General features: G+C 37.8%; 1 long non-coding RNA gene and 1 other non-coding gene across 2 annotated transcripts; one reads left to right on the forward strand and one right to left on the reverse strand.

Moving 5' to 3' along the window:
• Positions 1–5,471: 5,471 nt before the first annotated feature.
• Positions 5,472–182,388, reverse strand: LOC135318896 (uncharacterized). Its single transcript, XR_010377298.1, has 3 exons — positions 182,302–182,388; positions 48,468–48,583; positions 5,472–5,548 (listed from the first exon to the last, which is right to left on the reverse strand). It is a non-coding gene; the product is annotated as an uncharacterized LOC135318896 (long non-coding RNA).
• A 6,989-nt stretch (positions 182,389–189,377) lies between these two features.
• On the forward strand, positions 189,378–189,451 carry TRNAG-ACC (transfer RNA glycine (anticodon ACC)). Its single transcript has one exon. It is a non-coding gene; the product is annotated as a tRNA-Gly (tRNA).
• The last annotated feature ends 98,907 nt before the right edge of the window (positions 189,452–288,358 follow it).

The following is a 288,358-nucleotide window of genomic DNA, read 5'->3' on the forward strand; positions in this document are numbered from 1 at the left end:
TTTGTTTACACTTTCTATCATGAAATGAATTTTGTGGATTTCCGCTTTTCAAACAAAAGAAATTCAGCAAATACCAGAATGGAGTCTATGCATTCCTTTTCATTTACCAAACAGCAGCACCTATAGTCACCAAGAGGAGCATGCCACCTCAGGGAAAATTGCTGTTTTTTCCCTACTGTCAGTATTGGTGCATTTAAATGAAATGCCCACCTGATTAAATTTGTTCATTTTTCAGAAAGTTTTGAAATAAATGGGTAAACATTTGCTTAAAGAAGTAAAACACAGTGTGCAGCTCTATTGAGACAGGAAGGAAGGGGGCAGGGCACAGTCATTCAAAAAATGACACAGCAATTAACACCAAGGTGGGGGAAGAATCAACTCCCAACAGGCCTTGAGGCCCAAGATGGAGGGAGATTCGACTTTCAGTAGACCTTGAGCTTCCTTATACGCTCATTGTAATGTTTTAGCATGATAAATGACACGCCCACAGATGCCATAACAGTTCAGAGGCTGGCCATAAAATGTCAAAAATTGGGCAGTGGTCCAATTCCTGGGAATCCCCACCCCTTCCCCAAAAGTAGAATACTCCTCCCACTTGTTAGCATATGAAGTTACCAAGCCCATAAAAACTAACAGCCCCCATACCTCATGGCCAGTCTCCCTTCTGAGTAAGACAGCCTGAACTCTGTCCATGGAGTGTGTATCTGCTTTTACTTTAAATTGAGCACCCACCCCCATGCCTCATGGCCTTTCTCCTGCCTTCTGAAACAGCCTGCACTCTGTCTATGGAGTATGTCTCTCTCTGAATAAATCTTACCTTTACTCAACTGTGGCTTGCTCTTGAATTCTTTCCTGCATGAAGCCAAGGACCCTTACTTGGCAGGGCACATTCCAGGGGCTCAACAGAAACCTGGGATATGGCCATCTCTTGCCCCACATTTTTCCCGTATCACTGTCAGCCAGCATAGCTCATAAAATGAAAAACCAAAGAGGAAACACAATAGCTATTTCCTGGATAGATGGATTTATGCAACTCTTATACAGAAAAAGTTGTTCCCAGAGAAAAATGTTAACTGTTCCCAGGTCACACATAATCTGTCCTTGAATAGCAGAATGTCATATTTTTATAGAATATGTTTGTATGAAGAGAAGTTGAAGTCCAGTAAAACATAGTTTTTCTCTCATTTAATATATGGTAACATAAATATATTCGTACTTTGGTTGTTCAAGTGCTCCCTATTGTTTTATAGATAACTCCTATTGTTACTAAAGTTAATATCTATTTTCCTAAGCATAACCTTTTTTTGGATGACATAATAAAAAAACTATTTTATGATGAGAAGCTTTTCTTCATTGTTCCCTGAGTTTCACTATTGAAAAACTATTTGCTTTTTCTAGAACTGAAAGGCAGCAATTACAATTGCTAATGTGAGAAATACAGATTTAAACATCCATACATCTATTATTGAATTCTGTCTAATACAAACCAGTGTAAGATTCGGATTAAGGATGTCATGGTCAGATCACATATAAGGAACAGGGAAAAATGTCTTTAAAGTTTGTCTTTTAAAAAAAAAAAAAAAAATTTCAACTTTTATGCTGTCTCCACCATCCAGCCAGATACAAATCCTCAAGGGACAAGCATTTCTGATTGTTCTGAGTTATTTTGCCCATTTGTTGACACAACACACAGAAAGATAAAAACAAGTAATTTACAACAAATTATTATCTTTTGGGTCCCTTTTACACCTTGGGACTTATAAAAGCAAATTAAAGGAGCCACAATAGCATAGTATTTGTTAGCTTAAGTATTAATTTCCAATCCACTACATCAAATTTTTCATAATAAAACTTCTTGATTAATACAACCATTGTCTCATGTTTCTGAAGAGGAAAATAAGAATCAGAAGGTTTAAAGAGATAGCATCATACAACGAGGCAGAATCCTTATTTGACCTGAGTCAGATAGTATAGTCTGCAAATGGGAAAAGGATTTACTGGTCTTTCGTTTATTTCTTTTCTGTAATTAATACTGATGAGAACTCAGTTTTTTAATGCAGAATCTCCCATACACACATTTCACTTATTCATTTTCATTATTACTTAGCAATGATTAGGTACAAAATATTTAATGGACTGATAGAAATAAAAATTATAAAACATACATTTTTACCCTTGAGGAATGTATGACTTCATAAAAACAGCTAATACAAAAAAAAAAAAAAAGATTTATACTATATATTGAGCACAGTGTGTATGCCAAGCACACACTTATTTACATGAATTAATTCATCTAATCTCACAGCATTACTATGAGAAATGTACTGCTATTGTCCACATTTTTCAAATGAGAAAACTGAAGGACAGGGAACTTAAGTAACTTACAAAAGTCCAAACACTTAGTAATATTTTCAAAGCAGAGCAACTGGTAGATATAAATTCCAAAACTGCAGTTAGTATTTTTGTTTCCTTGTTCTTGAAACCAAGATACAGGTTCCAAAGCCTTCCTGTAGAACCCTGTAAAGATTCTTTTGAAATCATCTCTATGACTATTTACTATTAAAAAATTGCCTTAAAATTCAAATGAAAGCACTAACTTCTTAGCAATTTCCTCTTTCTGTTGCCAAAAGATTGGCCCCCATCCCTGACAAGCCAAATAACCCAGAGACAAGGTCTTGGAGCTTAGAAGAAAAGAGGCAAAGGGGATTCACAGCAGGCTAGTCTGTTCAAAACTGTGAACACACCTTGGGGATGGGGTGGGGTGGTTATATAGCCATAGCTCAAATGATAAGACATCCATAACAATCAACAGAATCATTTTCTCATCAGAAGACTTAGAATGATGTCATGATGCCGCCAGGCGATCAATTCTATAGAGGCTATCGGTAGTCACTCTTTCCATCTCTTTATCTTATATGCACCCAAGGTGTGGTCTTCTTGGTAATTCAGGCTATTTTGTAAGGGTAAAGTCCTGTGACCTTCTCCCTGGAGGTCAGCTCAGAGGCCAAGCATGATTATTACTTTCAATTACTGGAATAAAGTAGAAACAGTAAGATCAATAGTTTTAGTTTTAACAGTGGGCTTGGAACTGTGAGTAGCAACTGGTCAGTCAGGTCAGTTGACCGTTTTAAGGGCAAGCATAAGAATAAGCAATCTGCTAGCCTAAGTGTGGCCATTTTATTAATCCTCCTTCATTTCTAGTTGTCCCTCCTCCCACCATCATAATCTCTATGGAGAAGACTGTCCACTCAAACAGTATACTTCCCCCAGAGTTCCTGATGCTCAGACGTGGTCCTAGTGTTGAACCTTTAATTTGGTTTACTTAGATAAGCCATAAATATCCCAAAAACTATGCAAACTCTTCCAGGGAGTAGAAAAATATCAAATGAATTCCTAGCATTTTTAAGATCCTGACAATGATATCATGGGAAAGGTAAATTACAGACCAATAACTATCATTAACATAGATGCAAAAATTATTTACACTGTATTAGCAAATTGAATCCAGTGACACAGAAAGGATAACACATTTTAACCAAGTTGGATTTATTATAGGTATAACCTATTATTTTAACATTTTAAAGCTAATTATTGTATTTCACAACATCAACACAATTATGAGAAAAGTTGGAGATTATCCTACTGAATACAAAAAAATTGACAAAATCCAATATCCATTCGAAACCAAGCAGGACCCTGTGGGGCCCTCCTGGGTACAAATCCTTTCAGTGTCCCCATTACTTGTTCGTACAAAGCAGGCTTCATTCAGCCTCCTAGACCTTCCTAGAGTTCTAAAGGGCAGATTCAATCAGTAGCTAATCAGGGAAGTGATGGAATGCAGAAACAAAGGAGGAGAAGTCAAGAAACAATAGTGCAGCAATGGGGCAGGGTCCTGGTTCCTCCTTGAGGAATATACATAGCAATACCTTTGAGTTCCTCTGCAGGAACTAAGGCCCCCACCCAGATGGAGGATGGCAAATTCAGGCTGAGCACAAGATTCCTGGAGGACCGCCCTGTTACCTTTCCACCAACCAATCAGAAGGAAGTAACACACCCTGTAGCTCTCACCCCAAATTTTGTCTATAAAAACCTCTCCCCAAAAACCATTGGGGTGTTTGGAGTATTAGAGCATGAGTCACCTGTTCTCCTTGTTTGGCTCTGCAATAAATCTCTCTTTGTTCCAAACTTCAACATTTTGGTTTGTTTGGCCTTACTATTCATCAGAAACATGAAATTGTGCTCCATATCACACTAATGGCTTTAAAAAATCATGTTAGGAAAGTAGGAATAGAAGAAAACTCTCTTAACCTGATAAAGAATTTCTATTTGGAAAAAAAAGCCAACAGCAAACCTCATAATCAACAGTAAAACTTGAATACTTTCTCTGGAGATTAGAACCAAGAAAATTTCTATTAAAAACTGTACTGGGTGAACTAGTCCATTCAATGAGGCAAAGGGGAAAGAAGTTAAAGAATTGTTACAGAAAATACGATTTTAAAAGTCTAAAATAATTTCCAGGTGAAGTAATGAAATAATTAAATGAACTTATCAAGGTAGTTGGATATGAATACAATATATAAAAATCAATTCTGATTTTATATACCAGCAACAGAAAGAAACTGTAAATTTTTAAAATAGTTTACAATAATATTTTTAAAAAGTAATTACTCAGAAAGAAAGCTACCAAAATGAGCAACTGAAACAAGATTAAGATTTAAAAATTAAATACATGAAAAGACAGATCAAGTTCATAATTTGTGAAACTCAATAACATAAAGATATCAATTTCTTTAAATCAATCTGTATAAACAGGGCAATTAAAATTTAAAAAAAATTATTCCCCAGTGTTTTTTCAGAAATTTACTAGACAAATTTAAAATTTATATGAATATGCTAAGGTCAAGAATGGTCAAAACATCTTTAATTAAAAGAATAAAGCTAGAGGACTATCTGATATCAAGATCTATCATAAAGCTTAAATAATTAAGACTATGCTATTTGTATGTGAACAGAGAAACTATCCAGGCAACAGAACAGAGTCCAGAAATGCAAGGGGAAGTTGAAGTTCAAAGGAAGAAAGCATAGTGTTTTCAACAAAAGGTACTGGGTCACTTGGATAGCTATCTGGAAAAAAATATCTTTATACTCACATGATACTATTAAAAAAAAAATAAAACTTTGATAGGAAATCTTAGGAGAGAACATCTTCATAATCAAGAAATAGGCAAACCTTTCTTAAGACATAAAATGTTCTAGTCATTAAAAAATGATACATTAAACTATATTAAAATTCAGAACTTCTTTTAAACTGAGATGATTAAGAGTGTAGAAAGGCAAGTCACAAAATGGGAGAAAGTATTTGTCTATACAAAAGACTTTTATCCAGAATATGCAAAGAAAAATACACACAAGGTGCAAATGAGAAACGGCAAATACTCACACAGACATCCAGACGAGTAAATATGTTGAAAGTGCTCCCTTTTTGCTTATTGCCATCAAGCAAATGCAAATTCAAACCTTAGCCACCACCAAGTACATGCTGAAGTGACTAAAATGAAGAGGACAAAAAAAAAAAAAAGAAAAAATGGTAAAATTCTCTTAGAAAGCTTTGGAACAACCACAGTCCTCATATGACACTTGCAGACTATATCAACTGCAACAATATCTTCAGAGAAATGTTTGGAGTTACCTACTAAAGCTGAACACAGGAGTGAGCTATGATGTGACAATTCTATGTAAAGGCATATAACCAACAGAAGTGCATACATATGTTTTCTTAAAGACAGACACTAGAATGTTTATAGCAGCACAAATTAAAATGCCCCAAACTACTCAAATATCCATCAAGAGTAGAATGGATAAAATAACTGTATATTTGCTCGATGGAATACTTGAAAGCAATGAGAGTGAGCGATCTATAATGACACGCAACAGAGAGAAGGAGTCTCACACACATAATATTCAGATAAAGAGGCTAGGCATAAAAGAATCCATATTATATAATTTTGTTTATATATAACATAAAAATAAATAATACCAATCTATGCTGTCAGAAGCCAAAGTGGTGATAATGTTTGGGCAAGTCAGAAAGTGGCTGTAAGGGACAAGGAGGATGGGGAAAAGGTCACTCTGGGGGGACAGTAATGTTCTGTTTCTTTATCTAGGACCTACCTATACAGGGGTACGCAGTTTGTGAAAACTCTGCCAGCTATAAAGAGTTTGGTATCTGCACTTTTGAAGGAGGATTAATAAAATGGCCACATTTAGGCTAACAGATTGCTTATTCTTATGCTTGTCCTCAACTGACCTGACTGACTGCTTGCTACTCACAGTTCCAGGCCCATTGTTAAAACTAAAGCTATTGATCTTACTATTTCTACTTTATTCAAGTAATTGAAAGTAATAATCATGCTTGGTCTCTAAGTCCTTCTCCAAGGAGAAGGTCACAGGACTATAACCTTACAAAATATCCTGAATTACCAAGAGACCACACCTTGAGTGCTTATGAGATAAAGAGATCTAACCGCTAGCCTCTATAGAACTGGTCGCCTGAAGGCATCATGATGCCATTCTGTCTTCTGATGAGAAAATGATTCTGTTGATTGTGTGAACGAAAATACTGCAAACCGTATCAGTAAACAAAGAATGCTGAAACTCTCAAATTGCCACCCCTACAGTGAAGACAAGCCTGCAGCCCAGCCCCTGCAGCCACTCACAATGGTGCACCCTCAAAGGACTCAGAATGAGAAAGGACAGGATACTGGCCCTAGATAGCTAGGTGCTTGTCAAAGGAATGAATTCAGTGAGCCCAAATGTTTGCTTCCTCCCATACATAGAAAAGCACTCAATTCTTTAACTTGAGATGCCTGGTTTTCTTTAGATAACAAGCAATCTTTTATTGTTCCAACTACCTGGTCTTTGTCGTAAAGCTCATACATATCCTGGCTTCTCCCCTACCTCTTCAGAGCAGTCCCTCCTAGCATCTGAGAGGCTGTCATCCCGGTTGAAGTCCTTTCGCCAAGTAAAACATAATTCTCCACTTTTAGGCTGTGCATATATTTTAGTCGACAGTTATTATCAATGCTTTATTGTTTGACCTATGGCTATATAACCACCCCACCCCATCCCCAAGGTAGGCTCACAGTTTTGAAGGCACTAGCCTGCTGTGAGTCCCCTTTGCCTCTTTTCTTCTAAGCTCCTTGTCTCTGGGTTATTTGGCTTGTCAGGGATGGGGCCAATCTTTCGTTAACACTTTTGCATACATATTACGTTATTAAAAAAGGAATTCTAAAAATAATTTAAGAGAATCTACTGCCTCCATGGTGATTAAAATCTCTAGACTCTGAAATAATTAAAAATTACATTTGCGTTCACAAGTTAAAGTGATTTAAAGAAAATTATAAAAGTTTAAATTAAACCTAATGCTATTTTATTAACCTAATTTTATTTTCTACATTTTAACTGAATGAATGGTTTTATTAAAAATCATTTTCAACTTTTGCAAATTTGTGCAATTCCAGCAATAAATTTGCAAATAGGTTGTAACAAATGTTTGCCAGCTGGCATTGATTTTGTAGAAGTAGGAAAATGCATAAAAAAATCAACCAATGATTACAGATGATTTTTACTACTCAAAAAATCAAATATTACTATCCTAGCTTTTTTGTGTCTCCATAAAAATTTAAAGCTTAAATGCCTAAGTTCAAGCATTCAATTAAATGCTTCAATTTTTAAAAATGCATTTGAGGTCACTGTGATAGCTGTTTTCACCCCGTATCTTAGACGATAACTTTGAATCCATTTATGCCATCCCTCTGCATCTACTCTCCTTGCTGTGTCCCAGCACTAGGCTGAAGTTAATACTTCATTTTCCTTTGAAAACATTTAGTGTGCAACCCAGTGTCAAGCCAAGGACAAAGTATGACAATGAAATGGATTTTCATGCCTCCAAGGCCCCACTTATGCCATGACCTCTAGGTGCCCCACAGTTAGACATGCTGACACAAACACATTGAAGCCCAGTTCCAGGCATCTGGTGTTCTCCAGGCCCATGGAGCAATCATGCTGAGCCCATCCTCCAAGAGCCAAGCACCATGTCAAATGCCTCCTGCCTTCCTGCCAATAAAACTTGCCAACTTGTTATTCCATCTTCTCAGGACCAAGACTACTTTCCAAAGGAGCAGCTAAGATGAATCTGACCTATAATCATACATGCAAATGTACAACAGCCCTTGCTTCTCTGCACAGGGAAACATCTCCCACAGCAGTCCTCTGGAGACTAGGCTTTACCTTTAAAGCATGTTGCTAATGAGGAGATCATTAGACTTCATGGAACATTTGCAAAAGATATTTTGTGGACAGAAGGGGACTCTCAGTGAAGTCTTTTCATACAAGTGTCTGGTCTGTGGCAGACCCTGTGCAAGCCACTGTCATATCATAATACTTAAAGACAGTCAAGTAGATCTCAAAAATAGAATGCTAAAATATTTGTGTAATAAGAATAAATAAGCAATTTTGAATAGCATTGGTTTAGAACCTCAACTAGACAATGAAATGTTAGCCATTTTGGTTTAATTTCCTGGTGCACAAAAATTTACCGATGTCCTTCTAATTTTATATTTCATATTAACAAATTAATTTATATTAATCTATCTTTTGAAAAGCTGCCTATTTGAAAATTTATTTCACTGGCTCCTATTTTTCCAATTTTATTTTTCTAATATAGTCTAGAAATGCCAAGCTTATTGGAATGTTCTGACCTTTGAAATTAATAACTCCCTTTTAAATAATTGATCAGAGTGTTCTAATATCTAAAAGGATGCTTGATATAAATTTCATTCACAATATTTAAAATAGCAAACTATCTTAATTTTTTTTCCTTTCTTACTTGAAAACATGATAACTAAAAAAAAACTACCTTAAGCGCTAACTGTAGAAAGGCAAAACTGTCAATTTAAGGTAAAAACGCTTCCCATTCTTGTTATGACATTTCTCAGCACCAAGTGAATGCTACACATGTGAAAACGAGTTTCTCTGAAAATCTAATCTATTTTATAAAGTTACATAAGAAGATTTCATGAGAATTTTCAGCTGGATATAATCAAAGGGAGAAAAATGGTAGAGACATTATATCTCAGCAGTTGTTTTAGTGCATGAATACTCTAAAGGTCCTGACATTTAATCCCCTAGAAGGGCATTCACTTTCTCATTATATATTTATAATACCAAAGAAGAATACAACATACACCCTGCAAAACATCTTGTATTATTGAAGAAGGCGTGCAAAGTCTACTGGAGGGGTAGTGTAAACAGGAAGCGAATCAAGGTCACTGGGGCCTAAGGCTGTAGCCTTGAGTCAAGTCTGAGACAGGAGCTGTTTCTGGAAACATAGAGATGACAGGAATCCATCAATGAGAGACAAGTTATGGGTAAAATCAGGTATCATGGAACTAACGGAGCCACAAATGAGAAAACTCCAAAAATACTGTTGATTAAAAATAGCAAATTGCAGCAAAATCTATAAAACATTAGCATTCTAAGTGAAATAATGACAGTAACAAGACTCAAAACATTACTACATATAAGATGGTATCAGCTATATGTTCTTATGTCTCCTTCCCTTTTTTCTCTCTCTCATATATCCCTAAATAAAAATACTTTAAACCCTCTAAAAGTATGCATATGAAACAAATAATAGTGTTACTGTTACTTTCAAGCTTCCAGCGAAAGAATAAAAGTATTTTTGATGGAGGAGGGGATGTCAAAGGATGATTTAGGTTTAGAAATCAATTATTAATATTATTATTATTATTCATTCATACCAATTAGTATTATTCACCAACTTATATAGAAGAAAGTATTCATGTATTAATTTCATAACACCTAAGAATTAAAAAGTATAAATACAATAAAACAAATAACTAGTTCAACCAACAAATCAGAAATGAGATGCCAAAGACCCTGCATGAGCTAGGGCTAAGTGGTAGAGTAATGAATACACAGAGGTTCAGCCTCCAGATTCCCGAATGTACCTTCTGTTTCCCTACACTCACTCCCCAGTCATTCACTCATGAAACATTAATTCACCTACAAAGTACTCAGGACAACACAGTTGTTGGGTCTCTGAGAACTCCTGACTGTTGAGGAAAACAATTGCAATACATCATGATGTGAACTTCTGGGTGACCTGCACTCTGGAGGCCTGCATGCAATAGTAACACTTTATCTGTGCCCAATGAAGAGAGAAAGAAGTGTAGGAAAGAAATCATTGGAGGAAGGATTTAGTAAAGTGCAGAAGAATTTAGAGAGCAAGCTACTTTGATTTGGTTATTGGAAATGTTGACCTGAACCAGATCAGCTTGTTGAGTAGAATGTGAGCCTTGAAACATTTCTGGGTTCCTTGAAATTTAAGTAGGCCAAGATGGAAACTGATCTCTATTCAGTGAACACAGTTTCCTTCATATGGCATCCTGGAACCTGCCAGGTTCTTACCAAAAATAGGAACGTAGACAGAGACTCCCCATAGTCTGCCTGTGTCCACAGGAATTTTCACCAACTTTCAGAGGCTTGATGACATTTCACATGATTTCACAACTGCGATCCCCCTAGAGGTGACAAATTGGTGTACTTCTTATAATCAATCTGCTGATATTGATTGATTGAAGACTGTATATGTGAAATGACCAGTATGCGCATTTTCATAAATTACTTTCTTGCTAAAATTTAGCATCTTTTAGTTGTCTGTTTCTTAACTTACCAGCTGGCTCGAATATAGACATTGAAGCTTTTTCCCTACAGGTGAAGCCTAATCTGACTCCCAGCCAATCCTGACCAATGCAAAGAAAATATCTGGAAATTAATTTGGAATGACAGTTGAGATCAAGAATTAGAATGCAGTGGATATGACGATGTGCCCACTAAACTACAATATATAAAACTTGGCTTACGGTTCTGTTTCCAGTTTGATAGTTTGTCAGAACCTGCCAAAATTTCAAATGGTTTCCCTCTCTTGGTCCTCCATAATTTGATTACTTTAATTGGGACCAGATGATAACTTTAAATACTTGGGGCCAGATGATTATTTTAAGTAAATAAGAGGTAGACTGGTCAAATAATTTCCCTATCAAATTTTCCCAATTTAAATGTCATGTCAGAATATTATCTGAGCTGTTTCTTCTGTCTTTCTGAAACTAAGAACTTTCCACCATCAAAATGGCTGTCAAGTAAAAGCAAACAGGCACCTAGATAAGGAGAGACTTTATCCAAAAGACTATTACAGTAGAGAGAATGCCCTAATCGTAAATCTGCAAGTGTCTCAAAACGAAAGAAAAAAAGGCCCGTAAGGTAGAAAAGGTAGTTTTTCTCGATGTTAATGTCTTCCAAACAATGATAGAATATCTCAGCCAGGACACTGGCATCAATACATCAAGACACAGGACATTTTCATCACCACGAGGATCTCTTTTACAACTATACTCCCCACTCTTCCACCTTCACCTACGTAACCCTGGCAACCACTGTTATCTTCTCCATCTCTATAATGTCATTTCAAGAATATTACATAATTGAATCATAGCATGTATAACCTTTTGAGATAGGCTTCCCCCACACCCCCAGGAATTCATTCACATTGTTGCATGTATCAATAGTTGCTTTTTATTGCTGAGTAGTATTTCATTGTATGAATGTAACACTATTTTAACATTTATGAGTTGAAGGGCAATTGGATTCTATCTAATTTTTGGCTGTTATGAATAAAAGCTTCTACAAACTTTGTGTACAGGCTTTTCGTGTGAACATAATTCTTCATTTCTCTGGAATAAATGCTCAGCAGTGCACTACTGGGTTTTATGATAGTTACATGTTTAGTTTATCAAGGAAGCAAAAAAAACAGTTTCCCACAATGGCCATACTATTTTACATTCCAGCAATGTATGAGTGATCAAGTTGTTCTCATCTGTGTCAGCATGTGGCACTGTCAGTACTTTTAATTCTAGCATTCTGATAGATGTGTAGCAGTATCTCATTGGAGTTTCAATTAACATTTCCTTAACGGCTTCTGACATTGACTATTTTTTCATGTACTTACTTGAAATATGTGTATTTCTCTAATGAAAAGCCTATTTATCTAGTTGCCCATGTTACCATGCAATTGTTTGGCTTTTTTGCTATTGAGTTTTGAGTGTTGCATTAGTTCGCTAGGGCTCTCATAGCAACATACCACAGACTGGAAGACTTAAACCCAGAAATTAATTTCCTTACAGCTCTGGAGTCTAGAAGTACAAGCTGAAAGTGTCAGCAGGGCTGGTTTCTTCTGAAACTTCTCTCCTTGGCTTGTGCATGGCCATCTTCTCCCTGTGTCTTCATGTAGTCTTCACTCTGTATGTGTCTGTGTCCTAATCTCTTCTTTGCACAAGAATGTCAGTCATACTGGAACAGGGCCCATCCTGATGACTTCATTTGAACTTAATTACCTCTATAATTTTGCCATTACAAAGGCCTTGAGGAGAGGAGAAGGCTCTATTAGAGGGAATAAAAGATAGTGGTCAGCCTGGCAGAAGGTAAGAGCCACCCCTGAGGAGGCTGGTGAGACAGACCTGCTCATGCCATGCCTAGCTGGCCAAATCAGGCAATTTGAAATTTATCCTAAGAGCAATGGGAGGGGCATGGTGTTGACATGTTTCCATCTCTAAGTGCAGTCGTATTTCTTTATCAAGATGAGGAAGTCCACCTCTATATTTAGTGCACTGATAGTTTTTATTATGAATGACGGTTGAATTGTGCAAATGTTCTTCTGAATAAATTGATATGATTATGTGATTTTTCTTCTTTAGCTGGTTAACAAAGTAGATTACACTGATTATTTTTTGCATACTGAACCATCCTTGCATCCTTGGAATAAAGCCCACTTTGTCATGGTGTTAAATTCTTTTTTACATTGTTGGATTCTATTTGTTAATGTCCTAAACAGTTATAGAGATATGCAAATTATTTCACACCAGCTGAATTGTGGTAGTTTGTGTTTTTCAGCAAGTGGTCCATTTCAACTACCTTGTCAAATATATGGTATAAAATTTTTGATAGTACCCCCTTATTAACTTTTCAAAATCTGTAGGTTCTGTAGTATATCCCTTGTTTCATTTCGATATTAATTTTTCCAGAATACCAACCCTGCCATATTGACTATCTCTGTTTGGTTTTTATGATATATGTAGTTCTAAATTTTTACTTTTTAACTGCCTATATTGATATATTGGAACTGAATTTCTTATAGACAGCATATAGTCAGTTCAAATCTGCCAAGGTATTTTTATTTTCTGTTTCTTCACTATGTTTCTGTTTTCTTTTTCCTACCCTCCAATGGTTTATTTGAACTTATTTTTAAAATTCCATTTTCACTTATCTTGAGTGTTTTTGAGTGTCTCTTTGTATTCCATTTTTGGTGGTTACTGTATTACACTATATATACACAACTTACCACAGTCTAATTCTTAAAATTTTACTAGTTTGACCTAATATACAAAAATTACCTCCCTATGATGATTTACTCTCATCTATTTGGAATATGATTTTCTTAAATATTTCCTCTAGATATGTTTAGGACCACATCAGTCGGTGTTACAAATTTTCCTCAAAGGTCAAACACTACTTTGGTACTCTCAAGATAAGAAGGAACATCTATTCTCATTTACCCATAATTTTGCCTAACCTTCCCTTTCTTCCTGATGTTCCAAGGTTCTTTCTTTTATAGTTTCCTTTTTGTTTATAAACTTCCTTTAGCCCTTTATTAGGGTAGGTCTACTAGAAACAAATTCTATTTGTCTTCCTTCATTTGAAACAGTTTTCTGATTTCCCTTCATTGCGGAAGGAAATTTTCTCCAGCTATAAAACTCTGTATTGGCGATTCTTTTCTTCAAGCACGTAAAACATTTTGTGCCAGTTCAGTCTAACTTCAGTGGTTTCAGATGAGAAATTCAGTCTTCTGAATTTTTTTCCACTGTATGTAAGGTTTTTTTTTTTTCCCCCTTTCTGGTTGCTTTATAGATTTTTCTTTGTCTTCACTTTTCAGAATTTTAATTACTATTTGTCTTGGCCTGGATTTGTTTGAATTTATTCTGTTTTAGGTTTGTCAGCTTCTTAAATTTATAAGTTTTTTAATTCTCCTTTCACAAATTTGGAAAAGCTTTCAGCCATTATTTCTTTGATTACATTTTCAGCCCTGCACTATGTATAGTTCTGTTGTTACAGTCCATCAGGTCTCTGTATCTCTTCATTTACTTTTTACCTACTTCCTCTCCGTTTTTCAGACTGAGCGATTTCTGTTGTTCTGTCTCAGAATTTGCTGATTCTTTCTCTCTCCTCCTCATTCTGCTGTTGACATCATTTACTCAGCTTTATATTTTGCTTATTATATTTTTCAGTTCTAAATTCTCTTTTTGGTTATGCTTTATATCTTCTATTTTGTTGCTCAGGTTTGGTATTTTTCAATTTGTTTTAAGCTTTTTGTAATTGTTTATTGATGCAACTTTATCATGGCTGCTTTGGGATCCTTGTTAAATAATTCCAACATCTCTGCCATCTGGGTTCTGGCATCTATTAGTTGCCTTTTTCTCATTCATTTTGAGATTTTTGTTTTCTTGGGATGATAAGCAAATTTTAAAAATTAAAACCTGGACATTTTTGGACTCAGTTATAGAATGCTGGATCTTATGGAAACCTTCTGTTCTAGCTGGCTTTTTTGACACCGCTTTGTCATGAAGGAGGGGTGCTGCCTCAGTACTACCAGGTGGAAGTAGAAGTCCAGATTTCCCTGCTTGGGGAGGAGATTCCTTGTTACTGCTGGAATGGATGGACGTTCTGGCTCCCCATGTGGTCCCCACTGATGCCTCATGGGGGTGGCCTCATCAGTGCTAGGCAATCTTGAGAGCCCTGACTCCTGTTAGTCTCCTCTGACCCCACCACAGCCGGAGGTGTGGAGGTGCCTCATCACCACCAGGTGAGGTGCGAGTCAAGGATCCCCAGTTTGCTTCCACTTACGTGGTCGGGGAGGGGAAGGGCACTCATCAGGAGTAAGATTCCCGCTGGGCCCTCTCTAACACATATGCCGGGAGGGGGATCAGGGCACCTCGGTACAGCCTGGCAAGTGTGGAAGCCTAGATGTTCCACTTGCCTTTGATGGTGAAGGCAGAAGTGAGGCAACATTTTTCCTATGGTATTTGGATGTAGTAAAGTGGTTGTTGTTTAAAAGTTTTCTGTCTTGTTAGACTCCCCCCTTCCTGATCCTTTGGCTAGATAGAACAGGCTTTGAGGAGGACTTTTTGTCCATAACTGTCAGCCTTTCCAGGTTGCCAGTTTCTTTATCTACAAGTATCTATGAGGCAGAAAGAAAACCCAGGGAACTAACCACAGGGTCATTTCTCAGGTCCCAAGGTCTCTAGCCAGTATGCTTACCTCTTTCTACCTTTCAGAGTCTTCTGATGTTTAAGTATTAAAATATAGGATTTTCATTGTAATTAGTGAGAAGAATAGGGGGAATTATGTCTATCTTCCTAGAATCAGAAGTCTCTCCTTAAGCTTTTAAGTTTAATTTACAAACTGTTATTTTACTTTATTCTAATAAATCCTAAAAATCACTTTTAAGATTTTTATTGCTTGTTGAATTGAATTTCTTTAATCTTGTAAAGTGCATTTATATTTAGGGCTTTTTTTTTTTCCTTTACCAAATTCAAATACCCTTAGTAAGCAAAATGTTTGCCATTACTTAAGTTTCTCTAGCAAATCTTATTATTTTAATTTTTCCTAATGTTTACAAACATATACAAATTGTATTTTACATTTCTATTTAAAACTTATAACAGTAAAAATCACTTACTCAATTGTATATTTTAATTGGAATCATAAGATTATTCTGTTGTATAATATGTCAAAGTATGTTAAATATTTAAAATATGATATATAACAATTATACCTATATTTTTTCTAAACTTAACAGAAGATTTGTAGAAAGTGAACTTAATAGACTTGCTTATCTCTAAACATAAGTCTGAAACTTTCCAAGGTGAAAAAGAGCTCACCAAGAAATAATTTTATTTTCCCAAACATGTTAAAATTACCATATCAGCTGCTAAATTTTACACATTGACTAAAGGTTTGGACATGGGCAGAAAACTGAAACCAAGTGACTTTTCTCACTGCAAACATTGACATAGTGAGGTCCCTAGAGTTAATCAGTCTCTCCTGGATTCAAGACACACCATTGCTTAATTCTCCTATCCAGTTTGAATTTGACACCCCACACAGGCTGATGCTAACTTCCTTCACTGTTGAGTTGTACTTTCCAATTTTACCTTTTTTTTTTTTTATAGTTTTTATAGTTTAATTCCTTCCCATCGGGTGCTAACAGCATATTACTATCATCTCATTAGATATTGTATGCCCTTGTTCCTATGTTTCCTATCCCTGTCCATTTTATCGCTTAATTAGAGTTGACAGACTTCTTGTATCTCAAATATTTTTCCTATCTGGAACTTTTCATCATTATACATCTACATTAAGGGAGTATACAGTATGCTGACTCATGTCCCCAGCTGCTACCTGGACAAGTATTCCAGACAGACTAGTCACCAAGTGCTGTGAATTCACTCCCTAAACAGCTGAGTATCTGTGCTACCTGGAGATCCAAAATGATGATGTTTCTTACTAGGTTATATTATTTTTGTTCAGACTGAGTCCATGACAGCCCATTTAGAAATTATAGTAAATATGCATTGGCATGGATTCCTGGCTCACAGTAATTCCCCAGCATCCATGCTATCCTCCCTTTCTAGGGGGAACTACTTCACTCACACATTAATCATTGATTCTAACAGGGGCTTCAATTAATGACATTTTGTATTACTCACACCCTAGAGAGGGGCACATATCCCAGCTTGGATATACATGGTATCCTCCAACCCTGTGCCACAAAAAATTGGACTAAGCAATGTGTGATATATTTCCACTCAACTAGAGTTCTTTCTCTGAACTTTTTCCAAGCATTGCTGATGGTTAAATCCTCTCCTCTGGTAATGAAGCTGCAAACTCTGAACCTAGATCTTTCAGTGGCCCCTCCATAGTCACATGTTGAAAAGTGGTCAGTGGTAGGAAAGCATTAAGGGAATGCACAGAGACCAGAAATGGAAGGAAGAGAAAAAAAGCCCTAGTGACAAGAGAGTTCTGCTTTCAGTCATTTCCACTTAGGCTTCTGTAATTCTTGGTTATGTAAGTCAATACATCCCTCAGTTTACCTAAGAGCTTTCAGGTAGCTTTTTGGTCACAGGCAACAGAACAAACCTGATTACCATGATCACAGCTTGCTGTCTTCCTTACCTGACAGGTTAGCTTTATACTCATGTATCTTTCTACCTCTCCTCATGCCCATTTGAATTATAAATACATGAGATTTATTTTAGATGCTATATCGAGTCCTTAACATTCATAATCAGAAAAAAAAATTCTCTAATATGCCAAAGAAAGGCACCAACACGGTCTGATAGTTTATTTGAAAATTGAAAACACTTGGCCTGTTTATGGAATTATCATGCTAGAAGATTGTGGTTATTTTCTTGGTTTGTTGGGTTCCCAGTAGCATTTTAATGATGTAAATTAATATGATTTTATTTCCCTAAAGGATCTCATCTATGCTATTCACTCATTCTGAACAGGGAAAAAGTCAGATAAAAAGAAGTGTGATTTGTCATTGTGACTTTCGAGAATTCGCTTAGCATCTCAATTTTTAACATTAGCTTTTTCTCTTCAGTTCCATTTATAGTATTCCAAAACTGCTAAGAAATTATCCCCTCAAAGAAAATAAGTTCATATTCTTAATAGCTGTGCTCAGATAAGGATGCTAATCTCTCCCTTACAGAATATTCTAAAGATAAAATGAGTCGTCTTGTCTCTCCAATTACCCTGAAAAGCTCCTTGAGAATAAGACTCCTGTCTTCCATTCTGTTACCCTTATACTGTGCCAGCAGAGCATTTTCTTCTCCTAAAAGGCCCACAAAGTTCTCATTGACCAGTAAAAAATACAGTATGGCTGTCTTCCTGTTCTGAGCATTTAAATCTTAAAGCTATTCAGTGTATAAAGCAGGGTCAATGTCAGCAGTGAGGGAAGAGAGAGGTTGCCTCAATGGTCCAGAGCAGGGTCTAAGCAGAGTGAGAATCCTGTCACTGCAAAAGGGCAGCATGGCTTGGGGAGTGAGAATTCCAACAATGTCAGAGTCTGCGGAGGGTGAGGAGTGATCCCAGGGAATTGGGAAAGTGAGTATGCAGGAATGGAAAATCAGATCCTGAGCAGGGAAAGGACAGCATCCGCTCAAGGGAGGGAGTAACACCAGTGATGGGAGACTGGATACGTACAAAAGCATCAAATAGACAAAAGAACCAGAGATCCCTGGAGAGGTGGCTTATTCCAGGTTTGGGACAGGAAAAGTACACCTGGAAGTATTTTTATTTTAAGAAGTTAAGAAAGTGTTCAAAGAACAATGGAACATGGAAAAAGGACAGAACAGCTAGCTTAAAGGATCTCAAATTGATCATATGACAATCTGAGCATCAAAATAAATGATAATAGTGGATTATAACCCACTGAACAAAAACAGAAACTGTGAATCCATATGTTATAAAGAATGAATGCATTAAAAGTTTGAAAAGGAAGAGATATTTTCATAGATTCCAAGTAACTTCCTAAATAGTACTTATGAACTTCAAAAATAAGTAGTTCTAAAGTTAAGTCATCTGACAGACATCCCCCTAAACAAGTGATCCAAGTGAACATCATCCGTAATGGGACAATCTGAAACCATATGCCACCAGCTAGGATACAATGAGAAAAACACAGCGTCATTTCTGTAACACTCCTGTGGATGAGAAATAGCTTGACTCTAAATATAAGGCAACATCAGACAACTGCAAACTGAGGGCTATTCCACAAGACAACTAGACTTTAATCCTCAAAAATGTCAAAGTCATGAAATCAAGGGAAGATTGAAGAACTGTTGCAGATTGTAGGAGACTGGCAACCAAAGGCAATGAGTGATTCTGAACTAGAGTCCTTTGTCATTCATAAATTACATTATTAGGGAAATTGGCAAAATTGGAATAGGACCTGAGTATTAAATGGTAAAATATATCAGTATTAACTTTCTGGTTTTGATGGTTATATTACGGTTACTCAGGAGAATGTGCTCATTATAGAACAAAGTACAATATACTACTTCTGAATGCCACTAAGTGCTATTAAACACCGTCCTTGTTTGTAGGATGAAGTACTGGAGTGTTATACAGCAAGGCTGGCAAGTTAATCTCAAATGGGTCAGAAAAAAATGCTCTCTGTGCTGTACATTCAACTTTTATGTATATCTGTTACAGAATTAATAGAAATACTATTTACCAACATTACAGGACATTAAAACACCCTATAACCAAAAACCTTTACATATTTACACAATAAAAAACGATAATACAAATACTATTTATTTTGCATACCATTTATCTACACAGTTAAGCTTTATGCTTTTAGACAGAAATCAAACATTATTTCTTTAAATGAAAAGCAAACCAACCAGTACAAAACAAAAACACAGGAACAGTTTATTTGTGTCAATAATTGTGTTACATTGCTGTACACGTGTAAACTATCTGGTTCCCCTGTTCACTTTTCTTCCTTTGCTCTGCCATTAGGTTAGTGGCACCTAGAGATCAGAACAGAGTTCTTTTCATGCCCTTTACACCCCGATTGTGATTGTGGGTTTCCTTGTCAGTCCACCATCTTGTGAGCCCCTCAAGGACAGATTCCTTATCTTCTCTAGCTTGGCACTGCTTCCAAACAACTACCATAATCATGAAAAGGCATTTCTTATGGATTTGGGGGCAGTCTGACCAGTTTGTAAGTGATCATTATCACTTGAAATGAATGAGCTGTGCTAACAGAAGATCCCCCCAGGGCACATCTGCACACCTGAGACAGGTGTGAAGGCAAGAGTGGACAAGAGAATCTATAGACACAAAGGTCAAAACAGAAAACAGAGTACCATAGCCATCACTTTTTAATTATCTAGGTAATATATGTTTGCCTTCTCCTTCTTCTGTGAGAACTGCCTTTGCCTCAGAGGTAGGACCCTGAGATCTTTGCTTTGTTATGGATAAAGATCTATGCTCTCCATGGTCATAGGCTATTGGGGTGGGGGTGGTACTTTTGCAGCTTCTTTATGGATTTGAATGGTCCTTCTGTGCCTGTCCACCTTTTTCCTCTTCTCAGGCCAGCTGTCCAGCTTCTGTATCTGTATTTACTAGTCAGAAGTCTATACTTTGCTTGTTCCAGTTCCAAACTCCTAAAAGACAGCCTCCAGAGATAGTCTCTCTTGGTGAGGTGCAGAGTGGTGACAAATCAGAGAGGTGGCCACAAACTAGATTTTGGAGGACTTTGCGGGGCCCTAGTAAAATGTTTGAATTATTCTCAGTGAAATAGAAAAACACTGGAATTTTGTTTTTTGTTTTAGAATCAAAATCTAACACACAAAAAAGGAAGTAAATTATGCCTGTATCTTGATGAATTTTACATACACCCTTCCCCCAACACACACACGTAAACACCATATAACTGCCACCCTGATCAAGTATACAATACTTCTAGTAATCCAAAAATTTTCTTCCCATTTAACATCCCTTCTCCCTTCAGAGGTAAGGACTAATTTGAATATAGTTCCCTGTGCTATACATAGGACCTTGCTGTTTATCCAGATGTTGTGAAGATTTTCCTTGTAGTTCCAATTGTACAAGATCGTCTGCCAAAGTTCAGCAGGTGTTCTGTGAGAATTGCATTTGTAGATATATTTCAGATGTATTTGTGGGAGAGGGTGAGTTCCGTGTCCTTCTGCTCCACCATCTTGAACCCCTCCTTGGTGGCTTCTATTTGACATTATTATGAATAAAACTGCCAGCAATATTTTTAAGTACATATCTTCTTTTGTACACATGCACTAATTTTTCCAGGTATATTACTAAGAGGAGAATTACTTGATCATAGGGTAAGTGTATTTGGATTTGGTAGAAACAGCTGAAGAATTTTCTACAGTGATTTTTACCAATTTAAACTCCAAACAGAATGTATCAGGAATAATGTATAATGTATAAATATACAGTGCCCTTGCTAACACTTGATATTATCAGGCTCTTTAATTTCAGCCATTCTTTTAAGGGTGTTAATAGTATTGCGACATAGTTTTAATTTGCATTTTCTTGATGACTGACAAAGTTGAGCACCTTTTCATATGGGAAGGGGCCATTTGAATATCCTGTTTTGAAGTGTCTATTCAAGGATTTTTGCTCACTTTTGGTTTCTTGTTTTTTTAAACTGACATACAGAAACTCATTACATTCTGTATATATTGCTAATACCCTCTCTCAGTGTGTGACCTGCTTTTCCACTTTCTTAATAGTGTCTTTTAATAAACAGAAATCTCTACTTTTAATTAAGCCCAATTTATCTAATCCTTTCCTCTTAATGTTAGTGCTTTTTGTGTCCTATTTAAGAAAGTTACGCCTACTCTGGAGCTTCAAAATACTCTACTATATCTTTTTATAGAAGCTTTATTATTTACTTTATACATTCACATATGCAAACCATTTGTGACTGAGTTTTGTGTATGGGTTTAGTAGACACTAAGTTTCACTTACTTCCATTTGAATATCCAATTGATCCAACATTATTGTTTTTAAAAAAACAAAAAAATCTTCTTTCCCTACTGAATAGCAGTGGCACTTTGTTGTATATCAAGTGAATATTTATATGCAATTTCTGCTTTCTTTCATTATTTCCTCACCCTTGCTCCAATATTACAGCATCTTAATTTCATTCTTTCAAAACTTTACCAATACAAATCTTTGACTTGTTCTTTTTAAAGATTGTTTTGTATTCTACATCCTTTGAATTTATATACAAACTTTAACATTTACTTGTCAATTTTGATGTATACACATATTAACTCAAACTCTCTCAAAGAATGAAAACCTGCTGGAATTTATACTGGCATTGTACCAAGTCTGCAGATAAAATTTGCAAGCACTGACACCTGTATAATATTGAGTCATTCTATCTCTATATTTATTTATCTAAATAAATTTATTAATTTATTCTCTTAAAAATATTCTGCTCTTTTCAAATGCTTTGTGTGTGTGTGTGTGTGTGTGAGAGATAATTAGGTTTATTCATGTATTTATTAATTTATTTATTTAGTGGAGATACTGGGAATTGAACTCAGGACCTCATGCATGCTAGGCATGCACTCTACCACTTAGCTATACCACCCTCCCCTGCTGTTTTCAAGGTACAAGTCTTTCGTATCTTTAATAATATGGTTTTCATACTATGGTAAACAGAATATTTTAATTTTATTTTGTAATCTGTTGCTTATAAGTTGAAATATTATTTACCTTTGTGTATAGATTTTATATCCTTTGTATACTAACCTTATACATATATGTATACAGACTTTGGATTCTTTTATATTGGCCTTGCTAATTCACTTAGTAATTCTAATAGTTTTTGGTAGATGTTTTGTATTTTCTATTTATACAATCACATCACTTGCAAATAATGACAGTTTTATATCTTCCTTTCAAAATTTTCTTTCTTACATACTTTCTTGTCTTATAGTCCTGTCTAGGACTCAAAAAAGGTTTTAAGTGGTGATAAATTTAACATATAACATTTTTGGTATTAAGAACAAGAATGGAGGAACCATCCCCAATTCAATTCCTATTTCTACAGTTCAGGCCAGTGATAATGGTGGCTTTGACCAGGAATGTTGTTGTATAAGTGGTGGGAAGTAATCATATTCTAAATATACTTAGAATGTAAAATCAAGAGGAATTTCCAACATAAGCTATGAACATAAGAGGAGTCCTGAAGGATTCCAGCTCTTAGTGTTGTTTGATTGAACAACTGAACAAAAGAAGTTACAATTTACTAAGAAGAGAAGACTGAGAAAATCAGGTTGCAGAACTAGGTACAGAAATTGCATATTCATTTTTGAACATGCTAATTTGGAGTTACCTATTAGATTTCTTAGTAAACATTTTTTGTTGGTAGTTAGATATAACAATCTGAACTTCATGAAGGAGGTTTGAGTTCTCTGGCTATACATTTGGAAGTCATCAGCATATAAATGATATTTAAACTATAGAATATGTGAAATAAATGTCATTACAGAGAAGCAAAAGTATAAAGACTGAACTGCGGGACATGCCAACACTTGTGGGATGGAAGGATGAAAGGAGTATCAAAGCATAAGGAAAAGGAACAGCCACACAGTTTTCAGAGGAAAACCATACAGTATGTTTCTCCCAGTAGCCAATAAAGTGGAAGGATAGAGGAATGAACAACTATGTCAAACGCTGCTGACAGTTCTACTAAACTGAGGACTGGGAATTAATCATTGGATTTGAGTACTCAGAAATCATTAAATAATGGGAATTGTAGCTCCGGTTGCTGAATCTCCCACAAAAAGCAGTTCTACTTAATGACACAGGCCACCTATCACAAGCAGAGCACATAACAGTATCAATGAACTCAGCTGTCATCTGTTAATAGGTTTTTTTTTTAAGGTTAGGGAAAAACAGTAAGTTCTTAAGTCTGTCAAAGTTTCAAAACGGTAGCTGTGTTTTCTTTTTTATCATTATTTTCAATTTGGGGCAGTTTGCCTTAATTCCCCCACTCTTTTCTTTCCGCATTTTTCCGATTTTGAGTTCCTCTCCTACACCCAAAGCAGCAAATACTATAATGACCAAATGGCCTTATGCTTCATTCACTCCAAAATGTAAAGAGCTCACTGTATCCATTCCTCCAAAAGCATTTATATTTTAAACCAGAATCACTGGTTGAAAACTTAAATACATGGAAGTTGACCACTGAAGATAGAATTTTAATCATTACCTTGTTTGATTTTATAGCCCTTTCATATCATGTCACTTGGCAACCAACAGTTGAAATGAAGATAAAATTTCATGAAGCACTGAGGCATGGACTGCCAATATTCTGCTACTAGTATATATCCTTCAGACTTAATGAGAAGTGTTCTTACTTAAAAAAGCTCTCAAACCTAGATCTAATTCCCACAGCAAAGAATAATTAGTCTTGCCATGTCTTACAACAATCAGATTCTGAAGTTTATTTTGACTCCTGATTTTTTATATCCTTTCCTCATGTACTTCCAATGACAAGAATACATATACCATTAGGGTTATTATTTAGGTTTCTTATTAGAATTATTACCTTAGATTAAGACATGCTTATTTTTAAATGGTCATGTGTTCCCCTTTTGTGACTATAACTCCAAATAGTTACCAATAGCATTGGTGCCAATATTTGTCAATGATTCATATACCATGTGCACATTATTCTCAAATGTTCTCTTTTACAAAATTTGCTGATGCAAAAGTGAAGGTCAGTACAATCAACTCAATACATCCCTTTTTTTCTTTGGCTAAATCTTCCCTTGTAACTCACTGCCAAAATACTGAAATAGTTTATTTTAATACAACTAATCTAATTCAATCAAGATAATTTTTAAAAGTAAATCAAAGAGATAGTTTTGGATATCTGATGGAGAGAATTGACCTTAAGTATTTGAAGACTAAATTTAGCTGCTTGAAATAGTATAAGGAATTGTATTCCGCATCTTAGAGTGAGTTAATAATTAAATATAAGACTATTATATAAAGCAATAGATGTGATTTTTTTTTTCTGCTATGCCCTGCAGGTCATAGCCTTAAGAGATGAGACATTTAGAGTATCTATCAATGAGCCAAATTTTCCTACACATTTTGCAAAAGAATAGAATAGGTTGTTTTGCAAATATCCACCCTCACCTCCATGGGAGCAGTGTATTTCCCTACTATACTGATGATGGGATTCTCCTTATGTCTTCCTTTGGTCTTGTGATAAGCAGAGTATTTTATCTGGGACTCAACTTTATCACTTGTTTTGATCAATGAGTATCATCAGACATTTGCCCAAGAGTCTTCAAATATAACAGAAAAGTTGAGCACGACTTCTCACATTGCTTTTCCCATGAGAAGGATGTGTCCTGGCTAGCCTACTGATATAAGGAGAATGAGAGACAGCAGACTGGTACCCAACTTGCCTTGGACCAAGTAAAGTCAAGCACAGATTTTGTCAACAGACTCTCAGACAACTCACAAGAATACATGATTGTTTCTTAAGTCACTAAGTTTTGTGGTGGTTATACAACATTTTTGAGGCAAAAGTAACCAACTGATTAGAAGTGGGTTATTGCTGTAACAAAAACTGAAAATATGCAGCAATGGATTTAGGACCAGCTAACAATCAACAAGAAAACGATTATAGGAGACTGGAAAAATGGTGGGAACTGTGGTGAAAAGCTGAAAAAGTGACCATAGTATTGGAATAACATTTGGTGAAAACATCATAGATACTATGTGAAAGGTAGAATATGTATGTAATAAACTTGTAGAGTTGGGGAGAACTTCAGACAAGATGTAAGAAGCATGAACTGCTTAGTTTTTGTTTGTTTTAACCAGCTTCATTTGATAAGAAATTTCAAGAGATGTGATAAGGAAACTAGCCAGATTGTAAGCAAAAATTGGCAGACATATATAAAACCAACTAATTCCAGGGTTGAAAGATCAAGTTATTTTCTATCAAATCAAAGATGTGACCATTACACTTTGGCTCTATGGAAAGGGCTAAATCCAGGGCTTTGCAAGTAAAATAAGGTTTCAAGGTAAAAACCAAAGGTGGAGCTGTAATACCCTTTTGTTCTTTACAAGCTCTTAAGCTTGTCATGATTCTTAGTTTGGTAGGATGGCTCAAAACATCATTCATGAAATACCCGTGTCATTAGTGGCCTTATCCTTATTGGGCTTGAAGACATATTTAACATTATTTAAAAAACAAAATGGAGCTGGGTGGCCATTGTGGACATGTTTTCAGACACATTCCTGCATCCCTGAGAGCCTGAATTTTCTGAACTGTATCAAACTCAGGGACACCACTAGCCATTTTCAAAGCAATATCTGCTAGCAGCTGCTAGCTGCAGTTTATGGTTTCAAAGTACACCCTCTTTTGCAACTATGGAATCATTTCAAACCCCAAGCAATCCTTGCTTAACACGCACCCTTGCTTCTTGCCAGTTTCAATCCTAATTCTTGACAGACAATTTACGTAATCTTACAGTTTTGCTTTGTGGGTTTTTTTTTTTTTTTTTTTTTTTTTTTTTAGCTTTATAAGCCTCCCCATTTTGTAGTCCAGTGGAACACAATTCTTTAACTGCTTCTTGAATCTGTGTCTTCTGGGCTACAGTCCTAACAAACCCCAAATAAATACTTCTTTATTTCAATCAGGTCACCATTTCTGAAGTGCTGGTTAACAAGCTGCTCTAGCTCGTCATTCATTGTCACAAGAGACATGGGAGTTGTGTTAGTTGCTTAGGGTTGTCACAATAAATTACCAAAGGTTGGATGGCCTAAAACAATAAGAATTCATTCTCTCACAGTCCTGGATGCTAAAAGTATAACATCAAGGTACTGTGAGGGCCCACCCTTCCTCCAAAGTCTCCAGGAAAGAATCTTCCCTCGCTTCTTCCTAGCTTGTGGTAGCTCCTGGTATTCCTTAGCATTCCTTGGCTTGTCTCAGCATCACCCAAAGGCACAGAATTGAAGAACAGCTGGTTGTGTGCCAACAGCTTGGCATTTCTGGATCATAAAACCCGTAGAAGGGGCTGACGAGAGATATTGCTGGAGAGCTGGCAGCAGCCAGAGAACAGGGCTCCTTGCTTGCCAAATTAGAGCAGCGTGGACTTTCTCTTTGAGACCATGGAGAGTTATAGAATGATTTTAAGCAGAACAGTGTGACCTAATTGTTCTATTTAGCCAATAAAATACGCTTACAAACATGATGACAACCCCTACGCATCCCAACTCGGCTTATTTCCCTTTATCTCTCTGTGAAATAAGCATGCTCCGTGGGCTTGCACAATCCAGGTCACACTCTGCTTTTGATTAATGAATACATCAGATGGAAGTTTTACTGTTCTGACCAAAAGGCGCTGTATCTTACTTACTCTATCCTGCCAGAAAGGAAAAATATATAATAATCTAAACAAGATTACGCAATCTTTATCTACAGTATTTTTCCTCATATCAAAGTCACCTTTATTCCACCAGCTCCTCTTTTCTTATGTGTTTGTACACTAATTGCTTTATACTTGCTGTTTCCTGATTTTTCCATGTATTCAAGGTTAAGCCTGCACATCAATGAGTTTGCATTACCAGCCTAGAGAAGTCTTTTGATTATGCTTGTTAAATTCAAAGAACAAATTCACTGAGTTACTGAAGAGTCAAATCACCTTCTATTTTGCAACAAAATTTACATTACAAATACAAGTAAAAAATCACAAATCTATTTCTACACGTTGCAACTCGACAATGTCAGTTTTTTACTCCTGTGAAGAAGGATGAATCACACACCAGAATAGAATTGTTAAAATATTCCTTTTCTGACTCTCCATCAGGCTCAATGCAGGTGCAATTGGTCTCTTGTGTTCTCAGAAAAAAGAAGCGAGTGGCCAATTAAAGTGGGAATGAGCTCGCTGAATGGTCAATTTTTGGCAGGCATTAAGTTGCAGATGTAAAAAACTGGCTCTAATCTACTCAGAAAACCATGGAATACACAGGGAGGTAAACAGGAGAGGACACCTTGATATTGGTTTGGTCTCTTATAACTACCAAGAGAGGAAATAAAGCCAGCAAATTTCTCACTCACAGAAATATTTGTATAAATCCATCGCTTTCAAAAAGTTTTATTTTCTTTAATATTATCAATGAGTATGATCACCTCTTCTGGCTATACATATACTTTAGTAACAAAATCACAAAACAAACAAACCAAAAAAAAAAAAAAAAACCCCACAAAAAAAAATCCAGGGATATAGACAAATATTTGGTCTACTCAGCAGGAAAGAATCCATTTGACAGAGCTGTTGTAGAATTCCAGAGTGTTGAAATTATAACAGCAAGCCTTTTGACAGGATACAACTTTAACCTTCCTTCTTTAGCAATAACAATATTCAGGCATCTTTCTTGTGTAGTTGAGTACCCATTCTGGTAAAAGATTGTGTGTATGTGTGTTTGGAAATTTGGAGAATCATACTGACATCCATCATACTGACATCCATAATAAGACTGGTCCAAAAAATCCTACTTTACTTTCTGGCCTATTTTAAACATTATTCTCATTTTTAACAATATCTGAACCCAGAAATCTATTAAAAGGTTTTGTTTAATACTAGAGATTGAGAATTGGAAATCCTCTAAAATCTTACTTGGAGCCTCCAAGAATTAAGAACCAGTTGAATATAAAAAAATGAAGCAAAGATCTAAGCACCCATCACAGCAATTAGGGGAAAAATCCTTAGGTCAAAGGGCTCTAGCTCTTAAGTGAGCAAGCTTATATACGCACACAAACACACAATGAATCAGGGCACCTCTTTTTTAGAATGATTTAATTCTTCTAGTCGCTGATAGCATTCCAGCACAAAGCAAATATCTCTTTCAATCCTTGCAATATAAAAAGATCTAACTGTGAATCAGAATCGTGCCTTTGAATTCCAGCCCTATTTAATTCTGTGACCTCGTGCCAATCACATCACTTCTTTACATCTCAGTTTCCTCATTTGTACAATTAATGGATTGGACTCAATGGTTCTGAAAGCTCCATCCACCTGTTGCATTCAATGATTCCACACTCAGCCTAAAGGGGCAGATGTGCCTTCCCTATGACTACATTATGCTAATGGTTTACTTTTTTTGCAGCAAATGATGTACTCAAGAACACCACAGGGTGGTTTTATTAAAAAAGAAAAACTAACCTAACTTTTGATCAAACTCACCATGCAAATATTAATTAAAGCAATATTTTATTGAATCAAAAAACATTCATTCCAACTACTCATTCAATGCCTGATGTCACTATAGAGCCCCCTTGCAAGTGAATGCAAATACTTACATACCCGCCCACTGATCCAGTGTGCCACCCTGCAGAGACAGCCTTCCTTCCTCAGACAATTTGAACTCAACATTTTCCTTCTGTTGAGCTGAAACTTAACTCCCTATGGCTTCTACTCATGTTTCCTAACTCTAATCTTTTGGAGGGCTATCCATAATGAGTTTAATCCCTCTTCTCCATGACAACTCTTAAAATATTTGAAGATAGCAATCATATCTTCTCTAATCTATCTCAGTCCTCTCAACTACTCCTAATGTGAGCATTTCGTACCCTCTTATCGCTGTTTCTATCCCAATTAATGTGCGGGTCCAAGCACAAAATGCTAAGTGCCAAGAAAGCTGGTTTTTTTTGCCATTCTTGTAGACAAATTATTATAAAAGATTAACAGAAACCACATCCCACTATTTATTCATGTGGAGTTTACAATGGACTAAGTTAAAATCTTCTTAAATATATTCCTGTTGAGCCAAATTTCTTCCTTTCCATATTTGTAAAATCGGTAAAAAATGGAAAAGAAGCATAAACCAGAAGTAAAGAGTTTTCCAATGATGAAACTCTCATCTCTGGTTCATGCTATGTGATATCTGGGGAGATTTAAAAATGATAATGTTTGCATGTCATCATGGATGTGTATTCTGCTCTTTAGAATCTCCTCCCTTTTTTTAACTGAAAAACTAAGAATTCGTCAGTGTACACTTCCAACATATAGCACTTTCTTTTTCAACTCGGTGCACATGCAATATAAAAGAGTAAGCAAATTAGAAACAAATGCCCAGTTTTAGCTCGATGTCACACCAGGTCTGAAGCTTTCATGGAAGATAATGGCACATTACCCAATGACACACACAAAAGGTGTTGACGCTTTGGTCACTGGGAACAAAACACAATAGCATTTTCTCTTTGAAAGGCAGAAAAACATGACAGTCTTAGTAGTTGATGAAACATGACTGTCTTTTTTCTGCACAGAAATATACTCAGCCATAGTGCTGACTATGAGAACTTTGACGGTACAGTCCCGGGGCCTTTGATGTGGTCGAGCAGTTACACCTCCATGACACAAAGAAAGGGTGCGTTACTTTGTCAACCATTCACCACCAAAAAAAAAAAAAAAAAGTGGTATACAAGTAAATAACTCCAACTAAGAGGCATTGATAAAATTCTCTTGTATGGTCATGAAATTTAAAAATCAGTGTGTTTTTTAACTCTTTCTTTAAAAGGCAAACAATGTTTAGCTGAAAAGAAAGTGTTATAACTATTGAGTCTGACATTTAAGACACACGAGTCTAACTTTCTGAACTCAGATGAGAAGCATTCAGTATGTGGCATATATCCTAATCACAAGGAAGCAGCCAAAACAAGGTTTATTTCATCTAATTTGCTAACTGAGTTATTGTGATAGCAAGAAAGGCAGACTCAGAGCAGTTGCTTTTTTCTAATACGTATACCCAGTGTTTTGTTTATTTCACATAAGTCACCTTAATTATAAGGATGATCAGGGGCATGACTGCTCTCCAAACACACACTGTTCTCGAGTCCTGACCTTGGTGAAACCTACCCTGAACTCCTTTTATGAGATGAGTTTCCTGTAACCTTGCTCAATGAGACAAACTGTGAATCCTCACCCCTTGGAGAGTTGTGAAAACCCCTTCTGGAAATTGTATTTTTATCCTCCTCTGCTTCCTAACAAGGGAGCAACTCAGGTCAAAGTGATGAACTTCTTAAACCACTCGAAGTGAGTCTGACCATAGCTCAAATCTGAAAAGCCTCCTGTGTCACCACCTACAATGAATATTCTTAGAGGTGATCAGTTTGGAGTGCCAAGGTCAGTATCTTGTGACCTCCTCCATTTCTCTTTAATTCTTTTCTTTCTCCAGTGGTGGGATAGAGGCAGCAAAACTCCCTGAACGACCTCATGATGGCAGCCATCCCAGACACCCTCCAGGAAGAAGACAGTTCTCCTGGCTGCAGGGAGCCTGTCATCCCACACCTGCAGGGATCTTATCTTCCAAGGTTGCCAAACCTGCCTGGGGACGGGCCCTAGTCACCCGAGGCTTACTTGCAAACAATCCTAGGACCTTCCATTCGGCTGCAACTATCGTGATGACCAATTAATCCACTGAACGCTGGTCCTGATCACCTCTGAGTTACCAAATCAAGAGAGAGATCTTTGATGATTAATAAGACGATTGTTCTCCTGACTTAGGGCCTATATAAGAAGTGCCTAAGACTCAAATTGCAGTACAGTGTAGTTCAGTAGGTTTAGGTGGACTGGCTCTCCATGGCTGTTTTGTGAGGGCAAAAGGCTAAAGACAATGGTAGAGTATTTGTACACAGAGGACTGCAATTAATGCCTTGCACACTGCATGGAGAGACTAGGATTGTGTGCTGCTCATTTGTGGGGAGAGAATATAATTAATAAAATACCTTGGAAAATGAGAAAGGCCAAATTCCTTATGGTGAAGAAAATAGACTTTAAAGCCAAAATACACGGACTTGAAACCCAGCTAGACCTCCTTCCCAGCTGCTTGAATTTGGGCAAATTATTTAAGCTTGCTTTGCCATAATTTCATTGTCTATCAAATGAGGATAACACTGGCATAAGTGTAATAGCTAAAGAGATAAAATTCTCCAACAAAGTCCTAGTTAGCACTTGGTAAAATGTTACCTAATATATAAAATAGCTACAAAGGAAGGCCAAAGTAAAATTGCAAATTGGATGTAGTGTTCGCTAGGTTAAATTTCAACAGAGCTATAAAACCATATTACCTTTGAAGTTGATATATCTCCAGCGCTATTAAAGGATAGGAACTTATTCATTTCTGCAGGTCAACTTCTAACCTGAAAGGCCATAAACTGCCTGTACATTTATCAGTCATTGATTGTCAGCCAAAGTCACAGCCTCTGCGTGTGTCAGACGATACTCAGATGGGCTCACTGGAAAATGATCTAGCATGAACTTTAAAAAATCAAGAAATAATCATTTTGCCCTGTCTCCAAGTTTGGAGTATATAATTTTTAGCAGCTTTGCCATACGTTTTATGTCAGTTCATATATGTAAAGCACTTAGGAAAAAGGGGGTGGGAAGGGATAAACTGGGAGTTCGAGATTGGCAGATACTAACTACTATATGTAAAGCAGATAAACAACAAGTTTCTTCTGCTACAGCACAGGGAAATACATTCAATATCTTGTAGTAACCTCTGGTGAAAAAGAATATGAAAATGAATATATGTACATGCATGTATTACTGAATCATCATGCTGTACACCAGAAATTGAAACGACAATGTAAACTGACTATACTTCAATAACTAAATAAATAAAGTGAAAAAACATAAAATAAAATAGCTACTACCGTAGGCAGTAGCAAAAAGATATGGCCTGTGGAATCTCTGTGATATTCTAAAAGGGCTTACAGCATTTGCCTGCAATAATTCTTCAGGGACACCATGGGGCTGGCTTAGTTGTGGACCCATTCCATAAGAAGGCTTTTGATCCAGAAATGACATCTTTCATGTTCTGAGAAATTCAGACAACAGTTTAGAGATAATGCTTGTGCTAAGGTCTTATTACAACTATTGTATGTATACAATTCGATTCTAAAAGGCCACTGAAAAAGAATGTCCACACTTCTCTGGAAGTATTAGTCTTTCTTAATAGAGGCTCCCAGAGGAAGAAAATCAAGTGGCAACATAGAAAAAAGAAATGTTCAAACCAATTTGAATGCCTTAATAGGACAGTCACTTATATTTGGGGACAAAAGTGTTAAGTATTTTACTTTTTTATTTCCAAAATATCTGGGCATTATTATACAGGCATATTTCTCTTATTTTTTCCTACCTACTGTGTAAACTTAGAAAGAAAATATAGATATTTACAAAGTCATTCTATATTCATAATCCATTAAAACAACATATTCTATTAGAAAGATTCTTCTTGCTATCAAAATTCCAAAATCTGCCTTACATCAAACAATCTTAAAGATGGTATTTGTTTAATATTGGAAAAGGATTATGCCACAACCACTTAATCAAAGTCTTGTTTACTGTCAGTATCTATTCAATTTTGCATGTCCCCAGCTTGATGGAAACTAACTACCTCACAGCACTCCATAAATATTTATACTGTAATCCATTATTGATATATTCCAAACATTTTACTATAGCTTGCTAATGGCTGCAACTTGACATTTCTGGGTGGAGCTGAACCATTATTTTAATTTTGTTTCCATAAGAGATGCTTTGCACACATTAGAAAAAAATGCCAATGCTGGTGTTTGAGTCAGTCACTACCAGCATGAAACAAAGGCAAAGTATCTAAATCAAGACTTGAAAATAAATCCAAAAACTGGGCACAAGAAATTCAATTTCCCTACTAGGTTAAAATCTCTCTCCACTCATTGGTACTGTGACCTCTTATATACAATGTCACTCTAATCTAAGAAATATTTCTAAATCCCCACTTTATAGATAGAGACACTGAATGGTTCCGAGAGGCAGAGTGACCTGTGTAAACCAGGGCTTTTGCCTCCAGTGCATTTAATGCCCATAACTTGGCCTTTACCACAAGAGTGTCTTCTTTGTTGGTATTCCTTGCCTTATACATATGCTAAATGCCTCACCTACCCCACATATATAAATTATACAAATTTATCCTTGTCTACCACCTAAAATGAGGTCATCTGAAAATGTATCTAGTGTTTGAGTTTGTTTTGGTCTCTACTGCAACTGTTTTCTGATTCAGATTGTCAATTCACTGGACCAGGGTTAATACATCTGAAAAGCAAGGTAAGTAGTTTTCAGTATCAAGAGAGTAAATAATGGATAAAGATAAGGCCAAGTCAGGAAGCAGCCTGCTCAGGACATGGAAGCAGCAACATGGGAACCAGGCTTACAGGTGTTTAAATCCTAAACCTGCCCTTTACTTGTGTGCGATATTCAAAAAATGAGCCTCGCTAAGCATCAGGGCGTAATGAGATCATGTAATAAAACTGCTTAGTATAAGCACACTACAGAATAAATTTTAATAAATTAAATGGTCAATTCTCACATCAAAAAATAAATCTCTGTATCATATTTAGCATTTATAACAAATAGATAAAAAATTCTCTATTCAAAAAACAGAGATTTTTGTAGCATCATTACTAATGACAGGTACACCGCCTCATGCAAACAGGTGTGGTAAAAGCTGATCAGGGATGCTAACAAGTCTTCCTCACATATGCATAGTCCTTCATAAAGCACAGTTACCTTCATTTCCTCATTTGATGCACTCAAGAAGCTCTGTGAGTTAGTTTATTATGTATCATCACCATCCTTTCCATACTGAAAATGAACAAACTGAGTTTAGAAGAGGCAAAGTAACAGGCTCAAATGACAGGTTTAGGATTAAAACACCACCCAATGAAATGCAGATGAAGGGACCCATGTTCTTTCTTTCCATTAAGTCAACATGTTTCTCACCTTCCTAATTTTTGAGAGCGCCAGATGTGCAACCTGACATGAACCTGACATGAAAAAAATCATCAGTCAATTTTTTTTAAAGCTTCCTCAATCTCATCATGCTAACTGATTTCAACAGAATTCACCTCAAACAGAATTTCGAAAGGAGGGAGAAGAATTAATAGGAGGAAATCAAGGTATCTTTTGCCAGCCTATGACAAAACAGTTTAATGTAATAATTAAATATACTAATTGGTTCCTCTGTCAACCTCACTACCACATTTCCAGTTATTTTTTTAAGACTACTAAAATGGAGTTGTAGACATCTGTGTGAAGGATAGATTCTCAATTCACAATAGTATAATTAAGATGCAACAGGACTGAAAAGAAATGAGAACTAGCCCCTTTAGCTAGTTGACAAGATGCAAAGTGGAAATACAATGACGCAGAACCAGCAAACCTGTTCTACCCCATTCATCCTCTCTTAGTTGATATCTATTCAGTCAGACTTTCTCGCACCATTTAAAGCTTTAATGGCGTGTACGGTTATATGTGACTCCTCTCCAGATTCTCAATCTGCAGCAATCATCTGCTAGCATCTCTAAATCCTCACAAGTCTAGCTTTTGTTTTCCACCTAATACATGGCCAGTCTCACACATTACAAAGGCCATAAATCCAATCACATTCTTTTAGAGAAATCAGGGGACCCGAGTCTAAGTTCTGACTTTGCGTGGACCAGATGCACATTCAGTGATGTGCTTTCTGCTACCACGTTTCCTCAGAGTAAAGGAATGAGGACACAGAAACTTTCACAAGTGGTGCTACTGAATGTTGCATTGGTACCTGCAGAGTATTGGTCTTGGCCATAATTAAGGTGTCTTGCTTAAATGTTCCTTATTTGATAAGCTCCATCCTTTTACTCCTACTTTTAATCTACCAGAAATGAACAAAAGATCAGAAGAGAGGTCACGACCGAAGGGAAAAGAAAAACAGGAATAAAAGAGAACATATGTCATGTTTGTATCTTGCCCAATAATAGGCAAACAATTTAAAAGAGCAAAACAATAAAATAAAATTATGAAGAAAGGGCAGAAAGTCCAAACAAATTTTTTTATAACACAGTAATGGTCAAAAGCAGTACTCAAAACAGCATGGGTATTTTACCTGTGTGTGTGGATGGACAGAGAGAGACAGAGAAAGAGAGAGAGAGAAAGAAACAGAGCCAAAACTAGAATGGAGTAAGGCAAAATAAAATGAGGATATTATGATTATAGGTAAACTTACTCAATCTCAAAGGCTGTTTATTGTCACAACTTATGCTAACTAAAATTAACGTTGCTCCTGCAGAAATGTTTTTAAAAATCTTTTTTCTTGAAGGGGAAGAACTACTATATAAGGAAATTTCTTGATGATTTAGATAATCATCCATAAAAACATTATCTTCCTGTGCTTATCATTATCAAAAGCCTGAGGACGAGTTAAAAGAACAAAGCTAAAAAAAACTTTCCATATTTGTTAAAACATAATTTATGATAAGTATAGTCTAGCTCCATAGACTGTTTTTCTGAAAAAAAAAGAAGTCATCTTGCTAGAAGATAAGAAACATCTTCCAGTGATGACTGGTGAGTCACGAACAAAAGGTTCTCAAAATTTCAACACATAAAGTTTAATCACTGGAAGGGAAAGAACACAAGCCTAACATAAGGAAACAAAATGCTGATGAAATGCCCACAGTTTTAAAATGCTGAGTGATTTGACCTGGGATGATATAGAAAGCAGCTAGTACATTTACATGGCAGGTAATGAAAAACAAAAGTAAACAATTATTTGGAATCTTTCGGCAGATGCTTTAAAATCACTGCCTGTGTAATTACAAAAGAGAAATGTATCCTGAAAAAAAAAAAAAAGAAAAAAAAAACTTTGAACTTCTGAGATGTATTTAAATCTGAGAAGAATGACTCACTCACTGGAGGTTCCTATCAAAAGTTTTTTAGTTTTGTTTTGTTTTTTGTTTTAATTTAATTGCCAAGGAGGATTACCAAAGAGAAAAAAAACTGCCAAACAATAATTCAGCTATTTCTCATCTTTTTACCTAATATACAATCTCCACTCAGTTCTATATGTCAAATGTTACCCTTCCTTTAAAATTCAACTCAAGTCCCACCTCTCTGATCAGACACACATACACACACACACACACACACACGTCTTTCCTCTAAACTTCTGTTGCTTTTACTGTCTTTATGCATGTAGAGTATTTCCTTGCACTATTAAGTAAAAGTGTGTAGGTGACCTATGACATACTGAAGCCTCTGTTAGTCCCAAGCAGCATCTTCTATATCTTTATATTTCCCTGGTCCCTTGTACAAAGTAGTAAGTAGTCTGAAGTAGTCTGCAGGAGAAGAAAATAGAGATGCTAGATCACCAGAATTTAAACAAAAATCTGAATATCTGAACTTGAGAAAGTCATTTAAACTCTGGAACTCAAAACAGAATATTAATGTTAGTTTTCCTAGCAAACTTAGCCCATGGTGGTGTTGTGAAGATAAATTAGGTAATATCTATGAACTGATTTATAAACTATTAAAAAAAAGGTATAGTTTATACTGGAATCTCTACATATTCTAATACTGTAGAGAAAAAGAAAAAGAAAAACAAAAACAAAAACCTCTGGCTACAGAGCCAAATAGACATGCATTCTAATTCTGGCTTCTGCCCTGACTAGAGGAGTCCTCTTCCAACCATATCATCATGTATAAAATTGTGACAATTCCTAGGTATATATCCAGAGGGAACCTTAATTCAAAAAGATACATGCACCCCCAATGTTCATAGCAGCACTATTTACAATAGCCAAGACATGGAAACAACCTAAATGTCCATTGACAGATGACTGGATAAAGAAGCTGTGGTATATTTATACAATGGAATACTACTCAGCCATTAAAAGAATAAAATAATGCCATTTGCAGCAACACGGATGGACCTGGAGATTGTCATTCTAAGTGAAGTAAGCCAGAAAGAGAAAGAAAAATACCCTATGATATCACTTATATGTGGAATCTAAAAAAAAGACAAACGAACTTATTTACAAAACAGAAACAGACTCACAGACATAGAAACAAACTTATGGTTCCCAGGGAGGTGGGAAGGGATAAATTGGGAGTTCAAGATTTGTAGATACTACTAATACATATAAAATATATAAACAACAAGTTCATACTATATAGCACAGGGAACTCGATTCAATATCTTGTAATAACTTATGGTGAAAAATAATATGAAAATGAATATATGATATATGTATGTTCATATATGACTGAAGCATTATGCTGTACACCAGAAATTGACACACTGTAAACTGACTATACTTCAATTAAAATATATATATATATTATATATATAAAAAGACAAAAAATTTGTGATAATAATACATATCTAGCAAGATACTGTGGGGATTAGCATCTCACAGAGTCTGGGAAACTATCAACAAATGGTAGATTTATCATCATTATTCAAATATAAAGTGTTATTATACTCATTATTATTATAGGTGCAGATAATTCAAAAAGAGATATGATGTAGAAAACTACAAATACAATCTAAAACACCACCAGAAGTTTAATAATGGGTCTTAATGCCACATTTGTTGCTCCTGGAACTGAAATACAGGCAAATAAGATCAATTCAATTAATTCTCAGAAACTGGCCAGCAACTGATAAAAAGACATCAACTATGATTTTGTATTAGTTTTAGTTTACATAAATGTACCCAAGCTATCTGCCTATAAAACAGAAACACCTGTAGAATTTCATAAAGTGTTGACTCTTAGGTCCCATAACAGATACATTGAACCAATTATCAACTACAGTTATGTCAGAGTTGGTAGGAACTCGGAAATTTCTTGCCATTTCTGAGTCTAAAACTTTCTGAATAGGCTCCCTTTAAAGGCTTAATTAAATCCAAATTTAATGATAAGGTAACACCCATATTTTACCATGAGGACAGTATAAGAAAATATGTAATATGATTTTGAATACTGTAGAGGTGTAGTAAGGGTTGAATTAGAATAAAAAACTGCTAAAATGACTACATTATTATTATTATTACAAATTATTGTAATTTTTACTATTATTGCTATTATTATACAATATATGTGCATATGAGCTCCTCTCCAAGCATCAAAATGAATCTTTTCTTCCCATCTGCTACTTCAGGGAGTTGCTTCTTAACTTCATCCTACTACCCTGCCCCCACCATCTCCAGCTAAGAATTTAGAACCCAAGGCAATTATTTGTGAAAATTATAAAAAAACTTTTATCCAAGTTATTTAATCTCAGAAAAAGAGTAAGTGTGCCACTTGTTTTATCTAAAATAACTGTGGCACTGCCTGGAAAATTAATCTGGGCATGTCATTCTTGAGAATTTTAAGGAAAGATGTATGTCAAAAATGTAAGGTGACACCAAAGGTTGATACCATGATAGCTAGATCTTTAAACTGACCCTTAAAGCCTGGAAAGTGATTTACAGATTCATGGTTATTTTGATGTGGCCTAATAGTAAATTCTATCCAATGTCCGTACACAACACGAACACAGAACATTTAAGATACTCTGAACAATCTTCACTTACTGAAGTAAGATCTTGACTAACGACAAGGGGTAAGAGGATATTGTTGACAATATTAATCAAATGCTAGCTCCTTTTCTGTATTTTTATACAGAGTACTCCAAGTTCTGCTTGATACTTTAAAAATAGACAGTGGCCATATGGATTTTAGGTAAAGAAGATCAAATTATTCTCCTCTTTCATCTTAAGTGGCCCCTTCTACAAAGCCACTCTTCCTGGTTCATGTCTTAGTCCTACACCCTCTAAAATACAGTTATTACTCATGAAAATATTGTTTACTAATGTATTTTAATAGTTGAAGTTTAATTTATTCATTTTTGAAGTCCACAATTATTATTTTGTTGAAGATCTGCATTTTTAGTAATTTCCTTTCTTCAACTTAAACTTGGAATCCTATTAACGCAAGGAGATAGGCAATTTCTGTTGAAAGGACAAAAGTCACATCAAGCAACTCACTCATTTCACAACATGACCATGAACATTTGTGTAATATAAAACTTTCCAGCTCCCTGTCTCAAAGAGGCACTTTGAAAAGGAACTAATAAATTATTTTAAAGAGTTTTTAACGTAATGTGCTACACATATGCTTCATAAAAATGAACCAAAAAATGCTGGAATTCCTTCAAGTTAAAATGATATAATACACAATCCACAATGTACACAACTAAACTTTTCTACTTAATAAAGATAATGGGTACTCAGGAAGGTTTTTTAAAATATGCAAGAAAATCTATCTTTTTTATGACTTTTCTCATTATGAACAGGATAGGTAAATAAAGCTTCGTTGATAATTCTGTACTTTAATCTCAAAAACAGAGAAAGAAAAGGAATGAGAAAAACAAATATCACTTTGACCACTTTTAATCTTCCCCAATTTCATGTTCTCATGTCCATGATAATTCTTAAACTAAGGGATCGTAGTGAATGGACATCTCCTACCATTCCAAAAAACAGTGCCTTGAGACAGCAGTCTGTCTCCACATTCAGATAAGGTGGCATTCAGGCTTTCTGGGTCCCATTATAATTCTGGATCCAACAGCTGTATCCAGAGCTTTCAGAAATTCCTAAATTTCCCCTCTGGAATTTTCCATTAGCCAGCCAGCCTCTTTACTTGAGTTAGTGGTAGAAATAACTTGAGAAATGCATCTGTGTTTTAGTTCTATGATGTGTGGAAGAAAAACACAAGAAGAAAAATTCTTGAGTCATCTTCTGTCCTTAGAGCACATCTTCAGTTAGCTTTGAGGTTCTGTCAGTCCCCTGAAATTGCTCTCAAATTCGTTCCTTTTATTTACTTTCCAATCTATTTTGACCTGGATTTGCAAAAATTAAACTGTAAATCTTCCTGTCTCTCCTTCCTTCAAGCTACCTTGCACACTACCCCAGGAATTATCAGCCTGATGCCCTGGTCCATGAACGGCAGAGGACAAGGGGTGGCACATGGGCTATCATTCTCTCCCAAACAGAAGGACAAACTTAGAGGATCACCCTTGGAAACAGAAGGAAACAGAAAATCAAAAGATAACAGATGGCCATTTTTATCATAACTCACCCTAGGAGATGTTTCTTTAAATATTTTGCGATTAAACCAGATTGCCTCCCAATTATCCATCGAAAGCACAAGGTACATTCTCAGAATGAAGTAACCAGAAGAGAGTGATTTAAGTAAGCCAAACAAAAAAAGCAACCAACTCTGTTACTTCCGTTCTATTATAATCTGACTGAAGACAGATTTATATTTTTAGCCCATAGCTCTTTTCTCAGCCTCAGACCTACATATCCATCTGCCAACTTGACATCTATACTTGGACATCTTTCCAGCATCCCAAATTCAACGCGGACAAATACTAACTTGTGAAAATCCCCCTTCAAACATTCTCCAAAGATTGACATGTCTACATTTTAGTATATGCTCCCTCTCTCCTCCCACCTGAATTATCTGGGATGATTGCATCTCCTCTTTGCCCCTCATCCAAGTCTTCCTGATTCTATTCCCACAAAATCTCCAGATCTAAACCACTTTCCTGCAGCATGACTGCCACAATCCCAGGCCAACACACCGCCTTTTCTAAACTGAACTCTGTCAACCACCTCATTACTACCTCTCTATCTCCATTCTTGCCCTTCTGGTCCACTCTCCACAGAGCAGACGAGTGAAAATTTTAAAGCATAAATCCTATCTCTGACCTGCTCAAACCAATTCTCAGTGAACTGAGAACAAAATCAAAGTTCTTAGAGCACTTTCCAACCTCCTGCTTCATCTGGCTGCTCTGTTTCTCTCCAGACTCAGGTCAGGTCTGGGTTTTCAGATAAACAGTATTTCTCAGACTCAAAAATTATCCACTGTGTATACGAAATGTGACTCTAACTGGGTGCCCTACATTTTATCTCACAATCTCAGTTGTGCCATTCTCTGATTGCTCAGGACATGTCAGCAACAGTAATCTTCCAAAATTTTCCTTCTGAGCTGTAATGCCTACTGTTCCTATCAACAGAACAGTTCCGTTGTCCAGCCTTCACCCGACAAACTATTACTCTTCTTCCCAGATTTACCTTAAACGCCACATTGTAAGAGAGTCATCTAACACACCAGTCTAAGTGAGGTTACATAATTAAATTCTCATAACACCTTATATGTTTTTTTCTTCTTGCTCCTATCATAGTCCGTATAATTATTTATGTGAATATGAATATGTCAATATGTGTTTGATTTACCGTCATGTCCCCCATGCTGGCAGAAAATCATGGACAGAGCAGAGCCTCAATATGTATTCTTGAAAAGCAGAAAGGGAGGGAGGGAGGGAGGGAAGGAGGAGGGAAGGATGGAAGGAATTTTCATCTAAAGCAACCCCTTTATTTGACATCCACAATGTCTATGCAAACTTCTGTTCTGTAGTTCAGTTTCTTGAAAGCATTCACCCTCTTGGACCAATGCAACTGACCTTAACCATAAAATATTGTTCAGTCATTCTTAACAAATCTATTGATCATGAGAAATGAAGATATTGGCACACTGGCTTAGAATTCAGTTTTTATGATTAAATTCCATGGGATGTGGTCATTTTATTACAGGGTCTGAACTACTTCCTGGTCCCTTACACTTCCCCTCTTCACTTGATTTCCAAATGCAGGTTCTGCCTGGTCTATAGTTCTCTGATTCTAACCCAACACAAAATAAATATAATCAGTTATAGCACCAGATACAAGGACCAACTTTTATTCACCATTCACTTCAATGGCTAGTTTGACAGTAATCTGATAAATGATCTTCAGTTTCATTAGAGTTGTGTTGATCGGACAGCAGAAAGTCTATGTGTTTTGGAATCGGAAACTTGTACCTCTAGTCACAGCAGCTCAGTGAACTTGGAAGAGATTCTGCAACCCTCTGAATGCCAATCTTCTCACCTTTACAGTAAGCATAAACTATTTACTTAATGGTACTATTATGTTAATTACACGAGGTTGCTTTCCTCTGCTTAAGACCATTGATCTAAAAATCCCAAGTCCAGGGCTCTATATGATCTTGATACAGCTGAACTCACCAGCCTCATTCAATGCTGTCCTCCCCTTACTGTGTCAAGAATGTAAATTCCAATACTTGCAGTGGCCAAGTATTGGAATTGCAAGGAATGCAAAGAATGAATCTGATGGGATGTAATGGAAAACAGGAAGTGGTGGCAATGCTGAGGGAGTGGATAACACAGGTCCTACAGAAAGACCCCAGCCTCCACGGCCCAGGCAGTTGTTGCCATGTGAGAACGTAAACCCAGTATTTTGAGATGATCCAGTTTTTTTTAACAGAGGCACGAAGTTGGAATTTTTAGATGACAACTTTTAATTTCAAAATGTTAGTTACTGGTTGAAATAATTTTAGAACTTGGCAAAATTACCAATCAAGTGTCATGGCTGGTAAAGGCATGACTTGATGTGCCTTCTCTTCTGCACTCACATGGCAAGAACAGAGATAACTCGGATATAAAAAGGGGGGAAAGATACAAATAGGATAAAGAAAAAATAAACAGTATCATCTCTGAGGAACATAAATGGAACACAAGAAAACAAGATGGCAAAACGTGTTTCTTCATGTACGAAGTCTACCTTTAACTTACTCTACACAGTTCATTCTGTAGGTCCCAATGTAAAAACACATGTTCAGAGAAGCAGCTAAGTTTATATACCCATCCCAGCCACTGATTCTCCGCCACTTGGCCCCAGGACTCCGTCACTGCGAAGAAGCTAACGCAAACATTCCTTCGCAGTGTTTAAGGGCTCAGAGCACAGAGGCAGGCCTGTCATGATGGGAGCATCCCATGTTCCCCCACCCAATCTTGGGAGGCAGAGGGTGTGGGGCTAACTTCAGTGGAGTCAACAACAAACCCACCTTCCTGAGCACTGTGAAAAGTCAATCAGGATCCTGAGGAAATTTGGTTATGTTGCTATTCCTTCGCTTTCTTGTTTATTTTATATCCACGTTCAGAAATAGATTGACTGCCTAAACTTCAGGGCTTCCTTTCAGAAAGGAAGTATTGAGGCTGTTAGAAAACAAATCTCATGCTGACTCACTAGCTCGAGCACAGAGCTGGCTGCAGCCAAGGACCCGTCCGTCCAAACTGCCAGCCTGTGGTGAACTCCTCGGACAGCTCTGTCGTAGACACACCCTGGCGCTTTCTCCAGAGTCATGTCTCCTTCATGTTTGTATATTTTAAGCAAATGAAACAACCAGTATATTGGAATAAGTGTTTTTCTTTTTTAAAAGGAAAACTAGGTAAGATAAATTGTTCATGGTGAAAATGGTAGAAAGCAAAAAGCTTCAACTGACTCCAAGTGGCATCTCTCAGACACAGTCAGTCAGAGTCTTCAATAGCTCAAGGGACTTGGAGTCAATAAATTTAACAAGCTGCAACCAGAGTCCAAGTTTCAGGGCAGTATGTAAATGAAAGTTCAGGAAGCTGACTTCTCAACCCTAGGACAGAGTTAATAGAGGGGAAACGAAAAAATGTGTAAGGAGGATTTGACAGAGAAAGCTTCTCACTGTTTTTTGTTTCTTTCCTATTTCACTTAAGGGCAAATAACTACAGAATCCTCGTTTTTTAGAGATAAACCAAGCTGGAAGTGTTAAAAAAAATCTTTATATATGAAAACGATATTTCTGTGGACAAGAGTTTGAACATTTCACAATACAGATAAAGATTTTTAGAAAAGTGTGATTCTAGATGTGGAAACACTAACTACAATGAAATTTATAATGTAGACTAACCATTTAGCTTACAGATTAATATAAGTTACGTGAACAGTGAAGTCCCCAGATAGCACCAGCAACGTCTATTCATCACACGAAGCCAAGTTTGTGAGACTTACTGCAGAAAAGAGAGACCGTCACTTTGACAATGTCGGTGGTGTCTCAAATGAGGAAATTAGAGGGGATGTCCACTGGGCTTGGACCAGGAGATCTTAAGGCAAATCTTGCGAGGCAGAGAATAGTTGAGATTGGGGGAAGTTTATAATACAAGGGCATTGGATTATAGGGTACAGCAAAGCTAAGGTCTTGAAACAAGGCTCAATGATCAAACTGCTTTTTACATTGGTTCACAATCTTATCGTCCAGGAGAAAGTACTCCCTGGAGCAAGTGTCTAAGTTATTTTTCCCTAGCCCCAGTATTATTTTGCACAGATGATGGAAAATATGTTTGGTCCCAGAATTTTTTAGCACAAAGACACAAAATTATATTGGCTGCAGTTTTCACTCCCTGAAATGTGTCTGCTTCATTTCTATAAAATTCCTGTAGTAGGAATCAGACTACGGTAACCAAAGGTGTCTCTAACTTTTCCACCACCTTGATTAAACGCCTCAGACACCCCTAGAAAGCAGCCCCACTCCTCATCTGGCGTTCTTCTTGCTGTGCCTTCAGGCATCTTATTCCATACCTAGTCAACCAAGTAGAGTACTAAGAAAGAAAACTACTTGATTGAAGTAAGGAATTTCTGTATTACAAATTATATGAAGGTCAGATATATCTTATGGTTAGAATCTGACTCCACCCAGTTTAGCAGAGTAACGTGGTTTCTTTGTTGAGAATTGAAATTCGCAACCGAATGGAAACTTGGACAGTCCCTAACTCATACTCTTTTATCTCAAATGTGAGGAAAGAAGTAGGAGGAAACACTGACTTCTGTCTAAAGTCGTGTGACTGCCCAGATTCTTTTAGATGCCATATTTTAGGAGGCATCTAAAAGCTCTCTCGAATCTGAAAGTTCATTTCCCATGCTCTCACTCTGCCTCAGTGTTTCTTTCTCTTCCAAACACCCATGTCTCTGAAGAAAGAACTGAGACAGGAGGGAAGGGGGCAGGAGATAGCCATTCAAAGAATAACACAGCAATTAACACCAGAATGGCAAAAGATTCAACCCCCAGGAGGCCTTGAGGCTCAAGATGGTGGGAGATTTGACTTCTAGTAGAGCTTGAGCCTCATTATACCCCACTGTAATGTATTAGCGTGGTGAGTAACACGCCCACAGGCGCCATGGCAGTCCCAAGGCCAGCCACCAAAGGTCAAAGAGTGGGAAATGGCCAACTTCCTGGGAATCCCAGCCCCTTCCCCAGACTAGTTAGACTGGTCCTTCCTTTATATTAACATATAAAGCTACCGAGCCCAGGAAAACTGGCAACATCATGCCTCATGGTCCCCTCTCTCCACACCCTCATCTTCGGAGATGGCCCCCATTCTGTCTATGCAGTGTGTACCTACTTTTACTTTAACCTGAGCACCCAACCCCCACACCTCATGGTCTTTCTCTTGCCTTTTAAAACAGTCTACATTCTACGTAGTATGTATTTCTCTAAATAAATCTACTTTTACTCAACTGTGGCTCGCTCTTGAATTCTTCCCTGCATGAAGCGAAGGACCCACACTTGGCGGGTCGCATCCCAGGGGCTCAACAGCCATCCTCTCGCCCCACATCCATTTTTCCTGTATGTCTCTACTTGCTAGCTTTATACCCCAACAGAATTATTCTTTCCAGCAACCTCTGATAGCATCAGATTTCACACCCTTTTCCCCTGGGTCCTATCCCTCAAAATCTCATGAATGAACCTCTACCCAGGCATCCCTCCAAGGGAAGCATCTTCCACTCTTAATTGGAAATGATTAAGCCCCTGCTTAAGCTATTGGCTCACCCTTAGGATTCAGATATATCACAGCATGGCTAAGCACAGGCAGGATGCCGTGCCTGGCGTCTACCTGCTTGAGGGGCTGAAGATAATTCTGGAGAACACCACATCCTGAAAATAAAAGTGAAGCATCGTGTATGGCCCAACAACAAGACTGTAGTTAAGAAAGAAAGAAAGAAAGAGAGAGAAAGAGAGAAAGAGAGAGAAAAGAAGAAAGAAAGGAAGAAAGAAAGAAAGGAAGAAAGAAAGGAAGAAAGGAAGGAAGGAAGGAAGGAGGGAAGGAAGGAAGGAGGGAAGAAAGAAAGAAAGGAAAAGAAAGGAAAAGAAAGAAAGAAAGAAAGAAAGAAAGAAAGAAAGAAAGAAAGAAAGAAAGAAAGAAAGAAAGAAAGAAAGAAAGAAAGAAAGAAAGAAAGAGAAAACTATGATCACATTTAGATTTGTTCCAGCCAAGATCACCATAGACACATTTGAAATCTAGGGAGAATAAAAGCTAAAATAACTGTTTTTAAGTCCTAAATACCTAAGTAACCATGAGGCTAAGAGGAACATACAGGCAGGGTGATGAAAGATCTTTGCACATCAGTACTGCAACTTGTAAGTGGCGCTGACAAGAAGAAGATACAGTGCTGATGGCTTTGGGAGAGGACCTGGCACACACTACCGGCGCCAGCACTCACGTTGGGCATCGACAGTAGAGACAACAGGAAACCTCATAAGCATGCGTCACCAATAGGATCTTTAAGAGCTGAGGATGACACAGCATAATAACCAGGAGAACTTGGCTCACACACACACATAAAGCTTATGGAGTCAGACCTTAGGAGCCCTGGAGACTCCACAAGGAGCAAGTTAGACCACACCTAGAAAAGGGCTATTGGTTACTTTTCCCTGGGGCTCTGCGCCTGGGAAAAAATAAGTTACAGTCTGACTTCTTTCTCTTTGTTCTAACTCAAATCCAAATCAATGTTTTTAAACTTTACAACTCATTTATTCAGCAATTTCTTTGTCCTGTTTTCTGTTTTCATTCCATTTTATCCGATCAATCACAAAGTTAACATTTACAGAATTAATGTTTAAAATATATTTAAACTGAACTATTATGCTATACATTAGAAATTGACACAACATTGTAAACTGACTATACTTCAATTTTATCTATATCTATATCTATATCTATATCTATATCTATATCTATATCTATATCTAAAATACCTCTGGGCTGATACAAAGAAACCAAAGAGGACATGTAATTATGATACGTGTTAATTATGTGGACTTTTCATTCACTAAATAATCTATCATTTGTTAATGTGCTCTGCTTCTCCTAAAATACCTGCTCAATTTCACAGATATTTAGTGTGTAATAGAATTCATATTTTATGGTAAGACAAGAAAAATTCAAACAGAAAAAAATTCTTCTCTGCCCTTTGGTCTCCTTTCTCCCTCCACTGTACGTTGTGTATCTGCGTTACGCTTCGACCAAAACTTCCATCGGCAGAAATACCTGCTCAACCATAAAAAACAGCATTCTCCTGGCATCAACAAGATAATTCCTTGAAAGATAGCATTCCTTCTTGATCTTGTAAGGGGTCAAGATGATGCTTAGGCTAGGATTATGTAAACTGTCAATAATACATCTTTAAAATGCAGCCCTCTGTCTCAAAACTCATATAACTCTGCCTTGACTTCTAACAGATGGAATAGTTCTGAGAGCTTTCTGAAGGGCTTTTCCCAGGTTATAATCCTCAATTTGGCTGGAATTAAATTTCCCATTTCTCTCTTAGATTGACTGATCAATTTTTTGTCGACAAGTGTAGAACTCGGTTCTATACTCAAATGCCTGTTTCGACAAATTTGTGGGAAAAATACACAGAAGTTTCTTTAACAAGATGACTCAGGACCCTCATCTTACTCTGTGTACCAATCCTAAATTATTTATTATGTCACAAACTCCGTCCACCCTCCATCAATTCTCTTCCTTGGAAAGCCCATCTCAAACTCCTTGAGCATAGACCCTAAAGGTGTACACATATTCTTCCTTGATGTCTCCCCTCTGAGAAACTAAGACTGCTGAGGTAGTATTCTTGCTCACTGCAGTACATCTAAGAAATTTAGCATGTAAACGTAACACTTAAACGTACTCACTTAAGGAGTCAGCAGTAACCATCTTAGACGTGCCCCTGTGATCCAGCTGAGAGTCACCACCGCTGCTCACTGCAGCTCCAGGCCTTTGATTTGGAAACAGCAAGCTCCCCTTCCACCTGTAAAGAAAATGTAAGCCTGGTGTCAAATCTGAGCTCTTGTTTGTTTTCTTTGCATCCTCAAATTCTGAGTTTATCTCTTAGAAATGAGGAACCCTGTATAGAAATCCTTTAGTTATCTACTCAAGTTTTAAAATATGTTTTCTTGGTAGAAATCTGCTTAGCTTTTGACAACACTATTGACTGTCTTTATCTGTCCTCATCATCTTTTATAGTAAACCTAGGTGGGGAAGTTCATAGGGAGGAGAATAGGTAAGTCCATCTCTCAGTCAGACTCCAAAGGTTCACAAGGTCAGAAGGGCTCATCACACTAATGTCCTTATAGGACAAACATTGCCTTGGGTCGCCTACCAATATCTTACAAAAACCTTCCTCCACCTTGTCCTGTTTTGTTCATGAGAGCATGGTTCTGAAAGAGCTCTCTTCTTGGAACAGTCCATCTACAAAGAAATGCCCATTCATTAGTCTCCGATTGGAGAGAGCCAACTATTAATTTGGAGGCTAAGACACAAAGTGCAACGGGAGCTTATCCAACCAGCGAAGAGCAGATACTCATCAAGTTCACCTCAATGTAACTTAATACACTCTCTGGGCCAGATTTCTATTTCTTACATTGGTTTGGCACTAACCCCAATGCTTATCTTTCTAAGTTGCCTAATTGCACCAAAGGTAGTTAAGACAATACAGTGGATATTTGGGATAATTTTTAATATCAGCAAACTTGTTCACAACAGAAGCATCTTAAAAGAAGAAGGGAGTAAGACTGAAAGCACCCATTGGATGACATTTTCTTTGGATGAAGAAACACCCCAAACAAATTCAGATTCAAAAACTGTTTCCTAAAAAGAGTTCTTTGCCAAGACACATGGAAAATGTGAAGAATTCAAATGTATCTACTTTAGATCTCCCAAAATACAACTTGAATGGAACAGCCTCTATCCCACTTGTCTTCTGCCCTCTCCGTGCTTCTCCAGTACCCTCTGCTCCTTCCTCTCTTAACAACCCAATTTCTTTCTACCCTGGACAGCCATAAATCCCAAAAGCTCAATTGCCTCCCAAAGTTAAATGCATTTTATACAGGGTAAATCGCGGTATGGCACAAGCACGTGTTGAACATTCTTATGAGCTGTTACCCACGTATTACTACTACCCCTAGTATGTTTTACAAACAACAACATTTTTAAAGCATTATATTTGATATGCTTAATTACACATCTTTCTAGATTTTTGAACAAGGTGCTTCACATTTTTATTTCCTAAGTCTTACAAATTATGCAGCCAGCTTCTATGTTACAGCACAAAGTGTCACAGCAAAAGAAAATGTCAACATATCCATAGAATTCCTCCCTTGCAATTTGCATAAAATTGTACAGAAAGTGAATCAAAATAGGCCACTTCAGATACAATTCTGGTTTTCTTTTTTTAACTGAAAACATGTGCATCTTAGGGGAAGAATATTGTACTTACATTGCTAGAGACCTCTTGGTATGAAAAACAAACAAGAAAGCAAAGAAGGGATGAACTAAAGGATTAGGTCACTTGGTTTATTCCTGCACAGCTCTCTGTCAGCTCTTCAGATCGGGGATATGTTTTGTTCTCTTCAATTAAGTGACCACTCTTGGTTTCTGGATCAGAAGTAGACTACAAATTCTGGCCATAAATATCCTGGTCATATTTGCCTGTCTATTGCTCTCAAAGGTGAGATCTCTAGAGGTTAAAATGCCATTGTGCCACTGCAGTCCCATTAAGTGATTCTGAAAATAATCATCCAACAAAAAGAGCAGGAAAATGTGCTGCTTATGGAGGTTGAAATCCCCACCACTGGAAACTTGATACCTGATTGCCATCTTTTAAACAATGGTTGTAGATCTGATTGATCACTTCCTCAACTCAGATTGAAGAACAAATTCTGGGGAACAGGAAGCAAGAGTTGAGAATTGAGACTACCTACAACCACTTAAATTAACCTCTAGACAGAGAACTGAGGCCACCTGTGTCAACATGACTTCACTACATGTTTTAGGAAATTCTTTCCCAGAAATACAAGCCAGTCAACTGATAAATAATATAACTCTTTGTTTCAGAAAATTCCTGCAACTGATTTGTCTGGGAAAATAGTTCACTCATCTGGGAAAACAACTCTCCCTTCAAGACAATCTATTGCTCACCCGGCAAACAACATGCATATCAAGTAGCAGCTCTAGTACCAAGACTCGCCCCAGCACTCTTGTCTCACTGCCATCAACCTGAAGTTATCATAGCACAAAACTTGCTCAGTCCTAATCAGTGTCCTGCCTGGGAAGATCCTAAACCACTCGAGTCAGACTCCATAACTTTTAGAAATATCTTTTCCTTACATTCCTTTTGAGACACTACTGTGACTCTATTAGAGAGGTGTTGGTTCTTACTTCAGAAGAAGTAATAAACGTAGCTTTGCTTAACCAGTAGATTTTTTTTGGCGATCTCTTGAGGAGTTGGCAATCAACAGGCACATTTCTATCAAATGGTTAAATTCGTCAACGTAGTAAGGTAAGTAAAAACAGAAAGAAATAAGCAGTAATTAATGAATGTAACCAAAAATGAGAAAAGAGCTCCTCTGTCATCCTAGACTTACTGCTGAATGACGATGAACACCATTTGATCACACTACCCCAAAATTGTGTTTCTCCTCCAATGTTTTAACATCCAATATCTGAAATGAGTTTGGGTGGCAGAGTAATAGTCACAAAGAAACTGTCATCTGGAATGTCCATACAATTAAAATTAAATTTATTTCCTGGCTTTTGTGTCAGAAAAGGCAGGAAGATGTCTAATTCTACAATTTATTGCTGCAATTTTGTAAAAGTCACTGATTATTTCTTTGTTTAGTTCTCCACTTCCAAAATAAGCCAAAAATATCTACCAGAAAATTATAATTGTGATTACCTGCTCTGTATCAGGCAGTGTTCCAGGAAACAGATCATGGCCACACAATCATTAAATCAAATAATATATGTAAGATAAATCTGTACATTTTTTTAAGACAAGTAGTAAAGTTTTTTTTTAATTTTTATTATCATTAGCAATATTCTCTTGATTCTCTTGTATGCTGAGTCAAAGTGTTTTTAAAAAGGAAAATTATTAAAATCTCCTTTGATGCACAGTTTTTAATTTCCTATTTTTAATTACTTTTGGGGGGGATTAAATTACATTTCTCAATTCTTACTCATGAAACATGTGTAACTCCAACTGCCCAGGAATTTACTGATGTTGGAAAAAACTGTTGGAATTACACTTTTTATGAAAGCCAGAATTTAACTGAACAGACGAGAATGTGTCCATTTGCCACTGGGAAGGAAAAAACAGATGGAGAACTCTGTTAAAAATAAGTCCTTGGAAGAATGGTCCTCTGCACTCTTCATTTGAGGATAAAGAGAAAGAAATATTCTGAGGCACCACATACTTAAGGGAGAGAGACCTAAAAATAACAAGCTGATAAATCCAAGTTGGAGCAGTCACATATTCATGGTGAAAACCAAGAAGCACCACTGAGCCAGGCCTTGTTCTGCCCACTAGCGTAATAGGCTTCCTGTTCTATTCTGCCAAGACCCATTATTTTCTATGCAAACAAAGGACATTTTCATAGTAAGTTAAGTAGCCTTGTTTTTGAGAGTGAAAGAAGGGAAAAAATGGGTGAAGTATGCTGGTTGTACACCATCAAGTACTATCCACTATCCAGAAACCACAAAAGAGACCTATGCTCAGTATCATGGAGCACTCTTAAAAACAGTGTGCTGTGGAAATAAGAAACAGGATCTTATTAATACCATTTATTTAAATTTAAAACAAAAATACATTAAAATGACCTATTTCACAAATATATCTATCAAACCTAGTAGAAGTGGTTGCTTCTGAAAAAGAGAAAAATGAGAGTAACAGGAATAAAGTCAAATAAATAAGTAATTAAATGAGAGAGACTTTGCACAGACAGATGATAACAGTGTGCCACAAGCAGGAATTAGAATTACGTAAACTCTCTGCATTGATGGTTCCCATTAAAAAAAAAAAAAGTAGAGTAGGCATTATGGAGATGTAACCAAGGACGTCCGTGACCTACATGGCCAGCAGGTCAAGGTGGGACCACTTAGTGATGTCGATAATTTGAGTCTTGTTCTTAGGAAACAGGCAACCTTGCAATGTGCAGCCTTCATGGAACAGCAAATGAAAATAAAGGTGGAAAGGCAGAGAGTAAAATGCAGCAAAATGGAGTCTGAATTTAGTGCAGATAGAGCAAAACCAAAGGGAATTCAGGGAGATGCAGCCACAATGACAAAAACAAACAAACAAACAAGAAACAAAAAACAAGAGAAGGAGAAAGGAGATGGGGGGGAAAGCTGCAAAAATGAAGTGAAGAGAGAATGCAGAAGAAAGGGGAAATGGTTCTAAGAGTTAGGGCAGGCAAACTATAAGGCCCATGTGCTTATAGAGACATTTAGGGAATTTCTTAGAGTCCCTTGAAAGATAAAATTTAATGTTGAAGGCACAAAGCATTTTGTTTTGTTTTGTTTCATGGTTTGTTTTAATTCCAAGCAGAGTTTTATTAAAGTGGATGGCTGAGTCGATGGTTTTCTCATTGTAGCATGTGTCATAATCCCCTGGATAGCTTGTTAAAGGACAGCTTGCCGGGACCCATCCCAGAGTTTCTGCTTCAGTAGGTCTGGGCTGTGCTCTGAAAATCTCCATTTCTAACAAGTTCCCAGAGACTGATGACACATATGTTGCTGGTCCTGGGACCACCCTTTGAGAACTACTCAAAATGTTAAGAACAACTAGTCCATGTAGGTATTTATAAAATAATTAGCTCATGGCATTGTATTGGCCCTGAGGAAGATTTTCCAGTAACAAAGCCTTTGCTTAGTAAATAACCAGCAGTTCAAGTTCTTAAAGCGGGAATCCTCATGGCTACCTTATTTCTAAGAAACAAATTAGCTCACAGTGAAGAAAGAAAGAAAAAAGAGAAGAAAAGAGAAGGGCAATAAGAGGATATGATTTGGAGAAGCCTTGGTTTGAAGACTAAGAAAAATTTTGAAAAGTGATCCAGACTTTGAAGCCAGGACTTGAGATACAACATAAGGAGTAATAAGGCTGCTGGAGTGGAGATCACAGGGCATCCACCAGAAAGCCCCAGGACCATGGAATGTTAAGAGCATACGTTTAAGGACTAGTGGACCAAGGTCCAGGTCCTGGCTCTGTCATTTTGTTCTGTAGGCAGGTTATTCAGCATTCTACGGTTTGGTTTCCTTATTTAAAAATAGGGATGATAATACACACCTCTATTAATTAGGATAGGTAATTTTCTATAACAAACATCAATCCCCAAATCTCGGTGACTTGACACAATAAGTAGATTTCTGGCTAACACAAATTTCAATGTAACCCTTCCTGACTGGGGAGATCTTTAAGGCAACTTCCTTCTTCCAGTGACTCAGAGACACAAGCTGATTTCGTCTTGTGATTCCACCATTCTTGGGGCTTCAGGGGTGTCCTAATGTCATCTCAACAGCAACTGAGGAGGAGGCAGGTGGAAGGAAGTGAAAACACGAAGCACTGCACAACAATACTTACCCTCCTACATTAGCAGTGATGCTCCTCACTCTTGTTGACGTTTCCATGGTAAGAACCAGTCCCATGGCCACACTTTGATGCAAAAGGGACTAGAAATGTAGTCCTGAACAGGTAGCAATTTCCCCACACAAATCTACACTGTGGAATGGGAGCATGAATATTCTTGCCGACTAGCCATCTCTGCCACACCGGCTCCCAGCATTGTTTAAATGTTAAAATAAACCACTAAATATAAAGTGCTTAGGACATAGTGATGCTGGCTATTATTCTGACTTTCTGGATTTTTTTAAATGGCCAATGACTATGGCCAGGTGTCAGAGTATTAAAAGACAGACGAGAAATTTTTAAGACTGTAAGATGTCATTCTAACCCAAAGAGTATACACCAGTTCCCTTTGAGCAAAAATTGGTTATTAAAGCCTAAACCCATTCTTTTAACTTATTATAAATATTTCTAAACCTGCTAGGACTAAAGAGAACAGCAGAATAAATAACCCTCATGTACCAACCTCCCAGTTTCAACAATTATCAACACTTTTCATCTATCCACCACTTTTATTTTAAAGTTAATTTGTTACTGTATTTTTCATCTCTATATGATTCAGTATTATTACTCATAAATAATGCCTTACACCAAATGAAATTTATATTAATTTCTTAGCAATAGCTAATACTCGGACTTAGTTCCCTCATTACATCAAAAACATCCTTTTAGAGTTGGTTAATTGGAGTTGCAATTTAAATAAATTCCTCACATTTCATTTGGTTGATATGACCATTGAGTCTCTTTAAACAGAGAACATTTTCACCTACCAACCAGTTTTTATTTTACTGCTGTTTATTTGTTGAGGAAAATGAAGCATTTGTCCCAAAGAAATTCCTATTTTCTGGATTTGAATGATTGCATCCATGTTGTGTCATTTAACATGAAACTTCATGTCCTCTATTTCATGTAAACCAGTTGACAGATTCTAAAGGTTTCATTAAATGGAAATCTTTTCTGCAGATTATTACATGGGTGGTTGTTCTGTGTCCTTCTGAGTGTGTCACTTCAGAAGGTACATACAGACCGACTGATCCTTTGGTGATGCTAAGATTGATCAGTGGGTTCAGCTGATGTTAGCCTAATCTTCCTCTAACAAGTTTCTCATCAATCTGTCATTCAGCGGTTTTAGCAGCCACTCATGTTCACTGCCTAGAACCAATCGATGATGTTGATTTTATGGAGAATGTCTGCCCTTAACCATTGGAATTCTCTCATCAAGAACTGTTTATTAACATTTAATTCATTCTAAAGTACCATTCAAGCAGGTATTCGTTTTCCAAATAGTGAACTGGTGCCCTAGAAATCTTCAATGGTCACAGTGAGTTCTCTTTTTGCACTATTATATATTCATGGATTTTTATATAATTGATGTGTTTTCATGCATTTTGAGTATTACTGCTCTAAGGCTGAAGTTCTCCTACTGTTGGCCAGTGTGTGCTCCATCGAGACGGCGCTTAAGTCCATGTGTAACTCCGCTTGTCTTTGATAGGAAACCTTGCTCTCTGTCATGTCCCCATCATGTCCCCAAGCTGGTCTTGAACATTTTCTAACCCAGACCTGAAATGAGTCACTTCTGTGAGGTAAAATTGTATTTCAGAGGTATAATGTAGATTCTAGGAGTGCACATCACAGGTACATATATATATTTCCTGTTCAAATTTAAAAATACAGGGTTTCTAGTTAAGTGTTTAAATTTATCTTTGAACCTCCTTTTTCTTATGCTGACAATCTTAACTCCTAATCATATAAACTTAATTACTTATTTGCTTTATCCTATGATATAATGATAGTCATACAATCCATAAAAATAATTTCAAAATGACCATACTAATATTGCTACAAACCTTAAGTTTGCTGAAAGCAGTCTAAAATTTGTGTGATCATTTTAATCTTTATAATATAATCCAGTAAGGATACATAATCAATATATTGTGCTACAAAATCACTTGCAACATTTTTCTCTGTGTGGTTGTGCCACCATCTTTGTTTCCGTCTATTTTAGATTTTAAGGACTACTCTTTCTTTAATACAAATGTTTTACAACACCTACATTTACATGCTTCAAAAATCAAACAAACATGGTCCAAAATCAAATTCTAAACATCAGAAATTAGACACTGAGAGAGACTAATTTCAAGCGCTTTCCCCCTACAGCCCATTTCTGCACTTTCTATACAATCTTTTTTGTTAGCTTTTGGTTTACTGTATCTTTTTGATAACACAAACAAATGCCTATAAATAACTATGTATTTCTCCTCATTTTGCAACAAATCCCATTGGTCCCTAATTATCATGAGCCTGGGTGTTGCTCCCACAATCCTCCCCCTGTTGCCTTTGTCTTCAGAAGAGTAGCAGCACTAACCAAGATCATTCAGAGTAACATTAAACACTGAGCAGGCTTCCTCCCCAACAGGTATAATTAAAGGGTCACCACTGACAGACCTCAAATTTGAAAGATGCCGTGTAGCTTCAGAATTGAATGGCACTGGCGATGTGTCATGTGCCAGAAACTTATTCTGTTATGAAGCACACCCATAAAGCTGTAGCTAAACTTTGAGAAATATACCTAATATTTTGGTGGATCTTTCTGGCAGCTTTCAAGTGGCCAATCATAAGAGAAATCATTTGTTTCATTAATTTATTGTAGAAATACTTTAAAAAATAGCTTTTTCATGAAACATTGAATAAACCTAAGAAAAGATACCTATGAGTCCCAATCACACAGCAATGATACTAAATGGTATGATGTGTATGAACAGAGGAATCTCTTTTTTAACGTGACCTCCTGCTGTTTCCCTAGCTCCATTCTTTATGTGTTATCAACTCGTAACAAAATCATTGGTAAGAAATATAATTTCAAAAATTAAATTTAATTTAAAAATAAATTAAATTAAAATAAAAAGAAATGAAATCATTGGCTTTATTCACTGACCATTATACATGTGTATAACCAATTCAGTTTCAGAAATATGTATTGAATAGGTTATCTGTACTGTTCACTATATTAGGCACTGAGAACAGAAAGATGAGGGATATTTGGTCTTCAATCTTGTCCTTGGACATAAAGAATAACACAAATAAATAATTTCAAAATAACATGCAAACTGTTGTGATAATAAAAATGATCTGGGTCCATGCATGTGTTGCTGGAAAAGGTATTGATAGTGGACTGTAAGCAGGTCAGGTCTGAGTCCTCCAAGCTTTTGCTCAAATATCACCTTCTCAATAGGACTTTCCTGACTTTAAATTTACAACCCTACCTCATCACCCCAGCATTCCCTACCTTCATGACCTCTTTAATATTCCGTCATAACATTTATTGCTCTCAAATATATATGAAATTTATATATTACTTGATTTTCTTTTATCTCCCTCTAAAATGTAAGCTCAGTGACAGCAGGAGTTTTTGGGGTTTTTTGGGTTTTTTTTTTAGAAGTTTGTTCTTGCTCATTACTGTGTCATCAACACCAAAACAGTACCTGGCACAGAGTTGGCACTCAGGAAATATTTCATGACTAAATTGATGAGATGAATTTCTTGTTATTTTTCTTACCGGCTATTAATAGTAGATTCAGCAGTATTCTACACAAGTGCAGTCTAAATATTTTAGAGATACTAATCAACATGCATAAATAAGGTACAGGTGAACAAGGTTTCAAGTCTAGTGGACTGGGATTTTGTACCCTTTGGGATGATGCCTAGGGCTTGGTTCAATTCTAATTTAATTCTGTTGTGTTCAGAGGACATAGTTTGCATGACTTTGGTCATTTTAAATTCATTGAAATTTGTTTTGCAGACTAACACTTTATCTAATCTGGATATTCACCATGTGCATTTGAAAAGAATACGTGTCCAACTGATGAGTGACTGGAGTGCTTCATAAATGTCAGGTAGGTCAAGGTGGTGGTTAGTGTCGTTCAGTCTTCTATATCCTTGCTGACCTTCTGTCTAGTTCATCCATTTTTGAGAGTGGAGTGTAAAAGTCTCCAGTTATTACTGTTCAGATGTCTGTTTCTCCTTTCACTTCGTTAGCTTTTGCGTTACATATTCAGGGGCACTCTCATTAGGTGTGTATATTTAGTATTATTATAACTTTCTGAAAAAATGACCCTTCTATCACTGCAAAATGTTCCTCTTTGTAGTCATGAATCTGTCTTAAAGTCAATTTTGTCTAACATTAATGTAGTCATTCCAGATCCTTGATGGTTACTGTTTGCATGGTATATTTTTTCCATCCTTTCACTTTCAATGTAATTCCATTTAAATCTACAATGTGTTTCTTACAGAGAGCATTGAGTTGGACCTTTCTTTGTTTTCAGTCTGACAATGTCTACATTGGGTTTGGGTACTTAGTCTGCTCACATTTTATGTAATTATTGGTATGGCTGAATTTATGTCTGCCATTTTGCTATTTATTATCAAAGTGGATGCAGCGATGGTGTAAGAATGCTTTGGATTCCCACTTTCCTTATCTGAAGGGTTAACTTTTCACTAACCAGTGCTTCTCATTTTGTTTTAAATCATTGTCAATTTCCAGGGCTCTGGTCGTTTTTGATCATTTTCTATAGTTTTATAGTTGCTTTCTGAATAAAGAATATGGTATCCTCTTCATTCTGCCATCCTGGAAATCTCTAACTTTGACGCTTTTGCAATAGTTCAGGAATAAAACAAAGATAGAGTGACCTAGGAATGAATACTGACAATGGTTAAAGAATGGACTTCATAAATATTTAAAAGGTAAAGTAGGCAAAACTTGAAGAATAACTGCAGTTGAGAAGAATGAATTCCACGTCAATAGAATATAATGATTAAAATCATAGGTTTAAATCCTAAGTCTGGCACTTTGGGCTGGGTGATGTTTTGGACCCTGTTTCCTCATTTGAAAAACAGTGATAATGATCATTCTGGTGTGAGGACTTAATACAACAATGCATGTAAGACTGTGTGCACAGTAACTGACGTCTTGTAATTTCTTAAAAGTTGTACCTATGACTAACCATTAGTAGGTCATCCTCTGCTCCTATCAGACTTTTTGTTAAAAACCATTGAAAACTGATCACATCCACCCAGGGCATGATCCATAAAACTCTGTAAGAAATTTGGGTACTTCTATTTTCTCAGTTATCACCAATGAGATAAATTTAAGAACATTCTTAAAACAATAAAAAACATACTACTTTCTATACTAAAATTTCTAAGTGTGTTATGGCGTAACTGTCACTTAAATTAGAAAAGAATATGATATTTTTTACGAAAAGCTGTCAATTAACTTTAAAATAGCTGTCAAATTTTTCTCCCTATTTAATATATTCCAAAGGGGTTTTAAAAATAACATTTATTTCCCTCCCAATCTTCCTCATTCCTTCAGCAAACACTGATTATTTTCCCTAGTGTCCTGAATAGAGATTGAAATCAATGTGGATTTAGGGTTTATTATTTGATTAGTGCACCTGAATCATTAATGACATGAGCTCAACTCTTAAAATAGTTTGAATAAAGAGCTGCTGTCACAGACCACGCAAAGGGAGACCAACAATGGAAACCTTCATTTCTACACATTAATATTAACTAGTAACTCATGCCCTAGACCTTATTTCAGTAGAAAAATTAAATGAATTCTAAAACACATCATGATGGTCATGTTTTTATTTATTCTTAGTTATCTATAATTTATATTTCCCATCTATCCAAAATATATTTGAAATTCCTTTTAAAAAGCACACAAGAACATAAATGATAAAATCAAAATGAGATTAGGAAAGAAAGAGCAAAAAGAGATTATTCTACCCAGAGTCAGAGGTCAGAAGGTCACTAAGATTGAGCATTTCTTTTCCTGGCAGCCAAGAGAAAAAGTGAAATAATGGATCACATATTCTCATTTCTGATTAAAGGAAATGTAATAGTTCTGCAAATAGACAGAAATTTTCCTTACACTAAATCTTGAAGGAATTCAGTTGGACAGGACCTGTATAAGACATGTTGTGTAACATATAAAACAAAGATTTCCTTAGTAGTTTGCAACAAATGAAAACATACTCTTTACATAGTCATTGCTCAACGACTGCTTAATTAAAAGCCAGGGAAACAAATATTAGTCCAGAGAATGCCTTTAATAATAACATCAACTATCACTTAAATCTCCACATCTAATAGACTCTGCAGACCCATCTCATCCAATTCTTTCAAGAGCAATGTCTGTTCGTGGAACTCTCCTCTGTAGCTTCCCACAGACTACTCCCTCCAGATTACCTCTTTCTCTGATCACTTTTGTCCTGGTGTACCCAAAAGTCCTATCCTTGGATTTTTCTTACTCCACGTGTTTATCTTGAGAAATTTCACTAATACTCAGGCCAACTACAAACCAATGATGCAAACATGCAAATAACCTTCCTGGGGCTCTTTCCTTAGGTCCAGTTCCTTCACATCAGTTCCCAAATGTTTGATATTTATTTATTTAGATTTAGGTATCTAAAATTTATTAGGTTCCTATCAAAACCTATTTTCCATTTGTATTCTCTACCTTGAAAATTCATACCATTACCCACATTTTACCAGCTCCTTCTCACTCCTGTCTCCTTACTCGTTTCCATTTCTATGTGATCCTTCTCATCCTCACTGCGACTTACTTCAGACTCTTATTATCCTTCACCTTTTTATCTGTGTGCAAGTCTCTCTTGTCAGCAGGGAGTTCTTTGAAGACAGGGGCCTGATTCACCTTTAACTCCAGTACCAAGTACAAGTGGAACCCAAAATGCTATTTGTTAAGTAAATACATGTTTACTGAATGAATAGAGAAATAATCACATGAGGAGGTAATGAAAGTACCTGTTATGTTCTTCACATCATATTTTATCAGCTCTAAGAGGTTCAATTGTAAGAGGCATCATTATTTTATGAGCCATTAAACTAAAAGAGAAAATGTTGAAAGATATCATTGCTTGTAAAACATATTCTAGATTCAGATATGGGAAAATATGAACAAAAACAAATGTATCTTAGAATTGATGAAATATATGTTATGTAAGTTAAATTATATCACTTTACAATGATCACTGAAAAACATGACAAACAAAAAAAACAACTAATGAGCTTTAATTCTCAGAATAACTGGCTGATAGCACAATCCCTTAAGCACCTCCTCCTCTGGTTGCCTTGTACAGCCCTGTTCAGCTCAGTTTGGATCATAATGGTATCAGACACTTTATGTTGTTAATTAAAGCAAGAGTCACATACTCCAGGTGCTGCTTCTCCTTTCTTCTCCTCCAGGTTCTACTGTGACTATCACCATGCCCAGAGAGTCTGTCAGAATCTGCCTGGGCTGCCGTCACAAAATACCATCACTCGATGGGTGGTTTAAACAACAGAAGTCTACTTCCTCACAGGTCTTAAGGCTGGAAGTCTGAGATCAGGGTGCATGGTCAGCTTCTAGTGAGAGCTCTCTGCCTGGCTTGCAGGGGGCTACCTTCTCACTGTGTTTTCACAAGTCAGAGAGAGAAAGCTCTGTTTTCCCTTCCTTTTCTTATCAGGACACTAATCCCTTCACTGGGGCCCCACCCTCATGACCTAATCTAACCCTAATTATCTCTTAAAGGCCCCACCTCCAAATACTATCACATTGAGGGGTCAGTGCTTCCACATACCAGTTTTGAGGGGACATAAATATTCAGTCCATAACAGGGTCCAAGTAAAGAGCCTGGCTAAATGTCTGCTCCAACCTTAGCTTCCACTCTTATTTTTTAAAATCTTACTAGAGGAGTTAGAGAAAATCATCTCCTTTCCTTGGTCCAGAGAAGATCACCATCAACCTACTGCTTGTCCTCCTTTTTCAGGATTGTGCTTTGGGGCCAGACATACATGGAGTTATTCAGTAATTCACTGATGCTTCCAAAACTCTACTCAGTTATCCTCAGACTCTCCCAGAGGAGGCAGTTAAATGGCAGTTGTTTCAAAGGCACACCCAGGAAGCTCAGCACTATGGGGGTGGGCACAGAGGAGTTAGTCATTCATCCAGTGTTGACAGCACACCTGCTATTTGCCAGGCATTGTGTCACAGACTTTGTCCATGTATCGAAGTCAGTATAAGTGGTACACTAATCCAGAAACTTCACTTTAGATATCCAGAATTCCCTCCCAAGCATTTGAAACATTTTGGAAATTTAACTCTGTTGTGTAATTATTCTAGAACTCCAACCTGCCAGTTACACTTGTGCTTTAGGGAAGCAACTGAAGGGGGAGGTCTAACTGTTTCTGCTTTAGAATCCCCAAAGAAAAAGACTCTTGCATGATTCTTCCCACCATATCCACTTAATACCAGAGACAAGTAGGAAAAAGAGGCTTCTCTGGCTTCACATCCACCTAGAGCAGTACTTTTATGACTCACTTTTCTGTTAAAGGAGTAGCTAAAGTAATAGCCCTGTAAATTCTTTTTTTTTTTTTTTTGCCTGACTTTATCTACATAAACATGCTGAAGGAAAGAAGAAAGATGAAGAATAGCATGATCCCAGACTTGTGCCAGCTCTGACTAGTCTTGCACCCTCTTCCTTTGTAAAAATTAATTCTCTGCTTTTGATAACTGTGGGCTCTTCTATGTGCTTGCTCTTTTTCCACATACTTCCTCCAATCACTAACTCACCCATGGCCACTGCTACAGGTGATGATGATGCTGACCATAGGAAGTAATTCTGCATTGATTAACGTGTTACAGGCTTTAGGCTAAGACCTTTATTTCCAATAATAACCCCATAAAGTGGAATTATTGTTAATTTGAGATTAAGAAAATTGGGTTGACAGACGTAAGTAATTTGCCTAGGGTTAGCTAGCTGGGAAATGGCAGAGCTGGGATGTGAAGCAAGGTCTGCTCATTCCAGAGCCCAAGTGTATACCTATGGTGGGTTTAGACAGCTTTGGGATTTACCCTCAGAAGGAAGTGGGTTTGGGCCTGGTTCCAACAGTTCCTGCTTGTGTGATCTTACACAACTTGCAGAATTACTAAGATCTAGTGTCTTCATCTGTAAAAATTAAGATAATATTTCTTTCCTCTTAAGGTGTGTTGTGATTAGTTACAAGTTTAATGACAAAACATGGCCTTAAGGTGGTTATTGTTTCTTTCCTTTTAGAATTGACCTGTTGACAATTTCTGGTGCCACTTACAGTAAATTACTACTCTAAGATTTTAAATTAAGATTTTAAAGTCAATAGACCCTTCATTATATACAACGGTTTTAGATTTATAGAAAAAATGAACAGATAGTTTTGCCTTTTGCAGAATGTCATGCAGTTGGAATCATACAGTATGTAGACTCTCAGATCGGCTTCTTTCACTTAATAAGATTCATATAAGTTTCCCTCATGCATTTTTCATGGCTTGATAACTCATTTCTATTAGTGAATAATACTCCATTGTATGTATGTGCCACAGTTCTATTTACCTTGGTTGATTCCAGTTTGAGCAATTATGAATAAGTCTGCTATAAACATCTGTGTGCAGGTTTTTATGTGGGTATAACTTTTCAGATAAAATGGGTAAATACCTGGGAGCACAATTGCTGGGTCATATGGTAAGACTGCGTTTAGCTTTGTAAGAAATTGCAAAACTGTCTCTCAATATGGCTAAATCACTTTTCATTCCTAACACCAATGATGGGGGGTTCCTAATGCTCCACAACCTGGCCAGTGTTTGCTAATGTGAACTGTTTGGATTTTAGCCATTCTAACAGGTATAGATATATATAAATATCCTCATTGTTTTAATTGCCTGTATAGATATCCTCACTGTTTTAATTTGCAATTCCCTTATGGCATATGATACGGAGTGTATTTTCATGTGCTTATTTGCCATTTGTAAATCTTCTTCCATGAGGTGTCTATTCAGATTTTTTGCCCATTTTTTAATTCGGTTGTTCATTTTTTTAAATGTTGAGTTTTAAAAGCTCTTTGTATATTTTGGATACAAGTTCTTTATTATGAACTTTGCAAATATATTCTCCCTGTCTGTGGAGAAGCATCCACATTGTCTATCTTTTGAATCTCTTCATAATATCTTTTTTTTAATGTTCAATTTAATTTTTTTATTATATAAATCTCAGGTATACAGCATTATAATTCATCATTGGTATACACTACAACATGATCACCAGTGCCTTCACAGTGTATTTTGCAGAGCAAAACTTTTTAATTACAAGAAAGTCCAACTTTTTTTTTTCTTTCATGGATCATGCTTTTGGTGTTGTAGCTACAAACTCATTGCCAAATCCAAAGTCCTGTAGATTTTTTTCCCTATTTTATCTTCTAGAAGTCATATAGTTTTGTATTTTACATCCAGGTCTATGATCCATTTTGAATTGATATTTGTGAAATGTATCAGGTATATTGTTTAGACTGTTTTTTCATATAATATCCAGTTGTTCCCACACCACATGTTGAAAAGACTCCATTTACCTGTGTCTTTTAGACAACTTTCTTTTCAATTCAAACTGCTTAAGTTTACCCGGATTGAGTTTCCCTTAGCGGTTTTGCCCATACTTTTACTACTGAGGGGCAGTATATCTTAATCAACAACAAAGAGTGGGTTCCAATTTGGACCTAAACCTTTGGTGACGTTTTCTTGTTTGTGACCTATAGGCTAATGCTTTAAAATGCTGCTTAAATAAACCTGAATGAAAAATTAAAAATGATCTCCGAGGAAGGTCCACGCCTCCAGGTCTTTGAAGAAAATCATGTGAGATAATTGCTTGTCAACTACTTGATTGAGGTGGACACTTTCCAGCTCAAGACAAAACAGGCTGGCTTTTTAATCACCTATCACACGTTTTGATGACACTCTGACCAAGTAGTAGAATTCAGTTTTGTCCGGTGGCTATTTTAGCCATTTCTGGCCTTTCTTTTCAGGATGCTTCCACAATTCTTTTCTTGTTTCTGTTGTAAAATCACAAAGTGAGCCAAAAGCTTTTCATATCTTCTTATTATAATCTACCAGTGAGAAAAGTTGCTGAAAGATTTCATCTACTGAAAAAAAAAAATGAAGTTTGCACATTTTACAGAACGTTGTTCTTTCAACCAAAGAATATTCAGTTGCTTGGAGAATGTCAAGATGAGTTGACTGGATAAACTCAGGAGACAACTTACATCACCATCTCCTCCGAGACTGCTTCTTTTGAGATTGTTTTTGGGAAAGGTGACACAATTATACCAAGAAATCAGGATGCATTCAGCCATATATAATAAAAACCATAAAACAGTGGGAGATACATATATATATATATATATATATATATATATATATATATATATATATATATATATATATATATATATATATATATTTTTTAGTTTATTTATTTATTTTTTTACCAGGAAAGGGATTTATTTTCTCAAATAACAAGAGACCTGGGCTTGGCAGTTCAGCACTGATAGTTCACACTGGTTCTGGTAACCAGGCTCTCTCAATCTTCCTACTTTATCATTCTTGATGTGTGGTCACAAAAATGGCCACTGCCTGTCTGGCCATGGCAGCTGGATTGTAGGCAGGAAAATAAATGTGGTAGATTTATGAAGCTTACAAAATCTTCCCAGAAGTCCCAACAGACTACCACTTACAACTCATTAGGCAGATTTAGGTCACGTGGCCGCTTGTAACTACAGGACATACTGGGGAAGGAAATGTTTTATTTTTAGCTGTGTGGACTGCTGCCTTATTATCTCCTTTTACTAATGAAGAAGGGGACAACAGATAAGGGTTGGCTACTTACACTCTCTGTGACACAGATCATGCCAGCTCAACTATTTGGAACTTGACGGCCCATCACAGGTTGAGTAACCAAATTTAAAAAACAAAACAAACAAAAACCTGACTAAAACTGCAATCAGGTTTTGGTTACAGTTTACATGCTATAAGGTATGAAGATCTGTAATTATTTTAAAAGTGAGTATTTGATGACTAACTTTGATTTCCCCATAGCCCAATGTTTTTGATCAGACTATGTAATAAAATGCTCTCTATATCCTCAGCTGGGCCTGGAATATTACTATTATGTTTTAATTGGTTCCTATCCTTACAAATTCCACCCATTTCAAAACCATCCTCCAAATATCTGACTATGCCAAACTTGTGCTGAACACTTTTCGGTATCTTCTCCTTCGGAAAACAAGCCCAACTTAGACACTAGATGAACCTAGGCTCCCCTTAACACTCTAGCCTGGATTCTTGTCATACCTGACATGCAAACAAAACAAAACAAAACAAAAAAACAAAAAAAAAACCCAAAACAAACTTAATAATAGCTCTAATCTATGGGATTTTTACTGGAACTAAACAGGGTGCACAGCTCAATGTCCCACACACAGCGCGACAAAGAGCCAGTCTTTCCACCTCTTATTTGATGTTGCTGTGCTAGATTTCCCTTCTTATTCTCTTCCTTTTGTCAGGCTGACTCCCTTTCATTAAACTGTAGCAAACAGACAAAACTAAGAGGAAAAATAATCACTTCAGTTCAGATACCACCTCTTCGAAGATATCTTTCTTGGCCTTCTTCTGTGTGACTCAATCTATCATCGAATCCAGCTCCTTCCACTGAAATGATCTGTACGGACATTTGCACAGCAACAGAGCCAGCCTGTTGCTTGTATTTCTTTGAACTACTGTATTGCCAGTGTTACCAGAGTTACTAGGATACAGTAGGTGGCTCATAAATGTTTGACAAAAGTAATGCATCATACAGGCATCCCTTGGTATCCACTGGGAATTGCTTCCAGGACCCCCCACGGATACTCAAGTCCCTTAGATAAAATGGCCAAGTACAGTCGGTTCTGCGTCAGCAGGTTAGGAAAGCGAAGTATCATACACGTGCCCTTTAGTACCAGAAAAAGCAATCTTGCTTCAGTATGTCAAAACTACTTCCTCTATTAACCATTTAAATTCACACAGAAATTAACTCTACCAATGAAGCAAGTTTTATCTCTTATAATCACTGAAAAAACTGCAAAGCAAGAAAAACCAATCGTTTAGAACTTCTTAGAAAAACTGCAACATATAATAATTTGGAGGGAGAAATGACACTGGAAAGTGAATTTTTTTTAAAATTCAGCTTGAAATGGGGTAGTTTTTTTTTTTCCTTTTTCTTCTGTAACTCTGCCCTTATGCTTCTAGAATACAGTCAGCGTCTCCTTCGACAGTTCTTATTTTGGTCCTGGCAAGAGCAAATGAATTTTACCAAACTTGTATCTAATGTTTATTACACTCCCAGAATATGACTATACAGTCTTTGTTAGGCTTCTACAAAATACATTTTATCAAATTAGGGGCTGAGGATGCCCCTAATTCTCTTCAAATCTCAAAACTGAGAGAGTCCCTGTGTGCCTCCCTGCTGCTCCTTTAGAAAATATGGAAAGTGAAGCCCAAAGTAAGTCACTTGCCCAAGATCATACATCACTAACAGCAGAGATAGGACGAGAACTAGGACACGTGATGCAAAGGTTTCTTCTCTGATAGGAACTCAGGAATATCGCAAATCTCACTGCAGGGCCTTTATTCTGTGTCAGTTTCTATAAGCTGAACTACACTTCCCACAGTTCCCTTCCCTGACTATTTTCTTGTTAGTGTTGGCAGGAAAATGAAGCGTGTGAGAGATCTGAAAGGCAGAAGCAAAGCAGTCGCCATTAAACTTTGAAAGTCACCATGATTAGGAGTGTGAAACAGAATGCAAAGCGGCATCAGATTCCCACTTGTCCTCACTGGCTCTCACCCCACGTCCAGCTCTCCTTCCTATCTGCTCATCCTGCTGACTGGTAGTGACCCCAGACTCAGGAAAAGTAGCCTTCCGTCCTCTTCTCTCCCAGCTCTACCTTGTGGTCCCAATCTAGTAACTGGACGTCCCCGGGTTTAGAAGGCCCATTAATGACTTTGCTCTGATTCTCTAACTCCTCCTTGCAGACCCTCCTTCCCCTACCACTGTGGGAGCTAGTATTCCACAATAAATTCCTTATTCCACAACGTTCATAGCGTTTCTGTCTCCCTGAATGAACTCTGACTGACACACCCAATTAACACATTACTTGATGTATCTTGCACATCATTTTTTGAGGGGAAAAAAGAAAGGTTTGCTAACCTGACATTTAGCAGATATTAATCACAATAGAAGCTGTATAGCATAAGTTACCATATAAGTTTATATATACAGATCAAGTCTTAGTCCTAAAATATAAGTTTGTACAATGAGAGTCTAATATAAGATGGTTTTGTTTCCCAAAGAATATCAGTAAGTAAAGCACACAAAGATTAGACTTATTATTATACAAGCAATTGTATATGTTAAAATATCTCAACTCTGCAATAAAGAAGTCTCTTAAACCTGGTATTTTCCAACCTTATTTGTGGACAGAAACTTTTTTTTTCCAAGTGTCAAGAATGGAATATACCTAATAGTATTCTACAAACTGGTGACCCACAGCTTGCCAATTGAAGAAAAATAGCATACAAAAAATATTAAAAATTTTTAATTACAATTTAAGGAGGATATTTCTTCTGTCTCTTGGCATGAAGAATATAAAGGAATTCCACTGAATGTTAATTGTAAAAGTACCAATGATAAGAAAGGGATTAAAGGCATCACCCAGTTTAAAACATAAGCATGTTTCTCAACTGATTCAATGAATAATGGCCCAATGATTGGCTGAAAAGTGAAAGAATGAATAAAGAGCATCTCTATCCCACAGTCAGTACAGAACTGGATTACTGCTGGTGAAGATGAGTCTGGTTCTTCTGCTTCTGTTCATTATGCACTGCCAACCCACACACAGCCAGGCTGTTTCTGAAAAATGTTGGTATGAATACACCCTTCAATATTTCTTCCACACTGACTGTAAACATAATCTAGGCATAAATCATCGAAAGTAAATACCAGTGAGCACTTTAATCCTTTATAATAAATCAGGGAAATGGGGAGTCTGTGCCTGATGATGAAGTTTGAGTGTAGGTCACACCAGCGGTTTGCTGAAGAGGCAGCACTTTAGAAAACAGGGAGCGTTTTGTTAAAGACTTGGAGTTCCACCATAGGGCAGAAATTTTTGCACCTGTTTCTGTCTCTCTTGATTATTAAGTGTTGCTGTTGTCTTATTTCAGCAAGTCAAATCAAGTAAGAACAAAGTGTTTTTTGTTTTGTTTTGTTTTGTTTTGTTTTCTGAATGCCTACCACCCCAAGGAGCTGAGCTACATGCTGAGCAAGATGGAAAACTGAATTATAAAAAACTCTGGCCCTCAAATAATTTCTGTTTAGTACAGTAGATAAGATAAATATATAATTTTAATATAAGGTTGAATCTGGTAAATATCACAGGCAAATGTAGATTAAATTCTGCCCAAGTCAGGAAGAAGAGATTACCTCTGAGAGGAAAGATCACAGAAGCCTTCTTGGAGTAGGTGGCACTTGAGTCAAATCTTGACTTGAAAAAGTCAGCCTGGGAATTCTGAAAGACAGTTTAACCAAACTAAGGAAGGCAGTAATCTAGAAGTAAGGTTATCAGATAGAATCCAGGATTCCTGGATAAATTCAGATTCCAAATAAAGAACAAATTTCAGTAAAAGTATGCACCACGCACTATTTAGGACATATTTACATTAAAAATTATTTGTTGTTCACCTGAAATTAAAATTTAGGAGAAGCTCCTGTATTTTTATTTGCTAAATTTGGCAACTCTATCTAGAGAGAAAAACACGTGTGATATACTGGGAAAACAGGCTGGTTCAGTTGGTGTCATGGACAGAATTATGTCCCCCCCTCAAAATGATACGTTGAAGTCCTAGCTGCCAGTACGTCAGATAGAGGCTTTATTTGGAAACAGAGTATCTACAGGGGCAATCAAGTTAAAATAAGTTCATTAGGGTAGGCCCTTAATTCAACATGATTTGTGTTCATATAAAAAGGGGAATTTCAGACATAGAGACAGACATGCAGAGAGGGACGATGACGTGAAGATGGAGGCAGAGACTGAAACTTTGCTGCCACAGGCCAAAGAGCGTCTGGGGCTCCCCGAGGCTGGAAGAGTCAGGGTAGGGCTTTCTTCCACGGGTTTCAGAAGAAGTGTGGCCCTACCAACTCCTCAGTTTCAGACTTCTAGCCTCCAGAACTGTGAGACATTAAATTTCTGTTGTTCTAAGGCACCCGGTTTGTGGTACTTCCTTATGGAAACCCCAGGAAACTAACAGAGTTGGCCGGAGTCAAAGGTAGACTCCAAAAGGAAGAGAGAATTTTTTGAGCTGAGGCAACACTGTAGAAAGTCCTGGAATCCTGAGGAAAAGAGTTTACACTCCCTCTGTTTCCTTTACATTCCAAAATGGAAAAAACTTACTGCTGGCTTCTATAGCCATGGCCACGAGGAAAGCTTAACCATGGCCCCAGCATATCTTATTCCCCTAGAACATTAATTTTATTTGTTATTTAAAAGTAAAACAACAAAAAAGAATACATTATGAAGCAAAATCCAAAATAAGCACAAATTTGAGGGACAGAATATTTGAAATAAAGTTTAAGTTCTATTTAAGTCCTCAGAAATATATTGTATTCTTTCTTCATCATAAATACTTTAGTGAAAAAGTTTGAGAAGCAGTATTTAATTAGTGAAGAACCACAGAAGCTTTAGAACAGAGACTCAAAAGATTTTAGCTGTAAGGCAAAACAGTACAAAATAATACATTCCTGTATTCAAGGAGCTTGCAGTCAAATTCTGTAAACCAGATACAACAAGGAAATGTAATGTTAGATAACTATTCAAGATAATAAAAGAACTGTTAAGGATCATTATAAATTAGTCAAATAAATTTCTTTCTCTATAGACATTCAGAAATACTTCAGTGATCAGAGAAAGCATCATTATGAGATGGATTTTTGGCATAGCCTGGAAAGATGGAACAGACTTGGAAAGCATGTGTAGAATCATTTCATTATTACTTTGAATGAAGCGATATAAAATTCCACTCAATATTTTTAAAAAACCTGCAAGAATCTGTCAGTACTTCAAAATAAGAAAGTGTATTCAATAATGGATTAACATCATTTTGATAATCCTGAGCACGCACTCTCAACTAAAGTTGATGTACAAAGTCAGTTCAGTGTATTCTTCAGCCTTGTATTCAAATCGTTCTTAGTTACAGGAAAAACATCCCTTAAGAAATAGGTTTTAGAGAGTAACCATGGCGAGTTGCTAAGTTAGTGTCTTTGCTAGGGGACTGAGGGTGTTCTGGCTTATGTGTGTGAAGTCATCCAGTTTGCAAGGCATTGGAAAGGTGACACTTGAATGAATCCTTTCAGTCCCATACCAAAAATTGAAAAAATACGTAATACTCAGAGAAAAACTGGTTACAAACCGACTGTGATTGAATAGCATTTAATCACAAAGAACTGTTTCTTTGAAGAATTTACATTTTATCCTAACCAAAAAGTTGTATCTTTACACAACTAAGTTTCATATAGTTTCCGAAGATGATAAAACTAATGAAAACAGAAAAAAGGTAAGTATAATAAAAATTATGAATCCAGGAGTGACCAACTGTATATCACAAAGACCTATATACTTTTTGAGAGATTTGCTTCATTTCTTTTTTCTGATCTTAGGTGTTGGGAAACAAAACAAATAATTCATAGTCGTGCTTCTCAAACTTTAATGTGCGTATGAATCACCTAGGATCTTGGGAAGATTCTAATTCAGGAAGTCTGGTCTGAGATTCTGCATTTCTGGAAAGCTTCCAGAGGCTACCAATGCTGCTGTTCCATAGATCACACCTTGAATATCAAGGGGTTTTTAGATGTGTCAATCAAAGTGCTAAAGGCCTATGCAATGAATTCAAAGGATGCTGATCTGATTCTTTACTTAAAGATTCAGTGATCCTTGCCTGAGCATTCATCATCGTCATCTTATCAAATTCCCATTTTCCATTTTAATTCATTTTTACAGGTTTTGTAAAACTTCTGATTGTATGTCTAGATTCTTTTTTTTAATTATGTTTTTGCTTCCCAGAGAGAAAAATGATTATTTTGGGGTCTTTGGAAAGCTGTCATGACAACGCTTTTGGTAAAAATCAGGTTGTACATGATTAGAAACAACTTAATAATTCAAGAATTTTAAATGGATAATTTTGCATTGGAAAACAGAATTGGAAATCCCAATCATTCGGATACTTGGTTTAATTTTGGTGGAATGAGATTCTCTGTAAGGTTTCACATGGAAATAGATCACTATTGCCATCTCCTGGCAAGTAAACCACATGACCACAGTTTAAGACTTTTTGAACAGCCATATATTGTGAGAAGGCAAGATTACCTCATAAATAGGCAATAAAGCATTGAATATTTATTGTAAGACCATCATTGGATTTTTATTCTTTATTCCTGTAAGACCTTTACAAAAATCCATTAGAGTTGATAAATAGTAGTATTTGTTTTATGAGCTCTTTATGTTGAACAGAAATTCTGCTTGTTACGACTTTTTAAATTAAATGCATGTGATGGATCTACTTACGATTGAAACAAATATTAGAGTTGCTTCAAAGAGAAAACCTAGAAAATGTTTGCAAGGCATTGGGGAAACAGAGCTAGGACTGTACCACTGCATGCAGCCAGGAAAGTGACAGGTAGCTTTCTACCATCTAACAAAGCTGATGGGATGGATAACCGCTCTGACAGCGTTAATCCATCTTTCTGCTGTGGGGGCTGTCACGGATGAGATGAATGATACTCCCCCCTCCAACTTGCTTTGTCATCTTGCTGTGTTTTCCTTTAATTTCTCTCCCTTGCCATTGTTCTTTAGAATCAGCTGTTGCTGATGCTTTCAACTCCCTTTTCGCCCTTCCTCGCATCTGGACATCAGATCATCAGCTGCATCTGAGCCTGGTTCATATACTCCCTGCCTGAGATGCCAGCTGAGCCATTTATGAGCTCGATGTCACTGAAGTCTGCAAGCTGTACTCCAGGGTGCCGTCCAAACTCTGGCTGCAGCTGAGTGAAAAAGGAGAATGAGATACGGCTTCAAGTCATTACCCTCCAGATCAGAATGTTACATCACACATGGTTCTGAGGCTTGACATGTCACCCTCTCAGACTAATCATTTCTCCAAGGATGAACATGATGACTACCTTCCCCCCCATAGGCTGAAAGCATCGAGACAACTGACATTAAAAAAACAAAAGAACTCTTCTGAAGTCATTCCGTGGAGGAAGGAGAGAAATCCATTGTTGCTGTGTTGCTGTTGTTTTGTTGTACTGTTATCATATCTTATCAGAAATTTTACCTAACCTAAATTCTACTCCCTAGTGCGAGATCACTAAGCTTCTACACTAAGGTAAAAAAGGAACGAACGTTTGAGAAATCAGCCTCGACGTAAGCTCTGAAGCATGAAATCACTCCAGTTAAGTAGCTGGGTGGTCTGTCAGTTTCACATCGTTTGCCTTTCGCATCCCTAGCTAAGCCAAATTCCTGAAGAACAAGCTGGGAGAACAAGGGGAGATGATCTTCTATACCTACACTTGGGTCACCTGAGGAAGCCAGAGTACCAAGGGCAGACCCTTGTAAAACACTCTAATTCTGCATGTCTGCTGACCACAAGCTCAGGAACCTTCTCCCTTTGACGTGAACCTCAGACAGATCCATGAGAAGAAAATCCTCACGGAGAAGAAACAGATATTGAAGGGAGGACAGGAGGGCCATGTAAACAGAGGTTATAGTAACAGTGAGAAGTCAAAATCATAAAATGAGAAAATCCAAACAGACATTTGAATAAACATAGTTCAAGCAATAATAGCATGAAAAGTTCACGTATACAGCACTTGCATGTGCCAGGTGTGGCTGTCATGTTACATAAATTAATTTATTCAGTTCTCATGACAATCCTATTTTCTCCACGTGGTAGGTCAGGATCAGGAAACAGAGCACAGAAATTTGGAAATGAACAAAGTCATGCAACAAATAAGAGGAACTCAAGATTCCAACCCAAGTAGTCTGGCTCTTAACCACCATGTTCTCCTATTGCTCCCAAATTTATTTATATCTGGATCTGTATCTTAGAAATTTCAAAACTCTTTCTCCCTCCCCTTCCCCCCATGCCCAATCATATGTTTCACTACTACAGTGAATGGAACATGCACACATTTCCTCCTTTTACAGTTAGGTTAACCACAGCTGTCTAGGGTCGGGGACCTGCTAAGTGGCAAAGCCAGGATGTAAATCCAAATCTCTCCTTCTTGCTCCCATGCCTCCCTGCCTCCCAGGGTGTGAGGCTGGGGAAACGCACTGCTTGGACCTCCTGCTGCAGAGACATGTTTTCCTGACTTCAGCTCTTTGCTCTGAATCCACCAGCACATTTGCACCAAGGTCCCACTGCTCCTGAGCTGCTCTCCATAAAGACAGCACAGCAGGGGTCCTTGTGCAGGCTCCTTCCCATGGTGAAGTAGCACGACTCTACTGGGAGACCTCGGCTTAAAGGCTCCTCATGATTCTGGTTGTAACTTTCTCAGAAGAGTTTTAGCACTCCTATGTAATCTTCCTCCCCCTCTCCTTTACACGCTAGAGGTTCTGGGAAATAAAATAAACAAGAGGCTATCATACAAGAGCTTACAACCAATAATAACCAGACTATCTCAAAATGGAATTGATCAGGAGTCTCCAGGAGAGCTTTGCATATTTCTATCAGCCCTTAAATGATAATAAGACTTCAAAGAGCACTAAAATCCTTTCTCAAAGAAAAAAAAAAGGGGGGGGGGGGGTTAGCATCCTCTGACTATCTGTCTCAGTATCCTATAAGCTGGTTTAAATAATAACTGGTAACATATTTTTCTCATGATAGTCTTTGGTTTATGATGACCTGAGGCATTTAGCTATTCCTGCTTGTATCTCTCAAAACTTGTTCTCTTTTCGATGATCTTTTCTCTTATTTGCCAAAGGGCTCATCTTGAATTTTCTTCCAGGACTACATGATCCTGTGACGCTAGCGGCAATGTCAGTGCCCAGTGCCCAGATGTGCAGCACACAGGGGCAATGGCAATACTAGAAATGTGCCTTGTGAAGGACTGCCGTTAGGCTGCTGCGCCTCATTGGGAGTCAGGGGATGCAAGAGGCTCTGGCGAGTTAAGCTTCAATAGTACTGATCACGGCCATTGAACAAGGCATTTCACATTGATATGACATCTTTATCCATCAACACAATTGTACCTGAACAGGATACAAATTTGACTGAAGTGTCGTAGAGCTCTGGCCCCATCGTTATAGTAGGAGCGCAGGTCAGTGCTAGGACGAACTGGGCCTTGGTGGCCATGCAATAAAACGTTCTAACAGATCTGTACTCTGTTTCGGGGAACTTGGCAACAATAAATCATTGGCTAAGTAATTGCAAAACCTAATTACGTGGTACTGAAGAAAAATACAAACACAAGGATATAAACAAAATCTTATTTTGTTGAAAAAAATTACCCTGCCTAAGTCAGACTGCTCAGGAATCCATCTCATCCTTGTTCAATGACACTAGCGGCAATGGCAATAGAGTACAGAATGGTCAGTTAGTAGCGCTGAGATATGATGAAGTATCAGCAGTACCCTGAGGTAAGATGCAGTATGCATGCTTCACACCGGTATGTCCAGAGTCCCTCAGACAGCGCTTTGCTACTTGTCAAGATTTTAGCCAACAAGATTCAAAAACTTCGTCAGAATTAGTAAAAACAAAGAGCTTTTTCCAAAGTCAGATATCAATAACCACTGGCCACTTCTAGAGTGTGGAAGTCTTATTCAAAACCTACAAAGTAGATGAGAATGTCAACAATGGCTCAATAAAAACTTAATCTATAATCAAATTTACTATTAAAAAATCTGAAATTTAACTGAAGCACTTTTTAAAAATATATATCAGCAATGCTCAGAGGGAGCACGAAAGCTCTATTTACATGCAGCTTTTTAAAGTGAGGGCTCGCTCTACTTGTATGTGCGTGTGTACGTGTGTATAATTGATAAAGTAACTAACTGCCTATTCAATCAGAAGATCTTGATGGATAAATATAGTTGCATACTTATTTGTACTCTTAATCCAAATCAATTAAATCAAAAGGAATAAAAATTCATTGCTCAAAAACTAACAAAATGCTTTTAGTAAACCTAAGACTGCTCTGAAAAATAAAGTCTATTAATTTTAAAAAGCAGTATGTGGGGGGAGAAAACCTAACAAAAGGCATAAACATAATGGAAGCTATCAACTCAGGTCTTTACTAATGTAATTACCAATTGGCACAAAATCGTTAAAAACAGGAACTGGCATGCTCTACTGTTATCGCAAACCACTGAACGCTTAACTAAGTCTCAGAGAGGCCCCATCTACTGCTGGGCATTCACTACATGGAGTTAAATTGGGGTGGGAGGATTTACCTTTCTGATAGCAAGCTTGGTGTTGCAAAGTGCTAAGTCAGCTTCGAAACGATGCAGAAAAACTTCACAAGGTAACTTTGGTTGTATAATGCTCAGGAATCTACATCTTTTTAGGTGATTCAAAATACGTTATTGAAAATTATTTCTGGTGTCTTACTGTCAAAGTGAAACTGAAAATCCAGCATTTAATTATCATGGTCATCCTCCCCACCCCCACCCATTTCTCATCTCTTCACACCAAAGGCATCCTATCTACTCTTTTTTTTAATTTAGAAATACAAAACATCTATTCTTTTAATTGAAGTATAGTCAGTTATAATGTGTCAATTTCTGGTGTACAGCATAATGTCCCAGTCATGCATACACACACACACACATACACACACACACATTCTAGAACTCTGAGCCTTTCTGATCTCTTTTTTCTAACATTCTTAGAAATAATGAACATGATTCTATGACATTGTTTAATCCCTTAAAAATTCTTTAAGAATCATTCCTCTGAGTCAGCCGTTCAGAATGTATCTTGATTTTCAGACTACGTATCAACTATATTCTCAACTTTTCTCCTTTACCTTTTCACCTTACTTTCATGGACTACCCCCTACCCCACCCCCACTGCCCCGTATGATTAGAGTTGAATTTTTTTTTTAAAACATAGGAGTTTTACAAAATCATGAAAAGCTTCCACTGTTTTTCTCTTTGGGTACCTCCTACTGGTGACCTATGGTTTGCATATACATATGCAACATTTTTTTAAATAAAAGTCAGTGTCTTTATCATGCTGATTTTTCTTGTTTTCCATTGACTCCTAAGTGCTATCTTCTTAAAATTCAATCAAGGCTATCCTTGAAATTCTTTTTTGTTTATGCAAATCAAAGTAAGAAGGACACTTCCCTTATTGCTATTTCTTCTTCTGCATAGATGTTTCTTCTAATAATCTCTTAGGAGCAGGCTAGAAGTATTGTCAGTCACCAGGAGGAGGCTGGAGAGGCAGGAATTCCTATGCAGAAGGCCTTAGGGGCCAGGATTTCAAGAATTGATGTACTAAATTTAAAAACATGTCATAAATGCAGCTGTTTGTAACACTGTTTTCTGGCCTGTGGCTATGAGTTTGTGTGATGAAGATCCCAAGACTGAAAAACACACTTCTTTTTCTCCAAAATGTCATATGCTGTTGTTCTTTCGTATACAAGTGATTCTCAGTCAATAGCATGAAGTAGGAGGGTGTGGAGATGTAATACATCTCCAATAAAAACGTTATCAAATCACCACCCTTTGCAACAATCTTTTTCAGATTACATATCGTAAAATGGGATGACAGGTTGTCATTTCTGTTTCCAGTTGGGGTGGGATCTCCAGCAGAGCGGTTGCCTATCTCTCCACCCTCAGCATAGTTTGTTTTTTTAATGCCCTTTTCTGGCTCAAAATACAATGTTTGCATTAAGACTATTGCTTACTGGACCTACTTTAGGGGAAGGAAGTTCAGGTGTAGAATGAATTTCAACACTTTTAAAGGCCCCCTAGTCACCAAAAGTGAAGTCCAAACTCCTCACCATGACATTACAAAGCCTCTGAGACTCCTGATGGTTTTCAGTTGTATCGTCTCACTCACTCTGCAATTACACCAGGGCTGCAGAACCACACACAACACTCCAGCCACTCAAGAATACTTCTTGTTCTTTTTCCCTTCACATCTTTTGTTTATGCCTGAAATGCCTTCTTGGCTTTTTCTGCTTGATTGATACCTAATCCGCTTTTCCTTCCCAATTTAAAGCAAATGACCTCCCTTCTGAGGCTTCCTTGACAGTTCCTCAAAGTAACATTTGCTCCCTATTTTGTAACTATACACGTTTTGAATTTATTTTTGCAGCTAGCTTTTATCACATTTTTATAATTGCTTATATATTTCCATCTCTCCCTCACATGCACATGCTCGCTTGCAAACACACATTTGTGAGCTCCACCAAGGCAAAACTGCATTGTATTCAGTTCTGAAGTCTCTTTACTTTGCACAAAGCCTAGAAAATGGCTTCAAAAAATGCTTTTGAATAAAATTACAGGGCGATTATTTTCAAATTAGAATTTACTCTTCCTCTTACAACTGTATACCATTGGGGAAATCACTTTACCTTTCTGAACTTCAGTTTCCTCAACTGTAAAAAGGAAAAAAACACCTTATTTCCTGGTTGCTGTGAATATTAGGTTACGTGTTTTCATGGAGCACATTGGCGAGTTCTTTAAGATTTATTAGGTGAACTATTCATATTATTAAGTAGATAGCTGGAGGGGGTTGATAAAAAGATGCTGTGTGTTATGGTTTCTTTGAAATGCTACAGTGAATGAGAATAAAGCTTAGTCTTAAAGATTCAGTTATACAGGTCAGTCAAATTTGCTCCCAATAGACATATTTATTTTAGAAACAGCAACAAGAAAATATTTTAAATATATTTAAAAAGTAGCATTATTTCGAGACACAATTGTATTTTCCCCCAGATACTGTAATGAGAAGCATATTAGGTGGTGGGTTATACTTCAGCAGAGGGCTTGCTTATGCTCATCAAGTTTAAAGTCTGACTACACTAATTTCATTAGCATCTTATTTTTGCTTGGTTCACTTAATGTTATTCAAACACTGTATCTGAAATGAATCTCCTGAGATTCGTTTTTCCCCTTGAAGATGAACTTACTTTAATGTTTGCACAGGGGCTCAAGAGTGGGCATAGCAGACGGTTAACAGGCATGGAAAACCACAGTACAGCAGAGAATGAGGCAGAGAATGAAATGCCCCTGCTTATTTATATACAGACCTCCATTTCGTACTCAGAAGGTGCCTGGAGTGTAAGACGACTCTCCTCAGATACCCACGCGTACCCGTCATTGCCTAGAAGAGGCATGGCAAGCACTGGGAGGGCACCCCAGTCAACGAAGCCAAACCCCTCTATGAGTCCATTCACAAACCTATTTACTGACAACATCTAAGGAGAGCAGGAGCTTTAATTTAGAAATACCACTTTGGCTTGCTGAAGACTCTACACATGAACCATTTCATCTGGGATCACAAGGGCTGGAGAAGAGCCTAGAGATTTGCCCTGTGTCCTCACCCACCAGTAGGGGGTGTGACTGACACTGGACGGCTCTGGGTTAGCCCAGTTTGTATATCCAGTCATCAGCGGAGTCGATATGCCCTGAGGCAAAAATTCTTAACTCAAGATTGGTAAGAAAGTCAAAGAAAACTCCATTCATTTAATTATTTTTCAGGGCAGCTAATGTTTCAAGGGTCTTTGAGTTCCAAGAAAGGACATTTTAGTACTGTGTTTGACTGTGATAATTTACAGTTCACTGGGAGAGTGAGAAAACACCTCAGTAGAATTGGCTTCACTTTCCTGAAAGATTCCTACAGGAGGATGAGCGTCTACGACTTACACAAGTACTGATCTGTGTGTACTCCTCAGAGATTCTTACAGTCGTTGGAACATTCATCTTTGTTTCTTTACACTACCGTACCATGCACTCATCAAGTCAGGGTTAGCACCGTGTAACCTAGCTGCTGTCCTCTGAAATCAAAGTAACCAGATGGTTTACAGAACCTGCAGTCCAACTGCACACTGCGTATACAAACATCTATTTACTTACATCTTTAACCATATAAAAGTAGTCTAAGACCCTGAACACCCTTCTGTTGCCTTTTCCCAAAGTTGGATACTATTAGATCTTTTCTTCACGAGTTTCATCCTTTTCTATTTGGAAAAACATTGATTTTTTTTCCCTCTCTCTCTGGTTTTGATATACTACAAGCCAACAGGGTTTTATTTATGCTGTGTTTTAGCCCAACTACCATCAAATATGTCAACTGCTTATGAGAACATTAGGCTTGAGGGCTGCCCCTGCTGTATAAGCAGTCAAAAAGTAACAAACAATAAACCATGCAAGTTCAACTCAGGCATGAACCATATCTCTTTCTTCAGTTCTATCCTCCTCTGCCCAAATTACAAAAGGAAGTTAGATATATGTGGTCTGGATCTAAATTTAGTTTATTTAGGATATTGTGCTTGAATCTAAGCTTACCTATCTCGCTCCTCAGTCTCCACTAGCTCTTAATCAGACAGACAAGACATTAAACAGCCTGACGTCTTGGGATACGGGGCATGCAGTTCCAAGAGGTAGTGTGATTTGTGGATAATGTCTTTTTCCAGTGACCAAGAATTATGATTTATGTAGAGTGAATAACTTCTTGATGCAGTACTCCATACTCCTGTATAGGCTGGATATTGAACAATATTTTCAAAAGGAAACTATTCAGGTAACTTATTTAGAAGACACTTAAAAAAGAGAAAAACATTGATAAAGTTTACGTAGCTGAGCAGTAACAACAGTTTCAATAAGTGCATCTAGCATCACTAGCATGTTTAATAAAAGTTTCAGGTAGTGATACAGTTTGAAGTGATGTCATGATGAAAGCATCTTTATTTACAGTGTAGTTTCTGTTGTTCCCTGGAGATGATGGGACTGAACAAAACAAGCCTTCACTGATTGACTGGCACTCGGAATTATAGTCAGATATATGTTGAATGCTGTTTCTTTTGGAAGAAATGTGAGCAATTTTTATTTCAAGTAGTAGGGAGATGGAAAATGGAAAGATCTTCATATAGAGAAGGTGTGTTTAATGGTATTAATATTATCTGCAATGTCTACACTTCTGCTGTTGTTAACATTGCATTGTTGTTTTCATCATAAACTGATATATTTATGGAATTAAAATTCCTACACAAATGTTGCTGTGGGTTGCATCTCAGCAAGCAGGTTGCCTTTGCTAAAAAATGAAATATTTCCATAATTCAGTAGAAGAGGCTCACTAAACTTTAAGGAAAATTTTTAAATTAAATAGGGAAAACAAAAGTTATCTTGAGGTTTTCAAAGTGTCTTTTTAAAAAAAAAACAGAAATTCTTCACTGTAAGTGTTAAGTACAGAAAGTCAGACTGAAATAAATTTTAAATAGGCACCAATAATCTTTTAAAGAGGCATCACAGAAATGCCAAAACAATGTAATTTAAAGCAAATGTTCAGTTTTTAATATCATTTCTTTCCAATACATTTATGCTTTTCTCTTGAATTAGACTAGAAAATTTACTTGTCGTTTCACCTGTCTTTTCACAGTTGGTTTTATCTTCTGGTTCTGACACCTTTTTTTTTTTAATTTTCTGAAATTACATTTGACAATCTATAGGCTAAAAGCAATAAATAACTCCCAACACACTGAAATTTTATGAAAGATTTTCTTGTTAGGCTTCATGAGACTTGTACAAAATAAATGTAAAATAAAAGATGGAAAAATAAATACAGTCTTTGCAAAGCGGGTAGTATTTTGTGGTTTTCAAATATCATTATTTTTTTTTATTTCTTACAAGAGCGAAGTGGATGATCATCGTCCAAACATGGGAGATAAAGTGTGATCACTACTTCAAATGAATTATTGAGGGTCTGTTACCCTTCTGTTCAAGGGTTATTTGAAAAAGAGTTGACCAACATTAGTCAAATATAATTTAATTAAGAGAATTAAAGTTACTTTTTTCCTTCCAATATGGTCATGATTTTTAATAATATATTATATTCCAAGTATAAATACTAGTAAAAATTTTTCTCACAAATGCAGGTCTTTAATAATAACTATGCCATTATGTTAATAATAGGAGTGAATAATTATTCAGTAATACAATGTTTCCGGAACTGTTAAAAGTGTTTTGCACAGATTAATAATGCATTTCATCTTTACAAGATCCCATAGGGTAGGAACTGTTATCTCCAAATTCCAGATTAGGAAACTTGGACACAGAGAATTTAAACAATTTGACAAAAGTCACAATATGACAAACTGAGATGAGAACCGAGCAAGTCTAGCTCCAGGGACGCCATTCTTCATCACGACTTTTATGCAACTACCCCTTTGTACATGTTGCATTTCCTAGTCTTTTACACTAAGATTTTGTTCTCCTAATGACAAATAAATTACAGGCAAAACGTGCAAATGTCTAATAATTAGCAAAAACACCAACAGAGATTCTGTGGAAGGGGAAAATCTCAGGGCTCACGAGCTAAGAAGCTGCCCCACATAACAACTGCTTTGCTAAGATGCAAGTCAAGTACCATTAAACACTGGCAAAACTCTAAAATGACCTGGACATTTCAGGATAACATGACAGCAGGTTAAAATGCCAAACCATAATGGGTTCTTTCTTGTTATTATTTCCTACCTGTTATTTTACTATAAATAGCAGGCATTAATAACCCAATTATTACCACCAGGAGCAGAAATTATATGAGCATCAGAGGGGGAGAAGGCATGTTCCTTCTGTCTACTTAACCTACAATCTGCTATGGAGATAAAGCATATGCTTTTAAAAAAAAAAATGGTACTAACAATGCTAGCTAGCAGCACAAGTAGGAAGCAAAATGAATGGCACTGGCCATAAGGGGAGCCTTCACAGAGGAGGAAAAAAGTAATGTATTTAAAAAGCTTTACTAAGCATCTCCTATGTACCAGGCATTGCCTGTGCCCTAAAATTACAGTGAGGTGAAAACAAGACCCCTGGCTAAATTCTAGTCAGAGAGACAGATGGACGGATGGATGGATGGATGGATAGATAGAATGACAGACAGACAGACAGACAGGTAGATGGGTAGACAGATAGCTAGACAGCTAGATAGTAAGATATGGTACAATGTAATAATAATAAAAGTCTAAAGAATGACAAGATATTTTAGTAAGGAGGTCAGGGAAGGCCTCTTTTAAGTTCTGACACCTACAGTGGGACTTATATTAAGGTGGGAACAAGCCAGTTAAATTTTTTTCGGTTAATGATTTCCAGGCAAAGGGAACAGGGAAAGTAAAGTATCTGAGGCAATAAAGTCTAGAAGGAAGTCAGAACGTAGCCAGGGTCAGATGAATGACTGGGGACTTGTAGAACAGGGAGAGGTCTTTGCATTTTAGTCTAAGGGGACAGGAAGCTAGTAGAGGGCTTGGAGCAAAGGGCTGCCATGTGCGACACTGTCAGGAGCTCAGTGCGGCTTTCGATGACAAATAGACAATAAGAGCAAGAGTAGAAACAGGAAGAACAAATGTGAGGCTACTGTTCCAGTCCTGGGAGGAAGGAAGGTGGCTCTGTCCAGGGCGGAAATTGTGGAGAAGCTGAAATATTCAAAACTGAATCCAAAGCCAACAAAATGTGCTGATAAACTGGAAAGACTGGACTAGGATGAAAAAGAAAAACGGATACAGCAGTGATTTTAGAAAATCCACAGCTGGTGCAAAACAACAGTGCTCACGCAGTGAAGGATGGTAAAGTAAACCAGTCTGACAGTAACCACTGCTGCAGCCTCGCCAAGGGGTGCTGGACCAGCTAGATATCTATATCTATATCTATATCTATATCTATATCTATATCTATATCTATATCTATCTATATCTATATCTAATCTATATCTATATCTAATCTATATCTATATCTATATCTATATAGATATAGATATAGATATATATATATATACACACACACATGTATAATTGCATATGTTTAGTTACCGAATACATCATGGCTACTTTTTAAGACTAACATTTCCTTTACTTTAACGAGTAAGTAAAAATATCACGTATTCCAAAAATGTTAAGGCCAAAGCATTAATGAAGAATAAATATAAAATGTGAGCATATCTTCTGATACACTGTCAATTGTTACTTCGTAAATGATTCGCCTTGAATCTTACTCTAAAAACAAGCTACTTAGCACTGTCAAAAAAGACAACTGCAGACTTATTAAACATGCATCAAGACATTTATATTCATTCAAGTGTTTACTGTGGCATAAGGTATATGGAGTATCATGTAAGGTGGTGGGGCAACGGAAACGGATGATCAGATCTCGGCCATGATCTAGTGATCTCAGTGTCTGGAGGAAGGTGACCTTGAGTATGTCTTTACAAGCAATGAGCCAGAAATAGCATGTGTTAAGGAAACACGAGGTTCCACATAACACCTGCCCCCAAAGCAGCTGGGCGCTATGTGAAAAATACATTTTAACATGACACAGAGTTTTGTTTGTTCCATTAGCTTATTATTCTTGAGAGGAAGACTTCCCAGTGATTTAAAAATCTCTACATGTACATTAAACGTTAACTACTTCACTATGTCTCTGGGAGTAAGAAAACAGTAAATAACCTCTAATGGGTTTTTGGTTTTGTCTTGGGCACAGAACTTGTGACACGTCGGTACTCAAAAATATTTATTGAGCAGTAAATGAATGAATAAATGAGTCTATATGTTTAGAGAAAGAAATGAAAGGGGCAGAAAGACTCTCCAAGGCAGAAAGGAAAACTAAGAGAAACCGTCAAAAGTAAGAAAATGTATCAGCTCTATTTTCATCTTTCCAGCTCTTACACACAGACCTCACATCAACCTTCTCCATAAATTACTCAGCAGTCGTTTCTATGAGAGAGCTCTGAATCGGAAAACCAGAGATCCTGTCTGGTTGCTTTTTAACACTTAAAATGCTTATAGGCTACAGCTCACAGGAGTGTTTTCAGATACCTGTTTAAATGCTAACATTTCTTTGCCTTTGAAAGAGACTTCATTTTGCTTTCTATCCACTGGTTTTAGAGACTGGAAACAGGAAACATTAAAAAATTAACAGTAAGAGAAAACAAATTTTCTTGTAAAAACACTCACTTCACCACATCCCAGCCACACTCCCAAATCTCCATGTTTTCTTAAAGATACAATAGGTTCAAAGAGCCTTTGCTGCATGGTGCAATGGTTACCATGGATATATTTTATTTTTAAGTTTAGTGAACAGTGTGCTTTCAAAGACATACACTGTCAAGGCCTTTGGCAGAGTAAATTATGTATTTCTGAGATTTAAAAAGTATTTTTGGTGTTTTCTTTTTTCCCATTAAATAGTTTCAAATATAGGAAACTACAGGGTTTAACAGACCCTAACTATCATCCAGCTAGAGTAAACAATTTTTCACATTTATGTTTGCTTCCAATATTCTGTTTATTGAACAATTATAATATTAACATATGAAATTGAAATTTCTGTTGTTTTTTTTCTCTCCCATAGACTTTACAACCCCAGTCCCACTCCCCTGCACCATTTCCCAAAGGCAAACATTTGGTGGGTTTCATTCCATTTCATGTTTCTGGACTTATATTACATATATGTACCAACAAATAAAGTCTTTTTTTAATTATATGGTTGGCCTCTTATTTTATGTATCAGTCAGAAATTTGTTTTTTAACTCAATGCTATATTTTTTAAATATATTCACATTGATTCCCGTAGATTCCCCTTTATCTGAACCACTAATTGTATCATATGTCAAATTCTTATATGTTCTTAGATATGTTCTTTTTTTTTTTTTGGATTACCTATTCTGGTGTGTTGATGTACTTCTTTCTGCACAAAAACCATGTGACTTTAATTGTGGTATAATAAATGACATGCGGTAAAGCTCTACCTGCTTCTTTTCCATAATGGTCTTAGCCATTCTTGAATCTTTTTTCTATGATCTTTGGAATGAGTTTTCTAACTTAGAGTTGTATGGAAGTTATACATTCATTTGAGGAAGCTGACGTATTTATGGTATTTTATCTTATCTAGCATAAATATGGTATATCTGTCCTTTTATGCAGAACTTACTTCACATTCTTCACTAATGTTTTATAACTGTCTCCACACATTTTTGCTGTATTTCTTTCCAGATATTTAATAATCTTTGCCGCCCATATAAAGTCTATTATTATTACATGACTACTGTTGATATGGAGGAATAATACTCATTTTTGTTTTGTTGACTGGTGTGATCAAAAAAATCAAGCACCCCGCTCACCCCAAAAATGTCCACATCTTCATCTCCAGAACCTGAGAATACGTTAGGTTATGTGGCAAAAGGGAATTAAGGCTGTGTATCAAATTAAGTTAACAGTTAGCTGACCTTTAGCTGGTGAGATTGCCCTGGGTGATCTCAGTAGGCCCAATGTAATACAAGGGTCCTTATAAGAGGAAGAGGGTGAAAAAAGAGTCAGAGTTAGGGAGAAATTCATAATCATAAAATACAAGCCACTGCATATTTTTCATAAGTTGAAGATTTGGCAAACTTCTAATACCTAAGGGTACACAGAAACAAAAAAACAAATGAAATGGTCAAGAGCTATCGCGTCAAGTACCTATTTTTTCAGAGCTTGTATGGATTCTGCTTCAGAAAGTATGGTCCACACTACAATCCTATCTATATAATGGTGCATTTAATTATTTTTTACATTTTAATCAATATCAGATGCATACTTCCAATATGGACTGCTTGCTGAATCTTTTGATGAATGGAAAATATTCCAGGGTCAGATTTAGGGGTCTTTGCATGGAGACAAAAAACAAATGGAGGTTTTCCACGCATGGTTTCCCTTGTTGGGAAGTTAGGTAGTTCCAAGAATACAGGAAAATAAAAACTTCTATTTTAGAAGCTAGAAAATGTGAAAGCAGTAAAACTAGTCTGTAAGTCTCCTCCCATTGCTTCTTTCGGAAGAACACAGAAAAGTTAACCACATGATTGACTAGTTTTTCAAAGTCTACTGTGTCTATCTCAGGTTGTTCAGTCACTTAAATTGGTAACTAGAGGAAAATTAAACTCCTCTTAGGGAGACTTTAATCTGCTACAGAGGATCATGAAGACTAAACGATATTTCCCAGGCAAGGGTTGTTTTTCTCCTCACTTTCTCTAAAACTATTCCTTTTTTATTTGAGAAAATTTTAATATCAACATTTCAATTAAACGTCAGTACTTCCTGCACTAATCTAAATTGGGAGAATCTTGACGATGCTACAGAACATTTTATCCCCTTACTTAGTGTGGAAAAAGTTTATTTACGTTTTTTTTTCTATTCATGTCTGAAATTTAACTTCAATCCACAAAGGAAGAGAGATGAATGCCCTGTGATACTTGACTTCTCATATATATTATTTTAGCTTTTTTCAAGTGCTATATTTACATCACTCCTAAGATTATTTTCACAAGAACAAAACCTTTTTAAAGCCCTGAAGATTCTGCTTTCACAGCCTAGGGGAAGCATATTTTCAAAAGCATCAATATGGAGAAGTTAATGATAAATTACATAAAGGGAATAAAACTGATTTCAGAGATAAGATAAACAGCAAGCCTTCATCTCCCAGATGTAACACTTATCTGCCGCATAAGCTGATGGGCAAGAACTGTGTCTATTTCGATGACAGGCTTGACCTCCACTCAGGTCTTTGGGACTTGCCATCCAGTCTTAGTCTTTCTGAGGTTACAATGTCTCCTTGCTGGATCAAAAGAAGCTGAACTCAACTATGTGGGGGCAGCTCTCCGAAGCATTTCTCCTTTTTGACATAGAGCCGTTTGATTCAAGAAGAGAAAATGGTACCGTGCACAGGCTTAAGGGAGTGTTTGAACTTTAGTTCCATTTTTCACAGGACTGAATTCTTCACTAACTCTGAGGCAAAACGGAGACTTCTTTTTCTGCTGGGTTGTGCTTTCAGGTTTATTCCCGAGTCCCTGGAGTGCGCCGTGAAATTAAAGCTGTATTGGAAGATTCCATAGACATACCAGCTTCCCTGTCATTTGGGTCCCTGCTATCACTAAATCTATAAAGTTAAAACTTGTACAAGTACCTAAATCGTTGTTCTTGTTATTACCTAGAAAATGTAAATGCTGCCTCGGCCACTGCAGTCAAAACGTGTGTTCCTAAGCTGAGTGGAGAGTCAAAGAAATCAACAAAAGAACAAAGAGCATTAACTGTGTATTACCTCACTCAATTTTCATGCAAACATTGCAAAATGTTATCATCTTTTTGTGCAAAGCCCTGTTAAATAACTTGGCTAAGGCACATGCTTTGTAATGTAAAACTTCAATTAAGCATCCAGCGATTCCCAATTACAAAACATTAATTTATTCCATTCCACTTTCCTTTGTGTGGCATTGGGGTTTTCGTGATTGAGAGGCAAAGTAAAAAATTATTCTTTTTTATACATCAATAAAATATGTAATATGTTTACCAAAGTACTAGACTTAAGGAGACTTTTAAAACAGCATTCTATTCACCCCTCAAGAAGGCTTACAATCTGGTTAAAATTAGTAAGGTACAGGAACTACCGTACAGTACTGGTATCAGACCTACCCTGGGATTGAAAACAACTCTAAAAGTTGGGTTGATTAAAAACTGTGGTTTGAACAAACTGTAGAGCAATCAAGGCACCCAGGATTTGGAGAGCTGACATCCCAAGTTCCAGGGAAAAAGGAACCTCAGAGAAATGAGCTCAATGTTCCGCACGCAACTTCCCCTCAAGGTATTTGCCAGTTCCCAGCTGTGCATATACAGTATGAAATGCCAAGACGAAGCAGAAAGCAGCTGCTACAGGGCTATAAAAATAAGCAGAGGTTTCTGTAATTTCACAGTTCTTAGAAGACAAATATTGTCATTCAAGTTTCACCGAAGGGGAGAGTGAAACTGGCTGTCCATTAAGATCCCTGAAAGATTCTGCCATAGGAATAAAGAGCATCCTCTCTATGTAATTGATAGAATAAGCAGGAAAAATGCATGTATAAAGTATGTTTTCTTACCACAATAAAATTGGTCAAGAAACACATAACAAAAGATAATTGGATCATTTTAAATGAATAAAGTATCAATATCATTTGGGCCAAAGAAAAATTTAAATGGATGATTAGAGAATATTTTGAAAATATGACATATTTCCAGTTATAAAATGCAATGTTTATGTAGCCTTAACTACACAAATTTTTTAAAGGAGTAAGGCTGAAAATCAATTATCCAAACTTCTGTCTCAAGAACCAAAAAAATTTTTTTAAATCAATGAAGCAAAAACTAGACATACAATGGAGAAAATTAACAAGTGCAAGAATTAGATGCTAAAAATAAATAAAATAAATTTCTAGTAAACTGATGAAGAAATAAAGAACAAAAACACAAATTACCAAACTCAAGAATGAAAGAGGACACATTACTATAGGATCTACAAAAATTAAAATGGTAATAAAAAATATATTTTGAGTAACTTTGTCAAAAGTATGATATTGGGATTAAATGGACAGATTTCAAGTAGAAATAGAAAATATGATTAGTTTTATATCTTATAATAAATTTAATCTATATTTTAGCAATTTTCCAGAAGGATAACTACAGGTCCATACAGCGTTACTGGTAAATTCTGTCAAGCATTTAAGGGAAAAATAGATTTGATCCAAAACATTCTAGAAATTTAAAAAGAGAAAACATTTCCAACTTATTCCAGAAGGCCATCTTAACTTTAATATATAAAGATGAGAATATAATAGAAAAGAAAATCACAGAACAATGACACAAATACTGATGCAAAATTACTAAACTGAATATAACAAATTAAGTTCCAATTTATGTAAAGGATATAAGCCAAATTAAGTTTATTACAGGAATGCAAATTTGGCTTAAAATTCAAAAATCAATCTATGATGTCACATTTACAGAATGAAGGGTAAAATATATGATCACCCTAATAAATGCAAAAAATACATATTAATACTTATCCAAATTAAAAACTTTTAGCATGTTAATAAAATAGAAAGAAACGTGTTTCCTATTAAAGGGTATCCAGCAAAATATATAGCAATATTATATGTAATGTGAAATGTTGAAAAATATCTGAGTTCTGGAATCAAACTTGGAAATCTTGGCTATCACTATTTCTATTCAACATTGTATTTGAGATCCTAGCCAGGACATTAAGGCAAAAAAAAAAAAAAAAAAAAGCATAGGGATTTAAACAGAGACAGTAATATTGTTATTTTACATAGGTAACAAGAACAATCATATAGATAGAAAATTCAACAAAATTTATAGATAAACTACTAGAATCGATCAGTAAATTTAGCAAGGTCAGTAGACACAAGGTTGATACTTAAAAATCAAGTTTATTTCTATATACTAGTAACAATCAGAAAATATTTTAATTGATAGTATTTACAATCTTCAAAAAATGCTAAATAAATAGAAGTAGTGAGACAGATGGCATAACCTAGTTCCCCATCTTAGGGGGAACCAATTTGGTAACAAGTCTAGGAAAGGGCTAATGATCCACCTTGTTCATTTTGTGCACAAATATTTCATGTAAATATGTGTTATTAATAAAGACTAAATTTTAATATATTCTGGGTGTTTATATTTTGTTTGGTAGTTTTAATTTTTCTGAACTGGTAGATGGCTTCATAATAATATCTACTACAATCTACTAAAATGCAGGAGTATCCGTATCAGGCATTGTGCCAAAGACTGAAACTACAGTATCAGCTAGGACTGTATATGACTGGCAACAGTCAAAGACTGGTACTAAAATAAATAAATAATTATTTGTTTAACACAAAAATTCTGGAGGTAGGCTATTTGCCATTGTACAAGCAGCAAAAATGTCAAAAAGGGACAATGCTCCTCCTGTCTTCTTATTCCAATTTAGATTTCAGCTTTCATCTACAGGATGTTAAGACAGCCTCTATACGTTTATTCACCAGAACCATTTGTGACATTCCACATAGGAATTATGCAGCAGAGCAAAGAATAAAGGGCCAAACGAGATGCCAGGTGTGAGTCTGTGCATTATATAAACTTGCCTGGCAACCCTACCCAATATTTTTCTCTTACATCATTGGCTAAACTTGAGTCACATAGCCACTCATACTGGAAAAAGAAACTTGGGGGATCCAGACACCAAGGGAGCACCCCCACTTCTATCACCAGGGAAAACACAGGAGACTGGGACTTTGGAAGGCTCCACACACACTACCTCACTGGATCAGTGAAGTGTGGATGGATTTTCAAGTGTTAGAGTACTGTTCTTTCTCATTATTTTCTGATCTTACAAAGACCAGCATCAAGAAGAATGGTCTTGAATATTAAACGTTTAGTTGTGCATGGATCCAGGAGGCAAAGAATGGATGTGGGCAAGGCTAATTTACCACAGGAACCATGCAGGAGCTTCTCCTTGATTCTGCTTTGAGAAGCAGATACAAGAGCAGCTGAGTAAGACGTGATGACTAAACGTAATGCGTGCTCCTGGATGGGATCCTGGAGCAAAAACAGGACATTAGGTGAAAACTAAGAAAATCTAACTGAAGTATGGACTCCCAATTCTCCCAGTTGTAATGTATCAATATTGGTCTATTAATTACAACCAGTGCACCACAGTAATGTCAGATGTTACCAATAGAGGAAACTGGGTGTGGGGTATACGGAAACTATTAATTTTTTTCATAAATCGTAGCCTACTCTAAAAATAAAGTTTATTTAAAAGAAACAAAAAAAGAAAAAAAGTAGGATACCTAAAATCTTCTATTTAAACTCTTAGAAGAAAATTAGCATAACTGAAAGAAAGATAAGAGGTTATCAACCTTGGACATTAATATACTTTTCAAACTTCAAATTCATATATATATATATACATATATAAATGCACATACAGATTTGTCTCTGCAGACAGACTTAGAAACTCTAAAAATTCATAGGAAAGCACATCACATTCTATAACCAGGGAAAGACATTTAACACTAGAAAAGACATTTAGTTGCACAGCAATTTCAATTAAATAAAAATTAAATGCTTGAAAGCAGTTATAAAAGGTTTTATAGTCTCCACAAAGAAAGTCATGTACTTTTTATTTAATTATGCAGATGCTTTAGCTTGACTAATAAAATTAGATAATAAATTAGATTTAAATACTCAAGGAAAGACAAAACTTCACCTGGCCCCTTGTTGTCAATTGTGTATCTACCTCATAAAATAGTTCTATTTAAGAGTGTATTAAAACATTTATTTTTGTTAAATTAATGTCAAGTATTCTAAAATTAATGCCTTCATTCTTTGTGTCAACATTGTAATACTCACAATATGACCATTTTCACTACATTAGACAATGGAACAAAACATGCTAAATATATATATAATACGTGTGTGTATATACATAGATGGATGACTCAGTTTTTGCACCATATTGAACTGATTAAGAGTACCACTTGTGGTATCAGATAGACCTAGGAATTCACCTGGTTCTGTCCTTTCCAAGTCTGTTTTCTCACCTATTAGATATAACAAGAGTACCTAATTAATTGGGCTGTTGTGAGGAATGAATGAGTTAATTCTGTAAAATGTCAGGTAGTCTTGTCTTTGTGACAAGGACTTGACAGCCACACTTCCCTTGCCAAGTTATCCAGGTCACAGGTCTGTACTGTGTTACTTCCATTAACACAGTAAAGAAAGTAAAGACTTGCATTGCTTAGCACATTCACAGGGCCAGGCCTAGAGCTCAATCCTTTAGGACTGAGCTGGCAGCAGACATCCTGCTCAGAGCCTTGCTGCAGGATTGGCATGTAAATAGGACAGCCTTTTCTTTCCAAGAGTTTTAGAGCAGCAGAAGGCATATGCAACTCTTGTGTAGAGACCTGGAGAAGCCTGGAGAAGGACAGTCTCAAAGCCAAGGTGAAGCAATTGTGTGGATCAGTACAGAGACAAGCCATCAGTAGTACCAAATGCCCTAGTGGCTTCTTTGCAAATGATTCCAGTTTAGAACATCTGCTCTAAATTTTCTGCTTTGGTCCACATCTTAGTCAGAAATTCAGATTTGCACAGAAATAATTATAATTCCAATCAATTCAGGTAGGAGATTTATTGCTCTGGGGTTGACTACCCATTTTCTGGTCAGATACAGGAATCCCAATGCTTTTGCATTTAATAGCTGTCATCTTGGGATCTTCAAGATCATTTTCGTTCATTTATTAAAAAATAAAGTAACAGTTTCCACCATATAGGGATGTTGTAGTGAATAAAAGAGATAAATGTAAAGTATGCATCACATACTTGGGAAATAAATAAATAAATATCCTTTATTATTATAATGATCATCAGCAAAATGGGAAAGTCTGGTGGAAAGGGAATAGACAACAGACAGAAGATTCCTGGGAAGAGGATATCAATTAGCTGAAATCTCCAGGAAGGGAGCAGCAGAGACGGGTCGTATATACTAGAAGAACTGCAGATGGCTGGTATCATCAGAGTGCATGGTTGGAGCTGAGAGAGGGAAAGCCAGTACGAGTTAAGTCTGGAAAGAGAAGGTGAAGAGCCAAACCATAAACCTAATTGCATGACACACCAGTGGGGTCGTCATTTCAAATATCAGGGATCCCATGATAGAAGAAGATATAACCACACCTGAATGTCTATTGAGTACGCAATAAAAATCAGTCTTTGATTTTTTTTTTTCTGGCTTTTGCAGTTTGCATCTTTATTCTCTAAAGTTTCATTTTGATGTGATGGAAATGCCCTAAAATTAGGTGATGGTTGGCCAACTCTGTAAATATACTAAAAACTACTGAATGATACATTTTAAATGGGTGAAACTTTGATATGTAAATTAAATCTCAATAATGCTGGTAAGACATGGAATGAAGAAAATAACTTCTTGGTAATTGAGATTTCTGGGAAGCAATATAGAATAATGGAAAACAAGAACTTTATAATCTGAGAAACCGACACCTACATTCTTGAGGGCCATTGACAGCTGAGCAACAGAGCTGGCTGTCACTTAGAGGCTAGATCGTGGGAAGCTATTTGACCATTCCGGGATCATTTTCCTCATCGCTATGGGGCGGGCGGGGGTCGGGGAGGAGGTCATACTCTTCTGGCAGAGGTGTTGCCAGGAATGCCTGAGAAAACAGATGTAAACATCCCAGCACAGTTCACAACAGTTGTTCAGTAAATGACAGTTCTCATTTAAACTTTATTATTATTTTTCAAACAGCACTCTTGCATGTGAAGGTTAATGCAGAGCAGCGTGAGAAACTTTCACAGTTCTGAGGGTGAAAACCATAAACCAGAGCAAGGCAGCTCTGCTCAGGCCAGAGCTGGCAGGCTGGCCCTGGGGCCACCATCCACATCCTGCCCACCAGGCACAGCGCCTAGCACTCCTACTCAGAGCTGCAGATACAGAAGCATTTTTTTAAAAATCGTTTTTTGAACGTGTCAGTCCAGGGAGGTGACACTGGATAAAGCCCTGTTGAATTCCACTTCCCTCCACTGCACACTTGCTATTTCTCACAGAAAACACACCTGACGGACTTGCTTTCCAGGGCAGGAGAGACTTCCACACTCGCACAAACCCCGCTGCTTTGCGTTACTTATCTGAGGAAGATGAGGCAAAGGGAAAGATGCCAAATACAGACATTGCAATTTCCCACAGAGAACAAAGCTAGCCACTAAATTCACAGGGCCTACATGCTACAGAAGGGGAAAGAAAAGAAAAAGACCATTACTGATGAATTTGAAGCAACTTTCAACTGTCTATCAAAATAGAGCCTGAGATTTTAATTGCTGTATTTCATATTATTCTATAAGTTTTGCTTTTTATAACAAATATATGAAAAACACCATAATGTAGCAAAAATATTTAAAATTTAATTTTAACCACCTCTAAAAGCACATGTCAATATTTTAGTATGGCTCTGGTGAAATACCAAAAGGCGTTCAAACTACAGAGACTGAGTGTTTCTGCATACCTGTCACTTGCACAGAGGTTCTCTATTCTGCGCCACATAAACACGCGGTGACAGAGCTATTGCCATCACCGCTATCGCCCACGTTGTGGTAATGAGGCATCAGATTCAAAGAGGAAGACTAACTTAGGTAAAGTCACACAGCTAGTAAGTGACAGAGAAGACTCCAACTCAAATCTGCTCGGTGCTATTTTCGCAGCAAAATCGCTGGGGTTACTGAGGTGTCACATCGCAAGGACACTGAGTCTCACCATGCAGGATTATAAAATTTAAATATGAGGGGAAGTCTATGTTAAAATAGCAGAATAAGGCTGAATAAGCATTCTCCATTTCTCGTAACTAACAAAATAGCAAACAAACAAAAGAATCATTCAAAGAAGGAAAAAAAAATTACCTGGTAGCAACCAAAGAAAGGAACATTGTCTATGCCCCCAAACTTCAAAACTCATAGTCAAAGAAGCAAAGATTTTGCACAGAGGAAAGAAGCACCATTCAACACGATGGGGCAAAATTCCTGGGAACTCTTAGTTAAACTCTCAAATACAAAGAAAGGCAAACTGCATGAGCAGTGTCTTTGTTCCAATTCTGACTCAGAAGTAATGGAACACTTGTTCGGGAAAGTAGATAAATCAGCAAAGTGACAACAGGGCTGACTGACAGCAATAAAGCCCCTAGGACAGCACACTGGCCTGGCACAATCGGCTGAGATCTGCCTGTTCCCCCATGGGAACGAAACTCTCAACCTCCCAACCAAAAGAAGTGAAACGTCATCGGATACATTTCATAGACTTTCCAAAAAGTGTAGCCGGAATCAGTCTGGGTACTTCCACATTTGAGTTCCCCTCCTTCCCCTGACAATTCTCCAGGCTACAGGAAAAGAGGAGGCATATGAAAGGCCCAGTCTTCAAACTATTGTTGAAGGAGAAAAGACGCAATTCTCAAAGACAGTGAGACACTACATCAGACAGAACAAAAGCCTTGCACAGAACCACTCAAGCAAAACCAAGATGACAGAATTCACATGGCAACTAAACGAAAGTATTGCAGTAAAAGGAAAAGGGAATTCTTTTGTATCATAAAAATTCAAGCTAGAAGAAAATATATCCCCTCAACACAGGGAAGAAAAGCTGCAGAACAATTTTTTATGACTATAAACAGAACCAACAGGAATTCAAAAATAATCTTATACCATGAGATTTTTCTAAAGGAGATGAGAGATTACTAACCTACATACATATATGATATTGAGGATCAAATTATGTAAAAAGTAATAAATATATTGAAACATAGACATGGCTGAAAATCAACTGATACCACAAAGGAAGGGCCTGAGAAACTTTCAGTGAAAGCAGATAAAAATACAGAGATTAAATTGATAGTTAAAAGTTAATAGACACAAAGGACAGACAAGTACAAGCCAACCTAATAATAAATGGTATCTCCAAAGTCAAGAATGCAACAAACAGAATGGAAAAATTAAAATATGTATTATCAAAAAAAATTTCCGTGCAAGAAGCAACGATAATGAAATCTGAATTCGGAAATATACGAGGTTTGGGGGAAATCTGGAATAGGTTGTCCAACATCGAGATACATCCTGGTTAATAATTTTAAGGACAAATGAAGAGTCCTCCCTGTATCCAGGGGAAAAAAACAAGTCACATGGAAAGGGAGAAATATAGTTTGGTCTCAGACTCATCTACTGTAACAAAGAATAACAGACTAAGTCTACAGGGAGTAAAAGAAACCAATGATATCATAGGGAGCAAAGCCATTGTGCAAATATAAAGGCAGTAGGAAGGAACCCAGAGAACACAGTACCCATGAGCCCTTCTTGGAAAAACTACCTGGAAATGAAACAGCCAAAATCAAGAATAATAAATGCAGCTGAGTACCAAATACAATTAAACATAGATACAATAGGAAACTACTGTGAGGATATGGTTACAGAATATACTTTTGTATACCAGGAGCATGTAATAAAACAAATAAAATTGCAGATACAGAGAAGAGAATAGAATTGTAAGGATCTATCTTTTATAACAGGGAGTCAACTGATACAGAGTTACGTTGAAACAGTTTTAAAAACTTGATTCTAACCTCTGAATTTTCCTTAACAGTATTTTTTTTCATAGCACAATATTTTTTCATATCAGAAGACTCTTTTAGGCAATATCTCTTGTGAAGAAAAATATATAAATTTTTGCAATGATTCTAATTACACTGGGGTTTTTATTCTGAAACATTCTAGTACATTTAAATTGTGTTCTCATTAAGATTGCATAGTTGTATTATTTAGTAAGTGTCTTTATATTAGTCCTTCTCATAGTATGTATGTGTTAAAAGATTTCTGGAACAATGTAGAACAAATGAAACAAAGATTGTGTTCAGATCATGAGGATTTCTACTTTTTTTTTCTCTTTATTCTCATAATGATTTTGCATTGTTTACCCCCAAAAAGGTGATTTTTGGTATATTTTTAACATAAAACAAAATGCAAGAGACAGCCCTGCAATTAAAGAACTTTAAATCAAATGCTTTCAAAAACACTTTAGCACTTACACAGTTATATCTCAGAGAATTTGAAAAGAGGGATTATGATGTGAAAAAAAAGTGAACTTAATGAGTTAAGGTTGATCAGAAGATATTTCTTGGAGATAAATACTAACAATTTCTGAAGAAAGAATTGGCAAAGATTGATCAAAGTGAAAAGGATCTGTAAAAAATTCAGGGAAAGTACAAAATACGTTCATTTAAAAAAAAAAAAAAAAAGACCTGGACCAATGGTCCTGTTGTTTAGAACAAGGAAAAGGAAGAGGAGGGAAGAGGGGAAGAGGGATAGAAAGGGGACAAGGGGCAGAAGGATAAGGGGAGAAGAGAGAAGGGGAATGAGATGGAAGAGGAGGAAAGGAACCCAAGGATGAAACAAGCAAAACTTCGATGAGCCCTTTGTATGTTTCCCGCATACTAATTATAACAATAGCATGAGGCATTTAAACAAATGGGAGAAACAAAGAAAGGGAAAAAAGGACACAGATGATTACAGAGAGTAAGTAGCATATTCAGGTATATGAAGCTAATAAATATCACAGCCAGGATCTCTCCCCAAAAAGAGTTAGGGTATGTCTGGAATTGCTTCCAAACACATGTAAGAATTTAAAGACTAAGTATATAAGCCCTCTTCATGGATAGTTCAAACTAACAAATGATTCCAAGAACTTAAAAAAGAAAGTAGGACCCAGTGATGGGGTTTTGTGGACAAAGAAATAAACAGTAGAAATTGATACAAATTGTCCATATTTAGTTTTCTTCCCCAGGTCGCAAAGAAAGATACTTTCATTATCCAGGTGTTCACTCTCAAGTTTGAAGGAGCTGGCCAACTAGCCATCATGAACCCCAACCTGGTAGCTCTAAGGGCTTACTTCCACCTGCTTTGCTTGTTCTTACAGGGGAAGTAATTATACTCATGTTGGGTCTGGAGGCATCATCTTAGCAACCCAGAGGTATAACCCTGACCCCTGGCCAGGATCCACAGTCTTACAGTCTTCTACCTACTCCAGGCAGATCTGCGTCAATCTGTTCTGTGTTCTCTAACTTCGTATCAGTGTAGTCGCCAGGACAGATTAGTCTATGTTGTGATAACTTTTAAAGAAGCTTGCTCAGTATACACCCTCTGGGTATCGGTGGGCGTTTCTGACCTCTGCCACCCTCACTGCGCCAGACCAATGACATCCTTCTCATCTAGAAAATCACGACAGCAGTACCAGCAGACTGGAATGTGGCACCTAAATAGTTAAGTGTTTCCACCAAGATGCGGCAAAAGTGATGACTTCTTTAACAGAGCAAGCCAACTCAGCAGGCCTGATTTCAAGGGTAAAGAGAAGTATAATCTCCCATGTGCCAAATACCAGAGCAGAACCAAGTATCAAGTATTAGAAAAGAGATCTTCTACAATCAAAGTTCTAGACTGATTTCTGCTTAAGCCCTAAATACAGGTGTGGGGTTCTGTTATCATCAACTCAGCTATCTTATCATAAGTTAAAAAAAAAAACCCTAAAAATTCATGCAGTCAAGTCATGCTAAACTGGACAAAGTTATGTTTGATTTACTGTCAGTTTTAAACTAAAGCATATATTATCCTAAAACACAATCAGAGCAATTTTTATACTTTCATCAAAAGGAGAAAATTGTAATGCGATTTTGGTAGCTACTCTCCATATAAAGGCAGACACCTTCCTTTTTTTTCTTGGTTTCTCCCAGGGGACATTATCACAAACAAAAATTTCTAAAATTGAAATGGTAGAATCAGGAGACACCTAAAGACCAAAGCAAGCACAGGTAAAAGACAGCCACTGACGTCGTGTGTGCCCTTCCCTTAGGGTTTGGCTTTCTCTGGAAGTGCAGCTACTATCCACACAGTGGGAGGCTGTTGGGGCAAGTGATAGTGAGAGAGAAAGGAAAACTATGTCCCAAGTGTCTGAGCCCAGTGTTCTGTTCTAACTCAGCAACCTGGGCCAAGAGGGTAGGGAAAATATACAAAATTGGCCCAGGAATATGTTACTTTCAAGGGACATTTTATCCACGACAGTTGTTGTGAGGGTTAATTTTACGTTCAACTCGGCCAGCCCATGGGGTACCCAGATGTTTGCTCAACATTATTCTGGCTGTGTCAGTGAAGGTATTTTGGGATGAGATGAACACGTGGATTGGTAGATTTTACTAAAGCAGATTGCCCTCCCTAATGTGGGGGGCTCCCACATAATCAACTGAAGGCCTGAACAGAACAAAAATCAGACACCCCCCCACAAGGAGGAGACAACTCCGCCTGCCTTCCTGTTTGAACTAAGACATGGGTCTTCTCGTGTATTCATACTTGAGCTGAAATGCTGGCTCTTTCTGGGTCTCCAGACTGCCAACTTTCAAGACTGGAACTTGCACCATCAGCTTGCCTGATTCTCAGGCCTTTGGACACAGATCAGACTCACACCACTGGCTCTCCTGGGTCTCCAGGCTGCCAACTGCAGATACTGAGATTTCTCAGCTCCAGCACCATGTGATCCAATTCCTTGTAATAAATCTCTTTCTATATGCATGCATCCCATTGGTTTTGTTTCTCTAAAGAACCCTGACTAACACAGTTGTCAATTGTTTTCTAATTAGTTCATGTTTCCAGTGGCTGAATTATCTAACATAATAACAAAGTGAGAGCCATGCACCATTGTTTAGACCAGTCCTTCTCAAACATTACTGTGCACATACATTCCTGGGGATCTTGTCAAAATGCAGATTCCCTAATGTTCATAGAAGCACTATCTACAATAGTCAAGACATGGAAGCAACCTAAATGTCCATCGACTGATAAATGGATAAAGATGCGGTGTATATATACAGTGGAATACTACTCAGCCATAAAAAGAATAAAGTAATGCCATTTGCAGCAACATGGATGGATCTGGAGATTGTCATACTAAGTGAAGTAAGCCAGTAAGAGAAAGAAAAATACCATATTACATCACTCATATGTGGAATCTAAAAAAAAAAATAAAGATACAAATGAACTTACTTACAAAACAGAAGTAGATTCACAGACATAAAAAAACAAACTTATGGTTACCAGGGAGGTAAGGGGGGATGGAGGCATAAATTGGGAGTTTGAAATTTGCAGATACAAACTACTAGATATTGGATGGATAAACAACAGGGTCCTACTGTATATAGTACAGGGCGCTTTATTCAATATCTTGTAAGAACCTATAATGAAAAAGAATACAAAAAGGAATATGTAAGTTATAACTGACACATTATGCTGTACACAAGAAATTAACACAACCCTGTAAACCAACTATACTCCAATTAAAAAATTATTCTAAAAATACAAAGTAAAAAATAATGCAGAGTCTGATTCACAGGACTGAGGTAGGGCCTGAGACGCTGCATTTCTGACAAGATCCCAGATGATGCCCATACCCATGCTGCTGACCCACGGATACACTGAGCAGCAAGGATACACAGAGACGCCAAGTAAAGTGACCAGACTTCAACAGTCTGCTGCATTATAGCCAGTCTCAGGCCCTTTCCTACATCAAGGCGAAGCTGCAGTTAGAAGCATAAATCGGGGGTCATCTGCGAGGGAAACCAATGTCCCTCACAGTGGTTGGTCTCTATTTCCACTATCAGCAAGCCACAAATTGGTGCCTGTCTGTGCATGAAGAGGGAAAATAGAATTGGATAAGAACAAGAGCATTTCCCCTTGGGCATAAACAAGCCACTGTTCCAAGTATTATTTTCTGGCCACATGACTGTGGCAGGCAGAACTCAGTCCTCTAACTGGAACTAAGTCCATGTTGCAAAACTTTGCTTCCCAAGAACACTCCTGTATCAATGCATTCTCTTCACGAGCACTTGGGCTTGCCTGCCTATCTCGATGTAACAGAGAAACGCATGCTTCCGAGCCACTTTTCTTGGTATCAGGCCTATTCACTGATAAGAAAAATTATGCCATATATTAAAATGTCATTTAGCCAGTTCTGGAGAGAACATCCTTCATGTATTTGAGGTTGTAGAAAATAAAATGCCAATTTCATTTTCCATTTAGTTTTAGTTTAAACATTTGCAATAACTTGTCCTGACTTGACAAAAGCACTTGTTTTAAGCAGTAAATGCTACCAAGTTTACCCAGCAGACACCAGGTTAATGAAACATGAAAATATTTCACCATGAATGACAAGAGCCAGATGCAACTTTTATAAGAAAAAAATATGTTCTGTTTTATCCAGACTTCTAAACACTCAGCCTCATGATTGGAGGCAGCAGCCCAGGTTAGAAGACCTGGCGTTTCATCAGATGCATTACCTATTCTTTGGACTACAGAGTATTTTAAACTGTTTTGTGACAGAAAATATCACGTAGGTGTGAAACAAGGGAGTTGAAAGGTGCTTTTACTCACTTCACATTATGAATTCTGTCCAGTTCACTTCTGCTCTCTCCTTTTAACATCATCCTGACTTTCTCATTTCCCCAGATGCATGAGTGGGTGTTTTGACACCTGACACTTGTAAAAGGTGCAAGGAAGCAGAATTTTCTATATAGACATTTCTCTGTTTTCTCCTGCTGTGAGAGAGAGAACTCTTCTGGAAAACCAGATACTCTGATTAGAGTATCTAATCTAAAACCTTCATCTATGTGATTGTAATACATTTAAAGGGGTGTGCCACTCAATCTAGACTGTGTACGATGTAATATTCTTTGATGACCCAAAAGGCTCTTAACATTCATGACAGATGTGTGGAAATACTGGTTAATGGTGTAGTCTAGCTGATTGAGTGCAACAGGACATTGGTACTGAGCGCCAAGGCAATAATGGTACCCAGCTGCTAGACTGCTAAAGTAAAGTGAGTCACTGGCTCGCCAAGGTATTCTCTAACATCTGGATCACGCTGTTTCTCATACATAGAAAAACCATTAGCCTAATGAGTTAAGGTTGCCTGACACCTTATATAATACGGGCTCACACATTTAGGCAAATTACCCCAAAGATCTGGAGAGTGTCTTTGGGGTGTTTAACTTTCTAGTATCTTCAGCAAAACCAGAAAATGCATTTGCACCTAATATATTAAAGAAGTTCTGGTTCCACGAAGTGAGTAGTTTAAAATATTTTAACCCCAGAATTACACCCTGCCCTCTGTCCTACATTTTTACATGAGAATCAGAACACTAACCCACTCTCTCACCCATCCCTTCCCTCCCCAGTATCCCCCCTTTACTCCGCAGTAAGGCATTTCAGCAACAATCTAATTGATTTTTTAAATCAGGTTTTTGCAACTATTTAAATGAAAATAGCATCTTACAGCAATTTTCATTAGTAACAGTTTATGAGCTCATAAAAGTGAGGTGAACTAACATTTACTGAATGGCCACTATGTCTCCACTCAGGTAGACACTTTATATGCAGTATATGCCTGATCTCACCTAATCTCCACTGAAAATCTGTAAAATAGTTATTAACTCCCCTTTCCAGATAGAAAGTGGGGCCTCTGAGAGTACAAATCTGTCCCTGGTCACAGAAATAGCTATCAGCAGAGCTAAAGCATGAGTCTGTATGAGATCTTGATACTCATTTTTGTCACATTATCTTCTCACATACATGTGATAAATTAACTAGAAATAAAGTATAATTTAACCTGCTCTGAATAGTTTGCTTGGTTTACACAAAGAACATAAATATTACCTGTAATCCTGCCACCTAGAGATAATAGTTGATAGTACTGGGTGGTTCACATATGTTTAAATTTTAGAAACTGAGGTTCATAATGTGTGTATCTTTTATAATCAGTATTTGCACTTAACAATGTATCATGACCATTTTCCACGTTGTTAAACATGCTTCTAAACATGATTTTCATGGCTAATGTTATCTTGTTACCATAATTCAATCTGTTCCCCATTATTGAATATTCCTGTTATTTCCATGTACAATTACTCTTTTTTTAAAAAAGATATTATATACAAAATAGATTAAAAAATAGGTTTCTTCTGTATAGCACAGGGAACCATATTCAGTATCTTATAATAACCTTTAATGAAAAAGAATATGAAAACAAATATATGTATGTATATGCATGACTGGGACATTGTGCTGTACACCAGAAGTTGACACATTGTAACTGACTGTACTTCAATTAAAAAAGAAGAAGAAGAAGAAAAAGGAGGCAGTGTGATATAATGAAAACAACTTTGTACTGGAAATATAGAAAACTGAATTCTAGATTTGTTATTTGCTAGCTGTGAAACCTTAAGAACGTCGTCTTTTCTGGTATGATTTTTATCTGTAAAATAAAAGAATTACAGTAAATAATATTTTTCACATGTTTTAGATTATATGATTGTAATACTATATAAGTTATTCTAAAACTCTGATGTTCAGACTGGAGTATTGTATAACCAAATACACAGGCAACCAGGGAGTCGGGGGCTGTTACATAGATACAAAATTGAATCAGGGTGGCAGGCCCTATTTCCTGGCATTCCAATCTACTCAAATTGAGTTGAAATGTTATTTTGACAATTGCAAATGTAAAATAAAATAAAATGTAACATTTTCATGAATTTTTACTCCTTAAACAGAAAACTTCAAAATAAAGAAACCCAACTCCCTTAGATATATAATGCTCTACTGTGTTCTTAGATATATTTGGTGGATTTAAACAGCACTGCCCAGGGCAACTGAAACTGATCCTAACACACCATAGTTGCGTTAGTAACTGGTATGGCATTTCCACGTAAATGATGCAGCTTGTTGGCACAGATCTCCCTTGCAAATGTCTTCCTTCAGATCCCATAGCCAGCTGACTGTTTCTCTAAAGTTAAGAAGTAGTAATACCTTTCCTTTTCACCTCAAATGGATTCCTCTAAAAGAACAAAATCCAAAACAAAACAAAACAAAACAAAACAGTAATACCTCCTGAGCTCTTGCTGAAAGTATGAGTCTTGACACCATTAGCAAAAAGTGGCTTTGAGGAGCAGCTCAGTCTTCATGGCTTCTAAGCACTTTCCCTCTCTTGTTCTTCTCCTGTTGTTACTTGTTTTTCTCCAGCCATTGATTCACTTATTACCATCCTAGGAGTTTCCCTCTCCTTTGTTGGTATGTTAGAGACAATTTTTGATTTATGGTTCCTTTATTAAATAAGATATTTATGAATGTACATGATGTATATGTCTTAAGCTACCTTTTCCCAGTAAAAGTTAAAAGTGTGCATGGGCACAAGCCACACACACACACACAAACACACACACACACACACACACACACAGAGAGTTACACATGGGAATCCTTGAGATTTCTCTCATCTTTGAATGGTTTGCAAAGTGGCCCTTGGTGGCTATTGTTGACATGAGGATGACCACCTGCACCAATGAGGATGAGGTGAATTGCTGAGAACTCTTCATTTGGGTCGTCAATCCATGAAAACCAGCAACTGCCCACAGTCTCCAGAAATAAGAATTGGCCTAATGGTAGTCAGGCAACACATAATGAAAATTAAACAGGTTTTTCGAGGAAGTGGTTTGATATGCCCCTCCCATCCTTAGCTTGCTGTTGTGAGAAACGACTGTAAGGGGGAAATAGTGTATTTCCACATGTATCCCTTTGTATTTTCTAATATCTGAACATCCATTGAGATTAAAATACTCCATTTCGTAATTAGAATATAAATATGAATGATACATGGCTTTTATCCTCAAGAAGTTCAAAATCTACTGGCCAAAAATGAAAAGCTCTTAAACATAGAATGATAATGTTTCCAAGGGAATTTTTCTCATTTAGTTTTGTCTTGTGTTTTAGAACTAGCTCAATTCCTAAAACTGTTTTTCAGTTTTCCAGGATCATGCAGATACCAAGGCTAATATTTCGGCATTGATGATATGTTATGTTTCTGTGGAGATTTACAGTTCTTTTCCACAAACAATGCCCCATTTGACCTCCCAGCAGGCATGGGATGCAGTTAAAGCAGCAGTCATCCACATTCGAGAGACAAGCCAGAGAAATGAAGTAGCTTCTTCAAGGTCACATAATTAGACTGTGAAAGTCAGGACTCTGACTGTTTCAGGTTGTTGGTCTAATGTTATTCTCACTCTTTTTTGATATGCACCAATTCTTTGAAAATTTTGTTCAACTTTAGATTAAAATCAATCGTTCGATCCAAGAATTGAATAGTTAGATTTAAGAATTAGATGGATAGAGAAAACAACCATGTACAGACCGCACAATTTCCCATATTCTACCTTTTTCTAGTCTCAATTTTCCTAATCACGTTGAGAGTGGTAGAAAGATAGGGCAGTACTGGACAATGATAAATTGAAGAAGAATATTTATTTATTGTATTAGAATAGGAAAATGTTTTACATGTGGTAAGAAGACTTATTTAGATGAAAGGGTAACAATTTGGACATAAGTAACTGGAGGTGTTTAAGGCTGAGCTGAAATTATCCTGGTCAGTAAGACAAGGGAGAGGGGGCGATGAAAGTTTTATAGGAGTGAAGTAAACCAACAAAATGGGTGGAGCCTGGCTCAGCGACTGAAGTCTTGGCCAGAACCCAGACCATACAGATTCCCCTCAGCGTTGTCGTGATTAAAGACTACCCTCCTCCTGACAAATACATTATAATAATAAAACTTAAATGTAAAATAAATAGTAAATGAAACAGAGCAACACTAAGCCTCACTAGTTCCGCTTTGGGGAAGGATTAAGGAGAAATTTGTGCCAAGGACAACAGATATCCAAGATGAAGTAAAAGAGATTTCTTCTTTTCTGCACCAGTATGTTTGTTTAATTCCTAGATACCACCGGTCCGCTGGATCTCCTACTGGCTTTATCAGTTAATATATTAAACTCAGGGTTTGGGGCATCCACATTGTCCTTCCCACCTCTTCTACAGGAGTGCCAGTGGGAGGAACCTCAGGACTGGGAGTTTGGACAGCTTGACGGGTCTGCCCTGGGTTATAAGCAGTTGTGACAGCAGTTACCTGCAGGCAACTCCCTGGATCTGTTGCCCCCAAGTGCACTCAAAGGGTAAAAGGGGTTATAAAGGAGACAGCTGGCAAGGACACCTCAAGTTGAACACCACTGCTACACTGTAGAAATAGGCACTGACTGCCTTTCCAGGCCACTTTTGTGTTTGTCTAGTGGTCCAGACTCTCTAAGGGGAACCACCACAGAGGTGTTGAAATTATCTACAGAAATTCCTATGACATTGATTTTACCCTTTCTGTGAGCCAGAGTTCAACAACAAAAACCTTCGCATGAAAGAGTCAGAAAAAATGCCAGAATTCGATGTCAATGCCCTATTTCCTCAGCGCAGAGGGACAGCTTCGCTTTTGTCTATTACCAGATATGTCCTTCAATCTGAAGCCATCTGTTCCATGAACTTCTGAGACTTGGGCCAAGGGAACTTTAAACCAAGAAACCATTTCACCAAATGTCAGTCAGAGTGTCTGGCATCTGGCTGAAACCTAAAAGCTCAGAATGTGATGTTTCAGAAGGCTGCAGTCTTTTCTGGAATTTCACAAAGTATAGTGTGCACTGAAAATTTTGTATCTATTTTATGTTTCTGATTACAAGATGATTCAGTGTTCATTAAAAAGAGTTTAAAATATAAAGAACCAGGACAAAAGTAAAAGTGGTTCATGATCACCCCCCACAGATATAACCACTGTTACCATTTTGCTGTATTTCCTTGTCTTCTTTTCTATCTTCCTTGTTTCATACACTTAGCATCATAATCTATGTACTCCTGTGCACACTGGCTCCTCCCTATATATTTTCTATGTCATGTAATAGTGAATTAAAATGTTAACCCATCATAAGGCAGTGCTATTATTAATTCTAAACTGATGTACATTTAGGGTTTTTTTCCACTTTTAAATAGAATATCTCAGAGAATGTCTTTTCTCATATAACACTGGTTTGCATCTTTGATTTCTGCCCTAATTTTTTATCTAGAATCATAATGTCTATGACAATGACCAATGAATATGCATAAAATTCTGATGCATTTGCCATACTGACTTCTGGAAAATAGGTTCTCTCTCATAAGCAGTGTATGTGGATAAGAAGTTCTGTCTCATTGTACCCTGTCCACAGAAGAAATGCCCTGGAGGGTATCTGAAAAGCATACAGATATTGTTATTTTGAATTTTCACTGGCAAAATTAATCTTCTTACTATGTTTCTCTCTATATCTTTCTCAATCTGCTCTCTTAAATGCTGCTTTCCTACAACAGAAAAAGAATCTAAATTCTGTGTTCCACAGCCTGCCCTAACTTGGCCCAACTAGACCTCATTGGAGGATTTTGCCCAAATCTCCTTTGCCCATCACCTGCTGTTTTGGTACCTCTCAGAAGGGAGAGGTACATGTTAGTGCTTGGTGACACTCCTTATCTGATCACATCAAAAGCGTATCCAACAGAAATTTCTCAACATTTCTACTTTCCTGTAGTTTTCAGTTGTTGCAGGTTTCCTCCTAATTTAAAAAAAAAATTCTACAGACATCTTTCCATTTGTACTACTTTCAGTCTTTTTATGCTTTTCATTTGTAACATAGTCCACCTTGAAGCCTTCAAGTTTCAGTGTCTTTGTTTTGCAGGATCCATCAGTACTACCCCCCACCCCAATGCAAAGCAAATTCAGCTTCTCCTGAGGCCTCCCCCTGCTAGCACCCTTTTCTTCTTATGGAAACCTCTCCTTCCCAGAGGAATCCTCTCTTCCAAACATCTACTATAACCGGTTTTATCGTCAGCTGGCCGTGACTTAATCCACCCAAATGTTAGATGATAACCAACATATTAGCTGAATCGCTCAAGCTGTATTTCTTTCACTTAAAAGTTTTAAGGGAAATTAAGGAAAAATAATAACTTTCCAAGATCCAAAAGAATGAAGGTTTAAGGGTAAGTTGTACGGAAGACCCTTTGGATCAGAGAGTCTTGTCTGGCTCTTTCAGAACTTGCTTCCAATGGCTGTCTTTTGAAAGACTACTATTTGCCCTAAAATGTACATTTGAATCCCAAATACATCTCCAATTTCCTTAGGCCTTCAATTCCATAATTATTTCAGTTTTTACCAAAACAAAATCTTTCTGAAAAATGGCCAGCATCTGCAGCTCTGCTTCCCCCAGTTGCTTTCAATTTGTGAGGAAGTTCACCGACTACTGAACGGGGCCATAAGCTCAAACTCACAGCCTTTTAAAATAAGAAGGGACCTTAATGGTATCCGATGAACCTCAGAGAACTGAGATTCTGAGAAATTAGGCGACTTACAAGACAACACAGGTGATTCATACCCTCCAACCCTCAAGCCACTGCTTTCTATTACAATTATGTCATTTTCTGTGTTGTTGTTGTTGAAAACTTCATGGAAGTTACAGCCTAAAAACTCTTCAAGTGCATTTAATTTCACTTCTGTTATTATCACAGGCTCATATTAACCTTTTCCTTTGTAACCAATCCTTCCTAAAAACTCACCCAGAGCCTATGAAAAGGAATAGTTCCTAGAGCAAAATAAAAGTTACAAATACACAGGTGTATCCTCAGGTGAATCAAAAAACTAGATCGCTGCTGCTCCAATGCTGCTCCTCACAATTACATTTCCTCTTCATCATGTGCTGTGCACCTGCTTCTAAGGGACAGGCTTCCAGGAACACAAATGATTCTTCGTCTGAATCCACATTTATTCAGCTTAATGAGCTTTATGCATTAGCTAATCTTTGAGACAACCTACCTCAAAGAGGTGTGCGAATATATAGATATATATATATTCTAGCATATATGTTCATTATATCTATATTTCAATAAGGGTCAAAAATAGGATAAGGCAGCAAAATTTCAATAGTTCAATAGTGTGGTAAAAAATACGACAGCACAGTTGTTTCTCCTGTGAGCAGAGAGAATAAAGACATTCAAAACCAAGAATAGCTTTCCTCTTGGGTTAAGAATTTTTTCTTTATGTAATGCACAGGCTTTCAGTCTTGGCAGGTTTTCTCAAGACTAAAAATGAAACACGATCATTGTCTTTTATAACAAATAATTCTTGTCCTGTTTGACTAACCAAGGAAGTAATACCTCAAGCACCAGGATCGCATATAGAGGAAAGCTAAGCTGCTTAAGAGGAAAGGTTTTGTGGCAACAAGCCGAGGTGTGTGATCCGTGCAGATCTGATACCCATGCCCTCACCTAAGTGAGAATGGGACCATCTTGGTCTTGAGAATGCTTGCAGGGCAAGAGGGTGTCTCAGGTCTAAAAGGGACTAAAAAGTAAATGACTTCCACTCCTCCAAGGCACGGGAGGCTGTCTGGTTCTCACTGTCATGGCTTCTGCCCTTTGGGAGCTGAAGTTGGGACACTCACGGTCTGACCTCACCGCTTTTCTCACAAAGAGACAACTGAGATGAGACCTTTTATAGGTTACTGTGTTTTCACGCAGGTCAGTTAATGTAACTCGAGGGGTTCATTTGGGAGAGTTAATTAACAAATATGTAAAGTGGTAATTTGATTCTCTTTGCCTGATTCGGAATAAGGCTAACTCTGACATGGTACATGCGCATCCTGAAGCAGGACTACTTCTCTTGTTACCTTTATTAAACTGACTGAAGACGACTATTCAGAAGGTAGATTTTGAACCTCAATGCACTGAACCTGGACAAGCTGAACCCTATTTACCAAGTCACATCTTTACACCTTTAAGGAGCACCAAGAGATGTGATATGTAAATTAGAGTCGAGGGTTTTGGGAAGATACGGCACTTTCAATTTACCCAGAAGAGCCTCATTTAAAGACAAAGGCAGAATGTGCTCAAGTTTAGTTCTTAGTACCATAAAGATCACTTGCATTCACAGACCTCAGAAGTTTATAAACTGGGTCACATTATTTTCCTTGACTCTTTGAAACATCCTGTAAGTTATCTGCAGAAGGCATTTTAATTTCAATTTCAAAACCATAAAAACTAAGGCCAGGGAAGTCCTACGCCCTCCAGAAGTAAAGCCCATTGACATATAGTGATTTTAACTTACATTTGAAGTTTATTGCTTCCACAGGCAATTCAAGTTAAAAAAAAAACTTGCCCCATTTACAATTACTTCCCATGTTAATGTGTATTTTCATGTGTACATAGCTCCTTTATTTGATCTAAAATTCTTCCTGGACTGTGAATATGTCTTATTTTCATATCTTCTCTGCTACATCGCCTGGTAGCTTGCACACGTCGGGGCTCAGCCCACCTCAGGCCCATTGATGAGAGCTCCACTATCATGACCTAATTATCTCTGAAAGGTCCTACCTCCTAATACCATCACATGGAAGGTCAGGATGCTAACATATGAATTTGGGGGAACACAAGCATTCAGCAGCAAGCCTATGAGTACAGTACTTTTGACACACTTAAAATCCCTAATGTAGGTAAAAGCTACACATTATTCAGGAGTTTTTATATATTATTCATTTGAAATTAAAATTTATATAATTTTAACTGAAGTTCTTAGAAGAAAATATTTCTCTTGGCCAAGAAGACTCAATAAAGAAAATTTAAGAATGCACATGTTGGCCTCAAATGTGGCAAATGCTAAGATTTTTTCATATGAAAAGTAGAAACAAATTTAAATGATTTGTATGATTTTATGAGGCATTCCCTAACCTGTCCCCAGAGAGCAACTACAGATAAAAGTAACTCTTGTCCCGGCTGGCCAAAGGGTCATCATGTGTGCTGGCCAGCTTCTGGTGATCTCCATATCCTAAGTTAACCACCACAAATTCTGGGCTTCTTGCCATCATGACTGCCTCCAAACACATTCTCTAATTTCCCTTACAAACACTGTGATGCCAAAAATACTGAGTATAATAACCTAAAGAGCAGTTTTGACTGCTCATAAATGAAGACCCCAATTTGTGGCACAGCCTAGAACTCACGCAACTTTAATGGTCCCTTCAACTTACCCCTTTTTCAAAGCCCATTCTCAAAATATAATCATTACAGCCAAATTTAGTGATTCTATACTGAAATGTGAAAAAGCATTTTGGTAAGACATATAGGGTTGGCAAAAAAAGAAAAAAATCAAATGAAACCATGGTGATACAAAAGTAGCAAGATCAAAACATAAAGCCTTGGGTTATTTTAAGTTTCAGCAGCTCAATTTAGCTCAATCAAAGCAGAAAAGGATGTAAAGTATAATAAAGAAACAGAAACCACAAATAACTGTTATAGAGTCTTCAGTGCACTGCTAAGAAGTATTTTTCTGTCCTTCTCAAGAATTTTGATGCTTTAGTTTAAAAGCAGTGTCTGTCAAATTCAGCATGAGCTATTGACATTTGGGGCTGGAGAATTCCTTGTCGTGGGGGCTGTCATGTGCATTGTCAGATGTCTTGCCACATCCCCGGTCTCTCTCCACTAGGTACCATAGCATCCCTCACCACTCTTACTCCAATGGTTGTAAAAACCAATTGTGTCTCCAGGCAATGCCAGGTGTCCCTCAAGGGACAGAATCTTCCCCTGTTGAGAACCATCTTTAGAGTCAGGATGAAGATATGAAAAGAAGTAAATATGGATTCAAAACTTTTAGCAGTAAAATTCTGACTGACAGAGATACTGGTTTCATAAGAAAAGCTGGGCTATTTCCTTATTAATTCTTTTAAGTGTTGGTTAACTACGTTCTGTGTGCCAGGCAGGCACTGGCTTGCACTTGCTCACGTTGACATTAATTGACCCCAGGAAGGACAATCAGGCCTTCTCAACACAGAACCCTTGTGTACACCCCTGCACAAAAGAACACAGGTTTGGACAGATGGATCTGACAGATTATTAAATTCCTGTTTCCTACAGCAGAGAAATTCTGAGAAAAAGGACAGATCCAATGCGAGCTGTGTCACCACGACTGCGTCACCGGCTGTGATCCTGGAGAAGCCACTTTACCTTCCAAGACTCAGTTTTCTCTATTTGTTGATGAATAAATCATTGAACAGTGAGTTTCAGTGGTTAATTGAGAATTAAATACACTATCTGTGTAACACCTGATAAGTAATATTACCATTACTTTCCACTAATCATTTACCTACCATTTCCAGTATCCCTTTTCCCACAACCATTACTGTGGGGAATTGGGGACCAAGCATCTGTTATATTACCTCGTATCTTGAGTTCAAACCAACATGGACTGATGGCAAATCCTATACAGTGGTATACAGTTTATTTGATTTGGGTCACATAAATAAGGTCATTTGATTCCCTTAAAATTAAAAGTTGAGAATCCAACTGAACATGAAGAAACTGGATTTGAGGATCCTGTTATCTTTGCCACTTTCCTGGGCTATGAGTTCAGTTTTTCTATTTCGTCAACTAACATAAACATATCCCTATAGCTGACTCTAATTATTCAGTTTCTCACTTCAGTACAACCCACCTATAATCCTATTTAGCCATCTTTTGATGGAAACTATTGTAGCTGTCTTGTCTTGAGGGAAAAGTCCTCTTTCATCGTCGTTCTGATCTGGCATCCTTAGACTAATGTGTCATTAAACTCTGGAACACCTTTAAAACAATATTTTTCTTCCTCTTTAAAAAGCAACATATGTTCAGGATACCTGATTTTAAAAATACTAATAAACAAAGAGGATAAAATGTAAACCTTAAAAATTTTTCTGAGGCATCTCACCACGAATACACTAATAATATACAAGGCATGCATATTGGCAAATCAGACAGTATTGTGAGATACATAGCACAATGCTGTGTGAGCACACAGAAGGTTTCTGGTCCACATTTGGTTGATCATGAAGACTTCCTGGAAGAAGGGAGCCCTGAGGGATAAGAAGTTAGCTAATTAAAAGAACGACTATGTTGGAAAGAGGAGACCAGGCAGGGGAAGGTCCTGGCACGAACAAAAGCCTAGAGAGGAAGGAGCATGAGCTCCTAAGAAGTTCAGTGCACAGAAATGCGGAGCTGGGAGGCTGGGCATGGCGATGCTGGCGCTGGGACTTTGTAAGTGGTAAAGCTGGTGACGTAAACAGGAGAAAGCATATGTGAGACATTATCAACCACATCAAGCCATTTGGTGTTTCTCTCGAGAGCAACAAGAGCCACTGAGAACTTTGAACAGAAGTAAAGTATAAGCAGCTTTTTTTTTTCATAAAATGTATTTACTGTGGGGAATGGATTGGAGAGACGTATTTGTGGGGAATGGGTTGGACAGAAGCCACTCTGAAGCACGGCAGTGTTATTAAAAGGCTGTTGTTCTAACTTGGGAGAGAGATGAGGACAGCTAAACTAAGTAAAGTAATGGCACTGAAGCTGGAGAAATGTGGATGAGCATAGGAGATATTTAAGAGGTAAAACTGAGTTTTAAAAGAATGGTGATTACTTTGATATTAGTGCTGAGAGAAAAAAAAGAGAGTCAAAAATATTGCCCATAAAGACTTCTGACTTAAATGGTTGGGTCAAATGACTTCACAGAATCTCCATTTCCAAATACCTAACAAATTGAAGCAGATGAGTAAAACTCATTTCATATTGTCACCTGCACTTTCTCTCTCTCTCACTATATGTACATACAGTATGATTATATGTTGTGTCCAAGTATATTTCAATATATGTGGAAATACACAAATGCATATACATAAATAGCAGGCAAGGGAAGGAGAATAGCCCAATACTATAAAACTCCAAAAGCAGAGAGAAAAACCAAAATGCCTGCAGTAGAACAAAGAGGCAAACCCAGAAAGGCTCCTATCCTGACCCCAGACTCTGACACATGCCAGTCAGAGAGGTAGGATCAATAATGATAATTCTCACCATTGTCTCCAGCTCCGGAAGGAGGCCACCCACTGAGTAAACTGAAGTGAATGCTGAGGGGCCTCCACAGACACAGAACATGCCTCTCGACAAAGTACCACAGAGCCCTGAAGAGCACATTTAAGAAACCGCAGGCAGCATCCCAGACCTGGGTTATTTGAACTAAGCACAGCTTTGCAGGCCCCCAAGGCCCTGAGCCTGTCCTCGTGCCCTCAGGTGTGGGCAGAACACAAACACCCCGCACTCACTGGAGCTTCTTGGTTATGTGATGATGGGTACACGTTTTATACATAGTGAGATAGTCAGTCAAGAACCTCCCTAACCAGTAACACAGCCAAGGAAAGACCTGGAAAGAGCCGTGGAGGATGCAAAATATGGAGCAGCACACTTGCAAATGGACTGGAGCAAAGAAACAAAAAGACAGAACTTGGAAAAAAAATTTTTTAAGCCTAAAACAAAACCACAGAACTCAAAAAAATATATATAACCCTCAGAACAAAAGAGATTCCTTGAAAGGACTTTGAGCCACACAACAATAAACATTTCTATCAGATCACCACTCAGGGTACAGTTGTAAACAGAAGGACATGCACGGGGAAGTTGCAGTCCTTCAGAAATAAAATTACTTGTTTACAGGAAAACAAATAACTAACTACATTTGAAATAGCAAGGAAGAGAAAAGTCAATTAACTGACTTAGAGACACGTCTTGATGTAAACACATGGCAAACACAGATGTGAAAGACGGCATTTAAAGCGATCAAAGTGAAACTAATAAACTTGAAGAACAAAGATTCTCCAGCATGGGTATTGTTGGTAACTCTAAACAGGAAACGCCACAAGTGGCACAGAGAAGACATCTTAAAATGTAACACAAGACAGTTTTGCAGAAAGGAAGAAGAGAAGAGAAGGAGAAGAAACGAAAAAATAAACAAAAATACGTAGAACCAGCTCCCTCAGGTAATATCTAGGTATTCTAAATATACTACCTCGGTATGAAATAAATGCTGTTATTACCCCCGTTTTCAGATGTCAAAACTGAAGCACAGAGTGAGAAATAATTTGTCCCGGGTCACAAAGGAAGGGGCAGGGCCAGAATTTAAACATTGGTAGTCCAATGTTAGAGAGTAAAAGAACACACGTTCCAGAAAGATCGGAAACAACAAGTGAACCATCATTTGAATGCTTGAGGCAAAAGAAAGAAAATTTTAAATTTTCCCTGTTGTCTGAATTATCCTAATGATTCTTTAAATAGGAATGCATTTTTTTCTATAATCTGAGATCTCAAATGAGTCACGACAGCACACCATCCCCCCCACACCGCCCCGCCCTCTCTGCTTTTTCACTTAGAAGATCAGAGGCAGATTTCCCAATATGAAAAGGAGACATTTTTGAAGGATGTCTGGGATTTTATAAATTATTCCCTAACCACCCCCAACAGTGACTATGGATGAAACATCACCCTCCAGTGAAGCTCAAAGTCCACAAACCTCAGCTACCTATTTAGAGCTTCTGAGCAGATTTGTAATCTTCACGTTTAAACCTGAGCAGACAACTGAGGATTAATAGAGAGCTGAAGAAAGCTGCTTTTGTGAGAGAAAAATAGCAGGAAAATAAACAAAACCCGGACGAGCCAGATTATACAAAGAAGAAAATGTTCAAAACCTACTATTACTATCATAAGGGAAATCTGATTCACAAAACAGGAACGTTTTCCGATTTCAAAATTATTATGAACCCACATAACTCACCACCATATAGTAATGATACAGGACAGACAAAACCCATAATTTTGAGAAAAGATCAGGCAATCCCAATTGAAGAATATTCTACAAAATATCTGATCAATAAACCTCAGAACTGTTAAGGTTAAAAAAAACCAGGAAAGTGAGAAACTGTCACAGACCAGAGGAGGCTAAGGATAACCAAATGTAATGTGATATCCAGGATGGGACCCTTCAACTGACAACGGACATGAAGAAAAGAATAGTGAATTCTGGATAAGCTGTAGAGTGTAGTTATTAGTCATATACTAATGTTGGTTCTTTAGTTGTGACAAATGTACCATTGTAATGTAAGATTTTAACAACAGAGGAATCTGGGTGAGGAGGATACAGGACCTCTCTGTACTATCTGAAATTTTCTTCCTGTGACTCTAAAACTTCTAAAATAAAACGTTTATGGGAAAAAAGATGAATGTCTGCTATGATGTTCACCTTGTTGAAGATGGTTATTTCTCACGGGGTAGGAGATTCGCATCTTATGCTTTTTTTTCTATCTCTTTTTTAAAATATTTTTTACTTTCATTTATTATCTTATTGTATAAATTCTTTATAATAATCATATATTTTTTTCAAAGCCATAATCTAGTTTTCCTTAAAAACAAAACTCAACAGTTACGACGCCCAGGTTTCTGGCTTGGAATTCTAGACATTACAATGGTTAGCATTATTGCAGTCATACAACAAAACTAACCACCCTAAACTCAGCGGCCTACAGTGAGCATTTATTTTTCCGAGGTTTCATCAGTTGACTCTAACCGGGTGGGCTGAGCTCCAGGCAGCAGGTTAAGTTCAGGTACACTCCCTGTGTCTCTCGTTCTCCTTGGACCAGTATCTACCTATTAGCTTTTCTTATGGCAACTGGTCAAGACCTCAAGAGGATGAGAAGAAGCAGAGGTTACCCCTCAAAGCCACGGCCCCAAACCGGCCACTTTCACTTCACCAACCTCCCACTGGCCTTCACCAATCACGTGGCCAAGCTCAGCACTGATCGGGCAGGGAAACATATTCCACCCCCTGTCGTAGGTCGCACCACAAAGTCACATGGAAAAGAACATGGGGGCATAATTATAATACGGAAAAGCCGAACTGCGGTGACTCAATCTATCTTAGTGATGTCACTTAGTGAGAGAAGAACAAAGTCACCCCCTACCTGGGTTTTTAGACCAAACAGGCATCAAACAATTGACTCTGTCCCTTACATGGGATCAAGAGTAGGAACCTGGGTGGTCAGCACCCCTAGAAGCATTAGCCCACTCCCCGAGCAGGTCCACCCGCTTTCTTCCTCTGGGAGTGGTGATGAGTGTTCAGATTCTTCCTCCCTCTGCTGTTACAACAGAGCTTAACAAGTGGTAGAGCTCCACCTCGAATCTTCCCATCAACAAGCATTTTTAAGTTGCTAAATAGCTGTGGCTCTCTCCACATAGGCCCTGATCACTTCTTTCCCTTGTTTTCCCAAACATAACCCTTCTTTTCACTTTCCAAAAGCATTTGGTGAGGATTTTCATCTCAAGCTGATAACTATACTCTCTGAATGGTAGTTAATGAATCAAAGCCGACCTCAGTTACTTCCCAACCACACCACTGTGGGAACATCAGTGAGTATCTCTAAGCTTCTACTTCCCATTCTGTAAATTGATTTTTGGTTTTTTTTGAGAGGGGAGGTAATTAGCTTTTTTATTTATTTATTTAGATGGAGGTACTTGGGATTGAACCCGTGACCTTGTACATGCCAAGCACACACTTTACCCCAGAGCTATATCCTCTCCCTTCCCATTCTGTAAAATGGAATAACACAGGCCCTTCCTCCCTCAAATGATTGTTTTGAAAATGGATACATTAATTTACCTGTAAACATTTTAGAATCTCTAAATTGCTTTACAACTATGATTTGTTCTAATTTAATTAAAAATTAATCTGAGTCAGTTTATATGTTCCAAGAATTATTATAAAAACTTGATGATCTGACCAAAGGGTTAGAGAGAGGTAGATTTTCTTTTCTTCTCCTGTTAAACATAATGAACTGCAGAATTCAGTCTCATCAATTTCTTTTGCCTTTTCTGACAGCTAATGCCATTGGCAGACATCCAGTAGGAACAAGTTTTCCGGCTTTGCCCACAGGAAGCCTGTGACATTATTCTTGGGGTAAATTATTCAGCTTCTGGTTAGTTGCTGTGGAAATTAATCAACAGAAGCATACGGCTAATAACTTAATTTAATGTTTTACTGCTTCACACCTAATGTTCTACTTTTATTTATTAATAGGTATTTTGCATTTTAAATAAAGAAATGTCTTCACTTTCACTATTCATTATTCACTTAGTATTAGTTAAACTGAAGGTTAGATGTGACAGGAATGAAATTTTCTAAATAATAGTATGGGCAAAACATCCCATTAATATCATTGCATTAACTCCACAAGTGGATGTTTGTTACAGTCTAGTTATGTGGCTTGGCTTTGGATTGGTTTTGTGTACAAATTGTAGTTTTAATTAAATCAAAGGAGCTGCTACTTATGCTTTATTTATGGATTTTTTTTATGCCAGAATAAAACAAAAATAAGTTTCAGTACTAATAAAATATAAAAACTACACTTCTTTCATCTATAATTTATATATTGGTAACTGTAATAAGAATGCATTAGTATTTTTCAATGCCCAGATAATGATGAATAGCTACTTGATTTTTTTTTTAACTGTAAAATGAAAAAGTAAATAAAACTCTTAATGGCAAATGTAAGACTGGATGATCTGCATAATGTACATCTTGCTAAATAGAACTCGTGCCATTCACATATGAGAGCTGCAGATGGGGGTAGGCGTTCTGTTTGATATTTTCAGAGAAAAAAAAGGAAGAAAAAGATTTTTTCCCCCCAAAGGGTATTAATTCTCAGTTAGTGAAGTCTTGAAAATAACCCTCCATAACCCAAACACCACAACTAAAGGGATCAGCAGAAATGTAAACCAAGGCAGAACAAAAGACCTAAAAGGAGGAGGGTGAGCCCAGTGGACCACCGAGGGCTCAGATGGAGACAGGCTTTTCACAACTCTTACCACGATTACCATAGGCCACTGACATGAAGCCACAGAATGTAACCACTAAGCAACGAATGAGGTGTATATATGTACATTTCTGTTTCCCTTCCGGTTGTCAGTTTCGCAAATGTTTTCTCTGCAAGAAAAGAAAAACCACAGCGAGAAAATGTAACTGCAATGCAGGATAGAAAGATTGAGAACTAGGGCTGGAGAGTTCCATCACCTGTGTAAATACTAGCTCCACCCACCTATTAGCTCTGTGGCCTTGTGCAAGCTACACACCTTCTCTGTTTCAGCCTCTGCAAGTAGACAAGTGTTTGTCACTAGCAGCATCCTGTGGGTTGCTGCAAGGATTAAAAGACAAGACACTGAAGCACTTTTTCGTAAAGGGCTAAAATATGATCCTAAAGATTTCAGTTTTAGCATTTGATTTATTTTGAGCATCATTATCTCCAGACAATTCAAATTCTAAGTGTTTTGTGGGCCCATACAAATCACTGGTGAAACGTATGTTTTGACATCATCTGTATGGTTTGGATTAATATAGGCAGGATTTTAGAAGCACAGATTTTCACTCTGAGATATGGGTAATTTGGTTTCTAAATCACTTATGTTCAATGAGTAATTGCCACAACTTTTCTTATTGGTTCAGTCAGCACAGTCTCTCTGACGTATTAATTTGTTCTTCACTCTGGCCATTTACAACCCAGTGTTAGGGTCCATTCAGCACAAGAGCTGTAAAGAATAACAGGAAAGCACAAAATCTTGCATGTCTGGCAAAACCCCTGGTTTGGCCAAAATCGTCAACATGAGGTAAGCCATCTGAGAGAGTATTTAATTGAAAGGCAAATTTGAAACCTGGAAATTAACATTAGCTCACAAGGAAAGATATTGTTGCTTCTGTGCTTTTGGGTTTTAGATGATCCAGCCAATCTCAGTCAATTCTTGGTTTAAGGTGTAGAGCTGAAATATCCTGGAATATTCCTGATATATTATACATTGATCCATTACCACGGGTTTTGTTTTTCCTCAGTAGTCACTGGGATTACTGCCTGGATTCCAAAATTGCAGTTTGATTTATGCTATCCAATTTACTTAATCCCCACTTGTATGCATGCACTGTAATTCCCATCTGGGTACACACAGCCCATCGGAAGCAGACAAGTAATTCCATTTAACAGCTGTTAAATAGGAGAATCCACAGGTAGCTTTCATTCAAATGTTAATTGCTCTCAGTGCTTTCCTCATAAACCCACCCTGAAGCCAGGTACTTGAAGCGCTATTGAGAGGAGATACAAAAGAAAGATGAGTTAACGGCATCCTGACAGAAGCAGAGGATGGATTCCGTCTTAGGGCTGAATGTGCCTCAACTCTGGAACCTATACCAGCATGGAAATCAGACAGTGAGGTGTGTTTGTGACGCCGCAGTTGTTTCCCAGATGGTAAAGAGTTTGCAAAAAGACTCCTAGAGCCTAATGGTGAGTCAGTCAGAAAACATTTGCTAATTCAATTTGTAAAAAGAGGATGGAAGGAGTCAATTGGTAAATCGTCCAACTGTAAAACTGTACTGAGCCTGTTGTCAGTTCTTTAGGGATACACCAAGTAAATTAAGAGTGGATTTGGAACTAAATAAAGGAACGTGGCAATTTTACTGGAGCCAGACATTTTGAATGGTGCATGGATAATCACTTTGTACATAACTTTTCAGCAAAGTGCCTGTGAGGGATACTGGATTATCTTTTATCAGCAACTGTTTACAGAAAATGAGTAGCCTAACAGGGAAAGAATCAATAGCATGATTTGGAGTGAGTCCGTTTTGCCACTCTGGACTTCACTTTCTTCCTCTGTAGATGAAAGGATTAAACTAAATGGGTCTCTGAGGTCCCACCATGATTCAACTCTTGGGTTTCCAGTATTTGACTATTTCTGGGGTCACTACAAAAACAGCAATCAAGTACTCTTATTCAGATGCAATAAATGCCAAGCTCTAACTTAACAGTCTAGATAAATAACCATGATTATCTGCAAGGATTACTTAATCCCTTTTGTCCATCCAAACTCAACTATCCAAATCCATTTGTGTGGTCATTTCATTACATTTATTAAGTATTACTAAGTACTTACTATGTGCCAAATACTCTTGAGTTGCAAAAGTACACACAAAAACTAATGGCTGGTAATTATAGATTTAATTCAATTTTTATTTTTCATGCTAATGTACAAGATTTCTCTCACATTTCCACTTCCATTCATTTACTCTATTAGCTACTCTTACTTACTGCTCCTATCTTCACTCATATTTTTTGTCATCACCCTATTCTAAAAACCTTCCTCAATCTCTGCAAGTGCACCCTCTGGGCATTCCTTGGTGCTATGCTCCCAGGGGAAGATGAACCCCTGGAGAAAAAGTCAACCTTAGAAGCTCTGTCACAAAAGATCGTAAGAAGCCAAAGTGCTAACACACATTCCATTGGTTCTTGCTCCCATCTCCTCATATATAACTTCATATTGCTACAAATGACTCCTCAAATACATTAGAGGGGCCCCAGGAGATGTTTCACATGTGCTCACAAACCAGTCCAAACTCACCTGATGCCTCTGCTGCTCCACTGGGTACCACAGTTCTTGCTGGGAACCACCATGCCCTTTCCTCCCATGTAAATCCCCTCATGAGTACAGCTACTAGTATCTTCTCCCACCATAAGTGGTGCTCTGGGACCCAGGAGATATCAAAGCAACATGGCTTTCTATTACAGTGTTTCTCAAAAGAGCCAGTCCACAAACTGTTGGTTATGAAGAATAAGGAGGTCCTGCCAGAATGCAAATGAACATCCTTGCTCCTTCATCAAGAACATGTAACTATCATCAAAAGAAAAATGTCAGCTAAACTAAACAGTGTGCTCATTGACATGGTCGATTTAGGTTATGATTCAAGCTCCTGATCTCATCACAGACCGATTTATAAACTGGCTCCAGTCCACGGACTGCACTTTGCCCATCGCTGCTCTATTGTGCAGGGAGGAAGAACAATGCCTCTCCCGCCTGTGATCTTCAACATTTTACAGGGTATCAGGTAGTAAGCCTGATGCCCCAGTGCTTCAAGAGTTTTCAGGGAAAGAGCCCTTTTATATTTATTCAAGTGAGAGTCACACTTGAGTCCAGTAAGAGGTGGCACTGGGATAGTGTCGAACCCCATGCTCTCCTCACCACCAGCTCACTCCCTCAATCACTAAAGTCTTCTTCTCAATGAGCTTCTCATGCCAGCTTCTTTCCTTCCTTATGATCAGGTCTCTGCCAAGAGGCTCCTTGATCTTCCTGTAAATGGACCTCTGACAAGTCCATCTCATCAGATCACCAGATATGTCATCCCACTTGGGACACAAACTTGTAAGCAGACTGGAACTCAAGCTTGATTCATTCTCAGTGTTCTTATTCATGGGTTCACCATTTATTAAGCGGTAAGTGCTAAGTAGCATGATGGGGTACAGAAGTGGGTAGGGCATGGCATTCACCATGAGGGACTAGGAAAATAGTTTCGGATAAGATATGCATACAAATGCGTACAGTATTACATTTATTCCAGTAAGTGTAATGAGACAAGTATAAAATGTTTATAGGAGACAGATGTGTTCTGAGTTCAATCCCCAGTATCGCCATTAAAAATAAATAAATAAACCTAATTACCTCTCCCCCCAAAAAAAGATTTAAAAAAAGGAAAAAAAAAAAAAAGAATAAACAGATCGACCTGATAAAAAGAGAAGAAAAATATTTGAGAAAGAAGCTACATTTAAAGTAAGTTTTAAGGCACGTTTATGATTTCTGATCAGGCAGAAAGGTTAATGCAGAGGTAGCAGGAAGGGGGCTGTGACACTACTGGATGTTTCTGTTTGTGTTCTCCTGTACGCACTCCATGCCAGGCGAAACCTGAACTCATTGATAATTGCTCACACTCTGGTCTTTACTGACTGCATAAAATAATAACGGCAAATGGTTCAAGGATCCTACTGTATCCACTGCAATTTTTTTTATCATAATCTTAGCTCACACCGTATAAACATTAAAAAGGGGAACAGAATGATTTTTTTCTGGTGTTCTGTTAGACCAACACCTTGAGGATGTGAATAAAAGGACAACGATGGATCTAAATGGTTTGAAAGTTAATTTCATAGCAACTGTATTTGTGCAAGATGGTGTTTATTATCTTGGGAGGCCTTACAATTATTTGAAAGCACTTCTCCTTAAGTCAGAGCAAACTTATACCATCAGTAATTTCCTTGCATTTCTTCCCTACTAAACTTTAATTGCTTCCTGTGTTCCCAGTTAGGTTGATTTGGATTTCATTAATGCACTGTCTAAAAGCTTTAGTTTATAAAAATGAACAATTTGATGAAGAATGGCAATTAGGAGTTATTTCTTTAAAAGCAATTTCAGTCAACTGAATGCAAACCACTAGGTCTTTGGGATTCCATTTTGAGGCTTTTGCTTCCTTTTATAGTTCATGTGAATCAAATTTCCCATTGGTGTCTGAAAGATAAACAGTAATAATAACTCACCAAAAAATGGCCTCCCATTTCTTGTGATAAGATGTTTACACATATGAACACATGAAAAATGACTTCTCTCACATCATATAATAAAAGATAATGAAAAAACACAGATTTCTTCTGTATAGCACAGGGAACTATGTTCAAAGTCTTGTAATAATCTTTAATGAAAAAGAATATGAAAATGAATATATGTATGTATATGCATGACTGGGACATTGTGCTGTACACCAGAAATTGACACATTGTAACTGACTGTACCTCAATTAAAAAAAAAAAAAGATAATGGTTTCCCATGGGCTGGTAAGAGATTCCACGGACTGAGCACCAGGGAATACATTGTCCCAGACTTGCCTCTTAAAAGAAACTCTATTTTGCCTAAAAAGAAAGAATTAATAAATACAGATCCTTCATGGTCAGTACAGGGAAGGAAAATTATTGGACAGACACCTGGACTACATGGGTCTGCTGTCCCCTGGATCCCCTTCTCCCCTGGGGACTCATTCATTTCCACTGCAGTTATCCTCAGAGGGAATGAGGATTCCCCATCACGATGCCCATACCTTGCTCCTCCTGCACTGCTAAGGCATCTGGAACACTTAAATGAGACTTACGGGAGGTCGGGGAATAACAAAAGGAAACAGTGTGGAGAATGTTGGCTTTAGATCACCTGGCTTGCAAGGCATAGCTTACTCTCATGTTCTCAGGCCACGTGTGTCCTTGCACGACCTCAAGGAAAGGGGGATTCTGTCTAAATCCCTCTCTTCCCAGTAGAAGAGTGAAAATACAGAAAGACTCCATCTTTCACTGATCAGCAGGAAGTACAGTCAACAGATGCCTTAAAGTGGAAGCTGAGGGAGTGAGTTTAACCCTTCTCTTTCACCCACCAGCACAGCAGTCCTCAAGCTTCAGTCACTTCAGCAAGGAGGAGACTACCAAGAACGAGTTTTGCCCTCCCACTGCCCTTGTTTCTGGTACCAGGGATCCTCAACGTGCACTGATACTGTTGTATTTTTAATGTGTCGATCTGTCAGTTCAAATGTGTTGTACACGATGTTTGTGGCCTTGGCTGACACGAAGCTGTTCTGTGAGGTTTGCTTATCAACTAATTTGACTTAGTGATCAAACTGGGCAGTACTTTTCGCACTTTGGACTTCAAAATTTTTTTATTATGCCTTATATCAAATTTACCACTGCATGAGTGGAAATTAAACTTTATGTAGTTTTTATATGTTGTAGTATTTCTTCAAATAAATCTCTCCTATAAGTTAAAAAAATGCATATAGCATAATCTCCATATGTCTTGATTTCCTTATCTGTAAAGTGGAGCTAGTAACTGCATCTGCCTCATAGGGTTGTTGTGAAAGTTAAAATATACATGAAGTATTTAGGACAGTGCTAGGCATACACTAAGTGCTCCAAAATGTTTCATAGCTTATTGTTATTAGCTATAAAATAAGATAAGGCTAGATCAATTTTTCTCCAAGCTTGGTGAGAAAAATGTCTACTGTCTTATTATCCTCTTCACAGACTGACTTTGCAGATGACATGATACTATATATAGAAAATCCTAAAGATGCTACCGGAAAACTACCAGAGCTCATCAATGAATGTGGTAAAGCTTCAGGATACAAAATTAATGTACAGAAATCAACTGCATTTCTATACACTAATAATGAAATAGCAGATAAAGAAATTAAGGGGAAAATCCCATTTACCATCGCATCAAAAAAATAAAATACTCAGGAATAAACCTACCTAAGGAGGCATAGGACCCATACTCCAAAAACTAAGACACTGATAAAAGAAACTGAAGACAACACAAACAGATGGAAAGATGTACTGTGTTCTTGGATTGGAAGAATCAATATTGTTAAAATGGCCATACTATCCAAGGTAATATGCAGAATCAATGTAATCCCCATCAAATTACCAATGACATTTTTCAAAGAACTGGAACAAAAAAATGTTAAAATTTGTATGGAAACACAAAAGACCCCAAATAGCAAAACAATCTTGAGAGAGAAGAACAATGCTGGGGGAATCACACTCCCTGACTTCAGACTATACAATAAAGCTACAGTAATCAAAACAGTACGGTACTGGCACAAAAAAAAAACAGTCACACAGATCAATGGAACAGGATAGAAAGTCCAGAAATAAATCCACACACTTATGATCAATTAAGCTACAACAAAGGGGGCAAGGATATACAATGGACAAAAGGCAGCTTCTTCAAAAAGTGGTGCTGGGAAAACTGGACAGCTACTCTGTAACACCATATACGAAAATAAACTCAAATTGAGTTAAAAGACCTAAATGGAAGACAAGATACTATAAAACTCCAAGAAGAAAACATAGATAGAATACTCTTTGACATAAATTGCAGCCTTATTTTTTGCATGTCTCCTAAACCAAAGGAAACAAAAGCAAAAATAAATAAATGGGACCTAATTAAACTTAAAAGCTTTTGCACAGCAAAGGAAACCATAAACAAAACAAAAAGACAACCTACAGAATGGGAAAAATATTTGCAAATGAACAAAGGGACTAATATCCAAAATATACAAACAGCTCAAACAGTTTAATATTAAAAAAACAAAAACAAAAAACAAGCAACCCAATCAAATGGCAGAAGACCTAAACAGAAATTTCTCCAAAGAAGATATCCACATGGCCAACAGGCACATGAAAAGATGCTCAATATCGCTGATTATTAGAGAAATGCAAATCAAAACTACAATGAGGTATCATCTTATACCAGTCAGAATGGCCGTGATTAAAAAGTCTACAAATAATAAATGCGAGAGAGGGTGTGCAGAAAAAGGAACCCTCCTACACTGTTGGTGGGAATGTAAATTGGTGCAGTCACTACAGAAGACAGTATGAAGGCTGCTTAAAAAACTAAAAACAGAGTTGCCATATGATCCAACAATCCCACTCCTGGACATATATCCAGAGAAAACTCTAACTCAAAAAGATACATGCACCCCAGTGTTCATAGCAGCACTATCTGCAGTAGCCAAGACATGGAAACAACCTAAATGACCATCAGTAGATGACTGGGTAAGAAGATGTGGTATGTATGTGTGTGCATGTGTGTATATACATATGTGTATATATACATATGTAAACACATACATAATGGAATATTACTCAGCCATAAAAAGAATGAAATAATACCACTTGCAGCAACATGAATGGACCTAGAGATTATCACATTAAGTGAGGTAAATCAGAGAAAGACTAATATCATATAATATCACTTATATGTGAAATTTTTTTTAAAAGATACAAATTTTATTGATAAACCAGAAGTATACTCACATAGAAAACAAACTGTGGTTTACCAAAGGGGAATGTGTGGGGGAGGGATAAATCAGGAGTTGGGGATTAACAGATACATATTTCTATATATAAAATAGATAAACAATAAGGACCTACCTACTGTATAGCACAGGGAAATATATTCAATATCTGGTAATAAGCTATGGAAAAATAATATGAAATATATATGTATGTATAAGTGAATCGCCTTGCTGTATACCTGAAACTAACATTATAAATCAACCACACTTCAATAAAAAATAAAATCTTTTAAAAAGTCGAAGCTGAGGGAGTGAGTTTAACTCTTCTCTTTCACCCAATAGCACAGCAGTCCTCAAACTTCAGTGATCACAAGGACTGTTAGAGAGATAAGTAAAAATGAGAATCTACAGAAAGTTTGACTCAGTAGGACTGAGTGGTGCTTATAAATTTGTATTTAACAGATATCCTAGGAGACCTTAATGCCAGTTCTTTGGGTCACACATTGATAAACTCTATACTAGAGACTTTACTGTGACTTTTCCAGATACTTTCTGGTTGTTGTCTCTAGGAATGACCTCCAGGGAAGGTCAGACCTTATCCCCCAAGTCTCAGCATAGTCTTGAGGTTTCAAAGGCTTAACTGAGCATAACAATCCTTTCAGAATGGTACTCAATTGCATTTATATGAGACAGACCTAGAATAACGCAGGTCCCTCTATACAGGACCTGCCACTACCTTTCACCGGGACCTTGAAAAAGGCACTTACCTGCTACCTTCCTAAAATGAGAAGATTTGGCCAGATCTATAGTGCAGATATTTACTCCTTTCATATTTTAAAACTTTCACAAACTATCTTCTCCACAGGATTGCCAATAGCCTTCACATTCTAATGATTAGGAAAGTATTGTCAAATCACTCTTAAGATTTCAGGAACACTTTAAAATAACTCCATTTGACGCTATTCAAAATAGCATCTAAATTGGTTTGAAAACTAGTGAGAAATAGTGAACGTGAGACATTAAGAAAGCGACTGGTGTCTACATGGAACTGCAGACGTCACACCACAACCCTGAGAGTCCCCTGAGAGCCACAGGCTGCAGCACGGAAACCACAGGACTAGATGCTCTTTAAGGATCCCTTTATTCCAACTTACTGAGATGCTAAGACTGGGATTATTAATAGGAAATATATTGGTAAATTAATTAAGTTACTAATTAAATATTGACAAATATTAATTTTTAATTAAAAATTTTAGTATGTAACCCGATTTCCTTCTTATTTCTTCTTTCAACATGTTAAAAGCTGGCTGAGAATGGAACAACTTTCTCAAGATGCAAACCACTCTGCTGTAAGAAGAGGCCTTTAGGACAGGGGTAAATAGAACTGTGAAATTAACTCGGTCAGGTTAATTTAAATTCAACTCTGGCCATACTCGTTGTTCCAACTGGCTTGTGCCTATAACAACAAGCCTACCTGTATCTGAAGTGTTAGAGTGGCATTCCAAGCGCCTCTCTGTTTTTCATGGCTGTTTCTGGGAACTACAAGGGGTCAAGTGGCCCAATATCATCTCCATCACAATCTGATTAGTCTCAGCCTGGGGAGGGGGTGTATGTTTGTCTATCAATATAGAGACTAACAATCGGACAAATTAGTCCATTCAGTCAGAAGGCCGTTCAACTATGTTTAAACTTATTTTTATCATAATGTAAGCAAACACCTGGATAGAACTTTTTCTTTTTTCCTAAACTGTGGGTGTTAGTAGAAAATCTGACTCCCATGCTGCGGTCTCCTTAAGAGCCTTGAGCACTTGTCATTCAACATGCCGATTCTGGTGCCTTTCAGAGCATTTGCACACAGCAGGTGCCTCACAAATTTGCAACAAGTGAATGATGAATAAATGAACGTAGGAACGAACCAGTACAGGTAAACGGATGCTTTTTCTCTCAGTTTACTTTGTTTCATTGAACAGATATGTACACTGTCTAAGTCTTTACCATTCCCATGCTTTGGTCTTAAATACGTTTAGTGACCAGGAGATTTTACCAGTGCTAAGTACATATCTCATTATCAGTGACTGTTTTACCTGCTGAAAGAATTCAGCTCCATGTTCTCTATACACAAATGCAAGTCTGTTCAATTTTACTCCCACGAAGCTGAACAGAAGGTTGATTTATTTAAGAGCAATCCACTGAAAACCAACAATTCAAGGTGCAATGAAGGACCTAAAAGGAGCATTCAGATTCAAGCTCTGTCTGGAAGATCTTAAAATGGCATGGGAGAGAAAAACCTGATATGGAGACACCTAATAAACAGACTGGTAATAAATGCTACAGAAAAAGTACAGGTAATGTATTATGAGAAGTAACTATATCAGCTATAATTACCCTTAACTGGATTTGCATAAAGACTCAGAGAAAATGCCTAAGAAATTCTAGCCAATTTCAGTGCCTATGTCATCTGTTCTTTGTGAGCAAAAGTTTCCATTGACTTTAATGCTAAATAGATGATCCACATTTTATTCACAAATCTCTACTATTTAATTATAATACGTAAGTATATAATTAAATATTCATACCCAAATCCAAGAATCCAAACAAGTGTCTTTGCCTGAAATTGCAAGCCCTTAAATTTATATTTACCTGCCCACCTACCAAGATTCCCAATGGAACAATTTGGATTTAAGCCACCACTGATATCCAAACGTTAGACGTGGTCTTGGTAAATCCAATGCAGTAGTGACTACTTCTCAAGAGTGCACCTGAAACCCATGCTGTTTGTATTGGTAGTCATTTGATTCCTTAATTATAGGTGATAGCATCTAAAGACCTTTTATTCTCAAAGTTGAAACAGTTTGTAGCACTTAGAGCCAGATCAATTACTTGGTATAGCTTTTCATCGTGCTTTTTAAGTTTTGATCTCTATGTTATGTTTGAAGGACACAGAACAATTTATTTTTCTAAGTATCACCAGCATTTTGTAAAGTTAAATTTTTAAGGGGAAGAATTACGTATGACATAACATCTACTAAAATGCACCTGTTACCTCTCAAGTTGAAAGATTAAAGGATTTAGATAAACATGGAGAGGTAAGAATAATACCAGAATCTAGCACCACTGCCATTTTTGTATAAAAATGACTGATATCAATTTACATCTCATATTGGATACACAAAATGTTGTCAAGCCTGATTAGTACTAAAACAGACATCTTTTTCAGTTTAATAATGTGGATTCCAATTACTTTGCCTCCTATGATTAAGGAGAAAACACAAAATATTTGATAATTACTAGATGAGATTGTGACAAATGTATTTAGTGGCCTGAAGTTTTCCAAAGAAAGTTCAAACTATTCAATAATTCCCTGAAATCAAACAATATGTTCACCTTATCCAGAGGTGCACTCAGTCTTTAGGGATCTGAAGCTTGTACAATTTGGAGTTCCTTTCGGTTAAAGAACACAAAAGGACTAACACAAAATCAAGTTCAGCAACTTGAAAGGTGCAGGTCAAGTGAGAGAATCTGAAGTATGAGCACCCCAGCTTCATGGTGAGCCCCTCCAACCGAAACTTACAATGCATATTCCAATATGCTTGGCATTAAAGGCTCGCCATACCAAGGCTGGCTCAGTGCTCCGAGACGGCGCGCCCTTTGGAGATATGAGATGCTGTGTCTGCTGGCTGGCTGAGCTAGACTAGTTCAACCCAGTGTGTGTAGCTGTCTCCAGTCTTCTACTGAGAAGTAGCAACTAAGAGCCATCTTTACAGGCAGACTGAGGGGATCTGAATCTTTGCTCTCCCCCTGCTTGTGTGATCAGGAGCAAATTATCAACCACTCCTCAGGCTGCTTCCTCATCCACAAAATGGGAATAACCACAATAAGAACACCTATTTCATAGAACTGTTAGATTAAAGCATGACTTAAAGCACATGAAATGTCTGACACAGTGTCTTAACACCTACCAAACAGATGTTGATCCTCACTAAAAAACAAGTGTATTGGTGGACTTTAAGTACAATGACAACATGATTATTCCTATGAATCATGCTTGATGACTTCTACAGAGTCTTCTTTGCTAGATGCTGCTGGTATGTGTGTACATGATATATACATATGACTAATGTATATTATAGTCATGTACATATGACTGAGCATAACATGACTAAAATTCTATGTAGAGTTTATCCTATTAGTAGATTCCAGGCTTAAACTCCAGAAGAGATGTAGTGAATTGTTAATTATATCCTTTCATTCTATCTGAAAAAAAGTTACAAAATTGTACAGATAGCTGTATATGTCACAGAAGCCTTAGATTTTTATTATTATCGAAATTAATAAATATCAGATTCAAGCTTTGATCTCTAGATACTTTGATCAATAAAAGTAAAACAAAAAAATTTTAATTATTCATTCATTTGGCCCTTCTTTAAATCCAGCTGACCTAAGTCTCCAAAACATTCTTTATAGATTGAGAGTAGAATTTCCCAAGTGGATTGATTTCTCAAGGAAATTAAATCAGTGTAGAAAAGAAGAAAGTTACTGAATTGTCCTGACTTTTTGATCAAAGATAAATAGATAAATGTTTTTCCACTTTTAGTTCCAGAGAATAAGGACGAAGTCCTTGTAACAAAAGGCTTGCCTGACTTTTAATACTGGAAGAGAAATAATCGAACAATATTCTCTCCTTTAAAATTCCCTTCCAAAGATTTTCTTCAAAGGCCATAGGGTTTTGATAGATTTCTTTTTTTCACTTGGCTAGTTCCACTAAGTTTCAAGTTCTTTTTCATTCACAAATTTAAGTATGTTAATCCGTATTTTATTCAATTTGAGTCAATTTGTATCTGAGAAACTAATGAAGAATCAGCCTAAGCATGCACAGTCTGTATCTGTATTCATACAGACACTACAGGTGGCCCTCCGTATCCACAGTTTCCACATCTGCAATTTCAACCAACTGCCGTTCAAAATATTTGGGAAAAAAAATCCCAGAAAGTTCCCAAGAGCAAAACTTGAATTTCCAAAACACCAGCAACTATTTACATAGCATTTCTATTGTATTTACCACCATTTTCACAGTACTTATATTGTATTCGGTATTAAAAGTTATCCAGAGATGAGTTAAAGTATGTAGGGAAGATGTTTGTGGGTTATATCTAAACACTGTACTATTTTATGTAAGGGGCTCGAAGTCTTGAGCACCCATGAGTTTTGGTATCTGAGACGGTCCTGGAAACAATCCCCTGTGGATTCCAAGGGCCAACTATACACACACACACACACACACACACACACACACACAAAGAGAGAAGATGTACACTGTAGAAGTACATATATACACAAGAAGATTATGAGGTTTGATGTCAGAGAGATACTACTGGCTTCAGGCAACAGAGATGAATCAGATTTCTTTTTTTACATGCCAAGTTTAGACATGGCCAGTCACAAGTGCTGATGTAATTAATTCATGATGCCAAAGGACTCAGCTTCTGTTCTGCTGCCCTTCAGATTTGGGGTTGCTGATTCCCTCTGTCCCTCTTAGAAAAACAAAAAACCTTCACAGAATCTTCCCTAGCAGTTGCCTGCCTAAACTTATGGGCCAGAATTGAGTCACTTTTTTTTTTCATAGCTGACAGGCAGAGGAAGTGAGTACCCATCTAAAAATCTACAGTGGAAGCAAGCAAGGATGAAGGGAATGGGAACAAATGTTATATTTGCCACCAAATATAACAACACAACAAATATAAGCAAGTACACATTAAAAATAACACCACATAATGATTATGTTTCTCTAATATTTCTGTTTCAAAGCATCTTCATACCTACCACATTAATTAGTAGAAGTAAGACTCTTTGCTGGATGGTAACTAGTGACTTAAAGACTTAATTCTTTACTCATTATTTAAACATGTTTTGCATGATAGCTTACAGCTAGACACTATACTGTAGGTGCTACAGAGGCATAGATGAACTGTTCGTAGTTTTCTCCCTCAGGGATGAACAAAGGCATTAAAAAAAAAAGGCAGTTGTAGTGTGTATTAGGTAGAAAAATGTCCCCAACTCCCAAGACGACCGTATCTGAATCCTGTGTATGTGTTGCCCTGCCTGGCAAAAGGAAATTAAGACTGCAGATGGAATTAAGGTGCTAATCAGCTGACTTGGAGAGATGGGGAGATGGTCATGGATTATTTAAATGGGTCCAGTCTAATCATCCTTAAAGATGGAAAGAGGCAGAAGGGTGTGTCAGAGAGATAAGACATGAGAAGGACTGGACTTGCCATAGCTGGCTTCAAAGATGGAGGAAGAGGACGAGGAACCACAATATGTGGTGGTCTCTAGAAGATGGGAGGGAAGAGTCCATAGCTTATAGCCCGCAAGAAAATGGGAAAAGTGGTCTGACAACTACAAGACCTGAATTCTGCCAATGACCTGAATAAGCCTGGGTAAGGATTCTCCCCCGGAAGAACCTCTGGTAAGAGATGCAGCCTGTCTGTCTACACCTTGATTTTTAGTGCAGTAAGAGTTGTTATCTACACAATTATAAGATAATACATTTATGCTCTTTTAAGCCACTAAGTTTGTAGTAATTTGCTACAGAAACAAAAAATTGAAATATAATGATATGTTAATAGGTACATTATACAAAAGATTATGATCTAGTGCAGTAAGAGCTTAAGAAATATCTTAGCACATTAAGAACTTTCAATTCTGTAAGTAGTAAGTGATAAGGAAACATCCAGAGCTTTCAGCTGTGGGTGAGCCACAGGAGAGAACGAATGTAGAGCTTTTTCTACATAGCACTTTCTCAATCGCAATGTCCCCAAGTCCCACGATTCCTGGAACTTAAAATGGGCACACCTGTGGTTTGGATTCTTAACATGTTAAAGAGAGCGCTGTTTAGTAAATCTCTTTACTAATAAACATCTGAGATGAGGCATCTTCAGGAGAGTGGCCAAATTATTCTTGTGAATTCGTTTTCGGGATTTTTTGTGTGATAATCCACGTTCAGATAAAAAGAACCTGTGTATTCACCAAACATAAAACATTTTCTTTCTAGTTGAGTTTTCCAGTTAGAATGAAGCAGTGCACACAGCAGCTGATTTTCATGTTTTTACTACTGTGAAAACCCTTGTTTGCCTACATAGCAAGCATGCCTCAGGCACTGGTTCCTATCAAGGCTTATATATCAATGCAAGTTTGAAATTTTAAAGTGAGCCTTTACAGTGACCTAAGTAGAAAGAACATATTTGTTTTTAACTTAACTAGTGAATAGATCATTCTCCTTGTCATTAAATACACCACTGAAAAAACTGGAGGAAAAATAGACCAATCCCAGTTTCTTCTGGCAAGGCAAAAGGCAACTCAAGATAATCAAGTTTAATTTAAGCAACAGAATTAAAGTTTTTAATACAGCAACATCAGTATCATCAGAACAAATCTGACAAATGCCAGATACACCCTACAGGGTGATTTTCAAATGTTATATGTTTACTTTGTATGAAGACAATTGGAAATAGAGTTTACTACCAAGTATACATGTCACGGCCAAATTCACTGGCTAAGCGGGTTTGCAATTTTCTGTTGTCTTAGTAATTGGCTGCGAGGCTAACCAGCAGATTGCCTGTGTGGTAAGCCAATGTGTTCCTCAAGGAGATATAAAATCCTGGTTCAACTGTGCCTCAGTACACTTTTTGCAGTTGCCTGACTGTTAGAAATGCGTGTCTGGTTTATGACTGGAGGGAAGGATTTGGGTCTTACATTGCAATTACTACCCTGTAGCACAGTACTTTAGCTGTTTACAGCAAGATGGTCCAGGAGCTGGCAGCAGACCCAGCCAATAAAGGAGGACAAATATTTGGGAGATGACAAGGGCAGAGACTTGAAACAAAAGTTCAGTTTGGGAAATAATTACTTCCTTTAAAGATCCAACAGTCTCCAGTTAAACTTGAGGCAAAATACTTAACAGTGAAAATATTTCTATCTTAACAGCCTCCTAACTGGCCTACTTGCATCCACTCTGCCCTCTTCCATTACATTCTCTCCAAGGCTGTCTGAGAGATTGTCTCCAAGGTGTGAATCTCAGCAATGCATGACAGAGTTCACCCTTCAGCCTAAAAATTTTCAGTGGCCCTCCATCCCCTTGGGATAAACACAACACTCAAGAGGCTATGAGGTCCTGTAAAACCCACCCCTCCACCCCATCTTATATAACCCTTCCCCTTGCTCCCTGCTCCCCAGTTACACAGGTCTCTGTGCCCCATATACCTGCTGGGCTGTCTCCTGCCATTAGGTCTTTACATACTGTTTCCGCTGGATGGAGGACTGTTCCCTCCTCTGCTGCCTCATTAACTCCCACTCACCTTTCAGGTTTCAGTTCAAGGAACATCTCAGTGAAGCCTTCCCTGACCTCCTTAAGTGGAATCCTTTCTTTTAGGTTAATACCCTCATGCAACAACTCCTATCACTTTTTACTGTTGCAAACAGACTCCTTCATGTGATATTTGATGTTATTTACTTTTGCTAATAATGGTAAGTTCCATGACTGTCCATTTTTGCTCACTATATTTTCCCCCAGAACCTAGAAAATTGCTTGAGACATAGGCATTCAAAAAGAATTTGTCAAATATACAAACAGATGAGGTAAGAATATTTTTGGAAATTCTTGATTATGTAACATTGTTATGCCACTATCTTCCATGAAGGAAATGAACCACCATGTCATCTGGTATAACGTTTTCAACAGTCCATTGCTTAATCCAACTTTAAGAAGTAGAAATAAAGTCATGTAGGCAGAACTGTGTTTATACATGGCCCAGAAAGAGGCTCACAGTGGTTGGTTTGGATCAGTGAGTATGGTAAGAGCAGAGACAATCCTAGTTTTGCTACCTGGACGATGTGACTAAAGGACACAGTACATGGTGTCTTTTCAAAGTCACTGACAAGCAGCAGATACTATGGGTTGTACTCACTTAAGATCAACTAAACTAAGAACTACTTTCAGTCCTAGAGCAGGGGTTATAACTGATAGACAAGTTAAGGAACCGTGAATCCAAGAGCTAGACTATATTTCACAGAAGCACAACTTCATTCTCCCATTTTGCATAAAACAAACAAACAAACAAACTCAGCCCAACAAACTCAAGAAATAGGTCCAAGGCCACATCCCTGTTGAGGGTGAACATCGGTGCTGGACTCCTGCTTGACAACAACTGTCTGCGCTTTCAGTCTGGCTCGTCTGTTGCCCTGAATGCACCTTATTCATGTTCCTCTTTGACATCCTCCTCACATTTCCTCCTTGGAAGTTACCTTTCTTCTTCCTCTCCATCTGTTTTTAGTGTTGCCCATCACCCAAGACCCACTCTTCTGGCCTACAGGGATGTCTCCCTTTTCTGAACTTCTATAGTACTTAGTTCTATACCACTCACTTGACAGTCATATTATTTTTAAAACCAGAATAGTGGAAAGTACACAGACCTATAGTCAGAAAACTTAGGTTCAAATTCTGGCTCTCAAACATCTTAGCTGTATTGCCCAACCTCTCTTGGTCTCTATGTTTTCATTGTAACTTAGGGAAGGTGATACCTTCTTTGTAGGGCTGTTATGAAGATTGAATGGGATTATATATGTATATGTGCCTTGGAAATTTTGCTGAATGATGACACACATACAGCTATGGTTGTTTGTGTGTTTGGGTGTTCCTACCCTACCGAGGATATAAACTTAAGAGACAGAGCAATGTCTGATAATTGTTTGCCTTCCATTTAGCACCTAGCACATCACTCAGCACATAGCAGGCTCTAAATAAACAATAAATAAGTGACTGAAACCAAACCAGTTTCTGTAAAAATATAAAATGATCCATCTGCACTGTATTTGCTTTGTACATCCTTGTTTGCACCCATTAGATGACTCTAAGCTACAGTAGTAGTCTATTGGTGCATCCAAGTTACAATATTAGTCACTACAATATTAGTCACTAGCAGGAATTATTGTTGAAAAACAATTTGAACTGGTAACATCCATCTTTTGCTCTGTCAAAGCCTGGGTTTCTAAAAGCAGCGTGGAACTCCTGTGTTGTCACAGCGATAACACTTACCTGATACATTTTACAGACAGCAGCTGCTGATAAGCGCTCTGGCCACGAAGTACCCAAATAACTCGTATGGCTAGGGATGTCAGTCACAGATCAGTCAGGTGGGAAATCTCAGGAAGTCAGTTTCACCAGCAGTTGTGGAATTCCTAAATGTTTTTCTTTCAATCTTGAAATCATGTCCAGGAGACTCCAAACAAACTGTATGGACAGGGCAGTTCAGGGGCAGAGCTCAAAAGAGGTGGAGGCTGTGCTGGCTCTGGTGTGATCTAAAGAGAACACACTCTGGAGCCCGTCCCACCAGCGGCAAGTCCCACCTCTGTCATTTACTAGCATCCTAGCATTGGGCCTTCTTTAAGCCTCAACATTTTTCTGTATAAAATAGCAATAATGCAGTTGTCATGAAAATTTAAGTTTCTAGAACACCTAATACAGGGCACTGTGTGGCACTTGGGTGATGAGCACTGTGTATGGAAACTCAATAAGATGAGGTGGTATTTGAAGGTTTGCCTACAGACCAATTTCATGAGGTTTCCAATGTGCTGGCCCAGAAAGTAAGCCACCTGTATCATGGCCTCAACAAAAACCCATGGCCTCACTCCTTATTAAGTGCCTAGCACAGGGTTGAAGACTCAGTTCGCAGTTCACCGTAGCCTGGACCTGCTGCTTTCAAGGCAACTTCTGTGGTAGCTGTGTTTAAGACAATAACCCTCCTTCTGCCTAGCCCCCATGAACAACTCATTAGAAATCTCACTTGGCCCCCACGGAGTAAGCAGCGCTCCCTGTGACACTGTCTATTGGACTCAGTTATGATTAGTTGGGGGTCAATGCTTTAAAAGTAATGATGATCCCTTCGTGGTCCTCTCTAGCATACTAAGGTAAAGGCTGGAAATGAATTTGATGAGATCTGACATTGCATCTCCTGAAAAACTTAACCTTCATGAGATTCCTGTAATATGGCTGCGAAGGTTAAATGAAATTAGATTCACAAAGCACTTAGCATAGTGTCAAGCACATGGTGATCAACAGTAGCAACAACATTATTAGAACCAGCCGTTCCTATGAGGAAAGCCTCCAGGAATCTCCAGAAATACCAACTCACGAAGCTGCTCTAAAGGGTCATGCATTCCTCTTAAACAAGATTGCTTTTCAAATATTAACGGGGTAGAAGGGAACAGATAGAAAACTGCTGCTATAAGGGAACTGTATGCCCTTCTTTTTTTGTCAGGGGCTGGATGAGGGAGCTGAGTTCTACCAGTGGCAGTGCTGCTGCTGCTTTACAGGGGGGACCAGGCAATGTCCCTGAGAGTTTCCTTTTGTAAAGTGAGGCTCTCAGAACAGAACTGTTCAGGTTGCTTTCAGCTCTGCCATCCTGTGATTCTTAAACATGGGATCTGTGCTGGCTGCGGGAGGAGGAAGCTCTGTGGTGGGAGAGCAGGAACAAAATTAAGGATAGAAGATCTTGGCGTTGAGATTAAAAATGGAAGTGCTTTAAGGGAGTAACCAAACAATAGATTTGCTTGGAAGCATGGCTTTTTAAATGTCTGCCTACTGACTGCATGACATATTTGCTTGAACAGAGCTCCTATAGCAAGTTGACAGTAATTTGATTTCCTCTGTTGCCTGACACTCGAAATTCTTACTTCCTAGGTTACCATAGAGCTCTCTCTAGCCAGTGTCACTCAGTGAGTTCTGACTGCATGGGCTTAATACGATGTCAATTTCGTGCCATGCTGTTTACTCCCTATCCCTTCAAATTAGATGTTCTTCTATTCCTAAAAATAAAATATCAACAATGCTGCTAGACAAGTCTTCAACTCAGTAACCTCTCGAAAACGTAGCCCTTCTATTTCTGTCTGCTGAGGACAGGAGGATTTTTTCCCCTATTATGAGGCAATGTGTACAAGGTGGGCGGGGAGGAAAGCGCTGGATGTAATGAGTTGGAATCTCAAGCTAGAGTGGAGGCAGGTTTCCTCAAGGGAGCCTCTTAAGACAGAGAAATACAGTATGGGGAGAAAGAAGAACCTTTCAGCTCAGAGCAGGGAAAGGAAATCAGACACTGAAGTCTGTATATGAGAACAAGAATTAGGACGGAGAAAAGGTCCACTCTACTCCCATCCTTTCTTCCACCGAAAGGAGCACCCTCCAAATTCTACTCAGGATTCCTGTTTCCACTACACATTCCACATAGGTCTTATGAGACGGAAGGTGACTACTAGGAGGGCACGTTTATTCCCCACTCCTCTAGTTTGCTCAAGGAGGGATTTCCCCTCAGAGCTCCCTGCCTCTTGGGCTACAAGAGAGATGAGTAAAGGTGTATGATCTCCAAGGAGATCTTCACCTGTTCAGTGAAGTCTGGAGAGGCATCCAGCTGAGCCACAACTCAGCTTCTGGCTCCTCCTGTCCTCTTGGGAGCAGCCTTCCTGCAGAAGAAGAACGCCTGCTTCTGCTGAAAGGCCCCTGCCCTGCGGGGAGGCTGTTAGACTCTGAACCTCAGCAGTAGGAAGCCTGCTCGTGGGTAGAGAGGAGCCACACTCTCCACAATTAGACGTGTAAATAACACGAGCACTGCTTGATCTCTCATCTTCCTACTCCTTTGCCTTACATCACACTTTGTTCAGAGCACTGGTGGGGAGGAGAAAGTTATTGCTGTTTCTCCCCAGTAATAAATTTTTACTGATCTATGTTCCGGGGGAAATCTGCTGCAATGTCCCCAGCCATTTCTTGGTGCAAGAGTCAATTCATTTCTGTTGGTTCCTTCCCTTCCCATTGCCTCTAATTCCTCCAAAGTCGTGTGCTAATCCATGGACTTGATTATCAAGGAAGCCATCTGTATGACCCAGTGATTAATAAAACAGAATAGTCTACACCAAAAAAAGATTAGTTTCATATTTAATGTGTTTCAGCCATCAATTTAACCAGAATAACTGCTTGGAATTGAACCCTGCTACAGTGGAAATGTGGGCTGAAAATAACTCTGTATCTATCGAAACTAGCTGACTAAATCACAGAATGTAACCAGAAAGAAGCATACGTAGTCTGAACCCACTCTTCCGCATCTCAAGTGCAGTGATAGGCACAGTATAGGGTTAAAAGTAGCATGATTTTTTATCTTGCTTTTATTGCTGATTTGTCACTGATCTGTGATGCCCTTCTGAACCCTGTATTTGTTTCTATAAAATGAGAACAATAAAACTACCTTGCAATATTCTAAGAATATTAAATTAGATAATGCATGGGAACAATATTTATATTCTGTAATATGTATCTATGGGTTGCTAATATCATAGAGGTACTGAAAGAAGACAGACCCTTACATGACCAAGGTCACATAAGCCATTTAGTGCCCTGTCAAGAGAGCCCATCTTCTTGTCTTCTACCTTCTACTAAAATTTCTCAGACTGAGGTCCAAGGATGATTCTTATATAAACACATGCTTCAGAGCCCCACTCCAGCTCTAAATCAGAGTATCGACAGGCAAGCCCAGGAATCTGCATTTTAACAATAAACACTAAGTTTAGGAAGTACTACATCTGGCCCAAAAGTTTTTTAATATTTACACAAAGCTGCATTCTTATCAATTATAGATGTTACTTCTCTCCCTTACCTGAAAACGTCTTAAAAGAATCAGTTCAGTCAAAACATTTCCCTCTATTTGGAGCTCCTTGGGTCACTCTAAGTTAAAAGTGTATCTCCTCACAATTTAAAAAGCAACTTTCAAATTCCTACAGCCAAACATCTCCACCTTAAACCTTCTACTCTTGAAATGACAATTCTAATATTTATTTCATCTCCTTTACAAGAAAGTTCGGAACTCTCAACCCTTGGGCAGTGACAAGCCTGGATAAGAATCATTAAACCACAGCACCAACCAATAAGTGTAACAGGTGAAACCCAATTATTACAAACTCCATAAAAGTGGCCAAATGGTTATATTCTAATAGAACTGGGTTATAGCAAACACAGTGCCAGAAATTAGGTCCAGGTTTGTGGAACTTGGAAAGCAAAGCAGCCTCTCTGAAGTAGACTATCCAATGAAAGGAAGTGCCTTGAATACAATACAGATACAAAGGCTGTATCAAGCAGGCTAAGCTCTGCAGAGCCTCTGGGTCTTTCTGCAGGCGCCAAGCATGCATGGCCTTAGACTGTAAGTAAGATGGGAGCCTTTAGAGTGTGAGCAGAGGAGCAGCATGGCGTGACTTTCATTTTCACAGCACCTTTTTGGCTGTGATGCTGGGACTAAGGTAGAGACAGGGAGACGAGTTAGGCTATTTCCATCATCTAGTGAAAGATGGTGGGTAGCCTCTGGATACATTTAAAAGGTAGAGCTGACAGGCTTTGTTCCTCAAAGTCAATTTAACTAAGCATTGTCCAAATGGAAATGACTCTGCTCTACAAAACACTTTTTAAACTCGTTTTAATAACTTCTATTTTTCAAGGCAGTAATCTTAACCTTAAAGAAAAATGGAGGCTAGAACCTAACAAATGTATATTATATTGACATAGTATAACCGAATATATGTATCATATATAATATAGCATAATAAAACATAAAAATATAAATAATCTATTCACATATGCAACAAAATATATAGCCTACACATGTTCTCAGGGCAAGCATATTATAAGCTAAGTGGGTACTCTCAAATTTACTTAACCAAATTCAGTTTTGTTTTGTTTGAAACCATGGTATTCTGAAAAGCTCCACAATATAGCTATTAACAAACAGTTACATGGTGTTGCCATGTTCCCTTTTTTGGTCTGTACATTTTTTTTAAATATCCAGTTTGAATTTTTCTCGTTTAAATCAGCTGTTTGCTCACAGTGTGGCAGAGTTTCCTCCCTTTCTGTTTTTCTTCTGTAGGCTCAGCTTATCTTGCCCTTCCATTGTCCTCCAAGTTCTTAGTTTTTGAAACTGAGCTTCCACTCACGCGCATTTCCCCCGGGAAACTTCTGTTCCACCTTTCACATTGCTGACTAGATTTCTTCATCTTCCCTCCTTTGTTTCATGAGCTAGCCTCCTATTTGTGGACCAATCAGGCTGGACTGTTTCCCTTCACCCAGGAGGGTTATAAACCCATCTCTGCAAACTAACTAGAGGTTCTGTGATTGAAGTCAAGGTATCAGTTGAAGCTCTAAAAAAAAATTGCAGCACTGAAAGCTGAAGCAGTGGTTTTTCCTTTAAGTTATTCAGCAGGACACCATCATTTCATCTCTTCCACACATCTTTTTATTACATTGCATTTTAATGTTCAATGTGACACCCCAAATGAAATGCTGAAACCCCCTGTGGACACTCAGTTGTGTATTCCATCTCATTCCTGCTTGGAATCAAGATACTAGTTTATAAAATGGTTTTCTCAAATGAAATTAGGGAGTAAACCAGTGTGATTCGGGCATTCACAATTGCCTATCAGCCTCCTATTGTGGAAGGATTAAATGTAATTTCAAACAATAGAAGGCAATCCCAGGAAGAAATTATACAGGTGAGTGTGTTGATTAAGATGCCACAGTTGGGCTTTGGGTTAACAGTCCTCAGAAAAGATCTGATAACAGCTTCATTAGAGCCATGATTATTCTAGGATGATCAACTCTGATCACCTGGATATCCAAATTTTGCTTTACCTTTGAGGCTTTGCCATGTATATTTTCAAGTCATATCTCTTTTCTTGTTTTAATGGAATAAATTTGCTTTACCAGTGTCAGTAGAATACAATATGCTTGGTTATTACCATTTTGTGTTAATTGCATAAGGCTTGAATTCTCAGTCAATATTATTTCATAATTACAATTGTCATGAAAGCACAGCTTAATTATTATCCTCACAATTTTAAAAAGATCATAGAGAGTTAATCAATCTGTATATAAGTAACTCTTTTAGTGTAGTCTCTGTACTATGTTCATTCATTAAAAATGAATATGTTATACACACCATATTATCAAACACCTGAACAGAAAATAAAACCTCTGTTAAAACATCTAGGTGAAGATAAAATTGCTCAGACATTCTAATTAATGTCCAATTTATTTCCAATCTATCTACCACCATATTTGCTGACCTTTGGGAGTGGTCAAAGTTTCTCTATCCTCCATAGCATCCTCTCAAATATGAATTACAGGTAATAATAGTTATTATGATCAGAATTTTATTGATAATAATTAACACTTATATAGTGCTTACTGTGGATCTGGCAGCCTTCTAAGTGCATTCCACATATAACATACTCAGTCTTCCCACCAGCACGAAGTAGTGTCATTGTTCCCATTTTACAGAAGAGATCACCTGGCCTCTGTTACAACACTAATAGGTGGTAGAGCTGTGAACTGGATCCAGGGAAATCTGACTTGCTATTCTCAACCCTTTGTGCCATCAGCCCCATACCACCACCCATCCCTGCCAAGGAAGAGGGTGTGGCTCCAAGTTGAGAAGCAGTGATTTAGCGATGTTTTTAAGAGTGCAATTTTGAAAAAGTAATATAAAATAAAAAACATCAAACATATAAGTGAAGATTCTCATCCTTCTACTTTTGGTACTTTTGGTCCAAGTCCAAATTTCTGCATCCTGGCCATATAATAAAATTAATAGCAGGCCAATACAAAGATTAAGTTCTAACATTGTTGACAATGACTAAAAACACTTGAAAGATCAGGCAGTTGTGGAGAAAGCATCACCTATACCCATCTCCTAACAAGTGCAAAGTGAAAATATTTAGATCACCAAGTCAAGATGAATTGGTATCTAAATTTCACAGAGAAGGTCTAAACTTCATTGTGCTTTTGTTGAGTTCCTGTGGGCAGAGAGCTACAATTTACATCCTTAAGATCTGAGGCCAAAATATTGCAGAAAGAAAAATCATTCTTTTATCCAATAAATATTAGATGAAACTCATTAGGCACCAATTTTATGTCAGGAACTATTATAGACCTTGAAGGACTGAACTACAATGTGTTCGGTTTAAAAAAAAAAAAAAAGTATCCCTAACCCCAAGAAGTACAGTCAGGCTAAATATTTAACATGGAATTTTTATGTTTAAAATTTGTATCAGAAATTTTATATCACTACACATGCAAAAGACACTGACAACAGGACCCCTTCTTAGACTGCTAATAATCTGCATTAGTCCCTCATCCCTGCCCCAACAGCTCTGAGACCTTCGAGACACATTATAAGCAATACAATCTCTGCTCTCAGTTCAATATCTGGAGGGGACCATCCCTCTGGCCGGTGGAATTTCACACAGGCCTTTCTGCATGTGTGCATCCCTTCTCACTCACCACCTTCAACACGGCCTCTGACTGACCCAGTTCTGACTGCCTCTTCTTAACTCTTGTAGGTCATCTCTGTGCCTATTTTCATCCAGCCCAGCTTGATCTGTGACTGCTCCCAGGTTCTAGGGGTGGACTTGCCCAGCACCTGTGCTCTTCTGAACCCCATCTGACCCACCACAGACATCCAGGCTCTGCTCCTGGGCACACTTCCTGCTGGGCAGGCACCTGGCTCACCATTTGCTTGGCTTCTCTTGCAGCCTGGCTGCTCTCCTCACATCTACCTTACCTCCTTCTCCCACTTCCCTGGGCTGGAAGAGCATGCACGTTAATTAGTGTTGATTTGTTGACATCCAGGCATATTTCCCACAAAAATATTCCATTAGAAACCCAGGAAACAAAAATGAAATCAAAGACATGCTTACAGGGTCTTTTACAGTCTTCCCACCATCTTTACAAAGTCAAGAGATTTAATCAGGGGTAAGTTTGCTCTTTCATCTTTGTTAGAGATATTGAAACAAAGTTTTAGAAGAACTGAATGAATCACATGCCATTCAGATCACCACAGGCAATCAGAGAAGAAGCTGTGTAAAACCCAGTTTGTAAATCTCCAAATAGTCAATTAGCAGGCCAATATGAGCAATGAGTAGACCTTACAGCCTTTCCCAAGCAAACATGGTAATTAAAAACAAATTACTGTGTAGCCTGGATGTGTTGCTTTACAATGTACCCCACCTGCCAACCAGCAGCTACATTCATTCCAAGACTGTCTGGCCAATTATCTGCTTCCCCACTGGGTGACATGGACTTCCTGTCGGAGCACCATTTGCAAGAACCCACATCAGATTAGGCCTTTTGTTCTCAGAAGGCAGCAGATCTTCCAGGAGACTCAAGAGCAGATCCCTCCCTGGATAAATTCTGCCTCGGTCACAGAATATATTCTTTGTATTCATGTCACAAGGAGCTGGAAATTTTCCAATTTCCATTCACTAGAATGGAATCCTCAGGTTCTAACAAGAAAAGAATACTATCACATATTTTTCCTACAGGTAATTGTAATTAAGAAAAGAAAAATCAAACATTGGGTTTTGACAACTTCATCAAAGGCCCTTGGCAAAAAATTCAAGTAGAATGTCTAATTTTCTCTCTTAGATAAAAATAAATCCATGAAATCAGGTCAAGTGAAATTTACTGGTTTATTTTATAATTGGTTTTGCACATGGGCTTAGAAACATAGGAAGTTAGAATTAAAAGAAAAAATCTGGCACTTAAGTCTTACAACTGAGGAAACTGAGACCCAAGGTCATACAGAAGGGGGAGCAGAAGCAAAATCTAATAGTCTCTGCACTGCTCTGTACTCCGAGTGAATTTAGGCTTGTGCACATATTCATAATACATATAGATTTCATGTGCATACACAGATCTCTCAGTAGGTCTTCACGTGCATTTTTATGTGTGATTCTCACCTTCTGGAGTTAGGAGAGTCTAAAAGTTAAGAATTTTATTGACAGAATCACTCCTATTTTATGTCACAGGAGAAACAAGACCCTAGCTACGCAGACGGATAATTTCTCTTTTTGTAAATTTGGAACATCATCCATTCAATGAATATTTTTTAATGTTATCTATACACCAGGCACAAAGTGAACCTTATGGCAAAAACCATGAACAGACTTCCACTCTTGAGACAAAACCAATTATCAGCACTTTCTAATGCTGTGTTAAGAAGGCTTCCGAGGAGCTGTCTGAACTAATGAAACAGTGATTATATATGATTTTTCACTGACCGTAATGAGCAGGGAATGGCACCAAATATGTTATTGAGATGGCATTCCTATTGTGGAATTATTCTTCCAGCTCCAATATTCCCTACAGATTCTATCTCCTATGTTTCTGTTGAAATGTTTGCCTGACGTTGTACAAAAGGAGTGGTTGCTTACATATGTGTATTATCATTGAAGTACAGTCAGTTTACAATGTTGTGTCAATTTCTGGTGTGCAGCATAATGCTTCAGTCATACATGTGCATACATATATTCATTTTCATATAGGAGTGGTTGCTTATACATAATTGTTTCCCTCTTTGTTCCAAAATGAAAAGAAGAAATGGGTAGAAGGGAATTAGGATGGAGGTGGTAGACATGATGGCAGATTAAAAACAACTAGTCTGTTCACGAGGGAGTTAGATCCTGAATCAGAGCTTCCTGGCTATGACTTCAGACTATGCTAAAGTGATTGCTTTGCTTTAGCTATTGGGACAAAATGTGAGGAGTATTTTGGAAAGGTTCTTTATTATAAAACTTTGTTTTTCCTTTATGACTTATAAGAGTGATTTATTGAGAAAATCCACTCTCTCCTCAATGATAAATGCAGCCCAATCTTCAAGTTTATAACACTTTCTGAGTAACTATCAAATCAATGAGTCTTTCTTCATCAAAATGAAATCACATATATACATAAGATATGTTTTTAAGCTGGAAAGGAAAAAGAAATCAAAATGGTTCTATTATTTCGCTGCTGAAAAGGCTTTTGTAATCAGTACCAGTCTTTCAATGGTGGTTTCTTTCATCATTTGGTTGGTATAAAACCATAAGTGACATGCCCTCGAAATCATGAAGAGAAGCCAGGAAGTCAATATTAAGTTCACTGTAAGAATATGATGAATTTGCACTATTGTCTGGCCTCATTATATTCTTTGTCACAAAAATGAGTTATCACAGAATTATAACGTCTAGTATGTTCTTCTTTATAATACATTCTTTTTCACATGACAAGAATTACGACAAGAGGAGAAAATGGACAAAATTAATCCACCCTCATGACAGAAAATACTGCATCAAATTAACTTGTGACAGGCAAGTATTTTTGTGAAGGCATTTATTGATGGCATCTGTCGTTTCGGTCTACCTACATCAGTTCTTTATGTGCCTCATCAAAGATCTATCGTGAGTGGAACCCTGAAAAAAACATCTGAAAAGAGTTTAGATGTAAAGGAAAGAAACAAGGGTTATTTTGTACATGATCTTTGGAGGAAAACCCTAACTAAATCAATAACTTGGATTTTACAGCACTCTTGAACATACTCCATCCCACTTTATCCCTGTTTGAGAACTTTCCACTTCTGGACTTGGCAGAAGAAGTTCATCTGCAGATTTTAGAGGGGAGAAAGGAATAGAAAGATTTCAAATAATAAATCCATTCATTCCTCAAGGTATATTTGCTTTCTACTTTGGATCTAGGTAGTAACCAACATAGAATATCCTTACAGCAATAGATATAGTACATACCACTTAACCAAACCCAATTAGCTGAATGTGAAAATGCGATGTAGTCATTCTAAGCAAAAGGGGAACAATGCTGAGGATCAGTGACACTAGGTGACTATAATTTATATTTGTTCATATATGAATAACTCTCACACAGGTAGCCTGGAATAAATGATGTAGAGATTTTCAAAGAAAAATGTGCAGTGATGTGTGATGAAGCAGAGAGAGATCACCAGCACAGACCAAATAATCATCTTTAAAAAATTAGTTCTCAGGAAGCATTTACTCCAGAATTTCACTCAAGTCCAGACCCTGGCCCACAGCATTATAAATTCAGACACTCATGCGTGCCTACCATACAAGAACGTTCTCCAAGACTTACGTGTCAATCCAGAAGACCAGTTTTATTGTTCCTTTTGCTTAAGGAACTGTATTTGAATCAATTCATTTTCAGTGATGCATAAAAGATTATATACATTTTTTAACGTACCCAGAAAACTGAATGGAAAAAAAAAATCCCCCTTGTCATGGAAAAAAAAAATCTCAATCTATTGCTACATTTCTGTGTGAGAGAAGTAACATCTCTAAAGAGAAGTACAACAATGTCCCCATCACTCCCTTATTAACTCTCATTTGGATATGAATCTAAGGTAGATGATAAATGAGGAAAGACATACATGAAGCTAATCAGATCCCCAGTGATTGTACAACTGCAGACACAGCAGAACACAAGCTCCTTAAGCAGGAGTCTCATTGACTGATGCTTAAAATATCATTGCTGGTCTTCCTTAGTCAGAAAATGGAATTTAGCAAGGTGTTGCACTTTCATGCCAGCTTACATATTTGATTTTCTTCTAATGTGAACACAAGTAGCATTTTACTCAAGTGCCATTTCTGTAGGAAGGTATGAAACAGGTATGGCAAATTTATACAAGTAGCAAAGACCAGATTTTGAAAGTACACAAGTTGCAGTTCAATCTTGGTTTGAAAAGTTCTTCTAGTATCGTTAAAACACTCAAATAAGACATTTACTCTTCCAGGTAGATTTAACCAATGGGTGTTTACCATTATAATGAACTGTTTCTTATGGGGAACACACACTAATTACCTCACCTAAATTTAGAATGAAAGTTTGAGGGCTGGAAACATTATTCTGAAGACTCTTGTCTGTGCTTAAATGAAAAACTGTAATGATCTAGTCAAACGAAATTGAATTAAGTGCTTTGGGAATTGCTTAATATTTTTAACCAGTAAAACAATATATCTTCCAAAGAAACTGGCATATTCATTGTAAACAATTATATTTTGGAGACTGACTTATTACAGAGGCATATGCTCTGTTAAAATAATTAAAGATTACCTTTCACATTAAAACAAAAGAACAACATCTTTTAAGTATGCAATTCATTTATCCAAATTATTGTCATAGTACATTGTGAGAAATTTAGTAACATGTCATCACCAAAAATAACAAAGCAGGTCACAGTAGTTAATTTCAAATAAAGTGAATGTAATAAAGCTCATTTCAGCAATTCTATACTGAGAAAAATTAATTCCAAGTTAGAAAATTAGGTGGATTCACATACACACATTACACACAAGCCTACCATGATGAAACACTATGTGTCTGAGGGGAAAGAATGATTTAATTAAATCCTTGAATTTTAAATATTTTATAACCACACAAATGTTAGCCTTCTCCATTCTTGCCTCTACAGATCTGTGTTAGTCAGTAAGGAAATATGTAGGATACCACAATTACTCGTTATGCTTCCAGACTTTTCTATCTTGATAATCCTTTATGTATCTTGAAATAATCAGGGCTGTTCTGCCATTGGTAATTACTTTTCAACGGATTAGCAGTAAGTCATTTTCACATTGCTGTTGTCTCTAAAGTTATTCACGGTCTCATAGCTTTGGCTGAGGGTGGTGGGGCTTATCCTATTCATTTTGGGATAACCCACAACCACCTGCTTCTAAGCAGATGTCTCTTCCAACGTGTCCTGAACACAATTCCATGATCTGAGCTATGAGTGCTTGACTGCTTTCTTCCTTATGCATCTCTATGCCACACAGCCTCCCTCGTACATCCCCCACTGTCTTGGGACATTCTGGATGAAGAATCAAGATTCTTACTAGTTTCCATATGAAATTTACTCACGTGAAGTATTCAGGACTTGTTAGACTTGACTAGGGTCGAGGTAGGTCATGGTCTCCTGCCTTCTCCTGGTTCTACCCAGTCTCTTTTCCATCATCTCTTATCTCCCCCTCCTCCTCAGGAGCAACAAGCAAAACCTCCCTCTTACCCAGCAGTGCAGGCCCACCCAGATCTACACTTCTTAGTTTTCAGGTCTCAGCTTCTATCCCAAGAAATAATCAAATCATGTTACCAAAAACTCATAGGTTCTCCCCTCTTAAGAGGAATCCTGATGAGATTTAACCTCATTACCTTTCTATCACCCACAATGCCATGCACACAAACAATTTTTCCTTAATGTTTGTTGAATGAACACTTCATTTAACACTAGGGAACTCACACAAAGCTACTGAGTCTGGAGTGCAAAGGTCCTGATACCAATTTCCTGTTATACTTGCTGTGAAACCTAGGAAAATAACAAAGCTCTTAGACTCTCAATTTCTTCATCTAGAAAATGGGAACAGTAAAGTGTGCTGGCATTTAATCAGAACTGGGCTATGATACAGAAAGTGAGAGAATGAGAAAAAAATAACAATTCAAGTAAAGAAAGAATTCTATCTATTTCACTCTTTGAAATTATGCCCACAGGCAATGGTATGAAATCCATGCTGAACCCATTGATACCTACTGGTTAAACCCATGAAAAGAACCAGTAAATGATTTCAAGAGTCTCCTGGCCTTTGACAAGGAAAACATTGTCCAGATGGCCCAGGAAGCTGATGTGATGACATCTTCAACATTCTCAAGAAAAATAATGAGGAATTAATAGATAGTGACTATATGGAAAGTTATAAGAACTAACAAAAATCATCTCTAGATAATGATGACAACAATCAGGGAGAGTGTAGTTTGCTGGGTGAAATCTTTTTAAGTTTTTGAAGTATTTCTAGCAGGGAAATATTGAGTGATTTAATTTCGGAATGCAATCTCTATCAAATTGTATACAAAAACATCATTATATACATCATAAATGTATTATTTGCATTACTGAAAGATTCACTGTAGGTTTTTTTTAAACTATATTGAGTCTATTTACATAACATTTTACTTATGTATAAATTTCCAGGAGTATATCTAAAGACTCATAGAGCTAGAAAAATGCATAAGGTCTTCTAGTTTCATTCCTTCATTTCCAGCTAAGGAAATTAAGATGGAAGATATTTACATTGCACTGCCCAAGGTATGAATAATTATTCAAGACTCTTGATTGCTAGAGTAAGAGATTCATGATTCTTTTTCATCTTTTCCATCAGTGATTTTCAACACTAGCCACACATTAGGATCAACTAGGAAGCATTTCTAAGACAGCCACGCCCAAGGGGAGAGGGTGTAGCTCAAGAGGTAGAGTGCATGCCTAGCATGCATGAGGTCCTGCATTCAATCCCCAGTACCTCCCCCCAAAGAATAAATAAATAAAACTAATTATCTCCCTCAACTAAAAAAAAAAAAAAAAAAAAAAAAAAAAAGACAGCCATGCCCATGTGTCATCCTAGAGATTCTAATTGAGTTGGTCTAGGAAGGGCTGTGTCCTCTACATTTGTTGTAAAACTCCCTAAGTGATTCTAATAGATAGCCAGAGTTGAGAACCTACTTTGTGTGTAGTGCTAGGCTATTTTTCCCTTAACTCCACGTAGCTGGAGGCAGAAGGTAGGGCACAAAGAATACATATTTCAGTGAAGTTTATCTCACTGCCCCTGGGAGAGCATACTTGAAGTCTGACCCCTAATTCACTGATTCTCAAATCATGCTCTCACTGAGCTCCATCAAAATGTGCTGTGACCAAAATCAAATATTCAATTTCTTCTCTTAATTCAGAGAACAATATTAAGCTAATGGAATGGAAGGTTCTTGATTTAAAGTTTTTCTTCTACAATTATTTTAAATCTGACAATCTTAGAGATTATCTATGTTAAAATATAGCAAAAGATGGTATCTGATGAAGCACAACATTTTATATTTATTTCCTATAAATTTAGTGCAGCAGTATTTTATTATTCTGCTCACTGCCCAACAGGCACCATGCATTTCAGATATATTATCAACTAAACAAAGCAGGAAATACTACCTTGATTCCTTAATCTGTACCCTGACTTGATTTCAGTTTCCAAATCCAGAAATTCTGTAGCCCTTTTGATTAAAATAATCTTGAGAATAGTAGATACTGAAAAAAATACTTATTGGATTGAATTTATTTCTTCTGTTATAGTTTTCCAGTAAACTTCTGTTGAGATATTTCCATTTTTTTCTGCTCATAATTTTCTGTTTTGTCTCATTCATTTTATCTTCTCTCTAAAAATCCTAGTTTAACCAGGATTTGAAAAACAAGCTGGAGTGACGAAATAAAAAGGAAAGGATGTCCAAAAGCTCCGAAGGCAAAAGTGGAAAATGGCTGATTTAGGGAACAAAAAGCAGAAATTAAGTGTAATGCGTGAAAGGAGGAAGAGGGTGCGAGAGCTACGGAGGCAACCATCTAACCGCCAGGGGGACTGTCAAGATCAGATGACTTCCTTTGTCCCCTCAGGGCTCCTTTCTTATCTGATTAGATCTTCCTGTGCTAAATGTTGCCCTGATCATCTCTACAGCCACTGAATTTGGCTATTAGATTCCTGATTCACACCAGTTGCCAGATTACAAATTCCTAAAATACCACGTAAAAAATTGCTCAAAAATTATATAAACTCTCCTTTGCTAGGTGAATTTAAAAGTTCTATGGACTAGTCTCAATTTACCGTTCACCTCTTCATTCTTACTGTGAGGAAAATGAGGCCAAAGTCAGAGTAGTAAGGAGCATAAATATTTGTCCAGGAATTTAACTGAAATCAAACTATGCCTGTCCCACACTTCTAGCAAGTTTTATCAAAGGGCCACAATGTTGTGGTTATGATGGCATCTAAGCTGGGCTTGAAAGTCACTGGAGCTGGGAAAAAGAGAAAAAAAAATTGAACTAAAAAAGATGATCATTTAGTCCACATAGAAACCTAAGTACCCTGGGAAGTGTGTCCCTGCCCCTCCCTACAGGCCTGTAGTAACTGTGAAGACAGAATATTATTAGACATGATCCTGCCATCCTGACTGCAGCTGCATGATCCAAACTGGACCAATAGAGACTTTCCCAGGGTATTTGGATTTGTGACCTAGTAGTTGTTGGTTGTCGGTCATATTTCCTGCAATGACAACTACATGTAGAGTAGGAATGTAGAATGATACGAACAAACAGGGAAAAGCAAAGACAAGCAGCAGAGAGACAGCTGAAGGGAGTTAAAGTCAGGGATCCATGTGTTTATGTGGCCTAACTACTTTGAGATGCTTCCCGCAGCACTCTTGTTCTATGAAATGGTCCCCTGTATTTTGAGTAAAGCCCATCTTTTGCCTAAGCGAGTCCCTTTGAGATGCTGCGCTTGAAACCCAAACAATCCTAACTCGTACACACACTCTGAGGCATGAGCTGTTGCAAGTGGCAGATCCGACCAAGGCTGGTGAAATGGGAGAACAGGGAGATTCCAGGATCCGGAGCTGAGCAGATGGCAGCCCTGGTTCCCGAGCAGCAGAGCAGTTGGTTAAGCCATCACTGATTGTCTTTTGAGTGCAGACTACATGCTTACAAAATCCAGAGCAACTAAGGACAAGAGACCCAAATTTAAGGAAACTGGAGAATGTTGGCTAACTTTTATAAACTGAAATATGGTGTTAAGAAGAGGGGGAAAAAAGCCACTGAAAGCAAGACAGAATAACTGGAGGAAGAATCTAAGTTTGTTAAGAGAAATGCTTGCCATCAGATAATCATATACTTTTTATGAATGAGGGAAGAAGACAGATCTCACACCCGAAAGGCAGGGGCCTGTAAATACTAGAAATGGGAGTGGAGAGGGTTGAGAAGAGCAGGGGACAGACGCTGGGAAGCCTGATCTCGTTACCAAAGGCAAGTTTGTGTGGTCGACGCACAGTGAGGCTAAACAAACTGAAACGTCCATGTTTGGAGCAGAGAAAGGTTTACTGCAGGGCCAAGCAAGTAGAATGGGGTGCCACATGCCTGAGAAAACTCTGATTCCTTGAACGGTTTCAGTAAATCATTTTTAAAGACCAGGTAAGGGAGGGGGGATTGCAGGGTATGTGATCAGCTCATGCACAGTTCTGATTGGCTGATGCTGAGGTAACAGGGCAGTCAACACTACCCGTCCCTCGAAGCCAGAAGGTCTGGGGGCCATGATCATCAAGTAGTTAATTTCTTCTATTTGGTGGTGTTTTAGCATCTGAAAAACTCAGGAAATATGCATGAGATACTATTATTATCTGGGTTCCTCAGAGAGGAGCTACAGCAGAGGATATGGAGGAGGGGTCTGTACCAAGAAGGCCCCACAGGATCCTGCTCTGTTACAACCCTTCTTGTGTCTCCAAGTGCGTCACCCTCTATCACCCCCGTCTGTCAGAGGCAATAATGCTTCAAACTGGAAAGCAGTTTTGGAGCAGCAGGCAGCCCTAAGGGGACTTTAAACCTGGCTGGCCTCCTCCCTCTTGGGTCTGTTCAGGTTTCATTAGGTTGTTGGCTTCAGGGAAAGAAATCCCAGGAATAGCACTAAGAAGCAGAAGCCCAAGGGCCGGGGTACAAAGAGCCTGGACTGGGCATTCAAGGGTAGATAGGATTTCGGCAGGCAGAGAGAGGGGCCTAGAAGGACAATCCAGTGAAAGGGCAGGATGAAACACTCCACCGTTTGGAAGAAGAGTGATAGTCCCGTGTGACTAAGCAAGGCGCGCACATAAAGGGGAGCATAGAAAATTAAGGTTGTCAACGACACCTTGGGGCATCCAGTACTTCTCAGAGGCCATTCAGGGGTCTCCTTTATTTCTGACTTCTTGGCTTCCCTTCTTACAGATAAAGTTAATGGAACATTAACCGCTAGACAAGCAAAGTGTTGCTGTAATTCCTCTCAGCATACTTCCTGGTTTCCTTTACAATAAATCCCCAAATTCTTATTGGTAAAATGTATTTCCTACAAAAGAGCTTGCCAGGTAGGATTTTCTTAATTATAATTTTTACAAACATAGATATACCTTCGTCTCCATCTCTGCTTCCACTACCCACTTTTCCCAACACTGACAAACACAAATACAGAAAAATGAGTGTATTTAATTTTTACGCAATAAGAAATGTTATCTTGGAAAAATATCTGTAAATGACTATCGTTGAATTTGCTCAAAAAGCAAGAGTCAGCAAGTATCCTGAATATATGTATATAGCTATGCTGTTTGAACATGGTAGCCAACAGTCTTCTGTGCCTATTTAAATTTAAATAAAGACTTAGTTTCACAGGCACACTAACCACATTTCAAGTGCCTAATTGCTACATGAGGCTATGTTAGGCAGCACGACACAGAATATTTCCATCATCAAAAATGTTCTGTTGAACAGCACTGGTTTACATATCAATTATTCAGAATGATCTAGCAACTGTAAGGCTCAGTAAAGAGGTTTTAAATCTTGTGCAATAAGCAAATAGACTCCTCCAGCTTCTCCTCCAGCTTATGAAGGGTCCAGGGAGAAACATTTTTTAAAGGGGAATCAGGCTATAGAGGGGAAAGTTATCAAAGAGCAGTAGCTAAACAAGGTTAAGACAAGCTTGATGCTGGTTTGATAATATTTCAGTAGTGTTTTCAATATTCCCACACGTCTTTTCACAGCAAGAGTCTTTCCAGATCTGGCTGTTTTCCTGAAACCTCCTTCAGGATCCCTTTCTTAGGTTTTTTTAGTCACTGCAAAGCAATGAAAGCATCAGGGTAGATCATGTCCAACAGTCAGGAGAGGCTTGAACTGAAAGCCAGAGGCAACAATGAACAATCATTTCCTCTTTCCAGTGTCTCACCCAAACCAAGCCCAACCCAACCACAACAAAGCCCACAAGCACCCCTGGGGGTGGCAGAGCGGAGGGGCATGGGGCCACCCGCAACCAGGCTTTTAGAACAAAGTGCGTTACTCAGGGCAACTCCACATACACACCGGGCATCTCATCTTTGCCTTTAGAGTAATTGTTTTCCTATGAACAGGAAATGTCCTCAGATTTTCTGTGAGATTTGGAACCTACATCAGAGAAAGAAACTGCAAAAACTTGAGCAACCATTATCTAATTCTCCTCTATATTTCCTCCCTGACTGTGGTGTCCCTCATGCTTCTCCACCTGGTGTCCCTGGGATCTGAACATTACAATGAGCCAAAGTTCTCCTTTCTAACTGTCGTAGAGATTTAAAATAAAATGTGAAGGAAAACAGCTTCTTAGAGAAATAACATCTACATACACATCCACAATCCCTGTTCTCCCCAGAAGCTATGCCTTTAGTTCTGCTTAACCTCAACTTTTTAATATGACAGAACAACCAAGAGATTGCAACACCATCATGTATTTGATTAAAGATGCAGCCCCTTTATAGCATGTTTCCAGTAAGATAAAATATTCAGTCGCATGATTTCTAGACAATAAATTTTCCACAGTATGACTTATAGCTGGCTCATCAGCCACAAAAGCTGAATAATAATCAAAGTTAACCTCCATATTTCTAAGAGGAAGACACTGGTGTTTCCGATCTTAATTCTTGGCCTGACATTGGTTAAAGAGGTGCTAATACCCCACATTTTACAGTGCCATCAATATTGCAAATAAATGCACAACACAATGAAAATATTTATGTGTGCTACTATCCAGAAAGATAGAGTTAGGAAAAATATGGTAAAGGATAAGTAACCTTGACAAATTAGGCTTCATTGAAATACTTCCCAGGCCTTGCCCAGAAACATAAATAATTCACAGAGCCCAGCACCAAATACAAATGAAGAGCATTTGTTATTAATCCACCCCTCTTTTTTTGGCCAAAGCATTGTTCTTCCACAATGAAACACGCTCTACCACTTTCTGTTCTCTCTTGCACCACCTGCCAGTCATGAAAGATGTAATTTATCTTTATGCAAAGAGCCACACCCAAGGATGGGGTGTGTGTTTGTGTATAAGCAGCCCACAGGGGTCTTGCAGCACTAAGTCATCATCAGATCATAAACGACAAATTTATGTTTGGAACGTTCGTGTCACCTGGGAACTCGTAATACAGACCGACCAATCCATTAGTAAAACATGTATGGCAAATGTCCTTTACCTAAGGGTAGAAATTATTCACATCAGGGAAAATTTAAATTCCATTTTCAAAGTTAAAGAGACACAGTTTATTCTTTAAGAAAGTAAGTGAGGAAATGGATGGATAGGAAAGGAATCAATGAACTTGGACCTTGTCCTAAAGCCCTATCATTAAAAACCAGAACGCTCTGTTCAGCTGAATCAACTTAAAAAAAAAGAAGGAAATGAATAGTTTGACCTAGCTGACCTCTGAAAAGGCGGCTGAGTTGTTTCATTTTAAATAATAGCTAATGTTCCAATCTCTTTAATTTGTTACTATTAGTATAAGTGAATTTTTCTTATTCTTCAACCTGCTACTAATATGTGTGTGTGTGTGTGGGTGTATATATATACACTTCTCCAAAGTAGCTTTGAATATCTTCAATGAAGAGGGGAAAAAAAGCACAGATTATGAAGATCGGGGGTGAAGTATGGGATGGAAGAGAGATAATATGTAAAAACAGGGAGAGAGAAGATGACAGGAAGACAAATTTGGAAAAGCATGTGACATAATACGTGAACTCATCCGCACAGCCATTGGTGAGGGTAAGAGAGATAATTACCCTTTTCAGACCCTGCATAACATATTAGAATGGAGTAAATAATACACCTGAGTTTGAATCCCAGCTTTGCCTATTAGCTGAGTGTCCTTGGGCAGGTTATGAAACCTCACAGAGAATCATTTCCCTTAATTATTAAACAGATAAAATAATATCTTATAAGGATGTCCTGAGGCCTAAATGAGACAACCTAGGTGGAGTCCCTGGCACAGGGTAGGAACTCTGTAAATGTTAGTTTCCATCCTTACTTGACAACTGGGGAAACCTGACTTGTCCTCTTACAGTGCTATGTGAACATTTCCCTGGGATCTATTAGGAGAACAATCACCAGGTAATCATGTGTGTGTGTTTAATACTTAATCTGATTAAGTGCTGCCAGTTTGCCCCCCATGCTGGTTTGTACCAGACTCGACACCCACAAGCAGGGCACAAATGTTCCTGGTCCCCACATCCTGCTGGGTGCTTTACTTGATTTTATTTAATCTGCACAATTATTCTAATGAAAACCAGAGTGTTCTGCTCTCCAACTTGCAAGTAAGAAAATCAGGACATAGTGACATAAATAACCTGCTCAGTTTCACAGCTAGTGATGGTAGAGACAGTCAAACCCAAGTGGCCCATTTCCAAAACTTTCCTTTCCTTGTTATTTTTGATATAAAGCCTTTGCTTTCCGTGGTCCTGGGCAGGAAAGATAGCTTGACTCACAGTGTTCTGACTCACAACCTCTACTCCAGCTTCTTCTACTTCACACTTTCTTAACAGAAAATGGTGCACTAAATGTTCAGGGGATGATTGCCCAAGAGGTTTTGAGAAAAAAACTCCATGATTCTTGACAAGGCAAAAACTTTAAACAAAGAAGATATATATTCAACTCAAGAACACAAATACACTGTGAGCATGCATTTTGGCCAGGTGCTTTCTAGATGCAACATTGTATAGAAATCCAGCTGAATAAGAATTTGTGTCTAGAAGGAACAAAACAAATATTCCGAGAAATCAGGAAATTATGTAAACAAATATTTAGTCATTCCTTTTCACCCCAAAAGTGCTGCCAACACTTTCTCCACTATTTCTGCTAATGGGAATCTGGTTCTTAGAGTTATTAAGTCAAGGAGAGTTGCCACTTGGGGAGTTTCAAGCAGTGGCAGAGGAGGGGAAGGTAACGGAACCAGCTCCTCTCGCTATCCCTTCTCCTCCCTCTGTGCCATCAGTGAGAGGGTGTGTTGTCTATAGAGAATTTTAAAACAGTAATAAAATCAATTTTAAAGAAAGTCAGACCTTTTTTTGTTATTACCATGCACAGGCACTTCTAAACAATCCAGTGATAAAATATTCAGCCTCACTTGTTGGGGTAAACCTACCTTTATACCACTTGTTCTGAGAAATTGCTACATTTCAAAAGTGGCAGCTAAAATTTGACCTTGGGGAGCCTTGTCTTAGATCTTTGTTTACCACTTTGATGAATAGTTTTTTATTTGTTTTTATTGATGTATAGTCAGTTTACACTGTGTCAATTTCTGGTGTACAGCATAATGTTTCTCTCATACAGATATATACATATATTCATTTTCACATTCTTTTTCATTACAGATTACTCCAAAATATTGCATATACTTCCCTGTGCTACACAGAAGAAATTTGTCATTTATCTACTTTATGTATACTAGTTAATATTTGCAAATCTCGAACTCCCAATCTATCCCTTCCCATTCTCTTCCCCCACCGTAACCGTAAGTTTTTTTTTTTTACTATGTCTAAAAGTCTGCTTCTGTATTGTAGATAAGTCATCAGTGTCTCCTTTTTTCTTTTTTTGTTTTTAGATTCCACATATGAATGATATCATTTTTCTTTCTCTTTCTGGCTTACTTCACTTAGAACAATGATCTCCAGGTCCATCCATGTTGCTGCAAATGGCATTATTTTCTTCTTTTTAATGGCTGAGTAATAGTCCATTGTATAAATATACCATAGATGAATAGTTTCAATCACTAGTAGCACAAGTATTTACCTGTTGTTCTTGGGCAATCCCTCAATTGAGGAAGAAATGTTAATGCATTACATTTTATAATGTAAAACCTAACTTCTTTGGGGAAAATGTGCAATTCTATCATGATTCCTTTGTCAACTATTTTTGCTACCTTGGTGTGGGATTGGATACAGGAACAAGGAAGAGAAAAAGTTCCCCAGTAGAGGAGCCTGTTGGCAAGCCTAGGCAAAATGCTGGTAAGGGGAGTGGAAAATAGACTCCACAAACTGCTATGTCAAATATCTGGTTTTCAAGTTTCCTACTAGATGCTACAGGAAAGTTTTGTCAAAACACTGCAGCCTAATGTTAGCTGCATTTTGAGGAATTGTAGGAGGGATCTATGTTGGCATGGAGGATGAGAGGGATGGATAAATATCTTCAGAAGAACGGAGTAGCAATTATGACATGGCAAAAGGTTTACCTGAAGAGAAATCCATAGAAATTTGGAGTAAAAGTTGTCTAGGAACAAGAAGGATGGATGTGGGAAACGTGTCAGTCTGGGAATCCCAACTATATGCCTAGAGGAACTGTGTGAGAAAACAAACTATGAGGGGCTAGTGGAACCTAGCGAGGTCATGTCTCTCTAAGTTTGTCCAAGAATTACCATTGCATACAAAAGTGTACAGACCTACAGACTTTTCTAAAGGAATTACAGAATTTGAGTTTAAATGGGAAATCATTCATTATTTAAAAGCTGCAAAAGAATGGATAAATTCCTTATTGCAATTGCTGATACTCAAGCCTTGGAAATTCTCAGAATTTCCCAAGACATACATCTGACATGGACATGATGGAGACATGAATTTTTATATGATTAAAAAGGAGGATGGCCCATTAAAAGCAGATCTTGAGTAAATTCATATTATAACTATGAAACAAGGTAGACCATGCTATGTGCTATAAGAAAATTATTGTCAGTGATCTTAAAAGATTCCATGGAAAAGGGGAACTTGAACTGGTCCTAGGTAATAAGTAAGTTATCAACAGGGAGAGATGATTGGGGAAAAGCAGAAGGAAGGGAAGGAATATCTAGAGAAAAGAAACTGTGTTATTAGATGCAGTTAGAGATTTTTTTTAACCCATGTTTGAAGACTTGAAATTGTACAGATTCGTTGGATAGAAAATTTTAAGAAAGGAGGGAAAATAAGACTAGGAAGGTGGATACAGTCATCACAGAAGGCCTTGGAGGACAGGATGAGTGCCCTGCCCAATGCTCAGTGTGCATATGGAATACTTAAAGAATTTTAAAGGTCAGTTAACTATACATTTATTCATTTATTAAGCACCTAGAGTTTCCCAAAGCATCATCAGTAATGGCAAATCCATAGAATAATTTTCTAAAGTATAGCACAGTACTGGCATTTTCTGTCAAACTTTAAGCAACAAAAGAAGGTTGTAATTAATTAAAATAACCTCACCTGCTACAATGAATGATTCTCATGGTTCCAGCAAATACACAAGATAATGTGAAAATTCTGTTACTGAGCAAGGGAGAAAACCACTTAAATCTAATGGGAAAAAAGCATTGCCCTATGGCTATTGGGCATATTTGTCACAAACACTAAGCATTTATGGACCCCAAACGCTTAGCATTGTTTTTCAGAGTCCCGAACGTCCAATGTTTTTCCTGCAGTGCAACATATGTAAGCTGCTTAAATCAGCTTCTGACATCACTTCAACTTCAAACTGGAGGCTATGTGAGGCTTAGCAGATGGCAAAACCCATCCAGTTTCCTAAGTGTGTGTTCAGCATAAGGTGCTCGTATGTTCTCTTGGACCTGGCTGGGCTGAAATCTTCCCTTGGAGAAAAATACATGGTGTTCAGTTTTATGGTGATGAGTCAGAACCCCAGCCACTGGAGCTATGTTTTGCTTTTTTTCTTTCACAAAGGTTAAGAGCACAGTCACAGTGGCTTAACTGACTCTTAACCAGGCTTAGGAAAACTGAAAGTTGATTAATTGCCTTGTGACTATGATTAAATTTAAGCCTGGATAATTCAAGACCCTCTAATCATTCCAGAAATTTAAAATTTGCTTCCCTAGGACTCAGGTTTTCATTCTTTAAGAAAAGCAAAATCTTCTTTTCAGGACTTTCATTTCAGGCTTCCTCATGAAATTCAGGCTCAGAAAAAAAAAAAAATAGCAGTAAAAGCATAGTTTCAGAAAAAAAAAGGGGGCTGAAATTTAGATCCAGGACAGAAAAAGAGGAACAAACGTAACAAAGCATGAAAGAGCCACGCATCTCAGTTTACTGCAGAACAATTATAAATCTCCCTAATCTGACATTCAAGGCTCTCCACAGTCTGGCCCCATCATGCCTTTGCCAGACCATGTCTGTAGGTATAGTATAGTCGTTCAAATCGGGCTAGTCTCTATTTTCTCAAATCCCATGTTGCCTCACCTCGGCCCCTTTGCATAGGCTGGTCCCTTTTCTAAGAAGGACTTTCCAGCCCCTCGTTGTGATTCTGGCAAAGCCAGAATTTAGAGTCCATGTTGGAAGGGAGCTGGTGGAGGATGGAAGAGACAGGTGAGGTGGGAAATGGAGATTGGAGCCAGAAGGCAGAAGACCGTGAATCTTTCTCGAGGAAACCTGAACTTCTTCCTGTAGGCCACTGTTGGATAAACTGTCAATAGACTACCTGCATCTGTACCATCTGGGGGCCTTTACAGAAGGCATATTCTTGGATCCAGGCATCCTAGATTAACAACTCTGGGTATGAGACCTAGGACCGGCCTTTCATTAAGCCCATTAGGCTTAGATGATGAATTAGGCTTTTAGGTGATTCTATCATATGTATTTGAAAGTTTGAATGCTATAGATGTCTAATAACTACATACCTGAGAATGAAAACAGATTTGTGCATTCAGAGAGATAATTTGCACAGCAGATGAGGCCTGGGAGCATGGAGGAAGAGACCAGAGGCAGAAAATGATTAGGAAATGATTGCAGCATCCACTATGAACCGTTCTATCATTAAACCCTCCTCATTTCTGGCTTTGGAGTCACAACACACTCTCTCTCAACTCTCTTGCTACACCTGCTTCTGCCCTTCCGAATCTTTCATGTTTGTCCTCTCATTTTGGCATCTCTTTCAATGTCATCATTCCTTCAGGTTGTGTCTGACATCTACTTCTCATTTTAGCATCTCCTTCATCTTTCATCCACTCCCTGAGCTTCAAATACAGCCTTTACCCTGCTGCCCCACAAGTTTAGACCTCAGGAGAGCAGATCTCTGTTTCCAACTACCTAATGAGATGGTCTACCTAATATTTCATGAGAATGTCCAAAATTTATTCCCTTTCCTGTCTCTACGCCTGCTTCTCCTTCTTTAGCACCTACCTTACATATAGAGCAATTTCACAGTCCACCTAGTGCCCCAAGCCAGACACCTGAGCATCTCACTCAAAATCTGCCCTGTCCTTCGTGCCACTCCCAGTTTGGTTTCTGCCCTATCTTCTACTAACAATTCTCTCTTTAATCCATAGCTCCCTTTACATCTTCACCCCCGTATCTTTGGTTCAGATTTCAAATCCTAGGAATACTAGACCCTCTTCCTCAACCAAAGAAAAGGCCAAATGTCACATGCATGACAGAGAAACATGGGAAAATCCCCCTAATGAAAGATAATTATGAGCGTGAAGGAGCTCCAATGAGGAAGAAAATCTTTAAGGCTGTAGAACTTATTTGCCAGACTGTAAATACCATTCTATTACAGAATTCTAATTATGTCACATTAAAATTATAGTATTGGCAGAGGGACCCGCAACTTATCACCATCAGGATATGTGGTGCTCTCCTAACTATCGTGATGATGGCATGGGGGAGGGGAACACTGAGGGAAATGGGAACTGACTCTGCTTCTGGAGAGACCAGCTTCTTTCCCTACCTTGATGTATAAAAATAATGGCTTGTATAAAGAGAAGAAAGAAGGGTGTGTGTGTGTGTCTGTGTGTGCGTGTGTGTGTGTGTGCGCGCGTGCACGCAAGCACAATCATGGCCTCTTTCATCTGCCCCTTAATGGAGACGAGGTGAGGAATGATGGCGGACTTTTATGTGATTCAGGTTTTCAAGAACTCAATTCAAGATGCTCTAGGATTAACTGAAGACTGCTGGAAGAAGGGGAGCTCCCCCCTCTTGCATTTTTGGAGACTGCCAAAGAGCACCGGCATGGGCAAATACACATCCACACAGTCACACGCCTTGTGACAGAAGAATCCCCAGAACAGCCTGATTCCTTAACTCTGCAGCTGGGGTGAAGGACATTTTTACTGCCATTTGGACCATGTGGAATTTCAGCCTCCGTTTGCCACTGAATGGGGATCACGATCGTGACCACAGCCACCCTCGCTACCACTGCCCAATAACAACTGCTCTTTTTTTAGTTGCTACTATGCTAGTACTTTGTACAGATATGCCATTTAGTCTCCCCTCCTAGAACTATAGGAAATAGATATTGTTATCTCCAATTCAAAAGCAAAGAAACATGTTTAGAGAAGTTAAGAAATGTCCTAAAAGCCACACAGCTGTTAAGACCTAACAAGGTCTGAATTATGTAAGTTCAAAGCCATCTTTTTCCATTAACTTTGCTATTTTTGCTGCCCTATGTCCTATTGTTTTTCTCTGATAGCCTTGTGATAAAAATGCTAACAAGAATCAACAGTACTTGTTCCATATTTCAAATACTCCTGGGAGGACAAGGAGGGAGAGAGTAAGATATGTTATCAAGGGCAATATTCCTTGAAATTAATTTCCTGTATGATTCACGGAGAGTGTACTGACATAAGGGTTATGCCTTCAATGGCTTTGTATCAGACAATTATTGGTAATTAAAAACCCAGTAGGAATTAATTTATTAGATCACTTTCTAAGATGGTGGTAAGCTTAGCTCTAAGATGGAATTTAAGTTCTAAATTGTCACCATTGGGAGGTCTACACTGTTTTAGTCCAAATACAGAAAGAAGGTGGAATTATGAATTCTGGTAAAGTTTAGCCTTTAAAGAAAGGTATTCTCTTCCCCTAAAATAATTGTCCTTAAGCCATAGCTTTGAACTTTGTTTCGTTTGCTTAGATTTTAATATATAAAGATCAGTTTAAACTTGACCAATATTTTTATTTGGATGGTTTATTCTTCCTTAAAAACAAAACTGTGAAAAAAGGAGAAAGAAAAAGATTGGCTGCATTTGCTTTTCTCAGACTCAACACAGACGTTATAGGAAGATTTGCGTGTGAGTATGAATCTGCTAAAGTTTCGTAAAATACACCATTTGTAATTTTTAGCATTGCTTCAGGCATAGATCCATAAAAGAATGTGTACTCGGTCTCCTCTGTAAACAAAATATGCACGTATTCCTTCTTTCAGATTTCCCAAACAAGCTCTTCTTCTTTAATCTCCTTCTGTCTTTTCTCTATTTCTCTGAATGTCAGACTTAACTTTTTCGTAATTAGAAAACAAGTTAGGGGATGATGTCTGTGAGAATGGTGGAGTAAGGACCTCTAAAAATCCACTCTCTTAGAGTAAAAACAACTAAAACACTAGCAAAAAAATTGTCAAAATCAAATTCGTAGAACTCTGGAAATTAACCAAAGTCTTGTAACAATATAGAGAAACTTCATGTAAGAAAAACTGCTGAATCTTGGTAAGAATAGTGAGCTTTGTGACATTTTAACTTTCCTTATTCTCATCACCCTCTCCCTAGCTCTGTGGTAGCCTCAAAAATGAACAACCCACATTATAGTGTAAGCCAGCAATCTTAATGACCACTGGAAGGGTGAGAATGGGGCTAGAGCTCTTTCAAAGCCTCATCTCAGAAAATTGTAATTATTTACCAGTTCACAGTTCCTTGAGGAGCCTACTCGCAAGGTGTTACTTGACCTGACCTATAGCTCACCCAGTGAAAACAGCCTTTTTCCTGGACATGTTTGTCAAAAGCGGTCAGTAGCACTGTGTAACATCACAGCTGCTGAGGTGGTGATAACAATTAAGGCAAACAGCAAACTAATCAAAAGACTTGAAAACATTGGGGAAGAATGTGGCAAGAATAGGGAGAAATTGGAACCAAAACACATTGCCGATGGGAGTATAAAACTGTAGAGCCACTTTTGGAGAACAGTCTGGCAGTTCCTGAAATCGTTCAATGTAGAGTTACCATATGATCAGAAATTCCAGTCCTATGTATATACCAAAAAAAAAAAAAAAATTGAAAACGTATGTCCACACAAAACTTGTACATGAATGTTCACAGCAACATTCATCATAGTCAAAAAGTAGAAACAACCCAAATGTCTATCAGTTAACACTTAAATAAAATGTGATACTAGTACTAGTTCTGTCACTAATTTTTAAGCTATCTGTACCAAGGTACTGTGGGTTTCATTTTCCTTAAACATAAAATAAAGATACTTGCCTCTACAAGCCTGTCCCATCATGTCGTATGTAGCCTTGATATTCTATGACTCTATATATGGAATCATTGCTATTATAATTAGAATCCAAGATAAAGAATGCCATTCTGGTTTCTGGTAAAAACAATAAATAATTACTGATTATGCACCGGGCACTATCCTAAGTGGCTGGGATACATCATTAAATAAAACACGCAAAGCTTCTTCCTCATTGAGCCAACATTCTCACTAAATGTATTCTTCCTTCCTGCTTTCCCCTACCCAAATTACTATCTTACTAATAAAATTTCAAAGTTTTGATACCAGATAAGCTAGTTATGATATTTGTATTGCTAAATAAATGTTATACCATGAAAGTATACCAAGATCAAATTTCTGTTAGCCACATTTCTTGTAAGAAATGGACAACATTATCATCTAAGGAGGAGATTATGACCTGAGGGAAAGTCAGAGCCAGAAGCTAGATTTATTAACTCAGTGACAGGAGACCATCGCCTCAGATCTACAGTAATAATAATTTCACGTAACCTTGAAGAGATTAGAATCTCATGAACCTGGTTAATAGTTTCTAAAATATTGCTTGTTCCATTAAGTTTATTAACACAGATATTAGAATCCAAGTCTAAACTAATTGTGCCATAATTTTCTATCTTCTGCTTCTATTTTAATTAGGATGAATTTCTCAGAAATGTTTCATCAACTATGTCTTCAATATTTCTTCCATAAGATGGAATCAATCTCCATTTGCCTCCCCTCCACATTCCTTAAAAAGCAGTTCCAATGTAAGATTCTCCAGCAGAAGAAAAGTAAGGCATGAACCTTTATAATAACCGGGTCCTTAAAACATGTGTATAAGTTTGTTTCTATGTATTAGTCTACTTGTATCTTGTGCATCTACTAGGTGAGGACTGTTCAAAATGTCCATAAATGAAGACAACTATCAGTACTTAATTATGTAGAGCTGTTTTGTTTTGTTTTGTTTTACCAACTCAATCCATATCATGGGAGAAAAAACTGAATCATCTCTGAGGAATTTTTTTTTTTAACCACTAACATTTTTTGAAATCTAAACCTCCCATCAAGGATATAGAAATTTTCATTTTATATTCTTTACAATGCACCATTTTCCTTCTGGTCTCATTGTTTGGGAAAGTTTTTCAGAGGAAAAGAAAGTAGTTATGTATTCACATCTAACCACTTCTTAACAGGATAAAATTGTATCAAATATAATGTTAATATATGCAGCTCATAGTAATGACCAAAAATTATAGGTAGCTAAGACTAAATCTAATAAAACATTTCTAAGATAATTACTGAGAGAAACTTTAAAATATAACTGAAACACATTATCAATGATCTAAAATAGTAGTATATACCATATTCACGAATATATTATTAAATTATTAAAATATCGAGTGTACAAAAATGTAAATATTAATTTAATCCAATAACAATCAAAATGCTAGTAAGATATTTCCATTGAACTTGATAGGCTGATTCAAAAGTTTACATGGACAACTAATGACCAGCACTAGTCAAGACTCTACCAAAGAACAGAGTGAGAGAGTTGACCTAACAGATCTCAAAATTAATTGTCAGACTTTAGTTATAACTGGATACTCACACAAGTAGAAAGGAATAAACAGAGCTTAGAAAGAATCCAGAAAAAGACATGAAAATCTTATATATGATAGATCAGTGGAGAAAACCAATAGATCAGTGATGAAATTTTCAATAAATAATGAAAAACACATGGTTTCCCCTTGGGAAATAATACATCAGATCCCTACCTCACAGTGTACATGAACTTCAAGTCCAGGTGAATTAAAGATGAAAACATAGTAAAAGCAAAACTTTAAAATTTAATAGAAAATATGCCTGAGACGAAAAAGTATTTGGTAAACAAGATGCAAAAACTTTTCCCATAAGAGAAACTACTGATAAATTTAGCTTCATTACATTTAAAACTTCTACTCAACAAAAGACGAAAACCAAAGGTAAAAGACAAAGTTCATACTAGAAGAAGATGCTCTGTAAGGGTAAATTACACATAGAGTATTGAAGATTCAGTACATTAGAGGACAAAGCTTAGAGTTGATATCATTGTCATCAGCTTTTATTCATGTTTTTCCCACCTAAGCATTTTTCCTGCTGCTTCTGGTCAGTTCAGGCTGCTATAATAAATTACCATAGGCTGGGTGGCTTATAAACAACAACAAAAAATTATTTCTAACATTCTGAAGGCTGGGAAGTCCAAGATCAAGGCTCCTGCAGATTTGGTGTCTGGGGAGGGTCTGCTTCCTGTTTCATGAACAGACTGTCTTTTCCCTGTGTCCTTACATAGCAGAAGGGGCAGGGGTTCTCTCTGTGGTCTCTTTTATAAGGGTACTAATTCCATTGATGAGGGCTCCACCCACATAACTAAATCACCTCCCAAGGGCCCCACCTCCAAATACCATCACATTGGAGATTAGGTTCCAACATAAGAATTTTGGGAAGACTCAAACATTCAGTCTATGGCACTGCTTTTTCCTACTTTATTTTCATCTTCAGTTGTCCTAGATCGCCAAGGTACATGTATTGGATATTCAAAACCATACTTAAATCAATGTTTCTCCTCATTTCTCACATACATTCTTGTTAAAAAGCACTACTGCTTTTAATAAACATCAAATGCATAGAATGATTTTTAGGGTGCTAAAATATGAAACCCACATCTCAAAATGTGACACTTAATAACTGAGATGTAAAGTTTAGGTTTTTAAACTTTAAACTTGTTCCCAAATTTTAAACTGTATTTCCTGTTTACAGACAACCACTGCATAAATATACAGAATCTTAACTTTTTTTAGTCCTCATTAATTAATAAATATTAGTCATAGGAAATCACACCCAAGTTGACAAACATTGCTATCTGTTATTTTATTTCCACACATATTTAAATGCTCTCTGAGAAATGTAACACCTGCCAACCCAATACATTGGTTACACTCTAAATTTATTGGCAAAGAAAATGTGAGTAGATATTTAATGTGTACCATAAATATCCAATCACTAATGTAAACATCTTTGGCAAACAATAGTTTCAAGAGTGCCCACTGAGCCCTGCTGGTATAGCAGAGGGTGCCACAGAGTGAAAACTGAACCTGTTCCAAAACCCTGCAGTAACATTCTAAATAAACATGCCCAGATTTCTGAGCTGGATTTCATACAGCATCCTCAGAGCCATAAGGGAAGATACTATGTTGGTCTCTACAGGGCACAAAGTGAAGGAAATCACAGTTGCCTGGTGACTCAACCCATAAATGAACCAGGAAGACAATGTACTTGTTTTGGTCTTGCCATCTGTGTGACTTTAGGCCAATCACTAACCTCACTGGACCTCCAGAGACACAAAGAGTATCAACAAGGTATATTTTCAATCAGACAAAAGATTTTGTTCAAAATGTAGGAAAATCAGTCCTTAAATATGCATGTTCTTACTTGATCAATAAAGAAAAAGCATAGTACATGCTTTATTGTTATTATATAGATCTATATTTTTGTTCAAAAGAATATACAGAGCAGTTAATGAGCATATTTATAGCTGGGAATGGTTAATGAAGTCACTTCAATTTAGGAAGTAAATTTCACAGTTTAAATAAAAGATAATGATGGTTAAAAGAATGACAAGTAGAATAATATTAATGTCAGTGAAATCACAATTCTTTACTAAAGTCACTGTTCTTTACCAGAGATCAACAAGCTTTTCTTGTAAAGGGTCAGATAATAAATATGTTGAGTTTGTGCTCCATGCAGTCTGTTTGCCACTGTTCAACTCTGCCACTGTAGCATGATAACAGCCCTAGACATTACACAGACCAATGAACGTAGCTGCATTCCAATAAAACTTTATTTACAAAAATAAGCATTGGGCCAGATTTGGCCCACTGACTATAGTTTGGCAACTCTTGTCTCTACTATTCAGTGGTTAGAAATTGGTGATTTTTATGAAGACTGTACTCATTTTTTAAAGGATAATACAGTTTTAAATAATTCTTGATCTACTCATCAGGTATTTAAGCTAAATTAATTTTTTATTTTAGCAAATATTATTTTACTAGCCTAGACATGAGAAGAAAAGAAGCCAGTTATACATGCCCTTTGTTACATTATATATATCATACTAGATTTTTCTCTATTTTTAAAGAAAGTTTATGGTCAATACCAGTATTTACAAAGCATTATGATAAAATTGGTCAGAAGGTGAATTGAGAACAATTTACAAAATGGATTTCAGGAGCCATATCATTTATAAAACAGGGCACACTGATTATTAAGACAACTCAGCAGGCTATAATGATCAGATTTCTCATGCCAGGATGTGTTTGTTTCATCAAAAAGAAGCCATCGTTTCCCCTGTTACCTTCGTGAAATTTCAAAGACAAATATATTTTGTTCTGTACTCAGAGAGGTAGTACACTCTTGAATGAACAGCTGCTGATCACTCTAGGAGCTTTTCAGCTTAAAATCAAGGTAGATGAATATTTCAGCTCAATCAAAACACAAAACAAAATTATCTCTTCATTATGGATTCTCTATGATGCCTCTCCCTTTCAAAAATTGAAAATCCTCAGTGAAACTAAACAATAAAGAAAAATAATAAACCAGATGCTTTCTGTCATTTACCTCTTTTATGACTCACATATCCTGAAAGTATAATTTATATCTAGATACTAAATAAATTTTGTTGCCCAAAGCCAAGCCTATTTGCTGTGGAAAGAGCTGTGGACTGACAGAGGGCTGGGCTCTAGTTCTTATTCCATTAATAACCAGCTGTGTGTCCTCCAGGGTAGCCTGGACTGGAGAAAAAATTATTTCAGAGAGTTGAAAGTAGGGTGAAGACATACAGGCTGTGTGGGTTTCTATGATCACAGCTTTACCTGAAACCAGAGAAATATCAGTACTTGTCACCAAACATTTAGTGATCCATGAAAATAAACTGGTGTGCCTTGTCAGACGGAGGAATACAGATACCTCATTGGGGAAGAAATGCCCCAACCTCCTTTTAAGAAACTAGAAGATGCCCAAGTCAGGAGAGATTTCTAAAGCTAAGGAGAATGGGCATCTCCCTATGTGAGGGGCTACAAAGATCCCAGGTGATTTCTGTATAACCAGAGGCAACTGAGCTTCCAGAAGTATTTCCTGGCCCTGGAGTATAATTCACAGTTTCTGTGAGCAAAGCTGCACCTCCTCCCCAAACACATGCGCGTGTGCACACACACACACACACAACACCACCACCACCACCACCAACAACAACAACCCTGGCAGGGTCAGAACTGGGCTTTAAGGCTTTTCCAGCAGAGGGGAGCAGAGGCAAGAGCAGAGAAGGCAAATCCATACCAGTGAGAAACCAAAGGAAGTGAGGGCAGTAAGTAGATACAATCTACAGAAGGCAAAGTTCCAGATGGTGCCCTTCTGCAAAAATCTTAGTGTGACTGCCACTATTCTTGACTAATACATCTCATGGAACACTGAGGAATGGAGGACCATCACTAAGATGATGTCCAATCTTAAAGTGGACTTCAGTTATGATTATTGAGTTCATCCTGTTAGTCACTTTAGATTATAAGCAGTGTGCCTACTTCTCACATGCACACATGTGCAAGAATACACACATGCAAACTGGATATGGGGGTACAAAAGAGTTAAACAATCTGCCATAAATCTGTTTAAGCCACAGTCCCGAGAACAGCACTCCTTTTCTTCTCTAAAGATGAGAAACGGAAGGCAAAGGTTCAGTCAGCATTTGAGCGATGGGAGAAAGCCTAGAGAGTACTTAGCCCAGAAGATACTCGTGTTCCTTCCTGAAACTGTGGCCAATTATAAAATGTTTCCTTACGCAGCCATGTGAACAGAGCCCAGAGGCATCATCTTGTTGTTACTACAGAGCAATTCCTACTTTACCCAAATTCCTCCCATACCAAAAGGAAAAGAGCTTCAAATTGCGAATGCTGTAATGGAAACATCAAATTCTTTAAGGACTGAGTCAAGCATTTTGAGCATAAGAAGAAAAGAAGTCACAGCAATTGATACAAGGTGAGTAAAACTAGGAAGTGTTCAGTTTGTTCCAAACCTCAAAACAGTGGCAACACAGTTCAGGCAAGAAAGGGCAACACAGAGTCTTAATGCACAAAAAGAAAAGGATCTGCAGTACTTTCCTGATCATTTGTGGCTAATAACTTTTACACTTCACCTGAGGGGAAGGGATTCTGAATTAAGAGGAAAAAAATGCTGTATTGTTCTTCACGGTGCTATACTGTACACCCAGATCAGTTCAACAAACCTAGAGAGAAAAACCTATGCTAAGATGCCATTGTCTTGCCTACACACTTGTTCCTAATATTCTTGCATCAGATTCAAGTATCCCATGATAGGACTGTGAACCAATTGCTCCTTAGGGAAATAGAATATGCAAAGAAAATAAGAGTCTTGCACTGATTATATGATAAGTGTTTACAGCACTAACAATACGATATATTTCTTTACTTATTCAACCAACAATTATTGAACAACTTCTGCAACTGTGCTAGGTGCTGGCAATACAGTCTTGATAAAGCAAGCCTGAATATGCTACCTATAGAAGCTCTGTTTATCCAGGAGGAAAATTGGACAATTTCTAGATACTTAGCAAGGACAACACAGTTTATATAAAGAGTAAACTACAAATAATTTGCATTCAGAATGTGGGTTCTGTTGAGATCAACTGGTTCACTCCAGGCATGGTTATCTACAGAATCCTCTATGAAATGTACCCTGCCTAACTATTAAAGATTTTGATGCTTAGAATAACCAAAGATAGTAAGTCCATCTTACCTTTGACTCCCTTACAGAATTTTTGGTCTTACTAAGACTTATTTATGATCAAGTAGGCTACATTTTAAATTATAACTATAAGGGTTGGGGAGGGTATGGCTCACTGGTAGACAGCATGCTTAGCATGCACAAGGTCCTGGGTTGAATCCCCAATACCTCCCTAAAAATGATTAAAAAAAAATTTTTTTTTTAATTTTTAAAAGGAACTGTCTAGAAACAATTCTTTCCTTTAAATTATACTACAAGGGTGAAAATTAGTCTTTCTAGACAAGGGACAGAGAATATGTCCATTAGACCAAGGTTCTTCAGTTAGAACCTTGCAGGTCTTAGCAGCAAGTCTTAGCTGACCCTGGATGGCAATTGGGACAGATTTTAACCCTCTGGTGAAGCACAGATGCCCTTTGTTTCTGAATGAAGGAAAAAATCCATAGGTTTGATCACCTATAATATAAGGAGCAAGGGGAAAGTTCTATATTGACAGTAGAAAACCCTGGCTTGTATATTCACCCCGAAGGGAAGCCATCTTAGCACTTCAAAGAGATACGCTGTAAGGGTGCCTTCAGGTGGACCAATATTTTCCTCAAATTGGATTTCTCTAATCCCTGAACTGTGACCAGCAAAGACTTCAGCCTGGAAAATTGATTTTTCAACTACACTTCCTGAGGACTCACCAGAGCCACAGAGTAAAAGAAACAATAATTCTTCTTTGTCCACTGCATTGATGAAATGAAATCCCATGGTATTTTTATACCCACTAGTATAACTGAGAAGCAGTCTTGCAGTTGGTTACCTCTTCATAGTTAAAATATTACACTCCCTAAGGGAGGAATGTTGTTTATCTGCCATGTGGGGTGGGGTTGTTTATGTGCCTTATACAAGTATTTTGCTCATTTTGATTCCTTTTAGTTTTGTTCAATAAATATTGAACTGCCTGGCTAAGGCTTCTTCGAATGCTTCTAGAAAAGGAGAATAAAAATAAACATGACCTCAGACTGATGCTTTAGTAGGAAAACAAAGACAAATAAAACGTGGGTTCAACCCCCAAGGAGTTATAATGTAGTGGTTGTTGTACCCTACAATAATGACATAAATAATCAAAACAAAGAATTGTTTCGTAAAAGTCTGCTGTGAGTTTCTATGTTAATAGGTTTGAGTTTGTATTGTTGCACATCACCATGTGTGAGCTGATGGACTCAACATACTTCACAGTCCAGTAACAAAGGACAATGTCACTGAAGGACTGAGTGATCCATTGGATGTGTGAATGAAAAATACTGCGAACCATATCAGTAAACAAAGAATGCTGACGCCATCAAGTCATCAGCGGCTGCTGCCACCCCCCAGTGAAGACAGGCCTGCAGCCCAGCCCCTGCAGCCACTCACAATGGTGCACCCTGAGGGGACTCAGAATAAGAAAGGACAGGATACTGGCCCTAGATAGCTAGGTGCTTGTCAAAGGAATGAATTCAGTCAGCCCAAATGTTTACGTCCTCCCATATATAGAAAAGCACTAAATTCCTTAACTTGAGATGCCTGGTTTTCTTTAGACAACAAGTGATCTTTTATTGTTCCAACTACCTGGTCTTTGCTGTAAAGCTCCTATATATCCTAGCTCCTCCCCTATCTGTTCGGATCAGTCCCTCAGCCATCTGAGAGGCTGTCATCCTGGCTGGAGTCCTCCTGCCAAATAAAACAACTCTCAACTTTTAGGCTGCGCATTTACTTTAGTCGACAGATCCAACCAGCAGCAGGAAAGCCATCCCTTAAGCATCTTAAAAGGAGTAACATCTTCACCAAGGAAAACAGATTTTGAGTCACCTTCCTTTAGCACTTCCCAAAGCGAAAGAAGAGTTTTATTTTATTTTATACCCTCCAGTCTCCTTTGGAATCTTTGCTGGTTCTTCCTGGTTTTTCAACCATAAAAAATTCAGCAGGTAAGTTCCCTTAGTGACAATGGGCACATGTAATCTGGAGTCATTAACTGAGTCATTTACATTTTAAAACGTCTCTTAGCCTTTTTATTAACAGAGGCTTTTTTATTAGTTATTTTTAACTTCCAGCATTAGATTTTCTTTCTTGTCAAAAAATTAACTCAGCAGCTCAGTCATTTTAGCACTATTATAAATTTTCAAGCCATGGTGAACTTTAAAAGTTATTTTCTCTGTCATTTTTCATCTTTGGCTAGGTCTACATAGCACCAAATACTAGGTAATTACTTAGGTTTTATCTCCATAGAATGTTTTCAGATTTCTTACGGCAGGATTTATTAACAGTGGACCTATTTTTAAAGCAGCACCGCACCTGGCAGTAACTAGTTTGTCTTCAATAAATAGTGATGTTATATTTATTGTTTGTTCAGCATCTCAAGTCTGTGTAGGTTGTCTTTGACATTTATAGATCATTCCTTTACTCTTTAATATCTACCTTTTAACATCTATTGAATCTCCAGTTATTTTTTAGTGGTCTCCTTCAGCTGTTACATGAGAGATCTGAATTTCAGGCAGCAGTGTCCTTGACTTTTTAAAGAAACATAACAGTTCTTATCTGGATTTCAGTATCATTCTATGTAAAAGAAGAGTAATGGGTTATATGGTATATGTGTAAAGCTCCTGTTAGCACTAAAAATCGAGGTTTTGTAATAAAATTTTCTAAGAAAAGATCCATATATACACCTATTTTGGCCAATGGGTTCAGAATAGTCAAAGCTAAAATTATATGAAAGATCAACATAGCATTTAAGCTTCCACTTAATATAACCTTTAGGCACAAACACCCCCTTAGAAACTTTGTAAGCGTATATGCTTTTCTTTAGAATATAAATATAAAATGTTGTTTTTATAAGAGTAGCATTATTCTACAAAACAGATATTCTAAAGGTAGAACTGGGACCAATGGTCATAGTTTGCAAAGAGATAGATCCAAGCTCAATATATCAAGCCCTTTTTAACAGCCAGAGTTTTCTAATAAATGGATTGGCTGCCCACAGGGTATTGGGTTACCCACTTCAGGGAATTAAGGCAGAAACCAACGAACCTCTTTGCACTGATGAGAAAGTGGACTGAAGGATCTTTAAAGTTCCCTCAAATTTTGAGATGTGGGGTGCTAAGGCACAGGAAAGATTTCTTAATTTATTTTTAAAACATCAGTCTATTTCCAACAATCAGATATGTTAGCCAGTAGAAAACCTTTTCGTCAATGTTTTATTGTGCTAAGCCATGAAGCTATAAAAACTTTTAAAGATCGAGACTCATGGAGGGTACTTGTTTTTTCTTTCAAAAGGATAAGTATCTGGCACAATCCATATAATAAGCTAGACTTATGATGTTTTGTCCTATAGGGGAAAAAAATCAGTTGCAATAGGTAGAAACTACAGCCCTGGTAGATCAGATGGACAGATAACAGTCCTATGAATTTCAAATAGTCACTGTCATTCATATATGAAGTCATTCCTAAATAAATGCATTGGAGACATGGAGACCCCATGGCTTTGGCTGTTAAAATTTTTATTAGCTAGAGAAGCAGTTGCTTTATGGGTCATTATACTCCTTTGAAAATCCAACCAAACAATGGATATGGAATTTGAACACAGGATAACATAATTTTTCCTTTCTCATCCTTTCCAACTCTGTTATTTAGAGTTAATTTTTTTCCATTTTTCATCTGATTTTATTTGGTAAATGTTAACAATACATCATGCATTGAAATTTTTTATTCAAGTATGGTCGGTTTACAATGTTGTGTTAATTTCTGATGTACAGCATAGTGATTTAGTTATGCATATAAACATGTGTGTATTCATATATTCCTTTTCTTATTCTCTAGAGTTGATTTATTTTCAGAGTCTTATAGAATGTGGAGAAATTAGTTTATGTTCCACAGATAATGATGTTATATTTATTGGTTTTTCAGAAATTCCAAATCGTGTCTAAGTTGGTCTCTGGTCTGTTTAGACTTACAGATAGCTTTGTTTAAATAAAATCTGGACTCCATTGTGTTTCAAGTAGAAAGAATTAATGAGAAATTGTATTCTCCATGCCTGGACAAGTGACTGAAAAATAGTGTCAGAGCTCAGAAATGAGAACAAAAAGTTACGGTTCTGAGAAGAGACTGGTTCTCAGAAATCAAACCCTCTACAAAGAAGTATCTACATAACGCCACTCAAGTGTGCTGGGTTTCTCACTCCAGAGACCACGAGATGAAAAGCCTAAGCCCTGAAACAAGGAAAAAGCAGAGAGACCAGAAGTCAGGAGAACTGCTACCAGCAAACCAACAAGGCCTGACGACCTACACAATTACGGATCAATAATGCAGGCACTCCAGTAAGATTTTCAATGTTCAAAACACTATAATTGATAGGCCAGAGCTCAGAAAAATCCAAGCAAAACGTCAACTCAGCTAACAGGGCTGAAAAGCTAGAGTTGATCATCAGGCAAAACAATCAACACAGATACCCTGTGACAGAGAACCACGACAGGAGATAAAAATAAAGATCTGAATAAAAATATATATACTTTAGCATTTTTCAAGTGAAGCAGAAAAACTTCTGGGGCCAAAAGATACACTTTCTCAATTTAAAAATTCAACAGATGATTTGAAGGATAAGGCACTACTGAGACTCAAATTAGTGACTTGGAAGATCAAGTGAGAAATCTCAAATTATCTTAAAGTACAGAGCAAACCACAGATATGAAAATCATGGGGGGAAGATTAAGAGAATTAAGGGACAGACTCTGCAAACCCTCGATGAGAATGTTACTCGTTCCACAGGAGATACAGGAAGAGATGGAGGAAAAGCAAATAAATAAATATTAGAAGGAAAATTTTCCCAAATTCAAAGGACTCACCAAAGGCTGGATTAGTAAGATACACATCTAAGCATATCCTGGTAAACTTCTTGAACTCTGAAGATATTTTTTTTTCAACGACAGATTTTCCAGCAGAAAGAATAATTTAGCTAAAATGAATATTGAAGTCACATCTCATCCTTAATTTGAGGTAATTAGTAGCCAGTAACAGAACCTCTGAAAGAAAAGGACTATAATCCAAGAATTCTACACCCAAACAATACATCAACTATTGGTTGAGGTTAAAGAAAAATACTTCTGGATATACAAAACTTCAGAGAATATATCACCTATGTACTTCATCTGAGGATAACACTGGAAAAAAATTCCTAGTCGAGGAAAAGAACAATAAATGTTAGTTATTAGTAGTATTGCTCTTAAACTATGCTGCCAAAAATAATTAGGTAGGAGAAGGAAGAGTAAAAGCAGTCCAAATGTAATAATAAATAGTATGAAAAAGAACTTCCAAATTAATAAGGAGGGAAGGGTGGGCTGTTTGAATAGAAACTTGATCAAAGCAGAAATGATAAAGAAAAGAAAATATGGAAACAACAACAAAAAAAGACTCTAAGCAATAAAGAGATTCTAACGTTGGGTTTGGGGGAGGGAAGTTCAGCTACAGCTGCTTTAATGTAAGTGATTATTTAAAAGTTTAATAAAAGGATACGTAAAGAGATGTCATGTAAGGGAAACCCAATGGTAAAGGAGGGTGGCGGGTCAGAAAGAGGAGGAGAAGGGGAAGAGGGCACAGCAGAATTTAACATTACATACACTAATCAGATGAAAACAGATGTACTATAAATAGGAAATGTAATGAGTTAATATATGATAATGACAAAAAAAAAAAAAAACAATGTGTGAGTATGTCAGTGTAATAAACCTTTATGAAACAACCAACAGAACCACTAACTCACAAAGCCAAAACTTCTTAAAATGGCTGGATGGCCTATGAAAATAATGCATTTACTGTTGGAGTCTTCAACATGTTTCTGTCAGAATTAGATATAGTATATATTACTAGTTAATATACATACATGGAATTATATTTCTTTCTTCAAAACAAACAGAAGAGATTCAGGAAATGTATACTCATGAAATATTTACATTAGTAATCTTATTCACACAGACAATTGTAACAAATTCTTTTAAAGTAGAGACCATGTTGCATTCTCTGGGCATAATCTAACACTATTAATTTTCTAGAAATTAAAAAATCTAGAAAAAAAATATAATCCAGGCAATAGACGAAAGGCTAATGTTTATAATATACAAAGAGCTCTTATAAATTAACATCAAAAAGGCAAACGTCCCAACAGGAAAAAAGAAAGAGAGAAGCATATGAATAAATATGTACAGAAAAGAAATCCAAAGACTTGAAAACATGGAAAACATGCTCAAACTCACTTATTATCATCAACAGTGAAAAACAGAATGTATTATTGTATATATTAAATATAATATATATTATATTCCATATACATGGAAAGATATGCAGAAATTCAAAACAACAAATTAGAGTCACATACTCGACTTGGAATGATTCCAACTGTATAATATTAAGAAAACCAAGACAGGCAAATCAGCTCCAAAACAGAAAGTAGATTAGTGGTCACCTAAGACTGGGAGTGGGAATGGGCATTACTGTAAATCACAGGACAGATCACATTCGGGTGATGAAACTGTTCTAAATTGTATTGCTCAGTAAATCTACTAAAAATCATTGAACTATGCACAGACAATTGGTGAATTTTATGGTATATAGATTATATCTCAATAAAGTCATTTTTTAAAAATTTGAATAGCTACCTGTGGTTACTTGCTCCCATAAAATTTTATTAAAAAAGAGAAAAAGAAAAGGAAGATACAGAAAAGTAGGCATGCCAATATACCATTTTTACATTTTATGCAAGACAAATACTTGAAGGTGATGAAAAGGAAGAGTAACCAAGAACTACAATAAAAGAAAAATAAAAGATTGAACTAAAAATAGAAATATATATATATATAATGACATCTCTGCATTTATATAAAGTGATACACATTTGCAAGGAATATGTTAAGATACCTGTAATTAACTTTAAAATACCTGGGTATATACAACATGTATATCATTATATATGTAAAAGTTAATGATTCCACTCCAGGAACAGTCAGTTGCCCTAATTACACATCCAGTGGAGGTTATACAGGCTTGTATCAGAAGTCCACAAGCCAAAAGTGGCCATTACATATGCTTTTGTTTTCATTATCTTGATTATTACATGAACATTAAAAATGTCAGAAAAGGATTTTTACTGTATAGTTACTGGCTTGCTAATTAGCATGACAAATGTTGGAAACTGGGCTCACATTGGTAAAATTAAAGGTATTCAAAAAAATGTATATTAGGTAAAATACTTTGAGAGCTCCCCTTTTTCCAGCACACTGAAGGAACAAGACATAAGAATACAATATTTGTGTAACCTGAATTCTTAGGGAAGGTATCAAAGCTTTATCAATAAACGGCCCTATGTCCAGCCACTGAAAAGCGACATGACTTTGAGAATTATCAAAGCCTGCCTTCCAGAAAAGCTGCCATGTCATCCTGGAGTGAACCTTCCATCTAATGTAGTGCTCACAGCATTTAAAAGGACAGAAGGCCTGACTTCATCAAGCTGACAGAAAAGGTTATATAAGCCATTTCCTGCCTGCTCATTTATGTTGGTTGTTTAATCAATTTCTGTATGTGTGGAAGAATCTGGTCTGAGAGTCCTTCCCTTATATAACCTAGTAATTAGATTTAGGGGCACTGCTAACCCTTCCACACCAAACTGCCTACTGCTCCTCCCAGCCAAAAGAACCTAAGAGATCTGTAAGCCAAATTAGCTAATGTCCGTTCACAACAACAAAGAAATAAAAATGCCTGTTAAAGAAAGAAGTATAAGTTATCTCTTCATGAAAAACTAATACCATCAGTACATGTAAACCAAATTTTCATATTCAATTTCAGGAAGGTGACAGGCCTGCCCACATCCATTTATAGACTTCTGGGTGGACTGCCAACAGGTAAGTGCTGGAAATTAAGATCTCGACATGCATATATTCAAACCTTACTGCAGTAAACAGAATGTGGAAGTTGAAGGATGAAAGTTGGATCCCTGATAAAGTCCGATTTACCCTAGTACACCTGTGAAGGAAACTTGTAATAATGTACCGCAAGACAGGGCAGTTTTCTGGTCCCGGGACTTGCAGATCTCGTGCTAGCGTGGATCAGGGTACATGCATCTCTCCGCTGACTGCTGGTCATGGCCTGCTAGTGAGCAGCTGACATGCCACCGTGGGACAGTCACTGCCAAAGTTTGCTTTATTGTTTGGGAATGTGGAAAACAGAAACACAAATGAGGGAACGACCAAAAAAAAAACTTGTCCCACAGGAAAAACACGCAGAGGTGGTAATCCTAAGACATTAAAGAAATTAAATTAGACAGAGAAGGGGCAAGAGAACCTTGAACACATAATTGGAGATTTTGATTTAACTGAAATAGGAACACCGAGAGAGGCTTTTGAGTAGCTCAATGGGTGACCTTTATCAACAAAAGTTACTGAGAAGAAAAAATAACTCTGGCATTTTAGAACTAATAGAAGGGAAGTTGGGGATTTGAAAGCAAATAAGAGAAAAACATAAAATGAAAGTGGCTGGATATGAAATTGTGAGAAAACAGAAGAAAATGGAAGTCTATTTAAGACATATTTTAAAAGGAGCACCAAGATCTGTAGATAGTGAAGCTATGAAGAACAAAAGATCGTTTTTCCATCAATGTGAGGTGATGTAAATATACAACCCACCTACACATCCACACCAGATGAATCTTCTAAAAGTGCTCCATCCAACATGACTACCTTTCTGTCCCCAAGGGAAAGAACCTTATTGTAGAACCTTAGAATGAGGTTTAAATCCCTCATTTCAAAATTTCAGATTTTCTGCAGTGTGGTCCCAAGTTACCTTTCTCAAAAGTACCCTGAAAAAATTCTGATTGCAAGGGTCTCATGAGCTTGTTTTCTACAATCAGAGGAAATTTTTAAATTGATTTAGTTAGACTAATTAAGCTAATTTAGTGAATTAGATCAAGACCTTCTCTTCATCCCACCATCACCTTCCTAGATCCTGCACCTTCATTTGAGGGTTGGGGGGTAAAGCTAATCAGCACCCTTCACGTCCAGGAGGGACACCGTCCACATGGGGTGAGTCTTCAGGGGGCTGGGCCTGGGCAGAGTCACAGGTACAAACTAGCTAAGCAATGAACTGTGCACTCTGCGGGCCTCCCCGGGGGCCGTCTCCCTCTTCAAGAGCCTTTTATTTCCTCATTTCACTCTTTCTTGCCATTGGGAGCCCAATTCCTTTTCCTCCAGTTTCTGGCTACTTTTCAACTCACCCCTCTGCGAGAGAAGCCACCCGCAGCATGAATCTGAATCTTTTGTACATTACTTTGCCTTATAATTGAGTATTGGCAACCATTCTGGTTCCTTGGTGGATTACTTCAGACTTCCATAAAATTCTGGCACAGTTCAAGCTCTAGAGAAGAAGAGCCCTTTGGGATACAAGTAAAAGGAGGAAGCCACAAAAAATAACCTTGAAATAGTACACTGGTTTGCATAAAGTTACTTCCTAAACCCTAATTCCCAGTCATGGTTGCTTCATTCTTGAGCAAGAAATTCCGTATTCTTTCCTTACTATCTTTATCTACTTTGGGTGTCTCAGCCACATTTCTCAGACTGAGCTACTTCACTGTCTCATTTCCACTTCCCTTAATTACCACTCCACTTCAAACTTCAAGCCTAAGGCCACACTCTGAACACTTTCATCTACTTAAAATAGTGTCCCTGTCTAAAATATTAAGTATAAGGGGGGAGGGTATAGCTCAGTGGTAGAGCATGTGCTTAGCATGCATGAGGTCCTGGGTTCAATCCCCAGTGCCTCCACAAAAATAAATAAGTAAATAAATAAATTTTATGAATTTTTATATAAATAAATAAATAAATAAATAAATACCCTCCAAAACAAAATCAAACAAATCAAAAACAAATAAATAAAATATATTTTTTTAAAAGACCCCAACGCCTCCTCTCTAGCATGCTTGCTAAGTTTCTCTCATCATAAGTGCTTTTCTGCCTCTCAGGGATTTCTTGGTCCTTGATCTCATCCCTACTCACTCCCTACTTTTTCACCCCCCCAAAAAAAACCCCTCCCCTATGCTGCCAGTTTCTCTAATACATTATTCAGCTATTCTTGCCAAAATAACTTCCCTTGTCTTATTTTCCTTCTATCACACCTGTATGGTAAAAGCCCATCCCTGCCTCATCCCAAAGTTGGCATTTTCCATATTTATACCTGGACTGTTAATCCATCGCTCCTGGAGAAAAAGCACACAACTATTTAGACCTGACACCATTAAAAATTCATGACCTCAAACTTTACTTGTCCAGCAGTCCTACAGCTCTTCTCTCGGCAGATGTCTTTCTTTTTCTCCACAGTGACTATTTTTAAACTTTTCCACCTTCCTCAAGCCTCTGAGCCTGACGCTATTCACTTCCCTCTCAGCAAATGCCCTGACCTGCTATTCAGAGAAAAAACAGAAGTCTTCAGGGTGGAATGATACAATTCCTCCACCAAACCCACAAACGTATCTGCTTCTGAATAACTGCAGAAACTCATGTCTGTTCTCTCACTCCATTATTCTCTTTCTCATGTGTTATTTGGCAGAGATGAATAGTAGTTTCTGCTGAATGAGGTTGGAGGCTCCCTCCCTGTGGGGTGGCAAGTAGCTAGCTGAGATTAGCGGCTCCCCATTCTCCAATGGGAGACGTCTCCATAGCTTTCAACTTCACACAAGGAGTCCAGGTTCTAACCAATCAGGAACTTGATGCCTGTGATAGTCGGTAGCCAGCTGCAAACACCTGTGTGTGACTCCTTGGAGAAGCTGGTATCCAAGCCCAGACTGTATAGAGTTTGCTCTCTCCATCTAGTACAAAGGAGAACAACAGGGGAGTTAGAGCCCCTTCTCGAGAGCACTGCTCCACTGTGGGGCCGACCAAGTCCAACTGAGGACACCTCCCGGCAGGTGGTTGGAGGGCAGGGTACTGCATACCTGCTGACCCTGCTCTCTCTCAGTTCCAACCTGCACCCAGTGATTTGTGCCCTGTAATTTCTAACCCCTTTCCACCCCATACTAGCTCTTTTCTTGTAATAACTAAACATCCTCCAATCAGGAAATAAAATCCTATAATCTCACCTCCAAAACACCTCTCAAGTCAGTGTGCTTTCCTCCACCTGCACCACCACTTTCTAGCCAAGGGTTCTCATGCTGCTAACGCCTCCCGTCTGGTCCAAGGGCCCCTCCCCTCAATTTGTTCTCAAACTGCAGTCAGAACGGTCATAAAATCACAAATACGATTCTGTCATGCTCCTTCTTGTCCAGTGGTGTTTCAACGTCATTAAGATGAAGCACAGGCTTCCTTGGAAAAGCCACTCCTAGCTACAGCAGTAACTACAGCAACTGATATTTACTGAACACGTACTATGTGCTGAGCATATTTAGCTTTCCAGTCTTTATCAAAATGTGACAACACTGGTAACATCGTACTTGTTCTACAAATATTGAAATTAAAACTGGATAAAATAACTTAACAAGGCTTTACAGCTACCAAAAGTTGAGCCACCGTTCAAACCCAAATCCATCTGTTTTCCTGCCTGAGACCTTTCCACTGTACCGTGTTCCCGGTCATGGTTAGGGCTTCCAATCTCTGTTTGGCTCAACAAAAGCTGGTATTTAGTAAGTATTAGGTATGTGAATTTTTTTTTCCCACCCAATACTTCCTCAAATTGAAACAAACATAGGGGAATTAAAATTAATTTAACGAAAGGTCACACATTTAGTAAGTGACAGGGTCCTAAAATCAGTTTATCAGTTTAATCAATAAGCTAGTCTGGTCTTGCTGTGCATGGCAGAAGTACTGCCCTCTTTCCTTTATTGACTATAAATTGTTAAGGGGGCAAGGAGTTCCCTATGCTATTTGAAATCCCCAGGAAACCAGGCGAAAGAAAGCAGCTTTAGAGAGTAGGTTATATCTATGGCTGGAGCCAACCAGACAGGCAGCTACGATCTGACTTGCCAACCATCATTCTTACCTTCATGGCATCATTCCCGCTTCCATAGGAAAGGGTATCACCCCTAGAGTTTACAGCATTGATGCCAGTTTAACAGTAAGGGGTCAAGTCTGGCAGAAAATTGTTTGGCCTTTAGCAAAACCACAAAACATAATCCTTCATGGCAGTTGAAGCATAAGGCTGGATGCAAACACAGGGGCAGCAAGACCAGATAAGAGTAGTCAGGTGATAAGGGGCTAAAGCCATCACTTAAAGGAGGCAAACACCTAAAGTCAAGTGCCAAAGCCAATGTGAAGGCAAGAGGAGTCAATAATCCCTCCTAGATCAGAGACAAGGTAGAGCCAAAGAAAGGCTGAGAGTCAGAAGGCGAAATAAAATATGATGGCTCAGAATGGAGCGTGGGGGTCGCAGAGAGAGCAATAAGGCACAGATGGTTCTGATGCATTTCAGCCCAGGGGCCCTTCTTCAATCATCATGATAGAACAAATGCGACATTCTTGCTCTAGGGACCCAACAGGCTTACCTTGATACTTCCTGCCTTTGATACCATCCCCTCAGTCTGTCCTCAGGAGCACATATTTACTAAAAACCACAGGTGAGAGCTCTGCCACCTCAGCAGATTCAGGGAAGGGACAATCAAAGGGAGAGTGTTATTAGTACTGGGACCCACGTCACTAGACACGATCTCCTGGAGTGCTCTGGGAACAAGTAGGGAGAGGAGAGCCAGTGTGACTGCAGGCCTTAGGAGATTATAAGACCTTCTTGGTCTTTGAGCTAAATAATACAATATCTCATGTCATTTATCTGCAAAATGGCAATAGTGTTAACCTTATGGAGTTCTTGAGAAAATTAGATGATTTCATGTACATAAAGCACCTAGATGGTACTTGGTACATAGTACGCAGGAGGAGTTAAAAGAAAAAAATATAAAGCACACCATACATACTGTTAAATATTTCCCAAATCCTTTACAACTGATAATCTACCCTAAGGAGTAGAAGCACTATCACAAGAGGCAAGAACCAGCATCTGGGACCTTCACCTCAATTTTAAGATGTGTATCCAATGGTGTGGTGGATCTCATTCTGTATTCTACCTCCTTAAGTGTTCTTGGTATCTTGTATCATAGCATCTCGGGTCATTAGCTATGGGAAAATCCCCAAGATAGATGTTCTCTGCTCATCCAAGTACCAGGATATTACCTCCCCAACATGCAACTTTGATAAAGTGATATGAATCATAAAAGTGATAGGAACCATAAAAATCACAGCTCAAGTGTGTCATAGACAAAAGCGGCCCAGAGTGAAAGAGAACGGAAGATGCTGAAGAGGGGATAAGAGCCCTGCTTGGAAGGACAAACGGAAGGGCAACACAGGCCACCCTGAGCTAACCAAAGACTTGAATGGGTTGGGCACAATTTTGTTTAAAAACCTCCCTTTTCAACCCTCTCTCGGGTAGAATATTGAATGGATGAACTTACCAAGCAGGAAGACGAGTGATATGATTTCCTGGCACTCCACCAGCTCTGACTCAATAAGGCGGCTGGCATCTCCGTTCACTCTGCCTTTACCCACAAGGCAGCAGATGGTTCCAAAAGACTTTCTGGGGAACTGCAGGCAGAAGCTAACTGCATGGTAGTTCAAGAGCCTAAGAAGTGGATTCCAGCTGGTGGGTATTTTTTTTTTTTTTTTCATTAAAGTTGATAGTTGATTTACGATGTCGTGTTAGTGGCTGGTGCTTTTTAATGTATCAGTACACGTGATGATAAATGACTAGTACCTATCTTCCAGCAATTTAGGGCAGGTAATTTCTTCCTTAAGTTCCTACAGATTTTTGCACCAGCTCCATTATCATTTGGATTTCAGCTTACTTCTATGCAGGTGATTTTTCTTTGGTTTTACATTTTTCTCACGTATACTGTGAACACACACAATGGGCTTCAAACAAGAGCATTTGATCTTTCCCTGTGCTTAACTTTCCAGGAAGATGTCACAATTGCCCCTTCTCAGTAATCAAAGGGTACTTCTATCTCTTCCTCTGAAAAATCACAGCTCTCAGGTGGGGAGGCAAAGGGAGATGGTACACCCTCACATCCTTCCTTCAGTTTTGAGAGTGAGAGAGATGAAAGAAGATGAAAACAGACTTCAAAACACACAGAAAACTCCTGTCTTTATAAAGGAAGAAAATGGTGGCATTCAAAACACTACAGAGCAATGTAAGCAGTATCTCCAACTCCTTAATAAATAAAAGGCTTTTCACAAAAGAAATCTTACCTGACCTGAGCCAATAAACCTCTACACAGTTCAGCAGCTGGTTTTATACTTCAAATAGCCAAGGTCTGCCTTCACATACCCTCAGTTCTGATACTTGAAATTTTTCAATATCCACTGTGTTCAAATTATTGTCACCCCACAATCTTTTCTATCCCATTAACCTGAAAACTGAAGGAGAACGTGCCCTATGTTAAGCAATCTAACTTTCCTTCATTGGGGCCATTTAGGTCCAGTGGCTGAAGGTTACATATATGGTCTGTTGAAAACTTTCTAGACTTAAGTGACAGATTTGCTATTCTGGGTAAGTAGAAACCAATGATGAATTTATGATACGTTTTGTTTATTTGTTTTAACTAAGAAGGTTTGAAAAAAAAGTCAACTTAAACAAAAGCTTTGTAAACAGATGCACTGGAGACAAAGGCTGGCTGGGATGGTGACATTATGGACAGTTCCACAGAGGCCCCTCTCAGTCGAGTCCATACCCACTCTGTGTCTCTGACCCTTCATGCAGACCTGGTCCAGGGGGCAAGGGCCTGTGTCTGCCACCTGGAAGACAGCGGGGCAGCAGCTGAATGCAGAGCTCGGGGGCCATGGTTGGGGCCAACAGGTTTGGCCAGGTCCCCTTGTCCCAGCCTAAGCCCCCAAAGAGCCAGCCCCTCCCCAGACAGCCTGGGCCTCCCAGAGGACCCTTGCTTAGGCTCTAAGAATGAAGATGGCCAGCTGAGGCCAAGGCCTCTCTGGGCAGGGCAAGGAGGAGTGTCTGTGCATGACGACCAGCTCCAGGCCCTTGCTGAATGACCTCTCGGGCTGCAGCGCTCCCCTGTCCTCAAGCACAGGCCAAAGCCAGAGGCATCTCCATCTCCAAGCATAGCATCTGGCCTTGAAGCTGAGCCTCTGCCCCCACAGATCCGAGCAGAGCTCATCCTCCTCAGTGACAGATTAAAGAGTTTAGTACCATATGACTTACTTTTAAATCAAAATGTCCACTGAAACATATTTTTCTAGTTGATGAGAGTTCCACTCTAAAAAGAAAGACTGGGATGCAAAGTAAAGAAAAAAAACATCAAAACCCTTTTCTTATGTTTGTTAAAGCAGAATGTACCTCTGTGACTCATACAATTTGTGTTATAATTATGTACAGAGATGTTTGGATACCTCAAAGCATCTAAAAATTCCCTAAATGGAAATCACTTTAGATTAAACATAATTTTAATGATCAGGTTAGCTTTTTATATTTACACGCCAGCTAGTTTATATTTCACCAAGTGTTCTCCTCATGAAAGCAAGTCTTCTATATTTTTATTCCATGGATCATGCAAAAATTTCAGATCTGGGATGTGGAGTTCAGGCAACCCCAGGAGGAGGTAGGACCCAGCATTAGGCATGAGCACTAACTTGGAGGAAACATCAGGGCAAAGCTGGTAGTGGGGAGGGACAGACTGGACAGGTAGAGTTTCATGTCTAGAGCATATGGTATCCGGTGGCTGGACTGGTGATGCCTGTCAACAGAGAGGGAACTGGTTGGGTGAGGATCCTGCAAGTAGGGGGCGCACTGTGATGGGGTATCTGCGACAGTGGTCCACAGCAGGGGAGACTGGCAATAAGGAGAGGACCTCAGCTCCTGGGCTGTTCTGTAGGGATGTGATTTCAGTGACTGAAGGAAAGTGGAAGAAGCAAGTCATAGTTTCAATAAAAATGGCAGCCATTACCAACTACCAACAACAGAGGTTTGCTGAAAGACGGCAGGGGGCCAGGCCTCGTACTTAACATATTATGAAAATCATCTCACTCATGAAGTACTAGCTGCAATTTACAGGTGAGGGAACTGCTACTTAAATTACTCAGTCTTCCCAAATTCTCTCAGCTGGTAAGTGCCTGGGCCAGATTTCACCCATAAGCAGACTGATCTGGCCGCAGAGCTCTTGTGCACTGTGCTTTACTCTGCCTCTGGTGTGCCCGAAAGAACAGAGACACAGGGAACTCAGGGACTCGGGAACAAGGTGCAGTTGTAATACACTGGTACAGCATTTTGTGTTTCCATGACTTTATACTTTAAAAAAATTAGGAGGGGGGAGGGTATAGCTCAGTGGTAAGAGCGCATGCCTACCATGCATGAGGTCCTGGGTTCAATCCCCAGTATGTCCATTAAATAAACACATAAATAAATAAATCTAGTTAACTCACCCAACAAAAAACAAAAAAAATTTTTAATTAAAAAATAAAACAATAAAATTAAAAAGAAAATTAGGGCCCCAACAGGTTAACTGACCTGTGGAAAATCACTCAGCTAAAAAATCTACAGCACTCTAGAACTTACAAAGCACTCTTGTTTAGAGGCATGGTCTCAGAGTCAAGATGGAAACCTAGATATTAGAGTTAGTGTTCATAGATCCAACCAATCAACAAGGTTGATTTGAACGTTACTATCACCCTAAAAAAGCACCTACAAGAATAGAAAAGAGAAAAATTTCGAGACTTGGATTAGGCAAAGAGCTCTTAGACATAATACCAAAAGCATGAACCATGAAATAAAAATAGTTAAATCAAGCCTTACCAAAAACACAAAAAACCTCTTAATCTGTGAAAGACAGTGTTAAGAGAATGAAAAGACAAGCCTTATTAGAATTTATTTACAAATCACATGTCTGGCAAAGGACTTGTATTCAGAACATGTAAAACACTCAAAATTTGGCATTAAAAAATATGCAATATTACAAATGAGCAAAAAACCTGAGTAGACACTTCAGCAAAGTAAATATAGAAATGGAAAACAAGTTCAACATCATTAATCATTAGGAAAATAAAATCCCAATGATGTAACACTACACACCTATTTGAATAGCCAAAAGCAAAAGACCTAACAATACCAAGTCTGGCAAAAATGTGGAGCAACTGGAGCTCTCACACGCTGCTGGTGGGAACGCAAAATGGTCCACCCAGTGTCAAAGACAGTTTGACAGTCTCTTATATAAATACACACTTGCCACATGACCTAGCAATTCCACTTGAAGATATTTATACAAGAGAAACAAAAATTTAAGTTCAAAAAACAACTATAAGCTAACATTTAAAAGCATTTTATTCATCATTGCTAAAATATTGGAAATAATCAATACATCTCTCAACTGATTACAAACTGTTGTACACACATTCAATGCAATACTATTCAGCAATAAAAAGAGTCTAACTACAGATACGTGCAAATCATGAAGGAATTCCAAATGCAATATGCTAAATGAAAAAGCCAAACCCAAAGACTACACACCGGCTGATTTCATTTATGTGACATTCTCAGAAAGGCAACAACCATTGGTTGGAGAACAGACCAATAATTGCCAGGGCTTGGAGTGGAAGAGGGGTTGATTACAAAGAGGCATGAAAGATGATGAAATTTCTGTATCTTAATTGTGGTGGTGGCCACAAGATTCTGTAGGTTAGCAAAACTTAGAGCACAATACACCAAAAAAAAAAAAAAAAGGCAAACAAACCTTGAAAAATTTGCTGTAAGTTAGATAAATTTTAAAATAAAACTTTTTAAAGTGATTATTTATTTTTGCACAATAAACTCTATATGTATATGTGCATTAGGAGAAAAGAAGAGAGAGGGAAAAGAGAGAGTGATTTTGCCAAAAGATGGATTCTATATGAAAGTACAGGAAGCCTGGCCTTTCCCCTACAGAGTGGCTCCCGCAGAGCAGTCATTCAATAAGCATTTGTAAGTTGAAACGAATAACAAAAAGAATAGCAGAGTGAACAAATTACCTCTAATTTCATTTGCAAACAATAAATACCAGGATTAAACCATTGATGCCATTCTCAATTGTCTCAGTAATGATTCAGTTCAACATCTTGAACTTCTACCACTCTATACACACCAAACTTGGAAAGTTACATAAAAGCAACAACAAAGTTAATTCAATTAATTTCTTAGCACACCTAAAATTCAGGATGGCCAATGATAATTTTTGTTGTCACCTCAAGTTACAAATTAGTAATTTAAAAAGCATAACAATGGAAAAGAATTATATATATTAGGTGTGATTATGATTTGATTTTCTGGACATGTTAAATTCATCTTTATTATAATTGATGAATATATAATATAGAATGTTACTTTAGAACAATGTGAGCACAAGGAAAATATATCAAATAAATAACATTTCATATGCTGAGTGCATTTTATTTTTAATCCAAATTTTTGTAGAATGAGTCAACGCTGCTTTAAACTACCTGTAAAGAATACAAATTATAGTTATCATCATGATTTGTTTTAAAAATGAGTCATTACAGCTTAAGTAATTTCATCTGAAAAAATCAACTACAATTCAAAAAGCAAAAGAAAGTATTGAGAAAACAATGTGTGATGTTAGTGGATATATTTTACTTCTGAATATAGATAAATGTCAAATAAATTATCTTTTTAAAGTATAAACTTTTATGAGATTATGTCGATTAAAAAAATAGCTTCAGCTGTTAGCACAAAAGTCTAATAGCATGTATTGATGTTCACTGAGTTGGATACATGAGATATTACACTGAAATGAAAAGTGCACACATTTGATTCAATTTCAAGACAACTGTACATTGTCCAAGCTTACCTTTGTTTAGTTAAAAGAAATAATCAGATTAATAATGAAGCCACTCCCCAATCACAGAAAGTAAGGCAGAAAATGAAATTTAAGGAAAAAAATTTTGGCTTATTTTGCAATTATCTACCCCAGTTTTAATTTCACCTGGCAACATGCAGCATTATTTTCAAGACAGACAATGCAGCCTCACTCAATAATACTTGTGTTGCTATTTCTTTTGGTAACAACTTGACATATGGGCCTACTTGCACAGGGCAGCAACAAGGATTCAGTACTTAAATCCAACACATTTTTGGTCCAGAATAATTAGTTCAGTGTCTGCCCCTGAGCAAGTAATGCATTTTATGATGATTACTAATACTTTCCCAGGAGTCCAATAAATATTTGTGTTAACAGTGGATTAATACTTCAATAAAAATTTTTTCAAGTAGATTAGACAAAAGTTATATTAACCTATCCCTAATTTAAGCTTTAAATATTTGGAGAAAACATTGATCCTTGTGTCACACACCCAAAATGATGATAAATTATTTGCAATAAATTGATTGCAATAAGTGCTACAAAAATAAGTATAATTTTCCTCCAATAAAAGCTCATCTAAAAAAAATGCTCATCTAACCAGATTTACCTATCTTCTCATCTTTTTCTGTAAAAGCATTTGATGGCCAACTATCCAGACTGTGACAGGATGCTGACTTTATGGAAAATCACAGATTATTCATTTTTGTGTATTTAGCATCCAGCACAGTGACTGGTCCATGCTATACTATACACTCAATAAAAATATTGAACTGGCTGGAAATGTGAATGAATTCTACATAACAAGAACTGAGCAAAATTATGATCTTAGGACATTATGCCGGAGTCAATTTTAAATAAAATAGGATGGGGTAGGATGGGAATATTCTCAGATACTACATGTATGAATAAATATTTATACAAATTTCCCAATGACAGTTTAACAAGATTTTTTAAAAGCCTTAAAAATGTGTTGTACACATTGATCTACCATTTTATTTTCTAGAAATTAATCCCGAGAAAGGTATCTAGGATGTACACAAAGATTTGCATATGTTTTTAATAACAGCAAAAAGCTGGAAGCCATCTTCTAAATATATAATAAAAAGTAAATGATTATATAAAGTATGGCCTAATCACACATTAAAATATTTTTGTATCACTAAAAAGAATGCTATTTTTTAGGGAAACTTGCTCATTATTTATTAAGTTAGAACTTTAAACTGGAATGCATAATCCCATTTTTGGCACAAATGTATGCGTGTGAATCTATATACAGCAAAGTGGTGCACACCAAGTTGTTCTTCATGGTTAATCTGTACATGGGGGATTTAACTTTATCTTTTTCCTATCTGAATTTTGTAATTTTCAACAGTGGACCTGTATTTTTATGGAAATAAGAAAATGCAAATAACAAAGTGAAAAACAGATGCTTGGCAAGAAATAGTGACAAGGCCACTCACAACCACCAAAATGACTAGTGGCCCCTCTTCCCAGTAACCTGAGTGATGGCTGCTTCTTTACCAGGCCAGGGCTACTTCTAACATTGCTTTAATTCTCTTAATTTGTTGACAGTATCAAATCCAGAATGAGTTTCCACTTTATAATCCACCCTTAGAATCATCAGCACAAGCCCAAAGCCTCTAAGACGGTCCCCACAACACTCCCTCACTGAAGTACTTTCATCTCTACACTTGAAGGCATTCTCAGACCCTGCTGCACCAAGTAAATAAACCCAGCTTTGTGGCTGTGGGTGTGTTCCTGGTGATCTTAGGTGGTTTCTGGTGTCGTGATGATGGTGGTGCTGATGATGGTGAAAGTGATGTTAGTGATGCTGGCAATGATTAGATGATGTTGGTATTGAGGTGGTTGTGATGGAGAGGGTGGTGGAGGTGGTGATAACAGAGGTGGGAGTGTGTGGGTGAGAGTTTACCACTGGTGGTATCTGGACCCCAGGAAACAGAAGATAAATGTTCTCTTATACATATTCCAACAATGTAATTATAAATCCTATTGTTCCCAGCGCAGTAAAACCAATAAAGTTAAGTAGGAAGAAAATACATTAGGAGTCAGGAGTTACAGGTTTGAGTTTTGGTTTTGCCACTAGTTTACTTTGTTACCTTAAGCTAATCATTCAACCTCTCAAGATCTCATTTAATTCATCTACAAAATGAAGTTTACTTGAGTAACTCCTACAGTAACTGCTCACACTGCATAGCTTCATGTTTGCTCTTCCCAAGGAATCAGAGTTGGAGGCCTAGACAGGATCACGTACAGTCTAGGTCAACTGCCTGTTTTTGTAAATAAAGTTTTATTGGAACACAGCCACACATGCTACATACTGTCTACGGCTCCTTCACATTACAATGAAACCCAACAGCTGAGTGATTGCAAGAGAAACCGTATGATCCACAAAGCCTAAACTATTTATTACTGGTCCTTCGCGGAAAAAGCTTGCTGACCCCTGGTTTAGGTGTATGTTAAACAGGACTTTGGTACGTTTGAGGCGTATCTTATTAGCAGAAGGTACATTTCACAAAATAGAGATTTTAGTCTACCTTGTTCCTTAATGTATCCTAAGTGCCTATGGCAGTGCCTAGCACCAGTAGATGCTGGATATTTATTAAACGAATGAGTGCATGAGAATGAATAAATGAACAAATTAATTGTAGCCTCTAATACTTATTCTTCAGCACTCTTCTTGCCATGGTATGGTTTCTATTTGCTGTAGAATTTAAAATATATTCCAATAAAGGAAGTCTATATATAATACCCATCTGCAGTGTTGTCCTATAGCTCACCCAGCTGTATCTAGTTCCAACTGCGTAACAGGGCTTAGCCTGAAGTGAATTTCAGCATGAATCTCAGAGCAGCAGCGCACACTATCTGATCCCACTTAGAAGGCCAGCGTGGAATAATAAAAGTAGTGGACTCTCCTATTTCGGGAAAAACACTCCTTTTTTGGTTTGGAAGATAAGAGAATAAAGTAAAAATGGAAAAGAGTCACCAAGTATTATAATCTGAGCACTAGTATCCCTTGTTTTTTTCGGATTTCTAAAAGCAAGATTTACTGATCTTTCATTTGTTTTGTGTCAGCTCACAGAACAAAAGTAACCAACAATGAACCCAAAGACAAAACTTAGGTTTCAGTATCTGGCTTTTCTTCTTTTTTTATATGCTGACACATCCAGTAAACTACTTTCAGAAAAATTTATTCTCTTTTGTTTGCTTGATTTAAAAGAAGTATTGGATTCTGGAGAAGATGGCGGAGTAGAAGGACGCTCGCAGGTCACCCTCTCCCACTAATACACCAAGACCCACATCTACAGACCCACTCAGCCAACCAGAGCACTTGTGGAACTCCGACAGAACATCGCCCTCTTCAAAAGATAAAGACGCCAAAAATCTGGTAGGAGAAAAGGAAAAAAGAAAGAACAAAAGGCAAAGCAGCGCGGGACGGGTCCCACGGGGAGGGAGCAGCAAAGGAGGACTGGCGCTCGCTCGCTGGGTCTCCCCTCTCCAACTGAGAGGCCAGCGGGACGGAGGGGGAGCCTCCGAGGCTCGGATCTGTACAGAGCAGCCCTTGACTAACAGAACTAAGTTAAACGGGCACAGAGCGTCCCCCCGACACCCAGCCTGAGACGCAGGCCGGCAGCCGCGGGCAGGGCCAGGCTGCACAAGCCGGGCAGAGGACAGAAGTGGCTGCACAGAGGCAGCCCCGGGGGAACGCAACGGGCTGCGCGCCGTGGCTGTGGGTGCACAGGGCAGAACAACCTGGGCCCTCCATAAAACAGCAAGGTTGATGTGCTCTCGGGGGAAGGGTGCACACCCCCATCTCTGAAAACCCGCGGAAAGTTTTCAGGGGAAGAGACGCGGGGCTCAGGCACAGCCGCCATATCCTCCGCGCTTAGCACTCAGGCGGGGGCGGGGGAGAAACCTGCATCCGCACGGTAGGGTTTAGCAGCCTCAAAGGCCAGACTGAGACTGGCCTGCAGCCCGGGGCAGATAGGATCCTTCCATCCTGGTCCCTCAGAGAACTTGCTCCACAAAGACAAACAAGGAGCTGGGTTTTGGCTCGGAGCAGGGACAGGGCTGTCCCTCGGTCTTCCCCGAGCCCACCTGCGGAGCACCGACCAGGGCGGAGTGCCGACCAGGGCGGAGCGCGCAGCCGCACAGAGAGCGGAGCTACCGGCAGCGGTGCAGTTAGAGCGAGAGCGGCCCCCCCACCGCCTTTCGGGCAGGAACACAGCCCCTGACTGAGGTGCTGGGAGGGGGCACAACCCACCCTCCTACCCGGCCAGTCTGCAACATCTGACTGCGGCATCCGGAGGGGCAGCGACCCGCCCGCCCACAGCAGAGAGCTGCACCTGACCCAGTGTTAGGAGGAGGCGCGATCTGCTTGCCGACAGGTGCTGGGAGCAGCACAGAAGAGGGCGCCAACGGAGGGCCTCTGAAAACAGCAAGCTGAGCTTCCAAAACAGGATGAAGACAGAAAGACTTCAGATTAAAAGCACACAGACTCCAGGAGAACACCGACAACCCCTCCCCCCCTTTTTTTTAAAATCTGTTTTTACCTGTTCTGTTTTCTATTACTCTCTTAATCTTTACTTCTTAATTCATTTCTATTTCTCTTGGGTTTTGATGTCCTGCTATTGATTAGACACAGGTTTCAAATACATCTATTCATCTCCCCCCCCCTTTTTTTGTAAAGGTTTCAAAAGGACGTCTCAACCCGATTAATACTCTGCTTCAACTCACTCTTCTATTATTCATTATACACTGTTTTCAAACCCTCTTTCTCCCTTCTTTTAAAATTCTTTCTCTCTCTCTCATTTTTTTTTCCTAAGTTCTATTCCTAAATAGGCATCAGATAGATAAAATCCTTAAGGACCAAAATAAACAGCTGATACTCCATAAACCACAGTGCCAAAGAGGTATCAGCAAGATGAAGAAACAGAAAAACCTTTCCCAATTAAAAGAACAAGAAAAATCCCCTGAAAGAAAGATCAACGAAATAGACATCGATAGCCTACTAGATCAAGATTTCAAAAAAGAAGTGATCAAATTGCTGAAGGAATTAAAACAGATAGTGTTTAGAGATATAAAATATGTCAAAAATGAAATTGAAGCTATAAAGAAGAGCCAAGTAGAATGGGTAAACTCATTGACAGAGATGAGGAATGATCTAATAGCTGTGCAAAGCCGACTAAATAATGCAGAGGAACGAATTAGTGATCTAGAAGACACGGCAATAGAAAGCACCCATTCAGAAGAACTACAAGAGAAGCAAATAAAAAATAATGAAAATAGCATAAGGGACCTATGGGATAATATAAAGCATCCCAATCTTCGCATAATAGGGGTCCCAGAAGGAGAAGAAAGATCAAAGGGGATTGAAAAGGTTTTTGGAGAAATCATGACTGAAAACTTCCCAAACTTAAAGAAGGAATCAGATATCCAAGTACAGGAAGCTCAGAGGGTCCCAAACAGGAAGAAGCCAAATAGACCCACACCAAGACATATCATAATCAAGATGGCCAGAGTCAAGGATAAAGAAATGATTCTAAAGGCAGCAAGAGAAAAGCAAAGAGTAAGTTACAAGGGAACCCCCAAAAGGCTCTCAGCTGATTTCTCTACACAAACACTACAGGCCAGAAGGGAGTGGCAAGATATATTCAAAGCCCTGAATGAAAAAAAGATGCAGCCTAGGATCCTTTATCCAGCAAGGCTATCCTTGAGGATAGAAGGAGAAATAAAGAGTTTCACAGACAAAAAAAAGCTGCAGGAGTTCAGCAACACTAAACCCATGCTAAAAGAAATATTGAAAGGGCTATTCTAAATAGAAAAGCAGCAGGATGCTACAGAAATGAGAAACGCACAACTGGAAAGGTGATAACTCATGAATTACAAATAAAGTAAACATGAAATTATAAAAGAAGACATACAACTCACTGAGAGTGAGAGAGGGAGGCAGGGAAATATAGAATATTTTTTTCTTTCTTTTTTAAATTTTTTTAACAGTAGGATGGGTTTGAGATCATGTTACTATCAGTTTAATAAAAACAGTTATAGTAATGGGTTGACAGATTTACAAAAAAGGGTAACCACAAGCCAAAAATTTACAAAGGAGTCACAAAAAGTAAATAAAATCCATGATAATACAAAGGAAAATTACCAAACCACAAAAGGAAGAAGAAAGGAACAAAGAGGATATACCAATTCAACTGCAAAGATAAGTTCAAAATGGCAATAAACACACATCTATCATTAATTACTGTAAGTGTTAATGGACTAAATGCTCCAGTCAAAAGACACAGAGTGGCAGACTGGATAATAAAGCAAGAACCTTCAATATGCTGCATACAAGAGACCCACTTTAGGGAGAAGGACACATATAGATTGAGAGTGAAAGGATGGAAAAGGATATTCCATGCAAATGGAAAAGCCAAAAAAGCAGGTGTTGCAGTACTGATTTCAGACAAAACAGACTTTAAAACAAAGGCTATAAAGAAAGATAAAGAACGACATTTTATAATGATTCAAGGAGTGATACAAGATGAGGATATTACACTCATTAATATATATGCACCCAATATAGGAGCACCTAAGTACATACAAGAATTACTAACAGAGATAAAGGGGGATATTGATGGGAATACAATCATAGTTGGAGATTTTAACACTGCATGAACATCGCTAGACAGATCTTCCAGACAGAAAATAAACAAGGCAACAGAGAAATTAAATACTACAATAGAAAAACTAGATTTGGTGGATATTTTCAGAGCATTACACCCCCCAAAAATAGGATATACATTCTTTTCAAGTGCACATGGAACATTTTCCAGGATCGATCATGTACTTGGGCACAAAAGAAACCTCAACAATTTTAAGAAGATAGAAATTATCTCAAGCATCTTTACTGACCACAATGCCATGAAACTGGAAATCAACAACAGAGAAACAAAGGAGAAAAAAAGGAAAGCATGGAGATTAAACAATATGTTATTGAAAAAACAATGGATCAATGAGGAAATCAAAGCTGAAATTAAAAAATACCTTGAGACAAATGATAATGAAAGCACAACCACTCAAAACCTATGGGACACAGCAAAGGCAGTGCTAAGAGGGAAGTTTATAGCGATACAGGCCTTCCTCAAAAAAGAAGAACAATCTCAAATAAACAATTTAACCCACCACCTGAATGAATTAGAAAAAGAAGAACAAAAAGCCCCAAAAAGCAGCAGAAGGAAGGAAATAATAAAGATCAGAGGGGAATTAAATACAATAGAGATTAACAAGACCATAGAAAAAATCAACCAAACCAAAAGCTGGTTTTTTGAAAAAGTAAATAAAATCGACAAACCTCTGGCCAAACTCACAAAGAAGAAAAAACAGAGAGCACAAATTAGCAAAATAAGAAAGGAAAATGGAGAAATTACAACAAACAAAATAGAAATACAGAATATCATACGAGAATATTATGAAAAACTATATGGAACAAAACTGGATAACCTAGAGGAGATGGACAAGTTTCTGGAAACATACTGTCCACCAAAACTGAATCAAGAAGAATCTGAACACTTGAACAATCCGATCACTAGAAAGGAAATAGAAATAGCAATTAAAAACCTCCCTACAAATAAAAGTCCAGGACTGGACGGCTTCACCGGGGAATTCTACCAAACATACAAAGAACTCATACCAGTCCTTCTCAAACTCTTCCAGACGATTGAAAAGGAGGGAATACTCCCAAACTCATTCTATGAAGCCACCATCACCCTGATACCAAAACCAGGCAAAGACACTACAAAAAAAGAGAATTATAGGCCAATATCACTGATGAACATAGACGCCAAAATCCTCACCAAAATTTTAGCAAATAGAATCCAACAACACATAAAAAAGATTATACATCATGACCAAGTGGGGTTCATCCCAGGGACACAAGGCTGGTTCAACATACGCAAATCAATCAGTGTAATACATCACATCAACAAGAGAAAGGACAAAAACCACATGATCATCTCAATCGATGCAGAAAAAGCATTTGATAAAATTCAACACCCATTTATGATAAAAACTCTCGCCAAAGTGGGTATAGAGGGAACATATCTCAACATAATAAAAACTATATATGACAAACCTACAGCCAGCATAGTACTCAACGGTGAAAAACTCAAAAGCTTCCCACTAAAATCTGGGACAAGACAAGGATGCCCACTATCACCACTCCTATTCAACATAGTCCTGGAAGTCCTAGCCACAGCAGTCAGGCAAGAGAAAGAAATAAAAGGGATCCAAATTGGAAAAGAAGAGGTAAAAGTGTCATTATATGCTGATGACATGTTACTATATATAGAAAACCCTAAAAGGTTCACACAAAAGCTACTACAGCTGATTGAAGAATTCAGCAAGGTAGCAGGTTACAAAATTAACTTTCAAAAATCAGTTGCATTTCTTTACACTAACGATAAATCAACAGAAGAAGAAAGTAAAGAAACAATCCCCTTTAAAATAGCACCCAAATTAATAAAATATCTGGGAATAAATCTAACCAAGGTGAAAGAATTATACATAGAAAACTATAAACCACTGATGAAGGAAATTAAAGAAGAATTTAAAAAATGGAAAGATATTCCATGCTCTTGGATTGGAAGAATCAATATTGTTAAAATGGTCACACTGCTCAAGGCAATCTACAGATTTAATGCAATCCCTATCCAATTACCCAGGACATATTTCACAGAACTAGAACAAATCATAATAAAATTCATATGGAACCATCAAAGACCTAGAATTGCCAAAGCATTACTGAAGAGAAAGAAAGAGGCTGGAGGAATAACTCTCCCAGACTTCAGACAATACTATAGAGCTACAGTCATCAAGACAGCATGGTATTGGTACCAAAACAGACATATAGACCAATGGAACAGAATAGAGAGCCCAGAAATGAACCCACAAACTTTTGGTCAACTCATCTTTGACAAAGGAGGCAAGAATATACATTGGAATAAAGACAGTCTCTTCAGCAAATGGTGTTGGGAAAGCTGGACAGCAGCATGTAAAACAATGAAGCTAGAACACTCCCTTACACCATATACAAAAATCAACTCAAAATGGATTAAAGACTTAAACATAAGACAAGATACAATAAACCTCCTAGAGGAAAACATAGGCAAAACATTATCTGACATACATTTCAAAAATTTTTTCCTAAAAGAAATAAAAGCAAGAATAAACAAATGGGACCTAATGAAACTTACAAGCTTCTGCACAGCAAAGGAAACCAGAAATAAAACAAGAAGAAAACCTACGGAATGGGAGAAAATTTTTGCAAGTGAAACTGACAAAGGCTTGATCTCCAGAATATATAAGCAGCTCATACGACTCAATAAGAAAAAAATAAACAACCCAATCCAAAAATGGGCAGAAGACCTAAACAAGCAATTCTCCAAGGAAGACATCCAAATGATCAAAAAGCACATGAAAAAATGCTCAATATCACTAATTATCAGAGAAATGCAAATCAAAACTACAATGAGGTATCACCTCACACCAGTCAGAATGGCTGTCATCCAAAAATCCACAAATGACAAATGCTGGAGAGGATGTGGAGAAAGGGGAACCCTCCTACACTGCTGGTGGGAATGCAGTTTGGTGCAGCCACTATGGAAAACAGTGTGGAGATTCCTCAAAAGACTACGAATAGACTTACCATATGACCCAGGAATCCCACTCCTGGGCTTGTATCCAGAAGGAAATCTACTTCAGGATGACACCTTCACCCCAAGGTTCATAGCAGCACTATTTACAATAGCCAAAACATGGAAACAGCCTAAATGTCCATCAACAGGTGACTGGATAAAGCAGAAGTGGTATATTTATACAATGGAATACTACTCAGCCATAAAAACCGACAACATAATGCCATTTGCAGCAACATGGATGCTCCTGGAGAATGTCATTCTAAGTGAAGTAAGCCAGAAAGAGAAAGAAAAATACCATATGAGATTGCTCATATGTGGAATCTAAAAAAGAAAAAGAAAAACAAACAAACAAACAAAAACAAAGCGTAAATAAAGGACAGAAATAGACTCACAGACAGAGAATACAGACTTGTGGTTACCAGGGGGGTGGAGGGTGGGAAGGGATAGACTGGGATCTCAAAATTGTAGAATAGACTACACTGTATAGCACAGGGAAATGTACACAAAATGTTATGATAACTCACAGAGAAAAAAATGTGACAATGAGTGTGTATATGTCCATGAATAACTGAAAAATTGTGCTGAACACTGGAATTTGACACAACATTGTAAAATGATTATAAATCAATAAAAAATGTTAAAAAAAATAAAAAAATAAAAGAAGTATTCATTGTGTCACATATAGTTTTTTTGTTTTGCTTTGACTCTAGATGTTTTGCATGTCATCAAATACAGTGGTGATGATGCCTAAAGATTCCAGCCTCTGGAACCACAGAGCTGGTTCAAATTTGCAGCTGCATAAATGTACTGGCTCTGCTGCTCCAGGTAAGTTACTTAACCTCACTATGCCTCAGTTTCCTAACTTTTAAAAATGTGGATAAAAAACTCACTTTATGCAACTGTTCAGGGCAACAAATAATCTGACATATGTAAAGAGCCTAACACCATTCCTTACACACAGTCTGCACTGAATAATGGCAGTGAATGTAATACCTACCTTGATTGTATTATTTAAATGATAGCATTGTCATCCGTTACCTAGTTGTACTGCAGTGTTTACAGCACGTCTGAGAACACTGACTGCAAACGGGAGGAACAAATGTTTTAAAGCAGTCTGCCTGATTTGAGTGTTTTTGTTTTTGTTTTTTTTACTTTAGAGTTTAATTTTAATCTTTCATAGGGTCAGCAAAACTCAAAACATTTTTCCAATTATGATCCTATTTTTTCTTTGAAAAGAAAGTCTGTTGCATTGTTTCACCAGTATTCTTCCCAAATAATAATACTGGAGAGATTTGCTGTTCTTCCCTCTTAAAGAGGTCACAAAGGGTCAGCATTGCTTCAGGAAGTTTCCTAAGAAAAGCCACTCGTTCCTGGCTGGGCATGGGCAAGTGCTTACAAGAGGACACCGCAAATAAGCACTGATTGCTGATACCATTAACGAGTACAGAAAATGTTCTTTTATTTCACTAAAAAGCATACTGTAAAATTCTGAATGTGTGCACGGTGCTACTCAGAAGAGAATTCTCCTTATCAGGATAAAAACCACCAGCATCATCTTGAAATTATGAACCATTTTATTTTAAAATTTCACTCTAAAAATATCTAAGTGCCCACTATGAGTATACGATTGTATTAAGTGTAGTGGTAAGTGTAAGGATAATGTAACCTCTGGCAAGCTAGCTCTTTTGTTCTGTCTGTTTCTACTCTTTAATACTGGATCCAGCTTGATTGCCACAAACTACACAAAGTTTGTATACTGTTCTCTATTTGTATTTTAAATATGTCTATAAATAGCCCCAAGTATGCCTCAGCACCGATCTAAAAGACATTTGGTGATGTTAGCCTATTGATTTGAGTTCCTTAGAAGATTTGACACAGTCTAAAAAAATTTTAAGTTCTTCTTTGAATTCAGAAAGTATGCTCAATCCTTCTTCCTGTGCCTAAATTAATTACATTCTTCCTGACCCATTCTATACTGCCTAAGTTGTTACGGGAATTAAAGTAAAAGGCAAACGGAGAAAATTTTGTTATGGATCGAAAGAAACTTTAAGAATATTACAGAATTGTGGAATTTTTAGAACTGCAAATGATACATTACATACTGAGTTTTCCAGGTGCCTAAAATTTACCTTGAATTCTAGAAGGAACACAAAACTCCTTCCTTCTCCCATCTTCCTGAACCCACCAATAAACTCTGAACCTGAGAGAAACATTAATAGTGATCAAGATTAAAAATGGTGACATTATTGGACTAAAGTGCTGATGCCAAGGATTTAAACCTTTCTGTTTGGAGAGAAGCCATTTAAGTCATTTTAATTCAGGTAGCTCATTCCACTGGGATTTGTCCTTATTTTGGACTCGCCTCACTTTGGTTCTCTCTTCCCAAATTTGTCCAGGGGGGCCTGGGTCTACTTTCTGCTCAGAAAAGGCTCGATGTTCAGAAGCTATTTAGACCAACTAAGGCCCTAGGGGAAAAAATATTCCCATGTTTCCTTAAAGAGATTTCCCCTGGACTTTTCATCTAGACTGCTCTCACCATCGCAGTGATAAAATCAAGAGGACTGAGCTTAGGAGACAGGCATTGGAGCAAATACATAAGTCCTCTTGGGACCTCAGTCTTTTTTTTCTCTCAATGCCTTTCTTAGGTGAGACCCATATGATAACCCATGAGACAATATGATAATCTGCTTTACTCAAATTCTACTGATTTAAATGTTAATCTCATCTTAAAAGATACTTTATAATGCATCTAGGTACTGTGGCCTCACCAGGTTAACACATAAAATTAACCATCACATACATCCATGTAATTAGCCTCATGAAAGATTTTAAATGTATACTTAATCTTTTCTAAACTGAAGATAGGTAGAGAAGTCCCTTATTTTTACATAAGCTGATAAAAATTGGACAGCCTTAGCAGGTGTCCCATCTAAAAGAAACATCAGTAACAATAAAATAAAATCAGTGAAAAAATACTGATTAATATCTTTAGAAGAGGAAGCAAAGGGAAACTACATTCAAAACACGGAGCAATGCTTTAAAACAAAGTTCCTCAATTTTTTTCATTATCCAACATAGTATCATAGCTACCCCACTATCTCTGGTCTCCACCTTCTAGACTCATGTGTTTAAAATCCTCAAAAACTCTTAAAACTCAGCTTTTCCTGCTTCCTTTTCTCCTTTTTTTCTTTCCATTCTGTCAGCTTTTCCAGAAGTAGTCTGTTATGGACTGCATGTTTGTGTCCCCCCCAAGTCACATGTTGTAATCTCAGCCCCCAATGTGATAGTGTCAGGAGGCAGGGCCTTTGAGAGGTGATTAGATCTTGAGGGTCATGAATGGAATTAGTAATATTGTAAGGGGTGGAAGAGACCAGAGGTGCCCTCCTCCACCATGTGAGGACAACACAGCCAGAAGATGGCCATCTTTGAACCAATAAGCAGATTCCCACCAGACAGCAAATGTCTTGCAGCTCTGACCTTGGAACCCCCAGACTCCAGAACTGTGAGAAACAAATTTCTATTGTTTATAAGCCACCCATCAATGGTATTTCTTTACAGCAGCCTGAACTAAGACATAAGTTTTGTTCCCCCAGTTGTCTATGTTTATAACTGGTCCTTTTTTCCTTTAGCAGTGTCCTGCTTCACCCGCTACTCTGGTCAGCACGTGAAAGGTCTGAGAACCCGGCTGACACAGACAGGGAAGGCAAGGAAGACGTGGGAGGTTTTAACAGTCAAATGTTAATTATTTAGAAAATCTTCATTATATCTGGATTTTTAAAATTCCCATATTATTGTTATATCTCATAGTGGACATAATTTCCATAGATACATACCAGTCAAATTCTCCCAAAACCCACCCAATCTAGACCAGACCTCAACTTCATCCATCAACCACTTCCTTTCACATTTTATGAACAGCAGAAATTCAGAACTTCCTGCAATCTCTGAACGTGTATTTTCCCATTTCTATGTTGTTACATGCTATTTATTTGGTTTTAGTAAGCTCTCCTCTCTCATCTGCCTTGGTAACTGCCCATGCATAATTTAACACCCAGCTCAAATATTGCTCTCTGAAACCTTTGCTAGTCCTCTTAAGCCAAGAGTCTTTCTCATCTCTGGTTCCATTACACTGTGAACATACCACAAACAGTGCTTTTCATGTTACAGTGGAACTACTGATTTATAAATCTGTCGAATCAAATGGAATTACGTAAGAACTAGACCCTTATTTTCTGTATCTCTGCATTCACAATCTTATTAATCCAGACCTTTGACTACAAGAGATTGAAACCCATTTCGTGGAGAAACTACCGGGATACTGTGGTTCACTAACTGATGCATCCTAGATTTCGTGATCTCAAATCAGTAACTCCAAAGGAAAGCAAATCTTTCTTCTCAAACCTCCACAGATTAATCCCCCATGAGTCACAGGCTCATCTAAACATTTAGCATTAAAAAAGTACGATGATTAGCTCAAGCTAAGTCAAATGCCTATCACTGTGGGCTCAGAGGACATCGGCTTCACAAGCATTGCCCTTCCAGGACCACAAAGTGAGAAGGGGAGCCCGTGTAGAGAGAGGACAGAGACACTAAGAGAAAGAAAGGCTTGGCTATATGAGAGGCAGCCGAAAACCAGCTTCCAGAGTGCTTCTCCGGAACTTGGCACAGTATTTGGCATTTGATACCTACTAAACAAATATTGAATTAATAAATAAACACCAGCTCTTCTCTTGTGTCCTAATAATGCTCCCAGGATCTATCAACAGATTTATCAACACACTGCATTTCCAAAGACAATTACAGTCATTCACCTCCAATTTCACAACATTAAATTCTGATACTTCACGAACCACCTGTTCCTCAAACATTTCCAACTTATAACTGTGAAAATCTAATAATAATGCCACATAAAAAATAATTTAGAAATTCTATAAATAATACTAAGCCTTGTTAAGGTTTAAGCACACGTAAATATACCACATGAACATATACAGGTATATGTAGACACACATATACACACACACCTTATATGTATGCACACACACATATACAAACATAGAAAAGGAGGTCATTCTCATATCAGAGAAATAAATCTCAGTTTAGAGGTACCAGCCTGTAAACTTGATGAAATTTGTTTTGCAATCCGCCCAACAGCTACACACAAAAGATGTTCTTTTATTCCGTACACAAATCAAGCAGGTTTTATAAGGAGAAATTTAAGTTTAAAGAATAGATTCCTCCTGTTTGGGATATTTTAGGCATTGTTTTGTCCCAAAAAGAAAAAAAGAAGGGAGATGAAAGCAAAAGAACAACTGAATAATACACAACAGAGTAAAGGTAAGCTTTCATGGTCTTTTTCTCAGATGTCATGTTTAGATCAATCTTTCATTATTGAAGAATATGGTCTTTAGCAATCAAGCTTCAAAGCAATCAGAAACATCTTTAAAGGTGCAATCTTTATGTTTTTTAAAGCTGTAATTAAAATAAGTCATTTTCTTTAACTTTGTTTCTCTAAAAGAAGCCATTAACCTTAAAATATCCTCTCACTTTAAATAAAAACCCAGGATTGATACACAATCAGTGCAAATAAAAACAATCTCTCACAATAACATTCTACAGTCTTTCATTATCTTTTCACTACCCCCTTATCCTTGGAGTTATTCTCAGCAGCATCTGAAACCCAGAAATTGTGTACAGCAGATATTTTGTCCAAACTTGTCAAAAATAAGCAACAGGCAGAGTTATATGCAAATAAAGCCATTACTGAATCTGTAGGAGCCAAATGAACTATACAAGGTGTTAATTAATTTTGCATTTCTAACATTTCAGTCGTATCTCCTTGGAAGTGGACACCTACACAAAGAAAACAAATGTAACCACATGTAGCTACTAGGTACAAAAAATATTAATACATGAACGCAAAACTTTTCTTGGATAACATTTATATTTTCCATTAGCATCTGGCTTCTTTTTCAATAAAGTTCAGTATTTGTGACAGCCTTTCTTTCAGAAATGTGAAAGCTTCCTTACTGTGAGCATTTCAAATGTTCAGAAATACCAACTGTGATTCAAATGATTTATAAGGTCATCAACTAAGAAGAGCCATGTATACTGAATTTCCAAGTACCCAAACAGAGGGAAAATGTAAGGAGAGGGGAGAGGTGTGCGTGTGTGTGCACATGCATGTGTTTACATAAGTGTATACGTACACTTGGGGAAGTAGCTTCTAAAATGGATAGTGAGATACAGCAGTAATAAAACCAGAAGTGGAAGGTAGACTATAAAACAGAGCTCTCAGCTCCTCGATATTTCTTTAGCCTTCCATAGCATCCAGCATACCAGCTTACACATAGTAGGTGCCCAATGATCATTGGTTTGAATTGATTTGAGAGAGGATAAGTAAATTTGAGTCAGTACGTAAAGTAAAATACCTATAACTAAAGTCTCCCTTCAAACAAGGACAACTTGATCCACTTTATTCTTAATACTACTACTAAGACCCGTTTGTTTAGAGCTTACTATCAACCAGACAGTGGAACAGATGCTTCATACGGTAGATCTGATTCAAACCCTAAAGCCATCCTGTGCGTCCTAACTCATACATGAGGGAAGGGGAGCACCAGGTTCTGAAGGATTCTCACGGGCTATGCCTTCCTCCTGGAATGCTCTTTCCCTAGTTTTAACATGACTGGCTCCTTCCCCTCCGTCCAACCTCAGGTTAAATGTGATCCCTCACAAAGGCCTTCTCTGAGCCCATCTCCTTTTCCTCACAGCATTTTCCTAACATGTTATCATTGAGTTTACTTGTTTGTTTATTCATGATTTGTCTCCCCCATTAGCATAGTCACTCCATGAGGGTGGTGGATAAGAAGAAATCATATATATATAAAAAAATATATATATAAGACATATAATATATACATACTAAACATGATATTTTATGTATATATTAAATATATTTTAATAATTTTAAGATATTAAGTATATTTAATGCTACATATATGTTAAATACTAATACATATTAAACATATTATATTTAATATATATTAATATATTAGTGCTACATGTGAAACATATATAAACATGTTTAATACATAAGCATATATTAATTATATATAATATGCATACATATATACATATTAAATATGTCATTTATTATATAATTAATGTATAATATATACATATTATATATGTATATACATATAACATTATATACAATATATACATATAATATATAATATGTTTAACATGTTTATGTATTTAATATACATTTTAAATATATATTAAATATATGTTTTTATATACTTTTATATACTTTATATATATATTTGTTTAAGTGAACTAATAAATATCTCAAATATCACAGAAGTAATAAGGTAAGAATACTTACTTGACTCCAGACCTAAGCTGCTGGATTCCTGGCAACAGTATTTATTAACCTGTTTTTAATGTATCCATTCTGTCCTTTTTTATTGAGTGACTACCACATTGCAATCACTTTTCAGAGTAGTGAGAAAGCAATAGTGAACAAGGTGAAAAAAGAACTTGAATGACTTACTGTATAGTGGACATAAACGGCAAAGAAACAAGCAGTCACACTGAACAGTAAGTACCAGGAGTAAATGAGAGACAAGTGACCAATTATGGGGACAGGGAGTGGTCAAGAGATATCCCAAAGGCAGTGAAGTCTGAAAACAAGTGAAAGGTAAGTCGAAGTCAGCCACTTGGAGACAGTTAGTAGCAGAATGGAGGAGAGAATAATGGAACAATTTTCCAAGCAGAAAGAATAGCATGGACTTAGAGGTTGCCAAGGAAAGGAATGGCAGGAAATAAGGCTGGTAGGTAAGGGCCAGACCATGAAGGCAGTTGTAAATCAATTAAGCAATTAAGATTTAGGCTAAGGGAAACAGGACATGGTTGAAAGATAGTGACATAATTATAAGGGCTTTGGTGGGTAGAGAGACTTAGATGGAGGCTGGAGGCAGCACAACCTATTGCAGTAGTCTTGTTTAGAAATTGTAGCCAACTATAAATGGGGAACAGTAGGACAGACAGAAAAAATAAGCACATTTGAGAAAGACTGTGGAGTGAAGACTAGAAGGGAAAATCAATGGGACTTCAGTGATTTTTATGTAAGAAATGAGGAGGAAAGGAAAAAAATGAAGATAACTTCCAGGTTTATGGCATGAGCAATCAGATGCCAATACTGAGATGGGAAAAATAAAAGGAAAAACCAAAAACTAAATTCCCCCAGAGCAATAGAATGGGCAATGGGAAATGGTGGTATGGAAAGCAATGAGTGCCTGGGGTGCATGTTGAGTTTGACAACTTTCTCAGACCTTCAAATTTAGAGATACAGGCTGAGAGTTCAAGAATAAGTTCTGGAGCTACAGATTTTTGTCTTCATCAGCATCGAGATGCTTACTGAAGACATATGAGGGATGAGGTGGTCCAAGGAAGGCATGTAGCATGAGTTGGCCTCAAGAATGACACAAAAGGGAAATGTGGAGAACTGACAACCTCATAAAGGACTAAGAACCACTCAGAAGACAGGGAGAAAGCTAGGAGATGTCACCAATGCCAAGAAGAGAAGATTCTAGAATGAGAGGAGCCCAACAAGCCCAAATGAGTTGTGAAGGTATACATGGACAAAACATGGACTCAACACTGATAAAAATAAGACAGAGGTAAGAGTTAGGGACATTTCAGGACTGAATGGCCAGTGAGTTGGAACCAGAAGGGTGACAGGACACAGAATGGAGATGATAAGGGTGAGTCTAGTGCTTAAGACTTTCATGAACGGCATCTGGGTGTTCATGGATGACAGTGATGCAGAGACCAGAGAGTACGATCAGACGCATGAGACTTGCAGGGCTCAGGTTTTTCACCTGAGTGTGGAGTAATGGTGTGCACAGCAATGCACAGTGAAGATTAGCCAATCTGCATCTCAACCTAGAAACACTCAGCTGGCCTTGAAAAAAGTGTTTTGGACACATGAAACTCCACAAGGCCCTGTTTCATCACAAGCTATTTATTATATATTCAACTTCAGAACTTATGTAACACTGAAAATTTTTTACATATTTTTATACCAGGAAAATTATATATATGTACATGCTTACTCCTTAAATATTTCATTAAAAAACTCCCACACATCTTAATGCTCCAAATAAGAACAGTTATGATTGGATGTCCTTACTGTTAATCATCTAGATTTTGAAAGGGATGATCACACTAGCTCCACCTTATGGAAGTAATTACTGAAAACCTGAATAATAAACAACTCTATCTTTTAACTGATTTCTATCTCTTAGAGTTCCGAATATGCCTCCCTGCTTTCCAAAACACTCAATTCATTCATTAGATCCTGGCAAATAAAATGGCATTTCCCCTGGTCTTAGCAGGTTTCCTTAAAAATATTCTGATCCCGTGAATGGGATTCATCATAGCAGTTTAGTCCACTGAGTAAGAATGCATCTTTGAAATGATAAAAATCTCAACTTTCTAACCTTTCACACAGATTTATTTATCTTTTCTGGGACTAGCACCCACTCGTCTTTCAATCAAAATCTTTCGAATAGAATTTTATGTTTTAACTTTAGATGTTCCATGTTATTAACTAAGTGTTTTATATTTCCTGTTCAGGAGTTGACCTTTCCACACTACATTTTTTAACCATGATCTTCATAAACAAAATTTTTAACTAAATTTGCTTCTTTTATGTTTGCATAAGGTAAAAAATTGTTAAGGTCACAGATTTTCCTTCAGAATCTCAGATAAAAACAAAAATTAACTCACATACATCAAAACAAAGTTTATAGGTGCAACTGACAACATATGAGTGAATTATTTTTCCCACCACACCCCGATGGCAAGAGGAGATAGGCATTTGGATTGGGAAGTTCCAAAAATAGAGAGAAAGAAACTCTAATACCTCACATCAATTTCTTCCACAGTTCCCAAGACAAAAGGTCCCACAGCTAAACACAGGAGAGTTTACTTGGATAAAGAATTTGCTCTCCACACATTTCTAAAACCCTCACTGTCAAATAATCATAGGCACATGTGAAAACCAACGGTGACTCCATACTGTAGTCTGAACCTAAATTAGGATCTTTTAAAACAAACAGCAAGAGTAGACATGCTAGGATTCCAAGAGGCCCAGACATACGTCAGGCAGTACCTCTGCCATCCTTCACGGTTGCCTACCTCTAATTCCACCCTAGCCCCTACCCCTTGGCTTGTCCCTTGCTATTAGATCTCTGTGTCATGCAGCCATGTGCCTAGCCCTAGGGGAGACAATGACTGCAGCTTCTCTTGCAATTAGAGGTGCCCCAAGATGCACCTAGAGACAATGAGGCATAAATAACAGTTTTCTTGAGGAGTGCAGTAAATATTTGCTTTCCTAGTGAGAGGGGTTAGATTGGCTGAACTTCCTCTTTCTTCTGTCAAGATGAACATAATAGCCGGCACGCAAGCAGCCATCTTGTGGTCAAGAGGCAAAAAGTATAAAAAGTAGGATCACAGAAGGACAGAACATTCTTGCACAGTCAGATGGCAGAGCAGAGGAGGAGAAAGCATGCTGGTCTCTTATGATAACTTGAACAACTGAACCAATACCGTAAAAACCTCATCTCTGGATGTTTTATGAGAAAAATAAATGTCTACTGATACAGGTCCATTGGTGGGTTTTCTATTATTTGAAGTTAAATGTCTTCACAAGTGATACAACTTTTATTATTTTTCTCACATTGGTCACCTTGATTTTAGCATTTTGCTTTTTTTTTTTTTCTTCTAGTTTTTTTTTCAACTGTCTGAGCAGATACAGACCTTTCCCCATCCAACACTCTTTGGAGAGTGGCACTGAGGATGGGTTCCTCCACCTTAGGGCTGTTCTATATTGACAATAATGTAAAATATATCCTTCAGGGAAAGGTACACACAAATATCTGACAGCTTATTAAAGACAATAATTAACAGAACCATTATAAATGTGTATTTTTTCCAAGAGAGAAGAAACACCATTATCTGTAAGTTCAGAGTTAGGAACCTCAGTTTTCTGAAGGAGACTTTGATCAAAGAAGTAAGAGCAATCTCTCCCTCAATGGGGTCCAGAGAGAGACCCATATCCTCAAGGGGGATTGGCTTCATGAAGGCAGGTGGTAAAAAGCAACATTCAGAGGTTCCAGAGACTCTGCAGACATGTGGAGCAAAGGGAGATGCACAGGGGAACACTGACAGCAGAGCATCGTGGAGCAGGACTCCTTCAGCTCAGATCAGGGTGTGATTCAAACGCTTTACAGGCTTCCGGGAAAGCATCTGAGGTCTCAGGGCTTTGCAAGCCTGTACACAGTGTGCTCTGGGGCATGAACAGAGACCGCCCACTCTGCAGGAGTCATGAAAGCCCTGTGGGAAAACCTTAAAGTGGAATAGGATTCTCTCTCTTGTGTCCCCCAGTGCCTAGTAAACATGCAGTCACTGTGGTAAACTGAAATGAACTTTCTTTAGAGACAATACCCTTCAAGTTTAACTGTTTATATTGCACATGTATGTCAACTTCACCAGGGTGAAACAGCTTTATGAGTGCTATGACCTAGTTTTGCTTTTTCCCCACCAGGGAGCTGCCTAGGTAGCACATCTACCACTAAGATTGAGAAGCAGCTCCACTCAGATCAGTATCTTAAATATCTTCATTAATTAACTTGTTTATTCATTCATTTTAGCCTTTTTTAGGTTCTTAAGTATATATAAGCAAAGAAGAAAATAGAAGGGAACACGATCCTACCATCTAGATAGCGATGGAGAAGATTCAAGCAGTAGACAAGGGTATAAAATGAAATCACAAACTTTCCTCCCTCTCTCAGCTCTCCCACTAAGATTAACAGCTTACTATGTTTGTAACCAGACCACCCTCACCCTTCCCCCCAAATAGCAATGATTTGCTGTACATCTAGTTAGTTTCTTTAGTTTTACCTAAAGAATGCCAATTTGTTCATCAGCTTTCTAAAGTATACATGCACCCTCCACCAATAACTCCAGATACAAGCATTCCAAGACCTCATTGGACCATACAACAACCCCAAATTGCCCGTGTCCTTGAAACTTCCATTAAACAAGGTGATTTTTGTTTAGAGGAGGTAAAATGTATTATCACCTTTGCATGATCTTAATTTCTTTGCTTACATCAAGCAAGACATGAAGTGATTACAGATTTGAGCTGATTTATTGCCTTAACCATTCTAAATCACCTAACCAAACTAATCATCTTTACTTGGATGCTTTGTAATCTCATGAGGCCAACATTTATCTTAGTGCTAAAGGAAATCGTTATTTTATCTATCTTGTTTTTACTAAAATAGTGTTTTGGACACTACCCACCAAATCACTCAGCATTCCCCACATAAAGAACTGAGTGAGAAACATATTTTCTAACTTATTGCTGGGAGAAGCATGACTTCCCCTAAGCAAGTAGTAGGCATCCTATTTTTTGTTAACAAGACTTGTGTTACTGACTATATTTTTCCAAATTTACTTCTAGGAAACCAAGAGCTAAATTTAAAGGTAATTTACAACAACCTGATAAATCCTTACTTCTTGCATATGCATGTTCTTTTTTTCTCCTGTCCTGACTTTCTACTTATATGTTTTCTCTGGACTTGCCTTTTTTTTAATTTCTGCACTAACATTATTTTATTTATATTCTTACTGCAAATGGCTTTAATCTCTCCATAAAATGCATAAATAAAGAAATAATAAATCAATTATATAAATCAGTAGACATGGATAAATGAATGATACAAACACTGATTCCCCACTGAAGTCTATTCTGAGTTTTCTATTTTCTTCCTTTCATCTGCCAATTCCCTACCTTCTCACTGCAGTAGAAATCAACTAAAAATCCCCAAGCTGAGAAAATAAGATTTATTTCACCCCATATAAGTAGCCCTGCTCAGAGTATATACACTCTACCTTCACAAATACAGTTCCCACCCCAAGAAGACATGGCTCTTGATAAAATCAAGGAGAAACTTTTGGCAATTCAGCCAAAGCAGTGAGGTCAAGCCAAGAGAGTTAACAAACTGAAATTTAAGAGCGGGGCGCTGGGGCTGAGCCTGGTAGCTGACTCAGCCACAGCAGAGCTCCTACCCCGTGGACAAGGATCCAGCCGACCAGGTCAAGACAGAGATCAATTGGCAGGAAGAGGAACCCAGGCAGTGCGATGAGAAGGGATGGGCAGGCAGGGATGAGAAGGGATGGGCAGGCAGGGATGAGAAGGAGAATGAGGAAAATCTATTCAGGAGAAAATAACGAGCAGTGACTGTACGATCACAGCCAAAATTAACTTAATTACAAAGCTCTGAGCTAGAAGCCAATTCCTAAACTTGTAAAATAGCACAACATAGTGAAAAGGCAGGTCTGGGTTTATTTCCCATTTACAAGATGAGAGACACTGAATCTGCCTCAACCTTTCTGATCTCGTTACCTTATCTGTAAAAAAAAAAAAGTAAATAACAATAATACATATTTACAGTTTTATAAGGCTTTTATATACATATGATACACATATCATTCATTCATTTATCCATTCATTCACTTATGAATGACATAGCCAAGGGTAATTTTTGTTGCTACTTCTCACTCCTAGTAGTATTAATGGGCTTGAATTTGTAGTAGAAAAATTAAAAGTGCTTGTTTTGAACTGGGTAAGAGGGTTGAATCTACTGTCTGTCCTTTAGAGTTATTTTGCTGCTCATTCTACAATTGTCTTTGTTAGTAAATGTCTATTTACCTTAATTTAGCTATATTAAAATCCAATAAATAATCCCTGACAAAGAAGGCTATACTTTTCATATGATGGAAAAAATAGAGAAGGAAACCTTGTGCTTGATATGAATGAAAAGAAGAAATATTCCCTCCAAAACATTTTCTTCTAATGTTGCCCAAATTAGCCACTCACAAAATTTATATAGACTTAGCTCAATTCATTGGGTTGAGATTCTGTGAGGTTGAGACTAAGGCAACAGGGTTACCAAGACCCAGGAAGAGCCAAACTCAAATAGAGTAGAAAGGATTTCAAAATCCAAAATCCAAGAAGTTTCTGAGGCAAGTCTGGAAGTCTAGAATAAAAGATAGAGATCAAACAAAAATTTAAATGTTGACGGATCTAAAAAAGTGTGCTCAGTTGAAATCTACACTAAAAGTTGTGACAATTTGCTTGTATGTCTAGGTATATCTTCTGGGTGGGTAGGCTTTGCTTTAGCTAAAATAGAGTTAAAATTAAAAGGTATGAAATAAATATGTTTTTATGAGTAAAGACTCAATACATGTAGTCTTTAAATACTATTGTCTTGATAGTAGCCAGGACTTTTGAAGAAATGATTGCTTCCAGACCTCGGGAAGGAAATGCATAATACTGAACATGGATCATGTTGTTATACCTGAAATCAAGGAAGCTATAAAAGACTTTTAGGGCAAATCAAAAGGACTCAGAGGTAGGCTGCCATTGGCAGAAGATATGAAAATTTGAAAATGCCCATAAAAATATTAATTACAATGCATTGATATACATCAAATATATATAATTTGGTGGCTGTGACAACCAATGTCCCCTAACATCCCAAAAGAGAGAGAACCAGTCATTGTGTCACACATCCTGATGGAAGTACACAGTACCACCTATGAAGTAGTTTTCCCCAAAAATATCAAACCTGAATCTGGCCAAAACTGTAGGTCTAATTACTAATTTAAAGAAAATACAAATGCCAAAGAAATGTTTAAACACACCACAGAGACGCAATCCACAAAATCCAAACTGTGGGAAATCTCTAGCGCAAATGACTTGGTTTCTTCAACAAATAAATTGATGGAAATAAAGGAGTGGGAGAAAAATTACATATTAAAAAGATATGAAATATAACCACCACTACAATTTAGAGATCTGACTTCAATTTAATTGAACAAACAAACTGTAAAAGAAATGAGATAAAGAAGCTGGAACATTGACTATTACTTCATGATTGGAAGAAACATTTCAGTTGTGGTTATGGTATTATATTGTTTTCCCCAATATTCATATAAAATGACATGATGTCTAGAATTTGTCTCAAAACATTCTAGAGGGAAAGAGGAAGAGGTTGGGAGTACACATAGAACAAGACTGGTCATGAGGTCAAAACGGCTAGAACTGAGTGATGGCTACACGAGAGTTAATGATACAATAGCCACTTTTACACATGAGAGTTAATGATACAATAGCCACTTTTACAAGTGTTTGAAAATTTCCACAATGAACGTTAAAACCAAAAAGAACATACATAAAATATTCTATTGAAGTAATCATAGATCAATAATAACTGAAAATTGAATTCTTAAAAGTAGTTATTTTGCTGTAATGTGCCATACATGTAATTATTTCTCACTTGAAAGGTACCTTTTAGAACTTAGACCACCAAAACTGGGTGGAAGTATATTTTTAAGAATTAAATACCTAAATCTCTATAGCATTTATTCTAGTTTCCTACACATTAGAAGTTTTGTTTTTGTTTTTGTTTTTGTTTTTTACTTTCAGTTCACATTAGTAGGATGTTGGAAAAAGACAATCAAAAGAATTCAGAATGGCCCTGTGATCTGAACATATCTGAACAATTCTCTTGGTGAAGAGAATTAAATGAAATGAAAGTAAAATTAAAAATTATTTTCTTGCCAGGTCATTACCAGAAAAAAAGAGATGTGAGACTAATCAGAGATAATGGCAAGAAACCAAGAACTCTAAAGAGTAGGTGTTAAAGGAGGTCTGAGATAAAGCTGAAATAACTTTAGTAATTTATGTAGATGATACAATGAAGCTAAGAATAGGAAATGCATGTAATAGAGTCAGGTTAATTAGAAGGAGGGAAAATGACTTCAGAAGAGCACACTGAGTTCAAAACTGGAAGCAAAACTAAAGAAGGGAGAAACGTAGACATTTAAAGAGGAGAAAATTCTGAGGAAAAAAAAACAAATGTTAAGGGTATTGGAAATTTTGAAAGATAAGGAAAAGAAAAATGCCAAGCTGTCCTGGAAATACAAAGGTTTGAAGGATTGATCATGGGCAGACAGCACCTATTTCTGAACTCTTCTGGCCAGGGGTGAGTTAAAGGGCTGAAATGCCATTGTGTGAAAGACTAAATGACCTCTCTGCAGTCAAGACACATTTCAAAAACTCCTCAGTTCCTCCACGGCAGCACGGACTCCACCAATGGAGGATAATAATTCTACAAAACATAATCCAATCACCTCCTGAACCTTCAAATTGCATGTTGCAGTTAATAGAAGTATTGATTCAATTGTCAGAGTCACTATGCAATTTTTATTGTACAGAAGCACGAAGGGTCAGAGAAGTCTAAGCTGAGCAAAAATGGATAATGCACAATTTTTCTTGATTGTGCAGTGATATAGGGAAAAATCACCCTGCTTCTTCCCCCAGCACACACATATGCACACACACAGACCCACTTACCCACAGGCACTAATCACAGACTCAGCCCTATTTTCACCACATCTGTTTTAGACAGAGGCCACACAGTGCAGTGGCAAAGGGGACAGTCTGAATTCAGGCAAACCTCAATTCTTGTCCTTCCTCTGCCACCCACTAGTTATAGTATTGCAGTCCTAATCCTTAACCTCTCATCTACTCTATAGTTATAAGGATTAAATAAGGTAACAACTACAAAGTGCTTAGCCTGGATTCCAGCACATAATAACTTGTGGTGGTTGGTATTGTTCTCAGGCTGCTGATAGAGAGAAGGAGCTTCTAATCAGACTCAGAAACATGGGAGAGGGTTGCTGGGAAATCCTGTGGGAGAGCAGCTACTGAAGCCAATAATCTGCATCTCAGCATCCTCCAACATCCCTATCGTGGTAACAGCAAGAATGCTGCATGCATGGGGTGATCTCACTAGAGATGATGTTAACCACATGTTGGAAAGAAGTAGAGATTTGCCCATATGGAGTGATTCAGGAATCAACCCAGATGGTTCTCTCAGTCTGCCATGTTGCCAGAAATGCTCTCATCAAGGATAAATCCCTTTGGGGAAAAGATCATGAACTTCTCCAAAGTATGGATTATACTGTAACTTAAGTATTTACTGTTAATCCCCAGCACCCAGCACAATGTCAGACAAAGAGCAGAATTTTTTGTCTGACAAAAAAATTGTTCTTAAAATTTCATTGGATAAGTACATTTCATGTACATACCATACATCTGACACTGTGCAAGGCTCTGGGGAGACAACGGTGAATAAAATGGTTGGAGATGCTATCCTTACAAAGAGTATGACCTAATGAGTAAACGAATGAATTCATTACTGAAGTCACGATTAAAATGTTCTGAAATTTGGATCATGTGGCCTCCCACTTTTGTTAATGCTTCACAGAATATAATCGATAAACCTGCTGCTGTAGTTTATAATAATTGTATTCACTACTTTAAAACACATAGTGAATAAGTATGCTAAGTCAAAAGACCACAAATTCATTTTTCTTGAAATGCATTAAAGAATGTCTAACACTCTCCTTCTCCCATTCCAGTCTTATTCCATTCAGATGACAGCTTCACCAGATGAGCCTAATGTAATCCTTTTTAGATGTTCTTCAGGAACATTCTTCAATTTTAAGATATGGTCTTCTCCAGTTATATTTATGACCGAGTCATCTCAGCTGAACTGAGAAAAAAGGGAACGGTGGGCTTAGGTAGAGATAATAAAAAAATCGTACTGAAACATAAATAGGGGTGTTACCTCCCCCAAAACCATTAAAAGAATTAAAGTCAAAAGAACAGGTCATCCTATAGAGAATAATTTTAAAGCTAATTAAATAGATCAAAAGACAAAAGGGAGTCTTCAAAGGAAAACAAAGCATTGTTTAGAATGTTCCTTGGGTTAAATTCTATAGAGTTTGTGCCTTTCATCTGTAGCTATTTTATACCTCTGTAGAAATATTTAGTAATTTACAGAATACTGATGGCAATCCAAATAATTCTTGGTTATAGGCATGCAAATAAATTCTGTCCAGTGGAGGCTGAATTGACTTCTGTCTCCTACTGTTGAAGAAGCTAGTCTTGCTGCTACTAAGTAGATTTAAATCAGTCTTCCTGATGAACTTATATATTAGGTGGCCCTCTTTAGGTTCTCCTTTGTTCTGATTAGTTTTACTTTTTCCCAGTTCCTTCATTCATTGATGGGTTAAATAAAATGTCTGATGTGTATTCATCTCATATTTGTATAAGAGTCATGATTATATCCTCTTTCAACATTTGTTCTTTATCAAGAGTGTGCAAACCAAGTGAAAACATCTCTACTGTGGTCTTTATAACTCCTTCCTCTTAAGAAAAGTGAAGACTGAGACAAGCTGATCCACAAAAAGTGTTATTTGTTCTAATAAAAGAATGCATTTCCAACCCTCCCACACTGTTGGTGGAAATGTAAATTGGCGCAGCCACTATGGAGGACAGTATGGAGGTTCCTTAAAAAACTAAAAATAGACTTACCATATGATCCATCAATCCCATTCCTGGGCATATATCCAGAGAAAACCATAATTCAGTAAGACACATGCACCACAATGTTCATAGCAGCACTATTTACAATAGCCAAGACATGGAAAGAACCTAAATGTCCACTGACAGATGACTGGATAAAGAAGATGAGGGATGGATATATATATACACACACACACATATACATACATACACACACACACACAATGGGATACTACTCAGCATAAAAAGGAATGAAATAATGCCATTTGCAGCAACATGGATGGATCTAGAGATTATCAAATTAAGTGAAATAAGTCAGTCAGAGAAAGACAAATATCATATGATATCACTTACATGTGGAATCTAAAAAAAGGATGCAGACTTTATTTACAAACCAAAATAGACTCACAAATATAGAAAACAAACTATGGTTACCAAAGAGGAAAGGGCAGGGGAGGGATAAATTAGGCATTTGGAATTAACAGTTACACATTACTATATATAAAATAGATAAACAGCAAGGACCCACTGTATAGCACATGGAACTATATCAATTTGTTGTAATAAACTAAATGGAAAAGAATCTGAAATATATATAATGTATGTATAACTGAATTGCTTTGCTGTTCACCTCAAACTAACACTGTAAATCAACTGCACTTCAATAAAAAATAAAATTTTAAAAAGTAAACATTAGCCAACCAAACAAAAAATGCATTTCCTGTAGACATGGATTTGATAAAGCAACCACATGACCTCCCTGAAAGGAGTATGAAGGGCATTTCAAAAGTCTTAAAGGAGCTATGCCTTGCCTTTAGTGGAAAAATAATAATTATATTAGCCACAAACCATCACCACACATTCATTTCAGATGACTATGAGAAACTACAGATATATAAGCCAGTAGGTATTTATTACCATACAGATCTATTCAGAGATGTTGGTCCAGAGAAAGGAATCAAATTGTATTAGTTTACTGACAAAAATTTCCCCTCACCAAAGTTATACCCGTATCTAAGCAAACTTCCCTTACTTCTAGAAGTTACAGGACCCAAGTTTTTTTCAGTTCCTTTTCTGTCACATAATAAAGTCATTCTATAAATGGAACAGCATTTCTCTCTTTAATATGTTCATAATATGTGATTTGCTAAATCTAAGATAATTTATGTTGCTGCTAAATTCCCATTACCACATCATTACTCTTGGGCTGATAATTGCAAAAACTGGACTTGGCTAATTGTTTGAGGCTGGCCACATGACAGGTGTGAGACAGTAACTGTATCCATAGAAAACAAAGTATGAAGAGGCCCTAAGACACATACTCCAGGTCCCTGGATGAAGTCAATATACTTGAGTCAGATAAAACTAAGATCAGACTTTTTAAACATGGACTTTTACAAATATAAAGCATGCAATTCTCAGGCATTACTGTTGCAGGTCTGAAGATTTGAAATGGTATGAATAAAGAAATGGACATGACCACTATCTAGAAAGATGTGGAATATGTCATTAGTTAACAACCATATTTTCTCATTATACTTAGCAGAAGCATAGCCTCACTAAAGGACTGCAAACAGCTAACTTCCATCTGCAATATATTCTTTGCCGATATAATAAATAATTTCACTAAGTGACCTCTAAGACAATTTCAGGCATTTAGAAAATGTATATTTTGAAGTACTTTGCAGTTTCTCATAAAAGTTCAAACCAATTAAACAAAACATTTAGAGGGTGGATTTTTAAAACACAACAACAAAAGAAACCCTTTGAACTTAAACCTACCCAGGAATAATTAAAATAAGATTTTCTTATTATTTAAATCATTTTTCTTCAATCGAGCACAAGTCAAGATAAATCAGGGGAGATGTGAGCCCAGCATTAGATTGGGGGGGGATCTAAGGTATAAATTCCATCAAGTGTGGAAAAATATAGACTCAGAGCTCAAGAGAGATGTCAGGGCAGGAGATCTAAAACTGAACTCTGAAGCCATAAAAACAGGTACATTCAAAATTGATGGCATTTTCGAAAGGGAAGTACATGAGAGTGAACACCGAAGGGAGCGTAAAATAAGAATGTGAAGAGAAGTGGACAAACCATCCAAGAAGACACAAAAGGACTGAGAAATAGGAAAAAAAACTCTGCAATCCTTCAAAGCCAAGAAAAAGAGTGGAGATTTCAGGACCATGGAGAGTGAAGGTCCATGTGCCACTGAAACCTTCAAACAAGTTCCCTAGAATGCGTGATCAGGGAGACCTCCCACTAGCAAATAAGATGTGTCACTCCAGCCTTCTCTTCCTAAAAGTTAAAAATAGTTATTCTGTATTTTCATTCAAAAACGATAGTAGGTAACAATTTTTTCTAATTTGGGCAAATATGTGTGAACACCTGCATTTTCCTATGGTACAAGATCAACCTGGGAACACCTAAAAAAGGTTTTCTCTCCTTTTTGTTCTTTTAAGGAGATTTCAATTTAAAAAAATAAGAAATTGAAATTAGTATTTAGAGTGCTGCTGGAACTATGTAGCTAGAATCATCCAGCTTGGTCTATGAAACAAGCCTAATGTATTTATATGTACTATATAAATGTATATAAATATTTTAAAGACTCCAGGTTCATTTATACCTAGTAAATAATGAAAGAAATCTGATCACATAACAAATGTTAAAAGAGCCAGAGATAATAAGTAAAACAAATTTTGGTGGTTGTTGGGGTTGGGGAGGGATAAGGGACAGATTTTAAAAAGCAAAACCCCAAAGGCTTCTTCCCCACAGTTCAGTGGAACAAGAGGTGGTTAGTGGTCCTGAATAAAATAAAATCCCCGAATTTAGTCAGGCTACCTGGAGACATTTACAGAGCATTATTTAAACAGACGACTGGTGCTTGTGCTACTTAGCTGCGGTTTATTCCCAAAATCTTCTACCCCTGGTCAGGCCACCATCTGATCCAAACAGTGCTACTCATAATGTTTCTCCAGGCAACTCCACAGCAGAGAGCTGAAAATGAGATTCTCAGTTGAATAGTGTCCCCGTGATTTGATAAGTGACCTTTTGCATCTATCTGCACAGCATCTAGTAACATTTGCAGATGCCAAAGCGTGCCAAAAAGTCTTGACAAAGCTTCAGGTGCACACAGGTGCTTTTTCTTTTCCTTCGCTTTAAATCAGGGTGGAGGGGAGATGTAAGATATCATGGAGTGCCACCAGTACCACTGTGAGACTTAGAATATTTCCCAAATAGAAAAGGAACAAACTTCACTAGAGAAAGGATTCCTAAAGCCACTGCACTTGTTAAAAAGGCATTCAAGGAACTATAGGGAAAAATAACAAACTAGCACTCAATTCATTCTCAAATCTCTCTGAGGGATTAAAATAGTTAAAAGAAAGTTCCCTCACATCTTTAACTACAGAACTATATATCTCATATCTAGTTTTTACAACCCATCACACAATTCTTATCACACTGAGAACACTGGCGGTCTGACTTTCCTTAAATTTGGCCACGTAAGAACCTGATGTTCCCGCGGTTCTAAGTCCAGCCCATGGGAATCCAAGAAGATGACACCTGTAACAAGATCTGACTGGGAGCCAAAGTTCTTTGGCCAAGACCAATATAGGAAGTGCATCGTGCAGAATTCTGCCTTATCGTGACACCCCTGTATGTGATCCTTAACAACAACAAGATTCCATCAGTATGAATACGAGATGGCGTGCTATTATTTTAAAACACCAATATCATATTTGAATTTAAGACACTGCAGTGCTACAACACTGAGAGGAAAAAGCAAAACTGCGTGATACTCCCACAGAGTAAATGTGAAATATCAGCACCGTATGATTCAAAGGCAAATATTGAGTATGGGTCTCCCCAACAGTCAAGCATCTTAGATTATTTCACACCAACAATGCTTATGGTGTGTCTCAGCACTCCTTATGTGCAGAGGAGGAACTGTGGGCACAGAGAGCTTACATAACTTACTTAATGTTCAAGAGCTATTCCATGGCAAAGTCAGGATTGAAACCCACATAATCTGACTCGAGTCTGTATTTTTAACCTCCACCTTCTGCTGACTCAAAATAATAGTACTGGGCTGACTTATAAGAAATGTCTTCTCACTGCATACAGTAAGGAGCCAGAAGAACAGAGAAAAAATAAGAGCAAAGTAAGAGAAGGAATTTTTTGCCAAGAAGACTTAAGAAAAGGGATTTTGTGCAAATCCGTATAATAAATACAAGGAGACAAAGCACAAAGCACTTGAGGGTCCCAAATAATAGCTAAAACTTAGACACATCTTCATAATTATATAATTATATGTGATAGAATCTTCTAGGTTCTATTCCATGCTACCACAGTGCACTATAATTATCTATTTTCACCTAAGTCTCCCTGCTGGACTGAGGATGTGGTCAGAGTCCCATTCACCATTGAATCTGCAGAGCTTAGAACGGAGACTGGTACACAGCAGATATTCAAATAGTGTTGAATGACTGGATGGCAGAATGAATGAATGAATGAATGCTTCAGACACAAGTTAACATTTATATATGGAAAACACTGTGAGATTTTCAGAGAAGGAAAAGAACTATGAAGGGATGAAGCAGTTAAGTTAAATATCTTAAGGAGGTAGGTCTTTATGTGGATTACACAGAATGAGTGGAACTTTACATTGAGATGAGAACTCACTGAAAAATGACAAGCTGTCACTTTTAATGGCATGCCAGCTTGTCTCACCTAAACTTTCCTATTTTAAGAGCAAATACTTAAAACGGCAATACTGTTTTCTTTTAGGAGCTGAGTTGAACAACCCCAGGAACAAAGAGCTATGAATAGAAGATACAGTATAGTTTGGCAAACTATAAGCAAGAAAGGGGCTAAAGTAAAACTAATTAAAAAGTATATTTTTAAAAGTCTACAACCTGTTTTTCAAGAATTGTCTCAGCTCACACAACTGCCTATGAACGTTCTGTTATCTGCTAGGAATATTGCCGTATTCCCACAGCCTTATAATTTAGATTTCTACCACTCCCTAATTTTAATGGATGTTTAAAGAGTTTCATGGTCCTCTGATGATTGCTTTAAAAAATGCATTCTCATAAAGAATACACAGTGATGCTGCTTTAGCACCAGTATACATTTTTATAGTTACTCTTACCAAGGGATATTTAAATTACAACAAAATGTAATTTACTCCAACCTGAGAAGCACACTCAGAACAAGCCATTACTCTTCTGCACTTCCAGTACATCATTTTCCTCATTAGATTTTGCTGGCAAAATCTTCCCATTCATGTGCATTCTTCAGTGATATAAGTTTATATTCAATTGATTGCTTGTAGCAATCAATTTCTTAAAAGCTATTCTTAAGTTGGATGTCTGAGTTTATATATGCAGTATAATATCCGGGAAAAAACTGAATTGTCATAATCAGCCACAGACCTGGAGTTAGAAAATAAAGGAACCAGGTTGGAAGGGGTAAGGAAGAAAGTTAGTAAAATTGTCTTCCTTTATTAGCATAGATGGAATCATCATTTTCAGTGCCAAAATCTGGGATGTCTTAGTGACTATCAATTATTTTATTCCATGATATTCACCTTTCAAGATTTTGGAATGGTGATACTGAGTTAAACTACAGCAGGGTCTTTAAACTTTTCGTGTCATGATCACTATTGGAATGTTGATGAAGCCTGGAGATCCCTTCTGTATTAGTTACCTAATGCTGCTGTAACAAGTTACCACAAACTTAATGACTTAAAACAACATATATTTTATTCTGATCTACACTTTTGTAGGGGACAGAAGTCTAGTATGGGTCTCACTAGACTAAAACCAAATTTTGGAGATTCTAGGAGATAATCTATTTCCTCCTCATTTGGGTTGTGGGAAGATTTCAGTTCCTTGCAGTTTTAGGATCAAGATCGCCTTTCTTTGCTCCTTGCAGCTGAGGGTCTTTCCCACTACATCCTGTCATTCATGTTGCCTTCCTCCACCAACAGTAGGTCCAGTCCTTCTCATGTCACATCTCTCTAACCCAATAGTCTTTCTTTCTCTTTTACTGTTAAGGGCTTTTGTGATTACACTGGGCCCATCTGGAAAATCTGAAATAATCTCCCAATTTTAGGGTTCTTAATCTTAATCATATCTGCAAAGTCCCTTTTGCTGTGTAAAGTTACAAATTTACAAATATAAGGAATTAGAGTGTGGACATCTTTAGGGGCCATTATTCTGCCTACCATGCCACCTCAGAATAATTTTTGTTTTATAAAATAAAAATAGAATTTAAAAGGAAAATAATTGTATCTAAATATAGTTCATAAAAAATTTTAAACAAATTTGTGATATGGTTACAAATGTGCTTTGTCATTGAAGCAATAAATAATAGGATCAAATTTGGAGTCTATTAATTAATGTATTCTTCAAAGTGTTGAGCATAAATTATATTGTGATTACTGGCAAAAACTAAATGTGATATGAAAATATGTATGAGTTGTATTGGTAACAGGGCGACAGGTACTGCCAGTTCTATGGTGGTTTGTTGCTTATGTCTATAATGGAAAAAAAAATGCTAAATTTTAGTTTGAAATCAGTAAAAGTTAAATATGTACACCTTCCCTCTCAAATTCACCGAACCACTGGATCTTAATCCCTGAATTCTTGGTACAAGGACCCTGAAGTTCTGGTCTTTTTCCCAATATACTTTAGTTCAAACTTTCAGTATGAGTTTTCTATTTGTACCAATTAAAAGACAGAGACTGTCAGAATGGATCAAAAAACAAGACTCAACTACATGCTGTCCATGAGAAACTCACTTTAATATAAACACATGTAGATTAAAAATAAATGGATGGAGAAAATATACCATGATGTCACTAACTAAAAGAAAGTAGAAGTGGATGTATTCATTTCAGACAAAGCAAACTTCAAATCAAGTAAAGCTATCAGGGATATAGAAGACCATTACGTAATGATAAAAAGGTTAATTTTATAAGAAGACATAAAAATTCTTACAATGTATGTGCCTAACCACAGAGCATCAAACTACGAGGCAAAAACTGATAGAAGTGCAAGGAGATATAGATGAACCCATTATCATAGTTGGAGATGTCAACACCTCTCTATCAGAAAGAGATCCATCAGGCAAAAAATCAGTAATGACAGAGGTGACCTCAACAACATCATCAATCAACTAGTTATAATGCACATCTCTAGACCATTTCATTCAACAACAGCAGAATATACGTTCTTCTCAAGCTCACATGAAACATTCACCAAGTTAAACCACATTCTTGGCCATAAAATACACCTTAACAAATAAAAAAAATAAATAAATCACACAATGTCTATTCTCAGACTACAATGGAATTAAACAATATAATATAAACAATAGCAATGAATAACAAGCAGATACTGGAAAATCCCAAAATACATGGAGATTAAACAACATACTTCCAAATAACACATAAATGAAAAGATCTTAATGACTGCATTGAGCCCATCAGATAATCTAAAATAATTTCCCCCTCTCAAGGTCCTTAACTTAATTATATCTTCAAAGTCCATTTTTCAATATAAAGTTAAATATTCATAGGTAAAAATATCATGACTTGTATATCTCTGAGGAGTCATTATTCTGCCTACCACAACCAGCAATGAATAATTAGAATTTGAAATTAAAATAACAATAACACTTACAATAGCAAAAAATTTAAGTTAGGTATAAGTCTAGCAAAATATTATAAGAACTATATGTGCAAAACTACAAAACTTTAATGAAAGAAATCCAAGAAGATCTAAATTAATGGAAAGATATTTCATGTTCATGGATTAGAAGATTCAATATCTAACGGTGTCACTCCAGTCCAACTTGGTCTGTAGATTCAATGCAACCCCAATCAAAATCCCAGCAAGCTATTTTGCAGAAATCAACAAGCTGATTTTAAGATTTATATGAAAAAGCAAAGGATCTAGAATAGCCAACACAATACTGAAGGGGAAGAACAAACCCAGAGGACTTTCCACTATCAAATTTCAAGGCTTATACAATAAGGCTACAGTAATCAAGATAGCATGATCGTGGCAAAGAAATGGACATACAGTTCAAGGGAGCAGAACAGAAATCCCTGAAATAGACCCATACAAATATAGTCTCTCTCTCTCTCCCTCTCTCTCTCTCTCTCTCTCTCTCTCTCTCTCTCTCTCTCTATATATATATATATATATATATATATGTGTGTGTGTGTGTGTGTGTATGTGTGTGTATGTGTATATACACACACATATATATATATATATATATATATATATATATATATACACACACACACATATATATATATATATTTTTTTTTTACAAATGAGTAAAGACAATTCAATGGAGAAAAGATAGTCTTTTTCAAAAGATGGTGCTGGAACAACTGAACTTTCACATGTCAGAAAATGAATCCAGACACAGACCTTATGCCTTCCTCAAAAATTAACTCAAATGGATCATACACTGAAATGTAAAATTCAAAGCTATAAAATTTCTTGAAGAGAAAAATCTGTATGACTTTGGGTTTGGTGACAAGAAATTAAACACCATTAGCATGATCCATGAAAAAAATAAGCTGGAGTTTATTAAAATTAAAACTTCTCTGTGAAAAGGAATGTCACTAGAATGAAAAGCGAAGCTACTGACTAGGAGGAATTATTTGCAAAACTCATATCTGATATATTCAAAATATACAAAGAACTCTTAATGATAAGAAAAACAATCCAACTATAAAATGGATATATTATCTGAATGAAAACCTCACCAAAGAAGATACACAGACAGCAAATAAATATAACAAAAATAATTTTTCATTAGGGGATGGTAAATTAAAACAAAAATGATATATTACCATGCCTCCATTAGAATGACTAAAGTCTGAACAACCAATAATACCAATTGCTGGTGAGAATCTGGAGTACTAATAACTTTTACTCATTGCTAGTAGAAATGCAGAATTTTGCAACTGCTTTGGAAGTTTGATAATTTCTTATAAAACTAAATATAGTCTTACCTTATAATCCAGTAATTGCACTCCTCAGTACTTATCCCTTATCTGAAATCTTATGTCCTCACAAAAGCCCACGTGTGAATGATAACAGCAGCTTTACTTACAATCATCAAAAACTAGAAGCAACTAAGATGTCCTTTATTAGGTGAATGGATAAATTGTGGTAAATCCATAAAAATGGAATATTATTCAACAATAAAAAGAAACAAGCCATTAATTCATAAAAAGACATGGGTGAATCTTCAGTTCATATTGCTAAGTAAAATAAATTGGTATAAAAAAGCTACTTATGGTGGTCCCTCAGTTTCCACAGGGGATTGGTTCCAGGAACCACCCTCATGTATACAAAATTCCGGGAATGCTCAAGACCCATAGTCACATTCTGTATCTGTGGGTTTCACACCCACAGATTCAACCATTCTAGACTGAGTGCCTTTACTTGAAGCACAGAGTCTACATCATGACAAATCATGGTGAATTCTGCCCTCTTTTTCTCAGACATGAAATTTGGCTTGGATTCTCTCTCTTTCAAAAAATTTTTGAAAATTATCTGAAATGGTCTCTAGTTTACAAAATCTTCATCTTGAAGACTTGGAGTGAGGCATAGAAAGCCCAGGCCTTTGGATGAACTCAAAGTTTCCCCTTTAATGCACATTTCTTCATTATCTGAATGATAAAACACAGAAGGATAAAACTGGGTGATAAAAACTTTAAAAAACCTGCCTTGAACCTGCCTATTCTGAGGAAATGAGTTTTGAAGGCTCTTCTAAGTGTGGACAAATTAGAATCCCACACTGCAGTTTGAGGCCAATATGCCACCTAGAAATAAAATGTTTTGTTTGGGTTTAGTATGGCATGGTCTTGCCTTTCATACCTGTCCTTCCAGAACTTCTTATGGTTGTTCTAAAAGAGTAAAATCCAACTTGCTCAGGATCCTTGGTCTCAACCAAATATTCCCTTTAAAATGACCAACAGGACATTCTGCAATACTTGACCACACTAAGCGCTATCTCTGAAGTTCCCCAATCTCTTGTTGCCTAATTCTTTTCATTTTTAAAAGTAACTAGTGCCTAAGCATACGTTTTCTGCCTCCTCTGTGCCTACTTCTGTTTTCCCTGTGTAGCTCTTCTTCTGTCTGCCCTGAAAACACTGTTTAGGAGGTTCCTGGACTCATGTCTCTTGTTACCACAATCTTTCAGTCTCTGGGAAATTTCACCCACTCACATAGTTTCAACCGAAATGTAAACTCTCCCTATTCCCACATGTATATTTTTCTGCACAAAAATCTCCCTAAAAGTACAGAGACTCATAAAGCTACTTCTCTGCTAAACTACTTCATTGGTTGATCTAAAAGCAACTTGCAAGCAGCATGTGCACACTTCAGTTCCTATTCTGAAACCACTCTTACTTTAACTCAGTTGGTGACATCAGAGTCCGCACACCAACGTATGATCCTTCGCTCCTTTCTCATTCTCGTGCTCCATCTATCACCAAGTATCTGTCATGTGACTTCCAAAATATGCATCATAGCCATCCCATCCTCTACTCCCACAGCCCTACAACAGTGTAGGTCAGCACCTACACTACTGTACCAGTGTCTTAATTTCAGTCCAGCTCCCACTCTTGTTTTGGTTGTAGTCTCCACAATACTACCAGTATGCTACTCTGCAACGCAAAGGTGACTGTATTCTTATCCTGCTTAAAAACCTTCAGTGAGTCCCTGAAATCTACAAGAAAAATACTAATTTCATTAGCATGAAATAGGCTCTGCTGTTTCTCAAGCTTCTGTTCTTGCTTCTGCTATCTTCTTTGCCTGGAATGATCTCCCAGCACCACTCCTAAACTACCCTTCCTGTATGCTCCCCTGAATACCTCAGGTATCTCTCTATCTCTGAGCTAGCCATACTACTTTGTAACTATACATTTATATTTCTGACTGTGTCTGAAGGTAGCACTCAATGTTAGATCAAAACGTTTATATTTATTTACCTACATGTGTCCATACCAAGCAGCATATGACATACACCAAGCACTCAATGAATATGTGTAAAGGAGAGTGAAGGAAAGATGGAAAGAAGGAAAGGAGGAAGAGAGGGAGAGAAGACAGAGAGATGAGAGGAAGGAAGGAAATTCTAAAGAAGATTATGACCCAAAGAAAGAATCCATTAATAGTGGTGGACGATTAGAACTGTAATATTTGAGAAGGAAAGCTACCTTTGAATATCAGAATTTCACCAGGTCCTCCCAAATAGCACAGCACAGCTTAGATGACTGCATGCCTTTCTCACACCTTGATTGAAGATAGTGTTTGAAAAGATGATAGTATAATATAGGCCAGAAATTATGCTATTTTGGGGTATTCCTTTTTTCAAAGCCATTCTCAGAAAGATGCTCAGGGAATTCTTGACTAACCACAGAGCTAAATGCCATTAACTCTCCATTTTTAAAAAACTGACTATCTGATGTGTGAATTTTCCGGACCTTTTGATTGTTCTGCCTCAGGCTCTTTAATTGCTCATTAGAGACTCAAAAGAGGAAGGAGACAAGTCAACCACATCTGTCACTTGTTAGTGCCTGTAGTAAAAATGTATTGGTTAGAGAGGCTGAAATCATGACTTTTATTTTTATATTATACCAAATCCTCATTATCACAGATAATAGAAAGTGGTCTCTATTCAGCCCACATTTTCCTAAAATTGATTTTGGAAATTTCCATATTGCCATCACTCAGGATGTTAATGAATATATTTAATGTATTTTATGTACATAAGGCACCCTAATTGTCTCTGATATAGGCAAATACATAAACTACTGTGTTGCTAACCAATGACAGGACTGAGCATGTAGCTTTCAGTCAAGGGTCATGTAGTTGAGGCAACAGCCATCAACATAATAGCTCCAGCAATTTAACTTAAATTGAACAGAGAATTTCTTTAAGTAATACTACCTAATGCCATGCATATCTGATATAATACTTTGGGTAGACTCCATAATTGCAATTTTTGTTTCTCCTTCTGTCTTTACAAATTACTATAATGCTAGATATTTCCGACTTACATCCCTTGACAATATTTATCTGGTCAGGGGGTTAGATTTTTATTCTATCTGGTGATGTAATACTTGGAAGCATTTGTGACTCTTGCCAATCAGGCCAGTTCTAAGAAGGATTAAATTCTTCGTTTTACTTCTGAGGCTCAAAGTGCACCAAACATTTGAACAAACCTTGTTGACTATCCAATTTAAAAGAGGCAATTAACTCTACTTAAAAGACCTTTCAAAATTAAACTATGCAATATGGCACCTCTCAAAGGCCAGGCTCAATTGCAAAGATTGTATTATCATTTTTCATATTATCACTTTCATGATTTTCCCTAACTTTTTTTCTTGTTTTCTTTGTCAGAAGTCGCTTTTCAAATCTTTGCATCATTAGAAGCCATCTAAGTTCCTGTCAGAACTTCATATTGTAGATTGCTTGTAGTTGTTCTATATTACTGTTTTCTGCCTCATTTCACATCTGCCTGACAAATAGGCTAATTAAAAGCATTTATTTCCTTGGACCCTGACAAAAAAGGAGTAACAGATTTACTACCTTTTTCTCTTTGTGTAGCTAACAAGTATAAATGTTATAAATTTCTCTATAGGTGGTCAGTCTTTTACAGCTTAGTTGCTACCTTTCCATAAAATATGAACACAAAAATTTGAATTTAGGGAAAAGCAATATAGATTTCTCTGTTGAACTAGGAATAATTTCTTATTTTTTAAAAATAACTCTAAAAATATGCACATCTTCAAAAAATCAATTTACAAGGTACACCAAGTTCAATGGTTTTTCATGTTAAAGTGTCATCACTAATTAAGGCATTTTATTAGCATGGCCCAAATAGTGTATCATTTGTGTTGCAGCTTGAAGACTTTGAGTCAAAAAGATCAGAAATTATTTGACAGGCAGACAGGATATATATCTACTCTTTTTTTTTTTTAATTGTTCTAGGCTGTGGGAGGGGGAACTTCATCACTACTGCTAAAAAACAAACTTCAACTGAATAAATTTTAACAATCTTATCCGCTTTATTCAGTCAGATTACCTAACTAGTGCTGGTCAGGTGATTCCTAATTGATTGACTTAAAACTTCTTTCTAGGAGAGCTGAAGCTGTAATTAAGTCCCAGTTTGGTGACAAGGGTCTTAGCATAAATGACTCTATTTGGGGCCTGTTGTCCCACTACTACCCAAGGGGTTTTGCATGTCCATAGTTTGCATGTCAGTCAATAGGATACCAACACCAAAAGCCTAAAGATGCAGGAAGCCTTGGCTTCATTAACATAGCTGAATTCTTCCTGCTTAATAAAAGAATGGTGGCACCCTGTAGTGTTTATTCAAGACAGAAAATATCTATTTGTAGTATCTACTGATTGCTAGATCAGGATTATGATGTTTTATTCTGATTTTATTTCATTTTTAAGCTTTTAATGAGGTACAATAACACATAGAAAAATGCAGATTATAGTTGTGTAATTCAAAACCCTTTAACAAACTGAACACGCATGGATAACCACCACCCAACTTATGAAACAGAATGCTGACAACCTCCAAAAGCCCCTCTCGTGCCCCCCTTCTTATTACAGTGGCTTCTACCACCATAGATTCATTTTTCAGTGTTTTAAATTTATGTAAATGGAATCACATAATATGTACTCATTCAGTTCTGGATTCTTTCATTCAACATTATTATTATTGTGTGTGTGAGAATCATCCATGTTGTTGCACGTAGCTGCATTTCATTCATTTTAATTGCTATATAGGCATTTCACTGTATTTATATACAACAACCACCCACTCTACTGTTGAGGATATTTGGCTTATTTCTAATTTAGCGCTAGTATGGATAGGGTGGCTATAAACATCCATATGTATATATTTTGATGAATATGTGTATTCATTTCAAAGTTTCATATACCTAACAGTGGCATTGCTGGATCATAGGACATGACTATACTGAGCTTTAGAGATACTAGCAAATAGATTCCCCAAATGTTTTATACCAATTTACTCTCCTATCAATAGTGCCTGAGCATTCCAATAGTTCCCCATCCTCAATGACACTGGGCATTTTCTATCTTTTTCATTTTAGCTCAATCGATTGTTAGGCTCTTATCTAAAACCTCCATGGAAACAGTGAAGTGAAAAAAATAAATATTATTACCACTCAAATGTTTGGTACTACAAGAAATAAAATGGATGTAGAAACAGACACTCAATAATATTTTAACAATAACAATAAACATGTGAAATATCTTTCCCATGCACCTAAGAGATACACTGATATCAATAAGGGATTATCAAATAAATTGTCTTTTAGAATAAAGGTACACCTATTACACCATGGAACATGATTCCCTGTGTGTATGATACTCTGTATGCATTTGTAGAAGGTATAAAAATGAAGCTGAAGAAACTAAAATACTACAAATAGATTTCCTTTCAACTATCTTTCCAAATCACATATATGAAAGAGTTCAAAAACTTTTATTCATTCATTTAACTTTACTAATGTCAGGAACTGTGCTGGATGCTAGAGATATAAAATCAAGTAAGGGATGGTCCCTACTCTCAAGCCATTTAACATGAGGCAAATAAGAGCAAGTAATTTAGCAATAACAATGGAGAGCAACATACGTTGTGATAGGGATAAGCACACAGGACTACTGGCACACAGAGCAACTACTGTGTGTGGTAGAGAAGTCATTCTAAGAGAATAGCTTCCCAGTGAGGGCGAAACTCAAGCTAATCTGTAAAGGAAAAATGCAAGCTAGTTATAGCATACGTTTCTGAAGGGGTCTTCTAGGCATACAAGTAGAATGTCCAATATCACCAATCTGATACTTGAGTTCCCTTTACAACATACTTTCAAAGCTAGAAATGCCAAGAGTCAAGTCTAAAATCTTTTCTTACAATGAACCAATGATCCTCTGAAGCTTTTGCCCATGTGTTCTTTGAGGTAATAGGAGACAAATCTAAATATTATTTCTATAATTTCACATCCTCTCTCTGTAAAACAAAGAAAAGAATACCCCCAATTTCCAAATGTACTGAAAGGAATAAACATAAAAGAATATTGCCCTAAGTAAAGATAATAACAAAAATATGACAAAAACACTCTAGACAATATATTCTGAGAAAATGGCTTCAATGTGCTCTATTTTCTCCTTTCAGGACATTTTCGGTGCTTAAGAGAAGAAGCAACTGAGGTGGGGAGGTGGAACCACAGTCTATCAGAAGCATAATGTCCTCTCCAGGAAGAGGAAAATGGTTCCAAGTCATTAAAGACAGAATAGTCATTCCATAAAAGCACAAGAATTTGACTGAAAAAGAGTACTTCATTCACATGGTTCCTGCAATTATTAATATAATGTGTTTTTTTTTAATAAAGATGTCAAATTACCTCTGCAATAGTTTCCAAAATGTAAACCAAAGCTACAGTTCTAGCCCAAAGAGCTGTATTGAATTTTTCCAGGGATATTAACTTTCTGCAGATGTGGCAAGGTCAGAGTTTTTGTTCTGAAAGGAAGAATAGACACAGAGATTTCCATGTTCCATTCTATTTACTGTCATTGAAATTATTTGATGGAGAGATGTTTATTGGAAGACACACATACATAGCACAATTCATGTTTAGGGAGATGGATTTCTAGCAATTGCAAAAGTCAGTGGCATTTCACAAATGCTCTCAGCACTCTTTATTGACTTTTTGGATAGATATTTCTACTAATGAAATGAGTCAGAGTTTCATGAAGCATTGATGACACAGACAAATACCAACTTATTTTAAAGCATCCTTCAATGTCATGATGCTTTTATGTTTCTGTTGCACTTTTTGAAATTATCTTGCTTTGCACATTTATAACTTTCTTCTCAACAGGGTATACTTATATAATTTGAGCAACAGGTGGGAAATCATTACCTTTAAGAGTTTTGGAAAATCAGTAGGATTTAATTATAAATTGAATAAATATACATACAAATAAATAAAGTGAAAATAATAACTGAATCATGAGGACTTTAGAATGTAAGTTGGTTTAAATACAAAACAATTTTCCTTTTATTTCACACAGTTGTAGAAACAGATCTGCATACTACTGTAAAAACTGTCCTATTTTCCATAACTTGAGTGGGGAAATGCACATTTTAATTAAAGAAAACATGAAGAAAGCTAAGTATACCCCCTTGAGTGGTAGATACTTTTTTTTCTTAAGGCAGAGAACATTGAATAGAATGAGACACAGTCTTCACAGTCAATAAAAAATACAAAATACTCCATCTCAATATCATAATTTTACAATATTTTCTAGGATCACTGTGTCTAGTTAATGTTTATTCTGTCCAAACATTGAGTATCATCTACATGATCATAAATAATCATCAATCAAAATCTTAATAGACTCAGAAAAAAACATTTTATTTTAAAGTCTAATTCGTGGAAAGTTATTTCACAACCATAATATCTGTGCAACAAAAATTAAGAACAGCAAAAAGAACTTGTCAGGCACACACTGAAATTTTATTATATTGTTTACCCTATTGAAGAAAATTCTACTTACATGCACTGGGGAAAAAGAGTGTACACCTCACAATGTTTCTATGTGTAGTTCTTGCCCACCCTTTGGTAGCCTTTTTATTTCCATACAGAATTTGGGGCAATTGGGAATAAAAGCATATTTTAAAAGTCCAAGACTATCAACTCATAATAAAATATTTAAAAAGAACTGTAGCAGAAGAACTAAAGAAAAAACCAAAATGAAGTCTTGACCGAGTGAAATACGAGAATGATTTCAAACCTTAACTCTAAGTTCCTAGTAATCTAGGTCAAATGACAGCACAACGCCATCATTGACCTCATTGGGAAAATTCCAAGCTCTTAGTGGAATTTGTCATAAAAAAGTTTCTTACAAGGGGTTTTGAACAAGGTAATGAATGAAGACCTCAACAACAGTTTTGGGTTTTTTTTTCTAATACCACAGAAACTTTTCCTAGTATATCAGACTACCATTAAAGCTGAGCATCTAATACTTAAATGGAATTAAGTAATACAAATTCTAAAAAGAACCAGAGGCATATAGGCAAGCTATGCTACGTTTTGGTCTTTGAGCTTATATTTACACAGAGAATAAGAGGAAAACTTTGTAAATTACAAGTGTTTTTCAATTATTTCTGCTGGAAATAATCTCATGCCACAAACATGCAGTAGTAATAATGTTACCTCCCACTGCATTAAAGTAAAATGATTCATGCTGGAGGCACGTTATATTCATTCTATGTCATAATATAGCCTCTGGAGCAACATAATACACTCCAGACTAAGGAACACAGGACCACAGAGAGAGAAGAAACATAACCAGAGAGACCAGCATGCCCCAGCCTAAGAAACAGAGACTTAACGCTGCTTCTGTTCAAGGTTCTCTCTTTCAACTAGAGTTTTGACAAGTATTCCACAGAAAAATGTTTGCTAGAGAGACAGGACAGTCAAAAGTCCAGTCCCTAGACTACAACTGTGGTCAGACTGCCTGGGCTCAGGGCCCAAGCATACCACTTCTTGGCTGGAAGCAACAAACTGCTTGTTTAACCTCGCCAGCAGTCTATTCCTCTTTAAAAGAAGGTTGATGATGATCACATTGACATATTAGGGAAGAGAACCATGGGAAGATCAACCATGTAGGCTGTTTAACATAATACCAGGTATCGGGGAAGCATTCTCTCAATAGTAGAGACATTTGATGTTCATTATGATAGAAATTAATGTGTTCTAGATCTCAAGCATGTACATGAGATAGTGGTTTATTTCAAAAGTTGAAAAGCCTGCCTTCTGTTTTTGACTAAACACAAGTCATCCAAATGCATCCTTCCTTATTGGCAGGCTGTTTCACAAAATACACTGAACCCAGGAAACGGAGTTTATATCTGGAATCCAATTTTTAATCACAGACTTCTCAGATGGGCCACAAGTTTTATAGGATTACATTTATTTGTAATCATTAGCTGAAGCATTCACTTCACAGTAAAAAAAAAAAAAAAAAAAAGCTAATTTACAAGAATTTGCATCCTCTGAAATCTTATTAAACCTAAATGTTTTGCTTTGGGATACTTCAGCAGTGTTTTGTGTCTTGTAAAGCTCTCTAAACTTGTTTGTATATAGACCAGAACCCCAGTAACCTCTTTGCTTTAAAATGAAAACATACACATACATACAATAAGCAAACAAATTATTAACCTTTCTTTTGAAATGGAACCTGAGGTCTCGCTTATTTTCCTGGTCATAATTCAAGACCCAGAATGAGCACCCCCTCACAAATTGAAGAGTTCAGCCCTACATAAACTTCATCAAAAATTCTCCTCAACAGGAAAAGTTCTGTGATTCTACTTGACACGCCATAGAAACTTCTAAATATATTGACTTCCTTTTGCTTTGCGTCCTCTCTCCTGTACCATTCAATCACAGTCGTCTGAGATACGGTGACTCTGCCCCAGGCTTGAGTGGAGAGAAAGTTGAAGGGAATTTCCTGATATGAATGTCATTGAACAAACTTTCTTCAATAATTAATTAACTCACTCTTTCAGCTATTCGTTTTAACAAATGCTCATTGAACAATCTCTATGTAATATTTTTGTTGCCAAAAGAAGGGAAAATGATGAGAGAAAAGATTTTATTCCTCAGAGGAAAAAAATAAGACTATAAAAGCCATTATTTACTGTATAAGCCAAAATACCTAAAAAATGGGTACAGATATTTTTGCTATTTCATTGATTAAAGCTGAAGTTCATTATAATCAAGTGACTTACGCCAAGTCACCAGGCTGAGGTGGGCGGAGCCAAGTGTCACCACAGGGCTGTCCAACCTCGACACCTGTGCTGTAGATGTCCTTGCCTCTTGTGCTGTCAGTGAATTCAGAAAAGAGGGGAAGCCAGAGCATAAATGCACAATAAAGTGGAATATGACCAGAAGTTTCTAACAGCTCAAATTAATATTCATTTGCTTGGGAAAAAAAATACGGCTAGCAGTTATTCTGCTCCTAAGGAGGTCACGCTCTTTCAATCTGACATGATACCAAAATTTTTAAATCACGTTTTCAAATTCTTCCCATGATCCCAATTCATTTTATTCTTCTCCTATTCTTATCAAAGAGCATATAATCACTTCTTCATCTGGATTAAATTTACCAAGAAATGTATATTCTGAGCAATAACAATCGTGTTGGGGATTTCACAGTTTAAGGAGGATAATGGACCAGAACAAGACCATGATTCTGTTTCTTCATGTGCCTTCTTCAGTCTACAGTCATGAGGTCATGAAAAACGTACCTTTAGGTCCAAATGGCAACATACTAGGTTTCTAAAGTTGATATTTTCAGTTTACATTTTTCTGCTATAAGCTTGCAGTATGCCTTTATATCCATTTGAATTTTTCATCTCCATTTAAAAGCAAGTGATTTAGCATATATGCCTTATTGAGGGCTTATATTTTAATTAAAACCTTCTCTCATCTGGCTCTCTCCTGGCTGCTTTTGAAATCGAATCCACTGAATGAGAAAGACAAAATGAGCTGCTGGAGAAAGCACTCCCTCTCCCTGCCTCCTCAGGGCTCAGGCCCAGGGAAAGTGACACTGCCCTTGACACGGAGGAGAAGGCCTCACGTGTTCCCCCGGGTCCCTTGTCTGCCTGTTCTCCGATGGCTCAGTAAACTGTGCACATTTTAAGAGTCTGTACGTTTTAATAACGACGATTTTTCTTCCTCTTTCAGCAATGTGAAAGCAACCGAAGTGTAAGCCCTGAAATAAAGCATTATTAAAGAAAATTGACACAGCTTAGAAAAAAGAGCCCAGTTAACCAAAACATTCTCTGAAACCACGCACAATTTAAAATGTAAACGCTGGCACTTATAGATATTTACCTATTCCATACATACTCTACATCTGAAATACATTTTCCAAACTGTATACCTTGAATTGGCATTAAAGCTCTCCGTTCCCTGGTTATTAAGTAATGCTGCATCTGGGAAGCTTAGACTCTCTTTAAGCATTTATCTGTTTATTTTTCAAGTGCAACATTGCCATCTACAGGATATGAAATGGCAAAATTCAACTACTCCTTTAAAGATGTGTTTGTAATCAAAACTAGAAACTACTGAGATTGAAAATGTATGTGTCCAAAATCAGCCCTATTTGATGATCCTGCCAGGCACTGCTATTCTGCAAATTATCTCATAATCTCACAGCTCACCGGGAAAAAAAAAAAAAAAAAGAAAGAAAAAGAAAAATGCATTCAATCGACTTTGCAGCTTCTTTATCTTTGGAGACTGCAGTCGAGGTTTGCTCACAGGCTCTACCGTGATAAATGTTAACAAGCAAGAAAAGCTAACATCAGTATGAGGTCTGTAGTTGGTTACAGTGAGGATCAAGCTTTGCACCTAATACCAAATTCTCTTGAAATTACCCGAATGCATGTTGCCTAAACTTCCTCACAGAATTCAAATAACAAATACAGCAAATAGTCTTTCTTGTGTAGATTTCAAATCATAAATAGAGCACGCGGACTTTCTCCCAGTAGGAAACAATTGACAGGGAGGTACCTAACGAGTCTAATGATCTAGTCAGACTTCCAACACTCAGAGGACACGACGAAGGGGAAACTCTTAGCCCGTTCTACAAATGGAGAAACAGGAATGGAAGGTGGTGACCTCAAAAAGCTCAGTTCATTGTCAGGCTGTCTTATTTTCCCCAAAATGAGAGGGAAGAGAGAGAGAGACACAACATAACTCACTTTCTCCATTTGACACACAGACTAAAATATGAGGTAGGAAAAAAATATAGACTATACAAATGGTATTGAGAAGCTATTCTTGACTGCTCCGTGTGACCTCAGTTCAGTTGAAATTGGAATTACAATATTTATTAGAAAAAGCTTGAATGTTTCAGGAAAAGCTATTACAATTTCCTAGTACATTTCTAATCTCTTTTCCTGGAGATATTTAATATTAGTGTATAATGAGCTCACTCTAATTTCTTAATTGCAACTCATATTGAGACTAAGAGATGGATGTGATAGTATCCATCTATCCCGCCCAGAATGAAGAATAGGAATAATATAAATTAAAGCCATCTCAATATAAAAAAAATCTTATAAAGTATATAAAATTAAGTTTACCTTATTATCACAATACTAACTCAAAAGCAGCCTAGGAAGAAATAGTGGTGCTTTGGTGCCAAAGAAAAAGCCTCATTAAAATGAAAAAAAAAAAAACAATTTGAAAAACTCAGTTTCAGGGTTTCATTTCAAATGTTTTCTTAACAGCTTTTCATCATATATCCAGCATATTCTCTGTGTACATGAACCAAGTTTAAATCAAAAGATTACAGAAAAAAAATCCTAGCCACAAAAATAAATTCATTTTATCTGTCATCCATCTGCATGCAGAAACATATCTACGAACTAGAAAGGTAGCTTTTAATCCAAAGACAATTATATGAATAAAAGGGCCGATGTTTGGCTGAAGCCACTATGGTGACCCCCTTCGAAAAGCAATTTATGTGATATCATCCACTGCTAGCAACATACAGAGGACACCCCCTTCACAAAAATCGCTTTCCTCAATGTTCCCAATGACCCCAACATTGCCATATCCTATGGAAAGTTCTTAGACCTCATCTTACTTGACTCCAGAGCATTTGACATGACTTTTTTCTTTCTTCCTGAAACAGTGTCTCCATTTGGTTTCTCAAGCACAGCATATTCTCAGGTTTTCCTTCCGAGACCCTGGTCACTTCTCACCACCTCTTTGCCTGCATCCTCTTCCTCTTCCTAATCTCTGAATGCAGGTTTGTCCCCAAGGGTCAGTTCTTGAGCCTCCTCTCAGCCCTATCTACACCACATATCTAGGTGATTTCATCCACTGCACGCTTTAAATGTCATCTTTACTCTGATGGATCCCAAATGTATATGAGCAGCCGCAAATTTTACTTCAACTCTAGACACTCTGTCCAACAGCTATTCAACAACTCCCTTTTTTAACCATTTTTTATTGAAGTATGGTAAATTTACAATGTTGTGTTAGTTTCAGGTGGACAGGAAAGTGATCCAGTTATACATATATATATTCTTTTTCAGATTCTTTTCTATTATAGGTTATTACAAGATATTGACTATAGTTCCCTGCGCTATACCATGAGTCCTTGTTGTTTACCTATTTTATATATAGCAGTGTGTATTCAACATCTCCATTTTAACATCTAATAGAGCACTCATGCTTGATATGTTCACTTTTTTTTTCTTTTTAATGTTTTATTGAAGTGTAGTTGATTTACAATGTTAGTTTCAGGTGTACAGCAAAAGTAAGTTACACATATACATACATACATTCATTTTCTTTTCAGATTCTTTGCCATTATATGTTATTACAAGAAATTGAATAGAGTTCCCTGTGCTCTACCATAGGTCTTTATTGTTTATCTGTTTTATATAGAGTAATGTGTGTCTGTTCATCCCAAACTCCTAATTTATCCCTCCCCTGCCCTTTCTCCTTTGGTAACCAGTTTGTTTTCTATGTCTGTGAGTCTATTTTTGGTTTCTAAATAGAATTTGTAGACTTTTTTAGATTCCACATGTAAGTGATATCATATGATATTTGTCTTTGTCTGACTTACTTTACTCAATATGACAATCTCTAGGTCTATCCATGTCATTGCAGATGGTATTAATTTGTTCTTTTCTATGGCTGAGTAATATTCTATTTCTTCTTTATCCAGTCATCTGTCAGTGAACATCTGTCATGGAACATTGTTTCCATGTCTTGGCTATTGTAAATAGTGCTGTTATGAACACTGGGGCACATGTGTCTTTTCAAATTGTAATTTTCTCTGAATATATGCCCAGGAGTGAGATTGCTGGATCATATGGTAGCTCTATTTTTAGTTTTTAACAAACCTCCATACTGTCTTCGTAGTGGCTGCACCAATTTACATTCCCACCAACAGTGTAGGAGGGTTCCCTTTTCTCCACACTCACTCCAGCAGTTACTAATTGTAGACTTTTTACTAACAGCCATTGTGACTGGTGTAAGGTGATACCTCATTGTAGTTTTGATTTGCATTTCTTTAATAATTAGCGATTGAACATCTTTTTATGTGCCTGTTGGCCATCTGGATGTCTTCTTTGGTTAAATGTCTACTTAGGACTTCCTCATACTTGGTATGTTGAGAAAAGGGCTTTTTATTCTCCTGTACCTCTATGCCTGCTTCTTTTTAAATTAACTAACACAAAGAGAATACCAGTGAAGGACTGAGAATATGATTAGGAAAATTATACCACTAATAGAAAATATAGTCAGAATTTCCTTACAGAACCATAAGGCTCATATGAAGGAGGTAATAGAAAAGAGAATTCACCATCCACATTTTTACCCACTTCACACAGCACTGACAAAGCACCCACACTTGATAGATGCTTACTTAATTTAGAGCTTATTTAAGGAAATCTTCATCCCATAGAGACCTCTACATTTCATCCTCCTGAATACTAGCCCAGTAAGAAAGGCTCTCCTGATACTGCTAACAGTATCCAATATTATAAGAGATTGATTTCTTGCCCACTATTGACTCTAATAAGAAATGAAGGCAGCAGATTACTGGGAAATTGACTTAGAAGCTCTATGAGGCTCATGGTAGTGGCTATGTGTCCAGACTACTCGTGAGGAGTATGTGTAAGTGATTCATTTGATCTTTAAAAGGGTTAGAAGAAGATAAGAAACATCAGTTCATCTCTTATTTATTATTTTGCAGAAAAAAATGTTTTTTTAAATCAATCAAAATCTCATTTTGTCAAACTCAATCTTTTGGTCTACACTAAGAGTCTAAAACACGTCCTGTAGAATGTAATTCCACAAAATTGCTCTGTGGGAAAAAATTTTAAAAAGGTGCCCTTTGAGGCCAAATACATGAGAAAATCTGTAAACTTTATGCCCCTCTTGGAGAAAAGCAGAGCACAGAAGCATGTTACACTTTCCCAGACTTCCTCAAGTAAAGAAGCCCATTTAGTTTTATTCTGCCTGAACTTTATTTGATCACAGTCATCTCTTTGAATAGCACCTACTAATGTTCCTCCAAACTGCTGTTGCTTAGAACATACTGTGGGAAAATTTGAACTACAGAGCACCAATTAGGGCATCCTGAAATTATATGGTAAAGTGGTAGAAATTTCAGATTCCCTCTTGATTAAACTGGCAAATATTTTTTTTAAATCTACTAAGCCAAGTCTCTGTTCCAGATCCAGATATTTGAAAATGTGCAGAAATAGTCTCTGAATTGCCTTCAGTTCTACAAATCTTTAAGAAATTTATACCCGCTTGTAATATACCTGGGGAGTACACTTCATAAATGTTCCCCACTATAAAAGCATTCAAAGCATTTCATTTGTGAAATAAACATCTGGCAGACAAAGAGTGAATCAGCTAAATCTTCCCAAAATACCTTAAAAACCATGCACAATGTACACTAAGAGAAAGAGAACCTTAATACTAGCTTTGAGATACATTTAGAGAAAAGGAAATTAGAGAAATCAATATCTTTAGAAAAATAGAGATGTCATTGGCTGATAATTCCAGTGAAATAATCAGATCGAAAGTCTGACCTTTCAGTTAAGAAAAACAATGTGCTGAGTTTAATTCAAAAAACATGGAGTAGAAAATCATGGAGATAAATGAGTAAGAAAAAGCTTTAGGAAGATCACATCCAATCATCCCAAAGGAACTGCTTTCACAAATGCCAAGAAACTAAAACAATTTCTGATTTTTTTAAACAATGAGAATATAGATAGGTCTACATAATTGTGGTATTTGTCGCCTTCTAACTACATTCCTATCTGTCTCCAACTCTATCTACATAAAACATGAAATCAAACAATGGAAATTCAGAAAAGGACGTTTTTCACAGTAGAATGCACATGTCTCTGAGCCTAGTTATCTCACCCACATATGTGTGATGGTGGAGGAAGAATTTCTGGGGATAGGGTAGCATGCATTATCTCCATTACTTCATTTATCCATTTCTGCCTTTAAACCTGTTCAATAAAGCTGTTTTGAGAGCCAGATACCAGCACATCATCAGGTGCTTGGGGATGAACTCCCTGCCAAGGGAGAGAGAGAGAACTCACAAGAGGACAGTTAGAAAGGGATGCGGACAATTAACCAACAGGGAAAAGCCAGCCGGACTACTGCTCCAGGGGCAACTGAAGCAGGCAGAGGTTTAATAGAGCTGATCTGTGATGCCTTGAAAAGACCCCCTCCTCCTCTTCCCTGTGTGCTCACTCCCAGCTGGCCCAGGCTGACCCAGGCGAAAGTGTAAACCTGGTAGAAAGTTCTCTTCAAGGTATCATTATCCTTCCTTCACACCAGCTCCAAAAGTTGTTTCAGACCCATTAATCAAGGCACTGAGGACTCCCAATCTGAGGCACGTGCTCAGGGCACTGGCAAAGTGGAGACCCAAAAGAGGGAAAAGTTAAGATTTGGATTTTTAATATATTTTTGGAAGCATCAACGTAGTCGACACAGGGAGAAAGGCAAACATTTTTTAGAGATATTTACCTACTTATCTATATATAGAGAGAGGCATTTAGACATAGATACGTATCTGTACATATATACACATATACATATGTTCGGAGAGAGAGATTTAAAGAAGGTGGGAGGAGGTACCATCCTGTTTTCAGTGTCTGAGGATGTTGCAGGTTTAACTGGCCCTACACAGCATGCCACTTAGCAACCCACTGCCCTGTGGTCCACCATTTCTTTCCCTCCCTTACTCTTCTCCTCCATCAAGATAAAATTTTCTCAATTCTTATATTAAGTTCTGCAACTATTCATTTCTACAGCCCTTTTAGAGGAAGGAATTCAGGAAATTACGACTACCTGTCTGGAGTATGGATATAAGGAATACAGATATGCCTATGTGTCTGTGGGTGTGCCTTACGTTCCTGGAAAAAGTATATACGATGTATCTTAAGGTCAAGTATAATATTTCTATTATAAATTGAAATATTTAACAATAAGAATGATCCTCACAGCATAGTTCATACACGTATAAACTCAAAGCGTATAAACCTTATAACCAACTTACATGTTCAATGGAGAACTGCTTCATTAAACTGTGCAATACAGAAAGCTAAACATTATCAAGTGGTATCATTTAAGGTTCAGTTTAAGAAACCAAAAATCCTTTAGGTATCTCATTTAGAAAGGATGTAACACAGAAATTCAGTGCCTACAAATTGTTGGAAGGAGCAGAGAAGGCAAGGGGTCACCAGTGGACCACTAGCCCCAAGGTGACACCATCCTGGCTAGAAACTGGGGATGAGGAAACTGTTGCTGCTCCCGCTGCTTCTACATCCATGAAGATGGTAACTACCCACTGGCACAGGAGTTGGGCTACAGTAAACGTACCCATCTGACTTGCTGCAGGCCACCACAGCAGCTAGGAGATGGCCTCTGCCTCCCCTCTGTCTCCTACATTTCATGCTAGTACATTTTATTGGCAGAAGCGAAATCATACCCAGAACTCTAATAGGAAGGGAGCTTGGGATATGTAGTGTTTAGCTTACCAGCCCTGCAATACAGAGAAGAGCACAGAAGATAACAGGAACAGATGCAGAGAACTGAAAGACAACTTGAAAGCTGAAGTCCTTCAAAATTATTTTATAGAAGTCCCACTGCTGACAAGTAAATAAGAAAACACTCAGAAGGCACAACAACGGAAACAGTAAAAGATCAGTGGTGGTGGCGGGGTGGGGGGGGATGACTAGGCAAAGCAGGAGAGGATCTTTAGAGCAGTGAAATACTTTCGTGGTGTTACAGCAATGGCTATATGTACTTGTGCTTTTGTCCAAACTCACAGAACTCACTCTTGGAGATTTGTCAACACCAAGAGTGAACCCTAAGGTAAACTATGGACTTTGAACGATTATAATGTGTCAATGTACACTCACCCTTGGTTCAAAAAAAAAAAAGTACCATTCTGGGGAGCACTATTGATAATGGGGGAGACTATGCATGTGTCGGGGTGGGGTTTGTGGGAAATCTCTGTACTTCTCTCAATTTTGTTGTAAACCTACAATTGCTCTAAGAAGAAACTGTCTTTTTAAAAAGACAGAGAAGAAACTGAAAACTACAAAAAAAAAAAAAAAAAACCCACAGGTTCTACTGACCTACCAAAATCACATTTGAAAACAATGTAATAGTGTAATCCATTTTTAATCCTACTTTGGGGAGAAACCCAAAACTCCAATGCTTTTGGAACTCTTAGTACGTACTTACCATATACTTATTTTGATTTAAATTAAAAGAGTAATGGTAGAAAGGATGAAGGAAAGAATTAATCTCCTTTGTGTTCAACTTTGCTTCTTGATACTTTTCTTATAAGAAAACCAAAGAGTTTAGCCTAATTTCTACCAATTTAAGAAAACTAAAACTTTAATTTGGGTCATTTTATTTGTTCACTCAACAAGTAGTTATTGGTAGCTTACCACGTACAAAGCTTTTCCAAATACATTTGGCAACTGTGCTTCCATTAAATTGACTTCCTTTTTTACTAAAAGAATATAATCCATCAATTATGTGAAATAGGGTAACAGATATTTAAGGTGTATTTCAACTTGTATATTTTTTAGGCAAGGACTTAGTAGAGACTCTTGCAGATTAAAGTAATTACAAAGAGATTCTAGAAATGATATACTAAATAAAAATTTGTAAGGAAGGAAAACCTGGGAAATCAGAAATATTAGAAAAAGTAAGATACGGCCAGAAACCACTTAAAAGTGCTTAAAGTTTTGAAAGGTTGTGGTTATGCGCATTTTAGTCTGTGATTTCTTGGAAGATATATGGAGAGGTTGCTTTTTCATAGGGGTATCTTGGGGTCTTTCATTCTTGATATTTTGAGGGGCCTCAGCCATAAAGGACAGAGTGAGAGAGGGAGGAAAAAGAAAGGGAGAAGGCAATTTATCCACACATGGGGCAACCCTACAAACTAGTTCATGTGAAACTCTACTTTATACCTCTAATTCTGTGTAACTATTCACGGTACCCCCTTTTACTTTAAAAAATGTTCTAGTTTGAGAGATAAATGACATGGTGATTCTAATTGGTGAGTGGAGTAAAGAAGTGGGATTGTAAATAACATTAAATTAATGACATATTTAACAGGACATGCAGGGAGTAAAAAACTTAAAGAGGAGAGGAATCACTGAAATTGGGTCAGGTGCTGGCAGAAAAGCATTCTAAAACTGCCAAACTGAAAGATAAAGTCCAAGTCAGCAGGCAGGGGTCAACTTACAGCCCTTCATTAAATAACATTGGACTTTACCTCCTCTCATCTTTAATTCTTCACCGAGTCAACTGGGATATGAATACTCATAATTCATCATAAATCTTTAGTCTGGAAGGATATCAGTAAGTCACGCTGTGACTCTCTTTCAAGTAGCCTTAGACCCATCTTTTCCAGGACAAGGAGCTACCTGCTGAAAGCCACTGTATTTACAGACCTAGCATCCTTGAAATCACTTGTCTTCTGGCCTCTCTGAGACCAGGCTTCCCTGTCTTATTTTCTAGAGAGAACTTTACTTCTCTATCCCCTCTCATAGCTTCTGCTTGTCTACCTGGTCTTTAAGTGCTGTCAATCTCAAATGCTGAAAAAGCATTTGGGGAAACTTGAGTCAATCTGAATACGAATTAGGTGTTATGTTGGTAAATTATTGCCGATTTTGTAATATATGATAATGGTATTATGGTTACTCAGAACAATGTCTTTAGTTTTAGGAGATGCCTGCTGAAATATTAAGTGGTAAAGTGTCATAAGATCTACAACCTATTTTGAAATAATTCAGAAAGATATATCTGAACAGACACAGATGTAAATGTAACTGTAGATATAGCTACAGAGATAGGATGATAGATGAACAAAATATGGCAAAATGTTGACAATTATTGAATCCAGGTAGTAGGTATGTGGCTGATCACTGTACCATGTGGCCTTGGTCAAACTTCTGTATATTTGAAGATTTTTATAATAATAGAAAAAAGTTTAAAAAATTATTTAAGTTGGCCATCTTTTGGCATCATGACCCCCACAATCCCCTCCGACCCCTGTAAATATGTTTTCTCATCCTTGTCCTAAATAACATCCATTTGTTAACTTTAAACACCATCTACATATAGTTCACTCCTGCAAATAATGCCTGGCGCACACCTCACCACCAAACTCCTGTATAGATAATAAAGCCAATTAAGTATTCCACCCAGACAGCTCACGTGCATCTCAGTCTTGACAGATCTAAAACTGAAGTCTTGATTCCACTTCCCAATAAATCTATTCATCTCCCAGTATTCTGTAACACTTTTTTTACAGCCAAAAACTTAAATCAGAAAACTGAGTGTCATCCTTGATTCTCTTATCTCCCTTTTCTTTCATCCAATCAATTAATAAATTCTATCCATTTGATCTCCCAAATACAACTTAAGACTCTGGATTTTTCCTCAGACTGTCACCGCTACTCTGCTCCAGCCTACATAAGTATCCTTGACTGGATGAGAACAGTAGCCTCTTGGTGGTAATCTGCACCTCCTTTCTTTCACCTTTACAATCCACTCTCCACAGATCATCCAAGCTAATTTTTAAAATAAATAAATAAATAAACCTAATCTTTAAATTCGTTGATTAAAATAAAATGGCTTCCCATCGCATTTACAACAAAACACACATCCCTTACCAGGACCTTGATGTCTGAGTGGGTCTCACCCCGGCCCCCTCTTCCACCTCATCTCAAGCTTCCCTCAAACCTTACTCTTTGTTCTGCTCATAGACTGGCTTCCTTTCTGTGCCCAGAAGTTGTTGAGCCACTGTCTCCTCAGAAGTTGTGTCCATGCTCTTTCTCTGTTTGGCATGCACTTTATTTTTATTTATTTAACAAATCCTCAAATAGCACTTACTGTGTGCCTGGGCTCCTTTTAAAAGAGCTTTAAGAATGTTGACTCATTGAATGTAACGATTCTATGGGTAAGTTCTAATATCTTTCTTCTATAGGTGAGAAAAATGAAGCATAACAAAGTAGAATGATTGAACAATTTTATGTATTCATATACATTATATAGATTCAATTGTGTCCCTCGCTCAAATTTGTACATTGAAGCCCTAACCCCCAATGCGATGGCATTTGGAAATGGGGTCTTTGGAAGGTAATTAAAGATGCAGTCATGAGGGTGGGTTCTCATGGTGGTATTACTGGCTTTACTGGGCAGGGGGGAGGTCACTCCATGTGAGGACACAGTGAGAAGGCAGTAACTGCAAGCCAGGATTGAGGCCCTCGACAGGAGCCAAATCACCCTGGATCCCAGTCTTGCACTTCCCAGCCTCCAGAACTATGAGAAATCAATGTCCATTGTTTAAGCCACCCAGTCTACAGTATTTTGTTACAGCAGACTGAGCAGACTAATACATATCATCATTGATAGAACCAGGTTTTGAACCCAAGCTGCACTTGAAGTAACTGTCCTCTATCACCTTAGATTCTTTTCTTCTGCAGGCCCCTTGTATCTTAACTTAAAGACTAGTCTTTTAGACAAGGTCTTCTCTGAGTACCCTTGCTACTGCATCATAGCATCTTGGTGTTTCGTTCCTTGTCCTTTTCTCAAAGTAGAATGTGTATATTTTCATTGCTGTTGTTCATTTACCTTTTGGCCTCTCTGCTCTTTGATAGGCACTGCTAGGTAATGGGCACACCATAACATGTAAGACAGAGCTTATCCCCACTAACGCAGAGTTTAGAGTCTAGATTAATCTCCTTTTTATCATTTTATTTCAACACCAGAATCATAAACACCAGTGGAGAATAAATACAAGATGAAGAGTTAAGACCACATGAAATTGGGACAAACCAGGAGACAAGATGTGGTTAAGTACAAGGCATGAAACTAGGAGTGCTGACCTTGGTGGGGCCATGGAAGGGCTGAAGGGACAGGAGTAGGGAAAGCAAGGGGAGATGCCACAAAGGATCTGATAAGAACTTTCCCCCTTCCCTCAAAAAAGGTTTCTTATACATTTAGGATCTGTGTATTTCGGGCAGGCCCTGAGGTGGACCTCGAACAGAAACAGCATGACATGATTGCTAAAAAGGTGGTAGCCCTAGCAAGCAGAATAAACCATGGTGTAAGTTAAGATCTTGCCCCCATCTTTCAAAAACATAACATCGGTATTCTGCAATACACTGGGCCACCAGTTACCCCCCTGATTTAAGTATCTCAGATGAATGGAATTAATCCAGCAACCTAGATGTTCACCACGGGAGTCAGTGATCAAACATTTCCTGTTCCGTATGGGGTCTGTTATTTCTAAAACAGAAAGAACTCAGTTAAATGCAGCTCCAACATACCATCTCAGGTTTGGTCCCCTGACTGCCCCAATGTGTGAGCTACTCAGCTGATGTGAAAAAGGAGGCACCACTTATGAAAAATCTTGTAGCTTTCAGCTTTAGCAAATGGTTCTCCCAGTCTCAGGGACCTCAAACCCTTGAAAATACCTTCTATGGGCCAAACATTGTTCTCTGCACCAAAGATGCAGAGGTAACACAAAAATAACACATAGTTCTGCCATTATAGATCTTAAATTCTAGTAAGAGAGTAAACAAGAAAAATAAATTAACTCATTAATTTAAAATTATTCCTGATAATAATAGTGGTATGAGGACTGCCAGTTCTCCAAAAGAATCTACCTTTCTATAAAAGTAGAGTTGTAAAATGATTATCAATCGATTAAAAATGTTAAGAAAAAAAAAAGTAGAGTTGTACTGAGCTGCCCAGCTAACTACATTCCCCAGCCTCCCTTGCAGCAAGTGTGGCCACGTGAGTATGTCCTCACCAATGAAACAGGGAAGGGAATGATGTGTGCCACTTTTGGTTCGGGACCTCCTCCATGCTCTTTCCCTTTCCCATTGGCTAGAAATGGAATACAGCAACAACCCAGCTTTAATTATTCAGATGATGACAATGCTTTGGGCGTAACAGACAGAACCGTATGAGAGGATCCTGGATACATACATGACGTCACGGAGTAGAGTTTTTCCCATAACCTGGGCCAATTACATCGATAGCATTATATGGAAAATAAACATACACCATCATGGGTCCTTTTTTTAAGGAGCAGCTTAGTGTCCCCAAACTAGGCAATGAGGGCTTAGGATAGAAATATTAACTGGGATGATCACAGGAGATGGCATTTAGGAGATGAGGCCTGCAGGACAGGAAGGAGTCAGCCATGTGAACATTTGGGAGTGAAGAAGAGCAAGCACTAACAGCATGTCAGGAGGACCTAGCAAACTCCTAGTCAGAGTCTTGGTAAGACTCAGCTCTTGCATTAACACCAGAACCACAGGTACTAGTCAACCTCTGCCAGAGGGCTAGGAGCTGGACCATGGAGAGCTTGAAAGGTTGAAGGTAAAGAACGTAAAGTAAGCCAAGCACAGACCAGACTAAGACAAGAACCACAATCTGACAACTTTGGGGGTCTTCTGGGAGAAGTATCTAGTTTCTGCAAGTTAAAGGTCAAAAGCCAGTGGACAGCTGATGGTAGGACAAATAAAAGTAGCAAGAGACATGGCAAGCAGCTGGTTAGACATGACTATTAAGATAAACCAGAAATTTTTAATAATTTACTCATTCATTGTAAGGTTTTTTCCTTAATTAAGATACCATATTTGTGTGTATGAGATGGTTTCTACAAGAATGATGGACCCGGACCTTTTCTTATCCCCTAGAGTGATAATGTATCACTGTATTTTTGCCTTTACATGTGTTAAGAACTGTTTCTTCGTTCTGCCATCCAAGTAACATCCACTGACCTGCACATAGTGGTCTGTATGTGCCTGAGATTTCAAGCAGATTCACCAGAACAAGTGCAGACAGACAGGAAAAGGAAAAGAGTATTTTACTTCTCGGAGAGAATGTTGGCTTCTGATGATTTTTACATGCCCTTAAGATACGCATGAAAATCATTTCCTGAAAAGTTCCAAGACCTTTAAAGAATGATGGATGAAGGCAGAAATGCAAAGGCCTGTGAGAATAATTAAGAACCAAGTGATCCAGAGGAGCAACGAGGCAGAATAGAGCAAACAGAAACCTCCCTCTGGGCGGCTAGAAGTTGAAAAAGTTTGTACTTGAGCCTAATTTTCTGTTTCTCCTTGGGGTGTAAGCCTAGGCTGACTAATAAAAAACCTACAGGCAGAAATCAGTAGAAACACTAGTCAGGTTTGTATAACAAAGACAGAGCTTGCCACATAAACTCATTTCTTTTTCTGCTGCCTTCAATGAGAAAGTATTTGTTAACTATAGCACCATTTTTAAAGTAAAGGCCAATGGGTGCTATCGCTCCCCACCTGTCATGCAGGACTGTAAATATTCTTGCTCAGTTATCGTTTTTTCTCTTCTACTGGAGTGAAAAATTTTTTTCTCTAGGTAGTCAGAGAGTTTTACAAACTGCTAGGAGGTCTAATTTGCGGTGCTGTTGTGAGTGGTGGTGTTCTGCCTATAGCCACAGAGGCTCCAGGTCTAGCAGACATGACGTCTGATCCCTCCCCTCGAACTGTCAGGAAAATGCAGCTGAAGGAGGAGGTGGAGGAATACACACTACAGCTCCGTTCCCTCCCACAGAGGAAAAAAGGAAAGGCAGTTCCGGAACTGCTGCGAAGCACCATTACCGTCTACAGGGTTAACTGTCATCTCACTTCTCTACTGAAAACCCTTCAAAGCTTCCCCATATCCCTCGGGATTTAGTAAAAACTCCAGAGCATGGTTTAGAAAACTCTTAATCCCCACCCTTCCCTCTCAGCCTCATCTGTCTGTTAGAGCAGGCAGACAGCAAGATATGGCCAGAGAAGAGGGGCACGGGCCAAGTGGCAGGAAACCATATATCCTGTGAACAGCTGGGGCCTTGGGCAGACAGAGAAAAGCAGGAGCATCGGGACTGATAAGAAATCACACATTTTGGGGTGACTAGTGTCCTGGAGGGAAACAAAGACAGGTGGAAAAGGTAGGAATCTCCAGTGTCCAAATGTAACCATTGCTCATTACGCCCTCATTACAATACAATTAGCCTCAGAGAAAAGAAGTACCCATCATGTACTGATGCTATGACACTTCCGATCCAGACTAAATAAGGACAAAAATCCCTCCTCACCTTGGGAAGGTGGATCTGGGATGAAAATCAGGGAATAAGACCCCCAACCCGTCCCTCCACAATGAATACTCTGTCCATTCATTTTTACACCCCATGTAACCAGCCTGCCAAAGAAACTCAGCACACACAGCTGCTCACCTGAGTCTGCCCACTGTCCCCTTGAAAGTGTACTATCACTTACTAAGTCCTCACTTTCTTGACCTCCATATCTCATTTCTGAATTCTTTCTGCAATGAGACAAGAACCTATTCTCCAGGAACATTTCCACATCCTCACCTCCCATTCCTGAGTTCTGGTCATACAGAACCACTCAGAAATCCTCAGAAAGCAGCATATACAAGTTGCTCTTTTTCCCCTCCCCCCATCCCTTGCACCTTGGGTTGCCCTTCTGTTGCCCCATTGAACTCTTCTACTCTTTCTTCAGTTCTTAACCTAAGTCCCACATCCTCTGAGAGGCAGCCTCCCACATGGTGTAATTTGAGAGAGTGTCTGATGATGCTCTGTGTCATCCCTGCTGTGACATGCACACACCTGTACCAGAATCACCTTGTACGTGTCTGCTTCCTCTCCAGCACTGTGAGGGCAGGCTTGCCTCTCAGGTTCCACTGACCCATCAGCATCCTACCCAATTTTTGGTGTATATCAGGCAACCAATTTGTTCTGAGAACATGTTTAATTTGAAAAAAATAAAGTCAATAAAGATTAGTTTTAGGTAGCAAGAAATAAACTGAAGAATCTCAAATAAAACGTCTAAGCACTATTTCTCAGTATGCCCAGATTTTATGGCTCTTGAGTCATACCTCATTACTTCTTCTTGCTTATTTTTACACTAGTTTTTAAAAGGCAACCCTTTGGCCCCTGAAAAACTAAAATTTAATTCCTTTGTTAATGCAACTTTGGTTAAATCATTCACTTGACACAAATTTAAATAGCAAATACTGCATAAGATAATTTCTGAGAAGATTGTGAGAACATTACAAAAACACCTTTATGTAACTCTGCTAAAGAGGCAATAGACATTTTTTCCAAAAAGTCTTTTGACTCATAAAGTGTTAGCTCTGCTTTTAAGTTAATTCCGGTGATTGGCACAAAGCTGTAAGGTTAAGTAGCTGAGATACCAAAGGACATGTGTTCAGCATATTTTCTTTTTGGTAAATTTGGCCCAATTCACTTAAAAATACCCTTTCCCTCATGTCCTTGCAGAAATGGATGGAAGAGGCCACCAGCTGAATCAAGATAGGGAGGAGCCACCATGACAATTCCCATCCTATTCAGCCTCCAGAAATTTCTGTGACTTATTCAGGTCCTTTCACATATCATAGAAAGTGATTCATTTTTAAAAGGAAGAAACAAGCATAAAATGAGAGAGCTGGTTAGAGGTTTCTCCAAACTCAGGATGTGCTACTGTAAAATAATGACCTTTGCAGAGGGGGCTACCGTCCTCATTCCTCCTTCCATCCATGCCGTGAGCACCTTCCCTGCTCAGGACACTGAGAATTCTAAACAACAAGGCATGTCTTTGTCCCCGAGATGTTCAAAGAGCATCATATATATTCTTAAAAATAATCATCAGTAGATGTGAGTACTGGGAGAGGATTACGACTTTAATGTTATCTACAGATGCATACTTTGGCTTTGAATAATCTACTGCTGTGAATTTTTTCCAACGTAAATTTAAATATGCATATATTCCCTTTCCACTGAGAGCTAAGTATCTTGATGGCAAGGAACTTATACTGCTCTTATACCATGCACTGCCTTGTGTCTCTAAATTTACCCTGACTCACAGTAATAAATACATTTTGCATTGACTCAATGACACATATACACCTATATACCTATATAGGTGTATAGGTGTACACCCCATGGCAGATGTTTCACAAAAATATATGTATCATTAGTATATCGATATATTCTAGTGTTTCCTATTTTGTAATATTCTATTCTAGTCCAATTCACTTAAATAAACACACATACACTCTGGTAACCTGCTCGTGAGCCCATGGTTTTAAAAACTATTTTAAAAAAAATTTTAAAGATCTGCAGAATGTTAGCAAACTATGGGTAATGATACTTGGTGAAGTACTACATTACATGGCTGAAGGTAATAATAGAGCATAAAGATTAGAATTCAGGGTCGGTAATAAGACACATCTGAATTTAAATTCAGGCTGCACCAATTACTGGCTATGTTGTCCTGAACAAGTTATTCAACCTCTTTAAGCCTCAATATCCTCCTACTGATAATGGTGAAATAAGAGTTTCTACCCATTGAAAAAGTAGAAGAGATCATGCATGTCAAATTATTTAGTACAGGGTAAAGCATATAATAACTACTTAGTAAATACTAAATCCTAAAAACTCTATCCAAAGAAATGAAAACAAGACTTGAGAGGAAAAGTAAAAGTAATGTGGCTGTGGCCAGCTTCAACAAGATATTGGGGAGTTGGGGGGGTCAGCTACAAACAGAGATTCACAAGCTGAGTAAACATATTTCACAAACTATCTAAGCAAACATTTCATGAGCCAGAGAGATGTTAGTATAAGGTACCAAGGCAGACCATTTTCTGTTGAGTTGCAGAAGAGAACAGCATCCCATTAATGTGGCTTAAACATGGTATAAAAAAAGAGGAAGATGGGGAGAAAGTGGAACAATAGTACTTTGAGATTTCTCCAAGTCTTACGATCCTACAGACCAAGTCTGACAAGTGAATCAAGAAGGGAGACACAAGACAACATGCCTCCCGATACCGCGCCCAGACAGCTGAGCCAAGTCCTGAGCCTGAAGGCTGAGCGGAGGGCCGCCCTGGACCGCACAGGCATCACAGCGGCATTCCGACCTGGATCATGCGCGCTGACTACTCTGCCACCTGTGAGACCTCGGCTGCACAGACTCGGCATAATGCAGAGCAGGCTCTCTCACGACCCCTGGTGGGCATCAGCCACACAAAGTGCTCTAGGGCTCTCAGGCAAAGCAAGTTTACAAGGTTCACTCTCTAATTTCCCCATGGAAGCCAGACCATTCATCTCATTTCATCACTTCCCTCGCCCAAAAGAGCTCCACTAACACCAGAAGCAGCTGACGGAGAGACAGGGTCCACAGGGCTGAGACTTGACTTCTGCGGGACACTTTTTATGCCATCTCCAAGAAGCTATGGCAAATCAACTTAATAATCTTGTGTCCTCAAAGCAGAGGGGCTGCAGATGGGGCACAGTTGTAGCTTGCACCCCCCAAGTCCCAAGACAGTTAAATGATGAGGGATACAGCTCACTGTCTGAATACGCATGGCAGTTGGTACTGAATCTGATTACAAAGAAGCCCTGACAAGGCCGACTTCAGTGAAGTGCAGCCCACTTACCCACAGACTTTGATGTGCAAGCACTGGCCTTTTGGACCTGCCGCCAATGTTGGAGAATAAATAAATGAGCAGATAGAATACAGGTCCACTAGCATTCACTGAATTAAATAGGCAAATGGCAAGGATTCAGCATAGAGCCACATGATGCATAAATAATCGGAGACAGAGCCTACACGTCCACTCAGCTGAAAACAGATTCCGGCTGCTACTTAAAATATCAGCAGGGTGTCTACCATGTCACCAACGTTCTTTTTTTTTCCTTCCAAAATGCTCAGGCAGCCAGATAAATCACTCTGTGGCTTCCCCCAGTTACTTGTGGATTGACAGTGTTTATAAACAGCTGTGTTAACACCCCAGAATCCAAGGAAATGTTCGTATTGCACTGAAGAGCTTTTATAGTTCATACATCTAGCAATGGACAGGCAGGTTTTTTTGTTCAGATGGCTGTCTTTCTAGCATCTGGATTATGACAAAAGCCAATAATTCTTTTTGTGTAGCCAGTGGTAGCAAGTGGCAGTAATTCTAACCTGGCCATAATACAAAGGATCTCCAGACAGATTTTAGCTTCACCCAGATGGGTATTTGCAATGGTAGAACAAAAAACACATATCTTATGTCCCTTTCCTGCAGGAGCCCTGACTGCCCTTCTACCCACCCACCTGCTCACCCCGCACTTGACTCTGAGCACACACTGAACCAGTCATCGTGTCCTGAATGGACTGTATTCTGCAGTGTCTTTGAACCTAAGCATGAGCCAGTGAGTGCTTTGCTACAATGCCATTCTTTTTATCCACCCAAAAGACACCCACTTATTTCATCCCCAAAGTGTAAGATTACCCAGAAGCCTTACCCTTCTCCCCTAGGCAGAATTTAGACTTTTTTTTTAACTGAAGTATAGCTAATTTACAATATTGCACTAGCTTCTGGTGTACAGTATAATGATTCAGTTATGTGTGTGTGTATATATATATGTATATATATATACATACATACACATATTCTTTTTCACTATAGGTTATTAAAAGATACTGAATATAGTTCCCTGTGCTATACCATAGGGCCTTGTTGTTTGTCTATTTTATACATAGTAGTGTGTATCTGCTAAACTCAAATTCCTAATTTATCCCTCCACCCTCCTTCCCTTGTGGCAACCATAAGGTTGTTTTCTGTGTCTGAGTCTGTTTCTGTTTTATAAATAAGTTCATCTGTCTCATTTTTTAGATTCCACATATTAGTGATATCATATGATATTTGTCTTTCTCTGTCTGGCTTACTTTACTTAGTATGATAATCTCTAGGTCCATCCATGTTGCTGTAAATGGCATTATTTTATTATTTTTATGACTGAGTAGTATTCCATTGTGTGTGTGTATGTATGTATGTATGTATGTATATACACAAACCACGTTTTCTTTATCCAATCATCTGTTAATGAACATTTACATTGCTTCCATGTCTTGGCTATTATAAATAGTGCTGCTATGGACACAGGGGTCCATGCATCAAATTAGAGTCTTCTCCAGATATAAGCCCCAAAATGGGATTGCTGGATCATAGGGTAATTTTTAGTTTTTTGAGAAATCTCCATACTGTTCTGCATACTGGCTGCATCAAACTACATTCCCACCAGGAGTGTAGGAAGGCTCCCTTTTCTCTACACCCTCTCCAGCATTTATTTTTTGTGGACTTCTTAATGATGGCCATTCTGACTGGTATGAGGATAGCTCACTGTAGTTTTGATTTGCATTTCTCTGATAATTAGCAGTTTGAGCATTTTTTCATGCACCTATCAGCCATCTAATTTACAGACTTTTTAAAACACATTCTAGACTGCAAGCCTCCTGAGGACAGGAAACCCATCTCAAGAGGTTGGCATCTCCATTGCAGCCAGCACAGTGTCTGGCATGGGGTAAGTACATGTACAACAAAGGACTGTCAGACAGAATTTTTAAAGGAGTGCTATCCTCTTGTTTTACTAAAAACACAGTAGGAGAAACTGCAGAGTTTACAAGAAAGAAAGGGAAGGTAGAGGAATATCTATCTGACTGAACACCATGGGAATCTCAGGAAAGCTGAACTTTCTCCTTTCTTCTGCTCTAGTAACGTGATGCTTACAAGTGGCCTCTATCAGGCAACATAACAACATTACTCTTTCTTACATAGGAGTCCCTACTTATGGCCCAAAAAGGACTCCCATGGATTGCTTTCTGTCCCCATTTTGGATTTGCATACAAACACATGATTTGCAACATATTCTCAGAGATGTACAAAGCCTAAAAAAGTTACAGACCACTATCCAAATTTTATTAATTTTTATATTTGGATTTGCCAGGAAATGTATTCCATCATGTTGATGATATTTAAGAGAATCAAAGTGATGGGTAAAAAGTATAAAAATCACTTTAATACATCCTTTCACTCAATGTAGAGTAACATTCCTTATGTGATTTATATACAGTATCCATTGTAATAACAAAAATATTTAGGAAGTCGGTGTCTGTTAAATGCTTGCTATGTGTCCAACAAAGTCACATCTGCTCTTGGGAAGCTTGCATTCTGTAATTCAACACAAAAAGAACTATTTTAAAAATAGGAAACAAAAGGGGAAGTGTATAGCTCAGTGGGAGAGTGCGTGCTTAGCACACATGAGGTCCTGGGTTCAATCCCCAGTACTTCTATTAAAACAAATAAATAAAAACCTAATAAGCCCCCCTCAAAAAAATAAGAAACAAGAGAATCCACAATATTTGTCAAATTTGGTGGTTCACATAATGAATGCCGAAGCCAGGCATATAGCTTGCTGTGGTCACAGCAGTTTTCTCAGAGGACCCTGGGAAGGGTGCCTTCTCCCTAGAGGGTCCTAGTGGGATAGAAAGTGTTTCAACTAGGAAGCAATGTGATAAACAGATACTGGGCTTAAATCAGAAGGTCTGAGTTTTAAGCAGAGTGCTGCCTCTTACGTGACTTTGGACCATTCAATTATTTCTATGCCTGTTTCCCCATCAGTCCCATGGAAATAATATCTCTGCCTGGCCTCTCCCCTGACATGTTTGCAAGACTCAGTCAAAATAAAGTGGGTGAAAGCATTTTCTAAATTATAAATCACCGTACTGTCAGATACGAAAACAATATGGGAAGCGGTCAAGTCAGTTGCACTGATAGTTGGTGGCATAATACATGATTTTGCTCCATCTGTTTTGTTTTCTTGGCTCTGAGCAAGCCAATCCAAGGTCCTTTCTGTTCATTTAATAACACTTCTTGTCAAATTTCTCATACATAAAGTTGTATATGCAACCAACACAAGAACAGCAGGCTGGCTGCTAGGCTTGTTTTCAGAAAGGACAAGCAAAAGAATGGTAACTTCATTCCCACCCAGAGCAGGCAGGTTTTCCTGTTAAGGACTCTCTTGGAGGTGGAGGAGTTCAGCAATCACATCATTTTCCCTTTCAAAGTCTCTCCCCTGAGCCCTCTGTGGCTTGTCCATGGTACACAATTCAGACTCACCCGACCACTTAGGACATTGGGATCTGGAGGCATTAGCAAGTGCATTTCACATTCAAGAGAAGAAACATTAGCAAGCGCAACATTTACTATGCTCTGTGCCTCCAGGATCCGGGGCTTAGACTTTCCATTTCGGCTTCGCTGGTTAGACTGCAATCTGAACGAGAGTGCGCAGTGATGCAGTGTGCTGGGCCCTCGTCCATGCCAAGCGGCAGTTTTATCATCAGTAAGGAAGCATTAAGTGAACCCCAGGGATAGCATATGTATTGTACTTAGAAGAAGGGGTGAAAACCCACCAACGCTGTGTAACTTAAAAGGTTTTCATGCTGTTCGCAGGAAGCTCTAAGCTTAGATTCCTTTGTTCCAGTTAAAGAGAAAATGGTTTGAGTAAAGAAAGATGGATTTAAAATAGTGGTTACCTATAGAGTGAACTTAAGTGATAAAGGAAGACAGATAGGATAATGCACATTGCCCGGCACGTTAGAGGAGCCACACATTATTTTGTATTTGCAGAAGAGCATGCTTTGGGAAGTGAGCTAGACACCCATTCAAGCGAATCTTTTTATTGCCTTTGATTACACAATCTTTTAGTCCCTCCTTGTCAGTTTCCAGTAGTCTTCTATTAGAGGAGAATTACAATCAGTCTTTATACCAGAAAAGCAGAAGCTTGAGGGGAGAGAAAGGACAAACAGAATGGGGCGGATGATAAGAAGGAGAAGATCTAAGTCAAGATTTCATTATGCAAGAAAGATTTGCATTCCCGTGCCAGGAATAAATAAATGTAAACAAAGATCCCGGACTCTCTTCACGTACAAACGATTCTAACTTCATTCAGCCCTGCAGTCTTGTTACCTGATTTACCCTGTGTTCCCTGAATCTGTTCAATTCCCTGCCACCAGGGTTTTATCTCAGCTGCCCCTTCTATCTGTCATATCCTCCTGTCATGACAGCACCTACTAAAATCTCTCCCTCCATCATCCAAGTGAGGGTGAGCCCAAGCGCTAAGGGCTCAAAGGGCTTTCTCATATCCTGCTACTGGAATTCCTCTCTCCAGCAAATTGCTTTTCAACCATAGTTAGCACAGCATATGTATGTGGTTTAGAATTGTTGTTTGTGGAACCATTAAGGTGCCCCCCATCAAATTATGGGCTGTGAGGGCAGATGCCGTGCCGTACTCATCTGAAGGGTCCAGCAGTTGGCACACAGCTGGAGCACAGTGTGCACCCTCTGCTGGGATCTCAGTGCAGGCCGTGCTCAACTTGGAGCCTGTAATTTTGATGGATTATGCATAAAGCTAGCTCAGGACTCTCCACGCTTCTTCTGCCTTTTCCAAGAAGGGGTTGCTATTCTCTCTGCTCCTACCCAGTCTCCACCCCAACAGCTAGCTCTTCTAACCTGGTGCATTTAAATTCAGTCTTGTGAGCTGGTCAATAACTTTTAGAGGATTCCCTAATCTAAAATCCATTCAAATGTCACACATGTAACTGACACTCACTCTAGCCTTTAATTTGTGATTGTGGGAATGGCCATGACCATTAAAATTGGATAAAAGCTTTTGTTAGTTAAATATTTGCAAGTAAAGTTTCTTTGGTATATGGTTTGTTGTAAAAATTTCACATGTATTAACTTAGCCTCATAACAACCCTATATGGTAATACTATTGTTCCCACTTTAAAGATAATGCAAACTGAGGCAAAGGGAGTTTAAGTAATTTGCCTAAGTCCTTGCCATTCATAAGCAGTGGACTCGGGCTTTAAACCTTGGCTGTCTGGCTTCAGAGTCTATGCTTTTAATCACAGCACAAATGGAAGAGTCAAGTTCTCTGAAGCTCAGATACCAATACAGGAAAAACTAGTTTATTTGAAATTGTGTATGATGTCAAAGCTGAGGTCAGGACCTGCAAGTTAAAGACTCGAGAGGGTAAATGCTGCTTTTTGCAGTATTCACAGACCAAGGTTAATGGATAGACATTGATTCAGTTTCCAGTTACTTCTAATTGTTTATAAGATTGGGGGAGGCAGTTAATTATGAGAATGACGTTTGTTTACTTGAATATCAACATCTATTTCTGAATAAAAATGAAACTTTAATTATACCAAAGAAATACATCAAGACCCTTTCCTAACCTTCAGAAATCAGCTAAATTAAAGTTCAAAGTCTTCCCAGAATTTTTGCTCCTTGACAAGCATGAGTTTTCCTGGAAAGACAGTGAATTCTCAGGAATGATGTAACAGATCAATATGGGATGGGTACAGCATTCTGCTGAGAAAAGCAGCCCTGTGCCTGCAGTTTTTCGACTCTACTGGGCCGGTAAGTATGGGTGTCATGCCTGGACGCTTCCTCATCAAGGCATGACAGGTCCCACAGCCTTGCTGGGCTTGTCACCTTGCGTGGGAGGACCTCTCCCTGCTGCACACTCAGGGTGCTCCTTTCTTCTGCTTCAGCGCCTCCAGCACACCGCACACAGCACACAGCCAGCCTCGCTGCTATACCTGTCCCCTTCAGGAGGGACAAGTCCTTCCACAGCAGCCCAAGAGGGGTCCATACAGGCCAACGGCCCTGGCTTGCTGCCCGGAGGGACCTGCTGGCCATGGGAAACCAAAGCACTGAAGCTGCCTTTGCTGTCTCTTCTCAACATGAGTAAAACAGGGTCTAGCCCGGGCTCGACTGCAGTGTGTTTTCTTCGGAGACCCTAATACCAAGATGCAGTGGGCAGAAGTGTACTGACTTCTACTCCTGATAATAGACATCAATGCCGCTGACCCTACACACCCCTCCCTGGGCCCCGATCTGTAGAGTTTCCTGTGTGGCTCCTTCTCAGGGGCCTGCCCCTCATCCACCCTCACTTCCCTTCCCAGGCGATTTCCTCATTAGATTTCTCCTTGTTCTTCAAAACTCATCTGAACCAACTCCTCCTTAACCATCATTGCACCAGAGACGCACCTCTTCAGAGCTCTTACAGAACCAGGTTTGTGCCTCAGTCACAGCCACCAGCATGTTCAAGCAGAATGACCCGATGACTTAGAGACTGTCTCTAGACTGTGAACTCATGGGTGAAGGTACCGTGTCTCATTCAGGTTTCATTACCAGGATCGGACACTGTGCCTGGCACATAGTAGGCATGTGTTCCTTCCTCCAACACATGTGTATTGAGTGTCTACTGTGTTGTGGGTGGTAGGTTAGACAGGGTGTACCATGGTGAACGAAAACATGCAAAATCCGTGCCTTCATGACGCTTATCAATTTGCAGGAAAAACAAACATCAAATAATCACAGCAAAATGAGCCAACATCAAAACACAACCAGGATGACAGTTCAAATGAGTACAGGCTATATACAATTCTCAGGATATATATAATAGAGAAAAATGAAATTAAATATAGAGAAAATTTTTAGAGAAAAAGATGAAGGGGTTTCCCTGAAGAAGTACACCACTGAGCTAAGTTCTCATGGAAGAATGAGGAAGTATGTTCCAGGCAGAACATCTCAGGCATACGGGGTGGGAGAGAGGATGATGGCTCGGCAGACACAGCCAGGGGGAGCACACTGTGAGCAGAGGACAGAGAGGCAGCAGAGAGCAGATCCTACAAGAGGCTCTGTAGCACCAAGAGTTTTACCCTTTACCCTTACATCACTAGGAAACATATCATCAAAAATTCAATCAAATGTGTTGCAAGATGATTTCTCTGCTGCAGTACAGACAGAAGGAATGGATGGGTGGGGAGGTGGTACATGGGATGCGCGGAGATCGATGAGGAGATGGGGCCGGACCCAGGAGAAGGTGACGCGGCCTGGAATGGCAACTGTGCAATGGTGAGTAACGGACGGATCCGAGAGACACTTAAAACGTCAAAGTCTGGGTACTGGTGACAGATTTGAATTCATTTAATAAATACTTGTTGAGTGAGTAAAGGATTGGAAGAAGAAGAATCTGGGGTGACTACTAAAATCCCTGCATGTCTGAGAACCGTGCAGCACTATCCGGAAGTTAAGCTTTAACAGAAGCCGACTCGCCTCCAGAGAGAGAGCATGCGCACCTGAGAGCAGTGAACTCAGCGAGGCAGCGTCCTTAATCTAACACAATTTTCTCTCTTCCAGCGGTGATTTCCATCCATGGTGTCCAGTGAGTGCCCTGAAGCTGCTGGTCTTGTCAGCCATGGTAATGGACTAGGCAGCTCAGGCTGGGGTGGGGGTGGTTCAGTTCAAAGGGGACGCTTCAAGTGCAGCTCCAGGGAAATGACGGTAGCTTGTACCCCCCCAACCCCCGATAGCTGGTTCAACGCCACCCTCCTGGGCCCTCTATGGCACAGCTGTGGTGCTCAGAGTTATCTTTCTTTAAGAAATAAAAACGACTTATTAGAAACCATCACCACCATTGCCTGTCTCCCATTATAAACACAATGTATGTTAACTGACTTGAGAAATACAGAATAACATAAAGAAGAAAATTAAAACCATCTGTAAATCCCCCAATAGGGGGAAAAAAAGAAAACAACACTATTCTCTGGAGAAAAGTTAACAGTTGTAGTTAAGAACTTAGGCTGCACAGTTAGACAAGAACATTGGTCTTTACCCCGAGAGCACTGAGAAATCAAATAATCAGATTTGTTCTCCAAAGTGATTTGTCTGTTGCTGTAAGGATAGAGAATGAAAGGATAGGTGAGGAGGTAGTACGCTTGGATATAGAAAGATAAATGAGGAGTCCAAATCGCAGCTCCAATTCTAGTAATTAAGAATATATGGGAAAATCGCTAATGAGACTAACCCATAAGTTCCTCACATGTGCAGGTGAATGATAATAGTACCTGTTTGGGGGCTGGTGTGTATAAATCCCTTAGCACAATACACAGCATATATTAAGTCTCTGATAAATGCCTAGACATTTTCAGTATTTAGTATTCTACCTTGCATTTTTGTACTAGCACTGAGATTATCATATATAAAATTTTATAGTCCACTCTTTTTAGCATTATTATTTTCTCATGTTATTAACAGTTCCTTGAAAGCATTATTTGTAATGGTTGTATAATATTCCACCCTGTAGATACACTACACATAAAATCATTTCCTTATTGTCAGGCATTGAAATTGCTTCCAAATTATAACTGTAATAATGTGGTAATGAACACCTCCAAGTACAAAATTTTTTCTGCATTTTAAATTAAAATTAAGATGGGTCCTCAAAGGAATAACCATAGGGACCAGTGGTATGAAAATTGTGAGCTTCTTAGTATATGTTACCAAATTGCTACCCACAAAGGTGGTGGGTGTGACATTTCTACCAGCAAAGTTTACATTTATACCAACATGGAAGTATTTTACTGTCTTACTCTTTCAAGAAACAGATCTTTGAAGGAATCTGCCAGGTCAACCATCTGAAGGAAATTAGGATTTGGTTGAGCATTTATTAAGTGCCACACTTGAAACCTCTTATCCAATCCCTTGTTAGCTTTATGAGATGGTTAGCCCCGGCTTTCTTTTGCACCCAGCAGGCTGAGTTGAATTAGAAAAGCAGGTTAAGATATCACCGGGCACCACACTCCTGTCAACCCACTGCCCTCCTTCCACTGTGTCCCAAGTGTCTTGAGACATGTTCCCTTGCTTCCTGAGAGTCACCTCCCAGTGTCCAAACTCTCCAAGGACATACGACCACATGCACGAATTATTCTTGGTAACTCATCCTGAAATAAGAACAAGTATACAAATATGTATGTTTTGATAAGTTCTGTATGGAAAATTATGATGCTTGAGACAGTGCAAAAGGGAGACTAATTCTGATGGGCAGACCAGTGAATACTTTCTGAAAAAGGACACTTGGCTTGAATGTACCTTTGTCCAGCAGGTTCAGTGGCTCTGAGACCACTCAATGAGTAGAAAAAAGGCCAACACAGAAAGGATCAAGTGAGCAGGTGGAAATATTTACATGAGTAGGTTACAAAGTAAGAAAACTCCAGATCATATTGGGCTTTGTAGGCCATACTGCAGAATTTGGATTTTATCTTAATTGCAAAAGAATGATTACACCAGCTCCAGTATATATACAGTCTCTTCGTTTACATCTAAAGACCAGCAGAAGGGAAAAAAAAGAGAAATTCTACAAGAAAACATCTATATAATAACAATGTTTCCTCTCATCTTCACTCAATATACCAGTTCTTGACCTTGGGAAAAGATAAGGAAAACTCACTGGTTTATTGGTTCGTCCTATGCCCTATATCAACATCCTGTCAGCACCTATTTAAAATGAGTTCATCTATGGACTTTCTAAACGAAAGCATTTCTCCACCCACTATTTCACAGGATGTCCTAAAGTGGCTTAGCTTCCTGGAATTTTTAGTAATATCTGCAATAATTTTTAGATTGCATATGCCTCTTAACAAAACTCCTTTCCAGACTTGGCCCCAAAAACAAACTAAATCATTAGCCAACCAACATTTCCAGAATGCCCACTGCATACAGAGCACTGAATTTATCTCTTCAAGCAGATAAATAAGCTATCCTGCTCACAGATTGCTAAAACTCTAGGCCATACATGCGGTAACAGTAATAGTAGAATTTTCCTGCCTTTGCCGACACCTGTCTTGAGAAAAGTAAGACTGAATTGCCGTTGAGGACCTACTTTTCATTCAGAGAAGCACCCTCAGGATCACAGAAAACATCTCACTGCAGAATCAAGTCCCCAGGATCATTCAGTGGTCCTGATGGCAACAGTCCTCCCTGGCACATGGCAGGAGTTCCATGAGCTTTCCCTTGGGAAGCCCCTTTGCAGCCACTGGCTCTCACACAGACTCGAAGGAAATCTTACTGTTGTTTTTAAGAACCGCAAAAACTTGATGTAAACTTCCACTTCAACTCTGCTCCAACACATTGACAGATTCATTAGCTGGACACACCAAATTATCAGAATTTAGGAAGCATGAAATGTATGCCTACATGAAGGCAAAGCAGACCCAAAATAATTTTCTCAGCTTTTTAGAGGGGTTGTGGGTGAGAAGAGCAGCACACCTGCTCATGACTCACATTTCCACATTTTGCCAACAAGGTACTTTACTTGACCAATTTCCAGCTGCTCTGCCCACCGCAGTAACTAAAGAACAGAGCTGAATCTCAGCCACAGCCCTGTGAACACAGGACTAGGAGACAGCTCTGTATGCTCCCATACTTGGCGTGCGCGCGCACACACACACAAAGTAGACACACACAACCCCCGAATCCTCTGGGGAAGGAAGAATTGGAAATAAAAATGTACTCACAGCCTGACAAGTGGGTAGCAAAATATTGATTCGAGCTTCTTAAAAGAAGTAAAATATGTGGACTTGGGGAAGAACCATGTGTGGGAGGGAATCATATCTCACAAGATGAAAGAAGATAAAGCAAGTTGAGAGGGAAAAAGCCAGCAGCTTTCTCACCACCAGCTCCGAGGCTGGCGGGTGTAGCTGGGCCAGGTGGGGAGCCCCGGGGAGGGGGAGCATCCTCTACGAATCCCGCTGCAGGGGGCAGTCCCGCTCCCCAGATGCATATCGGATAGACACAGAGAGGTCACGTGGCCCAGCAGAGCTACCCAGGCCCACGGGATTTCCGGACCCTGTGTCCTAATGTTGGTCTTCACATTCTCTGTGTCTCAGGTCTTATGAAATAGGCACAAAACCTGCTTAGCTCACAAGAAAATGCGTTTTATAAGCCTCTGAGAGTAGAACCCATCTCGAATTGTTGTCTGCGCTGTCTGTAAAAGATGTGGCAGCCTAGAGGAGGGAGGAGGCCGGGACTTGGAGGCACAGAGCTTAGGGCTTCCAGTCAGTTATTCTGCTGCTGCGACCTTCAGAGACCTCATTCTTAGCTCCCAGCACGGGGCAACGGTGCCTGCTCTGCCTGGCACTCTGGGCAGCTGTGAAAAACACAAGGTATAAAGGCGTGTCATTCACGTGACGCACCATAAGGGGGCGCCATGATGAACGTGGGCCTGGCACTGGGTACTTGGTGCCCCTTGGAGGAAGACAAAGAACCAAGTCACCAGAAGCTAGTCACTGAGGTGGCAGATGGATATTAAACCTCAAAACCTTCCCACAGAGCATCTAGCAGCTCAGAGGACAAACTACTGGGACATACTGACATTGATGGGCACTCAGTATTTTTCCCACAGCCCAGAGATCCTATAATCCAGAGGACACCTCGGGATAGGTAAGTCTCTAAGGTCTTTTGTTTGACTCATTGATCAGCTGGTTTTGTTTCATTGCTAAAACAAGACAGTGGCAGACTTCCCATAGAGTAACTTCTGAAACTGAAACTGCAGTGGGCAGATGCATCGATCAGCCTGCAGACTTGGTAAAACGTGGATTCGGATTCTGTACATCTGGGGCGGGGCCTGACAGTCGACCTTTTTGACAAGCTCCAGGGTGATGCCCACTCTGCGGTTCTACATACCACCTCTGAGGTAGCTAGGCTGTCCATGGCATGTGAGAGAGGCCTGGGAAAGATATAGATGTCTACTTTCATAGGAGAAAGGACCCAATGTAAACCCCTAAATCCGCATTCGAGGACAGTGAGGTCAAGGGTTAGCAGACCTGTCCAGCATCACCAGAAGACAGAGGTCCCAACCCCACCTGCCCACCCCACGTTCTACCCTCCACCAGTCAGTCTGGCTCTAACACTCTTGGCCCTTTTGCCCTTGGCTTCCTTTTCCTGTCTCCCTTTCTGCTCCTTCTGGGAGGGAGCGGGGGAGGGGAGAAAATGACTGTGGTACATGAAGTATATCCTAGCTCTGAATCATAGAATCTCTTACCTAAAGGAGATAAGGCAAGCAATGAGGATGAGTTTCCAGAGAGAAAAAAAGCTAATCACATCCCAGTTCTTAATATCCCACATTGGCTTCAACTTCAAGGGATCAGTTAATGGCACCTCATTTTGTTTCCAAGGCTGGTCCCTGGTGCCTGTGCCTTCCACATTTCTGTGAGCATTGCATCTAGAGGGGCCATATCTTCTGAAGAATTAGATTCCTAACTCACCCATCTTATTAGGACCCTCGAAAGAAAAATCTCTTGATCTAAGGAAGGGAAAAGATTTTTAAGTAAAAATGTTGAAACTGAAGTTAGCTCCCAACACACCCTCTACTCATGGGCTATGTTCCAAAAGTGAAAAGGGGGAGAAACACAATTTGCATTGAATGAACTTCAGCTCTGCTCCCAATCACACAAATTTATGAAAATCATGCTTTAAAAGCCTCCTTGAAGTTTTCAGTTCTTTTTGATGCCAATTATCCAACCAAAAGCATAAAATTGGAAACCATTTCTTTGATCCATCTTTTCTGTCCACCTAAGGATATGAACTAAACAAGGGGGAAAGTGGCTAAAGAAGTGAAAAGAATTGTTCTTGGGGGAAAAAAATGGAAACTCCGCAAATACTTTTAAATACACACAGAATTTGCCTTTTAGAGAAGTGCTGCATTTTCACCTACCATTTGATCACGAATGGAGTATTTGAAGAAAGATTTGGCTCTAAATGAGGCTTTACACATACACAGGAGTATTTGTTCCCAAGTGTTTCTATTATGCCAGTAAATACTGAACAGCAATGGGTACACTTCACACAGTGAGAACTGTCCACTTCAGTCAGCATTGTACTAAGTGCCTTTCCCAGTATAAGCATTAAAGTTTCACAAGAAAATTTGCCCACAATGACTATGCTGCGAGAACTCTGTAGGACTCTCCCTAGGTTATTTAGACTTCATTATTAACATGTATTTTTAAATGCCCTTGTTAAGACCGGAGTCCTTGTAAAATTAAGATTAAAATACCCCCTCCCTGTGTGTATAAAGACCCCTGGCATTGGGGACAAAAATATATTATAACGAGACAGATTTAAGGGTTCAGAAAGTTTCTTCTGAGTTCTAAACAGCTTCTTTCAATTCAGTGAGGTGCCATTAACTAAAAAATCCCTATAGGAACCTACAGGACACCTAAGAGCTTATAGATTTAATGTCACCTTAAGGATTTAGCCCTTTTCCTCCAAAGCTGGGTTCTTATTTATTAAATCTTAGAATAAATAAGAAATTGCACTGATCATATTTAGTCAGTGAATTAAGGAACCATCTTAGGTCACTGACGTAAAGTGAAGCCAAAAGAAATGTGCTTTCATATTGCAGAACAGGCACGTGTTCACTAAGTCTGTTTCTCCATAGGTCACCAGGCACTCGAGGACATCAAAGAGGTCTGAGACGAGGAGTGGGAAGAATGAGAAGTACAAAAGGACAAAAGACACTCAGGCTCTGCACCCAGATGAAAATTCCTGGAAGCAGTCACTGGCTTAGAGCTCATCAACCAAATAGCTTTTGTTACCTCTTCACTTATGTGTCCAACCCTTCTCAACATACCTCTCCCCTCCCCTGACCTCTACCCAACTCTTCCTCTAGACAGATCTGATAAAAACATATTTAAAACTCCCAGTGATATGGAGAGGTGAGAAGGGGGCTTGAGGTTGATAGACACAATAAGCAAAAAGTTGAAGTGATCTCAGGTTATTTTCACAATGTAAAGGGGTGTGAAAATAAAAAAGTACAAATAATAGGAATTTTCCAAGAACGTCAGGTTACCACAAGACAAAATATAAATGGGGATGACACTTCTTTCTAAATTGGGAAACGAGGACAAACAAAAGACCAAAGTTGCAAACAATTTCTTCCAAGATTAAGTCACTGCCATAAAAAGAAGCCTAAACTCGCCAAGGGCTGTCCTGAGTCATCAGATCTGTGAAAATATAGGATAGGTCACTGGAAATGTATACCACAGTTAAGAATCCAGAGTTTGAGGATAGGAAGACAAAATATCTTCAAGACATCCGTTCTTCCAAAATCGATCTATAGGCTCAGTGCAACTCCAAAAAAAGCACCAACAGGGTTTCTAATGGAATATCACAGACTGTTCTAAAATTGGTATAGAAATACAGCGATCCAAGAATAGCTGAGGATCTCATAGAGAAGAATGAAGTCAGGTAATCATCCCAGATATAAAAAGTTACCAAGCTATAGTAATAAAAACAATGTGGTATTGCTGCTATAGGAATGAAAAACAGACCAATAGAATAAAGAGCTCATAGATACCCAACATACATGGAAACAATATCTAATAATGATAGTTAATATTAAAGTATAATTCATCTGATAGCATGATGGTTAAGAGTATGAACTTTGGAGCCAGAATGCCTGCATTCAAAGCCCAGTTCTACCACCTATTAGTTGTACCAGTTTACTTATTTACAAAGTGGGAGGACATCTCATAGACATACAAACCTCGTAGTTTTGATACTTCTGCACAGTGTCCTCCCCCATGGAATCATGTCTCACCCTGTATGACCAACAGAATATTGAGGAAGTAACATGTGTTTTTCAATGTTAGGCATAAAAAACATTGCAGCTTCTGTTTTGACCTCTTGGAACACTCTCTGTGAGGGTAGCCATCTGCTATATTATAAAGCCACTCAAATAGCCCCATGGAGAGGCCTAGCACAGGGGAACAGAGGCCCTTATCCAACAGCCAGACAAACTTGCCAGACAAACTTGCCAGACATGTGAGTGAACCACCTTGAAAGTAGAACCTCAATCTTGAATCTTGGCGTCAGATAACTACAGAGGTAATGCCAACATGGTCTAATATGATTGCTGGTCCATTGCAGGCATAGAATAAATTAGAAATTTTGTTTGCATTATCATTGTACAATATTAGAAATTTAGCAGAAAGTCATGGCACAGAGAGCTCTATTCTGTGCCCACAAGGACAGTGTGTGAATCATCTTTGCATTCTCATGGCCTAGTATGGACACCATAAAATATGTCTTCATGAAACTCAACAGTGCCATGCACTGTTCTAGGCAGTGGATGAATGAATTAATGCCTAAAAAACTACTCCAGCTGTTCCATCACAGCAGTGCAACGCATGATGAGTAAAATCCTTGAGTAGGGAAAAACAAACAAACAAACAAAAAAACCTGAAAACTCAAGGGCTTAGACAAACAATCTCTTAAACCAGTCCAAATTCCCTCTCCTTCAAGGAACCTAGTTCACCTAGTCTGGCTGAGCACTTTGTTCACTTTATTCATACCACTGAAATACTCATGGGGAAAAAAAAATCACAGGTAGAAAGTTAAAGTAGCACAGAATTTAAATACTCAAATGTTAACATAGTCCTCATATAGTCCACCCAACTTTTAAATGATCTGTACAGGTTGATTTAAGTTATAATGAATTTCAAAAGTAAACGGGAGTTTATAGATATCTCTCTCTAATACATTATAAATTTAAGCTGTATTAGAATATGTATGTCGGTGTTTTCATAATTTAATCAGTTGCTCTGGAGGCCAAAGAAAGTTGTTTCTTTAAACAACTTAGAATATATTGGGAGCACTGTTTTACAGTGGATGGCTTTGAGATTATACAAATATTTTTCATCCAGTACACAGGTAAACTTTTTCTATTTTAGGCAATTCTCACATTGCACAGTTCCAATGAACATGAAATTTATTTACCATAATTTAGTTAAGCAATATTAATAGCATGGCTCAAATTTCAAACACAGTATATTAACTGTAAGTATAGTCATTGCATAGAGTCCAAATTTCGCTGCCAGCTTTCAAGTCCAAACCACTACACAGAAATCAATGCATATCACAATCAATGACTGACTACATCAATTCCTCCTCATTCTGTCAGTGATCTGTCAATCCACATCTGTTATTCAGGTCATGCACAGACAGTAAAGTGTGTGGTTGTGTTGCCTCCTTGTTGACAAGCAGTAAACCCACATGACATTTTACAAAAATGGATACTCAAAAAAAGGAATTGGCTGACAAAGATGAAAGTGCAAAGATGAAAGAAACAATAAGTAAAGTAAAACTGAGTATGATTTAAAATGTTGATGAAAATGAAGTATCACCTCACACCAGTCAGAACGGCCATCCTTCAAAAGTCCACAAACGATAAATGCTGGAGAGGCTGTGGAGAAAAGGAAACCCTCCTTCACTGCTGGTGGGAATGCAGTTTGATGCAGCCATTGTGGAAAACAGTATGGAGATTCCTCAAAAGACTAGGAATAGACTTACCATATGACCCAGTAATCCCACTCCTGGGCATATATCCAGAAGGAGCCCTAATTCAAAAAGACACCTGCACCCCAATGTTCATAGCAGCACTATTTACAATAGCCAAGACATGGAAACAGCCTAAATGTCCATCAACAGATGACTGGATAAAGAAGAGGTGGTATATTTATACAATGGAATACTATTCAGCCATAAAAATGACAACATAATGCCATTTGCAGCAACATGGATGTCCCTGGAGAATGTCATTATAAGTGAATTAAGTCAGAAAGAGAAAGAAAAATACCATGATATCGTTCATATGTGGAATCTTAAAAAAAAAGAAAAAGAAGAAGTAGAAGCCGACAAATGAACTTAAATATAAAACAGAAATAGACTCACAGACATAGAACACAAACCTGTGGTTGCCAGGGGAGAGGGGTGGGAAGGGACAGACTGGGAGTTCAAAATTTGTAGATACTGACAGGTATATATAGAATAGATAAACAAGTTTATACTGTATAGCACAGGGAAATATATACAAGATCTTGTGGTAGCTCACAGTGAAAAAGAATGTGAAAATGAATATATGTATATTCATGTATGACTGAAAAATTGTGCTCTACACTGGACTATATTGTGCTCTAACTGACTATAACTCAATAAAAAAATAAATAAAATAAAATAAATAATAAAATAAAATGTTGATGAAGATAGAGTGAGACCTAAAAGATAAAATATTACCCACAATGAAAAAGTCCAACAAATATAAAATCAAGGTAAACTTATTTCAACATCTTTTAGTTAAATTGCATTAGGAACAGAAAGCTGCTAATGTCATTGAAATGGGGCTTTTACTTCTACTTTGAACTGAAGACTGTCATCAAAAACAAATCCCAATCAGTCTGGCTACCACTCAGCCCAAAGCAATGAAGTTAGTTGCCACACTGAAAGAAAACTATATTTACTAGGAGCCCGAAGAGGGACCTTTAGCTACCAGTAAAGGCTGGTTTCATTGTTCCATAAGTTGACATGAATTGATTAATCTTAAACTATCTGCTGAAGTTCTAGCTCAGATGTAAAAAATGCTTTTGTGAAATTTACAACCAGATTCCAAAGAGATACAGAATAGCTGACCATGGGAGTGTTGACACTGCCACCATTTAAAAGACTCTAGCTGTGCAGCCTGAGAAACTTAATGAAGGAGAATTTATCAATATAAATGAGGAAATGGCTGAGATGAAAAGGATGAAGATGTCCCAGAGGAAGTAACATCAGCAAAAAACTTCACATTAAAAGAACTCAGAATTATTTTACAGTGTTGAAAGTGCAAAGGATAAAATGTTGGAAACTTAGAAGGAAGTATGACAGTTTTCCAAGGCAGAGAAAAGATACTCACTCTATATCATAAGTTGTATGATGAGAAAGTAAGTTCTGTTCAAACTATGCCTGATAAGTTATTCACAAAGAAAGGAAACAATTCTCAATTGAATAATTCTGAGTATTTTTGATGTTCCAAGTTGCAATTATTATATGAAGATCAGTCATTTTTAAAAATGTCTTATATTTAAACTGATAGTAAGAGAATCTTTGTTTTAACAAAAAAAATCATGTAACTTTCCCCACTGATTATGATTATCATTTTTTATTGTTTCAACTTGCACAATCATTTCTACTGTCCTGAACTACTGTGTAAAGCATTTGGTAAAACAGTCACAATGAAAGAGAAAAGAATAAATATGTAAGACATGACTGATCTGTTGTATTTCAGTGATTAACAGTATTGTTCAAAACAAATTTTAATTACCTTGGCTAGCTAGTGTTGTAAACCCAGGACTTCAAGATAAAACAGAAAAACTACTACCTTAGCTCAAGAACGAAAGTAAATCTGCTGTTTGATTTGTACACCCAAGAGTAGAAAAGCGCTAGACTGAGATTTAAGGCATCCAGGTTCAAAACTGGGCTCTGCTACAAACTCCCTGTGTGACTCCAGAGCCAATCTTTCTGTTCATTCTACAAACATTCATTCCCAGACCCCTGCTAAGTGTTGAGGATATAAAATTGAATATGATATGGAATCTGGCCTCAAAGAACTCACTGTCTGTTAGAAATGAAAAACCAGAAATAATTATAGTACAGTTCTCATCTATGAATCAGACCTAGTAATGCCTACCTTCCAGGGTTACCAGAGGATAAAATAAGACTGTACAAGAAAGCATTCTGCTGTCAAGTAGTATACAAGTACTAGCTAGTGCTAGTGTAACTGTAGCACCTGGAAAAATCAGACTATTACTCTTATCCGATAGTTCTCACGGTTCAGTCTGCAAACCAGCAGCATCAGCATCCCCTGGAAACCTGTACAAAATGCATATACTTGCCCTGGCCCTCAGATCTAGTGAATTAGAAACTCTGGAGAGGGGGGCCCAGAAATCTGTGTTTAACAAGCCTTCCAGATTAGAAAGCATTGGAAATAGAGCAGACCACGTGGAAGAGAGAATTAGAGAGCTTAAAGACAAATCGGGAAGTGATACAGGTAAAAGAAGAAAGAGAATTAAGAGCTAAAAAAAAACGTGGAAATTCTACAAGAACTATCTGACTCTTTTTAAGTGCAACCTTAGGATAATGCATATCCCAGAAGGAGAAGAGAGGGAGAAGAAATAGAAAGTTTATTTAAAGAAACAACTGATAATTTCCCAAACCTGGGGAAGAAACAGATATGTAATTCCATGAAGCTAAGAGAATACCTAATTCTCCATGCATAAAACTGTCAAATGTCAAATGTAAAGGAAGGATTTTAAAGGCAGCCAGAGAAAAAGGATGGTAACTTACAAAGGAACCCCCATTAGGTTATTAGCAAATTTCTCAGCAGAGACTCTATATAGGCCAGGAAGAAATGGAATGCCATTCTCAAAGTACTAAAAGATTAAAACAGTCAGCTAAGAACACTCTATCCAGCAAAGTTATCATACAGATATGGAGAAATAAGGACTTTGTCAGACAAACAAAAGCTGAGGGAGTTCATCCACATTGGATCTGCCTTATAAAAAAAAAAAAAAAAAAAAAAAAAGGTTGAAAGGAGCTTTTCCACCAGAAACAAAAAGGCAAAAGTGCACAAAACATTGAGAAGGTGACAGACAGAATCAGAAAATTGCAACTCTATATCAGAATAGGTTTTTTAAACACTTTATTATAGCACAAAGGTTAAAGGGGAAAAAAATCAGAGAAAATAACCATAGCTATTTCATTTCAGTAATGAACTCACAACATACAGAGAGATAATTTGAGACAACAAAAACACAAAAAGTGGAAGAGGAAAAGGACAGAACCATATAGGCAAATGAAGGTAAAATACTATCAGCAGAAAATGGGGGCTATTTTATCTATGAGACATTTTATACAGTTCATGCTAAGCACAAAACATAAATCTAGAACAGAGACACAAAACATAAAAAAAGAGGAAACTGAGAAAAACATCACAGAAAACCACCAAGCCAAAATGGCAGAGAAACACAAGGAAAAAAAAAAAAGGAGATGTAGAACAGCCAGAAAACAAAAGATAAAATGGTAGTACCAAGCCTTGACCTATGAATAATCCTTATCAATAATCACCCTAAACGTAAATGGATTGAATTCACCAATTACAGGTCACAGAAGGGGGGAATTGGTCAAATCATGGAGTAGAAAGGCACTGAGCTCACTTCCTGTCATAGGGACACCAAAATCACAACTATTTGCAGACTTACCATCAATGAAAAAGACTGGAACCTACTACAAAAGATCTTCTCCAACTAAAGATACCAAAGAAGGAACCACAATGAAATGGGCAGGAGGGACAGAGTTGCAATATAGTCGAGACTCATACTCCCTGGTGGGAAACCCACAAACAGGAGAATAAGTACAATTGCAAATATTCTTCCAAAGGAGCAAGAGTCCCATGTTGAGCTCCTCAGCCTGGAGGTCCTGCACAGAGAAGACGAGCCCCCAGTGCATTTGGCTTTGAAGGCCAGCAGGGCTTATTTTCTGGAGTCTCAGAGGGCTGGGAGAAATATAGACTTCAGTCTTAAAGGGCAAACAGAATATCTTACATACTCTGGGACCCAGGGCAATAGCAGTAATTTGATAGGTGCCTCAGTCAGACCTACCTGCTGATCTTGGAGAGTCCCCCAGAGAGACCACAGCTCACTATATGAACACAGACACTGGCAGCAGCCAATTTTGGGGAGCTCTATTACGAGAACACAGGTGAAGGCAAGAGCTGTTTTAGAATCCTCCCTCTAGCTTATTAGCCCCAGGACCTAGCCCTGCCCTAGCCCGAATGTCTATAGGTGCCAGTGCTAGGTGCTTCAGGCCAAGCAACAAACTGGACACAGACAGCCCCACCCACCAGCACGCAGGCTGTGTTAAGACCCCGTGAGTCCACAGCCATCTCTGGAAACAGCCCTGTCCACCAGAGAAAACAGCCCCACACACCAGTGCCCAGGCATCAGACCCAAGAACCCCAGGGCTCTCCAGCCAGAGACCCCAGAACCAAGCTCCACCCACCAATAGGCAGGCACCAGCCCCCAGATCCCCTGGGCCTGGCCTGGTCCTCCAGGGAGTTTGCTGTAGTCTTGGGACCAGCCTCATCCACCAGGAGACAGATACCAGCAGCAAGGAAACTGTAGTCCCACAGTCTGTAGACCTGGCCTGCCAATCAGCAGGTCAGAATCTGCCCTGAGACCAGCTAGACCACCCACCCCACCAACAAGTCTGTTCCATCCTCGGGCCAAGCTCTACCCTCCAGTGGGCAAAAAACAATCACAAGAAAATAGACCCACAGTCTGTGTGCCACACCCACCAGCAGGACAGATCCTGCCTTGGGACGGGCTAGAAACTGACATTGCCAACTAGCAGACCAGCACAAGCTTCAAGACACCTCAGCCCCACAGCCAACTGTGTCAGGAATCAACTCTACCCACCAGCAACCCAATACCAGCTCTGGGACCCTGGACCCTGGACCCTGAAACCAGACCCCAGGACTTGGCTTGGCCTGCCAGTAGGCCAGCACTACCCCAGGACCAGGCTTTAGCCAACAGTGAGCAAGCAACTGCCCCAGGGTCTCTTAGACCCTGACTAGACACCCTAACCCACCAGACACCCAGCACTGCCCCAGGACCCCCTAGGGTTCCAGAGTCAGCCACCTCATGCCAGAAGGGATTGGCAGTAAACAAAACAGCATGGTACTGGCACAAAAACAGACACATAGATCAATAGAAAAGAATAGAGACTCCAGAAATAAACCTATGCACTTATGGTCAATTAATTTATGACAAAGAAGGCAAAAATACACAGTGGAGAAAAGACAGTCTCTTCAACAAATGATGGTGGGAAAACTGGACAGTGACATGTCAAAGAATGAAATTAGAAAATTCTCTAATACCATATACAAAATGGATTAAAGACCTAAATGTAACACCAGAAACCATAAAACTCCTAAAAGAAAACATGGGCAGAACACTCTTTGACATAAACTATAGTAACATTTTTTTGGATCTGTTTCCTAAGGCAAATGAAATGAAAGAAAAAAATCAACAAATGAGATCTAATTTAACTTAAAAGCCTTTGCACAGAAAAGGAAACCATCAACAAAGCAAAAAGACAACCTACTGAATAGGAGGAAACATTTGCAAATGATATGATCAATAAGGAGTTACTAACCAAACAGCTCATACGATTCAACAGCAAAAAAAAATTTTTTTAATGGGCAGAAGACTTGAATAGACATTTTTCCAAAGAAGACATACAGATGGCTAATAGGCACATAAAAAGATGCTCAACATCATTAATTATCAGAAAAATGCAAATCAAAACCACAATGAGGTATCACCTCACACTTGTCAGAATGGCTCTCATCAAAAAGACAAGAAATAACAAGTGTTGCAGAGGATGTGTAGAAAAGGGAACCCTTATAGAAGGTTGGAGGGAATGTAAATTATTGCAGCCACTGTGGAAAACAATATGGAGGTCTCTCAAAAAAACAAAAATATAACTACCATTATGACCAGCAATTCCACTCGTGGGTATAGATCTGCAAAAAAAAAACCAAAAACACTAATTGGAAAATACATGCACCCCAATCTTCATAGCAGCACTATTTACAATAGCCAAGACACAGGAGCAACTCAATGTCCCTCAAAAGATGACTGGATAAAGATGTGCTGTATATGTACACAATGGAATGCTACTCGGCCATAAAAAAGAACAAAATGTTGCCATTTACAGCAACATGGATGGACTTTGAGGGTATTATGCTAAGTGAAATAAGTCAGATGGAGAAAGACAAATACTGTATGATATCACTTATACATGGAATCCGAAAAATACAACAGACTAGTGAATATAACAACAACAACAAAAAGAAACAGACTCACAGATAAAGAGAACAAACTAGTGGTTACCAGGTTACCAGTGGGGATTGGGAAGGAAGGAATGGCGATATAAGCAGAAGAGTTAAGAGGTACAAACTATTAAGTATAAAATGAGCTACAAGGATATATTGTACAACATGGAGAATAGAGCCAATATATTATGACTATAAAAGGAGTATAACTTTTAAAATAGTGAATCACTATAGTGTACATTCATAATTTATATAATGTTGTACATCAACTATATTCCAATTTAAAAACGAGAAAGATTGCCTGGATATTTTGTATCAGACAGAATATGCTGGCATATAAATAATAATTATATTAAGTCATAATAAAGAAAATCAGTATAATACAAAGTAACTCTAGAATCAAGTATTAAATGTTGTTAAATAAAGAAAAAAAGCTGGAAAAAATTAAAATTTACTCTTACTCAAAACAAAAATAAATTTAAATGAGTCAGTATCATGCAGTGAATGGCAAATTAAAAATTTGAACAGAGGTCCCTGTGACTCACAAGTCCTTGCAACAAAACTACTCTGAAATGAGGCCACTGTCACCTTCTTTAACCAGGAAAGACAGTACAGTGTAAATTCTTTCACAAGCCAAAATATAGAAATCCAAATTGACCTTAGCAAATACCTGCTAGTCTTCTACATTACTACTGAAAAATCTGGCAGCTTCTTTCACTTGCTGAGCGATTTTTCTTTGCAATTTCAGTTGAGATTGGTCATTCCTCTGCTAATAGAACTCGCCCTTGTTTTGATTAGTTTACTTAGAATTCCAGGATTCCTGGAGCACATGAAGGCTTTCTGCCACTGAAAATTACCTGGCCCAAGACCATATATTGGTTCCTTTATTTTCTTTTTAACAGAACCTCAGGTGCTAATTAGGTGCTCTTTCAAGCTGCCAGAGGAAGGCCTGAGGTCCCAAACTCCTGTCAGTCTCATCATCGTTAGCCCGGAAGTACTCCTCTATGAGGAGCTTTTCACACTTGGCATGTCCCTGCTCTTTGCAAATTATTTTAAATGCCTTCTTAATTAGAAGTACTACCTTGCCCATTGCTAATGGAGCAGGGAGGAGCTGCAGAGCCATCAGGAAACAGAGATGGTTCTGATTCCCTTTTTTCTCTCTCAGGACCCCTGTTTCTAACTGAAGTAATTGTGTTTACTCTTTAGCCAGTGTTGTGTTTCTTTACAGTAAAATGTGAATTTTTTATCTCTGGGTTTTATCATAAAACTCAGATTTAGTTAACCTTATTTTAATGTTTTTCTCCCCTCCTCCAGTGACTTCTGAAAGACACAGAGAAAAGATTATTTTGTTCAGGAAGAATTATTTATATAATGTATGTCTCTAACCCAGGCACTTATTCCCATATGTTCTGCAAGGGTATTGGAGCCATCTGTCAAAGGAAGTGTTCTCTCATTAGGAAGACTTGCCAGAGAGATCTCAGTAAGAAAGCATCACCAAACTCAGAGAAATCCTTTTTCCCCACAACAGTTAGGAAAATATACAGTGATCCCTCAGCATCTGGGGAGGCGGGGATTGGTTCCAAGACCTGCCAAGGATACCAAAATCCACAGATGCTTAAGTTTCATAAGTCAGCCATCCACATCCTTGATTCCACATCAGCAGACTAGGAATTGTATAGTACAGTCGATCCTTGAACAACTCAGGCATTAGGGACAATGACCCCTGCACAGTCAAATTCCACATATAACTTTACAGTCAACCTTCCATGTCCATGATTCTACATCTGCAGATTCAACCAACTACAGATCATGTAGCACTGTAATAATTATTTATTGAAAAAAATATATGTATAAGTAAACCTGAGCAGTTCAAACTTAAGTCGCTCAACAGCCAACTGTAACACTGCTCACCTTTATTAAGAATTTATTTTCCTTTTTTATTCCCACTGACCATTTTATTCCCACTAACCAAATTTTTGGTTAATAAATTTTTAATAAATAAAAGGAGAAGAATCATCCCTCAGTTTTATTTTATTGTAAAAACATTTGCTGGTTACCCAATCATCTGATAGTGAAAATCGTAACAGATTTTAAAACCTAGTATGACTTAGAATTTATGAGAGAACTACTGAATGCGCCCCAGTATCCCCTTTCTACAACCCTGGGCAAAGGTTTATTCAGACCTGAGAGGATTTATCAGCCCATGTTTGGAATTGCGCCTAGACACTCAGAATCCAGCCATGCTGAATTCGTCCCTCCCTTTCCCATGGTTCCCACGCCCTCATCTTAGCTGACGTCCTGCCGCAGCTATCTGGTACATCCCTTTGAGGTCATCTTGGTATTGACCCCCTCTTTTCACGTAACCCAACCCCACCACATCAGAGTGCTTTCTTCATAGCACACAAATAATAGATGCTTGAAGAATACATTGAAAACTTTAGGGCAAATTTTATTAAAAATCGATTACGAAGCTTCACTTGTTGCCTTTAACAACAATAGTAATATTTATTTAGCATTACTATTTCTAGCCACTCTGCTCATTGTTTCGTATGCATTATCTTACATATTTATTGTAACTACACTATGAGAAAGGTTTTATACCACCTCTCTTAGAGATAAGAAAAAGATGCTTCTATGGGAAGATAGCTTGCCTCGCATTGCGCTAAGAAGGAACTGAGCCAGGCACCTAGAGGAATCACCAGACCACTCACCCTTAACCAGAACTAAATGACACAACATAGCCCCTCAGGCTGTACCCTCCGCCTGGAGCTAAATTTCATCCAAAAGCTCATCCAGCAGAAATTCAACCAATTATTAGCTAAGCTCAAAATCTGCTGACCTTCTGGAAATGTGTGGGAAAACATGAATCTTATCAATGGGTAGCTTCAGGATGCTTATCTGTTCTGTCCATAGTCATAGAGCCTTTAAGGCAGGAGCTCCCTAATGGTGGCCTGCCAATCATCCAAATCAGACCCATCTGATATTTGCTGAATACACAGATTACTAAACCTCTTCCCAGACCTCCTGAATCAAAATCTCTAAAATGGGCCCCAGGAATATATCATTTTTAATAGGTTCCTAAGAAAAATAGATTTGAGGGCACAGTAAAGTCTCAGAAGTATTGTTCCAGTGCCCCAAAGCCAAGGTTTTTAGTCACTCTGTCCCTTTCTTCTCAGTGCAGGGGTAAAGCATGCATCACATCTCCAATGTGGCTTCTTCCCCAGCCACACTTTGAGAAAAAGCGTTTGACTTACTGCATTTATACCCAACCCCTTTATTTTATACGTGAGGAAACAAAAATGGAAATAAGTTAAGTGATTTCCCCAAAATCAGGTCTGAAGGCAAGCTTCCTGATTCTCAGTTTTGGCTTTTTCTCAAGCTCAGTTAGAGAAATACTGTAAATAGTGAAGTATTAGATCACACTTTGCAAAGTATCTGGAAAGATGTATAATGACCAGCTGATCAGATAGGGCAGGTCCTGATAAACACAGAGAAAATAATCATTGAACTAAATTTAAAGAGAAGAGCAATACTGTAATATTCCCACTCTGTACCCATAAATTTACTAAAACAATAAAAGGTAGAATTATGTCACCTTTTATCACGAAGTCTTCTATTTTTGATTTTATGACACAATATGGAGACAGCCCAAGTTATTTCATTGGCTTCTTTTGTTTTAATAACAGCAAATAAAAAGTCTTGCTGCTATTTTGTTTTCTTTTTTGTTGATAAAGAAGAGCCCACTTTACAGCCATACAATGGAGTACCACTTGGCTATAAAAAGGAAGGAAATGTTGACACATGCTACAACATGGATAAACCTTGAAAGCTTAAGTGAAAGCAGTCAGTCACAAAAGGCCGCATATCACATATGACATGTCCATTGCAGGGAACCTTGCAGAGACAAGTAAACCAGCGGCTACACAGGGCTGGGGAGGGGGGGGGGGGGCGGTGAAGGGTGACAAGTAAAGGCTCTTTCTGAGGGGACAAAATGTTCTCAAATTGACTGTGGTGATGGTTGCCCCTACCTGTTAACGTTCTAAAAAGCCACTAAATTGAACATTTTAATGAGTGAGTTATATGCTATGTGAATTTTATCGCAGCAAAACTGTCAAAAATTCAAAAACAAGAAGAACTCACTACAAATAACCCTTAACGTGTGCTACCGCTCAGGACACACACTTGACTCAGATTCACCTTTGGTGATGGAATGTTAGATTTTACCTTTCTAAATGCCTTAAAATCTTTTTGTTCACAACATAGAAAAAAATCTTATAATAGCTGACTAAAGAAAGAAACTTCCAAAAAAAAAAATGACCTTATTTGACAAATTATCAACAAATTACATTCATTGAAGTAACAAAGTTGCCCCTTCTCTGGCAAAATCAGAATAAAGCCAGCAAATTGAATCCTTAGGAAAAAAAATCCTTAAAAATCCAGGCACAGTTACTTAGACAAACAAAAATACATATACAAAATAAATCTAAAATACTATTCTCATTCCTAGCCTATGACTTAGGTCTGTGGTCAGCCAAGGTAGTTTGAAGAAGATGGTAAAAAGTTTCCAATTACTCTGCTATCTTCCTTCTATGCTTATACAATGGCTTTTAGTGTTTCCAACATGGAACTCTTACCAAAAGTACCAATTCCCAAAACTCAACTGTGACCTGGGAAGCCCATTTATGAGTCATACTCAGATCTCCAAGCACCTCCTATCAAAAAGCAGAAAGCAGAACACAGACAGCTACCCCAGAGTCACTTGCAAATCCATGGGTAGCTTCAGGGCATGGGTACCCTGACTGGGGAAACAAGCAAGTAACTAGTTAGATCCTTAGAGTTTGAGGAGACTAAAGACCCTACATGAAGGCTGAATTCCAGCCGCCTTAGAACCCCAAAGCTGGAGTAAGACCTATCGCATTCTGTACCATGGAAGTTCTTCCCTGACAGAGATGACAAATGATTTTGTCCTCTATTCCCTTTTTGGAAAGACATGAGCATGGAGAATGGTGGACAAGGAGCATAGATGGCTAGTGATCTTGTCCAAGGCTAGTAACCTATGATGAAAAAGAATATGAAGAGGAATATATGTATGTATCAGTCTGACTAAAACATTATGCTGCACACCAGAAATTGACACAACATTGTAAACTGACTATACCTAAATAAAATAAAATAAACCAAACCTTAATGGACAGTTCTTACTTCTTGAGCTTTATAGTCTGGTAGCAAACCAAACTTAGCATGTCCTGAGATAGCACGCCAATGAGGACTAAGAAGATCTAAAGCAAAGCCGAAGTCCATGTAAGCATGCAGCTTGCAAAAAGAGACAAAATTTTAGTGTCAGTACCATTCACTGAGAAGCCAAAGTATTAGAAAATTAATCCTCAGAGTGTTTGAAATAGAATTTGGTCAGTTCCATGGATCTGACCAAGTTTGAATTCTTGAGAGGTCAAAAATACATGGATCCAAGGGAAAAAAGCAAATTTCCTCTTTTTTACCATATCATGAGGGGAAAATCATATATTGGCCACATGACCACACAGACTGTGGTCTTCAAGTAAAGAGCAGTAATCAACGAAGCACCCAAATATCCGTGTCTACGCCTGTGTCTAAACCTGTATCTGTCTCTATCTGTATTTCCATCAGTATCTCCTGATCAAGGCTGGTTTTCAAAGAAGAGACACACAACAAACTAGTGTTCTTAATACAAACAGAAAATGGAGCAATGATCAAAAGTGAAGAGACAAAATACTGCAAGCAGAAACAGCAGATGGCAGGGGCTCTGGGAACACCAAAAGATGCTAACACAAAGAAAGGGGAGAAAAGTAAAACTTAGCATGGATAATCTAGCCTCCCAGAGTTAACTCTCAAAAATTCTCACATTAAAAAAAAATTCACATACAGAACCAAAAGTCTAGCTATGTAAAGCATTCAAATACTAGACTGGATATTGTTTGATATTGTTTCCATTTCCACTAGTCAAGCCATGACTCCAACTTTCTTACCTGCCCCTCCATCCCAGGAACACACAATTGTGTACACAAAACACCTTGTCTCCAAAAGGCAAACATTAACCTCATAGTCAAACACGAGTCTCCCTTTTGCTACTTTTGTGACAATCATCGTATCTCATAATAGCTTGTCTTATGACTGATTTCCTTATCTATAAAAATGGAAATTATTGTTCCTCCCCCACTGGATTGTTTTTCAGCTGAAATTAGAGCTCATAAAGGAAAACCCCTCATAAGACATAAAGCACAGTATACACAGAAAACATTGTTACTGATATTGATGAACATTTAGACAAGTCATTCAGGCAACAGCAAACAAGTGATGCTTCAGTGAACAGAAGCTTACAACAGTGCAGAGCTGAAAGTAGTAGCTGGAAAAGTTAGTCCTCTGTCCCACTTTGGTTTTGGTTTTGCTCACTCTGCCTGTACAATCTATTGTCTACTCAACTACTCTTTTGAGGGGGGCAGCTTTGCACTAAGCTGATAATGTGTCACAATAAATTCAGTATTTTTCTTAACTGTTGTGCTCACAAAGAATGAGTCTTTCAAGAATCAGAATTAAATTGTGAACTGGCCCATGGTCTGAACATATAAACAATTTCAATACCCAAGAATGATTTCAATTTTCTATTCCTTTCCAAAAATTGCATGGAAGTATGAGGCTACAGATTATTAGGCTATGATGCACCATATTTTTTTAATTAAAATTAAATTCCAGTGATCTGTCAGGCAATACAAGTGAAATGCACAGTGTAATAAATTCCAGAACTTACTATGTCCATTAGAAAACCGCACTAAATGCTTTCATACAACATTTCTACAGCTATGCAGAAATGCTTTGTAAAACCCCTTTTCAAAAGACCATTATTCAGGGAAGCACAAATATATACAAATATTTATGTATTTTCAAATCAACTCATGGAAGAAGAGGACAAAACATCCTTGGGATTCTTTGGAAATGTTTTACGTGTTAATAAACATAATTTGCACACCAGTGATCCAATTTGGTCCATAGTTTTTCCACCAGTAGCAGTAATGCTGAGAAGCCAATTTGATATGGTAGAAAAACCACAGGCCTGGAGGTCAGGAAAACTGGTTTCTAGACTTGCTGTGCCACCAATTGTGTGTAACCTTGGTTAATGCACATAATCTCTCTGGAACTTAGAATCCTCACTAAAAAGAGACAGGTGAATTCCATTATATGAAAAGCCCCTCTGACACTGCCTAATCTACTTCCAAAAACCATTCTTCCCTTCTTTTTCATCATAATAGAACCTTCTAGATTTATCAACTTTCGTGGCTATTCAGACTAAAACCTCATTTCCGTCTTCCTTTGCAACTGGGCATGATCATATGGGTAAGTTCCAGTCAATGGCATATGAGTAAAAGGGATTGTGTTCATAAAGGGAAGCAGCAAGCCCTCCCTCTCCACCTCCCTGCCTTCTTTCCACCATCAGCTGAAGGCAGACATGGCCATGAATCCTCTTGAACCATTCGGGCAAAGACAACACACCCCTGTGATGGCAGAGCAACTCGATAGAAACAGTCTAAGTCCCCAGTACCATGGAGCTGCCACACGCTCCTGGCATGTAAATCTGAACTACAAGAAAAAACAGG

The sequence above is a fragment of the Camelus dromedarius genome, chromosome 2 (genome assembly GCF_036321535.1).
Source record: "Camelus dromedarius isolate mCamDro1 chromosome 2, mCamDro1.pat, whole genome shotgun sequence".
Lineage (NCBI taxonomy): Eukaryota > Metazoa > Chordata > Mammalia > Artiodactyla > Camelidae > Camelus > Camelus dromedarius.